The following is a 225,635-nucleotide window of genomic DNA, read 5'->3' as shown; positions in this document are numbered from 1 at the left end:
CCCGCCTCTTCCCAATGGCAGCGCACATGCTGACGTGCCTGCGCAAGGACCCCAGGGTGATCCAGATGAAGCAGAGGGAGGACATCTAGATCAGCATGATGTTGGACCCATGCCTCAAGGGGAAGTTGAGCCAGTTCCTGCCGCCTGCAGGAGGAGACCCAGCGCAACAAATAAGGAGCTTGCAGCAGGCCCTTGTTGAGCGCTTGGAGGAAGACTTCCCCCAGCCTTCCACCCCCACTGTCCAGCCAGCACAGAGGCAGCAGCAGGTGCCTGCATCCAGCAGCAAGCGCCCCACAGACCTGCTGTCTCTCAGCAACGAGCTCTACAGCACTGTAGAGGCTTCGGCAGCAGTGACTAGAGAGGAGGTGCATGCAGCAGCATCCTCCTCCGGTCACAGCCAGCGCCTGACCCGCATGGTGGCTGACTACATGGGGTCCTACAGCGGGCTTGACAGCGATGCCCCTGTTGATCCCATGGAGTATTGGGTCAAGCGCCTGGAGATCTGGAGCGAGCTGGCGCAGTACGCCCTGGAAGTGCTGTCCTGCCCCCCTTCCAGCGTGCTGTCCGAGCGCTGCTTCAGTGCAGCTGGTGGCGTGGTCACCGAGAAACGCTCATGTCTGTCTCACAAGTCTGTGGACAGACTGACGTTTCTCAAGATAAACCAGGCGTGGGTGGAAGGCGAGTTCCTGGCCCCTGTTGTCGGCGAGAGGGGGACATGAACTGGCTGCCGGAAGAACCATCGTTAATGTGCCTTACCACCCTTTACCACCTCCTGGCTCCTGCTCACTAAGCCAGCCTGGTTCACTTTGACTATTACGTCGCCTGCAGCCACACATTTTACATCTACAGTGGGCTGCTGTGTACTGCCCTTCTGCTGTCTGTCTGTCTGTGTTTCCCACTGCCAGGGTACACAGATTTTACCTTCTGCTGCCACTCTGCCACCAGCTATTACGTCAAACAATAGCTACTCTCATTACTCCTCCATTCCTCCTGCTGCTGCTGCTGTCTGTCTGTGTTTCCCACTGCCAGGGTACACAGAATTACCTTTTGCTGCCACTCTGCCACCAGCTATTACGTCCACCAATAGCTACTCTCATTACTCCTCCATTCCTCCTGCTGCTGCTGCTGTCTGTCTGTGTTTCCCACTGCCAGGGTACACAGAATTACCTTCTGCTGCCACTCTGCCACCAGCTATTACGTCAAACAATAGCTATATCTGTGTAATTTGCTGTAAAAAAAAAAAAAGTAAACCATTAAAAAAAACAACAATTTTTAATTTTTTTGAGGTGCTCGGGTTGAAAACTGTGTTGTCTCAGTTGTGTATTGGACACGATGTGGGCTGCACGACCGCTGTCTGGGACCTCCTGTTGTATTTATTTAAAGCCCTGGTATCAACGCTAGGTACCAGGGCTATTATGTCACGCTGCCTACCTACCTGCTGCCACACTCACACTACTCCTCCATTCCTCCTGCTGCTGCCTGTCTGTGTTTCCCACTGCCAGGGTACACAGATTTTACCTTCTGCTGTCAGTCTGTCCACAGACTTGTGAGACAGATGTGAGCGTTTCTCGGTGACCACGCCACCAGCTGCACTGAAGCAGCGCTCGGACAGCACACTGGAAGGGGGGCAGGACAGCACTTCCAGGGCGTACTGCGCCAGCTCGCTGACGTTTCTCAAGATGAACCAGGCGTGGGTGGAAGGCGAGTTCCTGGCCCCTGTTGTCGGCGAGAGGGGGACATGAACTGGCTGCCGGAAGAACCATCATTAATGTGCCTTACCACCCTTTACCACCTCCTGGCTCCTGCTCACTAAGCCAGCCTGGTTCACTTTGACTATTACGTCGCCTGCAGCCACACATTTTACATCTACAGTGGGCTGCTGTGTACTGCCCTTCTGCTGTCTGTCTGTCTGTGTTTCCCACTGCCAGGGTACACAGATTTACCTTCTGCTGCCACTCTGCCACCAGCTATTACGTCAAACAATAGCTATATCTGTGTAATTTGCTGTAAAAAAAAAAAAAAAAGTAAACCATTAAAAAAAAATTTTTTTTAATTTTTTTGAGATGCCCGGGTTGAAAACTGTGTTGTCCCAGTTGTGTATTGGACACGATGTGGGCTGCACGGCCGCTGTCTGGGACCTCCTGTTGTGTTTATTTACAGCCCTGGTATCAACGCTAGGTACCAGGGCTATTATGTCACGCTGCCTACCTACCTGCTGCCACACTCACACTACTCCTCCATTCCTCCTGCTGCTGCCTGTCTGTGTTTCCCACTGCCAGGGTACACAGATTTTACCTTCTGCTGCCACTCTGCCACCAGCTATTACGTCAAACAATAGCTATATCTGTGTAATTTGCTGTAAAAAAAAAAAAAAAAAAAGTAAACCATTAAAAAAAAAACAATTTTTAATTTTTTTGAGGTGCCCGGGTTGAAAACTGTGTTGTCCCAGTTGTGTATTGGACACGATGTGGGCTGCACGACCGCTGTCTGGGACCTCCTGTTGTATTTATTTAAAGCCCTGGTATCAACGCTAGGTACCAGGGCTATTATGTCACGCTGCCTACCTACCTGCTGCCACACTCACACTACTCCTCCATTCCTCCTGCTGCTGCAGCCTGTCTGTGTTTCCCACTGCCAAGGGTACACAGATTTTACCTTCTGCTGCCACTCTGCCACCAGCTATTACGTCAAACAATAGCTATATCTGTGTAATTTGCAGTAAAAAAAATAAAAAAGTAAACCATTAAAAAAAAAAAACAATTTTTAATTTTTTTGAGGTGCCCGGGTTGAAAACTGTGTTGTCCCAGTTGTGTATTGGACACGATGTGGGCTGCACGACCGCTGTCTGGGACCTCCTGTTGTATTTATTTACAGCCCTGGTATCAACGCTAGGTACCAGGGCTATTATGTCACGCTGCCTACCTACCTGCTGCCACACTCACACTACTCCTCCATTCCTCCTGCTGCTGCTGCCTGTCTGTGTTTCCCACTGCCAGGGTACACAGATTTTACCTTCTGCTGCCACTCTGCCACCAGCTATTACGTCAAACAATAGCTATATCTGTGTAATTTGCTGTAAAAAAAAAAAAGTAAACCATTAAAAAAAACAACAATTTTTAATTTTTTTGAGGTGCTCGGGTTGAAAACTGTGTTGTCTCAGTTGTGTATTGGACACGATGTGGGCTGCACGACCGCTGTCTGGGACCTCCTGTTGTATTTATTTAAAGCCCTGGTATCAACGCTAGGTACCAGGGCTATTATGTCACGCTGCCTACCTACCTGCTGCCACACTCACACTACTCCTCCATTCCTCCTGCTGCTGCCTGTCTGTGTTTCCCACTGCCAGGGTACACAGATTTTACCTTCTGCTGCCACTCTGCCACCAGCTATTACGTCAAACAATAGCTATATCTGTGTAATTTGCTGTAAAAAAAAAAAAAGTAAACCATTAAAAAAAAAAACAATTTTTAATTTTTTTGAGGTGCCCGGGTTGAAAACTGTGTTGTCCCAGTTGTGTATTGGACACGATGTGGGCTGCACGACTGCTGTCTGGGACCTCCTGTTGTATTTGTTTAAAGCCCTGGTATCAACGCTAGGTACCAGGGCTATTATGTCACGCTGCCTACCTACCTGCTGCGAGGAGGAGGAGGAGGATACACTACACTACTGAACAGAATTTTGGACACAACTTCTCTTCTCTTTCCACCTTTTTTTTTTTTTTTTTTTTTTAAAGGAACATCCCCACATAATCACTTGCTGTTGTTTTATTCGGAAAAAAAGATGTTTCTTGCATCATTCACCCTCAAAACAAGTGTTGGAAGCTATTTAAGGCCAATTCGAATAGTCAGCTCGAATAATGAGCTCGAAGTCCGAGGTCGAATCGAATAGTAAAAAATATTCGACTCGAATGTTCGACCGAATTCGAATAATTTACTATTCGAATTCGACCAAACTCAAATAATAAAAATGGGTATCCGAGCATCACTGCTCTGCTGTCACTCCATTAGTTGAAGTTCTACTACTGCTACTATCTACTAGTACTACTGATTTGAATAAAAGTACAAGTACCCCACTTCATTTGGACACATATAAAGTTGTACTATGTCTGCTGGCACTGGCAGCCGGGGGAGGGGCAGCATGAAAAGCAAGGGCAAGAGGAGAGGGAGCAGCATTGCTGCCACCGTCGGCAGTTCTGCCGCGTCAGTGTCCATTCCGCTGCTAGCCACTGGCCGTGGATGCACTGGGCACCCAGCTGTTAGGGCGAGTCACATTGCAGAGGTGCAGCAGCATGTAGCGGCCATTTTCCAGCAGGGTTGTCGGCGCACCTTGGAGGAGAAAGACGCCGAGTCTGTGATGCAGCTGATGGTGGATGAGCAGGCCACCACTAGCTCTACAACAGAGATCTCTACCCACCACACAGAACAAATCTTCTGCTGCCAGTCTGCCACTGTCACTTTACGCCACTACAATAGTTGTATTTTGTTGAAAAAAAAAAACTGTTTAATTTTTTTGAGATGTTTGGGCTGAAAACTGTGATGTCCCAGTCGTGCATTGGACACAATGTGGGCTGCACAACCGTTGTCTGGAACCTCCTGGTGTTAATTTACAGCCATTTCGGTTCGTATCCAGATATCTGGATTTATCCAGATTTTTTACTATCTGGATCTGGAACAACCCAGATATCAAAAAGAGGTATCCGAGCATACGTGTCACCCTGTCATGTGCGCTTCCAAGTGCGCACAGAAGCGCGTACAATGTGAACGAGGCATTAAAGCTCACAACTCAGACTAGTAATTGGTTGATGAGGACACTCATGGCTGCTTTTTGCTCATAGCAATCTGGTCGCAACCACTACTTTGTAAGAAATAGGGGGACTAAGCAGGAAACATGGCTAGCCTAGTTTAGGGGACCCAGCAAGAAACCTCATAGGGAACAGTTCTCCAACCACACCACCTTCTACAGCACACCTCCTTGATTGCTCTTCTGTGAGCAGAACGCTCCTGGGAACAGGAGCACGATCATGGAGGCACGCTGCCAGGCAAGCGCATGAGCAGTACTGCACAACTTAAAGGACATCTGAGGTGACGTGACATGATGAGATAGACATGTGTATGTACAGTGCCTAGCACACAAATAACTAGGCTGTGTTCCTTTTTTTCTTTCCCTTTCTGAAAGAGTTAAAAATCAGGTATACAAGTGACCGTTTCTGTCTGGGTCAGACTATATTGTAACCCTCACTGACAAGGACTTGCAGTCATAAAACACTTTCCTGGCATTAAATAGCTTCTAAAGCCTCATACACACGCTCAACAGCGGTCTTTTATGCAGCACAATTATCAAACAACTTTTGTTGGAATCCAACGGTTGGATTGACGTCTGATCAGTCTTATCAGTTGTTTGAACAATAGCAAACTATTTTTTTTGGTTGTTTCATAATTGTGCTGCATAAAAGACTGCTGTTGAACGTGTGTATGGGGCTTAAAGAGGATCTGTAACATGAAAAGATTCCCTGGGGGGTACTCACCTCGGGTGGGGGAAGCCTCCGGATCCTAATGAGGCTTCCCACGCCGTCCTCCATCCGTCAGGGGTCTCGCTGCAGCCCTCCGTGGAGTCCGTGCAGCGGTGACGTCAATATTTACCTTTCTGGCTCCTGCGCAGGCGCTCTGACGGCTGTCGGCTCCGAACTACACGGAAATACCCGATCGCCGTCGGATCTGCTCTACTGCGCAGGCGCAAGTTTCCTGCGCCTGCGCAGTAGAGCGGACCCGAATGAGATCGGGTATTTCCGTGTAGTTCGGAACGGAAAGCCGCCACAGCGCCCCACGCTCCAGCAAAGGTAAATATTGAACTGACAGTCGGCACAGTCGCCGGCTGTTCGGAGGGCTGCGGCGAGACCCCCGTGGGACAGAGGACGGCGTGGGAAGCCTCATTAGGATCCGGAGGCTTCCCCCACCCGAGGTGAGTATCCCCCAGGGGATCTTTTTAATGTTACAGAGTCTCTTTAAAGGGAGACTGAAGCGAATATAAATTATTTTTTTTACCTGCTAGTTAGCATAAGGAGAGGTGAAACGCCGCATTCCAGCAGCAAAACGAGGGCTTTATACCCCCCAAATCGCCAGGGGGAAATCCAGGAAGAGCTTCTTGATAGAGGCAAAACTTAGCGCTGTAGCTCTGCCTCTACTGAAGTCAATCACCGCTGATCGTAGACTCTCCCCCACCCCTCTCAATCTTCCTTCACAGAGAGGGGCGGGGAGAGGCGGCGATCCACGCGCAGATTGACTTCATTAGAGGCAGAGCTACAGTGCTAAGCTCTGCCTCCCCGGGCAGCAAAATCAACGACTTTGGAAGTCGTGGATGTTTGCCCCGGGATGTGGGGGGTATAAAGCCCTCGTTTTGCAGCTGGAATGCGGAATTTCACCTCTCCTTACACTTCTTATGCTAACTAGTAGGTAAAAATAACAATTTATATTCGCTTCAGAGTTTAAGAGCAGGAACGAGATGAAAAGGGTTAATAGTTCATAGATTTTAGCCCTGGCATACTTCAATTAATTTGCCATTGAGAAAAGGCCATGAAACAGTAAAAGCTTAAAAAGTAGATTTAAATATAAAATAAAACTTTAGGATACCTAAAAAATGAACAGTCTTAATGTTCAACTCGGGTATCCTTTAGAAACCTGAGAGAAAATAAGAGCATTTATACTTACCTGGGGCTTCTTTTAGCCCCCCCCCTTTAGGCTGCAGGCTCCGTCAGCTGGCCGGGCCCGGTCTCTTCCTCCAGTTGCAATCAGTCCCGCTGTACTGGGCATGCGCGCTCCCATCGCCAGGAGTGTACTGCACATGCTGAGATATAGAGAGTCCTCTTTGCCTGAAGCCGAATTCAACATACTGAAAACTTGCACATAAACTTGGTGCTTGAATGCATGTATCCCCGTTCAGCAGTGGGCTACATTACCCAGGGATCAAGTGTTCAGTATATGCGCGCTCACTACTGTGCAGAGCCGCAATTGGCTACTGAAAAAGCCCCCCTTCCCCAGTCACCGTACCTACTCTTTGATGTGACTTGACAAAGCCCAGTGATTGAGCAAAACATGTAATCGAGGAGGAGGCGGAACCAGGCGCATCCCAGGACCCATGTGGAGCGTGCACAGGGACGACTGAGCAGTGTGACTGACTCACAGAGCCTACCCTTAACTGAGAGGGATATGGATGTTTCCTTTTAAACAATACCAGTTGCCTGGCAGTCCTGCTGATCTTGGATTCAGTAGTGGCTGAATCACACACCTGAAACAAGCATGCAGCTAATCCATTCTGACTTTAGTCAGAGCACCTGATCTGCATGCTTGTTGAGGGGCTGTGGCTAAAAGTATTAGAGACACAGGACCAGCAGGAGAGTCAGGGAACTGGTATTATTAAAAAAAAAATCCTCATCCTTCTCAGTTTAGGTTCCCTTTAAAGGATACCCGAAGTGACTTGTGACACGATGAGATAGTCATGTGTATGTACAGTGCCTAGCACACAAATAACTAGACTGTGTTCCTTTTTTTCTTTCTCTGCCTGAAAGACTTAAATATCAGGTATGTAAGTAGCTGACTCAGTCCTGACTCCGACAGGAAGTGACTACAGTGTGACCCTCACTGATAAGAAATTCCCCCTTTTATCTCTTTCCTGTTCTCAGAAGCCATTTTCTGCTAGGAAAGTGGTTTATAGCTGTAAGTTCTTATCAGTGAGAGTCACACTGTAGTCACTTCCTGTCTGAGTCAGGACTGAGTCAGCCACTTACATAACTGATATTTAACTCTTTCAGGCAGAGAAAGAAAAAAAGGAACACAGCATCGTTATTTGTGTGCTAGGCACTGTACATACCCATGTCTATCTCATCATGTCACATGTAATTTCGGGTATCCTTTAACCCTTGGATGTTGTGCTGGCAACGGACTTTCCTCCAGAGGTGGTTGGTGGGACCAATCTCCGGTTTTCTTGCAGTGGCATTAGGTCATACACCAGGCATTTATCACCCTTTTATTGCTGGATGCAGGTTTTAGATCAGTGTGAGTGCTGGCCAGCTGGTGTGTGTGTTTGTGGCTGCGCATGCTGTACACGACTGCTTATGAGTTGGTGCTGAGTGAATGTGGGGGTCCCCTTAATTTCTGTTTGTTTTTTGGTTTTTTTACGAGGATTGGGTCACGGGTCCTTTCACAGCGATCCAAGGTGTTTACTGGTCAATAAAAGTTATGTTTTAACCTATCGCAGGTTTAACGCTGTTTATTTATTTTTCCTAATTTAGTTTACTATACCCAAATGTTTAATATATCAGAGATTACTATTAGAGGATTATACTGTATATGATGAATTTAAAAAATACATTATTTGGCACATTTACAATAAAACATACTGTACCTGTAACACCTTTACCTGCATCTGAGGCCTGGCACCATGGTAAAGGCCTTTCTTTTCTTTATATTCATCTTTGGTGAGCATCCAACTTGAGCTCCAAAATGGCAATCACACCAAAATTGCGTTAAAATGGCAATCACACCAAAAATGCGTTAAAATGGCAATCACACCCACAACTGCAACAAAAAGCCACAATTGTAGGAAAATCACAAAAAAATCACAATCACTGAAAAATCCACTATTTCTTTCACTGCTTTACAAATAACCCATCTGGCAGATCATCCAGGTACAAGGGTGTAACTACAGAGTGCAGCCCCTGTAACCTCTTTGGGGCCCAGAGCTCTAAGGGGGCCCAAACTACTAACCTTCCCTTCCGCCAATAAATGGGTCCATCCTTCAGATCAGGTGGTTTTGTGGCTACACTTATTATGTATGTGAAGATTATGATGGCCACACTTGTCTTACGACCCTTGCAGGTTGTGAGGGTCATCAGGGGTAGGAAAGGGAAAGGGGGTGAACATTGGGGGGGGCTCATCAAAGTTTTGCTGGGGGACCCCCATTATTTGTAGTTACGCTCCTGACCAGGTGATTTCTAAAGGTAAAGAAGACTTTCAAAATGCTTGGACCTTTTTTTGCTGTCCAGACTCTTCTGGGGATAAAAAGTATGGCACTAAAATACTTTGCCACGCCCCTTCTCATCGCGCTCCTGCGGACAGAAGCGTTCTGTGCAGTATGTGAAAATCACTTCTGTGCATGCACAGAGGGCTCCCACCTGCAGGAGATCGATCCGGGGGGACGTGGTTCAGGGCCACGCATGCACAGTAGCCGCTGACTGGCGGTGACCGGCTAGTGCGGAGGGACTTGGACCAGTGTCGTATGCACAGAAGGAGGACTCCAGGGGGCTGCAAGAAGCCCCAGGTAAGTTAAAATAATTTTTTAAGGTTGACTTAAATCTACCTTCACAGTGAACCCGAGGTGAGAAGAATACGGAGGCTGCCATATTTATTTCCTTTTAATCAATACCAGTTGCTTGGCTGCCCTGCTGGTCCTCTGCCTTTAATACTTTCAACCATAGACCCTGCACAAGCATCAAGGTCGAGGCGCCAGGCTATGTACCGGACCGCATTGGTGATATGCTCCTATTTATTGCCTGAGGAAGTGGAATATACTCGCGAAACGCATTGCACCGTGTTAGGAGTATGTAAATAAACTGATTTTTGCTTAAAGGGAAGATCCGCGCTGCACATAAAAAAAAACTGCTGGACGCCGGGAGGGAGAGGAGCTGCTACGAGGGCACTGATCGACTGCCAGGAGCTGGAAGAAGCCCCAGGTGAGTGCAGTTTTTTTTTTATGTGCAGCGTGAACCTTCCCTTTAAAACAGCAATTTTTTTGTGTCTGTTTTGGAGGGGTAAGTCCACCGCTACCTACTTCATTTTATCCATTTTAAAGAAATATTGTATTTACCCTGTTGGCGCCTCTGTACTACTATTGCCCATTTTAACTGTGGCTATGTCAAAGCCAAACCTGATGTCATTTCCTCCCTTACGCTCCTCTGCCTGATTTGCCCGCCCTTCACTATAGAAAGTGCATTGTCTCAGCATGAGAAATATTGGCCAATCAGAGAGGAACAGAGGCGTGGCAGGAGAAAACAGGAGGGAAAGAGGCTTCTGCCAATCAGGCTGCATTAGTTAAGTTTGAGAGGAAGTAGAGAAGCAAAAAAGGACAACCAAGAATGCCCTGCAACTTCCTTTTTGTATACCAAATTGTATGTGTACCAAATAAGAGTCAGGTAATCTGGGGAATAATGATTTATCAACAAGAAAAGTAATAGTGATTTTAACTTTTGGATTGCCTGGTTAGCATTAGTGTTGGGCGAACAGTGTTCGCCACTGTTCGGGTTCTGCAGAACATCACCCTGTTCGGGTGATGTTCGGGTTCGGCCGAACACCTGTTGGTGTTCGGCCAAACTGTTCGGCCATATGGCCGAACTAAGAGCGCATGGCCGAACGTTACCCGAACGTTCGGCTAGCGCTGTGATTGGCCGAACGGGTCACGTGTAGTGTTGGGCGAACATCTAGATGTTCGGGTTCGGGCCGAACATGGCCGCGATGTTCGGGTGTTCGACCCGAACTCCGAACATAATGGAAGTCAATGGGGACCCTAACTTTCGTGCTTTGTAAAGCCTCCTTATATGCTACATACCCCAAATTTACAGGGTATATGCACCTTGGGAGTGGGTACAAGAGGAAAAAAAATTTAGCAAAAAGAGCTTATAGTTTTTGAGAAAATCGATTTTAAAGTTTCAAAGGGAAAACTGTCTTTTAAATGCGGGAAATGTCTGTTTTCTTTGCACAGGTAACATGCTTTTTGTCGGCAAGCAGTCATAAATGTAATACATATAAGAGGTTCCAGGAAAAGGGACCGGTAACGCTAACCCAGCAGCAGCACACGTGATGTAACAGGAGGAGGGTGGCGCAGGAGGAGAAGGCCACGCTTTGAGACACAACAACCCAGGCCTTGCATGAGGACAAGAAGCGTGCGGATAGCAATTTGCGTTTTGTCGCCATGCAGTCATAAATGTAATACAGATGAGAGGTTCAATAAACAGGGACCGGAAACGCTAACCCATCACAGATGTTCATTGTTCATGTTACTTGGTTGGGGTCCGGGAGTGTTGCGTAGTCGTTTCCAATCCAGGATTGATTCATTTTATTTTTGAGTCAGACGGTCTGCATTTTCTGTGGAGAGGCGGATACGCCGATCTGTGACAATGCCTCCGGCAGCACTGAAACAGCGTTCCGACATAACGCTGGCTGCCGGGTAAGCCAGCACCTCTATTGCGTACATTGCCAGTTTGTGCCAGGTGTCTAGCTTCGATACCCAATAGTTGAAGGGTGCAGATGGATTGTTCAACACAGCTATGCCATCTGACATGTAGTCCTTGACCATCTTCTCCAGGCGATCGGTGTTGGAGGTGGATCTGCACGCTTGCTGTTCTGTGTGCTGCTGCATGGGTGTCAGAAAATGTTCCCACTCCAAGGACACTGCCGATACTATTCCCTTTTGGGCACTAGCTGCGGCTTGTGTTGTTTGCTGCCCTCCTGGTCGTCCTGGGTTTGCGGAAGTCAGTCTGTCGGCGAACAACTGGCTAGAGGAGGGGGAGGATGTCAATCTCCTCTTTAAAGTCTCCACAAGGGCCTGCTGGTATTCTTCCATTTTGACCTGTCGGACTCTTTCTTCAAGCAGTTTTGGAACATTGTGTTTGTACCGTGGATCCAGAAGAGTATAAACCCAGTGATTGGTGTTGTCCAGAATGCGCACAATGCGTGGGTCGCGTTCAATGCAGTCCTAGGCCGAAGAGGTCATAGCCTAGGGTCACAAAAACCTGTTTATTTGGGCTATTTCAATGGTAGTGATGGTGACGTACATAAATCTCAGCCATGGCCATTAGCAACATCTGAATTTCACGAAATGTCTCATGCAGGTAGAAGACATATTGTTAGACTTGGATTCCAAAGATGGGGTCCCTACATCTCTGCAAACCAGAGTTACAGGGGTCCAAAATTGGTAAAATCCCCCATAGGCTTTCATTGGGCCTCCTATTTACAGTTCCAAAATCTCACATCTTTTCAAAGGGCAATTGATCAGCAGTGGCAAATTTTCTAGCATTGTAGGGACCCTTAAGGGGGAACATGACTGGTGAGTTTCGGGCCCCTAGGCCAAAGAGGTCATAGCCTAGGGTCACAAAAACCTGTTTATTTGGGTTATTTCAATGGTAGTGATGGTGACGTACATAAATCTCAGCCATGGCCGTTAGCAACGTCTGAATTTCACGAAATGTCTCATGCAGGTAGAAGACATATTGTTAGACTTGGATTCCAAAGATGGGGTCCCTACATCTCTGCAAACCAGAGTTACAGGGGTCCAAAATTGGTAAAATCCCCCATAGACTTTCATTGCCTCCCTATTTCACTTTCCACAATCTCACATCTTTTCAAAGGGCAATGGCTCAGCAGTACCAAATTTTCTAGCATTGTAGGGACCCTTAGGGGGAACATGACTGGTGAGTTTCGGGCCCCTAGGCCAAAGAGGTCATAGCCTAGGGTCACAAAAACCTGTTTATTTGGGCTATTTCAATGGTAGTGATGGTGACGTACATAAATCTCAGCCATGGCCGTTAGCAACGTCTGGATTTCACGAAATGTCTCATGCAGGTAGAAGACATATTGTTAGACTTGGATTCCAAAGATGCGGTCCCTACATCTCTGCAAACCAGAGTTACAGGGGTCCAAAATTGGTAAAATCCCCCATAGACTTTCATTGCCTCCCTATTTCACTTTCCAAAATCTCACATCTTTTCAAAGGGCAATGGCTCAGCAGTACCACATTTTCTAGCATTGTAGGGACCCTTAGGGGGAACATGACTGGTGAGTTTCGGGCCCCTAGGCCAAAGAGGTCATAGCCTAGGGTCACAAAAACCTGTTTATTTGGGCTATTTCAATGGTAGTGATGGTGACGTACATAAATCTCAGCCATGGCCGTTAGCAACGTCTGGATTTCACGAAATGTCTCATGCAGGTAGAAGACATATTGTTAGACTTGGATTCCAAAGATGCGGTCCCTACATCTCTGCAAACCAGAGTTACAGGGGTCCAAAATTGGTAAAATCCCCCATAGACTTTCATTGCCTCCCTATTTCACTTTCCAAAATCTCACATCTTTTCAAAGGGCAATGGCTCAGCAGTACCACATTTTCTAGCATTGTAGGGACCCTTAGGGGGAACATGACTGGTGAGTTTCGGGCCCCTAGGCCAAAGAGGTCATAGCCTAGGGTCACAAAAACCTGTTTATTTGGGCTATTTCAATGGTAGTGATGGTGACGTACATAAATCTCAGCTATGGCCGTTAGCAACGTCTGAATTTCACGAAATGTCTCATGCAGGTAGAAGACATATTGTTAGACTTGGATTCCAAAGATGGGGTCCCTACATCTCTGCAAACCAGAGTTACAGGGGTCCAAAATTGGTAAAATCCCCCATAGGCTTTCATTGGGCCTACTATTTACCGTTCCAAAATCTCACACCATTTCAAAGGGCAATGGCTCAGCAGTGGCAAAACTCACCAGTCATGATCCCCCTAAGGGTCCCTACAATGCTAGAAAATTTGGTACTGCTGAGCAGGGGCGTAGCAATAGGGGTTGCAGAGGTAGCGACCGCATCGGGGCCCTTGGGCCAGAGGGGCCCCGAAGGGCCCTCACTCAACTACAGTTTTAGCTCTCTATTGGTCCTGTGCTCAAAATAATCACTTCTATAGATACTTTGACTTGGCTTGCAGAGATGTAGGGACCCCATCTTTGGAATCCAAGTCTAACAATATGTCTTCTACCTGCATGAGACATTTCGTGAAATTCAGACGTTGCTAACGGCCATAGCTGAGATTTATGTACATCACCATCACTACCATTGAAATAGCCCAAATAAACAGGTTTTTGTGACCCTAGGCTATGACCTCTTTGGCCTAGGGGCCCGAAACTCACCAGTCATGTTCCCCCTAAGGGTCCCTACAATGCTAGAAAATTTGGTACTGCTGAGCCATTGCCCTTTGAAAAGATGTGAGATTTTGGAAAGTGAAATAGGGAGGCAATGAAAGTCTATGGGGGATTTTACCAATTTTGGACCCCTGTAACTCTGGTTTGCAGAGATGTAGGGACCCCATCTTTGGAATCCAAGTCTAACAATATGTCTTCTACCTGCATGAGACATTTCGTGAAATTCAGACGTTGCTAACGGCCATAGCTGAGATTTATGTACGTCACCATCACTACCATTGAAATAGCCCAAATAAACAGGTTTTTGTGACCCTAGGCTATGACCTCTTTGGCCTAGGGGCCCGAAACTCACCAGTCATGTTCCCCCTAAGGGTCCCTACAATGCTAGAAAATTTGGTACTGCTGAGCCATTGCCCTTTGAAAAGATGTGAGATTTTGGAAAGTGAAATAGGGAGGCAATGAAAGTCTATGGGGGATTTTACCAATTTTGGACCCCTGTAACTCTGGTTTGCAGAGATGTAGGGACCCCATCTTTGGAATCCAAGTCTAACAATATGTCTTCTACCTGCATGAGACATTTTGTGAAATTCAGATGTTGCTAACGGCCATGGCTGAGATTTATGTACGTCACCATCACTACCATTGAAATAGCCCAAATAAACAGGTTTTTGTGACCCTAGGCTATGACCTCTTCGGCCTAGGACTGCATTGAACGCGACCCACGCATTGTGCGCATTCTGGACAACACCAATTACTGGGTTTATACCCTTCTGGATCCACGGTACAAACACAATGTTCCAAAACTGCTTGAAGAAAGAGTCCGACAGGTCAAAATGGAAGAATACCAGCAGGCCCTTGTGGAGACTTTAAAGAGGAGATTGACATCCTCCCCCTCCTCTAGCCAGTTGTTCGCCGACAGACTGACTTCCGCAAACCCAGGACGACCAGGAGGGCAGCAAACAACACAAGCCGCAGCTAGTGCCCAAAAGGGAATGGTATCGGCAGTGTCCTTGGAGTGGGAACATTTTCTGACACCCATGCAGCAGCACACAGAACAGCAAGCGTGCAGATCCACCTCCAACACCGATCGCCTGGAGAAGATGGTCAAGGACTACATGTCAGATGGCATAGCTGTGTTGAACAATCCATCTGCACCCTTCAACTACTGGGTATCGAAGCCAGACACCTGGCACAAACTGGCAATGTACGCAATAGAGGTGCTGGCTTACCCGGCAGCCAGCGTTATGTCGGAACGCTGTTTTAGTGCTGCCGGAGGCATCGTCACAGATCGGCGTATCCGCCTCTCCACAGAAAATGCAGACCGTCTGACTCAAATTAAAATGAATCAATCCTGGATTGAAAACGACTACGCAACACTCCCGGACCCCAGGGCCGGTTTAAGCAACAATGGGGCCCTAGGGCAGAATAAACCTGGGGGGCCCCCCCAACATATACCCCGGAACAAAAATCGGCATTAGGGGACCTTTTTTGCAGCTGGTATAGTCAGGGTGTGAAGTCCCAATCGGTCAGAGCTCCACATTCTGGCTATGCCAGCCTACATGGGAGACAAGGGGTTAAAAAGTTTCAGGAGGGGGAACCCCGCATAATTATTTTTTTTTTAAATTCCCACACTCTAAACATAAAAAAAAAATTGGGAAAATAGGAAAAAATGACAGGGATCTTCATACAGCCATATTGCGCTGTATAGCGATCCCTGGCCAAAGCGCTGCGGCTGCGTATAGACCCCCTGGAAACCCCGTCAGGAAATTGATTGCGCTTTCGTTTGATACATGTAAAATGACACTACCGTTAGGTTTGCTACTAAAAGTTACATTTACCGCATTTAAAACTATACTTTTTTCCTTCTAAACTTTAAAATCGATTTTCTCAAAAACTATAAGGTCTTTTTGAAAAATTGTTTTTTTCCTCTTATTCCTAATGATCTCCTTAGAATATCCTGCAAATTTAGGGTTTCTAGCATTTAAGGTGGATTTGCTATTAACCATTAAAGTCGGCAGGTTTTTAAATGTGTTTTTTTTTCCTTTAAAACATTAAAATCGATTTTCTCAAAAACTATAAGGCCGATTTGAATTTTTTTTTCCTCTTGTAGCCACTGGGGGCCCCTACAAGCTCTGGGGCCCTGGGGCAGCTGCCTCCTTTGCCTTAATGGTAGCGCCGGCCCTGCCGGACCCCAACCAAGTAACATGAACAATGAACATCTGTGATGGGTTAGCGTTTCCGGTCCCTGTTTATTGAACCTCTCATCTGTATTACATTTATGACTGCATGGCGACAAAACGCAAATTGCTATCCGCACGCTTCTTGTCCTCATGCAAGGCCTGGGTTGTTGTGTCTCAAAGCGTGGCCTTCTCCTCCTGCGCCACCCTCCTCCTGTTCCATCACGTGTGCTGCTGCTGGGTTAGCGTTACCGGTCCCTTTTCCTGGAACCTCTTATATGTATTACATTTATGACTGCATGCCGACAAAAAGCATGTTACCTGTGCAAAGAAAACAGACATTTCCCGCATTTAAAAGACAGTTTTCCCTTTGAAACTTTAAAATCGATTTTCTCAAAAACTATAAGCTCTTTTTGCTAATTTGGGGTATGTAGCATGTAAGGAAGCTTTACAAAGCACGAAAGTTCGGGTCCCCATTGACTTCCATTATGTTCGGAGTTCGGGTCGAACACCCGAACATCGCGGCGATGTTCGGGGAACGTTCGCGAACCCGAACATCTAGGTGTTCGCCCAACACTAGTTAGCATCCTTATTGCTTGTTTACCAGCTAAAAATAAAGAATTGATTTTATGCCCGACAGTTACACTTTAAGTTTACTCACAGGTATTTTATATACTGCTGTCTATAGTGAAAACCAGGCGCTAGTCTACTTTAGGAGACTCAGCGGGAATCCCCATAGAGTAGTGCCGCCCACTCCTTTTTGAAAAGTTACTGGCCAAGGGAACAGGTCTGTGGTATCGGAGCAATTTTGGGTACCTGGAGTCGGTGGTTTCATAAACTGACGAATCGGATGATTTTTGTACCTACTCCACAGCCCTGCAAGGGAGCTGTTAAATTGAATAAAATTTACATCAGCATGTAGCCAACACATTTTCATAACAAATTTAGTTAAAAAGGGTTGAAAACTCCCATACTTAGGCTCAGTTCACACTTGTGTTAAAAAAAAACGGTCTGTTCGTGGATCCGAACGGAATAGATACTGTACAAACGGAACGGATGTGGACGGATCCAGTGTTAACCTATCGATCCGTACACAACCATCCGTTCAAATGCAGCCATTCTGCACAATCCGCTGAATGGACCACAAGTTTGCTGCAGCACCAATTTTTCCCGACTGCTGAGCCCAGCGGACCGGAAATGGAAGATGAAGCCCTGCATTGGGAGCAATGGGGGAACTGAACGTTTCTTCACACTAGTGAAGAAACAGACCTTTAAGGGGCAAAAACCACTAGGGTGGGGGGATGTGGGGATGCAAACCGGGCCCAGTAGATTGAACAGCTGGGCGGGGCTTAGGTACAGGAAAGGACACACACCAGATATAACAGGGTAGCATACATTAAAACAAATACAATACAGTAATTACATAACAAAAACATTTTTCATAGAAAATATGGAGTTCTGCAGTGCAGATTGCTTATTGCCCATGCCCAATGTGAACCGGGCCTTACCGTGTACGAGCGGCCGGAGCACTGGAGTTCTCTCTGTGGCGGCCTTCTTCACTCCATCACGCGGCCTTCTTCACTCCATCACTCTGGCCTATTCCTGCCTCCTGATTGGAGACTTTGTAGCTAAGTGAAAAAAAGAAAACACTCCACCTACTGGTGGCATAGCATAGGAGAAAATGTTAGTACAGCAAACTTCCCGTTATCTACAACTCAGGCAACTGGAAGTCTCAGCTAACCGGCATGCCTGAGGGGATAATGAGGGCTTAACTTTTTACATTTTGCAGGGCATTGTAGGGCAGACACTACTTACAGATCCCAGGGCACAATCTTGTACCCATCCTGCAATTCCCTTCAGCTTTCTGACGTCCAAGCCACTGGGAGCTACAGGGAGTGTAGAAGACAGCGCCCGAAGGATCCTGGTATCAACTTTGCCAAAGTGTCACTCTCCGCTTTCATTTCCTTTGTGCAAGACCTCAGAGAAAAAACCTCACATAGCTAGCGTGATACTGTTATCATTAAAAAACCTTTATTTTAAAAACACACTCACATATTCCACACTTTAAGTTCAGCACAGAGTTTTTCCATGGGCTCTCCCCCGTTGCCAAGCTGGGCTGATGTATGCTGGCTCCCACAACCATCTAGTGCTCCTTATTCGCCTACACCGGGCACCTGCGCGGAGCACTAGACGGTTGTGGGAGCCTGGCAACGGGGGAGAGCCCATGGAAAAACTCTGTGCTAAACTTAAAGTGTGGAATATGTGAGTGTGTTTTTAAAATAAAGTTTTTCTTTTTAATGATAACAGTATCACGCTAGCTATGTGAGGTTTTTTCTATGAGGTCTTGCACAAAGGAAATGAAAGCGGAGAGTGACACTTTGGCAAAGTTGATACCAGGATCCTGAGGTTCCTAGGCTTCCTGGACTTGTGCATGGTTGGCCAGTCTAATAGTGGCCAATACGTCTGGTGAGTCTGTTTCTATTGGCTGCTAATGGCGATGGTCACTTTGTAAAGTTGCAAGACTGGAATTAGCTACTGTGGTTTTTACACGACTAGAAAGTCATAAAAACTGATGGATGTGCTCTTAACATAATTATAGTGACTTTCTGTTTTAAGAAAGAACACTTTTGTTTTCCCTAGCATTTTAGTAAGAGGGCTTTTTGGTCCATTGTAGCCCCCTACACACTCCTAGAAGTTCTGGTTCACCATGAGCTTTCTGGGTACTCTTTAGCTCTAAGCTACCAGTAGGAGGCATGCTTGCACAACTTTTTCCTTACATGCCCCCCAGCTACAGTAAGTATGACTTTTTTTTTGCATCAGTTAGTAGTTTAAAGGCTAGCTTGTGGCGCTAGTCTATAAGGATCCCTGCAGGGTCACTTAAAGTACTGTAGTACCCTCCCCAAAAAAATTCTAGCTATGAATTCTCCAATTTTTTTTTTATAATGACAGAACTTTAGTTCTAAATTTGTCTACGATCAGCTGTCAACCTGATATCTCACCAATATTTTTGGCGTCCAGTTAAAAATGGCGCCAGCCAAATAATGGCTACTGGTTATGCACGATATTTTTTTAAAAACAATATTTATCGTTTTTACGAAAAAACTGTATTTATCGTTTTTACGAAAAACGATATTTATAGTTTTTATGAAAAACAATACTTTTCGTTTTTGAGAGTTTAAAGTTCCTTTCGTGTGTGTGTGTGTGTGTGTGTATGTGTACATGTATGTATATGTATGTATATGTATGTTTATGTATATGTGTGTATATATGTGTTTGTGTGTGTGTGAGAGAGATAGAGAGATAGAGAGAGAGATAGAGAGAGAGAGAGAGAGAGAGAGAGAGAGATAGAGAGAGATAGAGAGAGAGAGAGAGAGATAGAGAGATAGAGAGATAGAGATAGAGATAGAGAGATAGAGAAAGAGAGAGAGAGAGAGATAGAGAGATAGAGATAGATATAGATATATAGATAGATATAGATATATAGATAGATATATAGATATATAGATAGATATAGATATATATATAGATAGATATAGATATATAGATATAGATATATAGATATATAGATAGATAGATATATAAATATATAGATAGAGATAGATATATAGAGATAGATATAGAGATAGATAGATATATCTCTCTATAACACACACACACACACACACACACACTCACACTCACACACACTTCAAAACGATATTTATCGTTTTATGACTTACTTTTCAAAACAATATTTATAGTTTATGGAAGTCATAAAACGATAAATATCGTTTTTAGTGCGGCGCCATTTTTTAACTCATAAAATGATAAATATGGACAGAAGGACATAATCTGCAAATATGATTTTTACTAAATGTTCATCTATTTTGTATCCATAAATTTCAGGGTGTTGCATAATGATTTGCAAGTTATTCAATTCAATGGTCTAGTCCTGGGAAAAGAGGTGAGTGGACTAACCCCAAAAATCCTTGCGTTGAAAAATGGGCGTGGTCACGCAGCAAATACATGACCTTTGCAGTGGTGTAAAAAGTCTGTCGGGAAAGTTGGAGCTCTGTCGTAGTGTATCCGCCAAAGATAGATGTAATCTGACAGCATTTCACCAAAAATACATGTAACTTGGCAGAGATTCCTCCAAAATACAGAGAATTCCTCCAAAATACAGAAAATAAATATAATCTGGAAGCAGCAGTTCCCCCAACATACACATAATCTGGAAGCAGTTCACCAAAATATGCGTGATCTGGCAGGTGGATCACCCAAAATACATGTAATCTGGCAGCAGTGGTCCCCCCCTACATACACAATCTGGCAGCGGTTCCCCAAAATACACGTAATCTGGCAGCAGCCGTTCCCCTAACATACACACAATCTGGCAGCGGTTCCCCAAAATACACGTAATCTGGCAGCAGCGGTTCCTCCAACATACACATAATCTGGCAGCTGTTCCCCAAAATAGGTACCCCCAGTATAGGCAGCCAGGTCTATAGGTGTCCCCAGTGGAAGCAACCAGGTATATTTAAGTGTCCCCAGTATAAGTAATCAGGTCTATGGGTGTTCCCAGTATAGGTAGCCAGGTCTAAAGGTGTCCCCAGTATAAGTAGCCAGGTCTATAAGTGTCCCCAGAATAGGTAGCCAGGTGTATAGATGTCCCCAGAATAGGTAGCCAGGTGTATAGATGTCCCCAAAGGAGGTAGCCAGGTGTATAGATGTCCCCAGAATAGGTAGCCAGATCTATTGGTGTCCCCAGAATAGGTAGCCAGGACTTTAGGTGTCCCACAGCAGGAGGGGAGCAGCAGGCACAGCAGCGGGGAAGGGGGGGGCGTCTCTTCCCCTTCCCTCACCTTGGGGCTCCCCTTTGCTTGCTCCCCCCTCCAGAATTAAGCTTTGCGGGTGGCTGGCAGCGGGCGGGGACTTACCTCTTTCTTCTTCCAGATGCGAAAGGGAGCTCTGCGTGCCGCTTGTCTGGTCTGGTCTAGACCAGAGCAGCGGCACGCAGAGCTCTCTCCTGCACTTAGAACAAGGAGGAAGTAAGTCCCTGCCCGCTGTCAGCCGTGCATAAAGTTTGGAGGGGGGAGCGATCAAGGGGGAGCCCCAAGGTGAGGGAAGGGGGGGAGACGGCCCCCCTTCCCCGCCGCTGTGCCCGCTGCTCCCCCTTCTCTGCGCTGTCTCCACTCCACATGCTAGGACGGACGACATCCACCCTCTAAAAAAAGTAGGTGGACCTAGTCCACCCGCCCTCATGCAGGACTCGATCACTGGTTCCATTGCAATGGCAAATAAGGCCAAATGCTTCTACCCCCTCCCACCTTCCCTGTCGAACTAAAACGTAACATTTAATAACTGATAAAACCATAGGTTGTCACAAAACATTCCTCTGCGGCTGCACGCGCCTCCCGGAATATCGGAGACCGCGCTGCTGGCCACAGCATGTGCAGCCGCAGAGAGGTATAGCGGTTGGCCCTACCGCTGATAGGCGAATTTAAATCCAACATTTTGTAAGTACCCATTTTGCATCTTGCGCAATAAAGCTGAATCATTTGGTAATACACTTAGAGCGCTCCTTCTTCTCTTAGATTTTCTGCACCACCCTACATTGGATCAGCACAGTGTATGATTGCCAAGAAAGGACAGACAGTTCTTTGGATGTGACTGGTTTCTCTCTGGAGTGAAAGCGCAAGAAATATTCGTTTGTCACAAAACATTGGTTGTGATAATGACATAGCAGTGGGGTTTCACCTCACTTCACTCTGCAAGACAGATATAGTTACTCCACACAACAGAAAAACCCTGTGGCACTTCAGCACGAGCACTTAATGTACCCATGACAAAGCCCCAATTTTAGGGGTGAAACATGTAGGGTTTTTCTTTTGCGTGGTGTAACTATATCTGTCTTGCAGTGTGAAGTGAGGTTATACCTGTGACATTAACAGTGGGGGTCTGTTGCTACTATTACCTCAATCAACTGCTATGTCATTATCACAACCAATGTTTTGTAACAACCTATGTGTCAGGGTTCTTGACAGCTGTCGGGGCTCTGTTGATCCTGTCACTGGTATCAAGGGGCGAGCAGCCCCAGGGCATGGGGTCTAAGCAGGCACGGGTCTTCACCAGTGCACCCCGTAAGGGATGATGAGCTGTCACCCCAGTGGGTGACGGACTACTTTGCTGCCTGCTGCCTGCCAGGTCACGACCCCCAGGACTACCGCACCAGTGATGGGAATAACAGAGGGTACCTGATGGGATAGGAGGGGTCTCAAGTAGAGTGGACCATTGGGCACTTGGGCAAGGACAGGCTAGCTGGAGAGGACTGGCAAGAAAAGAGGACCTATCCAATGGGATCTCAGGAAGGCCACTGACTGGAGGGTACAGGGCAATGGGCTGGCAGGATATTCCTAGGAAGGGAGCTGACTGAGAGGCTCCCAGGAGGGCAGCAGACAGGCAGGGAGAATCCCAGGTAAGGAGCTGACAGCTAGGATCCTCATTCTTCCATCTGAGACATATAACGAGAATTAAATTCCTTATGCCAGCTGAAGACCTACCCACTCTGGTTCATGCATTTGTATCCTCCCGCCTGGACTACTGCAATGTCCTGTACGTCAGATACCCAGATAAGGTCCCTTACAACTAGTACAGAATGCTGCAGCCAGACTCCTAGCCAATACCCCCAGCAGCTCACACATCACCCCAGTACTGCAAACTCTTCACTGGTTGCCAGTAAAATGGAGAATCCATTTTAAGATCTGCCTGCTGACATTCAAGGCTCTACACCACATGGGACCCAAATACATAGCGGATCTCTTGAAACTATATATCCCTCTGCGCACCATTCACTGTGCCAGAAAGATGAATTTGGTTATTCCCAGGATTGGTGCTCGGGCCTTTTCCTATGCAGCCCCTACTCTATGGAACTCACTTCCACAATCAGTACGAGAGGCTCCTTCTCTGGACAGCTTTAACAAAAGTCTGAAAACCCACCTCTTCTCCTGAGCCTTTGAGACTGTATAACGCAGGGTTACATTGCTTTGAGTCCCCAGCGAGAAAAGCAACAATATTATTATTATTATTAGGGATGGGACCTCGAATCTGGCGAATCCACAAATCCCTCGAATCTTAAGAAAGATTCGAGATTCGTGGATTCAAATCCCCATGCCATTTTAGGGCATACGAATCCGACGAATCCGCCGCAACGTTTCGCCGCCGCGATCGCTGTGGATACATTACCTGCGCCGCTTGTGACGTCATCGCGACCTCCGCCGACCTCGGGTTCCATCGCAGTGTGATGCGCCGCCACGTCATCGCGACCACTGACGACCTCGCGTTCCGTCGCCACGTGATGACGTTGACGCCGCTCCGCCTATAGTTCAGTGAAGGCCCGAGGTGTGGACGGTGTAGCCATCGCTCTCGCGTAGAAGACCTGGCTGAGACTGAAGATGGACGGACGGACGGACTGAGGGAGAGAGAACAACAGACAGGTACAGTATGGGGGCAGTGAGAGTACCTACGCTGGTCGGGGGGCACTAGGCTGCCGGGGGGGGGGGGGGGCTCGGGCACTGAACTACCTATGTTCCACTAAACTACCTATGCTGGGGGGCACTAAACTACCTATGCTGGGGGGCACTAAACTACCTATGCTGCTGGGGGGCACTAAACTACCTATGCAGGTGTGGGGGGGCACTAAACTAACTATGCTGGGGGGCACTAGATTACCTACCTATGCTGGGGGGCACTAGATTACCTACCTATGCTGGGGGGCACTAGATTACCTACCTATGCTGAGGGGCACTAGATTACCTACCTATGCTGGGGGGCACTAGATTACCTACCTATGCTGGGGGGCACTAGACTACCTACCTAAAGGCCCCTCTACCTACCTACATACCTACCTCTACATAAGGCCCTATACCCTGCTACCTATACTGAAGGTCCCTCTACCTACCTACCCACCTACCTAAAGGCCCCCCTATACGTACCTACCTAAAGGCCCCTATACCTACCTACCTACATACCTACCTACATACCTACCTATACTTAAGGCCCTATACCCTGCTACCTATACTGAAGGTCCCTTTACCTACCTACCTACCTACCTAAAGGCCCCTATACCTACCTACATACCTACCTATACTTAAGGCCCTATACCCTGCTACCTATACTGAAGGTCCCTTTATCTACCTACCTAAAGGCCCCTATACCTACCTAAAGGCCCCAATACCTACCTACCTACATACCTACCTATACTTAAGGCACTATACCCTGCTACCTATACTGAAGGTCCCTTTACCTACCTACCTACCTATACTGAAGCCACATGTACCTTACTACCTATACTGAAGGCCCCTATACCTAGCTACCTACCGATACTGAAGGCCCATATACCCTGCTACCTATACTAAAGGCCCATATACCCTGCTACCTATACTGAAGGCCCCTATACCTTGCTACCTATACTGAAAGCTACCAATATTGAAGGCACCCATACCTAGCTACCTATACTGCGGGCACCTATGCCTGGGTACCTATACTGCGGGCACCTATGCCTGGGTACCTATACTGCGGGCAACTATACCACGGATTGCACAATTCTTATGTGCAGGATTCGTTAGATTCGGGATTCGAAAGGTTCGAGATATTCGAGAACCTTTTTAGATTCGGATTCGGATTCGAAGAAATTGTGGATTCGTCCCATCCCTAATTATTATTATTGCTCAATACATCAATCTGGAAAGAGTTATAAGCCCATTTCCAAACAATTTGTAGTCCATCACTCTTTGGTTGAAAATATTATCCACAGCTGGAAAATATTCAAAACTGTTGAAACTCTCTGGAGTAGACAGCCAAACAAATTCACTCGAATGTCAGACCATGCAATGCTCAAAGAAACTGCAAAAAAAAAAACAAAACATACATCTCAGACTATTCAGCCCTTAGTTATCATATTAAATGTTATATTGCAATAAAAGGACTGAACAAGTAGGGTTTACTTTGAAGAGTTGCCAGGAGAAAGTCTATTCTCTCTGAAATGAACATTGCAGCATGGCTTAGTTTAAAGTCAACCTGGGGCTTCCTCCAGCCCCCTTCAGGCTGATTGATCCCTTGCCATCCTTCTCTGCCTCCTGTATCCCCTGCTACGACTACCAGTGACCCGGACTGTTGGGACATAGTAGGACTGCAAAGGCGCAGAACGCTCGCGGCCGCGGGAGCGCACATAGCCAGACTTTGTCTGCGCTGACAGGCCCCAGCCCCCCACTGGCCAAATTACCTGGAGGAGGATCCATGAGGCTGAGGAGGATCGCGAGGGACTGATCAACCTGAAGGGGGCTGGAGGAAGGTATGTATACATTTTTCCTTTTGGGTATACTTTAACATTGTTGCATTGGAACAAACCACAAGATGTCTGAAACAATGTCCAGCATTTGCTTTATTGTGTGTCACTTACCTTTAGAATAAGTGTCCTAAGAGGTGTTCCTCTTTACTCCGTTCTCCTGTTCCCCACACACCACTCACAATGACTCTCAGACCTGCAGATCAGCGCGGGACCCGAGGACAGAGCGGTGCAAAATAGCCATGCAAATCACTTCAAATGCAGGAAGTAATGACTGATGTCACTTCCGCATATTAAATCAGCGGTTTGCAGTTCTGCCCTTCGGTCCCGTGGTGATCTGCAGGTCTGAATGGGGAGAAAGGGAGGCAGGCCTAGCTGAGGAGAGCAGCACCGGTACGATGACAACGGGTGCTGCTGTCATGGAAATGAATGCCGCAAAGTTAAATTCATTTACCTGCTTTGGGGTCAGGCATGGCACCCATGGCTTGAGCCATGTCTGTACCCCTTTAGATACGCCCCTGGGGGGTAATGAAAGGCATAGTTCAAAGTGTACAAAACCACAGTAACCGTGCTAGCATATAATACAATCTGAATTGGAGTTCTTGTGGAGCGCTTTCTACTAAATATTCAACAATGCAAAACAATGGATACAGCGCTCGGTACTACTATAGGATAAAAAGTCCACAGAACTAAAAGTCCATAAAACTTCTATTTTCATCGTATCTTGAGACAATTCGTGACACCTGTAGGTTTTTCTTCAATCGAGTGAGCACCACCACCAGGAGCTGGGAAAAAAGGGCGCAGGCAGCTAGTGGACAAAAAGGCCGCCGCCATTCACTCCCATAATAAATAACGTTTAATGGGCGCCGAGCAGGAAAAAAGGGCGCCGGAGCTAAATAAAGTTTACAAACGGCGCCCGGAGCTAAATAAAGTTTACAAACGGCGCCCGGAGCTAAATAAAGTTTACAAACGGCGCCCGGAGCTGTTTAATGATTTATAACTGAGCTTGTGTTGATTTACGTTTATAAAATGCACCCGTGCCGAATAACGTTTATGAAAATACTAAATATATTTATCTTATTTAAATAATTAAAACATTATTTAAAGTTTTATCCCTTACTGTTTTTAAAACATTATTCACAAAATAAAGCGATCAGTACGTAATGTAAATTGGAATATATTTTTTGGAGTCACAATTTGTAAAACATTATTATCCACATAATAAAAAAACATTATTATTCACAAAATAAAGCGATCAGTACGTTACGTAAATTGCAAAATATTTTTTGCATCCATAATTAGTAAAACATTATTATCCACATAATAAAGGGGGGTCTTAGGTTTAGGCACCACCAGGGGGGTCTTAGGTTTAGGCACTAACAGGGGGGTCTTAGGTTTAGGCACCACCAGGGGGGGGTCTTAGGTTTAGGCACCAACAGGGGGGTCTTAGGTTTAGGCACCAACAGGGGGGTCTTAGGTTTAGGCACCAACAGGGGGGCTTAGGTTTAGGCACCAACAGGGGGGTCTTAGGTTTAGGCACCAACAGGGGGGTCTTAGGTTTAGGCACCAACAGGGGGGTCTAGGGGTTAGGGGTAGGTACAGGGAGGGTTACTTAGGCACCAACAGGGGGGGGGCTTAGGTTTAGGCACCAACAGGGGGGTCTTAGGTTTAGGCACCAACAGGGGGGTCTAGGGGTTAGGGATAGGTACAGGGAGGGTTCTGTGTAAGAGTAGGCTTAGGTATAGTTTTAGTAAAATTTTAGTAATAATTACTAATGTTTTACAACACTTATTACGAACGTACTTATATTTATATCATCGTTATAAAGAATATTTTCAGATTTTATTATAAGAACAAACCATAAATGAAGGTTATTCACAATAATATACAATTATAACAATTAAACATATATTATTGTTTTTTTAATAAACGTAATTATAAGTTTAACTTTACAAATAGGGAAGATTAACGTTTTCACAATTTCCGATTTTATAAACATTATTTAATAATTTATAATTTTGTTAAACTTTATTTGTAAACGAAATATAGCACATTATTTTTATAAACCCTATTAATGATTAATTATTATTTAGAGTTTACACCCCGCGCCCTTTTTGTCCAGGCGCCCTTTTTGTACGTACGCCCACCACCAACCCCTTAAAGAGGACACTCACCCTTATAAGTAGACCCTCAGTGAGATTGGTTCAAGAAGCGCCTGCAGGGTCATTGAAGGCCACCCTTCACCTTTCACGATCTCATGATGTGTAGATATCCTTCACAGTTGATTCAGCACATAACACCTCAAAGATAAAAGACGCATCCCTCCATAGCGTAAAACCATTCTCACTTTTATTAAATGTTAAAAATGGCCACTCACATCTTCAGAACTTGGTAATCAAGCATAGAGTTTTCAGGGCTCTCCCTCTCAATGTTGGTCGCTTGGCTGACTTAGGGATGCTCCTCCAAAACTTCCACAGCTCTCCACCATTGTAAATCCACTTTAGTCCCGCCCTACATGTTTCGGCAGAATATGTCTCATCAGGGGCCTTAGCTCTAGTTTCCTATGTGCTCATGCGGACGCCATTATTAATAAACCTATACCTTTAGTCCTATAGTAGCACTGAGCGCTGTATCCATTGTTTTGCATAGTTCAAAGTGTACCTTAGCCGAAGCTCGGGTCAAAAAGGAAATACTTACCTAAGAAGAGGGAAACCTCTGGATCCTGTAAAGGTTTTCCAGGGAGTCCTCCAATCCTCCATTTCCACTCATGGAGCCCCCAAAGATTTTCAATAAGGGCTTGTCAGAATTGTGATGTCAGGTAACTGATCACCCCCAGATCATGCCAGAAGAGGAGCAGGGCCTCGATGTTAAGGAGGGTCCCGGGGAGCGGGGTCAGCAGCAGGGAGGACCCGGGAAGCCTGTATAGCGTAAATGTTAAAGAGACTCTGAAGCGAGAATAAATCTCGCTTCAGAGCTCATAGTTAGCAGGGGCACGTGTGCATATGCGCCGCTAAACGGGGGTCCCTTCACCCCCAAACCCCCCACTGCGACACTTGGTCGCAGACTTGGTCGCTCCTGGAGGCAGGGCTAACGGCTGCAGCCCTGCCTCCAGTCGCGTCTATCAGCCGCACATCGCCGCCTCTCCCCCGCCCCTCTCAGAGAAGGAAGACTGAGAGGGGCGGGGGAGAGGCGGAGATACGCGCTGACAGACGCGCGTGGGGCAGGGCTGCGGTGGTTAGCCCTGCCCCAACCAGGAAGCGCTCCCCCGCATTACGGAGGGGATTTGGGGGGACAGGGACCCTCGTAAAGCCGCGGGATAGCGGCGGTTTAGCAGGGGCACACGTGCCCCGGCTATATATGAGGTCTGAAGCGAGATTTATTCTCGCTTCAGACTCTCTTTAAACTTCAGCTTGTGGTCCTCTGAGCCATCAGATTTGGCCCTCAGGTGGTTTCCCCACTTTGTGTTAGCCGTTATGTTTGGCCCACTGAGGATCACCAGAGAAGCTATATTGGAGGGTAAGCTCTAGATCACCAGGGAAGCCATATGAGGAGGGGGAAGACACTAGGTACCACGGAACTGTATAGATGAGGGAGGAGGGCCACTAGACACCAGGGAACTGTATTGAGGACGAAACATCAGGGAACTGAATAAGGGATGGAGCGGGGCTATTAGACACCAGGGAAATTTATAAGGGAGAAAGGTGGCCACTAGACATTGAAGTTGGCCCTCGACTTGGTGCCAGAGCTCAGTTTTGGCCCGCTTTGTATTTAACCACTTAAAGAGAACCTGAGGTGGGTTTGAAGAATATTATCTGCATACAGAGGCTGGATCTGCCTATACAGCCGAGCCTCTGTTGCTATCCCAAACCCCCCTAAGGTCCCCCTGCACTCTGCAATCCCTCATAAATCACAGCCACGCTGCTGACAAACAGCTTGTCAGAGCTGGCTGTGTTTATCTCTATGGTGTCAGTCTGTTGCTCTCCCCGCCTCCTGCAGAACTCCAGTCCCCGCCTGCATCCCTTCCCTCCCTGCTGATTGGAGGGAAGGGACGGGGGCAGGGACCGGAGCTATGCAGAAGGCGGGGGAGCAGCTGAGACTGACTCTACAGATGTAAACACAGCCTCACAGCACGGCTGTGATTTATGAGGGATTGCAGAGTGCAGGGGGACCTTAGTGGGGTTTGGGATAGCAACAGAAGCTGGGCTGTATAGGCAGATCCAGCCTCTGTATGCAGATAACATTCTTTAAACACACCTTGGGTTCTCTTTAAGGACTGGGCTCTTTTCTTTTGATCTGTGCTGCGTAGGCTATTCAGCCCACAGCACCGATCGTGTTTGAGCCAGGATGATCAGACTTCCCCCCCCTTTTTTCCCCACTAGGGGGATGTCCTGCACGGGGGGGGGTCTGATTGCCGCCGGCTGCCTGCGTGTTGTAGGGGGGGGCTCCTCAAAGCCCCCCTCCGCAGCGTTTTCCGATCTCCCTCTGTTTCCCTCCCTCCCCTCGGTCCCCTGGGTGGCGCAGGACGGCGATCCGTCCTGCGCCGCCTCTGACAGGCTTCAGCCTATCAGAATGCGACGATTCCCGGCCAATCAGAGGCCAGGGATTGCCGATCTCCTTTATGGCACTGCTGCGCAGCAGCGCCGTATGATGTAAACACAGGGGATTTCTTCCCCGCGTGTTTCCAATTAGCCTGCGAGCCGCGATCTGAGGCTCGCAGGCTGTTCACAAAGACAACCTCCGTGAACTGACATGGAAAGGCTGTTTCCATGTAATTCCACTTACGACCAGCCGCCGCCTATCGGCTTTAGGCGGTCGTTAAGTGGTTAAGTTTGACACCTCTGCTCTATAGGATCCGGAGGCTTCCCCCTTCTTTGGTAAGCATTTCCTTTTTTTACCCAAGCTTCGTCTTGGATTCATTTAAAACAATAATCCTTGAATTAGGGTGGAAGCAAACTCCTTGAAGCAAACTTTCCTGCTCATGGGTGGCCCAGTTTCCTTGTCCTACTTCAAGCAGAGAATCAGGCAGCACTCTCTGTAGCCAGATAAATGCACAGCGCTTCAGGCTGTGTTTGAAGGTAAACATGATTATGCAAAATGTTGATAGATAAGATTTAAATCCCATATCGCTTTTCTTTGTGCTGAAAAGCACATCCGCTAAGCACAAATTAGAGGACGGCAAGCGGCGGAGGAGCGCGGGAGGTGCAGAAAACGCTCAATTACTGCAATCAGCGAGATTACGTGCAGCGATGCGCTCCCCGAGCCTTCTGGGACGTTCTTACCTGGAGATTCTCTTCAAAGAAAAGAAATGATTCTGGGACAATTCCTTCCCTCTATGCACGGCTGTTCTGTATTTATTGAAATAAACAGCGAATGGTGCTAAGTGTAGGTTGCTATAGATCAAGCTCTGATAACGCAGAGTACTTGTCTAACTGATTTTGTGTTCTAAAGTAAAGACTTATCACATTTACTTAACCCCCTTGCCGGTCCAATTCCCGCGGCAAGGGGGCAGCGCAGCACTTTTAATTTTTTTTTTTTTTAAATCATGTAGCGAGCCCAGGGCTCGCTACATGATAGCCGCTGAGCAGCGGCATCCCCCCACCCACTCGATCGCCTTCGGGATTTCCTGCTGGGCTTCCCCGGTCGTCACGGGACGTCACAGGGAATACCGATCCACCCCTCAGCGCTGCCTGGCACTGATTGGCCAGGCTGCGCAAGGGGTCTGGAGGGGGGGGCGGCGCGGCGAATCGGCAGTGAGCGGCGGCGATCGAGACATGCACGCAGCTAGCAAAGTGCTAGCTGCGTGCAATAAAAAAAATGTGTGCAAATCAGACCAGCGGGGCATGAGAAATCCTCCTGCGCAGGTTACCCCGAGCTGAGCTCGGGATAACCCGCAAGGAGGTTAAAGAGGCCCTGTTATGACATATAGTAGAATGCAGTAAATTATTCAGGATACCCACTTTTACAGTAATTTTTCTTATAATTTCTATATCTATTTATTGCCGTATGTTGCTTTGTAGCCCCACTGAGGCTTTGCCTATGACTGTTTATTATGCTGAAATCTGAGAGATCAGCTGTATTTTCTACTGGCTTTAGAACTGTCAGTAAACACACATTCCACAGAAAGGCTGATTTTACATTGGGCAAACACTGACCAAAAAATAAAAAGAAATATTGTAATACAATTAGGCAATTTGTTATTTTGACTACAGTTCCTCTTTAATATAACAAAAATGATCTGTGAGCAGCATGTATAGAAGGATCATCATTAACCATTCCAGCCCACGGGCCATTTTACTCTTACCGCCAAGTGTTAGCGCTCCTCCCATTCATTTGGCCATCACTTTATCCCTACTTCTCACACCTGAGTGTGGGGGGTATGGCTTTGGAAAGGATTCCTTTTATTAAGTTTTTTTTTATTTTTATGAATGGACATGGCCTCTGATCAGAGTCATGTCCTTTCATTCCAAGCAATGCGAATGGCTTGGGGAAATCTTGTTCCCCTTCACCAAATAGTTGCCACGTAAATGCCACTGGTAGTGTGCACCTGCCACGGTAGCACTGGACGTGGATATGTGTCCAGTTAGACTATAGAAGCTTCTATCTGGACCACTATAGTCATTCAGATAGACTTAAGTGGTTAAGTTTTGTACACACACACACACACACTGGATTTTGTAGAATTCGTATAGATGTACTACAACATTGTTTAGCAATCCACCACAAGAAAGACTCACTAAATGACCATAGAGCGCCGTTGATCGACTGCTATTGCTCGGAGCTCCACTCTCTTCCTCTTTTAATCCTGCTCTCCCCCAATTCCATAGAACAGAACCGCCTCCCGAGTGGCGTGTCTGTACAGCTGACATGTGTACAGTTGTCACCAGCCAATCTGCAGCTACCACAAGTAGGGGACAGATGAATGAGTGGTGGCTGCAACATCAAGTGCTTATTTGTATCTTTCATTTAATGATCTGTCATGATGTACCCCTTGTCTTCCCTTTAGGCTGTAAGCTTACAAGGGCAGGGGCATCCCTTTAGTTTTTGTTGGCACTAAAAGCACAGTGGCTGCTGGCAGTGCCTGCTGGCAGTGGTGAGGCAGGGGCACTGTGGCTGCTGCCAATGCCTGGCAGTGGTGAGGCAGGGGCTCTGTGGCTGCTGCTGGCAGTGGTGAGGCTGGGGCACTGTAGCTGCTGCTGGCAGTGGTGGTGAGGCTGGGGCACTGTGGCTGGCCTGGCTGGCAGTCCTGGCACCTAACCGCTAGCTCTGTCTCCTACCTACCCCAAGCTAAACCCCAATGCAAATGGCGGAGCCAGCCACGCGGTCGGGTATTTATATTCCTGAACACGTGACCCGCTCGACCAATCACAGCTATGGTCACAGCCAGCTAGGCTGTGTGACCATAGCTGTGGAAGAAAGCATTGTCGCCAATCATTGGCTACCTGCAAAGGTGCCAATAAGCGAGGGGAGGAGACCAAACAGGGTGGCCGAGCACCATGCGCTGCTCGGCTGTGCTCGACCCGAACCGGAACACGCCAATGTTCGGGGAATAATGAACAGTGTCGAGCACTGTTCGATCAACACTAGACTATCTCTATACTCACTATTGTCTGCTTAGTACGATGTACTGTGCTATGGAAGATGTTGCTATATGAATAAAATTATAATACCCCAGGGGTAATGTAGAGGGTTAAAAATAGTGTTAAGTCCTCTCTTTCAAGCATCAGGATCTAAATCACAGCAATCCTCTCCTAAAGGGAACAAGTTCATTTCTCAATAGTTTTATCTTCATCACATAAACAATAAGATGCTGTGTCTACATGTTATCCAGTTTGGACTGCAGGTGGCAGTGTTGCATTGGGGGAAAAATACATTTCTTCCATGATAGGCAGAGAATGGAGGTTAGACAAGTGAGGGAGACCGGAGAGTATAGGTTTCTGTTGGTTCCTGCTGTTAACATAATGACAGAAAGCTATGGTAGTTTCTGTTTGATATTAGAGTCATACTTAGTGCTGCAAAATCTCACAGTTTTCCTTTCTTTCCTTACCATTCCATCTCAACACTATTAGATGTTAACCGCTTCACCACTACAAGTCTTTTTCTTTTATGGACCAGAGCAATTTCCACCTTTCATCGCTCCTCCCATTCATTCGCCAATAACTTTATGACTACTTATCACACCAAATTGATCAATCTCTTTTTTTTTTCAGGACAAACTGGGCTTTTTGTGGGCAATATTTTAAGTAATTATATTCGTATACATTTTAAAGGGAAAAACAAGAAAAAAATACACTATTTCTCAATTACCATCCACTATAGTTTTTAAATAAACAACCCTACTGGGATAAAATCCCACACATTTTATTTGCCTATTTGTCTTGGTTATCACAACATTTAAATCCCGTGCCTAGTACAATGTATAGGGACAACATATTGTTTGGAAATAAATGTGCACTTTTTCTGTTTTGGGTTTTGTTGTTTCTCATTGTACTCTATCAAAAATGATAAGCCTTTATTTATAAAAATAACAGTAATATTTACCCTCATGTTATACATAAAAAGTGGAGTTCCTAAGGTAACAAATTATGTATTGACTTCTAAATTCTGTCACCTTGGTTCTTTTTTTTTTACAAGGGTTTTATTTTGATACGTAGTATATGAAAATAACAATGTTTTTGTTTCAATGCTTTTGATTCAGTTTGTCACTAAATAAAATTCACAAGACATGGGCCTCTACACTAAAACACCCTAAAATCTTTTCTAATACTTATCACGGTTAAAATGTACCACATATGTCTCAGTTGAAAGCTAGCTGGGCATTTAGCAAGCCATTAACTGAAATGTGCACGTGGCTTTCTACAGACCATTTTTTTTCCCACAAAGTATTTTAGAGCCATACTTTGTATAGCCTTAGGAAAGTCTGGGCATCACAAAAAGGACACAAATGTCACCATTATGGAAAGCTAACAACCAGGGCTATTGAAGAGTATGTGTTTTGTAAACTACCAACCAAATATTTTTTTTTGTGCGACATGGGTCGAAGCTATAAGACACATCATTTTACAACTCATTTTGATTAAAATGAGGTCACATACACCCCATTTAAAAACAAACTGGATGCACAGCAATCCATTATTCTCAGAGTGCGCCTATGGCTTTTTTGCTGGCCATTTTTTTCACGAATTGTTACAGCACCGTTCTTTGTTTGCATAGTCCCAGAAGAGTGAAGGCATCAGAATAAGGCCACCAATGTCACCATTATGGAAAGCTAACAATCAGGGCTATTCAAAAGTTGATGTTGTGTAAGCTAGTACTGACTTGTGTAGTTTTAATATTAATAATAATCGGAACATTTGTATTGCGCTTTTCTCCTGTCGGACTCAAAGCACTCAAGAGCTGAAGCCACTGGGACATGCTCAAGAGACCCCCCCCCCCCCTGCAGTGTTAGGGAGTCTTGCCTAAGGACTCCTAACTGAATAGGTACTGACCCTAGCCAGGATTCGAACCCTGGACTCCCATGTCAAAGGCAATGCCCTTAACCAGTACACTATCCAAGTGAAATTTTCCCAAGTTTAATCCCAAAATTTAATCACAATTTTGAAAATATATATTTTTTTAAATGATGGATTGAGCGTATCCCTACCTCTTTTTTATGTGACATGGGTTAGAAGCTGTAAGTTTATTCTACAACTCATTTCAATTAAAATGAGGTTGCATATGCTTCTTTTGATTACAAACTGGGTGCATATTAAGCAGTTATTCTCGAGATACGGCTATGGCTTTTTTGGACGTATTGTTACAGCACTATTCTTTGTTTGCATAGCTATTCCAGCACTGGAACCCTCTGAAAATATTCAACAAGAGTTTGAATATGCTCTTGTGACCTTGCATCCATCCGGGTACGAGTGTGGCCATGCTACACAGGCGCAACAATGGCCCATGCCTGGCTGCCTGCACAGTGGCATGAAGCTGCTTGTGCATGGCTTTGTAGTACTGAGCACTTATTGGTTTTGCAGGCACAGTACGACCACATTTATACTCGTACGGAAGCTCGGCCAGAAAAAGGAGGGTCCTGGCAAGCAGTGGTGGGGTGGGGGAGGATCAAGAATGTTTCTGGGTCATCCAAAGTCTTCCCTCTACTGAGATAAGTATCTAACTTTTTTCTTTTCAATGCTTTTCTTAAAATCGCAAAGTGCGCAAACTACCGTAGACTGTCGGCAAGTGCCAGAGGTCTACGGTGGGTTGTGTGCATTAAAACGCACACTCCGTGCACAAAATCTCCTTTGGAAAACCAAAGCAGTTTTTCTGCGATGCAAATGTGGTCCCAGCCTAAGAATGATCACTTTTAGTGGCTGTAACAACGATCAATCACAAAAAACAGGAAACACGTTCCCTTGCACCAATCACTGCTGCTTCGGAAGCCAGCAGGAGTGTTCATGATAGCATATCTGCACCCACGAGAGTGCATGCACATGCACAGGGACCTAGGGAAGAGCATGTACACAGAGGATCTTGTGTGCAAGGGCTATTGTGCATGCAAATATGTATACATGCACGTGTGTACACGCTCATGATCATGCACTCAGTCCTCTGCACCATACAACTCTCCCCTCCACCATACTACTCTCCTCTCCACCATACAACTCTTCTCTCCGCCATACTACTTTACTCTCCACCATACCACGCTCCTCTCCACCATACCACTCTCTACCATACCACTCTCCTCTCCACCATACCACTCTCCACCATATCACTCTCCTCTCCACCATACCACTCTCCTCTCCACCATACCACTCTCCACCATACCACTCTTCTCTCCACCATACCACTCTCCTCTCCACCATACCACTCTCCACCATACCACTCTCCTCTCCACCATACCACTCTCCACCATACCACTCTCCTCTCTACCCTACCACTCTCCTCTCTACCATACCACTCTCCTCTCCACCATACCACTCTCCTCTCCACCATACCACTCTCCACCATACCACTCTCCTCTCTACCATACCACTCTCCTCTCCACCCTACCACTCTCCTCTCTACCATACCACTCTCCTCTCCACCATACCACTCTCCTCTCCACCATACCACTCTCCACCATACCACTCTCCTCTCTACCATACCACTCTCCTCTCCACCCTACCACTCTCCTCTCTACCATACCACTCTCCTCTCCACCATACCACTCTCCTCTCCACCATACCACTCTCCACCATACCACTCTCCTCTCTACCATACCACTCTCCTCTCTACCCTACCACTCTCCTCTCTACCATACCACTCTCCTCTCCACCATACCACTCTCCTCTCCACCATACCACTCTCCACCATACCACTCTCCTCTCTACCATACCACTCTCCTCTCCACCCTACCACTCTCCTCTCTACCATACCACTCTCCTCTCCACCATACCACTCTCCTCTCCACCATACCACTCTCCACCATACCACTCTCCTCTCTACCATACCACTCTCCTCTCCACCCTACCACTCTCCTCTCTACCATACCACTCTCCTCTCCACCATACCACTCTCCTCTCCACCATACCACTCTCCACCATACCACTCTCCTCTCTACCATACCACTCTCCTCTCTACCCTACCACTCTCCTCTCTACCATACCACTCTCCTCTCCACCATACCACTCTCCTCTCCACCATACCACTCTCCACCATACCACTCTCCTCTCTACCATACCACTCTCCTCTCCACCATACCATTCTCCTCTCCACTAAACTGCACTCTCCTCTCCATCATCCATTGCTTATCTTTTAAAGCAAGTTCTGAGTTCTGGTCTGCTTTAAGGTGCCCATCTATGGTACAATACTTTAATCAAGTGCAATCATTTGATCAGATTTGCGCTTTGGGTCCAACAGGAGAAAAACACTTTACAAATATTTTGTTGTTGTACAACTGAATTATAAATACACAGTATGTAGAGAAAATTGACATGAAGTGATTCTATGGTTTGATTAGAATACAGAATTTTTTTGACCGGAATGTTGGATTTTACGATCATACCCAAAGAGAAAATGTGCCCTCATCGACCTGTTTATGGGAACAAATGATAATTACCCTCTGATTACTTATGATTCCACAATTCTGATTGAATGATCCCATCTTAAGAAAATATTGTACCGCTATCAGGCACCTTTAATTATGATTTAGCTTTAGGGCTGGTTCACACGGCCGTCTGCCCTGCATTTACTGCCGGCGTTCGGGACTCAGCGTTAAACGCTCCCATTGAAATTAATGGGAGCGTTTGTACCGGGCTTTTACTGGCGTTTGTGCAAACACGCCGTTCAGATCCCGATTTTCCCTGGCGTTCTAGGCGACCCTGGACGCTACATGTAGCATCCTGTGACGGTTAACCGCTGCGGCTAATGTCCCCCTGCGGGGGAAAAAAACGCTGACTGCAACTGAACACCAAGGAAAGCCACTGAAAGCTTGAACGCGATGCTGCCGCAACGCCGCAACTATAAACCCCCTCTCCAGTTCCAGGCCCGGTACTGGACTATGTTTTGCACCACCCAATGTCAGATATAATTAACAACATCTGCTAGTCAATGTATATTTGAAAAGAATAAACCTCATACTATTTCCACTAAGCTTTTACTCCATGCCATATTGCTCTCGCTTCCTGACTTAAAGGATACCCGAACTGACATGTGACATGATAGACATGTGTATGTACAGTGCCTAGCACACAAAAAACTATGCTGTGTTCCTTTTTTTCTTTCTCTACCTGAAAGAGTTAAATATAAGGTATGCAAGTGGCTGACTCAGTCCTGACTCAGACAGGAAGTGACTACAGTGTGACCCTCACTGATAAGAAATTCCCCTTTTTTACCTCTTTCTTGCTCTCAGAAGCCATTTTCTGCTAGGAAAGTGTTTTATAGTTGGAATTTCCTATCAGTGAGGGTCACACTGTAGTCACTTCCTGTGTGAGTCAGGACAGAGTCAGCCACTTGCATACCTTATATTTAACTCTTTCAGGTAGAGAAAGAAAAAAAGGAACACAGCATAGTTATTTGTGTGCCAGGCACTGTACATACACATGTCTATCTCACCATGTCACATGTCAGTTCGGGTATCCTTTAAAGAGGAACGTTAACCAAGGTTTGAACTTCATCCCAATCAGTAGCCGATACCCCCTTTCCCATGAGAAATCTTTTCGTTTTCTCAAATAGATTATCAGGGTTGTCTGTGTGGCTGATATTGTGGTGAAACCCCTCCCACAGTGTGATGTCAGAGCCATGGTCCTGACAGTTTTCTGTCTGTAAACCTCATTGCATTGCGGGAAATAGCGGCTTTTTCTAACTGCCAAGCAATCCATATCATCCTCTGTGCATAGAACTCTCTGTAACGAACATTCTGTAAAGATCACCTGGCAGAACTAAAGATGTCGGCACGTGTGATACATTTCAGAATGCAGATCAGGTAGAGAAAAGATTTTACAATGGGCAGACACTGTCTAAATAATCTATAAATGAATATTGTAAATGATAAGCAGTTGTATTATGAGATAATGAAATGTACAGTTAAGAAAAAGAACATTAGTAGCAAAGAAAAGAGACTCATATTGTTTTCCAGTACAAAAAGAGTTAAAAAAAAAACCCCTTCAGTTATCTCTCCAAAAGTGCTTCCCTGCGCTCTTTGACTCACTGGGTCGAATACAGTCCTGTTTTCTAAACCACTTATTCAACTAAGAAACAGCGAGAAACCGTTTTAGATAAGGTTTTACTGCAATTTCTGTTTTGTTTTATAGCTTAACTACTTTGGCCTCCTGGACGTACTAGCTACGGCCAGGAACCATGAGTGCTCCCGGCCCGCGGTTCGTTATCCAGGCAATCAGTGAATCGGGCTATGGTGCCCGATCACTGATTCCTCTCGCCCGCTGAAAAAAGCGACAGCTTCTTTCAGAAGCTTCACTTTTTCTGGCTGTAACGTCCCCAAGGCGTCGCTGTAAACGTATGTTACGCTTAGCGTGACGTCATGTAAAACTCATTTTAAACTTGTAAATAGTGATGGATGCAAAACGGAAAAAATGCACCTTTATTTCCAAATAAAATATTGTCGCCATACATTGTGATAGGGACATAATTTTAACGGTGTAATAACCGGGACAAATGGGCAAATACAATACGTGAGTTTTAATTATGGAGGCATGTATTATTTTAAAACTATAATGGCTGAAAACTGAGAAATAATAAAAAAAATTTCGGTTTTTTTTCTTGTTCTTCCTGTTAAAATGTATTTACAGTAAAGTGGCTCTTAGCAAAATGTACCCCCCAAAGAAGCCTAATTGGTGGCGGAAAAAACAAGATGTAGATCAGTTCATTGTGATAAGTAGTGATAAAGTTATAGGCTAATGAATGGGAGGTAAAAATTGCTCGGATGCTTAAAGTGAAAACGACTGAAGGCTGAAGTGGCTAAAAGACAGATTGTGCAGCTGTGACAGAATGATGCAATTTTATAAAAAAAAAAAGAGCAAAAAGCTATATAGCTGAAAATAAACATATGAGACCCTTTTCTTTGCTACTAATGTTCTCTTTTCCTTATTACCCCTACTACACATACAATTAATTATATCATAAGTTATTTTTTCTTCACTTTAAGTCCTTTTAATCACATCTTCTTTTGTTTTTCCCTTTTCAGAGGCGCACGCCTGTACTTGTAAATAGTCATTTCACATCTTTGCATCCTCGCTGGCTTTCTTGAAAGAGGCACAGGTGGCTCTGACTTCATTGTAGTTATTATTCCCCAGGGCGCAAACCTAAACGGTGCGCAAGCCTGCAATGAATCACTTAAAGGATTTTCAAGCTAATGAGGAGCGCTGATGAGTGGGCGGGGAAACAATGCTCACTGTCATTTATATTACAGTGGGGGAGAGATGTAATTCCCTTCTCACTTCTACCTTTGTTTCTCCAGCGTGCACCACACTAGTATTCCCCGAGAAACGGAACTCCAGTACTTTGTGCGGCTGGCTATAAAGAGGAAGTAGGAAACTACAGGTCAGCTCCTGCAAGAGAAACTGTTTTTGTAATTTTTGTAAGAGTGCTGAAAGGCATTAGAACTTGTTTTGACTTTTTACTGCTCTCTGATTCCTCCATTTGTTGTCCCTGAACTCACCTGGTGTATTGTATACAATAGGAACAGAGGCATCAAAAACATAAAATATATATATATATGTAAATATATGTATGGGAAGTAACATTTATCGAAGAGTCGGCAAGATACTGTCATCAAAAAAAAAGTTTATGTTTTTATTCACTCCAAAAGTTGTGACGCGTTTCGTAGGTCAAAGCCCACTTCATCAGGCAATAAAAAGCAGGAGCAGCTGTTTACTAACTTGTAGCAAATGTGGTGCCTCTGTCTGTAAACTTATTTTTTATGACTATATTGCTGACTCTTCAATGGGGAGGTAAGTGTTACTTCCCCTTGTTTTTATCATTATATATATATATATATATATATATATATATATATATAAAATCTTTTTGCCGCCTTTCTTCCTGTTGTATACAATACATGAAGTCCACCATTGGTGGAGGGGTCTACCCCCTTTCTCCTTTCCGATCTACAGAGATCTTTTATCCCTGAGGGGTTTAAGTTCCCCTTAAGCCTGAAAAGTGGTGCCTTACTGGTAAAATGAATTCCTTTTTATAAAGGAAAATACTACACTAGCAAGGGGCTCTCGATCTCTTCTCCTTTGTTTCCTGAATTCATCTGGGTTCACGTTACCCCCATGGCGGTCCTAACAAGAAATATTCCCAATGGAGCAGAGATGGTCAGTAACAACATATCATAGGGTCCCCCCTCTCACCTGTCCCACCTCCTCCCATGTCCGGTGACTTTTCTCCATGCCATAGGGCTCCTCCTCCCTGTGCCATGTGACACAAGCTGGAGGTCAAACACTAGAAGTCCAGCAGCATACACACTGGACCTCTAGTGTTTGACCTCGAGATTTTGTCACATGACTCAGGGAGAGAAGACCCCTCGGCATGGAGTAAAGATACCGGATATGGGAGGAGACCCGCTGGCAGGACAGGTGAGAGTTAGCTCTTCTTTTAACACTTTGCGCCAGTCATCTCCAAATCCAAATCCAACGTTGCTAGCATCACTGATCTAGCAACATTTTCCATCCTGTGTGATCGGCCGAATCAATCAATTTCGAACGGTAACTGATTACGCATTGCTTGCGGCATTGATTTTGAGCAGAATCGGTCACAGTGATCTAATGTGACAGATATTGACAAGTAAAATCGTCTAGCGTATGGCCACTTTAAGATGTGTTAAAATGAGAATTTGACGATATGCTAAATAAAAGTAATCTTATAATCATTGTGTATCAGTTAAGGTGCCCATATATGGTACAATTTTTCATTTTTCTCGATTAGATAATTTAGCTCGATTATTCCGTTAGATCTAATATAAAGCTTTTTCCAACATGTCTGATCGCATTTTTATAGAAAAGACGGGATAATCGTTCATTTTTCTTGATCGAAAGAAAAAGATTCTTTTCACCTTTCATTCAATCGTTTTGGTCGTAAAAACTGGAAAATCGAAAGTTTTTATTGTACTGTGTATGGGTACCATTAGGCTACCTCCAGGGGCGTAACCACAAAACATGAGGCCCCTCAGCAAAACTTTGAAGGGGCCCCCAAATGTTGACACTTTTTCCCTTGCCTACCCTTGGAGACCCTCACAGCCTGTGAGTCCTTCTTGCAAGAGTCACATAACAAGTGTAGCCGGCATGTACTTCACACCCATAACAAGTGTAGCCCTAAAAACACCTGACCTGGATGAGGGACCCCTTTATAAGGTAGTCGCTGGGCCCCTGCAGTCACATGGGCTGCTCCCTTGTAGTCAGGCCCCTGCATTGGAGGTACACACTGCTGTAAAATCGCAATCGTGGTTTCAAATCCTTCCTAAATCTTCTAAAACTAAACTAAAATGTAAAAAATGAATTGAGGTGGGCTTTATATATTAACATTACATCCAAAACTTACTGTGATATTCTGGGGGAGTTATGGTGTTTACCTCATATTGGTAGAGGAGATCATAGCAAAGGTCACAATTTACCAGCCAGTGAGTCTTTTTAGGGTTCGATTAAAACACTACAGCTTTATTGACAATCAAAACAATGACCAGAACAGAAACAATCCACTACACTGGGTGTTCAGCCATCACACTACAGGCACAGCACTCTGCTTCTATGCCAACCCTGACCTCGGGTTATCTCCAGGGTTACTGCATACCACTCTTGTTTACTCTCCACAGCCACTCCGGCTCTTCAGTGACACCCTGCCACGGGCCTAATGGCAGTCCTGGGCCACTCACCTGTAGTAGAAGTACTGCATACCTCCTAACTTTTTGAAATGAGAAAGAGGGGCACTGAAGCCACGCCCCTGCCACACCCCTGATCACGGCCCTAGTCACGCATACCATAAAGGTTTCATAAGAAAAATATGTTGTTTTATAATTCAAACTACACTGGTCCTTTCTATCCTGGTTCATTTTCCTTCAACATTTTAAAATTAGTAATATTTCCATTTAAAGGATGGGAATAAAGTTTAGAGTTAATCAAACACATTTTTTAATAGAGAAATATATATATTTACATAGAAAGAGGGACAAAGTCCTGAAAGAGGGACAAATGAGGAGGAAAGAGGGACAGGGGGATAGGGCTCCCAAAGAGGGACAGTTGGGAGCAGGCTGCCATCAGAAATTTTGGGGCCCCTCACACATCATCAGGCCTGGGCCCCCTCCCTGGGCCCACCCACTGGTTGCTGTGCCCGCCCACTAGCCACCCCACCCCCATGTCCGTGCGCAAAGTGTGCTGTGGCAAAAAATGTGCATGGCTCCGACACGAAAGAAAGCGGCATGCACAGCGTGGTGTGGAAAAAAGTGAGTGTGACCATGGCATGTTGTGGGTGGAGCCAAATACTAGCAAAATACAGGTAGTCCCCAGTTAACAAATGAGATAGGGACTTGTAGGTCCATTCTTATCATTTATCCGTTCTCTTTTGTCTCCCTCTTTTCATCCTGTGCCTATTTTGTCCCCCTCTGTCTCACCTCAGTTTGTGCCTCTTTTGTGTCCCTCTGTGTGACCGCATGTTCCCATCTCATCTCTTTTCTCCCTGTGCCTCTTTTGTCCGCCTCTGTTCCCCCTGTGACTCTTTTAACCCCCTGTGTTACCTCTTGTCCCCTTCTGTCTCAGCTTGTCCCCCTGCCTTAGCCAGGTATAGGTGCCCCCAGTATAGGTATCCAGGCATAGGTTCCCCCAGTATAAGTAGCCAGCTATAGGTGATGCCTGGTGAAGATGCCCCCAGTATAGGTAGCCTGGTATAGCTGGTGCCCCAGTATAGGCCAGCAAGATACAGGCGCCCCAGTATAGGTATTCAACTATAGGTGGTGCCCCGGTATAAGTAGCCTGGTATAGGTGCCCCCAGTATAGGTAGCAAGCTATAGACGCCCCAGTAAAAGTAGCCAAGTATAGGTGGTGCCCCAGTATAGGTATCGAGGTATAGGTAGCCAGGTATAGGTGGTGCCCCAGTATAGGTAACTAGGTATAGGTGGTTCCAGCTCCAGTATAGGTAGCTAGGTATAGGTGGTGGCCCAGTATAGGTAGCCTGTAGCCAGATATAGGTGGTGCCCCAGTATAGAAAGTCCACTGTAGTGGGCTTACTCATCTGCTCCCCACGATCAAGCGCTGATGTCACTCTTTTCTCAGTGCTGGTATGCGGTGTGCTGGTTAGTGAGCCAAAGGTCCACAGCCAACACATGCGTCCCTTCCAGCACTTTGGGGTGGCCCAGGGCCCCCAGAAACCCTGGGCCCCTCACTGCAGTGTCAGTTGTCCCCCACGATGGCTGCCCTGGTTGGGAGCTATGTAGTCCAACTCCCCTCCAGCACATTACAGCAGCCTTCCTACTGCAACAGGCCTGGCAGCTCTCTCTGCTCAGCCTTTCCGGAGCCTTCTTGCTCCACACACAGCCCACTTCAAATCCATCATGCCAGAACTCAGGAGAGGTCTGCTCTGTACCTCACATTGCTGTAAGTTGGGTTTTGGTACCAAGCAGAGAAGGGGTGGATTCACAAAACTTACTTATTTTTCACTTTCATTGTAAAGGTGGCCATACATCAGGCGACTTGGGGAATGATCGACCATCTGATTATTATAATTGAATCGGATGAATATCGGTGCTGCCAAGAGCATGATGAACGACTATGCGACCAGCCAGAAATTGGTCTCATGAACAGGGCTGGATTTGTGCTCTTTACCGCCCAAGGCCACTGTCACCAGCCTCCCCCCTTCAGTATAGGTTAGCGAGATGACCCCTCCCCCTTTCCTCCAGTATAGGTTGCCGGATGTCCCCTCCCACCCCCCTTCCCTCTAGTATAGGTAGTCTGATGATCCCTCCCCCCCCCCCCCCCGCATAGGTAGCCAGATGACTCCCTTAATCCCTCCTCCCCCTTTCAGTATAGGTAGCCAGCTGAGCTCGCCTTCACACCGCTGAAGCCATCAGCTTGTCTCCAGTATAGAAACTTCCTCTTTCTTTCTGTCTCCAATGCTGCCCAAGTCCATATCCGCCGGCCACAATGCAAACGTGCACAGAGAGCAAGTTGGCTGCTGCACAGGCGGCTGGCAGCAGAGTACCGCAATGAGGCGCTCGCCTGATCTCCCTGCATTGCAAAATTTGCAAGCTTGCAAATGCTGCACCAGTTTAGCCTGCTGCTTTGGTGCCCTTGCTCCTGTGGTGCCCTAGGCCATGGCCTAGGCAGCCTTGGCCTAAATCCGGCCCTGCTCATGAATCGATCGGACATGCTGCAAGATGTCGGGCTGACATGCTTGATCGGGTGCGCAGTGGTAACGGCATGCGATATCAGGACGAGCAACAAACACAGCGGTAAGCTTGGCGCTGTTCCCCCTAGTGTAAAATGTGCCCTACTGGTGCCCCTGGACCGGACCCCGTCTGCCCCTGTGTCCCCTGCAGTCGCTATTGTCATGCCCCTGTCTGCCTCTCTGCAGCTCCCCAATAGATGGGCCATACTTTTGCCTCTGCAGTTTTCCATTACAAATATTGCCTAAATTTACATCATGTGACCCCCCCCCAGGGGAGGACTGGGACCTTTTGGCCTGGGGGGACAACACAAAGTAGAGGCCCGTTTCATGGCATCCCCAGCCCAAAGCCATATCTTTCTTGTGTGCAAATCTTCAAATTGTGATGACTAACAGCCACACACACACACACACACACACACACACACACACACACACACACACACACACACACACACACACACACACACACACACACACACACACACACACACACACACACACACACACACACACACACACACACACACACACACACACACACACACACACACACACACACACACACACACACACACACACTATGTACCTGATGCCTAACCCCATTTCTCCGCACAATCTACCTGTCTGTGTCTGATGCCTAACCTTAAAGGAGTTATCAGGCTTTTTTTTTTTTTTTTTATGAAAATAAGTGCTACTTACCCAGGGCTCCACCAGCCCCAAGCTCCCAGCATGTCCCTTGCCGCAGCTCTGCAGTCAGCTGTTCGCTGCCGCTGCCTCCCAGCCCCCGGCGATGACGTCAGGCCGACTGCGCCTGTGCGAGCGGCGCTGTCAATCACCGCCACATGGACCAGAGCGTACTGTGCAGACGCAGAACTACTGCGCCTGCGCAGTACACTCCGGTCCACGTGGCGGTGATTGACAGTGCTGCTCGCACAGGCGCAGTACAGGCCGACATCCAGGTCGGACTAGTGCCATCGCCGGGGACTGGGAGGCAGCGGCAGCGAATGGCTGACTGCAGAGCTGCGGTGAGGGACATGCTGGGAGCGTGGGGCTGGAGGAAGCTCCGGGTAAGTAGCACTTATTTCATTAAAAATGCCTGATAACTCCTTTAAACAACCCCCCCCCCCCCCACACACACACACACACAAACCTACCTACCTGGTGATGCCTAACCCCACTCCTGCCCACCCACCATACAAACTACTTGTCTGACACCTACCCTCCCCTCCAACTACCTGTTTGACAGTGCCTAACTGCCTGCCTCCCCCCTCCCCTGCCGCCAATCACACCACAAGAAGAAAAAACGTTCCCCCTCAGGCCAGGGTCAGAATGGAGATGATTGTCACACAAAAAAAAACTCAGAGGGCACTGGCCTGGGCAGAGAATTGAAGTTGACAGCAGTAGCAGGCAGGCAGCAAAGTGTGAGTAACTCAGTAACAAGAAGGGAGAAGAAGTACAGAAACAAAATTTATAAAAACCACCTTCTCCTCTGGCAACCTGGACCTAACCTCCTATATCCTCCTGTCTCCTCAGTCCTACACCTCCTCCTCCTCCACAGCAGCAAGCAGCTATAGGTGGCATCTCCGACTCCCAGCCCCCAGAGTGTCCGACTCCACCAGCCAGGACAGCCAGCCAGCCACTCGTAGCCGCCGCTCCAGGCCCCCAGACCCCCCAGCACAGAAAGCTAAAGAGTGAGACAGCTCACTCCGACGACACCTCAGGCACAGCAGCACAGGAGAGGACTGTGCCCGACTCCTCCTGCCAGCCACTCATAGCCACAGCTCCAGGCCCCCAGCCCCTCCAGCACAGAAAGCTGAAGAGTGAGACAGCTCACTCCGATGAAACCGCAGGCACAGCAGCACGTTGCGGGCGGCAATGGCTCCAGGCGGGGGGCGGAGTCAAGCAGGGTCAACCCACCGGGCCGGAGAGGACCTAAGCTATTTGTGTCCTTGTGCCGCTCACATCCACTGCAGGCGCAGCCACGCACAAGGGCACACCATGGCCGGCCGCCTCAGCCCCTTCTTTGATTGGATACTTCAACTTGCCGGGAAATATCGCGCGAGGTTGCGATCCCCACTGCGAACCTGTCACCTGTGGTATGTCTGCGGCCGGCCCTAATTACTTAAGATTCGGGCGGCCCCTGGGCCAGTCCTCCCCTGCCCCCCCCCCCCCCCCCCTTTCACCTTTACAAGCTACATAATAACTGTAGATACCAAATGTAAGCCGATGTTATTCCTGCAAACATTGAATTGCGCACTCCCCGCTATGCCAGCCTGGAGGTCCAGCTTTCAAGTGATTAAAAGTTTTCCAGAAAAGTTTGGTTGCTTCTGTGGCATTTCAGATGTAGCTGCTGACTCAACTCTGCAGACAGCCTGGTTTTATTCTGTGTCAGCTGCAGCCTGTCCTCAGAGGATCCCACTGCTGGATGCACACGAAGATCAGTACATAAATATCAACTTTATAAACCTGCAGCTACTCCCGAGAGCTAATGATTCCCCCCAGCACACCGTGTGGGTGGCTGCAGGTTGGTAAACACAGGCGGCATCTGTGAATAATGTTTGCTAGATTACTGCGAATCTGCTTTCCCAGTAAACATCTTTTTTACATTTATATACATATATAGTGTGCGGATCGCAACAGTGCGCTGTTCTGAAAGAACATTCCAGGAAATCATTTTCAATTCTGAATAGGCTAGAAAGAGAACAGAAACTTCGGACATCCATGGAGATTTGTGGATTCAAAGTACCACTATCGCAAATACATGAAAACACATAAGGAAAAAGTACATTTCTCCCAGAGTAAAACTTGCTATAAATTACTTTTCTCCTATGTTTCAGTCACTTAGGCTGGTTTCACAGTGGGACGTTACAGGCGCACGTTAGAGCAGCCTGTAACGCACCCCACCGCACAGCAATGAAAAATCAATAGGCTGTTCACAGTGCCCACGTTGCGTTACACAGTAACGCTGCGCCACCAGACAACGTACTGCATGCAGTACTTTCTAAGCGGCAGAGCCGCGTTAGACTGCTTGCACATGCTCAGTAACGTTGGGGAGGAGCGGAGACATGGCTAATTAATATTCACTGCACTCAGTGACGTGCAGTGTTTACTTCCTGGAGCGGCCGCTCTGTGCAGCGATTGGCCGGTGGGACCACGTGATGCCGCATGCTTCTGTGAGGAGACATGCATCCCAACGAAGACCGTCAAAATCTTCCCAAACGATAAACCCTGGTTCAACGGCAGGCTGCGGAGACTCCGAAGAATCAAGGAGGAAGCACACAAATCCGGATCCCCAGAGGAGTTCAGGGTGGCCAGGAACACCTTAAACCGTGAGCTGAAGGTGGCAAAGAGAGACTATTCTAACAAGCTGAGTCTGAACCTTCAGTCCAACAACCCACGGGACGTCTGGAAAGGCCTCAGAGCAGCCACTAACTTCAAGCCCCCTCCTCAACACATACTTCCTAGCTTTGCGCTAGCTGAAGAGCTCAACAAATTCTATTGCAGGTTTGAGAAACAACCCACCCATCCAGTGGACCTAGCACTCACCTCTTCACCAAGGGAGTCTCCTCCCACTTCATCTTCCCATGCTGCTAGTGTCCCCCTGGCACTGAGGATAGTCCAGGAGGCCGATGTCTTACGACACCTCCGGAAGCTCAACACCAGGAAAGCCTCAGGCCCGGACGGCATATCTCCAACTTGCCTGAAGACATGTGCAAGCCAGCTAGCCCCGATCCTCACCTCCATCTTCAGCAAATCCCTGACGCTAGGCAAGGTCCCCCCCTGCTTCAAAAAATCAGACATCATCCCAGTCCCCAAGAAACCAGGAGCCACTGATCTAAATAACTACAGACCTGTTGCTCTAACTCCAATCATCATGAAGACCTTTGAAAGACTGGTTCTCACCTATCTGAAGGGACACACAGCCACCTTAATGGATCCCCTGCAATTCGCTTACAGGGCCAACCGGTCCGTGGAGGATGCCATTAATATCAGTCTAGCACACATCATGGCTCATCTGGACAAATCCAACACCTATGCCAGAATCCTGCTCCTGGACTTCAGTTCTGCTTTTAACACCATCTGTCCGAACATTCTGCATGACAACCTGGCACGACTCGGTGTGGACCTCTCTCTCTGCACCTGGATCAAGGACTTCCTCACCAACAGGGCACAACTAGTGAGAATCGGCGGCTGCTCCTCTGAAGTCAGAACTACCAACACGGGGGCCCCGCAAGGGTGTGTGCTGTCCCCAATTCTTTTTTCCCTGTACACAAACAGCTGTACATCATCCACTGACTCTGTCAAGGTCATCAAGTTTGCGGATGATACCACCATCCTAGGTCTCATTGGAGAAGAAGGGGAGTTTGTATATCGTAGCGAGATTGAGCGGATCCTCAGGTGGTGCACGGACAACAGACTGGTACTAAACGCAGCAAAAACTGTGGAACTGATTGTGGACTTCAGAAGAAATGCCCCATCTCCCCATCCAGTCTACATTGATGGCACTGAGGTCTCCAGAGTACACAGCGCACGGTTCCTTGGCACCACCATCACTAAGAACTTAAGGTGGGATGTGAACACCTCCGTAACTCAAAAAAAAGCCCAGCAGAGACTGTTCTTCTTAAGGCAGCTGAGGAAGTTTGGAATGTCGCGGGAGCTAATGACTAGCTTCTACACGGCCACCATTGAGTCTGTCCTCTGCTCCTCCATCATTGTCTGGTACTCGGGGGCAAATACAAAGGACAAGCACAAACTTCAGAGGGTAATCAGCACCGCTGAGAAGATCATCGGGTCACCTCTGCCTCCCCTGGACCTCCTCCACACATCCAGAATGAGGTCCAGGGCCAACAGGATTACTGGCGACCAATCCCACCCAGGCAGTCACTTCTTCGACCCCCTGCCCTCAGGCCGCCGCTACAGGACCATCCCCACCAAAACCACCAGGCACAGAAACACCTTCTTCCCCCAGGCAGTTCTCCTACTCAACGACTGAGAGCGTGCTTGCCTGTAGTCCACACTGTCCCACTGTTCCACGTGTTAAAATCGTACCACGCTAACTCTGGCACAATGGGGCTGTTCAGTCACACTATGCTTTGGTTACTGTTATATCAGCCACACTATGCTTTGTACTGTTATTATCAATGTTGTTGTTATATTGTCGCTGTTTACTGTTGTATTCCTATGTTGTATTCCTATATTGTTGTTGTCATACTGTTGCATTCCTATGTAGCTACTACTGATGCTGTTAACACGCACTACCATCCATGTCTGCCATGTGTCCACAAATAATTCCGGGTGTGGCACCTGTCGCACTTGGCGAATAAAGCTGATTCTGATTCTGATTCTGATTCTGATTCTGATTCTGATTCTGATTCTGATTCTGATTCTGATTCTGATTCTGATTCTGATTCTGATTCTGATTCTGATGCGCACAAGAGTACGCATCACGGCATCACGGACGCCAGAGTGAGCTGCACAACGTGGCTCACTCTGACGTCCACCTTAGAGAGCACCAGGCGTTGCGTTAGGGGCACGTTATGCGATCATAACGTCCCCTAAAACGCAACGTCCTGGTGTGAAACTAGCCTTACTGCAGGTCAGGGGCGTAGGAATAGGCCCTGCAGCCCCTGCGCCCGCGGGGGGGCCCGCCCCCCCCCCCCTGGGGCCCGCTTGGGGCCGTTTTGTGGGTGCTGGAGGGGTGGCAGCATGAGGGGAAAGCCTTGCCCACAGTCGGCGGGGAGAGGGGTAGTTCCCCCCTCTCCCTCACCTCGGGGCTCTCCCCTCTGCGCTTCCCTCCAGCTCGTAAGTGTCTGTGGGGCTGTGGTGGGCAGCGAGCGGCGGGCAGATACATACCTGCTTCCGTGCGTTCCATCGGAGACTTCTCCCTCTAGCGGCTGACGTCACTTCCGGAAGTGACGTCAGCCGCTAGAGGGAGAAGTCTCCGATGGAACGCACGGAAGCAGGTATGTATCTGCCCGCCGCTCGCTGCCCACCACAGCCCCACAGACACTTACGAGCTGGAGGGGAGCGCAGAGGGGAGAGCCCCGAGGTGAGGGAGAGGGGGGAACTACCCCTCTCCCCGCCGACTGTGGGCAAGGCTTTCCCTCATGCTGCCACCCCTCCAGCACCCACAAAACGGCCGCGAGCGGGCCCCGGGGCGGGGGCGGGGGGGGGGGGGGGATTCCGCTCAGAAAATCTGCAGGAGGGCCCGGTGGGGCCTAGTTACGCCCCTGCTGCAGGTAGTAGAAATCTGACAGAACTGACAGGTTGTGGACCAGCCCATCTCCTCTCAGGGTTTTCTTCTTTTTTTCAAAAACACTTGGTGAATGGCAGTTGCTCAGTGCAACTGCCAGACTAGTGTGCAAACAAGTATGTGTGTGTGTGTGTGTGTGGGGGGGGGGGGGGGGGGATTGGGCAGTCTGCATAGATCTATATAGATCTATATAGATGTCTATAGATTGTTTCCAGGGAGTTCTTGTGTAAGAGTAAATAAAATACTGAGAATCCCCCATGATTAGATAGACTAGTCAAAAACCTGTAAGTTCTGTCACCTTTCAACTAACTACTGAAAGTGACAGCAACATGGGAGAAAAGTAATTTATGGCTCATTTTGCTCTGGAAGAAACGTATTTGTATGTGTTTGCATGCATTTTACATTTTACAATTTTTCGCGATACTAATTAATATTGATTTATATAGTGCCAGTATCTTCCATGGTGCTGTACATTGTTCAACAGCATACAGGGTATAACAATATAAAATAAACAATACAACAGTTAACAATAGAAGACAATGGCGGATTACTGCTGATGCAGTGAACAAATCAACTATACATTTTTACACAGGGGTGGGAGGTATGCACACAAAATTACACAGCATTGTGAGATGAATGGGGAAGAGAACCCTGGCCAAAAGGCCTTACAGTAAAGGTAGGACAGTAGGTGAAGGGAAGCTGTGTATGCGATGGTACAAATGGTGGTCAGTGGCTGACGTGTCCTAGGTAGGAGAGTATGCTTGCCTGAAGAGGTGTGTTTTCAGATTGCACCTAAAAAGGGTAAGTGTGGGTGAGTGGCGGATGTGTTCAGCAAGAGTGTTCCAGAGGAGTGAAGAGGATTGGGAGAAGTCTTGTAAGCTGGTGTGAGAAGAGGTGTAAGAAGAAGAAGACTGCAGAATATTGTTACTATTGTGGTATTTAGAAATAAGTTTATTTTGAATTTTTTAACCAGGTGAGACCTGTCTGGGACAGGGTGAAGTTTTCATATATTTTACTGATACTCATAGTGCTCACTCCTTTATGTGTTTTTATTCTGTTTAATGGACATAGAGAGCTGGGAATTTGTCCTGGTTCCCGACTCTTGCTGATTTATTTATTTATTTTATTTTATTATACTCACTTTTTCCACTAGCTGTCACTACAATTTATCCTGTGTAGTTAGAACAGTACACAGGAAGTGAGTTAGTTAGTTTGTTTGTTTTTACTTTCATTTCAATGAATGATCGCTGCTACTCGTTGAAGCGGTGATCATTCCTTCCCATTCACCAATTATTGCTCTAACGAGCAGCAACGGGGGCGTGCAGGCGCATGCGCGATCGTTCACATCGCTCATAAATATGACAAGGCATATATATACACCCCTGTTCTTCAAGTGAAGTATTTAGAGATGTATATACACGATGAGGCGGTCGGGTAGTGGTTAACCTTAAAGAGACTCCGTAACAAAAATTGCATCCTGTTTTTTATCATCCTACATGTTCCAAAAGCTATTCTAATGTGTTCTGGCTTACTGCAGCACGTTCTACTATCACAGTCTCTGTAATAAATCAATGTATCTTTCCCCTGTCAGACTTGTCAGCCTGTGTCTGGAAGGCTGCCAAGTTCTTCAGTGTTGTGGTTCTGCTATGAACTCCCCCTTCCAGGCCCCTCTCTGCACACTGCCTGTGTATTATTTAGGATTAGAGCAGCTTCTCTCTTCTCTCTTATCTTTTACAAGCTGGATAAATCGTCCTCTGAGCTGGCTGGGCTTTCACATACTGAAGAATTACAGACAAGGGCAAAGCTGTTTGCAGGAAGAAACAAGCAGCCTGAAACTTCAGTGCATGAGAACAGGGGGAAAGAAACACACAAATGATCTCTTGAGATTCAAAAGGAAGGCTGTATACAGCCTGCTTGTGTATGGATGTATTTTCTATGTGTGGACATACTGTACATCAATCTACTTCCTGTTTTGGTGGCCATTTTGTTTGTTTATAAACAAACTTTTTAAAACTGTTTTTAACCACTTTTAATGCGGCGAGGAGCGGCGAAATTGTGACAGATGGGAATAGGAGATGTCCCCTAACGCACTGGTATGTTTACTTTTGTGCGATTTTAACAATACAGATTCTCTTTAATGACCGCCTGGTGGCTGGTCGTAAGTGGAATTACATTACATGGATGTCCGTGAACAGCCTGCGAGCCGCCGATCGTGGCTCGCAAGCTAAATGTAAACACGCGGGGAAGAAATCCCCGCTGTTTACATCATACGGCGCTGCTGCGTAGCAGCGCCGTAAAGGAGATTGGCGATCCTCGGCCTCTAATTGGCTGGGGATCGCCGCATTCTGATAGGCTGAAGCGAATCTCCATCCTGTACCGCCCATAGTCTGTGGGAGAGGGAGGGAAGGACGGGGAGGCTTGGAATCGCTGCGGAGGTGGGCTTTGAAGAGCCCCCCCCCCCCCTGCAAGGCACAAGTAGCCGGCGGCGATCAGACCCCCCCAGCAGGACATCCCCCTAGTGGGGAAAAAAGGGGGGAAATCTGATTGCCCTGGCTGATTCCAGATCTGTGCTGTGGGCTGAAGGACAGCACAGATCAGCCAGAAATCCCCTGGTCCTTAAGTGGTTTTACGTGATTGGACTCTTTCTTCAGATGTGTACGCGGAGCACACGTCTCATGACACACAATTGTAGTGCATAAAGTGGGGCCCATGGAAAGATGTTTGTGTTATTCTTGCCGAGGGCTATCATCTTATAAGTGGGAAGTGCCACACTACCGCATCTTGTTCTTTGAGTGATTCCTTAAGTGGTTTTAAACTAATATATTAAAGGCTACATTTTAGCCATTAGTGCATTTCTTTAAAGATTTTTTTTGTTAGTTGCATGTCCTTGCAATCTGCCTGTTGCTGGTAATGTCTCCATGTCGGTAGAATTTGCCTGTCGTTGTCAATGACAAATGCCTGTCAATGGTCCATATGAAAATAAAATAGGACAAAATGTGGATTTGAATTTTTGACCCGATTGCCATTGATGCAGAAGGCCAATTCGGCCACAGGTATGTCAGGGCAGCTAGCTGGTGGCAACTGCGATGCAGAATGTAAACGGAATGAAAAAAGACGTACTTATTTTATTTTGTTATCTAACGCCATCCATTCTACTCAGCCCGGCTTTGTCCTAACCAGACTCGCGAATCTTCTGTACGGAGACTGACAATGAATCCCGTTGATTTGTTGTCAAGCCGCTGTCACGAAAACATGCATCCATTTTATTAGACGCCTCGCTTCTTCTTGACGGACGGCCTGCCAGCCTGAATGCATCCTAATTACCCCGCCAAAGACACCGCCGCTGAATAGCGGAGGGACGCAACGCCGTGCCGCCTGCAGATAAGGAACCATTTTTGTGACAGAACCCCGCATGCTTTTATTCCGGCAGCGAAAGGTGCGCCTTGAAACCGAGCCCTGAATTTTCCCATTTACCATGCCCCGCAGAAATGAATAGCTCGCCTGCAAGAAGAATCAAAGGCAGATATAACAAGGGGGAAAAAATTAAAATAGCGCAGAACGGAATATGCCGGCTGTTAAAAACATGAAAAAAAAGTCTCTCGCAAAAATGACTCATTACAAACGTTAAAAGGCAACTGCATGCTGGATTCACACAAAGCTCTTTGTCCTTGGCTTTGGCACTGGCGAGAAGAGAACGCGGCGAGGGGTAATGTATGATTGCCGTCATGCCAGGAGAGGCTGCATTAATGTCCCATTTTCCCCATACATAATCATTCTGCCTCCTTACGGAAGAACGAGATGCTTTTATTTGTAAAATACCATTTTTTATTACTTTTTTTTGTAATCTTCAGGTCTTTCCTACTGCCGGGGACATTTCTGGCTATCGTTTATCGACTTGAATCTCCTCCCCTTTTTGTTTTTCTTCACTCTGTGGCAGAATTAAAGTTTGCTGACAAATTACGCAAATAGACACCCCCCTATTCAGCATGAGAACAAAAATGTGTTTTCACTTCCTGAACATAACACCTTTTTTGTTTTTTAACCATTTTTATAGCTGGGGCTTAAAGAGAATCTGTACTCTAAATTTTTTACAGCAAAAAGCATACCATTCTATTCATTATGTTCTCCTGGGCCCCTCTGTGCTGTTTCTGCCACTCTCTGCTGCAAACCTGGCTTGTAATTGCCAGTTTTAGGCAGTGTTTACAAACAAACTAACCAGCTTGTGATAGGCTCACATAAGCAGAGTGTGTGAGTCATACTGAGCCTGCAGGGGCCTGGAGGGGGTGTATATAGCTTCTACCAATCACAAGCAGCCCTGCTAATTCCACACATTCCAGCCTTAGCCTGACTGTGCCAACAGAAGAAAACAGATTAGATCATATAACAGAGATAACACAGCCACTGTGCAATTAGGAAAAGCTGCAGTAAGCCAGAGCACATTAGAACAAGCAAAGGAACTTATAGGATAGAAGAACTAAGGCTGAAAATTTTGTTACAGAGTCTCTTTAAGTTGCAAAACAGGAAAAAACGAGGGCGCCACCTCGTGGCAAAGGTAAAAGCCACGATTAGCGGCAATAGGCGGGGCTCCCCGCTATGCAAATTGCAGCAATAAATAGTGGGCGCTAAATGATTCCAATATATTTCCGCGACTTACATAGCATGTAGCCCCATCACCCGCTATTTTATCGGGCGCCGTCAGACGCCCAAATTTCCAACTATTGCCACTAATCGGTGGCAGGGTGGAATCTAATCGTGGCAGGGTGGAAGGTGTTAGGCACCAGGGGGTTGGGTTTAAGGGTTAGGCGCCACTGGGGGTGTGGGTAAGGATTAGGCACCTCTGGGAAGGGGTGGGGTTAAGTGCTAGGCATCAATCAGTAGAGGGAGGTTTCTGTGTGAAAGTGGGTTAGGTTAGGTCATAGTAAAATATTGATAAAGATAAACAATATTTTTCTATCAGAATTAAGTAGTATAATATTGATAATTTTACAGATCTTCTACTAGGGCAATATCTGTCGCCCTTTTTTCCTCGTGCCTTGATTACATTTTTTGTCTGAATTTTGTATTCATTAAAGCCAATTTGTATATTAAGGTGGCGCGTGATCCGTGTATGCCAGTTTAAAACCTCTTCTTTTTGCAATTTGTTTACATTTATGCCTCAAGCTGGGCTTCAGTAGTGTAGCAATAGAGAAGGCAGAGGTTGCAAACGCACAAGGGCCCCTGGATCTGAGTAACCAGCATTGGGACCTCCTCTAGTTGCTGCATTAGGTCTTTATTGGTTTGTATTATGTGATTATTTTACATACAGTGTTGGAGGAGGGGGGAGGTGTGGTGTACAATTCATACTTTTTGATGGTTTTCATTGACCTGATGAAGCGGGAGTTACCCAAGAAACGTGTTGTCTGAACCTTTTGCGTAATAAATTCTTGAAAATCTCAATTGAGTTTTTGAGTGCTACATTTTCTACTTCACCACAGGAGCAGTAAGCTTACCATACCTTTCCTTCTATATTGCTTTATAGCTTTTGGGTGCCTCCACCATTCTAAATTAGAGTAGTCCTTATCCCTAGGAACTACCCAGTCTACCAGGAGTGCAACCTCCAAATGTAGCAATCAAAGTAGCAATCAAAAACCTGATTGAGATTTTCAAGAGTTTGGTGCACAAAAGGAGGAACACCCCACCTCCACTCGGGTCTGCGAATTTCCACAGAGGTTACACTCTTGGTAGATTGAGTAGTTCCTCGGGATAAGCGCTACTCAAAACATACAACCTCCAAGTGGAGGTGTGAAAAAGACAAACGTAGAATAGTGGAAGTGCCCAAAAGCTATATAACTATAAAAAAAATATAAAAGGAGAGGTATGGTAAGCTTACCTCTCCTGTGGCGAAGTAGCAAGTGATTGAGATTTTCAATAGTTTATTGCACAAAAGGTTCACACAACATGTTTCTTGGTTATCATCAAATCAATGAAAACCATGAAAAATTGCCCACTTTTGACATTGAGGTGCTCAAGTCTACTAGATTTCAGCTAAGAGGCACTTTTGATGGTTTTTATTGACCTGATGAAGCGGGAGTTACCCAAGAAACGTGTTGTCTGAACCTTTTGAACAATAAACTCTTGAAAATCACAATTTAGTTTTTTGATTGCTATATTTGCTACTTCACCACAGGAGAAGTAAGCTTACCATACCTTTCCTTTTATATTGTTTTATACCTTTTGGGCGCCTCCACCATTTTACAATAACATCACGGATGGGTATTTAACCGTTATTGATACTCACAGTTCTTCTTCGTCCTTTTGGCTTCTTTTCTGGCATACAATCCATTTCTCCGATGTAATCTTCCCAGGAACGCAACACATTATACATAAAAACAGGTTGTATCGCTGATAGTTCTTCCATTTGTAGTTCCCACCCATACTAGTTTCCTCCACCACTTTCCTCCCCCTCTATAGTACTTTTCCTTGTGATGCCTCCCCTTATAGTGTCCTCCTCCACAGTGCATTTCTTGTAGTGCCTGTCCTTATAGTGTCCTCCACCACAGTATGCCCTTATAGTGTCCCCCACCAGAGTGCGCCCTTATAATGTACTCCACCAGATTGCTCCCTTTGTAGTGCCCGCCCTTATAGTGTCCTCCAGCATATTGCTCTTCTTGTAGTGCCTGCCCTTATAGTGTCCTCCTGGATAGTGCTCCCCTTGTAGTGCACCAACCCTGATAGTGTCCTCCACCATAGTGCTCCTCCTATAAGGTTCTGTACCTGTAGTCCATGCCTTTATAGTGTCCTCCACCTTCCTACTTCTCCTATATGATTCTGTCCTTGTAGTACCCACCTTTATAGTATCCTCCACCATAGTGCTTCTCCGATATGGTTGTAACATTATACTAACTGCCTTTATAGTGTCCTCCACCTTAGTGCTCCTCCTATATAGTTCTGTCCTTGCAGTACCCGCCTTTATAGTGCCCTCCATCATAGTGCTTCTCCTATTTTGTTCTGACCTTGCAGTCCCCACCTTTATAGTGTCCTCCATCTTAGTGCTCCTCCTATATGGTTCTGTCCTTGTACTACCCGCCTTTATAGCCTCTTCCACCTTAGTGCTCCTCCTATATGGTTCTGTCCTTGTACTACCCGCCTTTATAGGCTCTTCCACCATAGTGCTCCTCCTATATGGTTCTGCAGTTGTAGTACCCACCTTTATAGTGTCCTCCACCTTAGTGCTCCTCCTATATGGTTCTGTCCTTGTAGTACCCACCTTTATAGTGTCCTCCACCATAGTGCTCCTCCTATATGGTTGTGTCCTTGTAGTACCCACCTTTATAGTGTCCTCCACCTTAGTGCTCCTCCTATATGGTTCTGTCCTTGTAGTACCCACCTTTATAGTGTCCTCCACCATAGTGCTCCTCCTATATGGTTCTGTCCTTGTGGTACCCACCTTTATAGTGCCCTCCATCTTAGTGCTCCTCCTATATGGTTGTGTCCTTGTAGTACCCACCTTTATAGTGCCCTCCATCTTAGTGCTCCTCCTATATGGTTCTGTCCTTGTAGTACCCACCTTTATAGTGTCCTCCACCATAGTGCTCCTCCTATATGGTTCTGTCCTTGTGGTACCCACATTTATAGTGCCCTCCATCTTAGTGCTCCTCCTATATGGTTCTGTCCTTGTAGTACCCACCTTTATAGTGCCCTCCATCTTAGTGATCCTCCTATATGGTTGTGTCCTTGTAGTACCCGCCTTTATAGTGCCCTCCACCTTAGTGCTCCTCCTATATGGTTCTGTCCTTGTAGTACCTGCCTTTATAGTGCCCTCCACCTTAGTGCTCCTCCTATATGGTTCTGTCCTTGTAGTACCCGCCTTTATAGTGCCCTCCATCTTAGTGCTCCTCCTATATGGTTCTGTCCTTGTAGTACCCGCCTTTATAGTGCCCTCCATCTTAGTGCTCCTCCTATATGGTTCTGTCCTTGTAGTACCCACCTTTATAGTGCCCTCCATCTTAGCGCTCCTCCTATATGGTTCTGTCCTTGTAGTACCCACCTTTATAGTGCCCTCCACCTTAGTGCTCCTGCTATATGGTTCTGTCCTTGTAGTACCCGCCTTTATAGTGCCCTCCATCTTAGTGCTCCTCCTATATGGTTCTGTCCTTGTAGTACCCGCCTTTATAGTGCCCTCCATCTTAGTGCTCCTCCTATATGGTTCTGTCCTTGTAGTACCCGCCTTTATAGCGCCCTCCATCTTAGTGCTCCTCCTATATGGTTCTGTCCTTGTAGTACCCACCTTTATAGTGCCCTCCATCTTAGTGCTCCTCCTATATGGTTCTGTCCTTGTAGTACCCGCCTTTATAGTGCCCTCCATCTTAGTGCTCCTCCTATATGGTTCTGTCCTTTTAGTACCCACCTTTATAGTGCCCTCCATCTTAGCGCTCCTCCTATATGGTTCTGTCCTTGTAGTACCCACCTTTATAGTGCCCTCCACCTTAGTGCTCCTCCTATATGGTTCTGTCCTTGTAGTACCCGCCTTTATAGTGCCCTCCATCTTAGTGCTCCTCCTATATGGTTCTGTCCTTGTAGTACCCACCTTTATACTGCCCTCCATCTTAGTGCTCCTCCTATATGGTTCTGTCCTTGTAGTACCCGCCTTTATAGTGCCCTCCATCTTAGTGCTCCTCCTATATGGTTCTGTCCTTGTAGTACCCGCCTTTATAGTGCCCTCCATCTTAGTGCTCCTCCTATATGGTTCTGTCCTTGTAGTACCCACCTTTATAGTGCCCTCCATCTTAGTGCTCCTCCTATATGGTTCTGTCCTTGTAGTACCCGCCTTTATAGTGTTCTCCACCTTAGTGCTCCTGCTATGTGGTTCTGACTTTGTAGTACTTGACATTATAGTGTCCTCCACCATAGTGCTCCTCCTATATGGTTCTGCCATAGTAGTACCTGACATTATAGTGTCCTCCAACATAGTGCTCCTCCTATATGGTTCTGCCATAGTAGTACCTGACATTATAGTGTCCTTCACCTTAGTGCTCCTCCTATATGGTTCTGTCCTTGCAGTACCTGCCTTTATAGTGTCCTCCACCATAGTGCTTCTCCTATATGGTTCTGACCTTGTAGTACCTGATATTATAGTGTTCTCCACCTTAGTGCTCCTGCTATGTGGTTCTGACTTTGTAGTACCTGACATTATAGTGTCCTCCACCTTAGTGCTCCTCCTATATGGTTCTGTCCTTGCAGTACCCACCATTATAGTGTCCTCCACCATAGTGCTCCTCCGATATGGTTCTGTGTTCTCCACCTTGAAGCGCCTTCCTTATAGTGTTCTCCTGCACAGTGTTTTTCCTATATAGTGATCCCCTTTTTGTGCTCAATCTTATAGTGTCCTCCTGCATATTGCTCCCTTCCTAGTGCCCATCCTAATAGTGTACTCCACTACCGTGCACCATATGGTTCTGTCCTTGTAGTGCCCAATAAGTAGTAGTAGCACAAGAGGAGGCAGAAACATTATCAGTGGGGCAGCTGCTGCTTAGCTTCCAGTCATTTTTCTCTCCACACTACAAGGGGGCGGGGCGCACAGACTGAGCGCTCTGAGAACATCAGGGCATGTAACTCTGATAGTGTCATCTAAGGAGATGGTAGATGTAGGGACTCCTGACAGGCACTGAGAATACAAATATAAAAACAAGCTCTACCACTGATTGCCTATACAGGACTTTAGCTTCTTCCACACGGGTTCGCTGTCAACGGCGCGTACGTTAAAAAGGGGCGCTGGGAAAAAAGGGCGCCGGGTTTTTAACGATAAGCATGGATAACGTTTAAAAATGTATTGTACTGTATTTCGTTTAAAATTAATGTTTTTTAAAGTTATAAATCATTAAATAATGTGCATTAAATCGGCAATTGTAAAAACGTTAATCTTTCGTTTAAATACTGAAACGTATATTAACGTTAAAAAAAAAAAATTACTAAGTAACCCTCCCTGTACCTACCCCTAACCCCTAGACCCCCCTGTTGATGCCTAAACCTAAGACCCCCCCTGTTGGTGCCTAAGTAACCCTCCCTGTACCTACCCCTAACCCCTAGACCCCCCTGTTAGTGCCTAAACCTAAGACCCCCCTGTTGGTGCCTAAACCTAAGACCCCCCTGTTGGTGCCTAAACCTAAGACCCCCCTGTTGGTGCCTAAACCTAAGACCCCCCTGTTGGTACCTAAACCTAAGACCCCCCTGTTGGTGCCTAAACCTAAGACCCCCCTTTTGGTGCCTAAACCTAAGACCCCCTGTTGGTGCCTAAACCTAAGACCCCCCCTGTTGGTGCCTAAACCTAAGACCCCCCTGTTGGTGCCTAAACCTAAGACCCCCCTGTTGGTTTTTTCGTTTAAAAATAATGTAAAAAAAAAAAAGTACTGTTTTTCGTTTAAAAATAATGTTTGAAAAAAATATTGTACTGTTTTTCGTTTAAAAATAATATTTAAAAATGTATAAATCATTAAATAATGTGTAATCATGAGAAGCAGTAATAAAACATTAAGTCTCCGGGCGCCGCTTTTAAAACGTTATTTTTCACCGGCGCCCTTTTTTCCTATCGGGCGCCCATTAAACGATATTTATTATAGGAGTAAATGGCGGCGCCCGATTTGTCCACTAGCCTCAGGCGCCCGAATTTACTGTTTCCGTCAACGGCACCCATGGAACTACTAGGAACTAGTTGCAAGCACTCGGCACGAGCAGTGAGGTTGCATCTGGCCTATGTATGCACATCAGGGCATGACAGAAGCTGCCCCTAGACATGTAATGCAGCAGTTGTCTGATGCTCTGTAACTGCACTACGTGTCAAAAGTTGCCACATCCATTAACCCATTAACCCATTAGCCGCTTCAAAAAAAATTTTCATTTAAAAAGTTGCTTACGTACTGCAAACCTCTGTCAGCAAATCTTATTTGACAGCCTAGTGCAGCCAAACGAGTGGGTGGCAGGAAACAGTTATATTTACCTGTTCAGCCTCTTCTCTTCCTTCACTAGCAGCTCTGAACTTCCGACATGTCTTCTGGGTCCTGATCACATGATATGACATGTGATTGGGATCTAGAAGATAGTGTCAACATTACAGCTCCACCCCGTGGTGGAAGAGGGGTGAAGAGATGGATCATGTGATCAGAACCAAGAAGACATGTCAGGATTACCCAGGTAAACATAGGTGTCCTAACTCTGGCCCTGTAACATGCATAGTGCAGACATGCAAACACATTCATTGCATCAAACCTATCAATGGATTAGGAGCACACATCCTAACTTCCTCTCCTGAGAAAGACAGTGCATCTTACCAATCGCACAAGGGAGCTAACGTTATGTGTCCATGTGCACCATGCGCATACACCAGCATAAGCTGTCTGCATGCTGACAAACATACAGGGGAAGGGGGGAGTGCACTAAATTGGACCCTAGCCACAGGGGTCAATGATAAGAATAAACATACATATATCCAGGCACATCGCCTCTAGTTAGGACATTAAATAAATTATTAGGGAAAGGGAGGTGCTGAAGGGGGTGTGGCTAGAAACAGAAAAAATCAATTAACCCTTCGCACTCTCACATGCAAATGTTCAAACAAATGCATTCACAGATTTACTCATCCAGGCACAACTGTTATCCCTACAGCTAAATTAAAAGCCAGGCTTTTAGTTCACAGAAGAATGCATTCTTATGCTTAGTCACCTATACTGCGTAGGAGTACCCAGGTAAACATAGGTGTCCTAACTCTGGCCCTGTAACATGCATAGTGCAGACATGCAAACACATTCATTGCATCAAACCTATCAATGGATGAGGAGATTTACTCATCCAGGCACAACTGTTATCCCTACAGCTAAATTAAAAGCCAGGGTTTTAGTTCACAGAAGAATGCATTCTTATGCTTAGTCACCTATACTGCGTAGAAGTACCCAGGTAAACATAAGTGTCCTAACTCTGGCCCTGTAACATGCATAGTGCAGACATGCAAACACATTCATTGCATCAAACCTATCAATGGATTAGGAGATTTACTCATCCAGGCACAACTGTTATCCCTACAGCTAAATTAAAAGCCAGGGTTTTAGTTCACAGAAGAATGCATTCTTATGCTTAGTCACCTATACTGCGTAGAAGTACCCAGGTAAACATAGGTGTCCTAACTCTCGCCCTGTAACATCATTGACCCCTGTGGCTAGGGTCCAATTCGGTGCACTCCCCCCTTCCCCTGTATGTTTGTCAGCATGCAGACAGCTTATGCTGGTGTATGCGCATGGTGCACATGGACACATAACGTTAGCTCCCTTGTGCGATTGGTAAGATGCACTGTCTTTCCCAGGAGAGGAAGTTAGGATGTGTGCTCCTAATCCATTGATAGGTTTGATGCAATGAATGTGTTTGCATGTCTGCACTATGCATGTTACAGGGCCAGAGTTAGGACACCTATGTTTACCTGGGTACTTCTACGCAGTATAGGTGACTAAGCATAAGAATGCATTCTTCTGTGAACTAAAACCCTGGCTTTTAATTTAGCTGTAGGGATAACAGTTGTGCCTGGATGAGTAAATCTGTGAATGCATTTGTTTGAACATTTGCATGCGAGAGTGCGAAGGGTTAATTGATTTTTGCTGTTTCTAGCCACACCCCCTTCAGCACCTCCCTTTCCCTAATAATTTATTTAATGTCCTAACTAGAGGCGATGTGCCTGGATATATGTATGTTTATTCTTATCATTGACCCCTGTGGCTAGGGTCCAATTTAGTGCACTCCCCCCTTCCCCTGTATGTTTGTCAGCATGCAGACAGCTTATGCTGGTGTATGCGCATGGTGCACATGGACACATAACGTTAGCTCCCTTGTGCGATTGGTAAGATGCACTGTCTTTCCCAGGAGAGGAAGTTAGGATGTGTGCTCCTAATCCATTGATAGGTTTGATGCAATGAATGTGTTTGCATGTCTGCACTATGCATGTTACAGGGCCAGAGTTAGGACACCTATGTTTACCTGGGTACTTCTACGCAGTATAGGTGACTAAGCATAAGAATGCATTCTTCTGTGAACTAAAAGTCTGGCTTTTAATTTAGCTGTAGGGATAACAGTTGTGCCTGGATGAGTAAATCTGTGAATGCATTTGTTTGAACATTTGCATGCGAGAGTGCGAAGGGTTAATTGATTTTTGCTGTTTCTAGCCACACCCCCTTCACACCTCCCTTTCCCTAATAATTTATTTAATGTCCTAACTAGAGGCGATGTGCCTGGATATATGTATGTCAGGATTACATCGCCGTCGCGGTGGAGGAAGAAGAAACCGATCCAGCCGTCCAGACAGGTAACTAGAAAAGCTCCTTGCCGCCCCCCCCCCCCCCCCCCCCCCCCGCTCTGCATAGCCTGCCAGGCTGGGGGAGGCACATTTCCCCAGTGGCAGGAAAAAATTCGGCCCTGCAACCAAATAGCGTTTTATTTTATTTGGCTTCTAAAGGGTTAAATTGCATCTGGTAGGCCTTTGTTTGTTGGATGATAAACCCTGTGGCAAGCGCTTGAAAGAAGTCTAAGGGCCAGTTCACACGGGTCACTGCCGACTATCAACTAGAAAAGCACTTGGCATCGGTTCCCATCATTCCACTGTGTCACGTTTCGAGCCGCTAGGGGGACACGGATCCATCGAATGCAAAAGCCTCTAGACACTACACACAGCGTCTTGGAGAATTACATCAACCGGTATGTTTGCGCAATAGCTGGCAAACCGACGATAACATTCCCATTCATCTCAATGCCGGATGCAGTGATAAACGACTTTCACGGGCGCCAGCAGTCAGCCCTACGAAACAATGTGGCCAGGATTGAGCTTTTAAACCCTTTGAGAAACAGTTACGAATAATGGTTATCCATTAAAGCGGACCTGAACTCAGAACTTCCTCTTTGCCATAAAACATTCGCAACAGCATATTAACCTTTAAAGGACATCTGTAATGAGAGGTATATGGAGGCTGCCATATATATTTCCTTTTAAGCAATACCAGTTGCCTGGCAGCCCTGCTGATCCTCTGCCTCTAATACTTTTAGCCATAGACCCTAAACAAGCATGCAGCAGATCAGGTGTTGCTGACATTATTGTCAGATCTGACAAGATGAGCTGCATGCTGGTTTCTGGTGTGATTCAGACACTACTGCAGCCAAATAGACCAGCAGGGCTGCCAGGCAACTGGTATCTTTTAAAAGGAAATAAATATGACATGCACCATATAACTCTCACTTCAGTTGTCCTTTAAAGAAAAACATTTCCTTGTTACAGCTGATACAATTCCTGCAATAAATCTGCAGTGTGTCTAATTCCTGCTTTCATGAAAGCAGACATATCATGTGTTTACAAATTAGCTGCTCTGCCATGGCAGTCAGCTGACACCTCTGATACATAACATTACAACTTGTTATTCGTCACAGATGAGGGGGAATTAGACAGGATAAACTCCCTAAATACATACAGGGTGCATTTCTCTCTGTTTTCCTTCTGTCCTGTGCAAGAGATCAGGCCCACTTTAACTCAGAGACAAAATGGAACCCATAAGACTCCAATAACAGACAAGAGACCGCAGCAACTTATGAGCAACGTAATTTTATTTAAAGGTTTATTTGTATATATCTGGAGACGGACGAGGACTACAGTATACAGTCCCTCAGAAAGCACAAATGTACATTATTTGTATACTTTTAAAAATGTTCTTAAATACTGTACAGCGTAACCCAGCTAGCATTGCGTACTTTCAAAGTGCAAAATCTGCTCTACCCTCCGTTATCTCCCCTCCTAGCCAATACAGCTCACCCCCTCATGCCCCACCTCTTCACCGTACCGCCAGATGGCTCCGCCCACCCTGAACAATCCCGCCTGAGGAAGGACCAGCGCTGGTTATCCAGGGTGCGGAGCTGCGGGCCGTATTGCATAACCCCTGGGAGTGTAGGGTGCCGCTGGTTTTATTGGATACGGTCAGCAGCATGTCCCATAGCTATGTAGATACCAGGCCGAGGAAGAAGGAAGATTGGGGGGTTCAAAGCTTTACCCTGTCTTTTGTAGCCGGTAGGGGGCGCCACCACTTCTGTGCAAGATGGAGAAGCAAAGGTTGGTGCTCAGATGTGCGAAGGGAGGTTCTGAATGGGGGCGGATTGTGGCGCTGGGCGGGGTTTGATCTCGCGTGATTTCATGTAGGAGAGGAACTGTTCCGGGATCTCGGCTAAGACGTCCTTGGCGAGCCGGGCCATGCTGAGGATTTGGTTGCCGGAACGGTCCACGTAATCCCGGAATGGCACAAACTGTGGAGCAGAAAAAAACAGAAGAATGCATCATGTGACTCTCGCTATATTCAGACTCGATACTTGGGATAGCCAATCAGATGCTAGTATGTTCATGTTATGTAAATATATGCAGCTTGGGAGTGGACCAACAAATGCAGTGACTGATGATTTTGATTGGTCCCAATTGCAAGCAGCATACATTTGCCTACAATTCACATAACATTGACTTCAGCTCAGAATTGTGATCATCTCAGTGATCTTCCCTGTTCAGGACCTCTGTGAATGTACAGTGATTACTCCAAATGGAGATGCAATTCTGGACCTCATGAAAATGTAATGTATACTGTATGAAGCTTGGAATTGAGCCAATTAAAATATACAGGAAGTGCATTGGATTTGCTGAATTCCAATGTGCAGATGATTTGCATTAAATGTCATGCAAGCTAGAATTATTAGTATGTCATTGACCATCCCTACTGATTAAAAGGTCTTCTTAAAGTTTGATTATACTCCAAAAACTAACATTTCAGTAGCTACTCTTAGTTACATTAAAGAACTTTTGAAAGCAGTCACAGGCATTCCCTGAATGTCAAAGTTTTTATTATCACTGCAAAGAGGAGTACAAGTTTTCTTATCTCTGGTTAATGGCAAATGTAATCTCTCTGCCTGTATTTTCGCTCTGCCCCCCTCCTATTCTGCTGAAGTGACTTAGCTGTTGCCAGGGCTATTTAACAGAGGGAAGGAGGGGGGCAGAATGAAGACACAGGCAGAGATTCTTGTAGGCAATGATTACATTTGCAGATTAGCCAGAGATAAGCAAGCCTGTACTGCTCTCTGCAGTGACGGTAAACATTACACACAGGATGTTTGAGAATGCTTTTAAAGAGAACCTGAGGCTGGGTCTGCCTATACTGGCCAGCCTCTGTTGCTATTTCAATCCCCCCTAAGTTCCCCCTGCGCTCTGCAATCCCCCATAAATCACAGCCGTGCTGTGCGGGCTGTGTTTACATCTGCACTGTCACTGGGCGTGCTCGGGGAGCACGCAGAGTGACAGTACAGAGATAAACACAGCCCGCTGTGACACACTGCATGTCACAGCGCGGCTGTGATTTATGGGGGATAGCAGAGCGCAGGGGGGGCTTAGGGGGGATTGAAATAGAATCAAAGGCAGATATAACAAGGGGGAAAAAATTAAAATAGCGCAGAACGGAATATGCCGGCTGTTAAAAACATGAAAAAAAAGTCTCTCGCAAAAATGACTCATTACAAACGTTAAAAGGTAACTGCATGCTGGATTCACACAAAGCTCTTTGTCCTTGGCTTTGGCACTGGCGAGAAGAGAACGCGGCGAGGGGTAATGTATGATTGCCGTCATGCCAGGAGAGGCTGCATTAATGTCCCATTTTCCCCATACATAATCATTCTGCCTCCTTACGGAAGAACGAGATGCTTTTATTTGTAAAATACCATTTTTTATTACTTTTTTTTGTAATCTTCAGGTCTTTCCTACTGCCGGGGACATTTCTGGCTATCGTTTATCGACTTGAATCTCCTCCCCTTTTTGTTTTTCTTCACTCTGTGGCAGAATTAAAGTTTGCTGACAAATTACGCAAATAGACACCCCCCTATTCAGCATGAGAACAAAAATGTGTTTTCACTTCCTGAACATAACACCTTTTTTGTTTTTTAACCATTTTTATAGCTGGGGCTTAAAGAGAATCTGTACTCTAAATTTTTTACAGCAAAAAGCATACCATTCTATTCATTATGTTCTCCTGGGCCCCTCTGTGCTGTTTCTGCCACTCTCTGCTGCAAACCTGGCTTGTAATTGCCAGTTTTAGGCAGTGTTTACAAACAAACTAACCAGCTTGTGATAGGCTCACATAAGCAGAGTGTGTGAGTCATACTGAGCCTGCAGGGGCCTGGAGGGGGTGTATATAGCTTCTACCAATCACAAGCAGCCCTGCTAATTCCACACATTCCAGCCTTAGCCTGACTGTGCCAACAGAAGAAAACAGATTAGATCATATAACAGAGATAACACAGCCACTGTGCAATTAGGAAAAGCTGCAGTAAGCCAGAGCACATTAGAACAAGCAAAGGAACTTATAGGATAGAAGAACTAAGGCTGAAAATTTTGTTACAGAGTCTCTTTAAGTTGCAAAACAGGAAAAAACGAGGGCGCCACCTCGTGGCAAAGGTAAAAGCCACGATTAGCGGCAATAGGCGGGGCTCCCCGCTATGCAAATTGCAGCAATAAATAGTGGGCGCTAAATGATTCCAATATATTTCCGCGACTTACATAGCATGTAGCCCCATCACCCGCTATTTTATCGGGCGCCGTCAGACGCCCAAATTTCCAACTATTGCCACTAATCGGTGGCAGGGTGGAATCTAATCGTGGCAGGGTGGAAGGTGTTAGGCACCAGGGGGTTGGGTTTAAGGGTTAGGCGCCACTGGGGGTGTGGGTAAGGATTAGGCACCTCTGGGAAGGGGTGGGGTTAAGTGCTAGGCATCAATCAGTAGAGGGAGGTTTCTGTGTGAAAGTGGGTTAGGTTAGGTCATAGTAAAATATTGATAAAGATAAACAATATTTTTCTATCAGAATTAAGTAGTATAATATTGATAATTTTACAGATCTTCTACTAGGGCAATATCTGTCGCCCTTTTTTCCTCGTGCCTTGATTACATTTTTTGTCTGAATTTTGTATTCATTAAAGCCAATTTGTATATTAAGGTGGCGCGTGATCCGTGTATGCCAGTTTAAAACCTCTTCTTTTTGCAATTTGTTTACATTTATGCCTCAAGCTGGGCTTCAGTAGTGTAGCAATAGAGAAGGCAGAGGTTGCAAACGCACAAGGGCCCCTGGATCTGAGTAACCAGCATTGGGACCTCCTCTAGTTGCTGCATTAGGTCTTTATTGGTTTGTATTATGTGATTATTTTACATACAGTGTTGGAGGAGGGGGGAGGTGTGGTGTACAATTCATACTTTTTGATGGTTTTCATTGACCTGATGAAGCGGGAGTTACCCAAGAAACGTGTTGTCTGAACCTTTTGCGTAATAAATTCTTGAAAATCTCAATTGAGTTTTTGAGTGCTACATTTTCTACTTCACCACAGGAGCAGTAAGCTTACCATACCTTTCCTTCTATATTGCTTTATAGCTTTTGGGTGCCTCCACCATTCTAAATTAGAGTAGTCCTTATCCCTAGGAACTACCCAGTCTACCAGGAGTGCAACCTCCAAATGTAGCAATCAAAGTAGCAATCAAAAACCTGATTGAGATTTTCAAGAGTTTGGTGCACAAAAGGAGGAACACCCCACCTCCACTCGGGTCTGCGAATTTCCACAGAGGTTACACTCTTGGTAGATTGAGTAGTTCCTCGGGATAAGCGCTACTCAAAACATACAACCTCCAAGTGGAGGTGTGAAAAAGACAAACGTAGAATAGTGGAAGTGCCCAAAAGCTATATAACTATAAAAAAAATATAAAAGGAGAGGTATGGTAAGCTTACCTCTCCTGTGGCGAAGTAGCAAGTGATTGAGATTTTCAATAGTTTATTGCACAAAAGGTTCACACAACATGTTTCTTGGTTATCATCAAATCAATGAAAACCATGAAAAATTGCCCACTTTTGACATTGAGGTGCTCAAGTCTACTAGATTTCAGCTAAGAGGCACTTTTGATGGTTTTTATTGACCTGATGAAGCGGGAGTTACCCAAGAAACGTGTTGTCTGAACCTTTTGAACAATAAACTCTTGAAAATCACAATTTAGTTTTTTGATTGCTATATTTGCTACTTCACCACAGGAGAAGTAAGCTTACCATACCTTTCCTTTTATATTGTTTTATACCTTTTGGGCGCCTCCACCATTTTACAATAACATCACGGATGGGTATTTAACCGTTATTGATACTCACAGTTCTTCTTCGTCCTTTTGGCTTCTTTTCTGGCATACAATCCATTTCTCCGATGTAATCTTCCCAGGAACGCAACACATTATACATAAAAACAGGTTGTATCGCTGATAGTTCTTCCATTTGTAGTTCCCACCCATACTAGTTTCCTCCACCACTTTCCTCCCCCTCTATAGTACTTTTCCTTGTGATGCCTCCCCTTATAGTGTCCTCCTCCACAGTGCATTTCTTGTAGTGCCTGTCCTTATAGTGTCCTCCACCACAGTATGCCCTTATAGTGTCCCCCACCAGAGTGCGCCCTTATAATGTACTCCACCAGATTGCTCCCTTTGTAGTGCCCGCCCTTATAGTGTCCTCCAGCATATTGCTCTTCTTGTAGTGCCTGCCCTTATAGTGTCCTCCTGGATAGTGCTCCCCTTGTAGTGCACCAACCCTGATAGTGTCCTCCACCATAGTGCTCCTCCTATAAGGTTCTGTACCTGTAGTCCATGCCTTTATAGTGTCCTCCACCTTCCTACTTCTCCTATATGATTCTGTCCTTGTAGTACCCACCTTTATAGTATCCTCCACCATAGTGCTTCTCCGATATGGTTGTAACATTATACTAACTGCCTTTATAGTGTCCTCCACCTTAGTGCTCCTCCTATATAGTTCTGTCCTTGCAGTACCCGCCTTTATAGTGCCCTCCATCATAGTGCTTCTCCTATTTTGTTCTGACCTTGCAGTCCCCACCTTTATAGTGTCCTCCATCTTAGTGCTCCTCCTATATGGTTCTGTCCTTGTACTACCCGCCTTTATAGCCTCTTCCACCTTAGTGCTCCTCCTATATGGTTCTGTCCTTGTACTACCCGCCTTTATAGGCTCTTCCACCATAGTGCTCCTCCTATATGGTTCTGCAGTTGTAGTACCCACCTTTATAGTGTCCTCCACCTTAGTGCTCCTCCTATATGGTTCTGTCCTTGTAGTACCCACCTTTATAGTGTCCTCCACCATAGTGCTCCTCCTATATGGTTGTGTCCTTGTAGTACCCACCTTTATAGTGTCCTCCACCTTAGTGCTCCTCCTATATGGTTCTGTCCTTGTAGTACCCACCTTTATAGTGTCCTCCACCATAGTGCTCCTCCTATATGGTTCTGTCCTTGTGGTACCCACCTTTATAGTGCCCTCCATCTTAGTGCTCCTCCTATATGGTTGTGTCCTTGTAGTACCCACCTTTATAGTGCCCTCCATCTTAGTGCTCCTCCTATATGGTTCTGTCCTTGTAGTACCCACCTTTATAGTGTCCTCCACCATAGTGCTCCTCCTATATGGTTCTGTCCTTGTGGTACCCACATTTATAGTGCCCTCCATCTTAGTGCTCCTCCTATATGGTTCTGTCCTTGTAGTACCCACCTTTATAGTGCCCTCCATCTTAGTGATCCTCCTATATGGTTGTGTCCTTGTAGTACCCGCCTTTATAGTGCCCTCCACCTTAGTGCTCCTCCTATATGGTTCTGTCCTTGTAGTACCTGCCTTTATAGTGCCCTCCACCTTAGTGCTCCTCCTATATGGTTCTGTCCTTGTAGTACCCGCCTTTATAGTGCCCTCCATCTTAGTGCTCCTCCTATATGGTTCTGTCCTTGTAGTACCCGCCTTTATAGTGCCCTCCATCTTAGTGCTCCTCCTATATGGTTCTGTCCTTGTAGTACCCACCTTTATAGTGCCCTCCATCTTAGCGCTCCTCCTATATGGTTCTGTCCTTGTAGTACCCACCTTTATAGTGCCCTCCACCTTAGTGCTCCTGCTATATGGTTCTGTCCTTGTAGTACCCGCCTTTATAGTGCCCTCCATCTTAGTGCTCCTCCTATATGGTTCTGTCCTTGTAGTACCCGCCTTTATAGTGCCCTCCATCTTAGTGCTCCTCCTATATGGTTCTGTCCTTGTAGTACCCGCCTTTATAGCGCCCTCCATCTTAGTGCTCCTCCTATATGGTTCTGTCCTTGTAGTACCCACCTTTATAGTGCCCTCCATCTTAGTGCTCCTCCTATATGGTTCTGTCCTTGTAGTACCCGCCTTTATAGTGCCCTCCATCTTAGTGCTCCTCCTATATGGTTCTGTCCTTTTAGTACCCACCTTTATAGTGCCCTCCATCTTAGCGCTCCTCCTATATGGTTCTGTCCTTGTAGTACCCACCTTTATAGTGCCCTCCACCTTAGTGCTCCTCCTATATGGTTCTGTCCTTGTAGTACCCGCCTTTATAGTGCCCTCCATCTTAGTGCTCCTCCTATATGGTTCTGTCCTTGTAGTACCCACCTTTATACTGCCCTCCATCTTAGTGCTCCTCCTATATGGTTCTGTCCTTGTAGTACCCGCCTTTATAGTGCCCTCCATCTTAGTGCTCCTCCTATATGGTTCTGTCCTTGTAGTACCCGCCTTTATAGTGCCCTCCATCTTAGTGCTCCTCCTATATGGTTCTGTCCTTGTAGTACCCACCTTTATAGTGCCCTCCATCTTAGTGCTCCTCCTATATGGTTCTGTCCTTGTAGTACCCGCCTTTATAGTGTTCTCCACCTTAGTGCTCCTGCTATGTGGTTCTGACTTTGTAGTACTTGACATTATAGTGTCCTCCACCATAGTGCTCCTCCTATATGGTTCTGCCATAGTAGTACCTGACATTATAGTGTCCTCCAACATAGTGCTCCTCCTATATGGTTCTGCCATAGTAGTACCTGACATTATAGTGTCCTTCACCTTAGTGCTCCTCCTATATGGTTCTGTCCTTGCAGTACCTGCCTTTATAGTGTCCTCCACCATAGTGCTTCTCCTATATGGTTCTGACCTTGTAGTACCTGATATTATAGTGTTCTCCACCTTAGTGCTCCTGCTATGTGGTTCTGACTTTGTAGTACCTGACATTATAGTGTCCTCCACCTTAGTGCTCCTCCTATATGGTTCTGTCCTTGCAGTACCCACCATTATAGTGTCCTCCACCATAGTGCTCCTCCGATATGGTTCTGTGTTCTCCACCTTGAAGCGCCTTCCTTATAGTGTTCTCCTGCACAGTGTTTTTCCTATATAGTGATCCCCTTTTTGTGCTCAATCTTATAGTGTCCTCCTGCATATTGCTCCCTTCCTAGTGCCCATCCTAATAGTGTACTCCACTACCGTGCACCATATGGTTCTGTCCTTGTAGTGCCCAATAAGTAGTAGTAGCACAAGAGGAGGCAGAAACATTATCAGTGGGGCAGCTGCTGCTTAGCTTCCAGTCATTTTTCTCTCCACACTACAAGGGGGCGGGGCGCACAGACTGAGCGCTCTGAGAACATCAGGGCATGTAACTCTGATAGTGTCATCTAAGGAGATGGTAGATGTAGGGACTCCTGACAGGCACTGAGAATACAAATATAAAAACAAGCTCTACCACTGATTGCCTATACAGGACTTTAGCTTCTTCCACACGGGTTCGCTGTCAACGGCGCGTACGTTAAAAAGGGGCGCTGGGAAAAAAGGGCGCCGGGTTTTTAACGATAAGCATGGATAACGTTTAAAAATGTATTGTACTGTATTTCGTTTAAAATTAATGTTTTTTAAAGTTATAAATCATTAAATAATGTGCATTAAATCGGCAATTGTAAAAACGTTAATCTTTCGTTTAAATACTGAAACGTATATTAACGTTAAAAAAAAAAAATTACTAAGTAACCCTCCCTGTACCTACCCCTAACCCCTAGACCCCCCTGTTGATGCCTAAACCTAAGACCCCCCCTGTTGGTGCCTAAGTAACCCTCCCTGTACCTACCCCTAACCCCTAGACCCCCCTGTTAGTGCCTAAACCTAAGACCCCCCTGTTGGTGCCTAAACCTAAGACCCCCCTGTTGGTGCCTAAACCTAAGACCCCCCTGTTGGTGCCTAAACCTAAGACCCCCCTGTTGGTACCTAAACCTAAGACCCCCCTGTTGGTGCCTAAACCTAAGACCCCCCTTTTGGTGCCTAAACCTAAGACCCCCTGTTGGTGCCTAAACCTAAGACCCCCCCTGTTGGTGCCTAAACCTAAGACCCCCCTGTTGGTGCCTAAACCTAAGACCCCCCTGTTGGTTTTTTCGTTTAAAAATAATGTAAAAAAAAAAAAGTACTGTTTTTCGTTTAAAAATAATGTTTGAAAAAAATATTGTACTGTTTTTCGTTTAAAAATAATATTTAAAAATGTATAAATCATTAAATAATGTGTAATCATGAGAAGCAGTAATAAAACATTAAGTCTCCGGGCGCCGCTTTTAAAACGTTATTTTTCACCGGCGCCCTTTTTTCCTATCGGGCGCCCATTAAACGATATTTATTATAGGAGTAAATGGCGGCGCCCGATTTGTCCACTAGCCTCAGGCGCCCGAATTTACTGTTTCCGTCAACGGCACCCATGGAACTACTAGGAACTAGTTGCAAGCACTCGGCACGAGCAGTGAGGTTGCATCTGGCCTATGTATGCACATCAGGGCATGACAGAAGCTGCCCCTAGACATGTAATGCAGCAGTTGTCTGATGCTCTGTAACTGCACTACGTGTCAAAAGTTGCCACATCCATTAACCCATTAACCCATTAGCCGCTTCAAAAAAAATTTTCATTTAAAAAGTTGCTTACGTACTGCAAACCTCTGTCAGCAAATCTTATTTGACAGCCTAGTGCAGCCAAACGAGTGGGTGGCAGGAAACAGTTATATTTACCTGTTCAGCCTCTTCTCTTCCTTCACTAGCAGCTCTGAACTTCCGACATGTCTTCTGGGTCCTGATCACATGATATGACATGTGATTGGGATCTAGAAGATAGTGTCAACATTACAGCTCCACCCCGTGGTGGAAGAGGGGTGAAGAGATGGATCATGTGATCAGAACCAAGAAGACATGTCAGGATTACCCAGGTAAACATAGGTGTCCTAACTCTGGCCCTGTAACATGCATAGTGCAGACATGCAAACACATTCATTGCATCAAACCTATCAATGGATTAGGAGCACACATCCTAACTTCCTCTCCTGAGAAAGACAGTGCATCTTACCAATCGCACAAGGGAGCTAACGTTATGTGTCCATGTGCACCATGCGCATACACCAGCATAAGCTGTCTGCATGCTGACAAACATACAGGGGAAGGGGGGAGTGCACTAAATTGGACCCTAGCCACAGGGGTCAATGATAAGAATAAACATACATATATCCAGGCACATCGCCTCTAGTTAGGACATTAAATAAATTATTAGGGAAAGGGAGGTGCTGAAGGGGGTGTGGCTAGAAACAGAAAAAATCAATTAACCCTTCGCACTCTCACATGCAAATGTTCAAACAAATGCATTCACAGATTTACTCATCCAGGCACAACTGTTATCCCTACAGCTAAATTAAAAGCCAGGCTTTTAGTTCACAGAAGAATGCATTCTTATGCTTAGTCACCTATACTGCGTAGGAGTACCCAGGTAAACATAGGTGTCCTAACTCTGGCCCTGTAACATGCATAGTGCAGACATGCAAACACATTCATTGCATCAAACCTATCAATGGATGAGGAGATTTACTCATCCAGGCACAACTGTTATCCCTACAGCTAAATTAAAAGCCAGGGTTTTAGTTCACAGAAGAATGCATTCTTATGCTTAGTCACCTATACTGCGTAGAAGTACCCAGGTAAACATAAGTGTCCTAACTCTGGCCCTGTAACATGCATAGTGCAGACATGCAAACACATTCATTGCATCAAACCTATCAATGGATTAGGAGATTTACTCATCCAGGCACAACTGTTATCCCTACAGCTAAATTAAAAGCCAGGGTTTTAGTTCACAGAAGAATGCATTCTTATGCTTAGTCACCTATACTGCGTAGAAGTACCCAGGTAAACATAGGTGTCCTAACTCTGGCCCTGTAACATCATTGACCCCTGTGGCTAGGGTCCAATTCGGTGCACTCCCCCCTTCCCCTGTATGTTTGTCAGCATGCAGACAGCTTATGCTGGTGTATGCGCATGGTGCACATGGACACATAACGTTAGCTCCCTTGTGCGATTGGTAAGATGCACTGTCTTTCCCAGGAGAGGAAGTTAGGATGTGTGCTCCTAATCCATTGATAGGTTTGATGCAATGAATGTGTTTGCATGTCTGCACTATGCATGTTACAGGGCCAGAGTTAGGACACCTATGTTTACCTGGGTACTTCTACGCAGTATAGGTGACTAAGCATAAGAATGCATTCTTCTGTGAACTAAAACCCTGGCTTTTAATTTAGCTGTAGGGATAACAGTTGTGCCTGGATGAGTAAATCTGTGAATGCATTTGTTTGAACATTTGCATGCGAGAGTGCGAAGGGTTAATTGATTTTTGCTGTTTCTAGCCACACCCCCTTCAGCACCTCCCTTTCCCTAATAATTTATTTAATGTCCTAACTAGAGGCGATGTGCCTGGATATATGTATGTTTATTCTTATCATTGACCCCTGTGGCTAGGGTCCAATTTAGTGCACTCCCCCCTTCCCCTGTATGTTTGTCAGCATGCAGACAGCTTATGCTGGTGTATGCGCATGGTGCACATGGACACATAACGTTAGCTCCCTTGTGCGATTGGTAAGATGCACTGTCTTTCCCAGGAGAGGAAGTTAGGATGTGTGCTCCTAATCCATTGATAGGTTTGATGCAATGAATGTGTTTGCATGTCTGCACTATGCATGTTACAGGGCCAGAGTTAGGACACCTATGTTTACCTGGGTACTTCTACGCAGTATAGGTGACTAAGCATAAGAATGCATTCTTCTGTGAACTAAAAGTCTGGCTTTTAATTTAGCTGTAGGGATAACAGTTGTGCCTGGATGAGTAAATCTGTGAATGCATTTGTTTGAACATTTGCATGCGAGAGTGCGAAGGGTTAATTGATTTTTGCTGTTTCTAGCCACACCCCCTTCACACCTCCCTTTCCCTAATAATTTATTTAATGTCCTAACTAGAGGCGATGTGCCTGGATATATGTATGTCAGGATTACATCGCCGTCGCGGTGGAGGAAGAAGAAACCGATCCAGCCGTCCAGACAGGTAACTAGAAAAGCTCCTTGCCGCCCCCCCCCCCCCCCCCCCCCCGCTCTGCATAGCCTGCCAGGCTGGGGGAGGCACATTTCCCCAGTGGCAGGAAAAAATTCGGCCCTGCAACCAAATAGCGTTTTATTTTATTTGGCTTCTAAAGGGTTAAATTGCATCTGGTAGGCCTTTGTTTGTTGGATGATAAACCCTGTGGCAAGCGCTTGAAAGAAGTCTAAGGGCCAGTTCACACGGGTCACTGCCGACTATCAACTAGAAAAGCACTTGGCATCGGTTCCCATCATTCCACTGTGTCACGTTTCGAGCCGCTAGGGGGACACGGATCCATCGAATGCAAAAGCCTCTAGACACTACACACAGCGTCTTGGAGAATTACATCAACCGGTATGTTTGCGCAATAGCTGGCAAACCGACGATAACATTCCCATTCATCTCAATGCCGGATGCAGTGATAAACGACTTTCACGGGCGCCAGCAGTCAGCCCTACGAAACAATGTGGCCAGGATTGAGCTTTTAAACCCTTTGAGAAACAGTTACGAATAATGGTTATCCATTAAAGCGGACCTGAACTCAGAACTTCCTCTTTGCCATAAAACATTCGCAACAGCATATTAACCTTTAAAGGACATCTGTAATGAGAGGTATATGGAGGCTGCCATATATATTTCCTTTTAAGCAATACCAGTTGCCTGGCAGCCCTGCTGATCCTCTGCCTCTAATACTTTTAGCCATAGACCCTAAACAAGCATGCAGCAGATCAGGTGTTGCTGACATTATTGTCAGATCTGACAAGATGAGCTGCATGCTGGTTTCTGGTGTGATTCAGACACTACTGCAGCCAAATAGACCAGCAGGGCTGCCAGGCAACTGGTATCTTTTAAAAGGAAATAAATATGACATGCACCATATAACTCTCACTTCAGTTGTCCTTTAAAGAAAAACATTTCCTTGTTACAGCTGATACAATTCCTGCAATAAATCTGCAGTGTGTCTAATTCCTGCTTTCATGAAAGCAGACATATCATGTGTTTACAAATTAGCTGCTCTGCCATGGCAGTCAGCTGACACCTCTGATACATAACATTACAACTTGTTATTCGTCACAGATGAGGGGGAATTAGACAGGATAAACTCCCTAAATACATACAGGGTGCATTTCTCTCTGTTTTCCTTCTGTCCTGTGCAAGAGATCAGGCCCACTTTAACTCAGAGACAAAATGGAACCCATAAGACTCCAATAACAGACAAGAGACCGCAGCAACTTATGAGCAACGTAATTTTATTTAAAGGTTTATTTGTATATATCTGGAGACGGACGAGGACTACAGTATACAGTCCCTCAGAAAGCACAAATGTACATTATTTGTATACTTTTAAAAATGTTCTTAAATACTGTACAGCGTAACCCAGCTAGCATTGCGTACTTTCAAAGTGCAAAATCTGCTCTACCCTCCGTTATCTCCCCTCCTAGCCAATACAGCTCACCCCCTCATGCCCCACCTCTTCACCGTACCGCCAGATGGCTCCGCCCACCCTGAACAATCCCGCCTGAGGAAGGACCAGCGCTGGTTATCCAGGGTGCGGAGCTGCGGGCCGTATTGCATAACCCCTGGGAGTGTAGGGTGCCGCTGGTTTTATTGGATACGGTCAGCAGCATGTCCCATAGCTATGTAGATACCAGGCCGAGGAAGAAGGAAGATTGGGGGGTTCAAAGCTTTACCCTGTCTTTTGTAGCCGGTAGGGGGCGCCACCACTTCTGTGCAAGATGGAGAAGCAAAGGTTGGTGCTCAGATGTGCGAAGGGAGGTTCTGAATGGGGGCGGATTGTGGCGCTGGGCGGGGTTTGATCTCGCGTGATTTCATGTAGGAGAGGAACTGTTCCGGGATCTCGGCTAAGACGTCCTTGGCGAGCCGGGCCATGCTGAGGATTTGGTTGCCGGAACGGTCCACGTAATCCCGGAATGGCACAAACTGTGGAGCAGAAAAAAACAGAAGAATGCATCATGTGACTCTCGCTATATTCAGACTCGATACTTGGGATAGCCAATCAGATGCTAGTATGTTCATGTTATGTAAATATATGCAGCTTGGGAGTGGACCAACAAATGCAGTGACTGATGATTTTGATTGGTCCCAATTGCAAGCAGCATACATTTGCCTACAATTCACATAACATTGACTTCAGCTCAGAATTGTGATCATCTCAGTGATCTTCCCTGTTCAGGACCTCTGTGAATGTACAGTGATTACTCCAAATGGAGATGCAATTCTGGACCTCATGAAAATGTAATGTATACTGTATGAAGCTTGGAATTGAGCCAATTAAAATATACAGGAAGTGCATTGGATTTGCTGAATTCCAATGTGCAGATGATTTGCATTAAATGTCATGCAAGCTAGAATTATTAGTATGTCATTGACCATCCCTACTGATTAAAAGGTCTTCTTAAAGTTTGATTATACTCCAAAAACTAACATTTCAGTAGCTACTCTTAGTTACATTAAAGAACTTTTGAAAGCAGTCACAGGCATTCCCTGAATGTCAAAGTTTTTATTATCACTGCAAAGAGGAGTACAAGTTTTCTTATCTCTGGTTAATGGCAAATGTAATCTCTCTGCCTGTATTTTCGCTCTGCCCCCCTCCTATTCTGCTGAAGTGACTTAGCTGTTGCCAGGGCTATTTAACAGAGGGAAGGAGGGGGGCAGAATGAAGACACAGGCAGAGATTCTTGTAGGCAATGATTACATTTGCAGATTAGCCAGAGATAAGCAAGCCTGTACTGCTCTCTGCAGTGACGGTAAACATTACACACAGGATGTTTGAGAATGCTTTTAAAGAGAACCTGAGGCTGGGTCTGCCTATACTGGCCAGCCTCTGTTGCTATTTCAATCCCCCCTAAGTTCCCCCTGCGCTCTGCAATCCCCCATAAATCACAGCCGTGCTGTGCGGGCTGTGTTTACATCTGCACTGTCACTGGGCGTGCTCGGGGAGCACGCAGAGTGACAGTACAGAGATAAACACAGCCCGCTGTGACACACTGCATGTCACAGCGCGGCTGTGATTTATGGGGGATAGCAGAGCGCAGGGGGGGCTTAGGGGGGATTGAAATAGCAACAGTGGCTGGCCAGTATAGGCAGACCCAGCCTCTGTATGTGGATTGCATTGTCAGAACCCCATCTTGGGTTTTCTTTAAATGTTCTTTTATGTACCTAAGAGCAGTTAATGATTTTATGGTTTAGGGAGTATAATACTACTTTAAAGCATACCTGAACGGAAAATAAATATATGAGATAGTTGTATGTGTAGTACTAATGATAAATAGATAATTGGTAATTCGTATTACTAATGATAAATTAGTAAGTAGGACTAATGATAAATAGACCATTAGTAGTCATATATTTTTATTTTCAGTTTAAACAGCAGCCAAGACAGTCTGATGTAAAACCTGCTTCATTCAGCTGCTAAACATACAGAATTAATGACCCTTTAAAACTTTCCGGCACTAAAACCCTTTTTGGCATTTTTTTCCTCTGCCAGATAAAAGTGTTTTGCCTTCTGTTTACTTTTCAGGACATCAGGCTGAATTCAACAATCTGTTCAACAAGTAATTTGCATTGATAAGCACAGTTCTTTTTCAACATTTGCTGTTCAGGATAACAAAAAGGAACTTTTTCTAAGTGCAATTTCCTAGTAGGACTGGTACTACATGTATCTATGTTTATCTCCTCACATTTCATATCACTTCACATTAAAGGATAAGTGAAATAACAAAAGCAACAAAAGCATATTAAATTAGCTCCAAACGTTCTGCTGGTCAATAATTCCATTATAATTCTTTACTAATTTTGCTCCTCCGAAGATATCACACAGACACACACACTGATGCACAGAGTCTGCAGGGACACTAGGAAGTATATAGGATGTGTAAACACTATTGGCAATACCCATACCTCTCCTGCAGGATCCAGTGAACAGTGATGTCACTTCCTGGAGGGGAGGAATTCCATACTGTCCAATCAAAGTGTTTGGGAGAGATATGCTGTACTCAACACAACGTCCCTGCCGGTTCCACGTCTGTGTGGATCCATTCATTATTCTAGTTCTTCTACACTGTGTGCATTCCTTGTCACTCTCCCTAATTCCAGCACTGCATTAAAAGAGTACCTGAGATAGAGGGATTTAAAAAAAATATACATACCTGGGGCTTCCTGTAGCCCCGCATCCCCCTCCCCCCCCCCCCCCCCCCCCAAGCTGATTGCTCTCTCGCCACCGTTCTGCACCATCTAGATCCTCTGCAATTTGCCCCGAAAATGTCCTCCAGTCGGTGCAGGTGCAATTAGGCCATGTGCGCTCTTCCATAGTCGGAAGCGCTCTACGCCTGCACAGTACTACTACACAAACGCTGTATGCCCTGAACCAGAGGACTCTCCGGGGCGAATTGCGGAGGATCCAGATGGTGTTAGAGCGCAATCAGCCTGGAGGGGGCTGGAAGGAGCCTCAGGTATGTATAATTTTTTTTTAAAATCCACCTGGCTCATGTTCTCTTTAAAAGGAACCTAACCTGAGAGGGATATGGATGTTTCCTATTAAACAATACCAGTTGCCTGGCAGTCATGCTGATCTCTTTGGCTGCAGTAGTGGCTGAATCACAAACCAGAAAAAAGCATGCAGCTAATCCAGTCTGACTTCAGTCAGAGCACCTGATCTGCATGCTTGTTCAGAGGCTGTGGCTAAAAGTGTTAGAGACACAGGATCAGCAGGAGAGTCAGGCAACTGCTATTATTTTAAAAGGAAAAATCCATATCCTTTTCAGTTTAGGTTCTCTTTAAGTGCAAGTGTGTGGTGTTCACATCATAGGGCAAAAGAAAAAGTGGATGACTGGCAGTATAAGGGCAGAGAGGGCCCTTAGGTGTGGACCTTCTAGCAACTGCTATGTCTATTCCTCTGCCCATGCTGAGTATGTAAATCCACCATTTTATAAAAGGTTTTTAACCCTCTGGGCGATACAATTGCATCGCCCAGGAGGGGGCGCAGCACTTTTTAAAAATTTTTCTTCTAAATCATGTAGCGAGCCCTGGGCTCGCTACATGATAGCCGCTGCGCAGCGGCATCCCCCCACCCACTCCGATCGCCTTCGGCGATCAGAGTAAGCAGGAAATCCTGTTCAGAACAGGATTTCCTGCTGGGCTTCCCCGGTCACCATGGCGATGGGGCGGGATGACGTCACCGACGTCATGGACGTCGTGACATCAGAGGGAGTCACGATCCACTCCTCAGCGCTGCCTGGCACTGATTGGCCAGGCTGCGCAAGGGGTCTGGAGGGGGGGGCTGCGCGGCACGGAGGGTAGCGGCGGATCGGCGGCGACGATCGGAAGTTACACGCAGCTAGCAAAGTGCTAGCTGCGTGTAACAAAAAAAAAAATATGCAAATCGGCCCACCAGGGCCTGAGAAATCCTCCTGCGCGATATACCCCGAGCTCAGCTCGGGATTATCGCCCAGGAGGTTAAGCCATTTTGGAGTTCATATACTCAGTTATATTGCTCGGCTTCACTTTCAGGAAAGATGTGAACTTGTATTCAGTGTGGAACTGAGGCCATAACCTAGGCGAAGCAAGGAAGACGTTTCTGTCATCCAGTAGCTGCTTTACCTGCACAATGTCCCTCTCTGCAAAGCGCCCCCTTGATGAGACACGGACTTCATCACCATCCAGTTCTTCCATAGCTGTGGAAACAGGGAGATCTGTGTTACAAAACTGGAAATGCTACAGCAAGATTTCATGCTTAGGTATCACCAAGTCATTGTTCAGTTGAGCGCAGGGTGAGCCGAAAGATGACCCACCCTGCTACCTCTGAAACTTAGGGGAAAGTAAAAAACTATGAATTTTCTGCCCTGTTTCTTACACCAAGCTGATGTGCACTCACCGCCCAGCATCACCGACATCTCATCTGACCAAATTCTCCACCTAAAACCGCATTAAGTCCTATATTTCAACAAATACTACTAATTATGAACTATCTTCAATGGAGAAGAAAAACTATACACAGTTGCATTAAACTATTACAGAAGAAAGTTAGGCTGCTTTACAGTTTTAGGCTGGAGAACAGAGAACACCAATAAACCTGAGTGATCCTGCAAAAAAACAAACAAACAAACAAACAAAAATAACCTCTCCCCCCCTCTGAGTTGTAGCAACTCGGGGGAGACACGTAATTCGAGGGATTTATTGCAAAATCCTCCTCCATCCCCAGGGCTGTATTAAAGAGGAATTGTAGTGAAAATAACATAATGAATAAAATTGCCTATGTTTTACAATATTCATTTATAGATCATTTAGTCAGTGTTTGCCCATTGTAACATCTTTTCTCTCCCTGATTTACATTCTGAAATGTATCACTGGTGCCGACATTTTTGGTTCTGCCAGGTTATCTGTATGGAATGTTCATTACTGAGAGTTCTATGCACAGCGGGAGATACTGCCTGCTTGGCAGTAGGAAAAAGCTCTTATTTCCCACAATGCAATGAGGTTCACAGACAACAAACTGTCAGGACCATGGTCATGATGACATCACACTGTGGGAGGGGTTTCTCCACAATATCAGCCATACAGAGCCCCCTGATGAGCTATTCAACAAATGGTAAATATTTCTCATGGGAAAGGGGGTATCAGCTACTGATTGGGATGAAGTTCAATGCTTGGTTAAAGTTCCTCTTTAAAATTACGGTCTATGGCGGCGCCCGAATCAGGCGGAGCATGGCGTGGATCAGGCGCGGAGAAGACCTGATCTGAGATTTAATGTCATTCCAAGCAATAAAATTATTAAAGTCAGTTTGCATCACTTGGATAGGTAGCAGAGAAAAGACTAGTGGCAGATTCCACTAATCTAAGTAATGAAATTTGCTAGAAACAGCCCACCAGTGTGTTTACCTGTATTCTCAATCCATTGTCTACTACTGGTGGATAGTCTCCTTGTTTCTCACTTTCTCAGTGGCTTTCAGTCTGACAAAAGGCAGCTGTCTATTCAGCTCTATTGCTTCTCATTTCCCCATAGAAGAGCAAGAGAGAGAGAGATGGCAACAAGAAAAGGAAAGATCACGGAGATAAAGAGCAAACAGAGAAGAGACAGCTCAGAAAGGGAGGACAGACTGAAGTAGTGAGCACAGAGAGATGGTGAGAGCGAGCACAGGTCAGATAGGACTGTACAGAATAGGACAGGTTAGATAGGACTGGACAGAATAGGACAGGTCAGATAGGACTGGAGAGAATAGGACAGGTAAGATAGGACTGGACAGAATAGGACAGGTCAAATAGGACTGGAGAGAATAGGACTGTACAGAATAGGTCAGGTCAGATAGTACTGGACAGAACAGGACATGTCAGATAGGACTGGACAGATTAGGACATGTCATATAGGACTGGACAGAATAGGACAGGTCAGATAGGACTGGAGAGGTCATATAGGACTGGACAGAATAGGACAGGTCAGAGAGGACTCGACAGTATAGGACAGGGCAGATAAGAATGGGCAAGACAGGACTTACAGCTCAGAACTGGACAGAATAGGACAGGCCAGCAGGACAGGAATGGGTGAGACAGGACTTACAGGTCAGAACTGGACATTATAGGACAGGCTGGATAGGACAGAAGTGGGCAAGACAGGACTTACAGCTCAGAACTGGACAGAATAGGACAGGCCAGACAGGAGATGAATGGGCGAGTCAGGACCTACAGGTCAGAACTGGACATTATAGGACAGGCTGGACAGGACAGAAGTGGGCAAGACAGGACTTACAGCTCAGGACAAGCCAGACAGGACAGGAATGGGCGAGTCAGGACTTACAGGTCAGAACTGGACAGGATAGGACAGGCCAGACAGGACATGAATGGGCGAGTCAGGACTTACAGCTCAGGACTGGACAGAATATGACCGGCCAGACGGGACATGAATGGGCGAGTCAGGACTTACAGCTCAGGACTGGACAGAATAGGACAGGCCAGACGGGACATGAATGGGCAAGTCAGAACTTACAGCTCAGGACTGGACAGAATAGGACAGGCCAGACAATACATGAATGGGCGAGTCAGGACTTATAAGTCGGAACTGGACATTCTAGGATAGGCCAGACGGGACATGAATGGGCAAGACAGGTCTTACAGGTCAGAACTGGACAGTTGCAGGTCATTCAATGTTTGCCTTCAACTCTTCCAATACATAAAGCTGAAATGAATTCATAGTGAATTATAGTCTCATATGTACTGTAGACCTGTATCTGGGGACACTTCCCCCCGGTGCGCATCAGATAATGCTGTCAGTCTCAGTAAACACTATCTACAAAAACATCTCTCTCCGGAGGATGAGTTGTATACGAATATACGTGAAAGAAGACGGGTCATTTCTATAGTAACAGGCGCCGAGGGTTCTGTAGGCTCTCACTGCGGTTACACAAGTATAGATTTTTGCTCACAGAGGGGGATCTGCTGCCAGGAGACCGCATACAGGCTCTAAATTGAGACGCGGAGGAGATGGGCTTGTTCAGGAAAACAAGCTGAGATTTTTGTTCATTGAGAAGAATATATATATCCTCCAGCACAGTCAGTCTCTACGTCTCGTGTTGGCATGTGAACAATATCATGCAGATAAGGTTATCTGGGCGCTGCGATCGGAAGGTGTCTAATAGACACCTGTGTTAACTATTAGTAATCAAGCGTCCAACCGGTCATTTGACAAATCAATAAAGAATCACACACCACTGTAGAGGTGCTGGACCGATGTGCAATGCAAAAAAATCCAAGGGGTCCGCACACTCGATGAACCAAGTTCCAGGTTTTATTTAAGTATCGTGCCACAAATCCACTCCATACACCAACGAGTCATTTCGAGGCCCCGTGGGGTCCCCTTTGTCAAGGTAACAAGATACAGAATGGTAACAACCGGTCATTTGGGCGCAGCTAGAAGCCGATCGGCAACAACATAGTATTTAATGGTTGTAGTTGATCGTAGCCTATCAGCTTCAGCTATCGGGCATTTTGGTGCCCGATCTCTGGGTTAGAGTTAGGACCCAACAGGGAGTGTTTATTTTTAGGCACTTACGGGGGGAGGTTAGTGCTAGGCATTAGGTGGGGGTGAGGTTTATTAGGCACCCAAGGGGGGTTAGGGATTGGGGGGGGGGAGGGGGAAGGTTATGCTTAGACACTTAGACCAAAAGGTGGATTTAGGTTAGGATAGGTGCCGGGTTGTGTATGGTTAAATATTGGTAATTGAAATTACCTACATTTTACTATTAGCGGCACCACCTGGAGCCCAATTGATGCGGAAATACGTACTCATGTCATGAGGCTAAAGTCTCGTACACACTTTACAAGGGACTGGGCCAAGGCAGCGGTTCAGGAATAGGAATATAACACATGTACAACTGCCCAGTGACATTATTTAAAGATTAGGCATGCCACAGTGACCAATGAGTACATTATTCCCTTCCTAACTCCGCCCACCAGAAGTTGCTCCATGCTCCTGTGCTGTTGTCTCTCCCCCCCTCTCCATAGCAACAGTAGATGTTATGTGGCTGTGGCTGAGGGATGTGTCTATATAAGGTTGTATCCGGAACTGTCACCCTAAGGATCCTGATCCCTACTGTTGTTGTTCCTGTGTGTACACCTTTAGTCAAACAGCAGCAGTAATCGCTTCTCCAGCTGTGGTAATGCAGGTCATGTGATCATGTTTCTAAATATAGGATATAAGGATGGCAATGCATCTGGGATCTCATGGAGAAGCATGTGATCAATCTGATCAGCTGATACATTTGTAAGAATCTTATTTTCTGGTCATAATCATGCGTTAAACCAGGAAGTCATTACAGCATCAAATGAGAACCGTACAAATCTATCAGCTGATCAAACTGATCACATGCTTCTCCATGAGTTGTATTAAGCATTGCCATCCCTATATACATAGCTCCGAACTGTCCCTTTTCAGAGAAACAGCTCCTCTTTGGGAATTAAATGCCCCTGTCCCTCTTTCTTCCTCACGTATCCTTCTTTCAGGACTCGTGTACAGATCTGTGCAAATATATGTATTTTTCAACTGTAAATGTGTTTAATGGACTCTAAATGTTATTTCTATTTTTAAATTTAAGTTTTAAAATAAAGGAAAAAGGATCTGGGTGGTCTGAATGAAAAAACTACATCTCCTTCTGAATTCTTGCATATGCATGACAAGAGGTGTGGCGGTGGTGTGGTTAGCGGCATGACAGGGGCGTGGCAGGGAGTGGTTAGAGATGTGGCAGGGGCGTGTCTTAGAGTGTCCCTCTTTCTTATCTCAAAAAGTTGGGAGGTATGCTATATCGGAATTTTTTAAGTTGCAAAAGCCTTGTTCGAGAGAAAGAGCAGATAACATTTAGGCACTTCTCTTGCCAAGTTATCTAATGGTATTTTTAGATTCCTGGATGAAGTTTGGCTTTGAATGATCCTCTATGCACTTTCTCGGTGGTCCCTACTGTGAACCTAATAATGTAATAAGGCAATTTCCCCTGACTGGGAGAGGCAGAGAGATGAATAGCGCAGTAAAGAGTGGGTCATGCTGGGTATTGTTCTTCTCTGTCCATGCATTATGCACACACAGTGTGATGAAGATATAATAGGTGAGAATCGGACTCTTCCTCAGCATTGCAATGGGATCAGTAAAATAGGCTTCCTCTCTCTCTATCTCCCCTCCTCTGGGGGCAATACATGAGGAGAGAGCATAGGAGTCAGCACCTTCTCCCTCCGTACACCGCTCTTATCATCCATATTAGCAGAGCCTGGTCTGTGTGTTTTTAATTTCTTTGCTAATTATTTTATTCCTGTGGGGAGCGTGTGGAGATAAATGAATGAATCTGCACATGTCTGCTTATAGCTGCGGTCAGTGCAGCCGTTCCGTCCTTATAAAGTACAGCTGAAAGTCCTGTAACTTTGTGGCCTAGCTTTTCAACCAGTTCCCCACCTCAGGTTGTTTCCCCTTAAAAACCAGAGTAATTTTCCAACATCACGCTCCTTCCATTCATTTGCCAATAACTTTATCACAACTTATCACACCAAAATGATCTATGCATTTTTTTTGCCACAAATTAAACTTTCTTTGAGTGGTACTTTTTGCTAAGAATTATTTTATGCATTTTAAAGGGAATAACAAGAAAAAGAAAATTTCTCAATTTTTCAGCCATTATCATTTTAAAATAAAATGTGCTACGATAGAACCCCCCACACTTTTTGCCTATTTATCCCGGTTATTACATTTAAATTGTGTCCCTAGTACAACATATGTCGAATAAGGGGTTAAAATTTAAGGGTGAATATTTATTTATTTTACATATGTATGTGTGTGTATTTTATTTTTTTGGCCACTAGATGTTAACACACTATACTGTGTACTGAACAGTACACAGGAAGTAGTGTAAAACTGTATGTTTTTACTTTCATTTTGTGAATGACCATCTGCATTTCATTGATGCCAGATGATCATTCACTACAGGGACTCTGATGGGCAGGGCCGGGTTTCTGGGAAGGCCAGAAAGGCCACGACCTAGGGAGATAAAATCAGATAAGATAAGAAGTGTGGCATGACTTGGAGAGAGAAGAGGTCATATGTCAAAGTAAATAATCTCTTCTGGTCCCGCAGTGCAGCCAGCGCCCTGCTCTGCTGAATTCCAGAGTTCCCCAATCCCTGCTTCTCTCTCTCACATTTCCTGATGTGTTATAACAATCAGGATCAATCATAACTGTCACCTGATAATCCATTCCTCTGTGTGATGGGCATACAGATCGATGTGTGAAATACCAGAGATTTACATTACAAAGCAGATACAACTAAGTTCCGCTGAGTTTTAATGCAGGCATTCACAAACATCAGTGAGCTTTACTAGTTTCTTCACCTCTTTTACAGCTTTGACACTGACCCCAGCAGCTGTTAATTACTTTATCTAACCCTAATTTATGTTTCTCTTTTTTTTTTCCTAGCTAGTAGTGATCTCTTCCATTTCAATTAACTCTTACCTGACTCATTCTCTGTCCTGCTCCTACCAGCTATAAGAATTGCAGGAATAAAAATGTAGTTTGCTTCCCTTTCATTGCTAAACTGTCACCTGAGCTGTTACTGCCTCTATGCTAGTGTGTATGGTTTGGCATCCTTCTACTTTCCTGTAGCAGTAGAGCATTGTAAAATCTTAGCCATCAGCGAAAGCAGAGAGTTTTGAATCAGGATGATACCATTTATTGACTTAAAAGAAAAAGAGTAATCTTTCTGCTAATAAGCCTTCTTCAGACTTTGTTCCTGTATACTGTCAATATGTTAGAGCACACCACCATATGTACATTCAGCATTCAAAAGAGATATATAGATTTTTCAGCAAATATAAATAAATGTCATTCAGATGCTTTAAAGTGGACCTGAACTCTTGCACAGGACAGAAGGAAAACAGAGAAATGTACCATCCATGTATGTATGTAGAGAGCCTGTCTAATTCCCCCTCCTCTGTGTCACAAGTTGTACTGTACTTTGATCTCTACAATGTGTCACCTGACTGCCACAACATCTACGCTCATTTGAAAGCACAGGATGTTAAAAATATGTCTGCTTCCATAAAAGCAGGAACTAGACACACTGCAGATTTATTGCAGGATTTGTATCAGCTGTAACAAAGAAATGTGTTTATTTAAAGGTTATGTTGTTGCGTAACTTTTAGAGCAGAGAGGAAGTTCTGAGTTCAGGTCCACTATAATTACAACAGAACATCCAAAGTGGGTCTTAGGATGTTTGCTGCTTACCTTTTCTCTGTTTTGGATGGGCTTCTCTCCATTGCACTGCCCTGCCACCTGTTTGTGGCTCCGACTGCAGCCAGTCGCACAGAGGACAAAGAAGCAGTGCATGCTCTGGCCACTCGGAACTCCCTGTAATTTCTTGCTCCTGCCCAGATGTGCACAGCAACCGAGGCCGATACAGTGTTATGCATTCTTGACAAGTCTCGGTCATACATCAGCGTCATTTCTCAAGTATGCATGCCCAGAACACTATCGGGTGCTGTGCACATTCGGGCAGGAGCGCAAATTACAGGAATTATCTGTTGAATGGGGGGCAGAGCAGTACAACTGAAATGAGCCCATTCAAACCAATGATCGCTAGTCAGAGTGTTGGAAAACATTTTTTTTGGGAGGGGGCACTTGGTGACAGCAGGCCTAGGGCACTGGAAAGTACAAATCCGGCCCTGCTGATGGGGATAGGAACACATGTTGCTATTTCCCGATCAGTACTTTGCTACAGGGGGAAGGGGGTGGGTGGGTGTGTTGTGAGCACGGGCACACGCCACTGTAAACGTGGAGATCTACAGAGAATCTACGCCCCTGGTGCTGAAGTGAAGTCCACAGGGGCATAGATACACAGCAGTGGCAGACATACGGCCGTGCAGGCCGTGCCGCCGCACGAGGGCCCCTGAAGTTCCGTTTTCTTCAGGGGCCCATTAAGTATTTTTTTTTTTAATGTATATATTTTTTTATTATTTTTTCCCCCGGGGGGCCCCGACTCCTATCCTCCCTCCCTCCCTCACCTCGGGGGCCCCCCTCCCTCACCTCGGGGGCCCCCCTCCCGGTATGCACGGCGGGAGAGCGGCAAATCCGGGTCTCCAGGCATGCGCTAGAGGGCTCAGCCGCTTGGTCTCCAATATGTCGACAGAGTTGGAGACATATTGGAGACCAAGCGGCGGAGCCCTCTAGCGTCTGCCTGGAGAGCCGAAGACTTCCTGTATTTGCCGCTCGCTCTTCCGCCGCGCATATCAGGAGGAGGGCCCTCCGAGGTGAGGAAGGAAGGGAGGGAGGGAGGATAGGAGTCGGGCCCCCCACCCGGATAGCTACTAAAAGGGCTACCTGCCGACCCACCCGGCTACCTAACCACCTACCCACCCGGCTACCTACCCACCCACCAGGCTTCCTACCTACCTACCCACCCGACTACCTAACCACCCACCAGGCTTTCTACCTACCTAACCACCCGGCTACCTACCCACCCACCAAGCTTCCTACCTACCCACCTGGCTACCTACCCACCCACCAGCCTTCCTACCTAACCACCCACCCGACTACCTAACCACCCACCCGGCTACCTACCCACCCACCAGGCTACCTACCCACCCGGCTACCTAACCACCTACCCACCCGGCTACCTACCGACCCACCAGGCTACATACCCACCCGGCTACCTACCTACCTACCCACCCGGCTACCTAACCACCTACCCACCCGGCTACCTACCCACCCACCAGGCTTCCTACCTACCTACCCACCCGACTACCTAACCACCCACCAGGCTTCCTACCTACCTACCCACCCAGCTACCTAACCACCTACCCACCCGGCTACCTAACCACCTACTCACCCGGCTACCTACCCACCCACCCACCAGGCTTCCTACCTACCTACCCACCCAACTACCTAACCACCCACCAGGCTTCCTACCTACCTACCCACCCGGCTACCTACCCACCCACCAGGCTTCCTACCTACCCACCCGGCTACCTACCCACCCACCAGGCTTCCTACCTACCTACCCACCCGGCTACCTACCTAACCACCCACCCGGCTACCTACCTACCCACCCGGCTACCTACCTAACCACCCACCCGGCTACCTACCGGGCTAGTTACCAACCCACCCACCAGGCTACCTACCCACCCACCCGGCTACCCACCCACCAGGCTACCTACCTACCCACCCACACACCAGGCTACCTACCTACCCACCCACCCACCAGGCTACCTACCTAACCACCCACCCGGCTACCTACCGGGCTAGTTACCAACCCACCCAACAGGCTACCCACCCACCAGGCTACCTTCCTACACACCTACCCACCAGGCTACCTACCTACCCACCCACCAGGCTACCTACCTACCGGGCTAGTTACCAACCCACCCACCAAGGCTACCTACCCACCAGGCTACCTACCCACCCACCCACCAGGCTACCAACCCACTCACCCACCCACCCACCAGGCTACCTATCCACCCAACCACCCATGGGAGCTGCGCGCCGGATGGAGGCTGGGACAGGAGGTCTGCTGCTGCAGGTGAGTAAATGTTTTTGTTTTTTTATTTATATTAGCAGGTGTATGTTCTGGGCAGGTCTGCCACATGATTGCATGTATTTTCTGCGCAAATCTGCCAACATGATTGCATGTATTTTCTGGGCATATCTGCCGACATGATTGCACGTATTTTCTGGGCATATCTGCCGACTTGATTGCACGTATTTTCTGGGCATATCTGCCGCCTTGTTTGCATGTATTTTCTGGGCATATCTGCCGACTTGATTGCACGTATTTTCTGGGCATATCTGCCGACTTGATTGCACGTATTTTCTGGGCATATCTGCCGACATGATTGCACGTATTTTCTGGGCATATCTGCCGACATGATTGCACGTATTTTCTGGGCATATCTGCCGACATGATTGCACGTATTTTCTGGGCATATCTGCCGACTTGATTGCACGTATTTTCTGGGCATATCTGCCAAAATGATTGCACGTATTTTTTGGGCATATCTGCCGAAATGATTGCACATATTTTCTGGGCATATCTGCCGACATGATTGCATGTATTTTCTGGGCATATCTGCCGACATGATGTGTATTTTCTTGAGAAAACCTGCACAATTATGTGAATTTTCTGGGGAAAGGGTCACCAAAACTTGGGCCCACTGTCTTTGCGTTGCACTTTTCAAGGGAACCTGAGTTGAGAATAATCTTGAGGCTGCCATATTTCTCTCCTTTTAAGCAATACCAGTTGCCTGGCTGCCGTGCTGGTCCTCTGCCTCTTATTCTTTCAACCATACACCCTGAACAAGCATGCAGCAGTTCAGGGGTTTCTGACAATATTGTCAGAACTGAGAAGATTAGCTGCATGCTTGTTGCTGGTGTAATTCAGTTTATTACTGCAGCCAGATAAATCAGCAGGGCCGCCAGGCAACTAGTATTGTTTAAAAGGAAATAAACCCTCACCCCAGGTTCGCTTTAAGTTACAGTTAGCTCCGCCCTCATCTGGTCATTGCCACGCCCATTTTTTTGCCGCGCCGCAGGTTCTATCCACACCTATTTTGTGCCGCGGAGCGCTTAACGCGCCGCAGGTTGTAGCCACGCCCATATTTTGCCGCGGTCGTAGGGGGCCCACAATTACAATTTTGCACAGGGGCCCACTGCTGGCTGTGTCCACCACTGATACACAGTACAGCTGTGCTGTTCCGGTTAAGATATGTTATGATCCCTATGCTCTTATACAGCTTATCCACTGATCTTGAGTTATGTGACAATGTCGTCTGAAGAGTTAAATAAAGTTTACTCAGAAAGCAGAGAAGGAAAAAAAAAAGAGAACAGTGTGTGTTCCTCAGAGAAACCAAAGCATGTGTCTGAGGGCAATTTATCCTCTGTCAGATATCTGCTGTAAGTCACAAGATAGAATTAGAGAGCAGCATCAGCACCAGGCTAGTTATTTATTTATTTAAGTATTTATATAGCGCTGACATATTACGCAGCGCTGTACAGAGTATATTGTTTTGTCACTAACTGTCCCTCAGATGGGGTCACAATCTAGTCCAGGCATGGGCAAACTTGGCCCTCCAGCTGTTACGGAACTACAAGTCCCACAATGCATTGCAGGGGTCTGACAGACACAGTCATGACTCATAAAGGCAAATGCATTGTGGGACTTGTAGTTCCGTAACAGCTGGAGGGCCAAGTTTGCCCATACCTGATCTAGTCCCTATCAGAGTCATACTGTATGTCTATGTTTGTATCGTGATGTCTATGTATGTACCATGTAGTGCATGTATTATAGTCTAGGGCCGAATTAGGGGAAAGGCAATTAACTTATCTGTATGTTTTTGGGATGTGGGAGGAAACCGGAGTGCCCGGAGGAAACACGCAGACACAGGGAGAACATACAAACTCCTTGCAGATGTTGCCTTGGCTGGGATTCAAACCGGGGACCCAGTGCTGCAAGGCGAGAGCGCTAACCACTACGCCACCGCGCTGCCCACCGTGTTATCCCATCTCTTAAGTCAAAATGGCAAACATAGCTAAGCAGTTATGGGCCCCAGTGCAGATGCGTATCTAAGGAAGACTGTGCCTCTGCAAACACTGAAATCTGCTGCCGGGGAAGTGTGGGGGAACATCCTCCAAATATTTTAACATGTTAGTGCCGGTTGAATCGACTGTGTCCACCTTGAAGAGAAGCATGGCCTGAAAGAATGTAGTACCCTATACATATCCCCCTAATAACAGGCAGCTTGTTCCCTTATGTCCACCAGATAAAACTAGTATCTGTATGGAGAAGTCCAAGCATGCTATGGAGCAGTGCCCCCAGCAAGAGGCGCCCATGGCACATGCTATCACTGCACCCCTGTATATACGCCTCGGCCCCAGTGTGAGCTTTACACAGCGTCTCCCATAGTTCCCAGCTGTCCATTTTTTGGAGGGACAGTCCCTCTTTGGGAACCAAATTCCTCTGTCCCTCTTACTTCTTCATTAGTCCCTCTTTTAGGACTGATGGACAGATCTATGTAAATGATGCAGTGAAAAAATTCTTTATGGGGGATGCCCAGACAGAACGAAAAAGAAGAAAGGTCTGTTCATTAGTTAGGTAATGCAGGTTGCGCTTATATAAGCTTACTTTTTCCAGTAAACCTTAATTGAGCAAACTTGGCACCTAACAGAGAAGGTGCCCTTGAGACTACATTAGGAGAATGCGTAGATTATAGAGGTAGATAGTGTCACAGACCGCGAGCCGGTCTGCGGATGGGGTAAATCGATCAGCGTCAGAAATCCTCTTACACGGTCATTTGTTCATCACGAAGGGTAACCCGCATTCGCAATTTGATGAACTGACTCGCGAAGGGAGCGTTCTGATACCAACCGAATCACTCCACACACATATACAATTCAAAGATCTGCCACCAAGCGAGTTACACAGCCCGCTACTGTAATTTTACTAGGACTTCGAGAACACTTTAGTAACCCCTAGCAGTATGCAAGAATCTGGGCCAGATCGTTATGTCTGGGCCGGGTTCTCGCATACGGGTTATAAATGTATACTTCTATTAAACACAGGGTAGCGAGTTCAGGAGAATAGGTACGATTGTGTATGTTCAGCAACAGGTCATAACCGCTAAACGATTTTTAAACGTTTAATAACACAAATGCATTACATACAGTTATATACACCTATTAACATATAAAACACAGAGCTTAAAAATAAAAGGAATAAAACAGAAAGTTCTTACTTAGTTAGCTGAGCAGTCCATTTGAATCATGAAGAAAATAGTCCAGTTTAAACGTAGGCATTCAGCTTAAAAGTCCTTTGTACACAACATGCGCCCGGTTCTTCCGTGAGCACATGCCTGGACTTCCCTAGTCGATGTAAATTGAAGAACTGGGTGGAGTTCCTTGCAAACGCTTTTTACTGACCAGAGTTTTGGGGCGGTCACTACCTGGAAAGTAGGTGTGTTGGAGGCAGGGTTACCTCCTGGCAAGTCAGGTTACCACCCACAGACTTGGAGCAAGGAATGTACCAATTATTAATAATTTGTGTAATTCCGCCCCAGATGGGTGCATCGCAGATCCGAGACCATATTCGTAAGCAGCATGCGACTCTGTATTAAATGAGACTATACACGCCTAGTCTAACGAATTTGCTCTACGCATGCCGGATAAAGCGGTTTCTCAATTGATTCCTGATAGCTAGAGAATGATAATTCATGTGAATTATAGACCTGTTTCCTAGGTATCAGGAAATGTAATTTTGGTCTTGCTGTGACAAACCTATTTTGAATTATTAATAAGTTAACGTTCCCTTTGTGTGAAGCTATACGCTTGGAGGGAAATTTTGAATCTCAACCAGTTTGAGCTGGTTTTCCTTTTGGGGAAAGATGAGCTATGTACCAAATGGCTTCTCGGCAGGGGAGCTAGCCAAGTGTGAATTCTGTCCTGACCTGAACAGGATGTGGGGGGAAGGTTACTGTTCTCAGTAAGAGAGAGGGAAATTGACATCTATTGTGCATTTACCCGGGACTGACAGGGACTGCGCACGACTATGCGAAAATCGATGGCGACTACGCGCACGACTTCCGTAATGTTCGTCACATCTCCCTCCTACCAGCCGGACGCACAGAGTGGGTCTGCATGACTCGCTCTACGCGGCGCTTAGCTACTGACCGGGTTCTCGACTTCTTATCTGACTGCCCGTTAGACAACTCACCAGAAGCGTAAGGCCTCATGGTCCGGTGTGTCCCAGTGTCCGCTTTGCGGACGGTGCGATGCACACCAACAGGCTTACCTCTAAAGGCCTGGCTGGGTTTGCATAGCGCTTCCTGTAAGGGAGAGAGTCGTTGGCTGACATCCGGGTCACTTCCTGACTCTCGGGTGTCAGCCTGCGAATCTGGAAGCAGCGTAGCATACCCCTGCTCTAACTGACTACACCTTGGCACAACATTTTGGTCAGCACAACCTAGGTGAACATTAGAGCACAATTTTAAAAACGAATTTGCCTTCACCTGGGTGGCGAGGCTTGCCCCTTCTCCAGGAAGGATAGAGGGTGGACCTGTGGGCAGTTTTGCACTGGGTTGCTTCTGCAAGGGGAAGGCATGCAAGGGTGAGACAGGGAAGGAACGGCCTGTCTCCACCAGCTGTTTGTTAACAGCAGACAATGGTGGAGCACTCTGGCTGTCATAGCAGGAGGGGAGGTCTAGGCCCCCAGCTGCCTGCTCTGACACCTGGCCTGCTTCCACTGCCCTGGACGGATATGACCCAGGCAAAACAAGACTGTTACCTCTTAGATTAGAGACTGTCACATTTAAACATACATCATTTTTAGCACTGTGAGATTCAGCATGAAAGCTATTAGCAACATCTGGTACAACATTAAAATCACAGTTACGTTCATTTTTCACATGTACACAGGTATCTGGAACAACAGTGACAGGTTTAGAGTCAGACAAACCGTGACTAGACAGCTGTCCATTAGAAACAGGTACCGCTTCCTTCCCTCCTTCCCTAGGAGGGCTAGGTACCATTACCCTGGCTGCCTCCCTCTGTCCCACCCCAAGCTTGTACAGTACCTGAGTGGGTCCAGACTGGCAATCCGGGGTGTTGATCACAGGTTCATAAAAGGATCGTAGGGTGCCAAGATCGGTGCCCAACAGCACAGGCACTGGGATGTCATCTGTCACCCCCACAACTTTTGACTGGCGGCCCCTTCCCCAATCGAGAACAACACGAGCTTTGGCGATGCGTGCGTGTGTGCCACCAACTCCCAAAAGTGTGACACGCTCATTAGGCAGGAAATTCTCCCTGGCTACAAGATGAGAGCGAACCAAGGTAAGCTCTGCGCCTGTGTCGCGGAAACCAACAGCGATCTGGTCGTTAACTTCCACGACTTGATGATTTCCGGAAAGTCGAGGATTTGCTGCTCCCATGACGAGGTAGGCGTGTGCAGTAGAGGATGCGCTAGCCACTTCTGCGCTAGGCTCTGGAGACGGCGTCCTCACCTCGGGGCAGGCAGACTTGAGGTGTCCTCGCTGTCCACAGTGGTAACACTTCGGAACATATGTGGCATCAGGCGGATGAGTAGCAGGTGCAGCATCCGGCCTCTGTGGCTGTGGGACCCGATTCCCACGGTTAGCAGGGGGAGGAGAGCTGGGTTGTATAGGTCTCCCCCCTCTCCAGCTCGGGACTGGAGGTTTGCGGCTGTCCGGCACACGGGTGGCCACAAAAGTGTCTGCAAGTTCTGCGGCAGCTTTGGCGGATTCAGGCTTCCGCTCCAAGACAAACTGCCGGACATCTGGAGTGCAGCAGTTCAGCAACTGCTCCTGCACGATGAGGTCCTCCAGACCTTGGTGAGAGTCTTTTTTGAGGCCCCGTGACCACTGCCTGAACACAGTCAGCAGGCGACTCTCCAGGTCGGTGTAAGAGTCAGTGTGGCCTTTCTGCAGGGAGCGAAACTTTTTGCGATAGACCTCTGGGGTCAGCTGGTATTTGGCGATAATTGCAGCTTTTATCGCCTCATAGTCATTGTCCTTGTCAGCGGGTAAGTCCACAAACGCCTCAAGCGCTTTGTCCCGCAAGTTGGGTGTCAGATATCTCGCCCACTGCTCCTGGGGCAGATGATGCTGACGACAAGTCTTTTCAAATGAGTGTAAATAAGTGTCCGGGTCGGTTCCCTTCTCCATTTCTGGGAATTTAAACTTTGGAGTCCCAAACGGGCCTGCTGTGGGCCGGGGTTCCGGAGCACTTTGTGAGGGATTTTGGCCTTGCGTTCGCAGGTTGGCCATTTCAAGGTCATGTCTGCGTGCGGCTGCTCTCTCCTCTCTTTCCGCTTCTCTCTCAGCAAGCCACCGGCGCTCTGCACGGTCCGCTTCCCGTTCCGCCTGGCGTTCTGCACGGTCAGCATTCTCTCTGACAATCTGCATGTACAGCTCAGGATTTGTCTCCAACAGCCTTTGTAATCCAGGTTGCATTCCAGCATCAGGAACACAGAACAGGTTGGCATGGGCGGGCTCCTGCCGGCCACCATGCTCCTCAGCAGTTACAGCGACCGGTTCAGCCGCGGTACCGTTTTCCTCTGGGTCTGGAAGTGGGTTGCTTTGCTCCAACCGCTCACTTTCCTCTGCCCCAGTTACAGCACCGTCTGAACCAGGAGTGTGCTCTCCCAGCATCTGCTCCGGCTGGGTATTCAGTCGCAACAAGTCCTCGATCAATTGCGATTTCTTTTTTCTATAAGTCACAATGCCTTTTTCCTCACACAAGTTTACTAGGTCTGCCACTGACATTTTCTTGTATCTTGCTGCAGCCATTTTTGCCAAATAAAAGATAGGATAGGAAAAGAGATTGGGGGGGGGAACTCTGTGCTACACGTTTAGTCTATATAAATGGTAATGCACCGGTTATCAACCACAGATTTTTGATCTGTTCTGGCAGGTTAATCAAATAACGTTGCCGTTGATGTTCTGAACATACACAAATCCCAATAAGCTGCCAAACAAATGTCACAGACCGCGAGCCGGTCTGCGGATGGGGTAAATCGATCAGCGTCAGAAATCCTCTTACACGGTCATTTGTTCATCACGAAGGGTAACCCGCATTCGCAATTTGATGAACTGACTCGCGAAGGGAGCGTTCTGATACCAACCGAATCACTCCACACACATATACAATTCAAAGATCTGCCACCAAGCGAGTTACACAGCCCGCTACTGTAATTTTACTAGGACTTCGAGAACACTTTAGTAACCCCTAGCAGTATGCAAGAATCTGGGCCAGATCGTTATGTCTGGGCCGGGTTCTCGCATACGGGTTATAAATGTATACTTCTATTAAACACAGGGTAGCGAGTTCAGGAGAATAGGTACGATTGTGTATGTTCAGCAACAGGTCATAACCGCTAAACGATTTTTAAACGTTTAATAACACAAATGCATTACATACAGTTATATACACCTATTAACATATAAAACACAGAGCTTAAAAATAAAAGGAATAAAACAGAAAGTTCTTACTTAGTTAGCTGAGCAGTCCATTTGAATCATGAAGAAAATAGTCCAGTTTAAACGTAGGCATTCAGCTTAAAAGTCCTTTGTACACAACATGCGCCCGGTTCTTCCGTGAGCACATGCCTGGACTTCCCTAGTCGATGTAAATTGAAGAACTGGGTGGAGTTCCTTGCAAACGCTTTTTACTGACCAGAGTTTTGGGGCGGTCACTACCTGGAAAGTAGGTGTGTTGGAGGCAGGGTTACCTCCTGGCAAGTCAGGTTACCACCCACAGACTTGGAGCAAGGAATGTACCAATTATTAATAATTTGTGTAATTCCGCCCCAGATGGGTGCATCGCAGATCCGAGACCATATTCGTAAGCAGCATGCGACTCTGTATTAAATGAGACTATACACGCCTAGTCTAACGAATTTGCTCTACGCATGCCGGATAAAGCGGTTTCTCAATTGATTCCTGATAGCTAGAGAATGATAATTCATGTGAATTATAGACCTGTTTCCTAGGTATCAGGAAATGTAATTTTGGTCTTGCTGTGACAAACCTATTTTGAATTATTAATAAGTTAACGTTCCCTTTGTGTGAAGCTATACGCTTGGAGGGAAATTTTGAATCTCAACCAGTTTGAGCTGGTTTTCCTTTTGGGGAAAGATGAGCTATGTACCAAATGGCTTCTCGGCAGGGGAGCTAGCCAAGTGTGAATTCTGTCCTGACCTGAACAGGATGTGGGGGGAAGGTTACTGTTCTCAGTAAGAGAGAGGGAAATTGACATCTATTGTGCATTTACCCGGGACTGACAGGGACTGCGCACGACTATGCGAAAATCGATGGCGACTACGCGCACGACTTCCGTAATGTTCGTCACAGATAGTGTTTAGCTTGGAAGGTGATTGAGCTGTGATGAACATCGCTAACTGCCAATCAAACTAGGGTGCTGAATAACTAAGCAGAATAGGGGTATAGGTCTGCCTTAATCATTACTATGTTTAAAACATTTTAAAGCTGAAATCCCGGAATTAATGAATTCGTAGCCTCCCTCATTAGTAGGCTATACGTGGGGTGTGCAGGAAATAGAGGCGAGAGGAAAAATGGGCATCGGGGGCAGCTGATATAAGTATGAACGATAAATACCATCATGAAATAGGTGCCAGATGAAAATGAAAAAATATTTACAGTGGTAATGGCGATGCTAAAACATTGGTAAATGTCACAGATATTTTTCTACAATTAAACCTAATCCTACTCTCACACATAACACTCCCCCCTTCCAATGCCCAACCCTAAAACTCCCCTTCCTGACGCCCAGGGCCGGCCCGCCCATGAGGCGGCGTGAAACGTTTGCCTCAGGCGGCACTTCTGGGGGGGGGCGGCACCCGCCCGTCCGTGGGTGTGAGGGGCCGCCCGAGCTGGAGGGGATAGCGGGCAGGAAGGGGGTATTGGCCCTAGCGGCGGGGAGGGGGTCGGACACCCCCTCCCTCGCCTGGGTCCCCCGTCCTCCGCTCCCCTCCAGCTTTAAAAAGTTGCGTCGCTGGCTGCTATAAGAGGCAAAGGGCAGGGATCACTCACCTCTTCCTCGTTCCAGCGTGCGCTCCACTGACGTCACTTCCTGCGGCTAGCTTGCCTAAAGCTTGCCTCAGGCGGCAAAAAGTCTAGGGCCAGGCCTGCTGACGCCTAACTCTAAAACCCCCTTCCTGATTCCTAACACTAACCCCCCCCCCCCCTTCCTGACACCTAACCCTAAAACCCCCTTCCTGATGCCTAACGCTGAAACCCCCTCCTGACCCTAACCCTAAAACCCCCTTCCCGATGCCTAACCCTAAAACCCCCCTTCCTGACGCCTAACCCTAAAACCCCCTCCTGATGCCTAACCCTAAAACTCCTTCCTGATGCCTAACCCTAAAAGCCCCTCCTAACCCTAACCCTAAAACGCTCCTTCCTGATGCCTAACCCTAAAACCCCCTTCCTGGTGCCTAACCCTAAAACCCCCTTCCTGATGTCTAACGCTGAAACCCCCTCCTGACCCTAACCCTAAAACTCCCTTCCCGATGCCTAACCTTAAAACCCCTTTTCCTGACGCCTAACCCTAAAACCCCTTCCTGATGCCTAACCCTAAAACCCTCCTTCCTGGTGCCTAAAATGAAAAATTCTTAAAAACAGAAGATAAAAAATGTCAAAAACTGTAAGTTTCTAATTTTCAAAACCAAATTTTTTTTTGCTAATTTCTGCTTTTGGTGCCAAATTGCCGATATTTGCATTAGCTCCCACAGGGACCCCAAATCGTCCAATAACCACATGCACCCAAATTTCCTGTTTCCATACATGGGCATTTAAAAAAATGAAATAAGAAAGAGCAATACATTCTTGAACAAATGGTCATGTGACCCTGCTCTATCTCTTCTTCCTTGTCACATGTTGCAAAGTCCAGCACCCTTAAAGGAAACCTAAAGTAAAAAAAAAATACCTGTTTACTTAACTGGGGCTTCTTCCAGCCTCCTGAAGTCTTCCTGGTCCCTCGCCATCATCCCGCACTCAGCCGCTCCTCAGGTGTTCTCCAATGCTGGATGCGGGTCTCCCTGCCGTACGCCTCCTCCAATGCACTCCCTTGGCTGGGGGTGTTAAGCGGTAGTGTTTGCGAAGTAAGCAAAAAATGCTACTGTGCATGCGCAGAATGCTCCCAGCTGCGGGAGTGCGATAGAGGATGTGTGGGGCCAGAAGGGGACAGTGGAGGAACTGCTGAGTGCAGAGTCACAACAAGGGAGCAGGAGGACTTCAGGGGACTGGAAGAAGCACCAGGTAAGAAAATTAACTTTTTTTTTATTAGCTCTTTATTAGTCCTGTGCTGGTAATAATCACTTCTATAGATGATTTGAATAGTAATAATCATGAACAAGCTGTTCCCTATCGTCCTTGGCAGGTTTTGATGCACCGTATTAATTGTTATGTATAGAGTGCTTGGGGGAGCCCAGTGTACAACTTGCACTGGGGCCCATAGCTCCTTAGCTATGCCACTGAGTAAGCACTCAGTAGGATTGGTACTATATGTACATACTTATATGTACACACATTATACTATCAGCATGCCTCATGCTGCTCTAGGCAATCACACATATAGCCCAATTACGGATTTAGCTTCCTGTAGATCTGTTTTAATCATAAATAGCAGCTGACACCTGGCTGCCACACATAAACTGTACTTAGTAAAGGTGTCATTTTAACAGTAGTCAGTATAGCCCCAATTTTACTGTAAATAATCTCATCCAAGCCACTAGATTTTTGTAACCAAAATGAAATGGTACTTATTTTTAGAGTGCCAACATATTCCGTAGCGCTGTGCAACGTGCAAAACATACAACAATGTACCGATACATACAACTGATGTTTCGTTTGAATGACCAATACTGATAGATGATCATTTGATATAGGGCATGACGTTTTGAATCAGGATGATACCATTTATTGGCTAAAGTAAAAATATAAGAGTAAGCTTTCGGCTATTTTTCCTTCATCAGACTTGAATCCAGTACATATTGCTCAGAAACAGGAAACAAAAGGGCGAACTTACAATCTAGAGCTGCTAGACAATACAATGAACATTTCTACTGCGCTTTTCTCCTGGCGGACTCAAAACACCAGAGCTGCAGCCACTAGGGCACGCTCAGTAGGCAGTAGCACTGTTAGGGAGTCTAGCCCAAGGACTCCTTACTGAATAGGTGCTGGCTTACCGAACAGGAAGAGCCAAGATTCGAACCCTGGTCTCCTGTGTCAGAGGCAGAGCCCTTAAAGGGAACCAGAGAGACGAAGCACCCTTGTGTATTTTACCATATATATCAGTAAGAACATTAGAGAAAACACTTACCATGCTCTCTGTTTCATCCTCACTGCTAAAAGTGTCTGTTATCAGCTGCGATAAGAATCACGGACTGAGCATTCAGTCTGGCTTTGCAAGGAATAATTATAGCAGAGTCACAAGGGGGCAGGCTTGGGCTTGAAAAGACACCAGAGAAGACAGACTCAGCTATAATCTTTCCCTAGCAAAGCTAGACTGAGTGCTCAGTTGGGGATTCTTATCAGAGGTGATAACAGTCAGATTAAACAGAGAACAATGAAACAAAGAGCAGATTAGGTGTTTACTGTCATGTTCCCACTGATTTATAAGGTAAAATACAAGAGGGTGCTTCATCTCTGGTTCTCTTTAAAGACTAACTGCAGTGAAAATAACAATGAATACAATTGCTTATTTTTGTTTTTACATCTTTACTGCTGACAAGTAATGTTTAAAAAGTGAGATACTGCTTGTTTGAAGTTGGAAATACTGGTATATTGCACAATGCAATGAGGTTCACAGATAGGAAACTGTCAGAACCATGGTCATGACATCACACTGTGGGAGGGGTTTAGCCGCAATAAATGGCCACCCCCCTGATGCTCTATTTGAGAAAAGGTAAAGATTTCTTGTGGGAAAGGGGGTGTCAGCTACTGATAGGAATCAAGCTCCATGTGAGGTTAAAGTTGCTCTTTAATCATTACGCTAGCCAGCCACTACTAAAGGGTAATATTTACAGCCCAGCTTCCAACAGGACCCCCCTGGAAAATGACTATTACTCTAATAGACATGTCCACGCGACGTGAGTCTGCCGCCATTGTAAGAGATACACAGAACTTCCATAGAGGTCATAAATGCTCAGAACCTTGTAAGGTCACTGGAATTATTGCTGCAGTAAATTCTGGCCAGGCACGTGGCGGATAATGTCTCTGGTCACACTTGTCTTTACGCGCTCAGACACATTAACACTAAGATTGTCATTGTGATAGTATAAGCGGATCACAGGTACAGCGTTCCCTCTGGGATTATGATAATGGCTGTTCAATATATTAGTCAGCCAATGCAGAAGCTGAGATGATGAATCCATTCGGTTATCTTGTATTCAGATAGTCGCACCTCGCACAAATCTTCAGCAGCCAGCACAGCTAAATAGCCCAAGCATCAACTCATGGACTTATTAGCCACTAGGCCAAAATAAATGGAATTTATCACCAAAAGGTCACCCTTAGCAAACTAGGCAGCTGCTGTTATTTACACCGATCAGCACAAACAAGGAAACCACCAAATAAGGGTAAAGAGGCACCCAGGTGAGGATAAAATTAGGTTAAAATCAAATAAAAAGAAATGAGGTGGCTTACCTGAATGATAACAGTCAAATAAGACAGTAAGATTATTTATGCACAGGCAACACGTTTCACGGGTCTGATCCCGCTTCCTCAGGCCAATACAAGTGCCGTAGTACCAATAGCCAATAGTACTTAGTGCATTGCCTTATTATCTTATTTGACTGACGTGCGTCACTGAGGTAAGCCACCTCATTTCTCTATGTTTTATTTGATTTTACCCTAATTTTATCATTACCTGGGTGCCTCTTTATGCTTATTGTGTGCATTACACGCCTCCATCCCATCAAGGTAGGAGGGGATCTCTCTGGGGTCGCATGGTGGACGCCATTGTGACATCCAGTTGTTTTTTACCTAAGATACTGACCATATCCATATCCAGGAGTTAGGTTCATTGTTTCCACCTGCCTCAAGTGGTTGGTTGCCCTTTTTTGATTTTATACACCATCCATTAGCTACTAACCTGCTGCACTATTTGGGCTCCTCTTGTCTCTATGGGTTTTTTTTTTCCTCAGGGTGTCAGGGCACCCACTCCTCTATATTGAAACCACCTGATATTGTGTGGGTCCCCCCTGTGCTGTTTGACAAGCTTTGACCGGTGAAGCTATGGACACCACAAGATCTCAGAAGGTATCCAAGACTTTATTATTATTATTGCCAAGGCTACCTAAGCCCGTTAAAAAACTGGCTCTAGGTAGTGATTTAACCGCATCCGCCGCGCTCTCGCCACGCCTGCCCGCCATGCGCGCGCACCCGCCCGCCCATCGGGAGCACACACAGCCGCCCTGCTCCCTGGCCTCACCTCCCATCCCAATGGCTTTCTGTACTGCGCACATGCGCAGTACAAAAAAGGTTCCAATGGACGGACAGACAGGGAAAGTGGAAGACGCAGGGACAGTTAGGTTTTATTGTATAGGATTTATAAAGTGCCAAAATATTCTGTGGCGCTGTACAAAGTAAGAAACAAACATGAGGTACATAATAATACAGTCGATATACACCAAATATAGACACTGGTACAAAATACAGACTTGGTAGACATAGGGCTTGATTCAAAAAAGAGTGCTGTTAGCACGGCCGTTTCTGCGCGCAAACGTGAATTTTCGCACGAAATCATTATCGTTTTCGCGAAAATTTTCATTTGTGCGCAAAAACGATAACAATTTTGCGTGAAAATTCACATTTGCGCACAAAAACATTTAACTGCGTGTGAAAATTCGCGAAAATTCACACGAAAACGGCCGTGCTAACAGTTAGCACTCTTTTGTGAATCAAGCCCATAGTAGTCGAAGTGACAAATGTAGCATGAACAATAAAATGCATAACAAATTAAAAAACAAAAATGGGTGCGAGAGCACTACCCTTGTGAACTTACATTATAAAAAACTTTAGCAACAGGTCGTTTTAAGGGTACCTAAAGTGAAAGTAAGGTGTCCGGGTTAACTTACCTGCGGCTTCTTCCAGCCCCCTGCAGCCCTTCTGGTCTCTCGCTGCCGTTCTGCTCTGCTCTTCAGCAGCAGTGCCCCTCAGAAAGTTGGCCGACTGAGCCCTCGATCTCCCTCCCATAGCCGAGAGCGTTCGGCACATGCGGACGGGTGATGGTAGTGTCAACAGGTGCGTGTCTTGGGGCATGCAGCTTTTGGAGGGGACAGTTGCTGAATGGAACACAGCTGAATGAAGGATCAGGGGCGTGCACAGGCCCAGCCTGCCCATGATGCCAAGTGAGGCGACTTCCCCAGGCAGCAGAAGTCTGGGGTCAGCACCAGGCAGAAACAGGAACTGAAGAGAGTGCCTGGCCAACCTATATTGGGGGCAACTGTACCTGGCTACCTACCTATACTGAGGTTATTTTTTGGGGGCTCACTGCAGCTATGGTGCGGTGCAAATTGTTGGGTGCTGTGTGATCATCCCAGTTTGGCTCAGGCAGCAAAAAGTCTAGAACCGGCCCTAAAATCCTGGACTGGTAACACCAACCTTGCAGAACCTTTATTGTTGCTATAGGTCAGTCTTGGGTGACATCAGTGATTTTCCCCACTAGCAAGGCTGAACTTGTGATAGCTGCATAATATAGTGGCACATTAAAAATCACACATAGAAACATATGGTTCTGGTAGGAATTGATGTAACTATGGGTCCGAGTGTGACTTGTGGACGGAAGTCTTTCTATATATTATAACTTTGCTTACAAAGTAGAAAGCTTGCATTATTTACGGTAACTTTATCAGTTAGCCATTAAAAGGTATTACTTTTACAAGACTTTGTATTTTTCTACCTACATCATTTGTTTGGCTAGCACGGTACAGAAACATTTTTACTACTATCTTACAATGTATACTAAGTTATCAGATGGCATGTTTAGATCTCCAAATATAGCCAATCACCAGGTACAGATCTAATTATACCAACTGATCGCTTAGTAATTACAGAGAAAAAATGTTACCTACTTTGTGAAAAATTAATCTCCTTCGGCTAAACATCACGTTTCAAAAATGTGATCATTCTGCCTAAAGTAGCTGAGGTAAAAAAAAGGGTACCTGAGGTGAACAAAACGCATATTTACCTAAGAATAGCTTCCTATGCTGTCCTCCATTCCCACTTTGCCAAGTTCTTCAGAAACGAGTGCTGCTGTACTGCGGTTACACAAGTACTGCAGTATCTGTGTAGTAAACTAGGCAGCTTGTGCACTAGCATCTCCGTGCTACTGTGCAGCGCGCCCGTGCTTGCGCAGGGGCAGCACGGCCACACTCGTGCACGAAGGAGAGTGCAGCCCGGATCTTCCAGATGGGTCCCAGTGAGCAGTGGCGAGGAGGACACTGGACGCCTCTTCACTATCTAGAGGCTTCCTTCTTCTTCGGTACGTATGTGTTCTCTTTAACAGTAGGCTCGGTGGGTGGGGCTGCTACTGCTGCCTGGCTTGCATCATCCTGCTGTTCAAACTACAAAGGGGCAGGGCAAAGACCTAACTTTCTGAGAAGTTTACAGCACAGAGCATCAACAGTCTGCGCTAATCAAACCCTTCTGGGCTAAGAATAAGTTCTGCTACTGGCTACTGTACAGAGCTAGGATGTTGTCTATCCGGAGTGGGGCTTTAAGCCTTTGAGTAATGAGTCAAGGAAATCAATGTTTTCCCAGCATTATAGCGCTTCTGTCTTCAGCCTGCTTTGATATGCACCTTCCGAAGTCCTGCTTATATAAAATTAGTATTCACAAAGCATGAAAAATTTACATCAAGGTTTTTGAATGTCACCCTTCACGTAAAGGCTATAATTTTCCTAACATTTTTCAGCCGCAGCTCAAAGCCCCGGAGGATTTCAAGTCATGGCAACGCGGCTAATACATTACTTACCTACTAATTTGACAGTGAACCGTGTGACTTTGGGTCAGTGATCGATGATAAACACATGTCTCTGCAGTAACTAATTCAATTTAGAAAGAAATGATGATCATTTTCTTGAGCCATACTTTTCAGATCAGTGCAATAAACAGGTCTAACAACGGAGGGTTGGGCAGAGGAGGCTATGATTTCTGAGAGGCTTGCAGCTGTAGACTATGCCTTGGTGAGAGATTAATCTCTTTCAGCACAAGGATGATGGGTGCATCACAGCAGCAGCACTCTCTGCTGCCCTGCCCCGAGATCCCGATCACATGACTCGCATGTGAGAAGGAGCTGGTGAAAAGCAGCAGAGAGAGTGCTGTGATGTATGGAAGAGACGCCCAGCAATGGAACAGGTAGCGGGTGTAATATTACCTGCTTCCAGTGCTGCAGGTCTCCTCCGTACATCACAGCACACTCTTCTCTGCTGCCATTCACCGTGATCCGGAGCTTGGGGAAGGGCAGCAGAGAGTACTGCTGCAGTGATGCATGGAGGAGACTCCCGGCGCTGGAACAGGTAGCGAGTGTAATATTACCTGCTTCCAGTGCTGCAGGTCTCCTCCCTGCATCACAGCACACTCTTCTCTGCTGCCATTCACCGTGATCTGGAGCTTGGGGAAGGGCAGTAGAGAGTTCTGCTGCAGTGATGCATGGAGGAGACTCCCGGCGCTGGAACAGGTAGCAGGTGTAATATTACCTCCTTCCAGTGCTGCAGGTCTCCTCCGTACATCACAGCACACTCTTCTCTGCTGCCATTCACTGTGATCTGGAGCTTGGGGAAGGGCAGCAGAGAGTACTGCTGCAGTGATGCATTGAGGAGACTCCCGACACTGGAACAGGTAGCAGGTGTAATATTACCTGCTTCCAGTGCTGCAGGTCTCCTCCGTACATCACAGCACACTTTTCTCTGCTGCCATTCACCGTGATCTGGAGCTTGGGGAAGGGCAGTAGAGAGTTCTGCTGCAGTGATGCATAGAAGAGACTCCCGGCGATGGAACAGGTAGCGGGTGTAATATTACCTGCTTCCAGTGCTGCAGGTCTCCTCCGTACATCACAGCACACTCTTCTCTGCTGCCATTCACCGTGATCTGGAGCTTGTGGAAGGGCGACAGAGAGTTCTGCTGCAGTGATGGATGGAGGAGACTCCCGGCGATGGAACAGGTAGCGGGTGTAATATTACCTTCTTCCAGTGCTGCAGGTCTCCTCCCTGCATCACAGCACACTCTTCTCTGCTGCCATTCACCGTGATCTGGAGCTTGGGGAAGGGCAGCAGAGTACTGCTGCAGTGATGCGTGGAGGAGACTCCCGGCGCTGGAACAGGTATCGGGTGTAATATTACCTGCTTCCAGTGCTGCAGGTCTCCTCCGTACATCACAGCACACTCTTCTCTGCTGCCATTCACCGTGATCTGGAGCTTGGGGAAGGGCAGCAGAGAGTACTGCTGCAGTGATGCATGGATGAGACTCCCAGTGCTGGAACAGGTAGCGGGTGTAATATTACCTGCTTCCAGTGCTGCAGGTCTCCTCCGTACATCACAGCACACTCTTCTCTGCTGCCATTCACCGTGATCTGGAGCTTGGGGAAGGGCAGCAGAGAGTACTGCTGCAGTGATGCATGGAGGAGACTCCCAGTGCTGGAACAGGTAGCGGGTGTAATATTACCTGCTTCCAGTGCTGCAGGTCTCCTCCGTACATCACAGCACACTCTTCTCTGCTGCCAGTCACCGTGATCTGGAGCTTGGGGAAGGGCAGCAGAGAGTACTGCTGTGATGTACGGAGATTGGAAGCACTGGAAGCAGGTAATTATAGCTCTCCCTCAGGTATTCTGCATGTGCATGGGAGTGGCCACCGGGCCCCCCTGCAGTTGCAGGGGCAATTGTGACGCACAAGCGAGAGGAGTACATACACAGCATGCCTCCAGTTCCTACAAAACAATGCTGCAGATTTTTGGACTTGCACAGATTCACATAGAAAACATGCCACGCCTACAGCGAGAGCAGCACAGGCCGTTTCCTTCCTAAACCCCCAGAAAACGTCACCAGAAAACTCTCCTGGGTTCACCCCGTCATTACCAATAAACCCCAAACTTTCTCACAAGTTCATAACTTTCTGATTGTCCTCTCCCGGTGGTGTCGGTCGCCCGGGGCAGGCACAGAGCCCGCGGCTGACGAAGCCCTCGTCATTCTGGGAGAAGCGGCTCAGCCACCCTGACAGAAGAGGTTAAACCCGGCGGTTAGATATTGATGTTAAAAACCGGTGAACTTACCATCTCATTTTGATTTGAAATGACTTGCTTTGTGGAAATCGCTACAAAAGCCTCAGATGTCCTTGAAGGTTGAATGTGTCTGGTGAGCGCCCCCCGATACCATTTAGAAAGGAAGCTGGGAAATCTTTCTATCCGCTATATAAAAATGATACACTTCGACTGGTGATCTTTTCATTACACTTTATCTGTCTCCAACAGAATGGAATCTTTTAATCCTCAGCATAGGCTGTCCTTTCTCTGTAGTTTCAAAGCGGGAGGAGATATAGCACAATGCCATTTAATGCATTCAAGCCGGCTGCTCGCTCTGCGAGCGGAGAAACTTCGCAAGGAGCCACTCGTGGTTCTATCCCGGCTTTGGGGAGATTTAAAGTGTAACTCACTATCTGAATAAAAATGCTATAGTTTATACCAGTCAGTGAAACGCTTCTGTGAAACAGGCCCAGCGCTACCGTGAGGGCAACCTGGGCAACTGTCCAAGGGCCCCAAGCCAGCTGCAGGGCCCTCACAGGTTACCCCCCGCAACTAAACTGTGGTCTCTGGGGGGCCCCACAGAGTCTTCTGCAAACTAGCATCTTACCTGTGCCGGTGGGCGCGCTCATCCATCAGTTCGTGGCTCCCGCCCTAAAATGTTTAATAACCATAGTAGCAAGATGTCTTTACTATCATCTATCATTCATTACCTGGTCCCGGCGATCGCATCTCCTCCACTTCCTGGTTAGTTCACAGGAGTCCTGCAGCCAGCCAATCACCATGCGAGGACTGAAGGCTCACAAGCTAAACACTACTACAGTGATATGTCCATCGCAGTCTAGGGCTAATTTTAGGGGGGAAGCCATTTAATGTATCTGTATGTTTTTGGGATGTGAGAGGAAACCGGAGTACCCGGGGGGAAACCCACACAGATATGGGAAGAAAATACAAATGCCTTGCAGCTAGAGCCCTGGCTGGGATTCAAACTGGGGACTCAGAGCTGCATGGCAAGAGTGCTATCCACTACATCCACTACATCACCGTGTTGCCCATGAAGTCATATACTATTTCATTCTTGTTCAAAGGTCCACTATAGCAAAAAATTGGACTCCTCTGCCACAACACAGCCGTCACTCCCCAACCTTTGATACAGAGCTGGGACAAGGTCCTGAAACACCTAAGGCTGAGACCCCAAAGTGCGCCCCTCCATCCCTCCCACTCCAGCTGTCACACACTGATTGCTATTAGACTAAAGGTGGCCATACACTTATAGATTTGCAGCAAATTCGACCATCAGATAGATTCCTGTCAGATGCCCACTAAGTGGAATCTGCCAGGAATCTGATGTGTGCCACACACTAGCAACAGATTCAGTTCATTCTGAAATCTATTGGAAATCTATCTAAATGCATTATTGGACCATTAGATGCAATGCAACTCTATGGGCCATCGATCTGCTGCCAGCAAATCTATCAAAACCGGCCACAAATCGATCGATAGATAGATTTGAAAGAAACGATTTCTAATCGATGGATTCTATTGAATTGATTTATAGATCGATGGCTGAAATCTACCAGTGTATGGGCCCCTTAAGAGGTGCCCCAGGGCCCCCAACATCTTAAGCTCTACTTATCTGGCTTGCAGGCCCTGCTTTGATATCTTTAAACATCACCTCAAAACACACTTTTTGCGTCAAGCATACGCTCTACCTTAGGCCAGTCCACCTTTTGTCCTCTGGCCAAGCTGCACTCCTACTAGATAACCTAAAACACTCCGCCTCTAAGTATGAATATTGTTACCATTGTTACCTACCCCACCTCTTGACCCCCCCCATTCCTTTAGATTGTAAGCTCGCAAGGACAGGGCTCCCTCACCCTTTTGTGTCTTGGATTTTGTTACACATTTATTCATATTAATTGTGTCACTGTTATTACCAATTCCAACTATGTATTGTGTATACTGGTGTATATCATTGTCTGTATTATCTTGTTTGTTTCTTACTTTGTACAGCGCCACGGAATATGTTGGCGCTTTATAAACCAATAATAATAATATATTCAATTAAAAAGTACCCCTTTGAGGACATTGCTGTCCTCTGCAGTTCCACAAAACTCGATCATTTCCCGCTAGTTTCGTCTGAACAAGAGCAAAGTTCCAGGCGCTCTCTCTTCTCTTCCTTCCGCTACAATCCTCGCTGGGCACATTTTAGGAAAGTCTATATTTGGACGGCGGTGTGAAATCTTCTGCCGCGCGGTAAATATCTATTCAGGAGTGCGTCCCCTAATTACTGTGAGCCTCTCAGATGAAACGGCTGCGCAGCAAACCTGAGAGCTGCGATGGGGAATCTGCGCAATTTCCTCCTGCAGGCAAAGCGAGTCCTCAAGGGCAGCCTAAAAATGTCACTGATTAACCGCCAAACTCCTGTCTGCAGCAAGGCTTACCCAGCCGCTATTATACTGCAGCATCCACACAGAGGATCCATGGAAGGATAGGACTAAATACAACCATTGCTGGGGTTCAGTTAGAATACATAAAAGTGGTTTATTTACACGCCTGATACATAAATAGGAACTATAAAAAATTCCACAATGACTCAAGGGATGACTCCAGGCACTGATGTTGTACTAATCCTGTGCAATGCAAGCAGAGAATTTTTATTCCTTATTATCTATACTGGAGAGTGGGGCTACCTAACTAGTTGGTACATTTACAACTATGCTTCCAGTTCTAGTAGTGGCTGGATAGTATAGATAGTGGCTGGATGGTGTAATGGTTAAGGGCTCTGCCTCTGACACCGGAGACCTGGGTCCCAATCTCGGCTTTGCCTGTTCAGTAAGCCAGCACCTATTCAGTAGGAGAGCTTAGGCAAGACTCCCTAACACTGCTACTGCCTATAGAGCATGCCCTAGTGGCTGCAGCTCTGGTGCTTTGAGTCCGCCAGGAGAAAAGCGCAATATAAATGTTATTTGTCTTGTCTTGTCTAACACTGAGTGCTCATCTGTCTACCTACCTATACTGGGGAGGGGTGCTGCCTAAGGGCCAGTTCACACGGACGCTTGCCGGGTGTTTACCACCAGCGTCCGGAACTCGTCGGTAAATGCTCCCATTCAACTGAATGGGAGAGTTTGTATGAGGGGGCGGGTATCATTTGCGCAAATGCGGTGTGACCCTGGTCTCATGCAGCTTCCAGGGTCCATTAACTGCCACATCTAAATGTCCCCTTGCAGGGACGAAAAACGCTGATTGTGGCGCTGCGCGGAAAGCTCGCGAGAGTCTGCAGTATCTTTTGTACTCGACCACTTCACCCCATCACAGTTTCCTCCTTGGTCCCTACTCTACCTACGCCAAGCAGCACTATGCTTTAAAGTGAACCTAAACCGAGCAAAGCAAAGTTATTTAAAATAAACACTTGTTTGTACATGCAAATGAATATTACATACTTACCTCGCTGTCAGTTCCGATCAGAAGCTCACCATTTTCTTCAAACAACGATCCCTTCGAGCAATGATCTGACAAGATTTTGTCAGAACTGAAATATATCAGTTGTTGTCAGTTCTATATCAGTTGGTGTCAGTTATAACTGAAAGGACAATTGATGCACAAGCTAATGTCCATGTTTTCCTGTGGCTCTTGTCGGTGATATTACAATTTAACAGTGTGCTGACTAGGAAGCTATTATGGGGTAATGGCCACTTTTGTAGTGGAAGATGGGGAATACCATTAATCACAGTGGACAAACGGGACATGGGAGAGGAGGAAGAGATTGATGAGTAGACTGCACGGGAGGTAAGTATAAAAAGTGTATGTTTATTTTTGACTTTTCATTTTCAGATCAGGTTTGCTTTAAGATTGTGCACCAATGCTCCAGTACCCCCCAGTACCGTGTACCTCAGTGTCCACCTGTAACCAGTGCTGCAAAGCTGTTTGCTTGATTAACATGCAAGAACATATGTGCTGAAGTTGTTTCCCAGAAAACTTTTTTAGAAACAATACATGGGTCAGTACAAATAAACTCCGGACATCTGGCTTATCTTATCTGTTACAAATAACTGTCACAGCACAATGTTGTTATGGCCGGTTCACAGGGACGTTTTGCTGGCATTAAACGCAGCATTTTAAAAGTAACGTTTTTAGGGCTTTACCGCCCTCCCATGCAAGTGAATGGGAGCGTTTAGTACAAGCTTTTGCCGGCTTTCATGAAAGCCTGGCAGTTGGTCCCAGCGTCTCGTCTCATCTCAAAAGCAACATGCAGCTTCTGAAAGGCGTTTGAAAGCCAGCAAAAGCCACTGAAAGTCAATGAAAGCCCATAAAAGCCCAGCCTTTCCATATACTTCCTGCAAAACCCACCAAAAGCCCAGAAAATGCAATGCTCGCCTGAAAGCCATTAAAAGCCTTCAAAAGCCATTAAAAGCAAAGCTGTTAAATGCTTGAATGTTTGAACGAAACGCTAAGCAGAACCTCAGCAGAAGCCCATGTGAACCAAATCCTAACACAATGTCTCCACTTACCATCAAACTCTGCTGGTCCAACTCCCACTATGATAATTGACATTGGTAGTGATGAAGCCTACAAGACACAATTAAGGCATCAGTTAGGCTAGATTAACACATAGGCGTCAATTCATCAAAGGCTGTTCGATAAAAAAAAAACAAGTTTAGAAAATACAGCATTCGGTATTTTAGGCTTTTTTTTTGCTAATTCATCAATATTTTCACAGGTGGGTAAAAGTTCGGTAATTTCCCGAAATACTATGCTTCAATTCACGAAAACCTGTTTGGTAACTGTAGGGTTGTCTCTGTGTTGTTACAGGCTGTTCCGTGCAGTGAGGGCATTACAATAGTAAGAGGCATGTTTGTTATACTGCCTCTGCTCGCTTTGACTCTGTCCATTAGTCTTTCTTAACATGTTATTTAATTGCCACAACTTAGACGAACTTCCAGGTGACACTACACATGCCCTGCTTAGGTGATTTTCCCACTAGCTCCTTTACATCTTCCAACAGGAACCAGAGAGGTTAAACGGCCGAGGAGCGGCAGGGGAAACATTTTTTTCTCGCTCGCTGCCTGGGGGGGTAGAGATGCTGAACCCTCCAGAGAAGTCAGTCATGGGGATATCCACATGGAAGGCATTTGAAGCTGTATTTGACAGATAAGAGTTGCAGGTAATTAGAGAACATGTTCCTAGGCTTTACTGCATGCTCTGATCTTCATGTATTGACATTTGCTGACATGTGTTGGAGGTGTTTACCGCACAAGCCGGTAATTTACCCTACTGCTTGGGAATTTCAGCTTTTCATGCGGTAACAGGTATGAGTTTTCTATGGGTGTGTTCACACATAAAAGGTGTACATTTCCCGTTCAGTCCTGTCCTGTTAGTTTTGTATGAGTTTTCTATGGGTGTGTTCACACATAAAAGGTGTAAAGTTCCAATCCTGCCAGGTAAATCTGATAAAAAAACAAATGCAAAACTGGCAGGACAGGACATGACTGGACTGGAAATGTACAGATTTATGTGTGAACCAAGCGACTGCGGAAGTCCTACAACAAAAAGTCCATGGACAGCACTGATAACCAGAAGCAACCACTGAAAGGGGAAATACACCCTATTACACTTCCAAAGAAATGTTTCAGACATGGTTTTGTATAGATCATGTTTCATTTTGATATCTCATATGGTGCTAAACAAGATGTTTCTAATGTTTTATATGCTTCATACATTGTTTTATTTACAGGGGGTCTCCTACTTGCAAACTGATTCAGTTCAAGGAGGTCGTTTGTAAGTTGAATTTGTTTCTAAGTCGAGTCATGTGCTATGCATACTGGAACATGTGGATACATTGTTTACTTTCAGGCTACTCCTTGAACTGGAAATACAGTAGATTATTGAACTTTAAAAAGTACCTGTAGGGAAAGTGGTACTTAATTAAAACAGACCTAAACTGAGAACTGTGTTGTCCTCTAAAAGATAAGCAACAGCATAACCTTTAAAGAAAATTTCTTTGTTACAGCTTATAGAAATCCAACAGAGATCCAGCAGTGTTTACTTCCTGGGTTCCCGGGAGCTCAGAAAGGGTTAACCTCCAGTGTTTACATGTTAGCACTGGACCTCGGCACACCTCAGCACTGTTCAGAGACAGCGGACAGTCCTAATTTACACTTGCTGAGTAATGCCGATAAGGGAGAAAATAGATGGCCATACATCTGTAGACTTGGCGGCCGATCGACCATCAGATTTGATAACTATTATTGAATCTGATGAAAATGTGTGCCACCAAGAGCATGCTTGATCGACAATGGGCTGAAATAAGTCGCATGTATCGATTGGATATGCTGGAAAATCTCGGGCCGATAATAGGGAATGACAAACGCAGCGGAATCCCCATCTACTGTCCCCTGTAATGTATTATGTTCCCCGCCGGGTGCCGTGCTGTTATACCTTTCCTGCCCATCATTTACGCTGAGTGTCTGCGCCACGCCCTTTTTCTGCAATCGGGCCTCACGTGACTATTGGCATATAGTACATGGGGTGCATGACTTTACACACACGCCTCACGTGCTGTAATGCCGGCAACTATGTGGGGCGCAAATGCAGAAGTACAATGAGGACACTCAGTGTGGCCGGGAAAAATATAACTGCACGGGGAAGGGGGCGGGGGCATAAAACATTAGAACGACGGGGGGGAGGTGGTGCTGAGGGAGGGCGGCGAGGCAGCGTCACAAGGCCGATTCCCTAAAGATTTAATGAAAAAATTTATAAGGAATCGGCCTACCGAGTATTCCTGTGTCTTGTGGTTGGCCTAAAATTTCTATGGCATTCCGATTACCACAGTCACATTCTGCTTTCTCTGATTGGTTCAATACTTCCGAGTCAACTCAGAAATATTTAGCCAATCAGAGGATGCAAAAAAAAAGACGGAAAATCGGTATTGGCGGAAATCGAATTTTTCAGCAGAATTGGAAATCGGCATTTTGCTATCCACTTTGCTGCCCGTATATAGCTTAAAGGGACTCCGAGCAGTGCAATAACTATGGAAAGATATATACCATTTTGAAGCTCTCTTTCTCTTCTTTCCAATGATATAAAAAGAGCCGCCCTACGCCTTTTAGTTTTTGCTATTTGCGCGATTGAAATTGCGGCCACCGCAATTTCAATTGCGAAAATAACGAAAACTAAAAGGCCTTCCATAGTTACTGCACTTTTCGGAGTCCAGCATTTTATTACACAGGACGACTTTTCCCCAAAGTCGGCAGTTCCATTCAGCACAATGCAATGAAATATAAGGTACCCAGGGGGATATAATTACAAACATCATGCTGGTAGGTGTGAGGATGTAAATAATTAGTTGTGGGTATGCTTAAAGGCATACCCACAGGCACTGCTCGGAGTCCCTTTAAGTCACCAGATCAGCATGACCGCCAGGGCAGTAAAGGGAAATAACGCCTGCAGTTTCCATATTCAGCTCTCCAATAAAGCGGACCTGAACTCACAACTTCCTCTCTGCTCTAAAAGATAAACAACAGCACACTAACCTTTACAGAAAAAACATTTCTTTGTTACAGCTGATACAAATCCTGCAATAAATCTGCAGTATCTCTACTTCCTGTGTTCATGGAAACAGACATGGGGTTAACATCCTGTGTTTACAAATGAGTTGCTCTGCCGAGGCAGCAAGCCGACACAGCTGAGATATCAAATTACAACTTGTGCTTAGTCACAGATGAGGGGGAATTAGACAGGCTAAACTCTCTAAATACACACAGGGTGCCTTTCTCTCTGTTATCCTTCTGTCCTGTGCAAGAGTTCAAGTCCACTTTAACATAGCTTTATTCGTTCCAACTATTTGTCAGATACCACTTTCTAAAAAAAACACTAAAATCTGTAAGTCTAACGTTAGTCACAAACTATCAAGACTGAGGGTTTCGGCTCAACCCCCACTTCTACAAAAATCTTGACGGGTAGTCACTTTTTTATAGAGCACAGCTTGGCTTTCAAGACTACTTCCCTTTGAACCATTTTTGTTCCTACAGAAGAAAGTACGAGTTGATTTTCAAGAAGTTAGTTAAGTAGAAGCAGCGTGTAGAAAGACTGGAAACCGCTCCCGGCCATAATTAGAAGCCCTGAACTTCTTATGGTCCGTTGACGATAATAATGTGGCGTTTTTTTTTTTTTTTTTTTGGCGGATCCCCTTGATGCGCCGCTCTACAAAACTTGGCACGCTCTAAATGCGGCGCGTCGTTCGGTCCTCAGAAGAACCTTCTCTGCTGTCTTTGTTGCGTACGAGGACTTCTTTACTACAAACGTCTCCCTCTTGTGCTTTATGGGATTATTATTAACCTTACCCATTTTAATTAGAATTAATGTCAACTCTTGATTAAACCAGATTTTTATCAGCAGAATAAAGGCCGCTTTTTTGTTTTTCATCTCCGAGCCCACTGGGAGGGCGAGCATTGTGTGCCTGGATTTTAGACACTAATTGTTATACTCAGATGTGAGGATATTGGCTTGTCTACAGCTCTTTGCGCCCGCGCTGCCCACAGGAAATACATTTTCATACAAACGGTTCATTAATTTGGTTTATGCCTGTGCGTATGACCTGTTCTCTCCTGCAGCATCGACAAAGTTGCGATCGCCGAAATACAAGTTCATGGCTCGATCACGCCGCAGGACTTTAATTGCATTCCTATGGCTATCAGAGAGCTCCTAAGATTTTATTTGCAGCCTCAAACTGGCACAGGGTGCTGCTAGTTAGTTTACTGTTAAGCATGGTTGTAAAATACAAAAATAAAAAATGGCCAAAAAATAGCTTGGTGCCCCAAAAATAGGGGGCGGGGTTAACATTAAGCTGTGTTAAAAAAAACAAAACAAAACAAAAGAGCAGAAGTGATGTCACTTTTGGCATCACAGAGAAACAGGAAGTAACCAGCAGAAATATTTTCTTTTTACATATCACAATTCTGATAAACCTGGCAGGAAACACAGGATAGGTGATTTTTTATTATTTTTTCAGTTAATATGGAGTTTTATGACATTTTAACCCATATTTCAAAACCATACTCCATATCTGTTTTATTAAAGGGAATATAGAGTGTTTTTTTAGCATTTTTTTAATTTACTGTTTTAATGCTTTATTTTATTTTAAAACATATTAAAGCTGACCCAAACTGTGCATTCCAAATAAAACAGGAGACAGGCATTGACTAAGAATTTACCCCCTCCTTTTCTTCTAATATAGCAACACTTCTGTACTCAGGGACAGGGAAACGCCACAGCAGCTCTGGCAGGTCCCATTCTGCAACCAGTACTGTGAATACTGTAGGAGGCAGGCCACTCCCCTCCTCTCTTCTCTGATAGGCTAGCTTAGAGGCACAGGCACAAACAGATCACTGCTACTAGCTTGTATTAAAAGACACACCCTGTCAACCTATGACACAATCTCCCAGTAGTCCTAGCAAAGCCTTAAAACGGCCAAAGCACTTTTTTCAGGAGAAGGGCGTGGCTGACTAACAAAACTTGGATTTTGTGACACAGAAGGCCAATTTTCACAAATTTCTTCATACTACTCTATTAAAGGGATGATCAACAACATAATAACTTGAACTGATGTAAATTGAATGTTACATGTATGTAAATTTATGCAGACTGAAATTAGACCAATTAAAATCAGCAGCTACTGCATTTCATGGATCCAATGACTAGCTAGCTTTTCCATGTCAATGGCCACCAGGAGGTTTTCCAAGTACAGTATATTGGCATGGTTTGTCAGACTGGCACCCCTCATGCTCCTGCTGGCATTGATCAAGGAAGTCTGACCAATATTCAATCAACATATTTATTGTAATATCAATGGTCACTGCCACAGTAATAGATTTTCACAATATTTGATTTTAGCATTGACTCTAGTGTCTAATCTGCTAAATATATAATGCGGTGTATGCCTACCTTAGGCCCCTTTTACATTGCTCTCAGTTATAGAAAACCTGAAAACTGATTTTCAAAGTGAGTCCAATGTTTTCCTATGGCACCTTTCACAACATGTTTTAACTGCAATCTTTTTCACAATGCACTGCTATGGAAAAAGCGCGTACCAACGCGCGCTAATGCATACTAACCCACACCAATTGATTAAGTGTAAATGGGTAAATTATAATACGTAAATTGACATGCTCATAAAGCAATACCAAATACAGCAGAAAAAAAGAAAGACACCCAAAACAAAATGTAATCTTTTAAATGTATGTAATGGATTTAAAAAAAAAAGTTTTTAGCTTAATATGAATGAAAACGTGCTAAAACATATATGTTTTCATTACAGTGGGGTGAAACTCCATATTACCTGAAAAAATAATCCTATAAGAAATTACTTTTTAAGTTTTCCTATCCTGTTCTTTTTAGTGTTCACTGTCAGATTTAGGATAAACATGATATGAAAAAAAAAGAAAATACCCCTCATAATGGCGGGGGGAGCCACAACCGCGGGGAGGGCAGCCCGACCTTTCCCTCCCTTCCCTTTCCCCGGGCCGCCCTCCATGCTCCCCCCTTCAGACTGCAGAGTTAGTGCAGGGAAGCGCTCATTGTAAATAGTAACTCACCTCCCAGGTTCCAATCGCCGATCACTCACTCGCCACCGGTCTCCTGCTCTGCATAGATGCTGATACACATGCTGCTTCCAAAAGGAAGCAGCGTGTGCATCAGCGTCTATGCAGGAGACCGGCGGCGAGGGCTTCCCCCTCCATTACAGCGCCCCCTCCCAATAGCGCTCAAGGCAGCCGCACGGCCCTAGAAATGGGCCTGGTAAACTCTTCAAAGGGAGGAGGGATTCAATTACACTACCTTCTGGTTATGGTGTCATAATCTTATCCAAAACAGGAAGCTTTCTGTTATTTGCATGCTGAGACAAACTTCTTACTGTATCTTAAAAAACAATGACAACAACTTACCACAATTCTGCTTGCATTGCACAGTTCCTATAGTGAGGTAAAGGCACCTAGACCAAAATTTGCCTATTTATTTTTGGATGTTACAGCAGCAGAGAAAGCCATAATATCCCAGGAAAAAACACATATATAAGTAGATAAATACATGTTCTACTTACATAAGATATGTATTTTACTGTCCACGTGTTTATTTCAGTGAATTTCATATAGTAAATATAGAGAAAATTGTTCCAGACATTTTCCATCTTTACTGCCTCTGACTGAAGCCAATCCTGATGTCATTTCCTCCCTTACTCTTTTTTTCCCTCCCAGAAACTGCACTGTCATATCTAGCTTGTAAACACATGTGAGCACAGCAAAGATCATATTTCAGCACCATCTGCAGAGGAGTGAGGTGTATTTCCCTTCTCAGCGTTGTGTCACACTGAACTGCGCTCAGCCAATCAGTGAGGCACAGGAATGGGGGAAGGGAGATAACAAGCTTCCCTCTTCTCAGCAATGTTCCAGAATAGAGCCAGGCTGACTGAGATAACACATTTATGATTATATTGGAATGCAAGCAATGTAGGGTCAGGTTGCAGACTGCATAATAAAAGCACAGCAGTGGGTAAATGGAATTTGATTTCGTGGCTGGCAATCCCACTTTAAGATCTACGTTCCCTTTTCTATTTTTCTGCCCTTGGGAGGTGGACGGCACGTAGCAAGTTGTGCAGATTAGGCATGTGAATGAGTAGAATCTCATGCCACCTTCCTAGTAGTTCAGTTTTCATGTCATGTAGAAGAAGTGGTGGGATTATACAAGCTTTGGCTCTGCTATTATGGACTTCCATTGTTAGCACCGTGTGATGCTTGATGTTGCTAATTTGTGACTCTATTGTTGCGTGACGATTATAAGCTAAAATCTGCATCACCGCGGTACTTAGCAGTAGTGGGATTGTGCAATATGTGTTGGCGTTTAATTGTCCTAATAACCTGCACTGTGACGCCGCTGATAATAGGAGACTGCGCGGCGTTGGTGTGTAGGCACCTGCGTTACCAAACGGGTAGGCTGCTAATACCGAATCTGGGAATGGTAGAGGTGCAGCTCGCCTGCTCCGATAAAGCCGACAGGACAACGTGGATGCTTATGCAAGATTTTTCATACCGTGTAGTGGGCTTGATTCACAAAAGCGCGTTAACTGCTATCACGGCAGTTATCACGCGATCTGCCGCGCGCAAAGGTTTGCGCATGCAAAGGATTACGTTTGAGTGTAAACGAAGGTTTGCGCGCGATCACGTGCGCGTTTCACGCCCATGATCGCGCGCAAACCTTTGTTTATCACGCAGCGTAATCCTTTATGCACGCCTTCGCGCGCAGCAGATTTTGTGAATCAAGCCCAGCAAGTTTAATTCACCTTTAGACCTGGAGTGTGAGGGATATTCTATTTTGTGCGTTGAACTTTTAAACTAAAAACTGCACTCTTGTTAATTTTCAGGCATAAAATCAAATTCCTTGTACCCACTACTCTGTGTTTATTTTGTAGTCTACATCCTGTCCCTGCATTGCAAGCATTCCAATATAATCATAAATGTGTCTGCTATAATGAATCTTATCTCAGTCAGCCTGGCTCTTTTCTCATACATTGCCAGGGAGAGGGAAGCTTGTTATCTTTCCTTCTTCCCCTCCCAGCATGTGCTACAGTTGTGGCTTGTGGTAATCACTGATGGACTGCCGCTGTGCATGTGCTACAGTTGTGGCAATCACTGATGGACTGCCGCTGTGCATGTGCTGCAGTTGTAGCTTGTGGTAATCACTGTTGGACTGCCGCTGTGCATGTGCTACAGTTGTGGCTTGTGGTAATCACTGATGGACTGCCGCTGTGCATGTGCTGCAGATGTGGCTTGTGGTAATCACTGATGGACTCCTGCTGTGCACGTGCTGCAGTTGTGGCTTGTGGTAATCACTGATGGACTGCCGCTGTGCATGTGCTGCAGTTGTGGCTTGTGGTAATCAGTGATGGGCTGCCGCTGTGCATGTACTGCAGTTGTGGCTTGTGGTAATCACTGATGAGCTGCCGCTGTGCATGTGCTGCAGTTGTGGCTTGTGGTAATCACTGATGGACTGCTGCTGTGCATGTGCTGCAATTGTGGCTTGTGGTAATCACTGATGGACTGCTGCTGTGCACGTGCTGCAGTTGTGGCTTGTGGTAATCACTGATGGACTGCCGCTGTGCATGTGCTGCAGTTGTGGCTTGTGGTAATCAGTGATGGGCTGCCGCTGTGCATGTACTGCAGTGGTGGCTTGTGGTAATTACTGATGGACTGCCGCTGTGCATGTGCTGCAGGTGTGGCTTGTGGTAATCACTGATGGACTGCCGCTGTGCATGTACTGCAGTTGTGGCTTGTGGTAATCACTGATGGACTGCCGCTGTGCATGTGCTGCAGTTGTGGCTTGTGGTAATCACTGATGGACTGCCGCTGTGCATGTGCTGCAGTTGTGGCTTGTGGTAATCACTGATGGGCTGCCGCTGAGCACATGCTGCAGTTGTGGCTTGTGGTAATCACTGATGGACTGCTGCTGTTCATGTGCTGCAGTTGTGGCTTGTGGTAATCACTGATGGACTGCCGCTGTGCATGTGCTGCAGTTGTGGCTTGTGGCAATCACTGATGGACTACCGCTGTGCATGTGCTGCAGTTGTGGCTTGTGGTAATCACTGATGGGCTGCTGCTGTGCATGTGCTGCAGGTGTGGCTTGTGGTAATCACTGAGGGACTGCCGCTGTGCATGTGCTGCAGTTGTGGCTTGTGGCAATCACTGATGGACTACCGCTGTGCATGTGCTGCAGTTGTGGCTTGTGGTGATCACTGATGGACAGCGGCTGTGCATGCGCTGCAGCTGTGGCAAGCACTGATGGGCTGTCGCTGTGCATGTGCTGCAGTTGTGGCTTGTGGCAATCACTGATGGACTGCCGCTGTGCATGTGCTGCAGTTGTGGCTTGTGGTAATCACTGATGGACTGCCGCTGTGCATGTGCTGCAGTTGTGGCTTGTGGTAATCACTGATGGATTGCCGCTGTGCATGTACTGCAGTTGTGGCTTGTGGTGATCACTGATGGACAGCGGCTGTGCATGAGCTGCAGCTGTGGCAATCACTGATGGACTGTCGCTGTGCATGTGCTGCAGTTGTGGTTTGCATCTGTAGGTTGATTCTACCTGGTAGATCATTTTCAATTCGTAATTTTTGAAGTAGCCGGAGAGAGGAATGTGTAGATGCCATCCCTTCCCACTTACATTTACGATAGCCTCTTTGGTCTGTGCCATGTCAGAGATTACTCCATCGGTGATGATCAGAAGTACATAATACTGGGATCCGTCCGTTAGCTGACCGGCAGAACTGAAGAGCAGACAAGGCCAACACAGTTAGAGTTAAATAAAAAATACAGTAAAAATTACAACATGCCTAGAAGGCTAATTTGGTTTTAAGTTCCATCCAATGAACTCACGTACCTGGCAACTTGATTAATGACTGGTGCGAAGTTGGTGGGACCGTAAAGCTGAACCGTTCGCAGACTTTTAAAGTAGGCCTCTAGCACACCCTGTATTCCAACACAGTTTGGATTATCCATATCTCCATTCTAAGCACAGACAGGAGACCAGAAAGAGGTAATGAGTGTTATTAAAAGTGTATCTAAATCACAATTGTTCTTCAAATGCACTTTTTTTTTTTTTTGCACAAGTTGCACCTCCCAGTGTCCTCACCACAGGCTTATTTAGTAGCTACCGTTTTAAACTTTCAGAAAAACTCTCTCCCAGTGTTTTTACTTTAGACTTACCGTATTTAGTAACAACTGTTTTAAACTTTTAGGAAACAGCCCCACCAGTATTCTCACTACAGGCTTATTTAGTAGCAACAGTTTTAATGTGTACCAGGGGAAAACAAGCATAAAATATTTTTCCCTGGTACAATTCCATGGCAGCACACTACGGGTTCCGGCCCGCCCCCTGAACCCATTGGACACCATAACTATAAGTTTTTTGCGAGGACATAGTCCCACCATTCTTTTTCCTTTGTCCTCCCCTCCTGTTGGACACACTTATTAACTTTCCCTTTATCTTTATGTCTCTATTTTGTTCCCTTAGGGTTTATCCCTTTCCCTAAGGAAGTCTCCGTGGGGCTAAATGCTCCTAAGTGAGAGCCCGGTTACTGATCACCGGCGTGTATTACCTGTTAAACACAGGTTTATGGGGGGCGACTGGCTGCACTTTTTTCTAGCTATCTATCTGTTTCTGAGACATAGGTGTTTTGTCTCCTATCTGTTCCCTACAGGTTTACCTTCGGTGGGCGCTGCTCTCTTCCATGAGCGGTGTTTCGCCGGCGGCAGTGGCCGCTATGGTGTCTGGAGATAGGAGGACGCCGTCCTCTTTCCGGGTGTATGGGCAGGAGCTTCTCTCGCGCGGCCGCGCGAGACTTCAGGGCCTTTTGTTGGTGGCCGCCTCACTTCCTGTTTCCGCCCTTTCGGGGGTCGCGGCGGCCATCTTGCTTGTGGGCAAATAGCTTTGAGCATGCCCACAAGCCTCTAGTAAGTATTTAAGCAGCGCTTTCATAGAGGGAGGCTGCTTTTGTCTGAAGCTCCCTGCTGCTGGACGCCTGAGGTGGATTGTTAAAGGGACAGATACCAATATATATATATATGAAGATATATTGTGGCTGACTGCCCAGTAAGTTATTGGGTAGTTGGGCCATTACATTTATATACTTATATATATTTTCTTTACTAATTTTTCACTCTGTTCTTTGCAGCTGTTTTTGAAATGGGTCGCCATAAGAATCAGTCAAGGATAAAAGGTATATTTAAAAAAAAAAAAAAAAAAAGGAGGGTCTTTGGCGAATGAATACTAATTAGTATTCTTTTCAGTCCTCCCAGACCTAAAAGAACGGAAGATCACAGATCAGCAGAAGCTCCTAGAACTAGCTACTATACATCTACTTATCGATCTTCTCGCAACAGATCCAGGAGTAGAAGCAGATCAAGAAGACGCTCACCCAGCAACTATTATAGAGCAAGTTCAAAAAGAAGATCTCCATCGTTTTATCGTAATCCTTCTCCTCCAAGACCGCGTAGAGGCGATTGTTGGATGTGCGGCGACAGATCTCTGCCTGGCAAAATCGTCTGCGAAAGATGCTTTCAAGAAAAATCGTCTGAAAAATCAGAAGATTCAGCAAAAGTACTACAATTAATTAAGCAAGCTGTAAGGGAAGAAATAGCGGTAAATCTTCCTAGTCTACCTTCCACTTCTGTCCAACCCTCCTCCGTGCCAGTCGAGCAAGGAATGATCGACCTTTCTCCTGATCATATTTCATCAGCGCAAGAACCGCCTCTTGAAGAGACCGATACGGAGGAGCAGATCAATTTTCAGTTTTCCTTAGTAGAACCACTGGTCTCAGCGATTAAAGAAGCACTTCAATGGACGGAAGAAGATGATGCAGCTCCTGAAGTAGGAAAATATTACCCACATCTCTCAAAAGCGGGTCCTTCTTTTCCAATGATGAAGGAAATCAAAGGAATAATGACGGATGAATGGGCCAAAGGAGAAAATAAAACTGCCTTTTCTAACAGATGGTCCAAATTGTATCCATTCAAAGATTCAGATATAGAAGCTTTACAGAACGCTCCTTTAGTGGATGCCTCTATTGCAACTTTGGCCAAACACGTCACACTGCCAATGGAAAATTCTGTGTCTTTCCAAGACGTAATGGAACGCAAAATGGAAAGTGAGTTAAAGAAAACATATTTAGCCTCAGGAGCAGCATGTAGAACATCAATAGCTTTAACATCTTTATCCAGAGCTAAGAGGGTCTGGACGAATAACATCGAGGAAGCAGTAAGATCAGGTGCGGACGTCGAACATATAGTCTCAGCATTAGAAGACCTGAAAATCGCATCCGATTTTGTAGGTGAAGCAGCTATCGATGGTGTAAGAGCATCATCAAGATCTATGATGTCGGCGATTACGGCCAGAAGATCTTTATGGTTAAAGTCTTGGAAGGCCGACAACGCGTCTAGACAAAATTGGGTTAAAATACCGTTTAATGGGAAATTCCTGTTTGGCGAAAAGCTGGATTCGGCCATTTCGAGAAAGACTGGAGGAAAGTCGGGGGAGATTCCCCAGGAGAAAACTTTCAGAAAGCAAAGATTTGTTCAAAAATCCCAAAATCAAAGGTTCAAAAACTTTAGAACATATAGACCAGGAAAGGAGTATCAGAGGAAATGGCAAGGGGCCCAAGCATCCTTAAATAAAACAGTAAAACCTGCACCCTCAACTCGTCAGTCTCAGGGGAAGTCCTTTTGAGCCCCTGTCCGCCCACACTCTTCCAGTTGGGGCGAGGCTGTTAAGTTTCGCCCGAGTGTGGGCGGACAGGGTTTCAAATCCCTGGGTTTTGGCGACGGTAGGGAAAGGACATCGCTGGAAATTCAGATCCCAGCCAGCAGATATCTTCATTCCTACAAGACTCCCATCTTCCTTAGAAAAAAGAAATTGCTTGGTACAGTATATAGAACAGCTGATTCAACAAGAAGCGGTTGTAGAAGTCCCTACCTCTCAGAAGCACAAGGGAGTTTACTCTCCTCTCTTTTTGGTTGCCAAAAAAACGGGCGACTGGCGGCCCGTAATAGACCTGAAGAAGTTGAACAAATACATTATTCTTCCAAGATTCAAGATGGAGTCCTTGCAGTCGATCATTCTGGCAGTTCAACCAAACGATCATATGGTTTCAATAGACTTAAAGGATGCTTATTTCCACATTCCAATCCATCCGCAATTTCAACAATTCCTCAGGTTCACCTTCCAAGAGGTTCATCTTCAATTCAGAGCCCTTCCATTCGGCCTTTCGACTTCTCCCAGAACCTTCTCGAAGGTCTTACAAGCAGTGATAGCTTTGCTCAGAGAACAGGGCATTCGAATTTTCCATTATTTGGACGATATTCTGATTCTAGCCGGTTGCCCACATCTTCTGCGCCACCAGACCAATGTCACATTGAACACTTTGAAAGATTTAGGTTGGCTAATCAACCATCAAAAAAGTCAGTTACTACCTTGCAGACAGATGGTTTACCTAGGGGCGCTTTTCGACACGTCTATCAACACGGTGTCTCTTCCACCTGCAAAGATCCCTTCCATTATGTATTGGATAAAGAAGGCACGAGTAGCTTACTACCTTTCAGCAAGGGAATGCCTACGGTTACTGGGGACTTTATCCGCTACTATACCAATGATCAGATGGGCCCACTGCCATATGAGAGGTTTTCAACTTCCTTTCCTTCAGCAATGGGACAGGAAACGACTACAATAAAAGATCATAATTTCCACTGCAATGAGGAACTCTCTCCTTTGGTGGACGGAGCAGAAACACCTACTCACAGGCTTTTCCCTACTTCCAATTCAGTGGATCCAGTTGACCACGGATGCCAGTCTGTTAGGTTGGGGTGCGTGGTGTCAAGACCAGATGATCCAATCACCTTGGCCCTGTCGTCCTGTATCGAGAAGTTCCAATCTCTTGGAATTACGGGCAGCACGGTTGGCACTACAAGCCTTTGCACCTCTTCTGATTGGCAAGGCGGTGTGTATCAAGTCGGACAACACGACGACCGTTGCCTATATACAAAATCAGGGAGGAACTCACAGCAGTGTTCTAGCCCAGGAAGCGGCGTTACTGTTCGCATGGGCGGAAGACAATCTGTCACATCTGAAAGCAGCATTTATTCCAGGATATCTCAATACAAAAGCAGACTTCCTCTCAAGGAACATGTTGGACAACAACGAGTGGTCGTTAGACGACGAAGTTTTTCTCCAGCTTACTCAGAAACTGGGAATCCCAGTAGTAGACCTATTTGCTTCCCAGCACAATCACAAACTTACCCACTACTTCACTCGGAATTATTGTCCACAAGCTCTAGCGACAGATGCATTAGCCCAGCCTTGGCCAGATGTTCTCCTCTACGCCTTCCCTCCAATACCATTGATCTTCCGGTTCCTTCGCAAGCTGATGGGGGAGAGTTCGACAGTGATCGCCATTCTACCATACTGGCCGAACAGAATATGGTTTCCTCTGTTGATGCAGTTAGCCGAGATGAAACCACTCTTCCTGCAAGCCTCTCCGTCACTGTTGTCACAGGGGAAAATATTTCATCCAGCACCCCACAAGCTTCATCTAGCAGCTTGGGTGTTGAGGGGGAGAGGTTATTGAAAGTAGGATGCTCAGAGGCTGTCGTGCAAACACTTCTAAAGGCAAGGAAACCATCTACTAATAACACTTATAAAAAAGTATGGTTGAGGTTTATGGACTTTGCTTCCAAAAAATCTTTTGATCCATTTAAACCATCAGTGAACGATGTACTTGAATTTCTTCAGGCTGGATTAGAACTTGGCTTAGCTTACAATTCATTGAAAGTTCAAGTAACAGCACTTTCCTCTTTATCTGGAGAAAAATGGGCCTTCAATCCCTTGATTCAACAGTTCTTAAAAGCTGCACTGAAATTGAAACCTCCAAGGAGGAATTTATATCCCAAATGGGATCTACCCATAGTACTTGAATACTTGAGTTCTTCAGTCTTTCATCCTGTTCAGGACTGCTCTATTCAAAACTTAACGTCCAAAATAGCCTTTCTGTTGGCCATAACGTCAGCAAGAAGGGTGTCAGAAATACATGCGTTAGATTGCAAGGAACCCTTCATTGCCATGTATCATGATAGAGTCATTCTAAGACCAATGCTTGAATTTTTACCTAAAGTTGTGACCGTGTTTCATCTAGACAATGAGTGGGCATTACCTGCTTTCATAAATACGGAGGATCCTTCAATCCAACATCCTCTTGACGTGGTTGGCTTACTAAAAAACTACCTGTCTATAACAGAATCCTTTAGGAAATCTGATCATCTTCTAATAGTACCTAGTGGGTATAGAAAGGGTAGGGAAGCCTCATCAAGGACTATAGCATCCTGGATTCGGGGGGTAATATCAAAAGCATACAGGGCAAAGAATCTTACCCCGCCTGATCAGTTGTGTGCCCATTCTACTAGAGGAATGGCGTCATCATGGGCCTCTTTGGCTGGAATTTCTACAGCAGCCATTTGTAAAGCGGCTGGATGGTCATCATCCAACACGTTTATAGAACATTATAGAATAGACCCTGCATTACTTACCTGTACAAATGTTGGACGGTCTGTTATTTCTGCTGCCTCTACTGTTTAATAAATAGTGTGTAAGCATTCCCTCCCTGACTGATTATTATGGCTAGTTATATCCCGTAGTGTGCTGCCATGGAATTGTACCAGGGAAACAGGAAAATTAATACTTACCTACCGGAAATTTTCCTTTCCTGGTGCAAGTCCATGGCAGCATACGGTCCCACCCAAGTTCGGGGAGGACTATAGTTATTAGAATGGTGGGACTATGTCCTCGCAAAAAACTTATAGTTATGGTGTCCAATGGGTTCAGGGGGCGGGCCGGAACCCGTAGTGTGCTGCCATGGACTTGCACCAGGAAAGGAAAATTTCCGGTAGGTAAGTATTAATTTTCCTGTATACATACCTAGGGCTTCCTCCAGCCCCATCCACACGGATCACTCCCACGCCGCCGTCATCAGTCTTCTCCCTGTTCAGTACCGGGTCCGTAACTTCAGCCAATCGTGGCCAGTCGATGCCAGAGAAGTGTACTTCCTCCGACTGCACAGGCGCGGTACTATTCTCTGCCGGAGAGAGACGGAGGGAGTGCACTGCGCATGCGTCAAGCTGGTCACGAATGCCGAAGTTACGGGACTCGGTACCGAAGAGGGAGAAGGACGGTGGCGTAGGAGCGATCCATGCGGATGGGGCTGGAGGAAGCCACAGGTATGTACACATTTTTTATGTTTGTTCATCTCTGGTTTCCTTTAAACTTTCATAAAGCAACTTTTAAGGTGCCCATTGGCGGTATAATTTTTCACTAAATGCGATCTTTCGATGCGATTTGAACGATCGTAATTAATCCGAAGGCAATTACGATTGTTCACATTTACTGAATGATACTTTCTTAGAAATTCGAACGTAAAATCCAACTTTCAAATTGATTTTATCCTATTTAGAAACCAAAGAATCGTTCCTTCTCGATTGCCTTTGGCGTATTTTCTATACAATTCGATCGTAAAAATCGCATTGAAATATCGCATTTGGTGAAACAATGGTACAGTTGGCACCTTTAGCGTCTCATCACATGACCGACTTTTCCCAAGGGAATTTCTCAGGAACTGCTGCAATAGATATAACAATTGTGTAAGTAATGGCAAAGTCCCCTATCCTGCTTTAGGCTGCCTTCACACATATGGCCAGGTTATTCGTATTTGTGACTCCTCAATCTGCAATTTTTTTGTTTCCATTCTTCAATTCATTTCAATCAATTAAATTAATTTACATGATTAACTTCACACTTGAATGAGATCTTCACATAGCGAATGCGCTTCTTCTGCATGTCCATTGACTTACATTTTAAGCCAATCCCATGTCCATTCTGAAAAAAGCATACATTTAGGCTGTACTTTTTCTTTGCAGAAAAATCACATCTGGCATAAGGAGAATCAAATGTGATGCTTTTGACTTGTTATATGTGCGATATATGCAAAATTTCGCAAAACAAAACGGAAATCGCACACAAATTCTGTTATGTGTAAAACAGGGGTCTCAAACTCGCGGCCCGCAGGCCATTTGCGGCCCTCGATACAATATTTTGTAGCCCTCGCCGGCAAAAGCTTCCTTATAGTTCGCTTCAGTGCTCCCAAGTAATCCGCCGCATCCCCGCCGCTAAACGAGGGCTGCAGAGCCCCCAAATCGCCTGGGGGGCAATCCGCCGGCATTTCCTGGAAGGGGCAGAGCTTTCAGCTTCAGCTCTGTCCCTCCTGACGTCAATCGCCGCACAGATCGCCGCCTCTCCCCGCCCCTCTCTGTGAAGGAAGAGTGAGAGGGGCGGGCAGAGGCGGCGATGCGCCGCGATTGTGAAATTCCATATGTGGCCCAGCCTCATCCTGACTTTGCCTCCTGCGGCCCCCAGGTAAATTGAGTTTGAGACCCCTGGTGTAAAAGATGCCTCACTAACAATGTCAAATCTGGGAGGGGGAACTTTGACTTTAACGGGGGAAGGCAAAAGCACAAAACCTGATTAAGCACAATTAGGGTTGACCCTCTAAAGAAAAATACAATACGGTAAATTATAACTTGTAATAAATTATTCAAATATTGAGCATAGAGGTAATAATTAATATAAAGTGACTGAGTGAGTTCCTAATAAGCTTGACAGAGGTCCCCTATCAGGCAATGTTTGGGGTACTGTTATTTTGTAGTGGTACCTTCCCTGTCATGACGCTAATACAATACAACAGTGACCCTCAAAAAACTCTACATGATTCGCCTCCATATAGGATGCTTTGTCAGGGGTGAAATAAAGTGCAAGATGAAAGAGTGTAAAGTGCATGAAGAAAAGAATGTAAAAATATACAATTCAATCACCATATAGCAGCGTTTTCGTCAGAGACACAGAAGGTGAAAGGTTAAAGTTGAATATCAGGAACTGGTAAACATTAAAGGGGCACTATGGCGAAAAATTGCAAAATTTGAATTGTATATGCAAACTTATACAAATAAGAAGTATGTTTTTTCTAGAGTAAAATGAACCATAAATTACTTCTCTCCTATGTTGCTGTTACTTACAGTAGATAGTAGAAATCTGACAGAAGCGACAGGTTTTGGACTCTTTTCATAGGGGATTCTCAGCAAGGCTTTTATTCTTTATGAAGATATTTCCTAAAAAGGTTTTAAACAATGAAGCTGGCCAGCTTCCCTGCTCGCTACACAGTTTTTTAACAGTTGGACAGAGCAACTGCCATTCACTAAGTGCTTTTGAAAATAAATACATCCCTGAGAATCCCCTATAAAGAGATGGACTAGTCCAAAACCTGTCACTTCTCTCAGATTTCTACAACCTACTGTTAGTGACAGCAACATAGGAGAAAAGTAATTTATGGCTCATTTTAGTCTGGAAAAAACGTACTTCTTATTTGTCTATGTTTGCACATATTTTAAATTTTACAATTTTTCGCCATAGTGCCCCTTTAAAGGGGGGAGGTTAAGTTCAGATAGAGAAAGTGGATTTTTGTTATTGGGGATCATTGTATAATGACATAGGGAGTTTGGGGGGGGGGGGGGGGTCTCAGCTTTTTTCAGTGGGCAAAATGGGTTATCATCAAAAAAGCAAACTGACTTGACTTTGCACATGTATGCTATAATTTCACTTATTCATTTATTAAATTTGTTTGAGTTTGGTGGATGTCCTTTAACCCTTCACGTTCACAGAGACAAACTCGTTCCGTCTAGTACAGTACGTCTCTGAACTCTACAGCGCTGATTTTCAGTCACGTTGACACTGCGCTCAGGAAAATATGTCAGAAGACATTTACGCACCAGCGGGAACTCATGGGAAATCTTGCCATCTGGTGGGATCTTGGCACCAAAGCCGTATGCTGGAAATAGTTTGTCACTGTCATAGTCCTGGATAATCTCTCCGACAGCTTTAAGGGCCATGCCATATGCGTTCAGCTGGTAGGGGTTCATATAATGGAGAGAAGTCGGCTGTGAGGGGTTACCTGGGGAGAGGATGACACGAGACCAGTCAGGAAAACAGCAGAACTTGGTCCAGATGGAAAAGCCAGAAAACACGTTGACACAAAATCGAGATGTTAAAGAATAAGGGCATCTTCAGTATAAATACGCTAAAGAAACATCAATCGCTCCTCCAAGGAGATGTGAGAATCATCTGGCTTGTTTAAAAGACACCTAAACTGTATCACAGGCCTGAAACAAGCATGTGGCTATTCCAGTCAGACCCCAGTCAGACACATCTAAGGATCAACACACACCATACAATCTTGGTTGTTTAATCTTACCACTTTCATGTAGTATAAGAGCTTATCCAATCAATCTTTCAAGGTATTTTCAATCTGTTGGCCCTTATACTACATAGAATTGGTAAATCTGTACAACCAAGATTGTATGGTGTGTGTTGAGCTTAAGGGTATTAGAGACAGGGCAGTTTCTAGGCTATGTAGCTCCCAGGGCGAGGGTGCAAAAATTGTGCAGGTAGCCACAGAAGCCTTCAGTATTAATTAGCCAGATGCAGATATCTCCCCTATCATAGGAAGCCAGAGAGCTCCCCCCTCGATCAGTATAGGTAGCCGGAGAGCCCCCCTCCCCTCTATATAGGCAGCCAGACAATCCCCTCCTCTCCCACAGCATAAGTAGCCAGAGAGCCTTCCTATAGGTAGCCAGGGAGCCTCCCTCCCCCTCTGTATTGGTAGCCAGTGAGCCCCCCTCCCCTCTGTATGGGTTTCCGCTCCCCTTCCACAGTATAGGTAGCCAGAGAGTTCCCCCCCCCCCCCCCCTGTATTGGTAGCCAGGGAACCCCCTTCCCCTCTCTATAGGTAGCCCCTCCCCTGGGGTATGGGTAGCCAGCGAGCCCCCCTCCCCTCTGTACAGGTAGCCAGTGAGCCTCCCCCACCCCTCCGCTCTGTACAGGCAGCCAATAATATGTCAGCCTCCATATCGGACGGGCAGGGAAAGCTGTCAGACCAGCAGGCAGACCCACAGCAGGAGTACAGTGACGTGGTGTCCAGGCTGCAAGTACAGGAAACCACAGGCATCCAGGGGGAGCTCATATTGCTTCAGTAATGGACTAAAACTACATTATTAATCAGTGGCATTTTAGGGTTGAATTGACAAAGTTAAAAAGGAACTATAGTGAAAATAACACAACCAATAACATTTCCAATATCACTTTATACATTGTTTAGTCAGTTTTTTTCCCCATTTCTAAAATCATTCCTCACTCTGATATGCATTCTGACCACATCTTTAGCCCTGTCAGGTGTATCTCTGCGGAATGTTTAATTCTGAGAATTCCGAAGCCAGTGAGAATAATACCTCGTCTCCCACAATGCTCTAGAAGGAGAATTCCGCATAGCTTAACAGTCTAGGCTAAGCATCATTAGGAGGGTAGATATTAATTGTTTAACTTATCTACTTATCTAATAGTGTATTATGGCATTAATTGGTACTATGGCTTTCCAGGGCTCTGTATTAAAAGCGGAATTATGGTTAGAAAATCTCTTCCAACAGAATAGCCACATTATTAGTACTTCTAAAATCAAACTTAAAAAAAAAGTGTGTGAAAAGGTTAATAGGCTTACTTTCATTTTCTCCTGGGTGCCTCATTAGTGTAAAGCACTAAGGTCTCCAAGCTGGGGAGGTTTTTTGTTCCATACCTTATAGCAGATAGTTTGTATGGCCAGATCAATCATTGGCTAGATCCCTCTCTGATCCAATCTGATCAGAGTGGAATCTGCTGCCTGCCCACACACTGCAACACTACACAGCAATTTCTCAGCATGTAATCTATTGGAAATCATTCTGCCGACGTCCCCTGAATGTATATGTTGCCCCCCCCCATGTGCAGTGTGGAAAGCTCACATGTCCACCGCCACCAATCCTGGCCACCTCCGGTGTACCAACTGACACCAGGTGCATGTAGTGGCGTCGCTACATGCACCTGGTGCCATGTGGTACAAGTGCTCGTGGTGATGGTGGACACCGGAGGAGGTCAGGATTGGCAGCAGTGTGACAGGTGAAACTTTGACAATGCACACGAGCCAGGGGGGGGGGGGGGTTCGGAGGCTAGGGTGAGGGGGAAGAATACAAATATACTTGGGTGACACCGCTGAGGGGTCCGTGGATCAATGCGATATTGAACGCGCTTGCTGTCGCGTACCCGATGGAACCCTTCTGGCTGAGATTTTCCAGTATTCCTGATCGATCCTTCGAACAATTTTGGCTAGAAATAAATTGAAAGATTGATATGACCGCCATGTTGCACCTCCAATTATCTTCCCATTCCATAAATGTTTCAAGCCAGAAGGTCGATGGGCCCACAATATCGAGCAATGTATGAGCAGCCTTACACTGACTGTAATGTATTTTCCTGTCTGCATACCTTGAACTGCCTATTACATTATCATGCAAGATGACCGCTTCCAGGATTTTGGCTGGTAACCGGGGGTATACTGTCATTCTCACACAAATGACATTACTTTGCATCGAAGACAAGTAGGATAACTATTGAGAGACAGGTTTTCAAACTGTAGGCTATACCAGGCGGTGATCTCGCTTTCACACTTTCAGATATACATGATTCTATCTACAAAGATGTACTTGCTCTAGATATCCCTCTGATGCTGCTACTGTATATAGCTTCTTTTCGCAGTGCCGGCGACGGTAAGCATGTAAACGCATCCTTCAGATCAGTTTGCAGCTTCTACAAATAGACTTTAGTGTGGCACGTCGTACAAGAGTCATCCCGGCAGCCTCATTAAACGTGGAGCAGAGCGATCACCATCTGCACAGCCTTCTACTGAACTCGCCCTCCACGGGCAACCTGCCCCTCTGCGTTATCATAGCAACCCACTCTCCCCTCCAGCAGATCCTTGTTATTCCCATAGCCGGGAGACTTGTTCCCACCATTAATTGGAGAAAGTAACTGGGAGGGAGGAGGCAGATGAGGAGGAAATACTTCCTCATACTCACCGTTCGAAGCTGTGAAATCAATGGCCACTGTGAAGTTTAATTGCGTCCTACAGAGGGAAAGAAAAAAACAAGTGAAGTAATTGCGGAATCTTCTCCCTCCTCGCGTACCGTCTGTGATGTGACAGCTGGTTCATTTGGCCGGGTATCCTCAGCAACTACCTGAATGTCATTTTAAGTGATGGATAGAAGTGCAGCATTTTTATATGCCGTATTAAGGCAAACCTGAAGCGAAAATAGACTTATGAAATAATGAATTATTCTCATATGGTTTTCCAGTACTGGAAGAGTTAAAAAACTTCAGTTGTTATCTATGCAAAATAGCTTCTCTGAGCTCTCTGACTCAACTTGGGTTGATAACAGTCCTGTTTTCTGAAGCACTTAAAGAGACACTAAAGCGGAAAAAAAATGATGATATAATGATTTGTATGTATAGTACAGCTAAGAAATAAAACATTAGGAGCAGAGACATAAGTCTAATATTGTTTCCAGTACAGGAAGAGTTAAGAAACTCCAATTGTTATCTATGCAAAAGAGCCACTGAGCTCCACGACTTTCAAAGTCGCAGAGAGCTCTGTCTTCTAAAGCTTGTTATCACAACTGTCAGTCACTGTATCTTATTTTTCTCTTTAGTTGGACATTTCAAAAGTTCACTAGCCTGCTCTGTAAAATCATTTAGAATGCTGAGTAGTGTGTAAACTGCAAATATTAGTAATTAGAAGTAATTCCCCTTTGTTTACCTTTGTACAGCGCTGCGATCTCCTGCAGCGCTGTGCAGCTGACACTCGGCTGTCCCCCGGGAATGGCTGGCGAATGGAGCCCTCTCATAGGCTGATGCCTATGAGAGGCAGAGACGAGTGCCGATCGCCTCCCTATGGCGAACAGGACGGCACGGGGGGAGGGAGGGAGAAGGAGGAAGGGAAAATCCCCTTTCTTATTAAAAAAAAAAAAAAAAGAAAGAAAAAAGAGCAGCGATCAGATACCTCTGGCAGAGTGTCCTATTAAGGAGGACAACAAAAGGAGGTAAAAATCAGGTGTGTGCTAAGTTGCAGGGCTGTGCAGTAACCTGACCAAGCTGCACAGCCCTGTATTGTGAAAAATAGCCTGGTCTTTAGGGGGGTGTAAGCCTATGGTCGTCAAGTGGTTAAACAGCCGCGAAACACCGAGAGACAGCATGAGATAAGGTTTTACTGCAGTAAGGTTCATTATTTCTGCTTTGTTTTATAGCTTAAATGATACCTGAACTGACATGTGACATGATGAGATAGACGTGTATGTACAGTGCCAACACACAAATAACTATGCTGTGTTCCTTTTTTTTCTTTCTCTGATTGAAAGAGTTAAATATCAGGTATGTAAGTGGCTGACTCAGTCCTGACTCAGACAGGAAGTGACTACAGTTTGACCCTCACTGATAAGAAATTCCAACTATGAAACACTTTCCTAGCAGAAAATGGCTTCTGAGAGCAAGAAAGATATAAAAAGAGGAATTTTCTTATCAGTGAGGGTCACACTGTAGTCACTTCCTGTCTGAGTCAGGACTGAGTCAGCCACTTACATACCTGATATTTAACTCTTTCAGACAAAGAAAGGAAAAAAAGGAACACAGCATAGTTATTTGTGTGCTAGGCACTGTACATACACACGTCTATCTCATCATGTCACATGTCAGTTCGGGTATCCTTTAAAAGACAGAGTGTGGTTTTTAAAACAGCGAATGTGACAGTGTGATGCAATGTTGTAAAAAAAAAACTATATCGCTGAAAATAAAAACATGAGACTCTTTTCTTTGCTACTAATGTTCTATTCATTCTCCGTACTACAGATATAATTCATTATATCATACACATATTTTTTTTTTTCGTTTCAGGTTTGCTTTAAAGGAGCTCATGGGATAAGCAGGGCTGTGTACAAATCACCAGATCTGATGGTGTTTTTTATAGACTAGCGTAAAAGTGGCCACTGTGGAGCCACTGAGATCAGCTGGAGAGGCCTCCGCCTGCGCTGGGACAGCCATCAACTGCTGCGGAGCTGACCGCTAATGTTTTAAGCTGTTGTCATTTGTTGCCGCAAACTGCACGCCATGTGGAATTGAGCCAATCAAAATCAGCATCTACAGTGGGATGGGAAAGTTTGGGCAACCTTGTTAATCGTCACGATTTTCCTGTATAAATCCTGTCTCCTATATGATATATTTAACTGACATTTTGTATCGTAACAACTAAAGATTTTTATAGAAAAATCATGACGATTAACAAGGTTGCCCAAATTTTCGCATCCCGCTGTACTAAGATTTTAAGCTGCAAGCGATTTGTAACAATTTCAAAAAATAAATCCCTCCTGAAAAACAGAATAACTTCCTGTCCGTTTTATTGGTCTAAATCCAAGCTGCATATCATTTACATGAAATTTGAATGTAAGGAGAAATTATTTGCATCTTATTGATCACCCTGAGTAAGGCCACATACACACATCAGACTATAGTCTTTTGAAAATGAAAGATCACAGACCAATTTTACCCCCTTCCATGTAGTATGAGAGCTATACCTACCCGGGCTATTCTATGGAGCTGAACTTCCCATCAGATAGAAATCTTTGCAAGATGCTGCACACAAAGATGCTGTACACATGCAACAGATCAGTATCTGCAAAAGATCTGTGCCTGCAAAAGATCCATTCCTGCAAATTGCATCCATAGTCTATGAGATCTGCAGATCCTCATACACACCTTGTTTAACTGACATTCATCTGCAGATCAGACAATCATCTGCAGATCTGAAAATCCATCTTGGTGGATCTGATCTGCAGATCTCAGTCTGTTAAACAAGGTGTGTATGATGATCTGCAGATCTCATAATCTATGAATGCATTTTGCAGGAACGGATCTTTTGCAGATACTGATCTGTTGAATGTGAATGTTTGTGTGCAGCATCTTGCAAAGATTTCTGTCTGATGGGGAGTTCAGCTCCATAGAATAGACGGTGTAGGTATGGCTCTCATACTATATGGAAGGGGGTAAAATTGGTCTGTGATCTTTCATTTTCCAAAGACTTTTATCTGATGTGTGTATGAGCCTTAAGAGATCATCTGAAGTGAGAGGTATATGGATGCTGCCATATTTACTTCCTTTTAAGCAATACCTATTGCCTGGCTATCCTGTTGATCCTGTGCCTCTAATACTTTAGCCAGAGCCCCTGAACAAGCATGCAAAAGATCAGGTGTTTTTGACATTATTGTCAGATCTGATGAGATTAGCTGTATGCTTATATCTGGTGTTATTCAGACACTACTGCAGTGAAATACATCAGTAGGGCTGCCAGGCAACTTGTTTTGCTTACAAGGAAATTAATATGGCAGCTTTCATATACCTCTCACTTCAGTTGTCCTTTAACTGAAACATGATCAGGGCTGCCAATCTGTAGGCCCCATAATAGGCAAACCTATCCCCCCGCCCAAAAAGCCAGCATCCTCCACAGAATTATGGGTTCTCTTTGGAAAAAAATATTGTTAGCAGAGGTGTACACCTTCCTAACAACGATCTAAACTCAGTCCTTGACATTCTGGAGCCAAAATGCCTCTTTTCAGCAATATATTAAAGCAGAAAAATAGATATTAGGAAATTAGCCGTAATAAGTGATATATAACTATTTATCTACCTTACAATTTCCCCTTAACCCCTGAATGCTCAGTCAGGGCTGATAAGAAGCAGGCTAAACAGAGAAGAATGAAACAGAGAGCAGGGTAGGTGTTTTCTCTAATGTTCCCACTGATATTTTTGGTAAAATACACGAGGGTACTTCGTCTCTGGCTCACTTTAAGTGGTTAAACGGTGACGCTCGTCACTGACATGTATCCCCTGCTGTGATGTGGGTCTCTGACCTCTATCCAGCCTAACCAATAGAAGCTATTTGTAGAACTCACCCTGCTTTGATGTAGTCGACAAATGTGTATTCCGACTCAGCTTTGAAGGACAGAAGCGTCACCTGTAAGACAACACAAGTCAGGGAAGCCCAACTAAGCCCGAAAATTAACAATGCAGATTCCCAAAGCAATCATGTCAATTAGTGTAAATGATAAATGAGTGGAACGGGGATCTGCTGCTGCCTGTAGGAGGTAAAGGAGCAGTTCTTTTGATGCTTCTGCCGTATTTGCCAACCTGCTGCCAACAGGGCCGCTTCTAGTTACAATGGGGCCACTGGATAAAATTAACCTGGGGCCCCCCAATTTGCCATGAATGGTATTAGTTGCCATTCTCCCCAGGTTGAAGAGCCGCTTCCAGGCCTCCCCCTAACTTTACAGTCATCCCCTGCAGCGTAGCGACTCACCTGACCCGGCTGGCGCGCCCCTCCCTTACTCTGTGTGTTCCCACCGTCATCCTTGCAGGGGCGCCTCTCCTCCATGACCCCACCCATGCTATTACATAATATGCCGCCAGGTCACTGAGAAGATTTGGCCAGCTGGGATGAAGACAGGGAAACAGCACAGGGGATTTGGGCGCAGCTGGCGCCACCATAGGCCATAATAGGAAGTACGTCTGTAGTAGCAGTCAGTGAGTAACTTGGGTGAGGTCAAAAGACGGAGCTTAAGTTACTTGTAAAACACTGTAATCTGTCCGCCAGCAATAGCTGGAAGCTGAATTACATCACTCCCCCACTATCCATGGCGGCCTGGAGGGGGAATAGTAATTAACGCCACCGGGACTTGTGCAGGGTAAGCCGTATATCGGCTGTATCCTGCACCCAAATTTCCCAGCAGCAGATTCATAGGTATGCAAACCAGAGGGCAGAAAGGCACATACATAGAGAGGAGGTGGGGCTAGTAGAGAGAAGTGCATATTTAAGGGGCGAAGTAAGGAAGAAGTAGCAGAGAAGAGGGAGAGACTGGAATAGAATAGCTTAGTGTAGAGTTGATGCTGCCCCCTACAGTCTGCTGCCCTGAATAACGTAATTCAGTCCGCTTCATGGTATGGCCGCCCTGGCCTTGGGGCAATTGCCCAGTTTGCCCCTATGGAAGCACCAGCCCTCGCTGCTTGCAGAGAGTTCAGATTGGGGACGGGGGCTTCAGGGTCGTGCATACGAGAAGGTTATTGATGGACGTGATGTCATCACAACCTTGGAGACCAGAAACTGATGTAGATGAAATGGGACCCTAGGCAAGATAACAGTTTGTCCCATCCGCTAGTGATCACCTGGCTTTTTTTTTAGTAAGGTTTGGTGTGTGTGTGTGTGTGGGGGGCTAGCTTTCCCCAGGACCTACACTCTCTCCAGGCCCTAGGTAGCTGCCTAGGTTTGCCTTGTGGATGATCCGGCTCTGATGGAGACCTCAACAGACCAAAACTACCTACAGACATGACCCTCAAGCTAGGTAAATGCGTTAGGCTGTCTTCAGCAGACTGTTGGCCAGAAAGGACTTGCATGGAGAGCTTTAGGGCCCATTCACACTTGAAATCGCTCAACGCTAATGCAAAACGCTGAGCGTTTTTCTGGCGTTTTTTCCTAGCGATTTTTCACTGTATAGAGAGCGTTTTTCCAGCGATTAGCATTTTGCGATTTCTAGTTCAATTCAAATATTTTTATTGAATCGCTAATCGCTCCAGAATCGCTCAGAAAGCGCTGCATGCAACGCGTTTGCGTTTCAGCAAATCGCTAAACGCTTAGATGAGAACACTTCCATATACTTTCATTGTGCACACGTTTTTCAAATCGCTAGCGATTTTCAGCAAAGCTGAAATCGCTCTGAAAACGCACAAGTGTGAATGGGCCCTTAGAATGTAGAACCCTTGCTGGTCAGACGTGCTGTCTGGCTATCAGTGTGTTCAGCTCTATGGAGAGGGCGTGGCTGTTTGCAATGACAGCTGTGTGCATGGGGGGCAGAACTACAAGTCACCCCAACAATAGCGATGTGACAACAGAGAAAGACATCATTAGAGGTTATTGGTAGTGAGAGCTGCATGTGCAGAGGATTAGTCCTAGATATACATTTTACGATATACTTTTTTTTTCTTTAATAAAATGTAATTTTTGACCTTTCCCTTAAAAGTCAAGCTTGGCCTTTCCCCTTCCACTTCTGACGCTTCCAATAATTGGCTCCACTAAACTACAGACTGCTTAAGAGCTCTACGCTCTCTAATTTAAACGTTAAGTGCGCTTATCATTACCAATTCCGACTTCTGAATAGTTCTAAAGGTGGCCACACACGATACAATAAAATGATCCGATTTTACGGCAATGCGATAAAAACGATCGGATCTCCTGAAAAAATCAAAAGCTTTTTTTTCATTCGACTGAAAAATCTGATCGGATTTCCTGTTTTTTTTCGATTTTTATCGAACTGGAATGCCAGATATTTTTCTTCAATCTTTCTAAAGATTGTATGGTGTGTCTAAAGGTAGCCACACACCATACAATTTTTTAAAATATCTGTTCAATTTAAGAATTGCAATCAATTTTTCTGACTGATTGTAACATTTCAAAAATATGACCAATGTACCACACACGTATCTTCAATTTTTCCTCAATTATGATAAAAATGATTGGAAACTCTTACAAAATTGCTAGGGTGTGTATATTAAATTGACACACACCATACAATCTTTAGAAGGATTGAAGAAAAATATCTGGCATTCCGGATCGATAAAAATTGAAGAAAACGGGAAATCCGATCTGATTTTTCAGTCGAATGAAAAAAAAAGCTTTCGATTTTTTCAGGAGATCCGATCGTTTTTATCGAATTGCTGTAAAATCGGATCATTTTATTGTATAGTGTGTGGCAACCTTTAGATTGTCAATTTATTAACCTCCTTGGCGGTAACCCCGTGTGTGACACGGGGTAAGCCGCCGGAGGGTGCCGCTCAGGCCCTGCTGGGCCGATTTTAATAATTTTTTTTTTGCTGGACGCAGCTAGCACTTTGCTAGCTGCGCCAGCACTCTGATCGCCGCCGGCCCCTGCCCGATCGCCGCTATCTGCTGCGGCGCGGGCCCCCCCCCCCTCCAGACCCCAGCGCTGCCTGGCCAATCAGTGCCAGGCAGCGCCGAGGGGTGGCCCGGGACTCCCAATGCCGTCCCGACGTCAGTGACGTCGGTGACGTCATCCCGCCCCGTCGCCATGGCGACGGGGGAAGCCCTCCAGGAAATCCCGTTCTATGAACGGGATTTCCTGATCGGAGATCGCCGAAGGCGATCGAAGCGGGCGGGGGGGTGCCGCTCAGCAGCGGCTATCATGTAGCGAGCCCTCGGCTCGCTACATGATTAAAAAAAAAAATTTTTTTTAAAAAACTGCTGCGCTCCCTCCTGGCGGTATTTTTCATACCGCCAAGGAGGTTAATATACACGCCCTAGAATTTTCTCTGATTTTCCAATCACTTTTATCATAATTGGGGACAAAATTTAACATAGGTGTGTGGTACATTGGTCATATTTTTTAAATGTTACAATTAGTCAGAAACATTTATTGCAATTCTTAAATTGAATAGATATTTTAAAAATTGTATGGTGTGTGGCCACCTTTAGGCCCTCCTCCCCCCAATCATACAGACGCGCACTCCCTATTTTTACAGACCTGCATATACCAGGGTTATATCAGCTTTAGGTTTTATGCTGGTTACACACGATGCGTTTTTTTGTTCAATTTACCGTTCAATCAATTTTTGATTCGTTTTTCCGCTCGATGTCCGCATCGATTCTTATAAATTTCCATTCACTTCTATGAGAAATCGAGTGGTAAAACTATCAAAAGTAATATCCGACATGAAGGAAATAATCAATCGAACGCATCTACTAGAGGACATGATCTGCGCATGGAGGAAAAACGTTTTAGCCATTTATTTAGGAAAGGGTTCTTTACAGTAAGAGTGATTAAGATGTGGAATGCATTGCCACAGGAAGTCGTTATGGCAAACTCTATACCTGCATTTAAAGGGGGCTTAGATGCTTTCCTTGCGTTGAAAGACATCCATGGCTACAATTACTAGGTAATGCCTAATGATGTTGATCCAGGGATTTTATCTGATTGCCATCTGGAGTCGGGAAGGAATTTTTCCCTTTAGGGGCTAATTGGACCATGCCTTGTAAGGGTTTTTTCGCCTTCCTCTGGATCAACAGGGATATGTGAGGGAGCAGGCTGGTGTTGTACTTTGCACTGGTTGAACTCGATGGACGTATGTCTTTTTTCAACCAAAATAACTATGTAACTATGTAACTATATACTGACAGCAAGAACGCAATGTGTGTACCTAGCATCACACTGTCATGCCTGGTACACACCATGCAATTTCCGGTCAGATAGACGGGTCAAACGGAGTATTTCGGACACTTTCGATCTAATTTCCGACCAATTTTCCGATCATTTCTACACAAAATCAATCAGAAAAACAATCAGAAATCAGATCGGACCTGTTGGAAATAATCGATTCGAAAATTGCATGGTGCACTAGGCATAAAGCAGCATTGCTGAGAGGGTCCATCTGAAAATGGCGCCTGCGAACAATGGCGCACGGTGTTGCCGCTAATCCATTTGACGCTTATCGCTATTTAACGTTAAAGCCTTATCACTATTTTAACGTTAAAGCCTTATTGTTATTTAGCGTTAACACACAGAACCCTCTCTGTACCTATCCCTAACCCCTAACCCCCCCCCCCCTGGTGGTGCCTAACCCTAACCACCCCGCTGGTGGTGCCTAACCCTAACCACCCCGCTGGTGGAGCCTAACCCTAACCAGCCCCCTGGTGGTGCCTAACCCTAACCAGCCCCCTGGTGGTGCCTAACCCTAACCACCTCCCTGGTGGTGCCTAACCCTAACCACCCCCCTGGTGGTGCCTAACCCTAACCACCCCCCTGGTGGTGCCTAACCCTAACCAACCCCTGGTGGTGCCTAACCTTAAACACCCCCGGGTGGTGCCTAACCCTAATTACCTCCCTGGTGGTGCCTAACCCTAACCACGCCCCTGGTGGTGCCTAACCCTAACCACCCCCCTGGTGGTGCCTAACTCTAACCACCCCCCTGGTGGTGCCTAACCCTAACCACCTCCCTGGTGGTGCCTAACTCTAACCACCCCCCTGGTGGTGCCTAACTCTAACCACCCCCCTGGTGGTGCCTAACCCTAACCACCCCCCTGGTGTTGCCTAACCCTAACCACCCCCCTGGTGGTGCCTAACCCTAACCACCCCCTGGTGGTGCCTAACCCTAATCACCTCCCTGGTGGTGCCTAACCCTAACCACCCCCCTGGTAGTGCCTAACCGTAACCACCCCCCCTGGTGGTGCCTAACTCTAACCACCCCCCTGGTGGTGCCTAACTCTAACCACCCCCCTGGTGGTGCCCAACCCTAACCACCCCCCTGGTGGTGCCCAACCCTAACCACCCCCCTGGTGGTGCCTAACTCTAACCACCCCCCTGGTGGTGCCCAACCCTAACCACCCCCCTGGTGGTGCCTAACCCTAACCACCCCCCTGGTGGTGCCTAACCCTAACCACCCCCCTGGTGGTGCCTAACCCTAACTTTCACAGTGTTACATTAAATCCATTCACCGTTTTGCAGTTAAATAACATCTGCAGTTTGGCTTATGTAGGGAGTTATTGATAAATAACGTTACTGTGCGCAATAACGTCTGCTGTTTGGCATATGAGCGGCGCTATTGATAAATAACGTTACTGTGTGCCGCTTTTCTTCTTTTTATCCTGTGCGCCATTATTATGCAGTACTAACGATAAATAGCGATAAGCGTATCTTTTTAATGCGGCGCCATTTTTATGTATAGGCGCTGTGCGCCATTATTCACTGATCCGTTGCTGAGAATCTACCTGCTGATCTTATAGGTTCACCTGCCTCTCTCTGTAAAGCTCTCACTGTGTCCCCTGTTGACTAGATTAATCCCATAGCTGTGATCTGTGATCTGTACATCAAGCCTGACGATCTGTGATCCGGGTCCTGACAGGAAATAGATCACCATTAGCACCCATCAGACCTGATATGTGGATAACAGATATCTGACTAAAGGTGGCCATACATCTGGCAATTTTTCTGCCGATCGACCACCTGACTCGATGATTATTATTGAATCTGATGAAAGGTGGTTTTGCAACAAGCATGTCTGATTAAGGAATCAGCCAATTTCAGGCCAAAATTGGTCGTATGTATTGATCGAACATTGATTGGGTGCGCGGCAGTAATGGCGTGCGATCTCACAACCGACAAACATGATGGAACCATAAACATGGGGAGTTAGGGCCAGTCTGGGGAGCGCTTCTTCATAGAGGCAGAGCTTTCTGCAGTAGCTCTGCCTCTTCGCGCGTTAATCCCGGCTGATCGCCGCCTCTCCCCGCCCCTCTTAATCTCCCTTCACTGAGAGGGGCGGGGAGAGGCGGAGATCCGCACGGCGATTGACGCGCATGGAGGAAGAGCGGTAGCTCAACGCTCTGCCTCCATGCGCAGCAAAATCCACGACCAAGAAAGTCGTGGATTTTGCAAGGGGGATTTGGAGGGTATAAACCCCTCGTTTTGCCGCCGGATAGCGGTGGTTTAGCAGGGCTTATGGTGCTTAAAATGAATACAAGTTAAAAAAAGAGAATTCGCTTCAGAGTCTCTTTAACCTCCTTAGCGTTCTGGACGAGCTGAGCTCGTCCAGTAACGCCGGAGGGCACCGCTCAGGCCCTGGTGGGCCGATTTGAATAATTTTATTTTTTGAAACACGCAACTACCACTTTGCTAGCTGCGTGTTTCTCCGATCGCCGCTGCTCACGGCCGATCCCCGCCGCCCCCCCCCCTCAGACCCCGTGCGCAGCCTGGCCAATCAGTGCCAGGCAACGCTGAGGGGTGGATCGGGACTCCTTGTGAAGTCACGACGTCGATGACGTCATTCCGTTCGCCGCCATGGCGACGGGGGAAGCCCTGAAGGAAATCCCGTTCAGAACGGGATTTCCTGATGGGCATGATCGCCGTCGGCGATCGGAAGGGTGGGAGGGAGGGGGGAATCATGTAGCTAGCGCTAGGCTAGCTACATGATTAAAAAAGAAAATTAGGTAAAAAAAAAACAGGGTGGTTAAGCAGAGTGGAGCGATCCGGGAATCTGCTGCATGCTGCAGGTTCTCGCCCTCCCCTCTCCCGCCCGCCGTCTCCTCCAATACACTTCCGCATTCGCAGAAATGACGTGAACGGGAGCGTAAGTGATGTGTAGCCGCATCGGCTCCCATTCGCAAATGGAAACGAGCCCTTACGCTAATGTGACGCATAAAGTAATGGTGTTGTTTGGAAGGAAATAAATATGGCAGCCTCCATATCTCTGTCTTACGCCATTCCTTTAGATTGTAAGCTTGCAAGGGCAGTGCTCTCTCACCCTTTGGTGTCTTGGAATTTGTAATTCATTTCATAGCTTGCGCTCTTTTATACATTTTATTCATCATATTACATCTGTCATTGTCATCATCAGTTCTGTATTTTGTACAAGTGCCCATATTTGATGTATATCATTGTCTGTATCATTATGTAGCCCTTGTTGTTTTCCTACTTTGTACAGCACCACAGAATATGTTGGCGCTTTATAAATCAATAATAATTATAAATAACATCCTGGGGGTCTCAGATTTCTTCAGGGGGGACATCAGATAATACATTATTAAGGAGGAATGCTGGGCAGATGTCACGTTTATGTTATAATTGCCCATATACTTTTAGGTGTGTTTTAACTCTGACTTTAGCCAGAGCCGGACAAATCCAAAAGGCCTGTGAGGCAGGTGCCAAGGGCCTTCTAGGTGTTCAGGGGCCTGACTGCCATCATTTCTGATCCCCATTCCTCATCTTACCTCACAAAAGAAGGTGGCCAGCAGCGGGAGACAACTATGCTACCTTGCCTAGGGCCCTATATCATATTAATCCTTTCTTTGATGTCAGCAGCCTGTACCGCTGGAAGTGCAGATCATTTTCACATGCAGTTTTCAATGACAACACGTTTTCACAATGTAACCAAGAGAAGTGGCAGCGCTTCCCAAGACAGGCAGCATCCGAATGACTAGCAGCATAGAGGTACTGAGCCTAATTATATGCAGGGAACACGACTTGCATTCAAAACAAATGTCAAACAAGGGAGGGTCCGCACAGTGTCCACAAAAAATGAATTATTTTATTATGGACGCATCCAAAGTCATATCATACAACTGACATGTTTCGAACCTAACTAGTTCTTAATCGTAGCTACCTTGTTTGACATTTGTTTTTGGATTGGCTGTCCTGGTCCTGGCACTGTCCTGAAACGGAGTGAGCGGTTTCCATACATCCTTTTTGTTCCTGTTGCATTCAAAACAGATGCACCAAAATTAACATAATGGAGGATGTTAGCTTCCAAAAACAGTTTGCATGCTGAGTGTTCCGTACTGGACCCTTCCACCGCGATGAGGCCATACTCCATGGAAGAGACCCTAACCTCTAATTACAAAACAAACATAGTGTGAACCTGGGGGTACCTGGCCACAAAAAGGTTTACATATTTTATTAGGGTAACGGAAGAATTGGCAACGCTCCTGATCCAGATCTCATCTGAAATGACTACCAACAGGGGTGTGCAGAGCCAAAGTTCTCCTGTACTTATGCTCTGCTCGTGTTGCCTGGGTTTTCGGCAAGTTTTGCTTTTAGTGCGGAACATCCAGTTTGTTTCCCAACGGATACCCAAACAAGACAAGCGGCCCTGCGGCGCAGTGCGGGGGAAGCACAGTAATTTGCTAAAGGTCATCGTTTTTAGCAAAGACATAGCTGGAGTCCATTAGAAACTCACTCACCGTCCCGGAATTGATGTATTTCTTCTTTTTGCACTTCTTTTTCGGATTTAATACCTAAAGAAAGAGGAATGACATGTCAAGGATGCCCCTCCTGTTGCTGCCACCTCGGCGGCATTCATCTTCATTAGCCGAGCTCCTCGCCCATTCATCACCGAAAACCGCGGCCGCATCCCGCCAGACCTCTGGACCCACCGTCACAATTAAAGTGACACATGTAGAGCAGCGCTGCAGAATAATGGCTGCGGCGGCGGCGGGCGAAGGGAGCGCGGTGACTCATCCAAACTAATGCTAAGCGCTCGCCGCCCGCGTACTGATAGAGGCAGCTGCACAATAAGGAATATGAGCAATGATATCACTACAAGTATTACATTACATGCATAAATGGGAAGCTAGTGGCTGACTTCTGTCTGCTGGGGGTGATTTATCGAGATGAGAGCAAAGGAAACGGGAGCAGGGGTGGGGCAGCTGCCCAGAGCAGCCAATCAGGCTTCAGCTGTTAAAGAACCACTATCGGTTAAAATTGTAGAATTTTAAAAAACATGTCATATGCAGTAAGGAGTATCTCTCTCCCAGAGTAGAATACACTATGGGCCTGATTCACAAAGCGGTGCTAACAGTTAGCACGTTAGTGAAAAGCCCTTTATCACGCCTAAACTCTGTTTAGGCATGATAAGTTTAGGTGTGATAAGTTTAGGTGTGATAAGTTTAGACATGATAAGTTTAGGTGTGATAAGTTTTTAGGCGTGATAATTTTAAGCACCAACTGGGTTAGCACCGCAGTGCAGAGCTGATCAAAAGTTTTGCGCTTTGGTGCACTTTGCATAGAGTTTAATGGCGCTGCTTTGCGTGCGGGACTTTGCGCGCGATCTAAACTTATCATGCCTAAACTTATCATGCCTAAACTTATCATGCCTAAACTGAGTTTAGGCATGATAAAAATGGTTATCACGCCTAAAGTCTTTAACTGGGTTATCACCGCTTTGTGAATCGAGCACTATACATTACTTTTCTCCTATGAAGCTGTCACCTACAGTAGGTAGGGAAATCTGACAGGCTTTGGATACGTTCATCTCCTCATGGGGCCTGATTCACAAAGCGGTGCTAACAGTTAGCACGCTGGTGAAAAGCCCTTTATCATGCCTAAACTCAGTTTAGGCATGATAAATGTAGGTGTGATAAGTTTAGGTGTGATAAGTTTAGGCATGATAAGTTTAAGCACCAACTGCGTTAGCACCGCAGTGCACAGCTGATCAAAAGTTTTGCGCTAGCAAAGTCTGGTGCGCTTCGCATAGAGTTTAATGGCGCTGCTTTGCGTGCGGGACTTTGCACGCTATCTACACTTATCTAAACTTAGCATGCCTAAAATTATCACACCTAAACTGGCTTTTCACCAGTGTGGTGCAATGGTTATCACGCCTAAAGTCTCTAACTGGGTTAGCACCGCTTTGTGAATCGAACCCATGGGGCTTGATTCACAAAGCGGTGCAAAGTGTTTGCACGCCAGTGAAAAGCCCCTTATCACGCCTAAACTCACTTTAGGCGTGATAAGAAGAAACTCGCGCGAAGTTACCGCGCGTACGCGCGTAAGTGCGCGCGCAGCACCCGACGCTTCGCGCGAAGCTCCCATTAAACCCTATGGGACTTTGCGCGCGCTCTCACGCGCGAACGCGCGGTAACTTCGCGCGAAGAGCAGGAAAAAGCGGTGATAACTCAGTGGTGAAAAGGTCATCACGCCTAAAGTCTTTTAGGCGTGATAACTGGGTTATCACCGCTTTGTGAATCGAGGCCATGGTGTACTTAAGGAACAACATCTGCACTACAAGATGTCAAGGCGTGCAAGTACAGGAAAATCAAATCAGAAATAAATAGAAGAGGAAAGCAACCTGTACATATACGCTGCACAACCATGGAAAATATATAAACAATCAATCTTTATTGAGCCACAGAAAACACATGATTAAAAACACTTAAAAATCCATCTCCTCATGGGGAAATTCTCAATATTTCATTTATTCTTTACAAAAGCACTTCCTGGAAAGGGTGTATACAGAGATGCCGGCTGGCTGGCCTCCCTAATCCCTTGAGTGCTGTTTTGGCAGTTGGACAGAGCAAGTGCAGATCAGTAATTGCATTTGAAAATAAAGAAAAGCCAGAGAATCCCCCATGAGGAGATGGCAGATTTTTATTACAACTGTGAGTAATAGCAACACAAGAAAAAAGACATTTATAGTGCATTTTAGTACATTTTATTCTGAATCAAATGTAGATTGTATATGTATTCATACACATGTACGGTATGTTACACGTTTTCGTGATAGAGGTCCTTTAGAAATAATTATTGGGATTAGTGGCTTTGAGCAGCTGCTCCACTGTTGTTCACTTTGCGCCTGTCTAGACAAATCAGCCCCTTTGTAGTTTTACTACCATCTTTATTCTTTCGATGACAATTTAGTCGATTGGAAAAACGTTTTTTTATAATCGGTTGGACAGGGAATACAGATATGTTGAGGATAAAATAATAATCACAACATTTTATTTCCGAACACATTCATCTGATCGCTCGGGCGATTCCTCGCTGAAAACTGAACCGTTAGCGGGACCCTTAAAGCGGAACTAAAAACTACCTGAAAAAAATGAGTCTCACTTACCTGGGGCTTCTGCCAGCCCCCTGCAGCCGACCTGTGCCCATGCCGTTTCAAAACGATCCTCCGTTCCCCCGCCGCGGCTCACTCTCACTTAGCGCTTTGGGTGTCCACTGCGCCTGTGCGTCCCTGGCCGCACTCGCCCTCATGCACGCTCCCATCGCCGGGAGCATACTGCACAGGCGCAATAGAGATTTTCCCATACTGCACCTGCGCAGGACGCTCCTGGCTACGGAACACGTACGAGGATTCGCGTGGCCTGGGCGCAGTGGACGTCGACTTAGAAGTTGGCTTCCACTGCGTGAAGTGAAAGTGAGCCGCGGCGCGGGAACGGAGGATCGTTCAGGACCGGTGAGGGCACAGGTCGGCTGCAGGGGGCTGGCAGATGCCCCAGGTAAGTGAAACTCTTTTTTTTAGGTAGTCTTCAGTTCCGCTTTAAGGAAACGCCAGCGCTCGATTTATGTTCTGTCACCAGCAACAACTGGCTTTCGGCTGTACAACCGCTGAATGTCTGTCCACAAATGAAACACTGATGTGGAAGTATTCCCGAATTCTGCTTGGTGGCATTGCCTATTAGCGCCTAAACCAACACCGGAAAGTTTCTCTACATTCCCCATTCCTCCCTCTAAAGGTTTGCTTTAAACCTGAAGCAAAAAAACAAAGAAAACAAAAACAGAAAACCCCAAAACGTATGATATAATGAATTGTATGTGTAGTACAGATAATGAATAGAACATTAGTAGTAAAGAAAAGAGTCTCATTATTTTTTATTTTTAGTTACATAGCTTTTTATAACATTGCATCATACTGCTACAGTTGCAGTTTTAAAACCACACTCTAGCCCAGGCATGGGCAAACTCGGCCCTCCAGCTGTTACGGAACTGCAAGTCCCACAATGCATTTGCCTTTATGAGTCATGACTGTGGCTGTCAGACTCCTGCAATGCATTGTGGGACTTGTAGTTTCTTAACAGCTGGAGGGCCAAGTTTGCTCATGCCTGGACTAGCCCATTTGCAATTAAGTTTTTCTCTTGAGATTTCTCCCAGGCGATAATTTTTGATCTTCTGTTTAAAAAAGCTTTTCACCAATTTGCAATTGAAAAAGTACTAAAATGTAGTATAAAAAAAGTATTATCAAGATTATTGCATATTTTCTTGCTTGCTGGGGATTTAAAATGTATTTTATTGACAAGGGGTGAAAATATCACCTAGGAGAAATAATGACCCTTTGAAATTCCCTGCAGTAAAACCTTATCTCAACCTGTCTCTCACTGTTTCTTGGCTGTTTAAGTGCATCAGAAAACAGGACTGTATTCCTCCCAGTGGGTCAAATAGCTCAGATAAGCTCTTTTGCATAGATTGAAGTTTTTGTAACTCTTCCTGTACTGAAAAACAATGGCCTCAATTCACTGAGCTTATCTCCTGTCTTTAATAATGTTTCTAGAGTTGTTACCATGGTGATAAGGCATGTCGTATTCAGGAAACATTTTACCTCAGGCAAACCTAAAGTTAACTCTTCTGTCTTTAAGTTAACTCTTCATTCCTTAAAATAACTCCAAAATTCTAAAGTTAAAGACAGGCTGTTAATTAACTGCATGTGAAACTAACTACAGGTGAGGTAACTTAACTACAGAGGAGGTAACTTATGCCTAGTACACACTAGCAATTTTGATGGATCAATCATTGGTCAATTTTACCACCTCCATGTAGTATGAGGGCCAAACAGATTTTCAATTCTATGCAGATTATATAGGTAAATGGTCATACTACATGGAGGTGGTAAAATTGACCAATGATTGATCCATCAAAATTGCTAGTGTGTACTAGGCATTAAGCAATGGAGAGATAAGATAACTCTCTCACTGTGTGGTGGCAATTTATCTCCAGCATGATCTTAGTGAATTGAGGCCATTATAAGACTTTTTCTTTGCTACTAATGTTCTATTTCTCAACTGTAATACACATACAATTCATAATCTCAGAAGTTTATTTTCTCTTCAGGTTTAAATAGGAAACTGGAGATGAGTACAGCCTGCGCTGGATAAAAGAAGATGTTATCCGCACAGAAGAGTTATTTCATCCGTAGTTAGTGCCAACCACAACAACCCGAAATGAAGCACAGAGGAATTCTCCGAGTGACTTTCCGGCGCGGAATCTCATGGAGACGGTCGCCGGGGAGGATGAGACGCGGATAATACGTTTAGCTTCACTGCACAAACCTCTGTACTAACTGAAAGTAATGAGTTACTGAGCTGATTAATCCTCTCATCTGTCACTTTGCTCAGATTAAACCTTCCGATAAGTACATCCATCGGTACCCAGAGCTCGCAGCCCGCGTCAATATCACCAGCAATGTCAAGCAGTCCCAGAGGAGTCTTTACCTTCTCTAGCTGCGGGGAACTACAAGTCCCAGCATGCACTGACAGCCCTAGACCACCAGTTGTCTTTGGAATGTTGTTAAAGAGGAGCTGTCAGCCATACTATCTCAGAAAAAACACCACATATATAAATAGATAAATACTTGCTCTACTTACATAACATGTATTACACTGTCCACGTTTTTATTTTAGTGATTTTTCTACAGTAAAAAACGAGAAAATCCTTCTTGGCATTTCCCATTTCAAGCGTGGCTATTTTGAAGCCAGTTCTGATTTAATTTCCTCCCTTACTCTCCTCTGCCTGATTGTGTATGCATAGTCCGCCCTTCACTATAGAAAGTGCATTGTCTCAGCATGAGAAATATTGGCCAATCAGAGAGGAACAGAGGTGTGGGAGGAGAAAACAGGAGGGAAAGAGGCTTCAGCCAATCAGGCTGCATTAGTTGAGTCTGAGGGGAAGTACAGAAGCAAAAAAGGACAACCCAGCATGCCCTGCAACTTCCTTTTTGTGTACCAAATTGTGTGTGTACCAAATAAGAGTCAGGTAAACTGGGGAACGATCATTTATCAACAAGAAAACTAATAGAGATTTTAACTTTTGGATTGCCTGGTTAGCATCCTTATTACTTTTACCAGATAAAAATAAAGAAATGATTTTTGATTTTATGCCTGACAGTTACAAAACAAAACACATACTCACCTATAGAGAGGGAACGCTTTGGGTCCTATAGAACCTTCCCATTCCTCTTACGGTCCCTGGTTCCAGTGCTGTTAACTCTTTTAACAGTATTCGGCTGATTGCTCCAGAGGAAGACAATCAGGTCTGTACTGCACCTGCGCTAGCTCGCTCTCTTACGCACTCACGCATGCGCAGTACAGAGCTGCCACGTCTTCAGGAGCACTCGGGTTCCCGAACACTTCCAAAGCCCCCCACGGCGGCAGTTTCCAACGAGGTGACAGCACTGGAACAAGGGGAATGTGAGATGAGTGGGAAGGTTCTATAGGACCCAGAGCCTTCCCTCTCCATAGGCGAGTATCTGTTTGTTTATTTTTAGTTCGATTTACATTGGCTTTAAACTAGAGAGTTTTCTTAAGGTGGACCTGAACTCTTGTACTAGAGAGAAGGAGAACACCGATAAATCCACCTGGTCCCCCGTGTGTGTGTGTTTATAGAGAACAGCCTGTCTTATTCTCCCTTCTCAGTAAGTACTTAGCTAGTGTAATTTGAGCTCCCAGCTGTCTGTCGAGTTGAGAGCTAAAATGTAAATGCAGGAGTTTAACCCTTTCTGTGCTCCCAGCACACCAGGAAGTAACTACACTGCAGCATCTTTGAAGGAGCTCTATAAGCTGTAACAAGGATATGTTTTTTTTTCTGTAAAGGTTATTATGCTGTTGTTTATCTTTTAGCGCAGAGAGGAAGTTCTGAGTTCAGGTCTGCTTTAAAGTGGAACTCTTGCGCAGGACAGAAGGGAAACATAGAGAAATGCACCCTGTATGTATTTAGAGAGTTTAGCCTGTTTAATTCCTCCTCATCTGTGACTGATCACCACTGTAATTTGATCCTTCAGCTTTGTCAGCTCACCTGTCCTGATGTCCCTCCAGGCAGATGATCGCTCCGCCTCCCCCTCAGAACGAGCCCCGATGATTTTTTTCAAAGCGTCGCCACGGCTCTGTGCACGCCCACCTGCGTGGCCACGGCCTGCCCCTAGCTTGGCAGCCGTGGCCTGATTGGGGGCTGCCGAGCTGGGGGTGGGCCGAGGCCATGCAGACAGAGGTTCCCAAAGACCTTTGCCAGTCTTCGGAAACATGGCAACTGCCACACTGCCGAAGAGGGGGGCGGAGCATCACCTGTTCCTTGAAGATGTCAGGACAAGCACGTATTTACCTTTGTACTCCCCCTATCCCTGCTCATTCACACAGAGCCTGCAATTGATAGGCTCTGTGAATTAGACCTCAAGTCCTCTTTAACCCTCCTGGCGGTATGAAAAATTCCGCCAGGAGGGAGCGCAGCAGTTTTTTTTTTTTTTATATCATGTAGCGAGCCCAGGGCTCGCTACATGATAGCCGCTGCTCAGCGGCATCCCCCCGCCCGCTTCGATCGCCTTCGGCGATATCCGATCAGGAAATCCCGTTCAAAGAACGGGATTTCCTCGAGGGCTTCCCCCGTCGCCATGGCGACAGGGCGGGATGACATCACCGACGTCAGCGACGTCGTGACGTCATTGGGAGTCCCGATCCACCCCTCGGCGCTGCCTAGCACTGATTGGCCAGGCAGTGCACGGGGTCTGGGGGGGGGGGTGCGCGCCGCAACGGATAGCGGCGATCGGGCGCGGGGTGGCGGCGATCGGTGTGCTGGCGCAGCTAGCAAAGTGCTAGCTGCGTCCAGCAAAAAAAAAAATTAAGTAAATCGGCCGAGCAGGGCCTGAGAAAACCTCCTGCGCGGCTTCGGGGTTACCGCCAGGAAGGTTAAGAGACACTGAAGTGAAAAAAAATATATGATATAATGATCTGTATGTGTAGTACAGCTAAGAAACAAAGCATTAGTTGCAGAGACATAACTCTAATATTGTTTCCTGTACAGGAAGAGTTAAGAAACTCCAGTTGTTATCTATGCAAAAGAGCTATTGAGCTCCACGACTTTCAAAGTCACAGAGAGCTCTGTCTTCTGAAGCTTATTATCTCAAGTGTCAGTCACTGTATTGTTTTTTTTCTCTGCAGAGGACAGTTCAAAAGTTCACTAGCCTGCTCTGTAAAATCATTTAAAATGCTGAGTAGTGTGTAAACTGCAAATATTAGAGAATGATGCAACGTTATAAAAAGAAATCTGTATAACTGAAAATAAAAATATCAGAATATTTTCTTTGCTACAATTCATTATATCATAATATTTTTTTTAGCTTCAGTGTCTCTTTAACAGACTCTAAATGTTAATTCTATCATTTAAATTGATATATTTCTTATTTTAAAATGTTAAAATAAAGGAGAAGTAATGATGATAGATAGGACAAGTGTGGTCTAAATGATAAAATGTTGTCTTTTGCTTCTGAATTATTTCTGATATCAGTGACTAGGGGAGTGGCAAGGGCGTGGTTAGGGCATGTCTTGAAATGTCCCTCTTTCGTATCTCAAAAGGTTTGTAGGTATTGTTCTCCTGCTGACAGCTTCTAAAGGACAGATACAAATGAACATGTAAAAAACACGTCATTTCTATTTCTCAGTCCAATAACAACTGATGGAATTCTCCTCCGCATTCTGCCAGGTACAAACTGACAGGAGCATTTAACACTAGCAGCCATATACACGTGTATCGGCAGAGCTGAGAGCTGGCTGAGAAGAGGATCGCTGCGGTCATTGGGGAGCTCAGAGACATTACAGACAAGCAATGGCTACACACACAGAACTCTCACCTCGTATACGCTGAATTGACTCTGTCCTCTGGATAATTCTCTGTAGCTCGTCGTGAATTCCCCAATGAAGTCATGGCTGGAAAATAACAGTGAAGTAACGTGTTCATTAATGCACTGTACCCACTGCGAGGCTGAGGATGCCAGCAACAAAATGTCTTGTTTAAGCCTTAGGATGATGCTGGTGGGTTTAACCAGCCACTGGCAGCTTATATTTCCCAAGGGCTATTACTGCCAGTCTGATCATCTACAGATGGCTTGGTTGGCAGAAGTATAGATTTTTTATGTAGCTGGGATGAGTCTGGCCTAGACTGAGGCTGGAATACAGCTACCTAAGCTGAGGCTGAAATGATACTGACCTAGGGTGAGAATGGAATAGGGAGGCCTATGATGAAGCTGGAATTGGGCTGGTCTAGGCTGAGGCTGGAATCGGGCTGGCCTAGGATAAGGCTGGAATTGGGCTGGCCTAAAATGAGGCTGGAATGGGACTGGCCTAAAATGAGGCTGGAATGGGACTGGCCTAGGCTGAGGTGGGAATAGGGCTGGCCTATGCTGAGGCTGGAATGGGGCTGGCCTAGGCTGAGACTGGAATGGGGCTGGCCTAGGCTGAGGCTGGAATGGGGCTGGCCTAGGCTGAAGCTGGAATGGGGCTGGCCTAGGCTGAGGCTGGAATGGGGCTGGCCTAGGCTGAGACTGGAATGGGGCTGGCCTAGGCTGAGGCTGGAATGGGGCTGGCCTAGGCTGAGGCTGGAATGGGGCTGGCCTAGGCTGAGGCGGGAATAGGGCTGGCCTATGCTGAGGCTGGAATGGGGCTGGCCTAGGCTGAGACTGGAATGGGGCTGGCCTAGGCTGAGGCTGGAATGGGGCTGGCCTAGGCTGAGGCTGGAATGGGGCTGGCCTAGGCTGAGGCTGGAATGGGGCTGGCCTAGGCTGAGGCTGGAATGGGGCTGGCCTAGGCTGAGGCTGGAATGGGGTTAGCCTAGGCTGAGGCTGGCATAGGGCTGGCCCAGGCTGAGGCTGGAATACTGTTGGTCTAGGATAAGGCTGGAATTGGGCTGGCCTAGGCTGAGGTGGGAATAGGGCTGGCCTAGGCGGAGGCTGGAATAGGGCTGGCCTATACTGAGGCTGGAATTGGGCTGGCCTAGGCTGAGGCTGGAATGGGGCTGGACTAGACTGAGGCTGGAATGGGGCTGGGCTAGACTGAGGCTGGAATGGGGCTGGCCTAGGCTGAGACTGGAATGGGGCTGGCCTAGGCTGAGGCTGGAATGGGGCTGGCCTAGGCTGAGGCTGGAATGGGGCTGGCCTAGACTGAGGCGGGAATAGGGCTGGCCTATGCTGAGGCTGGAATGGGGCTGGCCTATGCTGAGGCTGGAATGGGGCTGGACTAGACTGAGGCTGGAATGGGGCTGGCCTAGGCTGAGGCTGGAATGGGGCTGGCCTAGGCTGAGGCTGGAATGGGGCTGGCCTAGGCTGAGGCGGGAATAGGGCTGGCCTATGCTGAGGCTGGAATGGGGCTGGCCTAGGCTGAGACTGGAATGGGGCTGGCCTAGGCTGAGGCTGGAATGGGGCTGGCCTAGGCTGAGGCTGGAATGGGGCTGGCCTAGGCTGAGGCTGGAATGGGGCTGGCCTAGGCTGAGGCTGGAATGGGGCTGGCCTAGGCTGAGGCTGGAATGGGGTTAGCCTAGGCTGAGGCTGGCATAGGGCTGGCCCAGGCTGAGGCTGGAATACTGTTGGTCTAGGATAAGGCTGGAATTGGGCTGGCCTAGGCTGAGGTGGGAATAGGGCTGGCCTAGGCGGAGGCTGGAATAGGGCTGGCCTATACTGAGGCTGGAATTGGGCTGGCCTAGGCTGAGGCTGGAATGGGGCTGGACTAGACTGAGGCTGGAATGGGGCTGGGCTAGACTGAGGCTGGAATGGGGCTGGCCTAGGCTGAGACTGGAATGGGGCTGGCCTAGGCTGAGGCTGGAATGGGGCTGGCCTAGGCTGAGGCTGGAATGGGGCTGGCCTAGACTGAGGCGGGAATAGGGCTGGCCTATGCTGAGGCTGGAATGGGGCTGGCCTATGCTGAGGCTGGAATGGGGCTGGACTAGACTGAGGCTGGAATGGGGCTGGCCTAGGCTGAGGCTGGAATGGGGCTGGACTAGACTGAGGCTGGAATGGGGCTGGGCTAGACTGAGGCTGGAATGGGGCTGGCCTAGGCTGAGGCTGGAATGGGGCTGGCCTAGGCTGAGGCGGGAATGGGGTTAGCCTAGGCTGAGGCTGGCATAGGGCTGGCCCAGGCTGAGGCTGGAATACTGTTGGTCTAGGATAAGGCTGGAATTGGGCTGGCCTAGGCTGAGGTGGGAATAGGGCTGGCCTAGGCGGAGGCTGGAATAGGGCTGGCCTATACTGAGGCTGGAATTGGGCTGGCCTAGGCTGAGGCTGGAATGGGGCTGGACTAGACTGAGGCTGGAATGGGGCTGGGCTAGACTGAGGCTGGAATGGGGCTGGCCTAGGCTGAGGCTGGAATTGGACTGGCCTAGGCTGAGGCTGAAAATGAACTGGCCTAGGCTGAGGCTGAAACAGGGCTGGCCTATGCTGAGGCTGGAATTGGACTGGCCTAGGCTGAGGCTGGGATACTGTTGGCCTAGGCTGAGGCTGGAATGCTTTTGGCCTAGGCTGAGGCTGGAATGAGGATGGCCTAGACTGGCGCTTCCCTACACTGAAGCTGGAAATAGGACTGACCTAGGCTTAGGCTTCAAGGGAGCTGGCCTAGTCTAAGGGCTAGAACAGAGGTAGCCTAGTCTGAGGCTGGTATAAAGGTGGCCTAGTCTGAGGCTGGTATAGAGGCAGCCTAGTCTGAGGCTGGTATGGAGATGGCCTAGTCTGAGGCTGGTATAGAGGTAGCCTAGTCTGAGACTGGTATAGAGGTGGCCTAGTCTGAGGCTGGTATAGAGGTGGCCTAGTCTAAGGGCTAGAACAGAGGTAGCCTAGTCTGAGGCTGGTATAAAGGTGGCCTAGTCTGAGGCTGGTATAGAGGTAGCCTAGTCTGAGGCTGGTATAGAGGTAGCCTAGTCTGAGACTGGTATAGAGGTAGCCTAGTCTGAGACTTGTATAGAGGTAGCCTAGTCTGAGGCTGGTATAGGGGTAGCCTAGTCTGAGGCTGGTATAGGAGTAGCCTAGGCTGAGGCTGGTATAAAGGTAGCCTAGTCTGATGCTGGTATAGGAGTAGCCTAGTCTGAGGCTGGTATAGAGGTAGCCTAGTCTGAGGCTGGTATAGAGATGGCCTAGTCTGAGGCTGGTATAGAGATGGCCTAGTCTGAGGCTGGTATAGAGATAGCCTAGTCTGAGGCTGGTATAGAGGTAGCCGAAGCTGAGGCTGGTATAGAGGTGCCTAGTCTGAGGCTGGTATAGGAGTAGCCTAGTCTGAGGCTGGTATAGAGGTAGCCTAGTCTGAGGCTGGTATAGAGGTAGCCTAGTCTGAGGCTGGTATAGAGGTAGCCTAGTCTGATGCTGGTATAGGAGTAGCCTAGTCTGAGGCTGGTATAGAGGTAGCCTAGTCTGAGGCTGGTATAGAGATGGCCTAGTCTGAGGCTGGTATAGAGGTAGCCTAGTCTGAGGCTGGTATAGAGGTAGCCGAAGCTGAGGCTGGTATAGAGGTGCCTAGTCTGAGGCTGGTATAGGAGTAGCCTAGTCTGAGGCTGGTATAGAGGTAGCCTAGTCTGAGGCTGGTATAGAGGTAGCCTAGTCTGAGGCTGGTATAGAGGTAGCCTAGTCTGAGGCTGGTATAGAGGTAGCCTAGTCTGAGGCTGGTATAAAGGTAGCCTAGTTTGAGGCTGGTATAGAGGTAGCCTAGTCTGAGGCTGGTATAGAGGTAGCCGAAGCTGAGGCTGGTATAGAGGTGCCTAGTCTGAGGCTGGTATAGGAGTAGCCTAGTCTGATGCTGGTATAGAGGTAGCCTAGTCTGAGGCTGGTATAGTGGTGACCTAGTCTGAGGCTGGTATAGGAGTAGCCTAGTCTGAGGCTGGTATAGAGGTAGCCTAGTCTGATGCTGGTATAGAGGTGGCCTAGTCTGAGGCTGGTATAGGAGGAGCCTAGTCTGAGGCTGATATAGAGGTGGCCTAGTCTGAGGCTGGTATAGAGGTGGCCTAGTCTGAGGCTGGTATATGAGTAGCTTAGTCTGAGGCTGGTATAGAAGTAGCCTAGTCTGAGGCTGGCATAGAGGTGCCTACTCTGAGGCTGGTATAGGAGTAGCCTACTCTGAGGCTGGTATAGGAGTAGCCTAGTCTGAGGCTGGTATAGAGGTAGCCGAAGCTGAGGCTGGTATAGAGGTGCCTAGTCTGAGGCTGGTATAGGAGTAGCCTAGTCTGAGGCTGGTATAGAGGTAGCCTAGTCTGAGGCTGGTATAGAGGTAGCCTAGTCTGAGGCTGGTATAGAGGTAGCCTAGTCTGAGACTGGTATAGAGGTAGCCTAGTCTGAGGCTGGTATAGGGGTAGCCTAGTCTGAGGCTGGTATAGGAGTAGCCTAGGCTGAGGCTGGTATAAAGGTAGCCTAGTCTGAGGCTGGTATAGAGATGGCCTAGTCTGAGGCTGGTATAGAGGTAGCCTAGTCTGAGGCTGGTATAGAGATGGCCTAGTCTGAGGCTGGTATAGAGGTAGCCTAGTCTGAGGCTGGTATAGGGGTAGCCTAGTCTGAGGCTGGTATAGGAGTAGCCTAGGCTGAGGCTGGTATAGGGGTAGCCTAGTCTGAGGCTGGTATAGGAGTAGCCTAGTCTGAGGCTGGTATAGGAGTAGCCTAGGCTGAGGCTGGTATAAAGGTAGCCTAGTCTGAGGCTGGTATAGAGATGGCCTAGTCTGAGGCTGGTATAGAGGTAGCCTAGTCTGAGGCTGGTATAGAGGTAGCCGAAGCTGAGGCTGGTATAGAGGTAGCCTAGTCTGAGGCTGGTATAGGAGTAGCCTAGTCTGAGGCTGGTATAGGGGTAGCCTAGTCTGAGGCTGGTATAGTGGTGGCCTAGTCTGAGACTGGTATAGAGGTAGCCTAGTCTGAGGCTGGTATAGGGGTAGCCTAGTTTGAGGCTGGTATAGGAGTAGCCTAGGCTGAGGCTGGTATAAAGGTAGCCTAGTCTGATGCTGGTATAGGAGTAGCCTAGTCTGAGGCTGGTATAGAGGTAGCCTAGTCTGAGGCTGGTATAGAGATGGCCTAGTCTGAGGCTGGTATAGAGGTAGCCTAGTCTGAGGCTGGTATAGAGGTAGCCGAAGCTGAGGCTGGTATAGAGGTGCCTAGTCTGAGGCTGGTATAGGAGTAGCCTAGTCTGATGCTGGTATAGAGGTAGCCTAGTCTGAGGCTGGTATAGTGGTGGCCTAGTCTGAGGCTGGTATAGTGGTGGCCTAGTCTGAGGCTGGTATAGGAGTAGCCTAGTCTGAGGCTGGTATAGAGGTAGCCTAGTCTGATGCTGGTATAGAGGTGGCCTAGTCTGAGGCTGGTATAGGAGGAGCCTAGTCTGAGGCTGATATAGAGGTGGCCTAGTCTGAGGCTGGTATAGAGGTGGCCTAGTCTGAGGCTGGTATAGGAGTAGCTTAGTCTGAGGCTGGTATAGAAGTAGCCTAGTCTGAGGCTGGCATAGAGGTGCCTACTCTGAGGCTGGTATAGGAGTAGCCTACTCTGAGGCTGGTATAGGAGTAGCCTAGTCTGAGGCTGGTATAGGAGTAGCCTAGTCTGAGGCTGGTATAGAGGTGGCTAGTCTGAGGCTGGTATAGGAGTAGCCTAGTCTGAGGCTGGTATAGAGGTGGCCTAGTCTGAGGCTGGTATAGGAGTAGCCTAGTCTGAGGCTGGTATAGAGGTAGCCTAGTCTGAGGCTGGTATAGAGGTAGCCGAAGCTGAGGCTGGTATAGAGGTGGCCTAGTCTGAGGCTGGTATAGGAGTAGCCTAGTCTGAGGCTGGTATAATGGTGGCAGAGGCTTGAATAAGGCAGCCTTAGGCTGTTCTAGTTGGTGGTCCAATTGCTGCTGCATTGGGAAACTGGAATACAGGGCTTGTAGGCATTTAAATACTGAGAGGGATTGGGGTAGTATTATGCCAGTCTAGTATTATTAATGCTCTATACCCATAACATTATGATATTGATCGATTACTGCCTATTGATTGATTATCACCACTAAATAATCAATCAGACAGCAGTAGAAATTTAGCAGTGAACAAGTATGGAAAATCTTGTCATATAACAATAGATCCACCTACCTTCCTCCTCTGTCCCAGTCATACACATCCACTTTCACCGTCCTGCAAGAAAGCAGAGGCATTGTGGGTATATATATATATATATATATATATATATATATATATATATATATATATATTTTTTTTTATTTTTTTTTGTATATCATTAAACACATTTAAGTTTAAGGGTGGCCTGAAGAAAATAACCTTGTGAGGTTATACTATTATAATGTGTATTTATATAGCACTGACATCTTCTGCAGCACTTTACAGAGTACATAGTCATGTCACTGAGCTCATAATCTAATCGCTACCATAGTCATAGTCTATTGCCCCTACCATATTATTATTAATGTAATGTGTATATATATATATATATATATATATATATATATATATATATCGCTGCTATCATCTGCTGCAGTGTTCAGTGTACATTAGGCCTGAACGATTTATCGTTTTTAAACCGAAATCGCGATCACGGATACGGCGATTCCGTGATCGTTAGAGTGGCGATTTTTTACGATATCCCGCGCCCTCCCGCTCTGTGTACAAGTCGCGGCTTCTCAGCGACTCTCATTCCCGGCGGTTCGCCTGCAAACCTCATTCTCCCGCTGTGCGCCGCCTCTCCTCCTCCGTCATCAGCTCTTTTGGCTTCTTCCTCTGCCTAGCGTGTCATCAGCTGGGCGGGCGCCGGGCATCAGACTCCGCCCACAGGCTCTTACTCGTTTCCCTCTGCAGGACAGTGGAACATCAGAGCTGCCTCAGGTAGACTTTTGGTGGCTGGAAGAAGCCAGTGCACCGGCAAGTAAAGCTTTACTTTATTTTACCTCAGAGCCTCCACACACTTGTTTTCCCTCTCCCTCCATTGCTAGCTGGGCCTGTCAGTTAAAAATAGTGAGGAAACGGAATTACAGGATCACAGTTCAGCGCCCGCCTCCTTTGCACAGTAGAATTCTGAATGAGGCTTACAGCCTCCTAAAGCTTCATTTGAAGAAAATCGTGGATCGAATCGAAATTGCAATTTCTGACAGAAATCGTGTGATTCAATCTTTTCCTAAAATCGTTCAGGCCTAGTGTACATAATATCACTGATTGTCCTCAGACGTTCACAATCTAATCCTACCATATTTATAGTCTAAAGTCTACATATTGTGCCTTACCATACCCTTGCTGCAAGGCAAGAGTTCTAACTAACACACAGAAGTGCCACCCATTCTTTATAGTGCCTCTTCTCAGTACAGCACCACTTCAGAGTTCATCACCTTATCTCCTGTGCTGGCACTTCTGTAGCCTCACATTCCATTTTCAAATGGAACAGAAGTTTGCCTTCTTAAAACAGAAGGTATTTGTGATTATTCAGGTTGGAGTGAGCATACGATGTCTCCCACGATGCATCACTGCTGAATATGTAAATCATGCCTTTGCTGTCCCTGTAAGCTAGCCACCCCGCTGGAATGCAATGATGTGTCAGCTTGTTAATTGTACAGAGCCACAATAATGCAACATGCATACAGACTGTTTAATACGATCTGCCCAAACATCTTATATGGCAACCTAGTGCAACTTGGAATCGATCACACTCTCTGCGTGTGGCTCAAGGACTTCCTCACCAACAGGAAGGCAACTAGTAAGACTTGGCAGCTGCTCCTCCCGGGAGAGAACTACTAATACTGGCGCTCTCCAAGGGTGCGTACTGTCCCCGATCCTGTTTTATATGTATACGAACAGCTTTGTCTCAACCTCTGACTGCTTTAAGGTCGTTAAATTTGCAGATGACACCACTATCCTTAGCTTGATCAGCGCAGAGAGCGAACGCGCCTACCGGAGCGAGATTGAGCGTATCTGCAATCGGTGCAAGAGTAACAAGCTTGTCCTAAATGCTGCAAAGACTGTTGAGCTGATTGTGGACTTCAGGAAGTGTCCTCCCCCTCTCAATCTAGTCATCATTGAAGGCACTGAAGTTGCCAGAGTGTCTAGCATTCGGTTCTTGGGCACCACCATCACCAACGACTTGAGATGGGGAGAAAACACCACCAAATGCCAAAAGAAAGCCCAGCAAAGGCTGTTCTTCCTGAGACAACTGAAGACGTTCGGCATGCCCCAGGAGCTGATGACAAGCTTCTGCACGGCTACTATCGAGTCATACAATCAAATCATTTGCTCCTCAATCATCATATGGTATGCAGGCGCTACCGCAAGCGGCAAGTACAAACTACAAAGAGTGATCAATGCTGCAGAAAGAATCATTGGGTCACCCCTGCCACCACTGGACCTCCTTCACGCATCCAGGCTAAGAACCAGGGCAAACAGGATTGCACAAGGTCCACGCCACCCCAGCAGTCGCTTCTTCAACCGCATGCGCTTAGGCCGCCATCACAGAACTATTCCCACCAAAACTTCCAGGCACAGGAACTCCTTTTTCCCCCAGGATGTGCTCCTTCTTAACTAGTGCCCCTCATTCAACAAGTCCTCCTTGCATGGCCTTATGGTCACCCTGCATTACTGCTAAATGCCAACAGACCCCTATATCTACATGTTTGTTTTTACACTGTGTGTGTTTTATGTATCTCTTTGATGTCCAATGCCGATGTATACCACAAATAATTCTGGGTGCGGCACCCGCCACACTTAGCGAAATAAATCTGATTCTGATTCTACTGGTTGGTCCTCGTCAGTGCATGGCATGGATTAATGTGGCTCTGGCTCTATGAGTTAGGGTTTACACCTATAGCTACAGATTACCCAGAAAGCTCATGGAGTTCACAAGCATGCTGGGGAATCTGTACTTTTCAAGATGGTCATTGTATCCTTTCCCTTGTGATTACAGAAGCTGCACATGGGAGAGGGATGAGGAAGGCTGCTGCACATAGAAGAGGGATGAGGGAGGCTGCTGCATGTGGGATGAGGGAGGCTGTTGCATGTGGGATGAGGGAGGCTGCTACACTTGGAAGAGGGGTAAGGAAGGCTGCTGCACATGGAAGAGGGAAGCTACCAGGGGTCGAGTCTTGCATGAACGCGGGGGGACGGCGTTCACCCACTTTTTTGGACAGTGGACGCCGTCCCCCCTAGCACCCTGGAGGGGAGCAGCACAGCAGAGAGGAGCATTGTGCGCAGCGTGGGGAAGGGCGGACGTTCCCCCCCCCCCTCCCTCACCTTGTGGCTCCTCTCCGTGGCTCTCCCCTCCATAAAGAATGCAGCGGCGGTGGCTGGCGGCGGTGACTGGCAGCGGCATCAGTGGGCGGGACTTACCTCCTCCAGCGTTCCGGCAAGTGGACGCTGTTCGTGCAGCTACTCTGGTCTTCACTAGACCAGAGTAGCTGCACGAACAGCGTCAACCCGGAACACTGGAGGAGGTAAGTCCCGCCCACTGATGCCGCTGCCAGTCACCGCCGCCGCATTCTTTATGGAGGGGAGAGCCACGGAGAGGAGCCACAAGGTGAGGGAGGGGGGGGGAAACGTCCGCCCTTCCCCACGCTGCGCACAATGCTCCTCTCTGCTGTGCTGCTCCCCTCCAGCTGGGGGGGGCGGGGGCACCTATTCACCTGGCTACATATACTGGGGCCACTATACCCCTGTCTACATATACTGGGCACATATACACCTGGCTACATATACTGGGGACACCTATACACCTGACTACATATACTGGGCACATATACACCTGGCTACATATATTGGGGCCACTATACACCTGGCTACATATATTGGGGCCACTATACACCTGGCTACATATACTGGGGTCACTATACACCTGGTTACATACACTGGGGCCACTATACACCTGGCTACATATACTGGGGCCACTATACACCTGGCTACATATACTGGGGTCACTATACACCTGGCTACATATACTGGGGTCACTATACACCTGGCTACATATATTGGGGCCACTATACACCTGGCTACATATACTGGGGCCACTATACACCTGGTTACATATACTGGGGCCACTATACACCTGGCTACATATACTGGAGACACCTATACACCTGGCTACATATACTGGGCACATATACACCTGGCTACATATACTGGGCACATATACACCTGGCTACATATACTGGGGACATATACACCTGGCTACATATACTGGGGCCACTATACACCTGGCTATATATACTGGGGCCACTATACACCTGGCTACATATACTGGGGCCACTATACACCTGGCTACATATACTGGGGCCACTATACACCTGGCTACATATACTGGGCACATATACACCTGGCTACATATACTGAGCACATATACTGGGCACATATACACCTGGCTACATATACTGGGCACATATACACCTGGCTACATATACTGGGGACACCTATACACCTGGCTATACTGGGGACACCTATACACCTGGCTATACTGGGGGCACCTATACACCTGGCTATACTGGGGACACCTGAACACCTGGTTACATATACTGGGGACACCTGGCTATACTGGGGACACCTATAGACCTGGCTACCTATTCTGGGGACATCTATACACTTGGCCACCTATTCTGGGAATATCTATACACCTGGTGAGGGAGGGGGGGGGGGGAAACATCCGCCCTTCCCCACGCTGCGCACAATGCTCCTCTCTGCTGTGCTGCTCCCCTCCAGCTGGGGGGGGGGGTTGGGGGCACCTATTCACCTGGCTACATATACTGGGGCCACTATACCCCTGTCTACATATACTGGGCACATATACACCTGGCTACATATACTGGGGACACCTATACACCTGACTACATATACTGGGCACATATACACCTGGCTACATATATTGGGGCCACTATACACCTGGCTACATATATTGGGGCCACTATACACCTGGCTACATATACTGGGGTCACTATACACCTGGTTACATACACTGGGGCCACTATACACCTGGCTACATATACTGGGGTCACTATACACCTGGCTACATATACTGGGGTCACTATACACCTGGCTACATATATTGGGGCCACTATACACCTGGCTACATATACTGGGGCCACTATACACCTGGTTACACATACTGGGGCCACTATACACCTGGCTACATATACTGGAGACACCTATACACCTGGCTACATATACTGGGCACATATACACCTGGCTACATATACTGGGCACATATACACCTGGCTACATATACTGGGGACATATACACCTGGCTACATATACTGGGGCCACTATACACCTGGCTACATATACTGGGGCCACTATACACCTGGCTACATATACTGGGGCCACTATACACCTGGCTACATATACTGGGGCCACTATACACCTGGCTACATATACTGGGCACATATACACCTGGCTACATATACTGAGCACATATACTGGGCACATATACACCTGGCTACATATACTGGGCACATATACACCTGGCTACATATACTGGGGACACCTATACACCTGGCTATACTGGGGACACCTATACACCTGGCTATACTGGGGGCACCTATACACCTGGCTATACTGGGGACACCTGAACACCTGGTTACATATACTGGGGACACCTGGCTATACTGGGGACACCTATAGACCTGGCTACCTATTCTGGGGACATCTATACACTTGGCCACCTATTCTGGGAATATCTATACACCTGACCACCTATTCTAAGGACATCTATACACCTGGCTACCTATTCTGGTGACATCTCTACATCTGGCCACCTATTCTGGGGACAACTATACACATGGCTACTTATACTGGGGCCACCTATAGACCTGGCTAGCTATACTGGGGGTACCTATTTTGGGAGAACTGCTGTCAGATCTGTATTTTTGGGGAACCACTGATGCCAGATTACGTGTATTTTGGGGAACCGCTGCCAGATTGTGTATGTTGGGGGACCACTACTGCCAGATTACATGTATTTTGGGTGTTACGTGTATTTTGGGTGATCCGCTGCTAGGTTTCGCGTATTTTGGGGAACTGCTTCCAGATTATGTGTATGTTGGGGGAACTGCTGCTGCCAGATTGTCTATTTTGGGGGAACCACTGCCATATTATCTGTATTTTGGAGGAACCTCTGCCAGATTATGTGTATTTTTGGTGAAATGCTGTCAGAAATGCTGGGGATACACTACGACAGAGCTCAAACTTCCCCTGGCAAACCTTTTATACCACTGCTAAGGCCATGTATATTTGGCCCCACCCACGACCACGCTATGCTTGACCACGCCCATTTTTTGCACGCCGCGCGCAGCGCGGCGCAGGGATTTTTAGGGTGAGTCCACTCACTTCTTTTTCCAGGACTAGACCCCTGGAAGCTACTACAATTGGGTGAGGGATGATGGAGGCTGCTGCACATGGGAGAGGGATGAAGGAGGCTGTTGCACATGGGAGAGGGATGAAGGAGGCTGTTGCACATGGGAGAGGGATGATGGAGGATGCTGCACATGGGAGAGTGATGAGGGAGGATGCTGCACATGGGAGAGGGATGAGGGAGGAAGCTGCAGCAGATAGGGCCTGGCACAAGACATTTCTCCTATAGGGTAGAATACATAAGTGGGCAGTACTGGAGGCTCACCTGTCATAGTCTCCGTTGCACAGAGCTCGCACTGGGATGGTGAATGGCTGCCACACAGGGTTCAACGTGTTTTTTATAACCTCTGTCTTGTGGCAAATTGTGAACCTGTGAAGAAAGGAAAAGATAATAATATATCCCCATATTGGTATAATGATACAAGAATCCTCACTATAGGGGTGGGTTATTTTGTGTCATAGTCATTTTCACACTGGTGCGCTAGCGGCAATAGTGACCGGCGTTTCTCTCTCGCAGCCCAGATTCAGCCAAATGTACCATTTTTTGGGATGGGGTAAAAGGGGACTTTTGAAATCTAAATTGTTCACTCAATATGTTGAGCTTGAATTTCGTAAATTTTTGCCTCAAAATTCGCAATTTCAATGAAATCCTAATGCAAAATTCCTGTCAAATTTGTCATCATTTTCGCGGATAACTATAAGTATGTTATGTAATGTCACAATTACACACATTAACGGAAAAATGCAAAATTTGACTATTCAAGAACAAGTGAATTTTTTTTTTTTTTTTAAAAAGACCTTGTAGTTTTTGAGAAAATCAATTTTAAAAAAAATCACAGAAAAAAAAAGGTTTGGAAACGCCGGTGTCCTATATAAAATTAGTACAGTAGAGTCTCAGTTATCGGGAACTTGAGAAACCAGCAATCTCTACCAACCGGACGGAGGCGCCAAGCTTAGAGACTGGTTAAACAGATGCTCCATGCTATTGCCTGAGGAAGCGTGTACGCCCGCGAAACGTGTCGCATGTGGAGTAATTGTGGCTGTTTTTTTTTTCAAATAAAGAACCGCTGTTTTGTAATTACACAACTTGTGTCTGAATTCAGGACTATATAATTTTATTCTTATTGGCCCCTCTGTATCATCAATCTCAACCAACCGGCCCAAATCACCGGGCAGTACTCTCAGTGGTGACTGTATTTTAACCTTTAATACAGAGTTCCTGGTATGTATATAGAGTCGGGTATAGCACTGTACAAGCTATTGAGTGTTGAGCAACAATAAAGCACACTTATTCAGCGTCACCTGATCCCCCGTAAGTGCTGAATAACCGAGAGTCTACTTAATTTTGCAGATTCACACTGTCACCACCACTCTACAGGTCAGCAAATTTTGACCTGTACCGCTGGTGCTGGACTCCAGCAGGTACACCACTCCTGCTAACACAACTGCAGACTATAGAACAAATAGAGGGGGGGGGGGGGGGTGTTGGAGAAAGCTCCAGGTAAGTCCAGATTTCATTTCTTACCCACTGCTTATGATCCTTTTAATACACAACTGGAACTCTGTATTTTTAGGTGTACTGCAGCAAAATGACATCTTACCGAGTTTAAAAAAAAAAAAAATTATTCGGATTTTTTAAACTCAATTTTTCAAAAACTACAAGGTCTTTTTGAAAAAAAAAATTTGACTTGATTTGAAATTTGAAGCCATTCAGATTTGCACAACTGGTTTTACATGAAAAATCCTTTATGAGGTCATCATTTTGTGTAACATGCAAAATTGACAAAAGGATTGCGTGAAATCAATTCAATGTTGCAATCATAATCACATGTAATCGTAATAGCGAAAGTTAACAAAAAAATTTGCGTAAGCGGAATTAGCACGTTACGATTATCACTACGGAATACAAATGTTTTCTAACTTGTGGAGAGAAATGGAGGTAAGCGAGACAATTGTGTTTGGACAAACCAATCTTTGTTTTCATTCTGCAAGAAGAATGATGGCTCCAGCCTGTTTATCTATGGAGAATGTTGTTGCTTCCCCTTTAAAGCGGACCTGAACACAGAACTTCCTCTCTGCGCTAAAAGCAGCAGCATAATAACTTTTAAAGAAAAACAATTCTTTGTAACAGCTGATTCAATTCCTGCAATACACATGCAGTGTGTCTACTTCCTGCTTTCATGGAAGCAGACAGTATTCAGAGTCAACATCCTTTGTTTACAAAGTAGCTGCTCTGCCGAGGCAGCCAGCTGGCACAGCTGAGAGATCAAATTACAGCTGTGATTGGTCACAGATGAGAGGGAATTAGACAGGCTAAACTCTCTAAATACACACAGGGTGCATTTCTCTGTTTTCCTTCTGTCATGTGCAAGAGTTCAGGTCCACTTTAACTACCTCCATTTCCATGAAATACCCTCAGTACCTGAAATAGGTCGCTCTGACAGCCCCACACTTACGTTCCATCCTCGTTGCTGCGGTAGAATACGAGGAAAGGGTCTGATTTTCCGAAAAAGTCTTTCTTGTCCAGCTTGTTGGCGCACAGCTGCATAGTAACAATATCCTATAAAATACAGAAAGCATAAGTGAGTTTAACAAGATCTCTCTCCACATCCCATAGCTTCCAACTGTCCCTTCTTCAGAGAGACAGTCCCTCTTTGGGAACTGAATCCCTCTGTCCCTCTTTCTTCCTCATTTGTCCCTCTTTCAGGATGTACAGATCTATATAAATATGTGTATTGTATCTACTGAAAAATGTGTTTAATATACTCTAAATGCTATTTCTATCATTTAAAGCAAACCCGGGAGGGCATTTCTGTAAAACAAAACAAAACCGTGCTACCTGATCCGGGGGGGGGGGGGGGGGGGGGGGGGCAGATGGACGACTAGCTGGACCAGGTAGTGTCAATTACTGCCACTTCTGCATCCCATACTCGCAGACTTTTGGTAAAGAAAAATGGCTGCAACCCCTGGGGCCATGAGTTTCAACACAGCAGGGAGGCGGGTGGGAGAGGCAGAGCTAGCCAATTACAGCAGGGGAAGGGGCACTCATAACGTCAGAGTGGGCGTTTTGCAGGAGTGCCTCTCCTGCAAGGGACGCCCCTTTCCCTCGAGATTGCCGACAAACAGCTTGTTGCCAATTTCTGGGGGTGACAGCGCGGCGCGCGTGTGTCTGGGGAGGGGTCAGAGAGCAGCACGGAGGGGACAAAGAGGCCTGGCAGAGAGCAGGGAACATGCCTCTGTGTACCATCTGCATAACTCCCCCCCTCCCCCCTGTACCGCCTCGGGTACACTTTAAATTGATATATTTCTTATTTTCAAGTGTTAAAATGAAGGAGAATTAATAATGATAGAGAGGATCAGTGTAGACTCTGGATTATAAAACTCCATCTTTTGCTTCTGAATTCTTTCCTGTATCAGTGACTAGTGGTGTGTTGGGGGCATGATTAGAGGCATGGCAGGGGTGTGCCATAAGGTGTCCCTCTTTATTATGTCAAAAAGTTGTGAGGGTGGCATCTGTGTCCCGTCCACCAGCTTGGTGGAGCACAAAAAGAAAATGACCAACAAAATTCACACACACATTCACACATATTCAGGCCATCAATGGTCACGGGATGTGCCCTCCTACACAATCCTACCTAATAAAAGGCAAGTGTCCCTGCGTCCCATGTCCGTCCATCAGTGCTTTTTGTGCACTGCGCATGTGCAGGGACGCAGAGACACTACCGAGAGCCGAAGGAGGACAGGGCCAGAAGGGGCGGGCGTGTGTGCGTCGCGTGCGGCAGGTGCACGGTGTGCGCGTGACGAGTGCGCGGCGTGCGCAACGAGTGCGCACATGCACACGGCGCATTAGGGACAGACCTAGCCCGTTTGTAAACAGGCTAAGTCACTAGTGTACAGATGTATGATGAATGTAGGTAGGTGGAGCATTGCCTGACATCTGGTGATAGCTGTTTTCAGGAAATAGCCATACTACACCCAACATCGAGGAAGGAAGGTTGATCAGCTACTAGTATGAACGCCTACCACCCAACTTAAAAAGTAAAAAAGATAAGTAAAAGGGACACTTTAAAGGGAATCTGAAGTGAAAATAAAACTTATGAAAAAATGAATTTTATGTGTAGTACAGGTAAGAAATAAAACATTAATAGCCAAAAAACAAGTAATATATTGTTTCCAGTACGGGAAGCGTTAAGAAACTTCAGTTGTTATCTATGCAGAAGAGCTTCTCTGAGCTCCATGACCAAATTGGTCTTTGATTTCTGGAGCACAATACTGGCACCCATAGGTAGAAGTCTCCAATACTGGCACACATAGGCAGCAGTCTCCAATCTGGCACAATACTGGCACTGATAGGCAGCAGTCACCAATACTGGCACAATACCGTCACCCATAGGGAGCAGTCACCAACACTGGCACAATACTTGCACCCATAGGGAGCAGTCACCAACACTGGCACAATACTTGCACCCATAGGGAGCAGTCACCAACACTGGCACAATACTTGCACCCATAGGGAGCAGTCACCAACACTGGCACAATACTTGCACCCATAGGTAGTAGTATCCAATCCTGGCACAATACTGGCACCCATAGGCAGCAATCGACAATAATGGCATAATATTGGCACCCATAGGCAGCAGTCTGCAATACCGGCATAATATTTGCACCCATAGGCAGCAATCACCAATACTGGTACCCATAGGCAGCAATCAACAATACTGGCACCCATAGGCAGCAATCACCAATACTGGCACAATACTGGCACCCGTAGGCAGCAATCACCAATAGTGGCACAATGCTGGCACCCATAGGCAGCAATCACCAATACTGGCACAATACTGGCACCCATAGGCAGCAATCACCAATACTGGCACTATACTGGCACCCGTAGGCAGCAATCACTAATACTGGCACAATACTGGCACCCATAGGCAGCTATCACCAATACTGGCACAATGCTGGCACTCATAGGCAGCAATCACCAATACTGGCACAATACTGGCACCCGTAGGCAGCAATCACCAATACTGGCACCCATAGGCAGCAATCACCAATACTGGCACAATGCTGGCACCCATAGGCAGCAATCATCAATACTGGTACAATACTGGCACCCATAGGCAGCAATCCCCAATACTGTCATAATGCTGGCACCCATAGGCAGCAATCCCCAATACTGGCATAATGCTGGCACCCATAGGCAGCAATCACCAATACTGGCACAATACTGGCACCCGTAGGCAGCAATCACCAATACTGGCACCCATAGGCAGCAATCACCAATATTGGCACAATGCTGGCACCCATAGGCAGCAATCATCAATACTGGCACAATACTGGCACCCATAGGCAGCAATCCCCAATACTGGCATAATGCTGGCACCCATAGGCAGCAATCCCCAATACTGGCATAATGCTGGCACCCATAGGCAGCAATCACCAATACTGGCACCGGTAGGCATGATTCAGCTGTGTCTGTAGGCATATCTAAGCTTGTTTCTGGTCTGTTGTGGTCATGGGGATTTGTACTGAGTACGTTTCCTTTATAGAACATCGCAGTTCTTTTGTAATGATAATAAGATTATTTTTCATAGCTATTCCTATACAAAGCGCCGAGTGTAAATTCTTTAGTTTAATTTACTCGGAGTAATATGTTTAGATTATATGCATTTCACATCTGAACGCTTGCTGAGCTCCATGTATAATTAACTACGCCGTGAACTCCTTACTTTTGTCCCAGAAGGGCCGCCATGCAGTGATTGCCTGTCTTGTAGCTTCTATACTTCTGCAATTAAAACACATCAGACGTGACACGGCAGCTGATGAAGTGTTAGCCTGGCTGATGATAATTGCTGGGAAATGTTATCTTTTCGCAACATCTGCAAATTCAGCCCATCGGGTTGCGATTCTACGCTTTAAACGATGCCAAGGGCTGACTTTACCAAGGAGCTCGTCTACGGAGTCTCGTGTCACCAAACTGATGCTTGAGGCATCTACAGAGGCCTGAGTTCAACAAGCTCTTTATGGAGGGGTAGCTTCAACGATGTGGTGTGCAACAGCGCTGGATAGCTTTCCCTTAAAGGACATCTGAGGTGACATATGACATGATGAGGTAGACATGTGTATATACAGTGCCAAGCATACAAATAACTATGCTGTGTTCCTTTTTTACTTTCTCTGCCTGAAAGAGTTAAAAATTGTAGTGGCTGGAGAGTGTACTGGTTAAGGGCTCTGCCTTTGACATGGGACACTAGGGTTTGAATCCTGGCTAGGGTCAGTACCTATTCAGTAAGGAGTTCAAGCCAAGACTTCCTAAGACTGCAGCGTGGCCTCTTGAGCGCCTCCCAGTGGCTGCAGCTCTTGAGTGCTTTGAGTCCAACAGAAGAAATGCGCAAATGTTCGGATTATTATTATTAAAAATTGGGTATGCAAGTGACAGCTTCTGTCCGGGTAGGGACTGGGTCGGACTATAGTGTAACCTTCACTGATAAGGAATTTCAGCCATAAAACACCTTTCTTGCAAAAAACGGCTTCTGAGAGTAGAAGGGAGATAAAAAGGGGTCAATAATTCATAGATTTTAGCTCAGGCATACTTCAATGCATTTGTCCTTGAGCAGAGACAATGAAACAGTAAAAACTTAAAAAGTAGATTTAAAAATAAAATAAAACCATAAGATATCAAAAAAAAAAAATTTAGGAGGAGGATAGATACAATTGTTTATCTTATCAATTTATTTTCAACTCATGTTTCCTTTAACGTAATTAGCTTTTCTCGTGAGTTTTCTCACACTAGAAGTTTTTACACCTTATCAATAAGATTAATTTTCAACCTTCAACAAGCAAGTAAATACTAACCAAACCACTACTTGGCATGGTGGCGTAGTGGTTAGCGCCATGTCTGTGTTCTCCCCGTGTCTGTGTGGGTTTCCTCTGGGCACTCCCCTTTCTTCCCACATCCCAAAATCATACAGATAAGTTAATTGGCTTCCCCCTAAATTGGCCCTAGACTATGATACATACACTACATGATACAGTGGGATGCGAAAGTTTGGGCAACCCTGTTAATCGTCATGATTTTATTTTATAAATTGTTGATTGTTACGATAAAAAATGTCAGTTAAATATATCATACTAGTCTACCTAAGCCCGTATAAAAACGGGCTCTAGGTAGGGAAATTATCGACACCCGCCCGGCGCGCGTGCACGCACCCGCAACGTGCGCGCGCCGTGCACACGCCCGCCTCCCTGCTCCCTGGCTTCACCTCCCGTCCCAATGGATTTCTGTACTGCGCAGATGTGCAGTACAAAAAAGCTTCGGACAGACAGACAGGGAAAGATGCTGATGACGCAGGGACAGTTAGGTTTTATTGTATAGGATAGGAGACACACACAGTGATATTTGAGAAGTGAAATTAAGTTTATAGGAATTACAGAAAGTTTTCAATAATTGTTTAAACAAAATTAGGCAAGAAAAAAAGAAATTAATTCAATATTTAGTAGATCCTCCTTTGCAGAAATTACAGCCTCTAAACGCTTCCTGCAGGTTCCAATGAGAGTCTGGATTCTGGTTGAAGGTATTTTGGACCATTCCTCTTTACAAAAAATCTCTAGTTCATTCAGGTTTGATGGCTTCCGAGCATGGACAGCTCTCTTTAACTCACACCGCAGATTTTCAATTATATTCAGGTCTGGGGACTGAGATGGCCATTCCAGAACATTGTACTTGTTCCTCTGCATGAATGCCTTAGTGGATTTTGAGCAGTGTATAGGGTCGTTGTCTTGTTGAAAGATCCAGCCCCGGTGCAGCTTTATCTTTGTCACTGATTCCTGGACATTGGTCTCCAGAATCTGCTGATACTGAGTGGAATCTATGCATCCTTCAACTTTGACAAGATTCCCAATCCCTGTACTGACCACACAGCCCCACAGCATGATGGAACCACCGCCATATTTTACTGTAGGTAGCAGGCAGAGGCGTAGCTAGGGTTTTCAGCGCCCGGGGACAAAGACTATTAATGCGCCCCCCAAAGTCAAGGTTGCCGCGCCAAAAAGGGGCGTGGTCACATAATAAATGTGGGCGTGGTTATGGGTGGAGCCAAATGTATATGGAGGTTAGCAGGCTCACGCTCACCCACCCTCCCTCAGTATGTACCTTCCAGCATGTTCCAAGACAAATTCAGCAATCATGAGCCCCCCCCATCAAGACAAATTCAGCAATCATGAGACCCCCAACATAACCAACTCAGCAATCATGAGGCCCCCAACAAGACAAATTCAGCAATCATGAGGCCCCCAACAAGACAAATTCAGCGATCTTGAGGCCCCCAACAAATTATGAGGCCCCCAACAAGACAAATTCAGTAACCATGAGGCCCCCAACAAGACAAATTCAGCAGTCATGAGTCACATAAATAGACAGCATTTCACATAAATAGGTAGAATGCCCCCTTAATATGGTAGACACCTCTCACCTGGCAGCAGTTCTCCAAAATACACTCAATCTTACGTGGTTCCCCAAAAATAGGTAGCCCCAGGTCTATAGTTGTCCCCAGAATAGGTGGCCAGCAGTATAGATGTCCCCAGAATAGGTGGCCAGCGGTATAGATGTCCCCAGAATAGGTGGCCAGCGATATAGATGTCCCCAGAACAGGTAGCCAGGGGTAGAGATGTCCACAGAACAGGTAGCCAGGGGTATATGTGCCCAGTATATGTAGGCAGGGATATGTGTGCCCAGTATATGTAGCCAGAGGTATATGTGCCCAGTATATGTAGCCAGGGGTATATATGCCCAGTATATGTAGCCAGGAGAATAATATGTGCCCAGTATATATAGTCAGGCGTATATGTGCCCAGTATATGTAGCCAGGGGTATATATGCCCAGTCCATGTAGCCAGGGGGTATATATGCCCAGTATATGTAGCCAGGGGGTATATATGCCCAGTATATGTAGCCAGGGGGTATATATGCCCAGTATATGTAGCCAGGGGTATATATGCCCAGAGTAGGTAGCCAGGGGTATATATGCCCAGTATATGTAGCCAGGGGGTATATATGCCCAGTCCATGTAGCCAGGGGGTATATATGCCCAGTATATGTAGCCAGGGGTATATATGCCCAGTATATGTAGCCAGGGGGTATATATGCCAAGTATATGTAGCCAGGGGGTATATATGCCCAGTATATGTAGCCAGGGGTATATATGCCCAGTATATGTAGCCAGGGGGTATATATGCCCAGTCCATGTAGCCAGGGGGTATATATGCCCAGTATATGTAGCCAGGGGTATATATGCCCAGTATATGTAGCCAGGGGTATATATGCCCAGAGTAGGTAGCCAGGGGTATATATGCCCAGTATATGTAGCCAGGGGGTATATATGCCCAGTCCATGTAGCCAGGGGGTATATATGCCCAGTCCATGTAGCCAGGGGGTATATATATGCCCAGTATATGTAGCCAGGGGTATATATGCCCAGTATATGTAGCCAGGGGGTATATATGCCCAGTCCATGTAGCCAGGGGGTATATATGCCCAGTATATGTAGCCAGGGGGTATATATGCCCAGTATATGTAGCCAGGGGGTATATATGCCCAGTATATGTAGCCAGGGGGTATATATGCCCAGTATATGTAGCCAGGGGGTATATATGCCCAGTATATGTAGCCAGGGGGTATATATGCCCAGTAGATGTAGCCAGGGGTATATATGCCCAGTAGATGTAGCCAGGGGTATATATGCCCAGTAGATGTAGCCAGGGGTATATATGCCCAGTAGATGTAGCCAGGGGTATATATGCCCAGTAGATGTAGCCAGGGGGTATATATGCCCAGTAGATGTAGCCAGGGGGTATATATGCCCAGTAGATGTAGCCAGGGGGTATATATGCCCAGTAGATGTAGCCAGGGGTATATATGCCCAGTAGATGTAGCCAGGGGTATATATACCCAGTAGATGTAGCCAGGGGGTATATATGCCCAGTAGATGTAGCCAGGGGGTATATATGCCCAGTAGATGTAGCCAGGGGGTATATATGCCCAGTATATGTAGCCAGGGGGTATATATGCCCAGTAGATGTAGCCAGGGGTATATATGCCCAGTAGATGTAGCCAGGGGTATATATGCCCAGTAGATGTAGCCAGGGGTATATATGCCCAGTAGATGTAGCCAGGGGTATATATGCCCAGTAGATGTAGCCAGGGGTATATATGCCCAGTAGATGTAGCCAGGGGGTATATATGCCCAGTAGATGTAGCCAGGGGTATATATGCCCAGTAGATGTAGCCAAGGGGTATATATGCCCAGTAGATGTAGCCAGGGGGTATATATGCCCAGTAGATGTAGCCAGGGGTATATATGCCCAGTAGATGTAGCCAGGGGTATATATGCCCAGTAGATGTAGCCAGGGGGTATATATGCCCAGTAGATGTAGCCAGGGGGTATATATGCCCAGTAGATGTAGCCAGGGGTATATATGCCCAGTAGATGTAGCCAGGGGTATATATGCCCAGTAGATGTAGCCAGGGGGTATATATGCCCAGTAGATGTAGCCAGGGGTATATATGCCCAGAGTAGGTAGCCAGGTGTCCCCCTCCCTGCCTCCCCAGCAGGAGGGGAGCAGCGCAGAGAAGAGGGAGAGCTGCTCTCTCTCCCTCGCTGTCCCCTCCATTAATGTCCGGGTGCTGGCAGCGGCGGGCGGAACTTACCTCCGTCTCGTCGCAGCGCGGATGGATCTGCCGCTACTCTGGTCTAGTCCAGACCAGAGCAGCGGCTGCGGGATCCGAACTTCCGGCCGGCGCTGGAGCGAGACGGAGGTGAGTCCCGCCCGCTGCGCCAGCACCCGGACAATAACGGAGGGGACAGCGATGGAGGGAGGGAGAGCCCTAAGGTGAGAGAAGGGGGGGAGATGGCCCCCTTCTCCACCGTCCGCATAGCTCTCCCTCTTCTCTTCTCTGCGCTGCTCCCCTCCGCAGAGGAAAAAAAAAAAATCAGCTCAGCTGGGCGCCCTTAGGGACCCGGCGCCCGGGGGCACTTGACCTACCCCGACCCCCCCTAGCTCCGCGCCTGGTAGCAGGTGTTTTTCTTGGAATGCTGTGTTGTTTTTCCTCCATGCATAATGCCCCTTGTTATGCCCAAATAACTCAATTTTAGTTTCATCAGTCCACAGCACCTTATTCCAAAATGAGGCTGGCTTGTCCAAATGTGCTTTAGCATACCTCAAGCGGCTCTGTTTGTGCTGTGGGCGGAGAAAAGGCTTCCTCTGCATCACTCTCGCATACAGAATCTCCTTGTGTAAAAAGTGCCAATTGGTTGAACGATGCACAGTGACTTCATCTGCAGCAAAATGATGTTGTAGGTCTTTGGTGCTGGTCTGTGGGTTGACTCTGACTGTTCTCACCATTCGTTGCTTCTGTTTAACCAAGATTTTTCTTGGTCTGCCACTTCGAGCCTTAACTTGAACTGAGCCTGTGGTCTTCCATTTCCTCAATATGTTCCTAACTGTGGAAACAGACAGCCGAAATCTCTGAGACAGCTTTCTGTATCCTTCCCCTAAACCATGATGGTTAACAATCTTTGTCTTCAGGTCATTTGAGAGTTGTTTTGAGACCCCCAGGTTGCTACTCTTCAGAGAAAATTAAAAGAGGAGGGAAACTTACAATTGACCCCCTTAAATACTCTTTCTCATAATAGGATTCACCTGTGTATGTAGGTCAGGGGTCTTTGAGCTTACCAAGCCAATTTGAGTCCCATTAATTAGTTCTAAAGGTTTTGGAATCAATAAAATGACAACAGTGCCCACATTTATGCACCTGCCTAATTTTATTTAAACAATGATTGTGCACTTTCTATAAATTCAATAAACTTCATTTCACTTCTCAAATATCACTGTGTGTGTCTCCTATATGATATATGTAACTGACATTTTTTATTGTAACAACCAACGATTTATACAGGAAAATCATAACGATTAACAAGGTTGCCCAAACTTTCCCATCCCACTGTATATACATACAACTCTGGTAGGAATTAGATTGTGAGCTCCTCTGAGGGACAGTTGTACTTGTTCCCCCGCTGCCAGCTAGTTTCGATTTTGCCGACTCTGAGTCGGCGGCCCACAACACATACCTTTGCACGCGTTCCCCCTGGTGCAGGGATAGCGGGTGGTAACATGTATCTTTATACGCGTTGCCGGTGCAACGCGTACAAAGATACGTGTTCACGTCTGCGATAGCCTCCTGCTCCAGGGGTAACGTGTGCAAAGGTACGCGTGGTGGCCCGATGACTCCGAGTCAGCAAAAACGAAACTAGCTGGTAGCGGAAGACTGGAGCAGCAGTGAGTGACTACGAGGGCACAGGATGGCTGCAGGGGGCTGGTAGATGCCCCAAGCAGGGCCGGGCCGAGGCATAGGCTGGAGAGGCTCCAGCCTCAGGGCGCAGTGTAGGAGGGGGCGCAGAATTCATTCAGCTGTCATTCCTAATTGTGTTTGAAGCAGAAAGAAATAAGAAAAGGGGATACATGGCAGTGACTGCAAGCTAGATAACTAGATATTAAGGTGTTGGGGAGGTTGTGGGCCCTGTGGCGCCTCTTAGTCTAATAGCAATCAGTGTGTGATGGCTGGGGTGGGAGGGATGGAGGGGCGCACTTTGGTGTCTCAGCCTTGGGTGCTGGAGGACCTTGTCCCAGCTCTGGCCCCAAGTAAGTGAAACTCATTTTTTTGGGGGTGGGTTTAGGTTTCCTTTAACTCTTGGACACTAGTACTAAAAATGTTTCTGTACCGTGTTAGCCAAACAAATTATGTAGGTAGAAAAAACAACATTTTAAAAAAGTAATACCTTTTAATGGCTAACTGATAAAGTTAACTGATAAAGCTTGCATAATTTAACTTTATCAGTTAGCCATTAGACGGTATTACTTTTACAAAACTTAGATTTTTCTACCTACATTACTCTGGGGCGCCTAATAGGTTGCCATTGAGCACAGACAATAAAACATTTAATCTATTTTGTAAGTGTTTAAATATAAAATAAAACTGGCCGATATCTAAAAGAAAAATCATATCTGAGTGTAGGAGAATAAATACAGTTGTTTATCTAATCCGTTTTTTTTCACCTTGGGTTCACTTAAAGGGAAGGTTCAGGGAGGGTGGGTAAAAAATAAAAATCAAATTCCACTTACCTGGGGCTTCCTCCAGCCCGTGGCAGGCAGGAGGTGCCCTCGCCACCGCTCCGCAGGCTCCCGGTGGCGCGCCCGACCGGGCCAGGCCGGCTGCCAGGTCGGGCTCTTCTGCGCTCCAAGGCCCGGAACTTCTGCGTCCCACGCCGGCGCTCTGACGTCATCGGAAGTCCTCCGGGCTCTACTGCGCATGCGCACTACTGCGCATGCGCAGTAGAGCCCGGAGGACGTCCGATGACGTCAGAGCGCCGGCGTGGGACGCAGAAGTTCCGGGCCTTGGAGCGCAGAAGAGCCCGACCTGGCAGCCGGCCTGGCCAGGTCGGGTCGGCCACCGGAGACCACCGGGAGCCTGCGGAGTGGCGGCGAGGGCACCTCCTGCCTGCCACGGGCTGGAGGAAGCCCCAGGTAAGTGGAATTTGATTTTTATTTTTTGCCCACCCTCCCTGAACCTTTCCTTTAAAGTGTAACTGTCGAGCATAGAATCAAAAATCAATTCTTTATTTTTATCTGGTAAACAAATAATAAGGGTGCTAACCAGGCAATCCAAAAGTTAACCACTTGCCGACCGCGCACTCATACCGCGCGTCGGCAAAGTGGCAGCTGCAGGACCAGCGACGCAGTATTGCGTCGCCAGCTGCAGGCTGATTAATCAGGAAGCAGCCGCTCGCGCGAGCGGCTGCTTCCTGTCAATTCACGGCGGGGGGCTCCGTGAATAGCCTGCGGGCCGCCGATGGCGGCTCGCAGGCTAAATGTAAACACAAGCGGAAATAATCCGCTTTGTTTACATTGTACGGCGCTGCTGCGCAGCAGCGCCGTAAGGCAGATCGGCGATCCCCGGCCAATCAGCGGCCGGGGATCGCCGCCATGTGACAGGGGACGTCCTGTCACTGGCTGCACAGGACGGATAGCGTCCTGCGCAGCCCTGATCTCCGGGGGGGAGCAGGTAGGAGAGGGAGGGGGGAATTTCGCCGCGGAGGGGGGCTTTGAGGTGCCCCCCCCGCCAGCCACATGCAGGCAGGAGAGATCGGCCCCCCCCAGCACATCATCCCCCTAGTGGGGAAAAAAGGGGGGTGATCTGATCTCTCTGCCTGCTACATGATCTGTGCTGGGGGCTGCAGAGCCCACCCAGCACAGATCACTCAACACAGCGCTGGTCCTTAAGGGGGGGTAAAGGGTGGGTCCTCAAGTGGTTAAAATCACTATTACTTTTCTTGTTGATAAATGATCATTCCCCAGTTTACCTGACTCTTATTTGGTACACACAAAGGAAGTTGCAGGGCATGCTGAGTTGTCCTTTTTTTGCTTCTCTACTTCCCCTCAGACTTAACTAATGCAGCCTGATTGGCTGAAGCCTCTTTCCCTCCTGTTTTTCCCTCCCACACCTCTGTTCCTCTCTGATTGGCCAATATTTCTCATGCTGAGACAATGCACTTTCTATAGTGAAGGGTGGGCAATGCATACACAATCAGGCGGAGGAGACTAAGGGAGGAAATGACATCAGGATTGGCTTCAAAATAGCCACAGTTAAAGCAGTAGGATCAGCCATACTATGCCATGGGAAAAAAAACACATATATAAGTAGATAAATACTTGATCTATTTACATAACACATGTATTATACTGTCCACGTTTTGATTTCAGTGAATGTTATATAGTAAATTACGAGAATTCTGTTAGTGGTGGGGGCCATGTCTTTTGCCCACAGTTAAGGCTAACTCGTGATGTCATTTCTGCCCTTTACTTTTATTCTTGTCTCCTCAGCCTTGCTTGTAAACACAAGTGAGTAGGGGATTAGGTTTCAGATAAGAAGCTGGCAGGGAAATAAAGGGAAGAGGAGGAATAGATTATAGATAAAAAGAACCCCCAGCATGCAATTCTTTGGCACGACTACTAAGGGCCAGTGTTCCTTAAGTATGTGATAACTCCAAATCATAACAGCAGAAAAAGTTTTGAAAGTTTTGAATGCAGGATTAGCATCTTTATCACTTAAAGCGGAATATAACTCTGCATTTCAACTTTGCTCTAAAACATTATTTACAGTATATTATATGCAACCAGCATTTTTTTTTACTAGACCAGCATTAGAAGGGTTACACAGGGCTTTAAAGTCCCTGGAGATTTTTGCAGACGCATCCGAACTTGAGTTAGATACTTTTTGTTTACACAAATGTATCTAAGTGTTTATTGTGACTCATCTCTCTCACTGAGAAGGAGTTGGAGGACAGCCAAAGAGTGTGTAACATTTCTAAATATATACATATAACTAAATAGAATGTAACTATCTGAACGTCTGCACGGAACTTAAAACCTCTGTGTTTAACCCTTCCAATGCTGGTCTAGTAAAAAAAAATGCTTTTTGCATATAATATGCTGTAAATAATGTTTTAGAGCAAAGTTGAAATGCAGGGTTATATTCCGCTTTAACCAGCTGAGCGGTCTGGACGAGCTCAGCTCGTCCAACACCGCCAGCGGCTGCCGCTCAGGCCCTGCTGGGCCGATTTTAATGAAATAAAAAGCAGCACACGCAGCCGGCACTTTGCCAGCCGCGTGTGCTGCCTGATCGCCGCTGCAGCGCGGCGATCCGCCGCGTGCAGCGGCGAAAGAGGGTCCCCCCAGCCGCCCGAGCCCAGCGTAGCCGGAACAAACAGTTCCGGCCAGCGCTAAGGGCTGGATCGGAGGCGGCTGACGTCAGGACGTCGGCTGACGTCCATGACGTCACTCCGCTCGTCGCTATGGCGACGATGTAAGCAAAACAAGGAAGGCCGCTCATTGCGGCCTTCCTTGTTTATTATGGGCGCCGGAGGCGATCGGAAGAACGCCTCCGGAGCGCCCTCTAGTGGGCTTTCATGCAGCCAACTTTCAGTTGGCTGCATGAAATAGTTTTTTTTTTATTTAAAAAAAACCCTCCCGCAGCCACCCTGGCGATTTAATCAGAACGCCAGGGTGGTTAATACACTCAGACCAGTTGCTGTTGAAATTTGATTTTTATGGTGACGATACCGCTTTAAAATCGGAAATGCTAAGAAGGATTTTCTCTTTTTTTACTACAGAAAAATCACTAAAATCAAAATGTGGACAGTGCAATACATATGTTATGTAAGTAAAGCAAGTATTTATCTACTTATATATGTGTTGTGTTTTTCTGAGATAGTATGGCTGACAGCTCCTGTTTAAAAAATGTAACCTAAATAACGTAAAAACAGGAGATGTAAAAGCTTTGTGCATCGTCCCCATTATGTCCATTTTGGTAACGGGTCAGAATTCAAACCTGTATTTTGAAAGTATATTTACTTTTTTCACAGTAAAAAAAACAACAACCAATTAGGGCCCATTTCCACTAGCGCAAATTCGCATGCAGACAACGCATGCGGATTCGCATAGGCAATAGAAGTGGATGGGACTGTTTCCACTTGTCAGTTTTCATTTGCGTTTTTCTGTGCAGGATTTTTCTGCACGGTAGACCCTGCAGAATTTGCCTGCGTGTGGAATGCAGGCGAATCGCAGGCAATGTATTTAATAGGGAAATCGCATGCGTTTTTTGCATGCGTTTTTTCCCGCGATTTCGCGTGCGATTTCGCATTGAAAGTAATGTAAATTGACACAGGCAGTGACATGGTTAAAATCGCATATACCCTGCCTATGCGAAATCGCGGCAAAAAACGCATGCGGAATCGCATCCGCATGCGATTTTGTCAGCGGTGATATGTGGCGATTCCGCACCGCACTAGTGGAAACGGGCCCTTAGAGATAAGGATTCAGTAGTGTGACTATGTGAGACACTGATTGGTGATTGGATGTTGACTGAGGCTTTGCTTACTACACACCTCTCCCCTCACTCTGGCCTCAGAGCCAAGTCCGTGACTTCTCCTGCACTGCGCAGAGTAATTATTGGCTAAACAGAGCATGATTCCTAATTGAGCTGAAGTTTAGTGCAGTGAATCCGACAGATCCATTAACTTTCATTAAATCTCGTTTTGTGCATTGCTTTCCAGCTGATCTATAATGACAGATCTGATCAGAAGCAGATGTGGATGATAAATGTAATAAATCTTGAGCTCAATTTTCCCCCCTAGAAAACCAATAAAATCCAACAGATATTACATAGACAGCTCATTTCCCTCAAGATCAAACTCAATCAGGAGGTGGGTTTCTAATGAAGAAGTAAAAAAAAAGTAGTAAAAAGAAAAATGATGTCATTTTTTGTAGCCTAGTGCTGTTTTATAACAGGTGGCATCACTATGGTATCCTAATAAAGGTTTATGAAAGCAATACTGAAGCGAGCTTTAAAGAGACTCTGTAACAACATTTTCAGCCTTAGTTCTTCTATCCTATAAGTTCCTTTGCCTGTTCTAATGTGCTCTGGCTTACTGCAGCCTTTCCTAATTGCACAGTGGCTGTATTATCTCTGTTATATGATCTAATCTGTTTTCTTCTGTAGCTCTCTAGGCTGGAATGTGTGGAATGTGCAGGGCTGCTTGTGATTGGATAGACGTGTTACACACCCTCTGCAGGCCCCCCTGCACACTCTGTATGACTCACACACTCTGCTTATGTGAGCCTATCACAAGCTGGTTAGTTTGTTTGTAAACACTGCCTAAAATTGTTAACTACAAGCCAGGATTGCAGCAGAGAGTGGCAGAAACAGCCCAGAGAGGCCCAGGAGAACATAATGAATAGAATGGTATGCTTTTTGCTGTAAAATTTTTAAAGTACAGATTCTCTTTAAAAATGAGTTAGACAATCCCCTATGCAAAGGAAAGACCCTGGATCCCAAAGAGCCTTCCCTGTCCTGAATCAGGAAAAAAGGGTGCAAGAGCCCTTATGGGCCATAGGTGCCCATTATAAGAGCCGTGATTTGCGGCAAAGAACGGAAATGTGGGCACTCTTCTTTGCAGCAAATAGTGGCTGCAAGTTTGCGGCAGCGCCTCTGGGCGTCCAAATTGACCTTTTTGCCACAAATTGTGGCTTTGCAGCAGAGGGGGAGTTAAGGTTTAGGCAGATGGGGGGTTTAGGGTTAGGCGCCATGGGAGAGGGGTTAGGGTAAGGCACCATGGGGTGTGTGATGACAGTCAGCATCTGTTGTCACCTGAGGATCCTGTCCTCTGTATGATGAGTGGGGACATACAAGCTGCTGTGAGAATGCCGGAGGTTTAGTAACAGAACTTTTGAGTTTTCAGGCACACGGTCACATTCACGAACAGGGATTATCAGCTCTGCTAAGTTTCCTCTCCCCTTCACCCTTCAGATAGTTTATTACTGGTCAATTCTTAAAAACCTGAGACTTGTTACATTTATGCTTTGTTTTCAGTGGCGTAGCTAAGGAGCTGTGGGCCCCGATGCAAGTTTTACATTGGGGCCCCCCAAACACTTTATACATAACAATTGATATACCAAAATCTGCCAAGAGCAACCACAGTGTCAGAGGTGCAAGAAGGGGATGGTGAACAGTTTGTTAATGATTACCACTATTCAAAGTATCTATAGAAGTGATTATTATGTGCACAGGGCCAATAGAGAGCTAATACTGAAGTTGAGGGAGGGCCCCTCTCGCCCAAGGGCCCTGATGCGGTCGCAACCTCTGCACCCCTATTGCTACTCCCCTATTTGTTTTGTTTCCTAGAGAATGACAGCAGCGCTCTCTGTGCTACAGTTTAACTTTTCCTGGCTCATTTTAGTAGAGTATTGTACTGTGTTAGCCATCAGTAAAAGCAAGGTTTTGAAATAAGATGACTACTGTATTAAATTATTTTTATTTGCAAAACAAGCTATGTGTCTCCTTCTAATGCTGAAGGTATATATAGCTGTGTTCACTAACATTTTATCAGTATACAGGAACTAAAGCTTAAAAAAGGCTCATTAGCTAAAGGCTCACTGTTTTTCTTTTCTGTTAGCTAATAAATGGCATCATTCTGCTTCAAAACTTCCTGCTGACTAATTTTAAGATCTGTCCTTCCTTGCCTTGCCCTAAGTGCTTAATTGTTGCTGTTCAAAGAAAACCTGAGCTGGCACTACATCTACGCCAGTGTGTGTAGTTTGGGATCCTTATATTGACCTGTTCTCTGTTTTGGACGGGCTTCTCTCCATTGTGCTGCCCTGTCACATATTTGTGGCTCTGACGGCAGCAAGTAGCACAGAGGACAAAGAAGCAGCGCATGCTCTGTCCACTCGCGCTCCTTGTAGTTTTGTGCTCCTGTACATATGTGCACAGCAGCCAGGCCTTGTCAGTGTTATGGGTATAGTGGTTATAGTGTCATTTCTGAAGTATGCATGCCCAGAATGCTATTGGCTGCTGTGCATCCAGACAAAAGCACAAAATTGCAGGAAGTGGACAGAGCATGCACTGCTTTTTTGTGGAATGGGGGTGAGAGCAGCAAATCGGAGGGAAGCCCAATCAAACCAGTGATCGCTAGTCGCGGCATTGGACAGAATAGGGGGGGGGGGGTGTAGTTGTTGACAGCGGGCCTTGGGCGCTGTAAAGTACAAATGTAGAAGTTGTCAGTGCTATATAAATACATAATAATAATATGGTAGGACAGTACACTATGACTATGGTAGGATTAGATTGTGTCAGTATCATGACTATGTACTCTGTGAAGTGCTGCAGATTTAGTGCTATATAAATATATAATAATAATAATATGGTAGGACATTAGACTATGACTATGGTAGGATTAGATTGTGTCAGTATCATGATTATGTACTCTGTAAAGTGCTGCAGATGTTAGTGCTATAAAAATACTAAATAATAATAACAGTAATCGCTGGACTTATTCCAAACGGGGTGGCAAAGCCTAGTGATGGACACCTGGAGTGATTATTGGGGCAGCCAATACTGCACAAGGGCCAGGCCAGGACACCGTACTTTGATTACAGTGGAGGTGTGTGCAGGGTCAGGTCATTCCCATCCATCCTCAGGGATAGATCCAAAATGAACAGGGATGGGTGGAGATCAAGGCCAGATTTATACTTTTTCTGCCCGTAGGCCAAATATCTTGTGGCTCCATTTCTATGTGCAGCAGCATCCATACCATTCCATGTGCATCCCCCTCTTCCATATGTAATGTCCATGAAGTGCAGTCCTTGTCTTATACAGCTCGCTTGGGCATCAGCTTCCCTTTTTCATGCTCCCCATTTGCAGCCTTCTCTTTCTTACCAAGCAGCTCCTCTCTCATGCCTCGGTACTCCCCTAGGCTGCAGCCACCCAAGGCCCAGACCCTTGTGGTCTTTCCAGAAATCCAGCCCTGGTGGTTATTCTGTCCCCGGGCACAGCTCTAGATTACAGGTACTGATCCACTTTCTGTTTGCAATTCTACTATGCAGATCACCACCTACCATACCTTGATTGACTTTCACCATGGCTCCTGTAGACACCCATTACTGGCAGGTATTGTAGGGCCCCTCCTTGTAAGATTATATCCACACTTACAGAATGTACATCCTTTCGGTTACAGCTATCTTAAAACGCTTAACATGGAATAGTCACCCGAGACATTGGGCACCAGGAAATGCTGATAGCAGGATATCAGTAGTATTGCCCACACTAACCTATCTCTCACACTAACCTCCCACCTCCCCTCCATCTACTCCTAACCCTAGCCTCCCGCCACCTACTCCTAACCCTAGCCTTCCAAAACCTACTCCTAACCCTAGCCTTCCGAAACCTACTCCTAACCCTAGCCTCCCGCCACCTACTCCTAACCTCCCGCCACCTACTCCTAACCCTAGCCTCCCCTCCATTTACTCCTAATTCTAGCCACCCGCCACCTGCTCCTAACCCTAGCCTCCCCTCCATCTACTCCTAACTCTAGCCTCCCGCCACCTACTCCTAACCCTAGCCTCCCGCTAGTGTTGGGCGAACAGTGTTCGCCACTGTTTGGGTTCTGCAGAACATCACCCTGTTCGGGTGATGTTCGAGTTCGGCCGAACACCTAATGGTGTTCGGCCAAACTGTTCGGGTTCGCCCGAACTTCTCAATGGCCGGCCGAACAGGACCCTGTCCGGCCGAATACGGCCCCCCTATGGGGTCGCAGGCATAAGGGGGGAGCATGCCCCGATCGCGGGGGGGAGGGGGGATCGGAAATTCCCCCCACCCCCTCCGCTAGCGCTCCCCCCCGCTTCCCCATAAAAAAAGTTTAATGCAAGTTAAATAGTACCGGTGGCTGGCAGTGGAGTGAGGAGGAGGAGTCCGAGTAGGAGAGTGACACGTTGAGGCCGGGCAGCGGGCGGTTCAGCGGTAGTACCCTTGTGGTACTTCCGCCCTTTCTCTGACCTCACGTCCTCTACGTGATGACGCATACGAGGGTACGCGTGACGCGTACCCTCGTATGCAGAGTACGTGAGGTCAGAGAAAGGGCGGAAGTACCACAAGGGTACTACCGCTGAACCGCCCGCTGCCCGGCCTCAACGCGTCACTCTCCTACTCAGACTCCTCCTCCTCACTCCACTGCCAGCCACCGGTACTATTTAACTTGCATTAAACTTTTTTTATGGGGAAGCGGGCAGAGGGGGGAGCGCTAGCGGAGGGGGTGGGGGGAATTTCCAACCCCCCCGCGATCGGGGCATGCTCCCCCCTTATGCCTGCGACCCCATAGGGCCCCCAAAATGGGCATGTTCGGGGGTCCCATTGACTTCCATTGAGTTCGGGGTTCGGGCCGAACTCGCCGAACATCTGGCAAATGTTCGGCCTGTTCGGCCCGAACCTGAACATCCAGGTGTTCACCCAACACTACCTCCCACCACCTGCTCCTAACCCTAGCCTCCCCTCCATTTACTCCTAATTCTAGCCTCCCGCCACCTGCTCCTAACCCTAGCCTCCCCTTCATCAAACCCTAACCCTAGCCTCCTGCTACCTACACCTAACCCTAGCCTCCCCTCCATCTACTCCTAACCCTAGCCTCCAGCCACCTACTCCTAACCGTAGCCTCCCCTCCATCTACTCCTAACTCTAGCCTCCCGCCACCTACTCCTAACCCTAGCCTCCCACCACCTATTCCTAACCCTAGCCTCTCCTCCATCTACTCCTAACCCGAGCCTTCCGCCACCTGCTCCTAACCCTAGCCTCCCCTCCATTTACTCCTAATTCTAGCCTCCCGCCACCTGCTCCTAACCCTAGCCTCCCCTCCATGAACTCCTAACCCTAGTCTCATGCCACCTACTCCTAACCCTAGCCTCCCCTCCATCTACTCCTAACCCTAGCCTCCAGCCACCTACTCCTAACCCTAGCCTCCCCTCCATCTACTCCTAACTCTAGCCTCCCGCCACCTACTCCTAACCCTAGCCTCCCCTCCATCTACTCCTAACCCTAGCCTCCCCTCCATCTACTCCTAACCCTAGCCTCCCCTCCATCTACTCCTAACCCTAGCCTCCCGCCACCTACTCCTAACCCTAGCCTCCCCTCCATCTACTCCTAACTCTAGCCTCCCGCCACCTACTCCTAACCCTAGCCTCCCACCACCTACTCCTAACCCTAGCCTCCCGCCACCTGCTCCTAACCTTAGCCTCCCGCCACCTACTCCTAACCTTAGCCTCCCGCCACCTACTCCTAACCCTAGCCTCCCCTCTGTCTACTCCTAACCCTAGCCTCATGCCACCTACTCCTAATGCTAGCCTCCCGCCCCCTACTCCTAACCCTAGCCTCCCCTCCATCTACTCCTAACCCTAGCCTCCCCTCTATCTACTCCTAACTCTAGCCTCCCGCCACCTACTCCTAACCCTAGCCTCCCCTCCATCTACTCCTAACCCTAGCCTCCCCTCTATCTACTAACTCTAGCCTCCCGCCACCTACTCCTAACCCTAGCCTCTCCTCCATCTACTCCTAACCTTAGCCTCCTCTCCATTTACTCCTAACCCTAGCCTGCCCTCTATCTACTCCTAACTCTAGCCTCGCGCCACCTACTCCTAACCCTAGCCTCCCCTCCATCTACTCCTAACCCTAGCCTCCCCTCTATCTACTCCTAACTCTAGCCTTGCGCCATCTACTACTAATCCTAGCCTCCCGCCACCTGCTCCTAACCCTAGCCCCCCGCCACCTACTCCTAACCCTAGCCTCCCCTCCATCTACTCCTAACTCTAGCCTCCCCCCCACATACTCCTAACCCTAGCCTCCCGCCACCTGCTCCTAACCCTAGCCTCCCCTCCATTTACTCCTAATTCTAGCCTCCCGCCACCTGCTCCTAACCCTAGCCTCCCCTCCATCAACTCCTAACCCTAGCCTCCTGCCACCTACTCCTAACCCTAGCCTCCCCTCCATCTACTCCTAACCCTAGCCTCCTGCCACCTGCTTCTAACCCTAGCCTCCCCTCCATCTACTCCTAACCCTAGCCTCCTGCCACCTACTCCTAACCCTAGCCTCCCCTCCATCTACTCCTAACTCTAGCCTCCCGCCACTTATTCCTAATCCTAGCCTCCCCCCACCTACTCCCAACCCTAGCCCCCCCCCCCACCTACCTAACACTAACCTACAGGCGAGGTGGGCTCCCCGGCTATTTACTCCCACCACTGCCTCAGCCAATAATCTACATTTACGGCACTTGGCTATACTATAGTCGAGCAAATGCCACTATTTTCGGTGCCTGAAATAACTTCCTGGCACTCACCTGTAGGGTAGCCAAGTGCCTTGAAAATGTGTGCACAGTCAAAATACCCTCCAGCTGGAGCCAACTGGTGCTCTGCTATAGTATAGTATACTATAGTCAAGTCTGCATTGCTGCTATCCATAGCCAGATTTTGGCTATACAATAGCTTAAAGCAGACCTGAACTCAGAACTTCCTCTCTGCTCTAAAAGATAAGCAACAGCATAATAACTTTTAAAGAAAAAAATGATTTGTTACAGCTTACAGAACTCCTGCAATAAATCTGCAGAGTGTCTACTTCCTGGTTTCATGGAAGCAGACAAAGGGTTAACATCCTGTGTTTACATGTAGCTGTGTCTGCTGAGAGCTCAAATTACACTTGTGATTACTTACAGAGGAGGGGTAATAAGTCAGGCTCTTCTCTCTAAAAACACACAAGGTGCATTTTTCTCTGTTTACCTTGTGTCCTGTGCAACAATTCAGGTCCACTTTAACTCCTGCTTCAGTCACCGCCACATTCCCCACCGCTACCTTATAGTTCGGCTATATAATTGCTAAACTCCAGCGCCTCGAAATCAAATTACTTTGTTCCCACCGCCATATCCCAAAATGACATTGTGGGCTATGGCAGCATCCAAATCACCAGGCATGCCATGCACCCAGGGCCGGATTTAGGCCAAGGCTTCCTAGGCCATGGCCTAGGGCACCGCAGGAGCAAGGGCACCAAAGCAGCAGGCTAAATTGGTGCAGCAGCGAGCGCCTGACTGTGGTACTCTGCCGCTAGCCACCTGTGCAGCAGCCCCCTTGCTTTCTGTGCACGTTTGCATTATAGCTGGCAGCTATGGACTTGGGCAGCATTTTAGACGGAGAGGGAAAGGAAGCTTCTGCACTGGAGAGGAGTGGAGAAATGAGTGACACTGATGGCTGCTGAGGTGTGAAGGTGAGCTACCTACCTACTGTATACTGGAGGGGAGGTGGGGGGAAGGAAGGATTAAGGGAGTCATCTGGCTACCTATACTGGAGGGGAAGGGGGGGGGTGGTCATCTGGCTACCTATACTAGAGGGAAGGGGGAGGGGTCATCTCGCTACCTATACTGAAGGGGGGCAGCTGGTAAAAGTGGCCTTGGGCGGTAAAGAGTACAAATCCGGCCCTGCATGCACCCACATTATCTGCTTCGCTTAAAACCGCTTGGACATTATGATAGGTCCATTTTTGGGGCATTGGAAATGTTAATCAGTGAATCGAGAGCTGCAATCATCAAGAGTAAAGAGATTGCATTTTATACATTCCACTCCACCCCCTCCTTTCCCACAGACACACGTGCAAATCATAAATATAAATGCAATTAATTACACCATTAATCAAAATTGCTAATAAACTGGAATGTATAATCTGACGCAGAAATAGCTGTGGGACAGGATTTTACAGAGAAGATGATTCTGGTCACGTGTTGGACAGGAAGACAGGAAATCCCTTGTCATACAGGGAACATCTGCCTGGTGCTCACCCCGGGGCTATTTTACACTTAAAGTACTTCTCCGCTCAAAAACCTTCTGACATTTGACAGTGTCTCCAGGCCCCTAATTGCCCATATAATTACCCTGCCTGATTTTTTTTTAATCAACGTAAGAGTCACAATTTCAAGTTATGTGGAACATATGGCATCCCCATGTTGTGTGGTCATATCATATCCAGTACTATCAGACCAGCACAGAAAGCCACTTGATTTGTGTCAACTGCATATTTTAGCGTGTAGTTTTCTAGCCAATGAATACATTTGTATGCAAATAACAATTGCATTCTCCACAGTTGTGTAACACTAGTCAATGCATAAACGTGTGCAGTATCCAGAAGGGGAGACACCTGCTGTTAATTTTTCACAACAACAAAAAACGTATTTGATGTAAACAGTGATTTTAAAAGGGCTGCCAGCTCCAATGTGTCTTTCATGTGTGGGAAAACGTTTGTGTGTGGTGGCAATACAGCCGAAGGGAAACGGAACGGCTTCTCTTTTTTGCGTGGCCTCAGTTTCTGGACTTACCGTCCTACCTTCTTGAGGTAGATATCAGGCTAGGTGTATTCAATCAAAATGTTTGCACTTTATTGTACACTTTATAGGTAGGAAAATAAGGTAGGACCTTCTTATCTTCTTTATATGCTAATGTGATAAGTAGACAGATGTTCATACAACTCGACTTGAACATATTCCTGAAAGGAAGTTTTCAACCTTTTTCTCCTTTGGGTGCCTCCTTCCCTACTAATTTGTATTTATACCCCTCTCCATGGGGCATACTCTCGGGACTACCGAGGACTTTTTTTTGGGGGGGGTGCTGCGACTACCCCTACACTTAACAAGGCCGCGTGAGAACGGAACTTTCTCACATGCGCTTCAAAGTGGTTGCCTCCTAAGCAACACAACCTTGTGAGTATACATCTATTATTATTTTTTTTTTTAACAGGTAAGTTTTTATTGAAAAAATTTCTTTTTGGTTACAACATAACATATCATACTATAGGACCCAAGGGGTCCAACTTATCTACCATAACTAAACAGTGGGTCATGACATCAAATTGGTAGGAAGTCGAGAAAGGGAAGAGGATAGGTTCCTCCACGAAAGAAGTCGTGAGGAAAGAAAAGAAGAAGAAAGAAGATCATCTCACCATATCATTACATGTAACTGTCATCATTATTTGGAGTCTCAGCCCATTGCCGGCTGCAACCTGTGGTTATTGAGATAGAATAGAAAGTACCTGCCTTCTATAGGTTCCGGAGTCAGGTCGTTAACCTTACCAATTCCTGAGTGTGATAATCAGGAGAGATCATCAGGACCCGTCACCATGTGCATTATAATGTATGTACCTCCTTCCCGGCAGATCTCATCCGCTACATCGTAGATTCCTCATCAGTCATCACATAAGCATGCTCCACAGAGCCTCTGAACAAGTTTTATATGCAAGTATTTGTGTTTTTAGTTGTACCCCCTACTGCACCTCATCCGGGTCTGCGAAAATTTATTAGTGTTCCTAGCCTGTTAACTGTGTTCTAAACATCAGTCAGTACACTCCTGCAGTATTTATCGCACCATCCCGACCATATATTGTCGAATTTAGTGGGGCAATTCCTACTTTTGTAAGTCATCTTGCATAATGGTAGCATTTTGTTAACCATGTTAATCCATTCGGTCTTGGTGGGCACAACAGACTGGTTCCAATGAGCCAGAATTACTTTCCTAGCTATATGACATAGTGTATAAATCATTGCTATTTTATACTTGCTGTAGCTACCTTTAGCAAATATACCCAACATCATCATTTTGGTGTCAAATTTGAATGGGGAGTCTATCACATTGCGAATTGCTTTTTCTATTTGATCCCAGTATCTAGCCAGTGCTGGGCATGACCAAAACATATGTATAAAACTTCCCTCCGTCGAGTGACATCTAGTGCATAAGTTCGAGTGTGTTGCATTTATTTTGTGCAGCCTAACCGGTGTATAGTATACTCTGTGGAGATATTTCAGCTGGATTAGTCTGTCCCTGGACGAGATCAGGATCGATGCACCCCTAGCCACCACCTCCTCCCACACTTCTCCCTCTATTTCCCCTCCTAGGTCATGTTCCCATTGACTACGGATTTTGTCTGTATTATGGCCCAACTGGGTCATGATTTCTGCGTAGATGGCAGCAAGTGGCTTGTCTAGGTGCTTCGTTATCAACAAGGATTCAATTGGGTTGGATTTAATCAGGATCCTTCCCCTGCCAAATTGGGCTTTGGTCGCGTGTGATAGCTGGTGATATCTAAATTGCATATGGTTAGGGAGTTCATTTGCTAGTTTAAGTTCAGAGAAGGATAATAAGGTTCCATCTGGGGCGATATCCTTTAAGATTTTAACACCATATCTGGCCCAGGCAGCTGGGTCGGGTATAGTAGTGAATTGAGAGGCATTTGGGTTTCCCAATAGTGGGGTATAGGGGGACCATTGTTGAAGAGGTGCTAATCTGCGATGGAGGTATTGCCATGCCCTAATAGGAGTTTTCATGACAGTGGTGATATTTGGGGAGGAGTGGGGGCCTCTAAATGGCAGGTTTAAGCGGGCTTCGTATGAGCCCATTATGGCTGCTTCCACCACCACTGCAGGGTTAAACTCACTGCGTGAGAACCACCAGCGTATACTGACCAATGTGGATGCCAAGTAATAGTGAAAGAAGTTGGGCATAGCCAGTCCTCCCTCCTCTGTAGGTAGCTCTATAATTTTTAATGACATATGTGGAATTTTTTTAGACCATATAAATGGCAGAAGAATTTTATTTAGTTCAGTAAAATGTTTTTTTGGTATCCAGACTGGGGAATTGCGGAAGATATAGGTAAATTTGGGGAGCAACATCATTTTTATCGCGTTGACTCTGCCAATGAGAGTTAGAGGTAAATCTTGCCAGGTGTTGCATTTGTCCTTAACTTTTTTAATTATAGGGAGGAAGTTGTTGCCCAGGAACTTATCAAGGTCTTTTTGTATTATTATGCCAAGGTACGTAAACTTAGTGGACCACTGCAGGCTTGCGTTAGAGCTAATATATGAAGAGAGGTCCTTGTCTAGTTTAAAGAGAATTGACTTTGTCTTGCTGATTTTTAGGCCCGACCATTTCCCAAAATAATCAATTGTTTCTAGGGCAGCAGTCAGAGATGGGCCCGTGTCCTCAAGGTATAGAAGGACATCGTCCGCGTAAAGAGAAATCTTCTCTTCAAGCCTTCCCAGCTGAAGCCCACGTATATTACTTGATTGTCTAATCATAATTGCCAATGGCTCAATAGCCAAGGCAAACAAGGCCGGTGAGAGGGGGCACCCCTGTCTCGTACCTCTATTTAAGTTAAAGGCCTGTGTAATCTTATTGTTAATGCGCAGCTTAGCTGTGGGGTTTATATAAAGTATATTTTCATCATCATCTTAATAAAATTGGTGCCTATGCCAAATCTGGCCAGTATTTCCCAGAGATACCCCCACTCCACCGAGTCGAATGCCTTTTCATTGTCCAAAGAGGCAACTACTCTATCTCCCCTATTATCGTGGTTAGCAACAAGATTAGTATGTAGTCTTCTAAGGTTGATGTCAGTGCCTTTCCCTGGCATAAAGCCTGATTGATCTGGGTGGACAATGGTCAAGATACATTTATTAAGTCTATTAGCTAATGCCTTTGCAAGTATTTTGGCATCCACATTGATCAGTGAGATCGGTCTATACGAGATGCATAGAGTAGGGTCCTTGCCCGGTTTTGGGATTAGCGTGATCAGAGCTTCTGCCCAAGATGCCGGGGGCCTATCTGTAGCAAGGGCCTCTTTAATTGTTTTAAGTAATTTTGGGGCAAGGATCTGATGATAATGTTTGTAGTACTCAGGCGGATAGCCGTTTGAGCCTGGAGATTTACCGCTCTGCAATCCAGAGATAGCATCTGTGATCTCGTCCAGGGTCAACTGTGCATCCAACATCTTTTTGTGTTCTTCAGATAGAGTGGGGAATTGGACCGTGCCCAAAAAATCATTCAGTTGGGAGGACGAGTAATCAGCTTTAGAAGCATAGAGTTGGGTATAATACTTCATAAATATTTGCTCAATATGCAATTGATCTATGTGTTCCTGTCCCTCCTCGGACGTGATTCTTCGTATGGTCATATTTGCAAATGCATCCCTGAGCAGCCAAGCAAGAAGCTTATCATTTTTGTCGCCTTTAGCAAAGACATGTTGTGTTTTAGCCAACATATACATCTATTATTAAATTACACTAGCTCTACGTTCTGACTATACTACACCAGGGGCCGCGTTGGTGCCTCTACCCTGGACCTCGGACCGGGCGATCTCTCCGCTGTAAGCCCCTCCCTTGCTCCGCTAGCCATCCTCCTAGTGCCTGGACACTATGAACCCTGGGATGATCTGGCACCCATTATCACATTTGTCTGGGACACACAGCGTCAGTCACCAGCGTCACCCTCAGCACCACGCAGCTGGAAGACAGGTACATACACACGTCTGATTTTTCCAAACGACCGGTCGTTTGGATGTCAAATTGGGCGTGTGTACAAACAATCGTTCAGCTGATAAGACTGGATTTGACCGATCCGCCAAGCAGATCCATCAAAACCAGTCTTATCAGCTAAAAGACCGTTTGTACACACGCCCGATTTGACGTCCAAACAACCGGACGTCAATCAGACGTGTGTCCGCACCTTAAGCTTGCTTTACATACGACTAATCATGTGTGCAATTACACTGAAGTCCTCGCACATTTGAATCGCACTTGCTGTGCTTATACTGCCAATATCAAGTGGTCTCCGCTGTTGCTATCCTAAGGCATGCCTACTAACTTGTGCTTATCTGCTTATACGCCTTGGTGTGATGAGCTTTCCATGCTTTGCTGACTTCACTGTGTGATAAAGTGGATCTGCTTTCACAGGGAGACATTGCTATGTTATATTCAGCTACATGAATCTTACTTCACTGATTGGATGCCTGGTGTCCCGGAGGACATTATATTACATGCTATCAAATGTTTCATGCTTTCCAGATCTGATTCACACTAACTATATTGCAGCCTGTTTTTTGTTTATAGATGCATGGAACATTGGTTAACTGGAATTAAGTACTTCATAGTCACGTGACATTTAACCCTTTTTCCATTTTTTTGGGACCTGCTGTCCTGCTCTCCCTCTTTTTTAAGGGACTGTGGCTGGCGGGGGGTATACTGGGCGGTTTCTGGGTCCATTTTAGATATCTATGTTGTTAAGTTTCTTACTGATTGATTAATAAAGATTTTTTTATACTTTGAGACATATTTAAGTCATGTTGTGCTTAGTTGGGCTATACCTTCCACATTTTTATCTCAAATTTTTTTGTTGATAAACTACACCAGGTTGGGCTCCCGGTTTACTTCTGTGTTTTTCCCCAACAGCACGAATGTGTGTAAAACTGTTCATTTTCTTTGCAGAAAGGTGTAGGAGCTTGCTTATCTATGGTTATCGGCAAAGGCAAGAATCTCACTGTGTCTTCACTCGCAAACCCCCCCTTTCTGCGGAAGTGACTCAGCTGCTGCCAGGATGATGTGTCTATCAAGAGAGAGGGGGAAGGGGGTGGAGTGAAGACACAGACATGGAGAGTCTTGCCTTTGCCGATGATCAGAGATAAGCAAGCGTCTACTGCTCTCCGTATATAGACTTTTACACACAGGGAATGCTTGGGAATGCTTTCAAATGTTCTTTTATGTAGCTAAAAGTAGTAACAGAAATTTTAGTTTTGGAAGTATAATCCCACTTTAACACTAAGAGAGAGATTTCCTTATCAGCCAAGAAATTGAGGAAAGTGGGTGGGGCCAAAGCTGTAAATTTGATTTTTTTTTCTTTTAAAAAAAGGTAACAATACATTTCTTACATGTAAAAATTAGTGCTTTATGTATAAGTCATTAACTGTGTTCTCATAGGAAACAAAGTAGATAAACTGACTTCAGTTGCACTCTTGAGCACACTACAGAGACGATAATAAAAGGCTGATGGAGTTCTATCCTTTCCTTAATATATCTAATGGCATAATTACAATGTTCACACCCATTCCCTTGCCTCCCCAGGATGCCCTTCACAACCTGGGGGTCCATCTCACAAGGGTCATGAAACAAGTGTGGCCATCATGATGGTCACACCAATAATAAGTGTATAAATATAGCCATAAAAACACCTGATCTGGATGATAGTCCTCTGTATTGGAGAGGGGGAATGTTAGTAGTTGGGGGCCCTCCACAGCTCTGGGCCTCCCATAATTGCAGGGGCTACAACCCTACACTCCTGTATGAAGTGGCTGGATAGTGTGATGATTAAGGGCTCTGCCTCTGACACAGGAGACCTGGGTTCGAATCACGGCTCTTCCTGTTCAGTAAGCCAGCACCTATTCAGTAAGGAGTCCTTGGGCAAGACTACCTAACACTGCTACTGCCTACTGAGTGCACCCTAGTGGCTGAAGCTCTGCGTCCGCCAGGAGAAAAGTGCAATATAAATGTTATGTGTCTTGGCTAGTCTGCATCTAAAACAGTGTCCAACTTCATGGGCAGGGGGCGTGGCAAGCTCATGATTTTTTTGGCTGGAAGGGCGGAGCATCAATGTCCTGCTTCAGGGGTGGAGCCGAGCGCAAACAAGAGATGGGCCTGCCAGTGGAGTGGGACTAACACATAAAATAGTCCGGGGAAGTGAGTGTGGCCCGTGGGCCGCCTGTCGGACAGCACTGATCTAGAACATAAAAAAAAATGAAAACGTTTGGCTGGGGTTCAGCTGGACTCATCACATAATACAAATAGCAGAACCATTCCCGCAAGCACACGACCCACCACACAGACGCTCATGCTTCGTATTAAAGACATCGGCGGCATACAGACCCGACAATTGCTGAGCTCCTCCGCTGATAAGATTATCGTCCCGCATTTCTTCCCCGGAATCCCCCTGCGTAAATAAAAAGTAGAAACACATAAGTATATAGAGAGCAGGATAGCCAGAAACAGAGGCATTTATCAGCTGAGACAGACGATTCCTCCGTGCCTGACTGAGACCCCGAGCAGATGACAGATTGAGGTCTAAGGCTATTGTGGTACAGCTGACATGCAATTACTGTCTGCCTATCTCTCCTCTCCAAGGTTTACTGCTGTCCCTTTAAAGCTTGTTAGGCACAAATGACAAACACACTGGCGAGGATACAAAGTAATCTCGGCAATTCTAGCGAGGCCAGACCGGAGCGGCGGCATCCGCCCGCCTCACCCCCTTCCTTCATTCCTCTTCATTTCTTCCCCTTGCCTTCAAACGCTTGAAAAGATTTCCCTGGTTCACGCCAAAATAAATCTTTATTTGTGACCTTTTACCACTCATCTGTTAGAAATATCAATCCGGGGACATTTCCCAGACTGCAATCACTGGTTGTAGGAATTGCGCTTGCTGAATGCCGGTCTGGGTTCAGTACTTTAAAAATAATGTCTTTTGGCTCAGAGCTTAAAAAGCCCAGGGCCTAGAGGAGCGGGACTGGACCACTAATGTCAGCCAGCAGCCTGCCAGATGACTACACATTTGTGTGCATATAATAAAGGCTCCGGTTAAAAAGGGCGCCAGATATAAACGATATTAAAGTAATCGTTTAGTAAAATGGGCACCAGGATATGTCGTAAAATATTGTTTATACTACTGATATTCTTCTATTCCCCACTGTAACCTCTATTTTTACATTTAGTAAAATGAGCACCAGTAAAAGTGATAAAATATTGTTTAATTTACTGATATTGCACAATTTCATTCATATAGTAAAATATCTTACTATTATTATTATATTTTACTATGACTAAACCTCTCCCTACTCTCACACAGAACATTCCCTGGTGGTGCCTGACCTTAACCCCCCTGGTGATGCCTAACCCTAAGATCCCCCCAATTGTGCCTAACCTTAACCCCCGTGTTGGTGCGTAACCCTAAGCCCCCCCCCCCCCCCCCCGGAGGTGCCTAACCCTGAGATCTCCCTGGTGGTGCCTAAGACCCACCTGGTAATGCCTAACCCTAAGACCCTCCCTGGTGGTGCCTAACTCTAAGTTCTCCCTGGTGGTGCCTAAACCTAAGATCCCCCTGGTGGTGCCACACCTTAAGATCCCCCTTGTGGCGCTTAACCTTAACCCCCCTGGTGGTGCCTAACCCTAAGTTCTCCCTGGTGGTGCCTAACCCTAAGTTCTCCCTGGTGGTGCCTAACCATAAGATCCCCCTGGTGGTGTTTAACCATAACCCACTGGTGGTGCATAACCCTAAGATCCTCCTGGAGGGTGCCTAACCTTAATCCTCCGTTTGTTTGTGTAATATAAATTAGTATGATTGTTTATGATTTTATTTAACATGGAATAAAAAAATGGAGGCGTCAAAACGTAAAAATAACTTTTGTTTAATATATTTATAAGTTTAAGTAAGTTGTTTGAAAAACAATAATAGGTGAGAATCGCGGGAGCTGCTTGCTGTGGTGCAAAAAGCTGAAATGTAAACATTGTTTTTTTTCTGAGAAAGCAAAAAGAGCAGTTTTAGAAACAATTATACAGTTTTAGAAATGATGATTTGTTAAATAATGGGTTATTGCAATCAATGAAGTTGGTATGAAAATAAAAGGTAAAGATAACAAGCCCTTTAGTTGTTTTATATTTACGTGATGCCCGTCTTATACACTTGGCACCAATAGAGAAAAGATTTGCACTTATGTGAATGGGGTACCATTGGGCACCATTATTACGCTCTCCCACCATTTGGCTGTGTAACTTCGGCTGTGATCTCCTCGGTGCTCAGTGGCCTTTATCCAATTCACTTTTTCTCCCATGTTTTCTCCTAGGTGAAATTTTCACACCTTATCAATAAAATGCTTTTTAAAGCGTACCAAAGCTCAAGAAAAGAAAACGTTTTATACATACCAGGGGCTTCCTCCAGCCCCATCTGCTCGGATTGCTCCCACGCCGCCGTCCTCCGCTGTCTGCAGGTTCAGTATCGGGTCCTGGCCCTTTAACCAGCCAGGGCCAGTCTACACAGGAAAAGTGCGCCCTCTACGTGCAGCTGCTGGAGAGATACGCAAAGAGCGCACTTCTCTTACGTCAGACTAGCCGCAACTGACAGAAGTGACGGGATCGGGTACCAGAGCTGCAGACAACGGAGGATGGTGGCGTGGGAGCGATCCAAGCTTATGGGGCTGGAGGAAGCCCCTGGTATGTATAATTTTTTTTCTTTTCTTGAGCTCTGGTTTCCTTTAAGCCACCAGCAAGTGAGAAAATAAAAAAATTATTTTGACATTACTTTCCACCTACTTTTTGGTACTTTTTCCAACTGCAGAGTGCTGGAAAGTTTTATTAAATAGAAGATGAAAAATGATCTCCTAGGAGAAATCTTAGAAGAATTGAATGAAAGTGAATTGAATAAGGGCCAATGACTTTAATTAACTAAGCATTACCACATTCGGTAATGCAGAAAAAAGATGATTTTTACCAATCAATTTGCCAGGGCCGTAACTTGAAATCACTGGGCCCCCCTGCAGAACCAATGTTATTCAATTGGTTGGTGCACACTTGAATGTATTTTCCCCATGCAGATAAGAACAGACAGCATTGAAGCACTGCAGGCATTTTCTCTATCAGTTACATTACCTTCTTTGATAAAACCTGCATGTTTTCACACATACAGACACACATGGTGTGCAGAAAACCGATAGATGAGTGCGCGCCCAGCCTCAGCTTATTACACTCACTCTGCCCACCTCGGATGGAGCAGAACTGGCTCTGCAGACTTCTCCAGCATCACTACAGTACACAGCACTTGGGGAGGGGGTTGGAGAGGCTGGGGGTGGCTGAACACAAGAGCCTGCTGCACACTGAATAAAGAATGTCTACAAATCTTTGTCTACAAAATGTTGTATGATTCTTTATCAGTGGCTGAGCAGATGCAGTCATTAGAACAATTGTAGCACAGGAGTAAAGCAGAAGCCATCTGCACCCAAATCTAACTCAATGAGTCATGACCACAATATCAATGAGTAAAAAAGTTCACATTTATTGATATATATTTAAAACATCTTTAAAGGATATCCGAGGTGACATGTGACATGATGAGATAGACATGGGTATGTACAGTGCCTAGCACACAAATAACTATGCTGTGTTCCTTTTTTTATTTCTCTGTCTGAAAGAGTTAAACATCAGGTATGTAAGTGGCTGACTCAGACAGGAAGTGACTACAGTGTGACCCTCACTGATAAGAAATTCCAACTATAAAACACTTTCCTAGCAGAAAATGGCTTCTAAAAGCTAGAAAGAGGTAAAAAAGGGGAATTTCTTATCAGTGAGGGTCACACTGTAGTCACTTCCTGTCTGAGTCAGGACTGAGTCGGCCACTTGCATACCTGATATTTAACGCTTTCAGGCAGAGAAAGAAAAAAAAGGAACACAGCAGAGTTATTTGTGTGCTAGACACTGTACATACACGTCTATCTCATCATGTCACGTCAGTTCGGGTATCCTTTAAACATCATACAGTCTGGAGATCTGAATGACTGGGCAGCTGGAGGAGAAAATATCAAATATGAGGCAATTCCACCATGTACAAGCAACACTATAATAAGATATATTGAGCCATAGGCATGGGCTTGAGGCGTATATATGGCTATTATATAGCATGAATAAAGTTCTTAGAGTAAGCCAAAAATTGTGGTAGATGTTAATGGCACATTAGAAAAGTTCCAAGTGATGATCCTGTAGCAAATAAAGACAATATATAGTGTCAGCGAAAGGCTGCAGGGATGCAGAGTAATGTAGCATCAGTGAAAGGCTGACCTAGAGTCTCTTGATCGGAGCAAAATATTGCATAAACAGTGCACCTCAGTGAGGAAGTTTGATGACACGAAGTAAAGTAGTGATGTGTACATATGATTTTAAAGCAGCGAAAGGCTGGCCATGAAAGGTTTATCTGAGAAAGCACTTCACAGATTCCAAAGCAGGGTGAATTGCAGTTTGTGCACGGTTAACATATAACAAGGTTAACATATAACCTTAGAGTGGATTGGTGTTGGATGAGTCGCGCATCTATATTTTCCATTAGAACAATTGTGCAGAGAATAGAAAGCTTTTTCTCTCTGTGCCCAGACTCCTCAAGCATCACTACAGTACACAGCACTTGGGGTGGGGTAGAAAGGCTGGGGGTAGAACAGGGCTGTACACAAGACCCTGCTGAACAATGAATAGGGACTGTCTACAAATCTCTGTTCGCAAAACTTTGTATGATTCCTTATCAGCGGCTGAGAAGATGCAGTCATTAAAACAAATGTGCAGAGAGCAGAACGTTTATTTTCTCTCCATGCCCTTAGTTGTCAGTCTCTCAGGACAGGGTAAATAAACTTCTCCCCCCACAGGGCCCCTGCAGCTTCTGAGCCCCCCTGCGGATGCATCCCTTGCAGGGTCTACTGTTACGCCCCTGCACCTTGCCAAATCCCAATTCACTAAACCTATTACTGCACTGAAAAGTAAAATTACCAACTAGTGCGGTAAATTATTGCGGTACCCTTTTGGAGAAAAAGACACAAACACAATGGGAGCCCTAATAGCGTAGTATGTTTTTGCTTAGAGCAAAGAAAATGTGTATGACAGAATGGCTACACACAAAAGTGGGTTGCAACAGGGGCCACCAACCACTGGAAGCAGGTGCAGACAATAAACCCAACTCCACTCCAGGTGGGGCTGGGTGAGGCCCTCCTTGAGAGCTGGGGCTCTCCTTGATGAAAAAGAACTGGCTTTCACACACCGGTGTCTACCAAGTGAGGCCAGGAGGGACCCCTCCAACCTGTGTGGGGTGGGAGGTGTATACAGCACAAAGGGGTAAAGAGGTGCCCAGGTATTAAACTAGGTTAAAAACACTAAAAGCATAAAAAGTGAGGTAGCTTACCTCAATAATGAGTCTCATGAGACGACGCATTTCGTGGGTCCTCTCCTGCTCGATGCTATTGGCTGGCTATAGCTTTGGCATTTGTATTGGCCTGAGGAAGTGGGCATTGGACCCACGAAACACGTTCCTTGTGCTAAATAAACCGTTTGTCTCATAAGAGTGACGTTATTGAGGTAAGCCACCTCACCTTTAACCTAGTTTTATTAATACCTGGGCGCCTCTTTACCCCTTTATCTGGTGGCCACACTTATTGTGGGTGGAGGGTGCATGGTGGCCACAATAGTTGAAGATGGGAGGAGTCATGACGACAATACTTTTATGCGCCATGATCCTGAATTACTGTAATATCTGCTTGTTGCTGGATATCAGCTGGGTGCGGAGTGCAGCTTTAGCTTGTGGACAGCAGTTGTGTTCCCACTGAGTACCTGTCACTAAAGCTTGGTAAAGCAACGGCAAGCATTCTGCAGACCATTAAGGCGGTGGAATATCTGGCACTGTCAAGCTATTATATTTAATTTGCAACGTCAGGAGATACCTGAAGCTATTTCCCTGCAGTTTAGAGAGAAATAGACCCAAATATCTCCTCACTCTGCCAAGAAAAGCAATTTTCTCCTCTGTTCTGACAAAAAATGTGTCTGACAGGAAAATCCACCATTAGCTACAAGCAGAGCCCGATCTGTCCTGTCAGACACTGAGCGAGTCCAATGTCATTGATTAACAAGGAGCTTCGAGGCTCGCTGTCTGGCGTTCCAACGGCTTTACTAACTTCCAGTCTAACAGCAAACCTGAACTTAAAATTAAAAGTCATAATAAACATACACAGGACATACTTACCTCACATGTAGTCTACTCCTCAATCTCTTTCTCATGTACCTGTTTGTACACTGTGATCAGTGGAATTCTCCGTCCTCCATTTTGAAAATGGCCATTACTCCATAACAGCTTCTGGGTCAGCACACTGTTAAACTGTAATATCACCCATGTAAGCCATAGGGAAACATGGACATTACTTTACACATCAGTTGTCCTTTGAGTTATAACTGACAGCAACTGATGTATAACTGACAGCAACTGATATACTTCAGTTGTGACAAAATCTTGTCAGAACTAGAAGTAATCGTTGTAAGAAGAAAATGGTGAGCTTCTGAGAGGAACTGACTGTGAGGTGGCCATTAACGGTACAATATTTTCATCACATGCCATCTTTTGATGTAATATATGCAGTCAAATTGTACAGAAAACAGTGCAGTATTTGGCAAAAATCGATGCGAAAGGATTCTTTGGTCGATTGGAACTGAAAATTCTGTTGGACCAAAAGTTGGATTTTATGATCGTAGCTGAAGAGGAACAATTCCCTAATGTAATCAACCTGTTTATGGGAACAATTAAGAATAACCTTTCAATTACATTCAATCGTAAAAAGTGCATCGAAAGATCACATCTGATGAAAAAATTGTACAGTTAATGTGCATCTTAACCAAAGAGCACAATATTGGGTTAGAAGGATAAATTTGGCCGCAGAAATGGGATAGCACAGTTTTCAGTATGAATCCAAATGCCTGTTAGTACCGATAATTTTTTTAATTAGATTTCATTAGACTGACCCTCACTGCAGCTTGCATCACTTCTGAATAAGCACTTCAGAGGATCCCCCCTCTAGCTTCATCCCATTTGTTTATGTATCCATGTGGGCAGGGCTGTGGAGTCGGTACAAAAATCATCCGACTCCAACTCCGACTCCTCACCCTATGAAACCACCGACTTCCACTCCAAATCCGACTCCAGGTACTTTGACTCCGACTCCAGGGTAGAGATGGTCATGTCTAGGAGAACTCATGGAGAAGCATGTGATCTGTTTGGTCAGGTGATAGATATGTAAGTCTCTGATTTTCCAGTCATGATCATGTGATGAGATCACAGCAAATCAGAGCTGTACAGAAGCCCCTCCCACTCCATGTGCAGCCCCCTCTTCCATGGGTAGCAGCTCCAATCTTTAATATACAGCTTCCTGGGGCAGAAGCTCCCTCCTTCTCCGTGTTGCTCCCCAGCCTCCTCTTTCTATTTGCAACCCGCCTCTTCTATGCCCAGCTGCCCTTTGCAGAGCAGTTGCCCTAGGCCCAGCCCTCGGAGGTCTCCCCAAAAATCTGGTCCTGCCACAGAGGACTATCCATTTTATACAGGGCTCTGGGGTCCACCAACATCTCAAAACAACAATAGTAGGTTAACTGGCAGTATTGTGTGATGGTGACATCAGGCATACCTCCCAACTTTTGGAGCCAGGAAAAAGGGACACTATGACAACGCCTGCCACACCTTTAACCACGCCACAATTTTTCAAAACCATGCCCCTCCCTATAAACAGTTTCCTGGTGTCTGGTGGTGCCTCCTCCATCCTATGCAGAGACTGGCGCACAGAGCGATGGTAGGCAAGTCATTAAAACAATAATTACAGCTCACATATGTATTAAAGTTCATAAATTAGAGTTAACAACACTACATAAAGAGTTATGTATATATTAAACAAGAAAATAAAATGTGCAAGATGTTAAATACTTTATTTATAGCTGAAAACCCCACATATAGTATAACAAATGTTAACGCACAGTGCTAACTAGGGATGATCAATGAGATGCAAATACTTCTGAAACTATGCAAATTTTTATGCAAATATATGCAACTTGAAAAAGAACCAATCAATTTATATTTAGGTTTAAACTGATTGGTCCATTTTCAAACTGCATACATTTGCATAAAAATTGTGCATAGATTTGCATCAACTCAGAATAATTTGCATCTCTTTGATTATCCCTAGAGCTAACCCCTATACCAGTGCATAACTCTAGTCCCAGGACTCTAAAATGTGTAAAATCAGCCCTGATAAAATCTATTTTATCAGGGCTGATAACAGGCAGGCTGAGAAGTGAACGATGAAACAGAGAGCAAGGTAGGTGTTTTCTCTAATGTTCCCACTGATATACATGGTAAAATACATGAGGGTGCTTCGTCTCTGGTTCACTTTAAATGCGGTAAATGACGGATAATGTAGCAAACCTAACTGTAGTGTAACTTTACATATATCAAAAGAAAGAGCAATGAATTTCATAGTGGTTTCCAGGGGGTCTTTCTGACCCCCATTGGCCTGTTAATAGACCAAGGAGGAGACTTGGAGCCAAAATTCAAAGATGCTTTTGTGCTCTAGCTATACAGAGTATAGTACAGTACAGTACACAGTATACAGAGTATAGCTAGAGCTGTGCTGTGCGGCGGGGAGCGGAGGTGTGTAGCATCGGGTGTACGTCTTTAATCTTTTGCTAATATCAAGCTCACAAGATGAGAGAATATTGGCGTGGGACATTTCTGAGGATATTGGTGTGGGAACATTTTCTTAAAGGTACAGGTAAGTATTTATGCTTAATTAATAAAATAAAAATATTTTTTCGTGGTTGTGATTTTATTTCATTTAACCCTTTGTGAAAATGGGTAAGGGGCACTTTGTACCCCTATACTCATTTCTCCTGGGAGGGGGGCAGGTATCTGGGGATCCCCTTCTTAAAGCCACTGTCCTCCTCAACATACCCTACAAATTTGCTGTTTCTAGCACGTAAGTGGGCTTTGCTATTAACCATTTAAGTCGGCGGCTATTCGCCTGCCATTGAAGTCTATGGAGATTCTCAGATTTGCCAATTTTTGCGGAGATTCGGATTCGAAATTCGCCAACCCAAAATGTGATATTCGGCCCATCGCTACTTGTGGATGGGGCACTCCTGTGCAGTAGCATGGACATGATCGGGTTTGGCTTTTTTCCGCAGAAGCCCGAGCGGATCCGTGTTACTGCGATGGTGCTTCTGTAAGACGCGCCACTGGAACGCTAGCGTGGAGGGAGACGGGGGAAGCTTCTGGAGGTAGGTATTTAACTTGTTCCTTTGCAACCCGCTTTGAATAAATATGTAAATGAAAAAAACAGGAACACTAATCAGAGATTGTTGACGGGTTCCTTTAAGCATGGCGAACCACGTATATATCACTGAGCGCGGCACCCCGAGCCAGACATGAGTTTTGTGTAAAGAAGCCCATTAATCTAGCCGGTGTGCAGAGACGGAACAAACTGTCTCCCCGCACAAATCACACGGATTGGCTTGCGCCATTTAAATTAGCAGCTCATTAGCGCGGTGGTCCTGGTCGCGCAAGCGGCCATGAATCGCGTTCGTGGGGGAAAAAAATTCTTGACAGGTCATTAGCAGGGGAGATAGAAATAAATAAATAAATCTCCGCCGGCAGAGTGGCATTTCGCAGACGCCATCGGCTAATGAACTAATTTTCTGACGGCGGTACAGATATCCCCACCGCGGCGCAAAAGCTGTACAGAAGGACAGGCCTCTCCCTGCATGCAAAGAAGCAATTTACTGACTGGAACCAGTCTGAGAAAGTTTTACAGAAGTTTAATCAAGGAATTATAGAGGAGTAACAGGCAGGGGAGGGACTCAGGCAGCGTCAGGATGTTATCTGTTTCCTGCGGTTGAGGGCAGTAAGTGTTTTATAGCTGGGGAGAGAACACTGTTTAAAGGGAAGCTAAAGCAAGAGGGATTTGGAGGCTGCCATATTTATTTCCTTTTAAACAATGCATATTGCCTGGCTGTCCTGCTGATCAGTGATGAGCGAAAATGCTAATTTTCATGAAAATACTGTAAAATTTGACTTTCAAGTTGAAAATAATTTTATAAACGTTTATACCCAAGTAGCTCGGGTTGACCCAAAACCACTAGGAAAGTATAGGGGACTAAAAAAGTCCAAAAAGCCCTCCTACTAGTAATGTAGCTTGGTGTAATTGCCTTCTTAAAACAGAAGGAAATTTGCAATAATTCAGTTATAAATGAACATTTGTGGTTACCCACTACCCACTACTAGTAATGTAGCCAACATCAAATTTTTGATTGTGAACTTGGAGGGAAATTTAAAGATGCTTAAAGGGACTCTGATCTCTAACAAATAAATGAAAATGGTACTCACTTAGAGCTTTCTCCAACCCACCGTAGGTCGGGAAGTCCCTCGGCATCCTCTTGGCTCTTCTCGCGGTCCTGTCCTTCCGCCGCATACAGCACCGGGGACACCCGCGCCGGGTGTCAGGCTCCCACTTCCTGAACGAGGATGTTCTTCGTCATAACGCTGGCTGCTGCGCGCCATCACGGCGGCTGACGTGACAGTACTGCGCATGCGCGATTTGACCATGCATGCACAGTGCTGTTATGACAGCCGCCGTGATGACGCGCAGCGGCCCGCGTAATGACGAAGAGCGTCCCTGTTCAGGAAGTGGGAGCCCGACACCTGGCCTGGGTGTCGGCGGTGCAGTATGCGGCGGAGGGAACGGGAGAGGAGCCAGGACCACGCCGGGTGACCTCACGACCTACGGTGGGCTGCAGAAAGCCCCAGGTGAGTACCATTTTTGTTTATTTTTAGAGCTCGGAGTCCCATTAAGCACTAGCTATACTTAGTATATCTAGAGCAGAGTGGAGAGCGGCGGTGTGTGGTGTCGGGTGCGGCGGAGATCTTCAATCAAGCTCGTTACACGATATTGGCGTGGGACTTTTCCAAGAATATTTGCATGGGAACATTTTTTTAAAGGTATATCTGCCAGCAGTCACAGGTGACCCCCTATATTTGCCAGCAATCATAGGTGTACATCACAGAGGCGCTAGGCTGAGTCACAGACACTTGTTGCTGTATGCTCCATCCCTATTGCCTGATGAAGCGGGGCCACATCTGTGAAATGCATTTGGAGTGTATATATAAATAAAATTGCTTGTTGATATAGTATCAACCTGTTTTTGTGTCTGCTTGGAGGAGGTAAGCCCACCACTGCCTCCCCCGTTTTTTTAAAGTTTTAGCTACTTTTATTCTTTTGGCGCCTCTGTTCATTTCCACATTGTTCAAGTCCACCCATGGTGGACGGGTGTTACCCCTTGTTTCCAGATCTACAGAGAGCGACTTCTTAATCCTGATTGGGGTCAGGTCTAATCTCCCCACCTGCATCTACAGTGGTTGCCTTAGTGGTAACCCATGGTTGTGAGTATAACTTTACATACTTGCCTCTCATTATCCACATCAGTCCAGTACATACTGCACTATATTGGGCTCTCGGTGTTCTCTCTGGTTTTCTTGTTACCAGTATCTGCCAGCAGTAATAGGTGACCCCCAATATCAGCCAGCAGTTAATACTGTAGATGGCATCCAATATCAGGCAGCATTTACAGGTGGCCCCGAGATGATCCATGCCTCCACCAATGGTTAGCAAGTACCATAAACCTCGGGACATACTGTGGAGTAAACGGGAAAGCTACAACATATTATGGTTTATGGGGAAAGTTCAGACATAACAGCACTAAAAGCTGTGGCACCGGAACTTCGTCATATGAAGCACTACTCACTTTTTTCGGCACTCACCCTCACATCAATGTGTTTGTCCTACTCCCCTGAGTAAAATAGTCCCAGTCCTACCCCTAACTTTTAGTAAAGTTTTACTGCAGGGAAGTTCAAAGGGTCCTTATTTCTGCTTTGTTTTATAGCTTAAAATACAGAGTGTGGGTTTAAAACTGCACCTATGACAGAATGATGCAATGTTATAAAAAAAAGCTATATAACTGAAAATAAAAACGTGAGACTCTTTTCTTTGCTACTAATGTTCTATTACCGTATATACTTGCATATAAGCCGACCCGTGTATAAGCCGAGGTACCAACTTTTCCCTCAGAAACCAGGAAAAAGTGATTGACTCACAAATAAGTCCTCTCCCCATTATAGCCCCCTCCCCATAGCCAGATGTACCTCAAGGATGATACAGCTGTGTCTCAAGATGATGTCATAGATATGAGACACAGCGATTGCCACACAGGAAGAATCCCTGATTATTGCACCACTGACACGTTGGTTGCACACTCCGCTACACAAGCCAGGGGACATAGGCTTCAATTCATCAAAGGGTGTTCGATAAAATCCCAGTCCTTAAAATACCGCATTCGGTATTTTACACTTCACTGTGCTAATTCATCAATATTTTCACATGTGTGGTAGAGGCTCGTTAAGTTACCGAACTACTAGGCTTCAATTCATCAAAGGCTGTTGGATAACAGCAGAGTGGTGCAGAGCAGCTTGGAATGTCTCTGTGTTGTACAACAGAAGGCATCCAGACATCCCTTTAGATGTAAACATGTGTTAAATTTACTGTTATTTATACTGCCTCTGCTGCTCTGAGTATAAATCAGTCTTTCTTAACATTTTACTTATTTGCCACAACGTAGATAAACTTCCTGGAGACATTACAAATGCCATGCTTGGTGATTTCACCACATGCATCTTTGCATTTTCAAACAGGGACTCAAAGGGTTACACCACCGAAGGGTATCTGGGGATATCTTTTGTTCCGTTCTCTCTGCTCACTGCCTGGGGGGTCTGAAAGCTTGTGTGGAGAAGTCTGTGTGACCTATCAGCAGCACTTGCAGGAGAACAGGGGCTGTTTCTATTGGCTGCCTGCTCCTGTTAATCATGAAAACATTCACACAGAAGGCTTTCGAAGCCTGTTAGGACAGGGGAGAGCTGGAGATAATCACCGAATGTGTTAGCGAATGTGGTAACCTTGATGAATTAACATTTACTGACATTTGCTGACATGTGTTGAGCACATGTCGGTAATTTATCTCATTGCTCTGTCATTTCAGCTTCTCATTCGGTAACAGCTTTGATGAATTAACATTTTCGAAAGTGCTCCGTTAAGTCAGCTGTTTTCAGCATTACCGAATGCGGTAATGCTTGATGAATTGAAGCCATAGGCAGTCTTGAGCAGCACACTCTGCACACCATGTTGTAGGGGATGGAGGGCACAGACACAGTAGGGAGGCAGTTGGCAAGAGCAGGATCACTAGTGCACAATCCTTACGCTCCTCTGCCAGTAACAAAACCTGCTCCACCATCTGTTTGGCTCCACTGACTCACATGTAAACCGAGGGGGTAACTTTCAGCACATTTTTTGAGCTGAAAAATTAGGCTTATACGCGAGTATATAAGGTAAGTACCCATATTACACATACAATTCAGTATATCATACATTTTTTCTTCAGATTTGCTTTAACAGGTCATCATTTTTGATAGTATTACAGGAGCACTTTGCTGCCTTTTCTGCAGAGTGCATCAGATTCCAAATGCTAAACATCTGCTTATTATGCAATCTATAAGAAAGACAATATTGTAGAGAATAAGCACAGTCTATAGTGTGCAATAAATAAAAGACACTAAGCAAATAAGAGGCATGCCGCTTCCTATAAACACCAGGAAGACTTGTTAATGAGCTATCAGAGGGGCACCCCGAGAAGTCATCTGTGCCTAATAAATTGCTTGGTGCCTTGGCAGAGCCCGAGCATGCACAGGATGCGGCAGAACGCACCCAGCAGAGCGGCAGCTGCTCCGACATGCCCAGATGTTCCCTTCTATCCCCGACACACGCGTTTCACCACTTCAAACGCGTGTGTGATGAGGCTGGGTCTCTCTGAGCTCTGCATACCCTTCATCACACAGCCCCTCAGTCACATCGGGGGACACAGACACAACTGAACAACAAACACTCGACACAGAGAGCCTGAGCAAGTTACAAACAGACTGCTTATAACGAAAATAATGCCATTTGCAGCAATTTATACATGTATTTAATTGCTGTGGCTTCTCTATAGGCAAATAAGGGCCATTTTGAGGCATAGGCAAACCAGGCAGAAGCCTAGGCTAATATCTGTAATGGCACATACTCACGGGCTACTTTTGTATCCTGTCGCTAGCACACGGGAGCGTGTGCGCGACAGTTCGGCGACAGCTCGTCGCCAGGTCCCTCTGCATACACACGTGGAAGAGGGAGACGGAAGCTGTCGCCAACGTTCCTCCCCCCCCCTCGCCGGAAGCGCCGTGAATTCTGTATTGGTTGCTGTCTCTAGTCCGCATTCACACGCGGACTAGCGACAGTTGCGGCGACAACTGTCGCCATGCGACTGACCGCGCCAATCACCTGGCGATAGCAGCGACGAGCGACGGTTCGGGGGGCGCCTCATACTCATGGGCGACCTGTCGCCGCAACACGCGCGTGCCACGTGGTTGCGGCGACAATTGTAGCCCGTGAGTATGAGCCATAAGAGGGGGCAGCACAGAGCTATCCCTAGCACACTGTGCTATATGGAATTCTTATACACAACTGTAAAGCAGGCCATACACTTGACGATTATGTACTCGATTCGACCGATCGATCCGATATAGGTATCGAATCGGTTTCAAATCGGTGGCTTTTCGGGGCTGTTTCCGATCGATCGCGAACCGATAAGGATCGAAGCGTCGATCGGACCGGGCGGAAAATTTGGATCGATCTGTGGGCCATCGGTAACAGTTGTTTTACATTTCGATCGAACCGTGTACGACCGTGCGATTGGAAGGGGTGTTCCTACCTAAGATTGATATGTCCAGAGGGGCGTGGATCTGCTGAGGGGATGGAAGCTAGGTTTTTTTTTTTTCCAGTGCTGAGCTGTTGTGAAGTTGTCTTGAAGCAGCTGTCCTTGCCAAGGATGTGGAAAGTTTCATTTTGGGCGTTATATATAAACGCGTGGTCAGTGCACAAAATCTATATATATATATATATATATATATATATATATATATATATATATATATATATATATATATATATAGATAGATATACACACACACATATATATATATATATATATATATATATATATATAGATAGATAGATAGATAGATATACACACACATATATATATGTATATCCTTTTCTTTTTTCTCCTAGGTTCAAAGAAAACAAGGAGCATTGGAAGAAGGGACATTGGAAAACTAGTCCTGGGGTTCTTTTGCATGTCATTTTTGGGATAGCCTTTATTACGCATGTCATTTCCCTATCAATAAAGTGTTTTCTGTTATCTACACAGTTGTCAATATTGTATTTTTTTTACTACGTCACACACAAGCGTGAAATTACAAGTGTACAGATGCATGTGTCAACATCAAAGACAGTTCATGGGGAAGGTGAGTGCATACTCCCATTTTGATTTGCAGTGCTGTCGTTACATTCATGGTGTATGTAGCGCCTTTGTGGCCCAGTGGTGCGGAGTTTAACCACCCTGCCAATGACCACTATCAATGGGCGACTGATTTCATTGCTGCTGCCTTGTACAGGCAACAGGCAAGCACCATGTTTTCCTGGCAGTACTGTCCTGGCAGTACACACAGCTCCGTGGTCGGTCTGCTTGCCTGCAACTGCGGGAAAGCGGAGTGACTCTGTACTCTGTTCACCTTTTGTACGGCTCAAGCCGATGAGAGGACGGTAATCCTAGGTTTCCTATTGTACCTAATACATATTTGCATTTTATGTGTTGCAACGCGTATGTTTGTGCGCGTTGCAACACGCAGTACACAACACAACCTGTGCTCGGGATCACCGCTCCAACCACAGAAAAACACAGCCCGAACACAGGTCCAACCACAGAAAAACAGAGCCCGAGCACAGGTGTGTCTTCCGTCAAGGAGATTATTATGCTTCTTCCTAATGAGGGTTCTTGTTATGATGCCTTTGTAGTGTGTATTACGGGCCGCAGTCCTGCTTGTGTTAAATATTATCCTTTACGGGTCCTAAAAAGCCCAGTGCCATTTGCAGGACCCGTAAAGGACACGACAAATCCCACTTGTTTCTTAACAATTATTTACCTTGTTTGGTCCGCAAGAATGGTGTCACCCCCTCGGGGATCAGGATTTGATCCTCTTGGGCGACTTCTCTGGGTCAGCTGAGTAGCTGATGTTCTGCTGTGTTGGTATGTGGGAAGGGGGGGGGTGGCAGGACGTAGAGCAGTGCGCTTGATTTCTCCTCATCCCGGAGCCTTGGAGAAAATGTCTTGCGTCAAAGTGGTCCTCATGTCCGAAAAGGTTGGGGACCCCTGGGTTAAAGGACATCTATGCTTCAAGTATAGCTAAGATGGGGCCTTAAAAAGAAAATATACATACCTGAGGCTTCTTCCAGCCCCCTCTGGCCTGATCGCTAGCTCATCATCTTCAATCACTGCCTGGTTCTTCCGAATCCTGCCGGGTAAGTGGCCCAGTCGGTACACGCGCAGAATGCTGCAGACAACGGGAGTGTGCGAGTGGCCGTGCCGCGCATGCACAGCTGACCCTGGTCTGGAGGAATTTCCGGGGCCGTGTCCTTTACGGGTGCCATTTGCAGGACCCGTAAAGGACACGACAAGGTGATTGTTGCCCTAGAAACAAATCCCACTTGTTTATTACCATTTGTTTACCTTGGTTGGTCCACAAGAAAGGTGGCAGATGAAGTGAAACATGGGATTGTATAACGAAATCATCTCTCACCTTTCTCATAGGCCAATTATCCGTACACTCATACACAGTCGAATTACATTGAATACAACAACAAGCAGTTTGATTTTGACAACCATTTATTCCTTTGTTGCCACCATTTTTTCCTTGCCATCTTGGTCCAGCAACCATATTTCAAACATTTGTTATAAAAAAAACGTACAAAACAGGAATATGGATAAGCCACAACGCCATACAAAAGTCATAGAAAGACAGAGATACAAGCCACATTAGAAGTCACATAACATATTAGTTTTCTTAGCAGCAAAAGGAAACTTTACATTATGTTACTAGGCAGAACATGTAAATTAGGGATATTGCGAAAATAGGCATGCAAAATATGCATAAAATCGTGTATAAGATACATAGGTTCTTTCATTTTCAGAAAAATCACATGTGATTTTCCGGATGGGAAAACGCAATTCTACAGTGGAAACGTAGCCATACAAAGGTTCCAATGAAAGCGGACCATATAGCAAAGATGATATTTTTTGTAACTACAAACTATTGTGTGCCGGCAAAGGTAAGGTGCAAGCAACATAAAAAAGTGAGTTTCACTTACCTGGGGCTTCTACCAGCCCCATGCAGCCATCCTGTGCTCTCATACTCACTCACTGCTGCTCCAGTCCCCCGCTGCCAGCTTGGCGACCTCGGACGTCGGCTGGCGGCATTTAGAACATTTGTACACATTCCTGCTACTGCAGGAACAATAAAAAGCCTACATTTTAACGTGTCACTGGCTCCATGTGTACATGGTTACGCATTGAACCAGTAACGCATACAAATGTTATGCTATTGTTCCGGCACTGCCGAGAATGCGGACCAATGTACGCAATGCCTGGCGCAGACCTCCGAGGTCATCAAGCTGCCAGTGGGGGGGGGGGGGGGGGTGGGAGCGGGACTGGAGCAGCAGTGAGTGAGTACGAGGGCACACGATGGCTGCATGGGTCTGGTAGAAGCCCTAGGAAAGTGAAACTCTTTATAAAATATGCATAAAATCGTGTATAAGATACATAGGTTCTTTCATTTTCAGAAAAATCACATGTGATTTCCCGGATGGGAAAACGCAATTGTACAGTGGAAACGTAGCCATACAAAGGTTCCAATGAAAGCGGACCATATAGCAAAGATGATATTTTTTGTAACTAAAAACTATTGTGTGCCCGCAGCAGCAGCAGCGTCCTGCAGCAATTAGCACATCACTGCTGCATTAACCTCCGATGTGTTCTGATGGGCCAAACACAGTTGCAGTACCAATGCCTTTACATTCCAGCGTAACGTATCGAATTTACATGATCTATTACCACTTCCCATGGGCTGGAGGAAGCCCACGGTAAGTGGATTGGGTTTATTTGCATGTGCCTCAACCCTTCCTTTTAGAAAGGTAAGGTGCAAGCAACATAAAAAAGTGAGTTTTACTTACCTGGGGCTCCTACCAGCCCCATGCAGCCATCCTGTGCTCTCATACTCACTCACTGCTGCTCCAGTCCCCCGCTGCCAGCTTGACGACCTCGGACGTCCGCTGGCGGCATTTAGAAGATTTCTACACATTCCTGCTACTGCAGGAACAATAAAAAGCCTACATTTTAACGTGTCACTGGCTCCATGTGTACATGGTTACGCATTGAACCAGTAACGCATACAAATGTTATGCTATTGTTCCGGCACTGCCGAGAATGCGGACCAATGTACGCAATGCCTGGCGCAGACCTCCGAGGTCATCAAGCTGCCAGCGGGGGGGGGGGGGGGGGGTGGGAGCGGGACTGGAGCAGCAGTGAGTGAGTACGAGGGCACACGATGGCTGCATGGGTCTGGTAGAAGCCCTAGGAAAGTGAAACTCTTTATAAAATATGCATAAAATCGTGTATAAGATACATAGGTTCTTTCATTTTCAGAAAAATCACATGTGATTTTCCGGATGGGAAAACGCAATTGTACAGTGGAAACGTAGCCATACAAAGGTTCCAATGAAAGCGGACCATATAGCAAAGATGATATTTTTTGTAACTAAAAACTATTGTGTGCCCGCAGCAGCAGCAGCGTCCTGCAGCGATTAGCACAAGTTTGTGCCTTTGTGTAGGCCCAAAAAACGTGTAATACGGCACCTTAACTGGTCACTTCAAAACAGACACAATAATGGTACAAAAAAAAAAAAAAAAAAAACCCCAAAAAAAATCACAGCTGGAGTACTGCAGCTCTTAAAGAAGAGACCTCCTCCTGCACTTTAAGTGCCATATTTCCAATGTGCTGCAGTTTCTGCAGCTTATGGTTGATCTCGACCATATCCTCCTCGACTCGGCGTAGCCTTTTCAAAATTTTCTTTTTCCTTTCCAAAAAATCTGTAAAAAAAAAAAACCATAAACCAATCAATAACAATGTTTTAGGACAACACCATGCTATGTAGCCATAGGTTCAACAGTACGTGGTGTTCTTGCCAAAGTCAGGTAGGTATACTTGTCCCAATATACATAGAGAGACATTGATCACCCTCTATAGCAAGCCTAGATGCCCTGATATCGCGATTGTTCTTGTACCAGTATCGTTTGTAAAATACATTTAGCACAGTACCGTATATACTCGGATAGAAGTCGACCACGTGTATAAGTCGACGCCCACATTTGACCCCCAAAAGCTGGTATTTTCTCAAGTCTAGTCTAGTCAGCCTTGGGGAGTTGATGGCTGCAGGTGGGGACTAGGGGTGGTTACTGGCTCTGCACTTGTGGTCCAGAAGTAATAATGGCTGCACTTGGGGAACAGAAGATAATGGCTGTAGTACATAAAACTCTGCAGCCATTAACTCCGCCTGCTCACCAGGTGCTGCTTCAGATTTTCACACTTCAACTCAGTGCTATGGCCAGTTTCCCCCTATAAACTCCACCTCCCCTTCCAGCTGCTATTGTGCCTGCCGCTCTCTCTCCGCAGGTGTCCCCTCTCTCCCCCGTGTTCACTGAATGAATGCAGTGTAGAAGCTACGTTACCTAATCCACCGCTGCGCGCTGTGTCCTCTGATCTCCTCTCCGCTCATGCCGGCGAGCCGTGGATGACGGAACGTATGTCACCTTTCTACACTGCATTGATTCACTGAACACGGGGGAGAGACGGGACACCCGGGGAGAGAGAACGGCAGCCACAATAGCAGCTGGAAGGGGAGGGGGAGTTTATAGGGAAAACTGGCCATAGCACTGAGTTGAACTGTGAAAATGTATGTAACTGAGTCCTACATTTCTCGAGTTGTAGTCGAGTATAGACGGTATTTATTTACCACAGTAGCACTATAGTTGACCAAGTTTCGGTTGAATCGTTCACTCCGTAAATAAAGGATCGTGGGCCTACAATAGCAATGAGACCTGCCCTTGGCTACATAGCATAGTTGTTCCACTACACCTTGGACAACTATAGTTGTCCCAGTAACCTACTATACTATTCCCATAATAGCTACTCTACCGCTTCCAGTACTGTGTTATATAGCTCCCTCACTATACTTGCCAGAGTATAGAAATTCGCGTAGGACAAGTATAGCTACTATACATGCCTAATTGGACCAAGCATAGTTGTCGCCGTTCATCAATTTTCTATGTCCTGACACAGCCACTATAGTTACCTACATTCTTTTTTGGTTTGGCAGATTGCCAACAGCCGTGTGACATGCTGTCATGTCAGTACAGTGTTTTTGGTAGAGCACTATACAACGACTTACCAGAACTGGAGGCTGTGCTGTCTTGGTCACTGTCGTTGTCGACTTGCACTGTAATGTCCTTCAGTTCTACAAGTACATAAAAGGGCAGAGGAGTTGGCACATAGGAGTTTGGTATTTTGGTTACATACAACTTTATCCATGAAAGGGCCGGCGGTGTTTTAGCAGCACACACCGCTGCTCGGTTTGTGCACCCGAATACGCAAATCGCAGCACTACCTCTACCTCTGGTCCCCGGATGACATGACTTCACTGGCTGTTACCCCACTGATGTGTTGCTGTCTCTATGATGACAGAAGTCATGTGATGGGGTCAGGTGCCTTTTTCATTGGCTCCTGAGTCTGTCATCCAATGTTAACCCAGGGCAATTGCTTACATGGAATGCCAGGACCAGGAGCCAATGAAAACGCCTCCTGGTGGGGGAGGCGTTTTCCGCCTCCCCCACCTCATTCCCAGTCCTTCATTGGACTAGTCAGCAATGCAATCGCGCAACGTCCCCCTCCTATTCACAACGTATTGTACTGTCAACCAAGAGTTCACTGGGTCGTTGGTTGGGCTCAAACTGTCCTTGTTTGTTTTGGGGTGGAGTGGTGGTGGGGGGGAGGAGGGGTTGGAGGGAGGCTGTCCTTTTCCCATGTCTGAGGGCATTTTTAGCATCCGGATTGGACTGCATCCTTCCGCTGTGAATAATAAATGTGCACATACAGGGATGCTTATTTACCTTCGATTGCAGCTGGCTGATCTTCAACGTTGTGAAAAGTGTCATTGGTGGTTAGAAGTGGGGGTGCTGTTGGCACATGGGCTGCGGAACCAATCAAAAACAACTGTGTCAGTCCACTGTTTTATACAGTTTTATCAAACCAAAGTACTCAATAGTGGGCAATCTCAAACCATTTGAAGCTGCTAGCATGACGGGAGCAGTGATGATCGACGAGTAATAATTAAAATAACCACGAGTATTTGTCTACTCGTCATTCTGTTGGTAAGTACCTGGTATTAGGGAAAATAGCCTGCATGCAAGTCAGTCACTAATCCCACGCAATTTGCATCCTAATGACGAGTACAAAACGACTCGTGGTTATTTGCCTCAGTACTCGTTTCTCATCAGTGGACGGGATAACCAAGTCAGTTTGCAAGAAAACCCGGGGTGAATGGGGCCTTACAGAGATCCACAGATGTAGAAAAATAATTTTCAAAATCTAGCTGGGGCTTCCTCCAGCCCCATAAGCCTTCCAGGCTTATGGGGCTGGAGGCAGTCCCAGCTATGTGTAAAAGCATTCCCTTTTTGGTAGCTACCTCCCTCTCTGGATCCCTTGATGAATAACATGAATCTGCGGACAGTGTGTCTCTTACCTTCAACGGCGCTTGTGGTTGAATTTCCGCCTTGGCTGACAATCTTCTGTAGCTCTGGTAATGGTACGGCAACAGGCTCTGCAAAGTGAAGACAAACAAAATATGGCAATGTCACAGTGAGGACTTTTGGACCAGCATTTTTTTTACTATGCGTGCTTCACGGCGCGCATTAAAGGGTAACCAGAGAGGATGAAATAAAGGTTTTCTACATACCTGGTCCTTCCTCCAGGGCCATACGCACGGTTCGTTCCCACGCCACTGTCCTCTGCTGCCTGGATCCGGCGTTAATGGGTCGCGTCATTGCCGCGAGCCGGCCAACGGGCGATTCTCATCATCGCAGGGCGCTCCCTCTATACAAGTACGCATGAGGCTGACAACTGCGCCGCCAAATGCGTAGGGGTATGGAGGGAACCCCTGTGCTGTGGCCAATTGGCCGCGTCCGCCTGCGGATCCAGGAAGCGTAGGATGCCGGCGTGGGAACGATCCAGGCTTATGGGGATGGAAGAAGCACCAGGTATGTCTAAAATCCTTGGTCTTGGTTATTCCTCTCTGGTTCCCTTTAACGTCAGTACATGAAGCGGCATCACAATTCAACATTGGTTGCAGTCAATAATTGAGAATAAATGGGGAAAAATGGGTGCCCAAACAGGCTTGG

At 46.2% G+C, this 225,635-nt stretch overlaps 2 protein-coding genes across 2 annotated transcripts in view; both read right to left on the bottom strand.

The window, feature by feature from the left end:
• Positions 1–79,050: 79,050 nt before the first annotated feature.
• On the bottom strand, positions 79,051–203,537 carry CPNE9 (copine family member 9). The gene is made up of 14 exons (XM_068251485.1): positions 203,475–203,537; positions 173,781–173,884; positions 171,590–171,694; positions 165,088–165,129; positions 158,875–158,950; positions 150,449–150,502; positions 141,606–141,667; positions 137,688–137,734; positions 134,517–134,698; positions 125,539–125,666; positions 125,323–125,425; positions 115,629–115,686; positions 83,437–83,510; positions 79,051–79,758 (listed from the first exon to the last, which is right to left on the bottom strand). The coding sequence occupies exons 2-14, from the start codon at positions 173,870–173,872 to the stop codon at positions 79,576–79,578; spliced, it is 1,206 nt and encodes a 401-aa protein (XP_068107586.1). The 5' UTR covers positions 173,873–173,884; positions 203,475–203,537; the 3' UTR covers positions 79,051–79,575.
• Positions 203,538–216,634: 13,097 nt separating this feature from the next.
• Positions 216,635–225,635, bottom strand: part of LOC137533419 (uncharacterized) — a 10,789-nt gene continuing 1,788 nt past the window's right edge. The window contains exons 2-7 of the mRNA XM_068254814.1: positions 224,981–225,058; positions 224,349–224,429; positions 223,631–223,696; positions 222,124–222,272; positions 219,568–219,818; positions 216,635–216,746 (exon numbers count right to left, since the gene is read on the bottom strand). Coding sequence (XP_068110915.1) covers positions 216,635–216,746; positions 219,568–219,818; positions 222,124–222,272; positions 223,631–223,696; positions 224,349–224,429; positions 224,981–225,058 — 737 coding nt within the window. The remainder of the gene's footprint in view (positions 216,747–219,567; positions 219,819–222,123; positions 222,273–223,630; positions 223,697–224,348; positions 224,430–224,980; positions 225,059–225,635) is intronic.

Source organism: Hyperolius riggenbachi, chromosome 9 (assembly GCF_040937935.1).
Source record: "Hyperolius riggenbachi isolate aHypRig1 chromosome 9, aHypRig1.pri, whole genome shotgun sequence".
Classification (NCBI taxonomy): Eukaryota; Metazoa; Chordata; class Amphibia; order Anura; family Hyperoliidae; genus Hyperolius; species Hyperolius riggenbachi.
Note: the sequence above shows the minus strand (reverse complement) of the source record. Positions and strands in the feature narration are given on the sequence as shown.

Bases quoted from the DNA above. Each gene is read 5' to 3' on its own strand.
- CPNE9 (XM_068251485.1), bottom strand. From the start codon at position 173,872: ATGCAGCTGTGCGCCAACAAGCTGGACAAGAAAGACTTTTTCGGAAAA. The intron at 134,699-137,687 runs GTGAGTATGAGG...TCCTCTCCCCAG, and splicing joins TGATTTCACAGCTTCGAACG to GTAACCCCTCACAGCCGACT. The intron at 115,687-125,322 runs GTAAGTGGGAAG...TGTGTCTTGTAG, and splicing joins CCAAAGAGGCTATCGTAAAT to GCTTCATCACTACCAATGTC.